Source organism: Dipodomys spectabilis, unplaced genomic scaffold (assembly GCF_019054845.1).
Source record: "Dipodomys spectabilis isolate Male_0828 unplaced genomic scaffold, ASM1905484v1 ptg000229l, whole genome shotgun sequence".
In the NCBI taxonomy this organism is placed as follows: Eukaryota; Metazoa; Chordata; class Mammalia; order Rodentia; family Heteromyidae; genus Dipodomys; species Dipodomys spectabilis.
The window spans coordinates 2,697,381-2,942,500 of NW_024870906.1; the positions used below are offsets into that span (position 1 = coordinate 2,697,381).

At 48.9% G+C, this 245,120-nt stretch overlaps 7 protein-coding genes across 10 annotated transcripts; 4 read left to right on the forward strand and 3 right to left on the reverse strand.

Annotated features, from left to right (window-relative positions):
* The first annotated feature begins 29,659 nt into the window (after nucleotides 1–29,659).
* On the forward strand, nucleotides 29,660–56,781 carry Entpd4 (ectonucleoside triphosphate diphosphohydrolase 4). 2 transcript variants are annotated; one of them, XM_042697799.1, is made up of 13 exons: nucleotides 29,660–29,769; nucleotides 36,310–36,414; nucleotides 38,081–38,278; nucleotides 39,042–39,247; nucleotides 42,728–42,878; nucleotides 43,283–43,386; nucleotides 45,781–45,840; nucleotides 46,091–46,245; nucleotides 48,093–48,259; nucleotides 50,279–50,603; nucleotides 52,077–52,162; nucleotides 53,266–53,427; nucleotides 54,417–56,781. In XM_042697799.1, the coding sequence occupies exons 2-13, from the start codon at nucleotides 36,407–36,409 to the stop codon at nucleotides 54,643–54,645; spliced, it is 1,851 nt and encodes a 616-aa protein (XP_042553733.1). In that variant the 5' UTR covers nucleotides 29,660–29,769; nucleotides 36,310–36,406; the 3' UTR covers nucleotides 54,646–56,781. The 2 variants fall into 2 exon arrangements, with proteins under 2 accessions (XP_042553733.1, XP_042553735.1); XM_042697801.1 differs by having other exon boundaries at nucleotides 46,091–46,221.
* Nucleotides 56,782–73,121: 16,340 nt separating this feature from the next.
* Loxl2 (lysyl oxidase like 2) lies at nucleotides 73,122–133,304 on the forward strand. Its single transcript, XM_042697807.1, has 14 exons — nucleotides 73,122–73,224; nucleotides 85,263–85,686; nucleotides 89,070–89,245; nucleotides 100,964–101,175; nucleotides 104,576–104,801; nucleotides 107,941–108,124; nucleotides 114,233–114,384; nucleotides 118,830–118,997; nucleotides 119,413–119,572; nucleotides 123,187–123,430; nucleotides 128,313–128,428; nucleotides 129,350–129,486; nucleotides 130,887–130,998; nucleotides 131,542–133,304. The coding sequence occupies exons 2-14, from the start codon at nucleotides 85,320–85,322 to the stop codon at nucleotides 131,619–131,621; spliced, it is 2,334 nt and encodes a 777-aa protein (XP_042553741.1). The 5' UTR covers nucleotides 73,122–73,224; nucleotides 85,263–85,319; the 3' UTR covers nucleotides 131,622–133,304.
* Nucleotides 133,305–134,954: 1,650 nt separating this feature from the next.
* R3hcc1 (R3H domain and coiled-coil containing 1) lies at nucleotides 134,955–149,149 on the reverse strand. The gene is made up of 12 exons (XM_042697836.1): nucleotides 149,126–149,149; nucleotides 148,983–149,052; nucleotides 143,045–143,187; nucleotides 142,766–142,825; nucleotides 142,361–142,510; nucleotides 141,897–142,024; nucleotides 141,440–141,577; nucleotides 139,486–140,218; nucleotides 138,143–138,315; nucleotides 136,683–136,753; nucleotides 135,933–136,028; nucleotides 134,955–135,253 (listed from the first exon to the last, which is right to left on the reverse strand). The coding sequence occupies exons 1-12, from the start codon at nucleotides 149,147–149,149 to the stop codon at nucleotides 135,123–135,125; spliced, it is 1,917 nt and encodes a 638-aa protein (XP_042553770.1). The 3' UTR covers nucleotides 134,955–135,122.
* On the reverse strand, nucleotides 147,876–157,349 carry Chmp7 (charged multivesicular body protein 7). 2 transcript variants are annotated; one of them, XM_042697820.1, is made up of 10 exons: nucleotides 156,968–157,349; nucleotides 154,711–154,882; nucleotides 151,846–152,031; nucleotides 151,609–151,742; nucleotides 151,061–151,109; nucleotides 150,725–150,844; nucleotides 150,370–150,468; nucleotides 150,090–150,150; nucleotides 149,524–149,703; nucleotides 147,876–149,334 (listed from the first exon to the last, which is right to left on the reverse strand). In XM_042697820.1, exons 1-10 carry the CDS (start codon nucleotides 157,264–157,266, stop codon nucleotides 149,282–149,284), a joined length of 1,353 nt encoding a protein of 450 aa, XP_042553754.1. In that variant the 5' UTR covers nucleotides 157,267–157,349; the 3' UTR covers nucleotides 147,876–149,281. The 2 variants fall into 2 exon arrangements, with proteins under 2 accessions (XP_042553754.1, XP_042553755.1); XM_042697821.1 differs by lacking the exon at nucleotides 150,090–150,150 and having other exon boundaries at nucleotides 156,968–157,336.
* Nucleotides 157,350–158,334: 985 nt separating this feature from the next.
* Nucleotides 158,335–159,814, forward strand: LOC122123501 (deoxycytidine kinase). The gene has a single exon (XM_042697818.1). The coding sequence runs from the start codon at nucleotides 158,438–158,440 to the stop codon at nucleotides 159,218–159,220; it is 783 nt and encodes a 260-aa protein (XP_042553752.1). The 5' UTR covers nucleotides 158,335–158,437; the 3' UTR covers nucleotides 159,221–159,814.
* A 15,630-nt stretch (nucleotides 159,815–175,444) lies between these two features.
* On the forward strand, nucleotides 175,445–195,029 carry LOC122123517 (tumor necrosis factor receptor superfamily member 10B-like). Its single transcript, XM_042697837.1, has 8 exons — nucleotides 175,445–175,822; nucleotides 186,038–186,125; nucleotides 188,515–188,622; nucleotides 190,304–190,415; nucleotides 191,734–191,984; nucleotides 192,926–192,993; nucleotides 193,381–193,545; nucleotides 194,922–195,029. The coding sequence occupies exons 1-8, from the start codon at nucleotides 175,445–175,447 to the stop codon at nucleotides 194,946–194,948; spliced, it is 1,197 nt and encodes a 398-aa protein (XP_042553771.1). The 3' UTR covers nucleotides 194,949–195,029.
* A 2,389-nt stretch (nucleotides 195,030–197,418) lies between these two features.
* Rhobtb2 (Rho related BTB domain containing 2) lies at nucleotides 197,419–228,478 on the reverse strand. Of its 2 annotated transcripts, XM_042697826.1 has the most exons (11): nucleotides 228,421–228,478; nucleotides 222,588–222,666; nucleotides 214,188–214,389; nucleotides 213,267–213,370; nucleotides 212,616–212,801; nucleotides 210,192–211,210; nucleotides 209,798–209,916; nucleotides 206,752–206,902; nucleotides 203,110–203,198; nucleotides 202,326–202,431; nucleotides 197,419–200,097 (listed from the first exon to the last, which is right to left on the reverse strand). In XM_042697826.1, the coding sequence occupies exons 2-11, from the start codon at nucleotides 222,641–222,643 to the stop codon at nucleotides 199,880–199,882; spliced, it is 2,250 nt and encodes a 749-aa protein (XP_042553760.1). In that variant the 5' UTR covers nucleotides 222,644–222,666; nucleotides 228,421–228,478; the 3' UTR covers nucleotides 197,419–199,879. The 2 variants fall into 2 exon arrangements, with proteins under 2 accessions (XP_042553760.1, XP_042553761.1); XM_042697827.1 differs by lacking the exons at nucleotides 222,588–222,666; nucleotides 228,421–228,478 and adding an exon at nucleotides 218,281–218,471.
* Nucleotides 228,479–245,120: the final 16,642 nt, after the last annotated feature.

Consider the following 245,120-nt stretch of genomic DNA (forward strand, 5'->3'; position numbering starts at 1 on the left):
TGGGCAGGAGAGCTGGACCTTGAGATAGGCAAGGGTGGAGGAGCCCCTGAAGTGGCCGTGCCTGCCAGAGTTCCATCACCATATGCTAGGCTGCTGGGGGGAGGGGGGGGGGGAATGTGAGATACCGGGATGAGCTCTTCAGTAGAGGACCACAGAGATGACAAGGTTCAGGGTACCATTTCCCCACCTTTCCACAAGTAGCCAAGTGTGTAGTAGGAACACACTTGGAGGTTTCTTGACAGCTAAGGAAATATTCCTCTACTTTTGTCAAAAGCGATATTTAAGAAATGTGGATCAGAAGTCGTCAACACTCATTTAAAACTAGAAGCCCTCGTCCCGCTTCTGAGGACAAGATACTCAAAGTCTGAACGATGCTTCGGCAGCTCTTTGCCAGAGTAATATTCAAAGCTGTAAATAATTAGAAGCAAGCCCAAATGTTCATTCAAGGGAGCGTAGCTAAATAAATTATGGCATGAGAATTAGTTAAACATTATGCTGCCACTAAAGACCATGATCCTATTACACAATCACATAAGAAATGATTTGTGTAATGTTAGGCAAAAAAGCAAAGCAAAATATACTGTAGCCATTGCCTTTGCAAAAATGTAAATACACGCAGGAAAACATGAAATGTCTTTTGTGATGGTATTAGACATTTGCAGACAACTATTCTGAATTCATACTTTGATACTTGCATTATTTCTATCTTAAAAGAATGTCATCTTTTTTAGGACATATATGCCACCTCTTCATGAAAAAAAAACCCTCGGGGCTGGGAAGGTGGCTCAGTGGTAGAGTGCTTGCCTTGCATGCATGAGGCCCTGGGTTCGATTCCTCAGCACCACATAAGCAAAAAGCTGGAAGTGGCGCTGTGGCTCAAGTGGTAGAGCACTAGCCTTGAGCTGAAGAGCTGAGGGACAGCGTCCAGGCCCAGAGTTTAAGCCCCACGACCGAACCCCAAAAAAAAAACCCTCAACTGTGATGCTGGTGGAAAAAAATCAGCTTTTGGATGGATTCTTAGCAAATATAAATATGTACACTTCTTCTGAGAGATAAGATGATTTTTATATTTCATCAACTGTTAAGTTAGAAGTCTAAATCTTTGAAAGGGTTTATAGATGTTCGGTATCATCTTCTTTATGGAACTGGGTTTTGAACTCAGAATCTTGTGCTTGCTGGGCTCCACCATTTGAGCCATGCCCTCGGTCCCTTTTTTTGCTTGTTATTTTTCACATAAGGTCTCATCCTTTTTTGCCCAGCCAGCCAAATTATCCTAATGACATCTCCCACGTAGCTGTGATCACAGTCACGAATCACCATCTCCAGCTTGTTTGTTGAGATGCAGATCTCAATTACTTTTGGCCTGGGCTGGCCTCAAACATGATCCACCTGACCTCTGCCTCTTGAGTAGCTGAGATTACAACCATGGGCCACTTTGTCCAGCCTTAAGTATCCAGTATTTTTTTCCCTAATTCTCTATAACTGATAGGTTGGTTGTACTGAAAAACAGCCACATTTCCCATCCCTCTTGCATCCAGGAGCCTGAATATGAATGATAGTCTGCCCGTAGGTGATGGGTGGGATCTGAAAGGCAGAGTAAGACTAAGGCCCTACCTGCTGCTTTGATGCTTTCTGACCCCTGGGAAGGCTGCAGGCACTTAGGGTGAGAGCAGTTGGGTAAGACAGTGGCTTCCTTGTTGTAGCAACACTGCAGCCTCCCAGCACTAATTTCAAAGCTGTTGAGAAGCTTTGATGGCAGGTGGTATGGCAGCAGTGATGGTGGCAACCTCCTGATCCCTGCACTACAGCTTAGTTGGTGACTTGATGTCTCGGGTTTGAGGATGTAGCGGAGGAAGCTAGTCCCCTGAGAAGCCAAAGGAATAGCTGTGGATCTGAGAGGGGCCCTTAGTGGCCCAGCCTTGAGTCTGACCCAACAACGTCGTGCTTAGCAGTAGAAGGGCTTGTTGATGAGGATGGGGATGAAGGTGGTGGTGGTGGTAGTGATGATGATGATGATGATGATGATGCAGGAGTCACACCTGGACATGGAAACACAACAGCCATCCCTTCTTCCTCCTGTGGGGAAGGCCTATAGCACCACATACACCATAGCCCAGTGCTCTGGTCCTACCCAGCACCAAAGGAACAGCTCTTTTTTTTTTAAAGACAAGAGCTCAGGGACCCTGAAGCAGACAAGAGGCTGCTAGGTGGATTCTCTCCCTTGGGGCAGACCAGGAGACTCAGGATGACTTACTGCTTCTGCCAGTGGCTTGCATAACATTCCTTAACGTTAGCGTGGTGGTGTCATGCTGCTCTAGGCACAGGGGAAACCAATCTTGGTGTAGCAAGAGGAAGCCGCTGGGCACGCAGGATTGAAAGCACCTGGCTTGGGCTCAGAGCCTATTGACTGCACCATTTACTAAGACTTGTTTGGCTATGGGGCTCCAGTTGGTTTGACATGCTTCCTTTTCTGTAGACCATGGCCCTGGGTACTTAACCACAGACAGAGTAAAATATGAGGCTGTGGGAGGGGGGGATCATTTAAATAAGTAAAAATCACCGACCTCAGTGCCAAATCAGCCCCATAGCTCCCTCTGGAATTCCTCCCTCACTTCTGCTCTTTCATCCTGCTGGGCTGTGGTCTCCATGTCTCCTTCCTCTGCACTCAGTCCCAGAAGCTCCTTTCCTCCCTTCCCAGTGGTCTCTCTCCAGCCCCCCACATCACAGTCACACACTGTTTTGTAGACTGTCCTCTCCTCTCAGGATTTCATGTACTTCCCAGACTCACCCCATCCCCCAACTGTTCTGCCTTACAAGGAACTCAGAGAGCCTGTGCTGAGACCACTATAACACACACACACACACACACACACACACACACACACACACACACACACACACACACACACACACCACACCACACCACACCACACCACACCACACCACACCACAAGATGGCTCAAAACAACAGAAATACATTTCCTCGCAGTTCTAGAAGCTAGAAGTCTGAACTCCAGTGCAGCCAAGCCAAGCGCTGAAAGCTGTGACGGCGGGACTTGCTTGCCTCTTGCAGCTCCCAGCAATGCTGACAATCTTTGGTTTCTGGACACAGGACATCAATCCCTGCCTCCCATGTGGCTTTCTTCCTGTGTGTGTCCGCATCCATCTGAAGCTCCCTCTTCTTACAAGCATGCCTACCATATTGGATTTGGGGGCTGCTCTAATCCAGTATGGTCTCACTTGAACTTGATTACAGGGGAAAAAAAATTGCAAACAAAGTCACACTCACAGGTTCTAGGTGAGTATGAGTTTTAGGGAAACATTATTCAGTACAGTGAGGTGGAGGCAAGGTTCCAGAAAACTGGGTACTAGCCTCTTATCCTCACTCCTTTTATCTGTGAAACAATGACCCTGGGTTAGACTCAGACATGGCCCGGTCCCCTCTAGCCTAAAACAAAGTCCATAATCTTTCCTCATGACCATCAGCTCCTAAAGCTATCGTTCCCAGGTTTTATTTCAGTTTTACCAGTTACCCATCTGGCCAGCTTACTTCTTTTTATTTTTATTATAACAGTAGGGTTACAGTCACTCACTTCTTGCTTCCTTTTCCTGTTGCTCAGATCTTGTTCACAGTGTATGAGTGTGGCCTGTGCCAGATTTATCATCCAAACTGGAATACTTTTTGAGAATGGGGGGTGGGGGGGAGATACTGTTCACATTTACTTCAAGACAGAAGGCACAAACAGACTGGGAAAACCAAGCCAGAGCTAATTCTAGCTGGCCCTTGCTTGTCACCCCCAAAACTGTCTCCTTAAACCTATGACCCTGTTCTCTCCTTACATCCTCTTCAATGTGAAGACCATCCATGTCTCTACTTGATTTCCCAGCCCAGATGGCTGGCCCTCTATGAGCCACCTGTGACCCCTCAAAAGGGAGATGAGCCCTGGGGCTCTTCCTGCTTCTCGTGGCTCTCCTCAGCTCCCTCTGTGTGCTACTACAGTTCTGGTAGCCACGTCTTACCTCTCACTTCACATGCTAGGTTCCTAGAAGACATTCACCAAGTAAATAGTCAGTATTATTAAATGCATGAGATTTTCTTTTAGGCATCTAAATTCCCTTATAATAGCATTATAGACATCCTGATTTCAGGTTGCTAAAAGAAAAATTGAGGACTGGTAATGTAGCTTAGTGGTAGGGTGCTTGCCTAGCATACATGAAGCCCTGAGTTCAATTCCTCAGCACCACATAAACAGAAAAAGCTGGAGGTGGCACTGTGGCTCACGTGGTAGAGTGCTAGCCTTGAGCAGAAGCAGCTCAGGGACAGTGCCCAGGCCCTAAGTCCAAGTCCTAGGACTGGCAAAAAAAATTTAAAAAAGAAAAATTGATGCAGACTCTGGTGGCTCACTCCTGTAATCCTAGCTACTCAGGATGCTGAAATCAGAATCATGGCTCAAAGCCAAAATTGGAGACTATTCTCTCCAATTAATCACCAAAAAGCCAAAAGTAAACTGTGACTCAAGTGGTAAAGTTCCAGCCTTGAGCTTGAAGAGCTAAGGGACAGCACCTAGACACGTGTGTATGTGTGTGCGCACATGTACACACAGACACACATAAAATCACACTTGAAGTCAGATGTAGAGGGCTGTTGCACACAGTTTGGGGAGAAACAGGAACAAAGATGTTTTTTTTCCTGAAAGTGTTTATTGCAAGCGTTAGCTGGGCATGGTGGCACAGACTTGTAATTGCAGCTCCTGGGAGGTTGTGGCAGAAAGATTGTGAGTTCCAGGCCAACCTAGACTACATAGATTTTTTCAAAAGAAAGAGGAAGGAAGGAAGGAAGAAGGAAAGAAGGGAGGGAGGGAGGGAAGGAGGGAAGGAAGGAAAGGAGAAAAAAGAGTAAAATGGAGGATGCTACTTTTCTTAGAATAGTGAAGAGCTACAAAACTGGGGACTTGGGTGAGACCTAGAATATGACATCCTGGCCAATCTTACAGGCCAGCAGGAGATCTTAAGTAAAACAATTTGTCCAAGAACACAAATGACTGAGAGCAAAGGAAGGATTAAAACCTCAGATGTGTCGCTCAAACTCTGTTACTCTCTCACCTTTGACATAAAATCTAAGGCTGATAAGAGTCCTTGATTCTTGCTATTAGTCATATCTTGGGTGCCTGCTCGGTAAAAATCAATAGCCATCAATTCCCCACTCTAGCCAAGTTCACCTGACACAGCACATTAAATACATGGCCACACTGGCCAAGTTTCCAAGTGGTTTCTGATAGAGCATACACGTTATTCATCAGACAGCTGCTTTTCATCACAATTCTCAGGCACCCTGGGACTCTTTCCAGTGTCGCAGGTAGACCACTGAGCAGAGGTGAGTTTCTCTTTAGGATAATGGAGATTATGTGGTACAAAAGTCAAAAGCACAGGCGTTGATAATGGGCCAGGATTGAGCAAATAAATGCCCTCTGCTTCCAAGAGCTGCCCTGGCATGAGACCCAGCTCACTGGCGGTTTGAAACACCAACCTTTGTGGATTTCTCCATGGGTTTTGTGTTCATTATGCATGGCACATCTCCCAACTTTCAGGCAAGTCTGGACCTCCAGTTCCTGCTGGAGGCCAAGTGCAGAGCAGTAGCACAGTTACAAGTTTGAAGACATGCAAGGTCCCTGTGTCACCTCCTGACTTAGCAGGTCTGAGTTAGCATGGAGAGTCTCTCAGTTGAAGGAGAATGGTTAAACAGGATAAAGAGCACCCATCTCCACACTCCCTTCAGAAGTGGAAGGTTTGGTGGAGGGAATCCTGTGAGAGATTTCAGAAAACAGCCTTCTCCCTCCAGACCCTAGATGGATCTTGAGGTCAGTGTTGGTCCTCTGAAGCCCCCAGTTGAACTGTGCTGGAATGGGCTGAGTGGTAACCATTCCCTAAGTAAAAGTTTGAGTCACCCCAAAACCGTGAAGTTCTTTTCGTGTGGGGCTGGGGATTGAACCCAGAACTTCACACTTGCTAGGCGAGTGCTCTACCACTTGAGCTATAAACCGTGAGGTCCTACTTCTGCAAAAGTCCCTCCTAATAATAGTAGATGCATTTCCCCCTCCCCCCAAAAATATGGTTTTTTCACAACAGTTGTCTGAGCAGCAGAATGAAGCTAAATCGTTGCTTGTCCCAAGAAATTGGCCTAGCCAGGAGTGTTGATCAAAACAAGCAGGGTATTTGGTGAACATGAGCAGCATTGCTGGTCTGGTTTTTATAAACTGATCTACCAACTTGGAAGCGATTCTGGCAGCATCAATGGAAGCTGAACATCACCCAACAGAAAGGACGACTTGACGCACCAAGAGATGAAAGAAATACTCATGGCAGCCCAAGTCACAGCAGACCCCAAATGGAAACAACTGAGACATTCATCAGTAACGAAATGGATAAATGGTAGGATGCTCTTGCCATGAATTACCAGTGGTAATACATAGACAACAACAGGAATGGATGACTACCATAAACACTGCTAAGCAAAGGTCACCAAATGCAAAATGGCAGACAGTCCATGATACTTCCATAATAAAGTTTGAAGCCAAACAACTCAGATTGCTAGTGTTAGAAATCGGTACCGGGAACACGCTTCCATGGTGTTAGCAGGAAAGCAGGGGGACTTGCAAGGGGCCCATCGGTTTCTACACTTATTATAACATACCTGACATGTCAGTAGAGAACTATGAACATACAACTATTTGGATGTTTTGGAGGAGAAATATAACTGACATTTGTTGAATCAACTGAGAAGAAGCTGGGCGTGGTAGAAAAAGGTGAGCTTTGAAGTCAGATCTCCTGACTTATTCTTTGCTACCCAGCTGTGGGGGGATGAAATCATCTAAGCCTAGTTCCTCAATTACAAAATAGGCACAGATGGGCTAGGAAGGTGGCTCAGTGGTAGAGCGCTTGCCTTGCATGCCTGAGGCCCTGGTTCGATTCCTTAGCACCACATAAGCAAAAAGAAAAAAGCCAGAAGTGGCGCTGTGACTCAAGTGGTAGAGCACTAGCCTTGAGCTGAAGAGCTGAGGGACAGCATCCAGGCCCAGAGTTCAGGCCCCATGACCCAACCCAAAACAAAACAAAACAAAAAAAAAAAACAGGCACAGGAATTCTTGAATTACAGAATTAAAAGAAGTTATAGAAGGTAAGACACCAGATATATATTAGTGCTATTATGCACATATATATATATTATATTTATATAACGTAAATATTAGTGAGATATACATCATACATACGTGTATATGTAAATACATGCCTGTATGTCAAATGCCAATTTCCCCTTCAGTATTGGGCAAATATTGATCAGCCCACACACCATAGGCATGAACAGCACATTTAGGCTCACCTAAAATCTTTCTGGTAATTGGTATTTACTGCTTGTTTTTGAAGTGCCATTGTTTCTTTTCCTAAACTGAAAATGTTTTTGATAACTAGAAGTATATAAAATCAGGGTGTGACTACACCTTGCTAGCTAGAATAGGCTTCACGTCAATATACAAACCTGCCGCTTGGTCACAGCCCTGAAGGCTGTTGTGAGTGAACCAGCGGTCTCTTTGGTATCAGTGAGCATGGTTTGCTGGAGAAGCTGATATGTGCCAGCCTGGGAGTGAGAATATTACAGTGTAGCAAACAGAAAGTCAGGGCGCCTTGCTGGGCTTCCCTCTGTGTTTCAATCAAACATCTGTTCCAACACAGCAGCCCTTTTCCCTTAGTCCCTGGGTCTCTCCCACAAGTTGGTAGTTTGGGGGTCACACAATTAATGGCAACTTGTGTAACTCTTGATAACTCTCAAACACTTTCCTTTATCTTATCTCCTTTACTCCCAAGGATTGTGACTAAGGAATAACATGGAAAATGTCAGCATGAGAAATATTATATGATGGCTGGGTGTGTTTATCTGTACCCCAAAAAAGTTGATTAATGGTGACACTATCAGCAGGAAGAGGAAGTGTGACACAGGTCTCTGTCCTTGCCCAGGTTCAAGTTACCTTTTTCTTTTTTCCTTTCCTTCTTTCTTTCCTTCTTTCTTTTCTTCTTTCTTTCTTTCTTTCTTTCTTTCTTCCTTCCTTCCTTCCTTCCTTCCTTCCTTCCTTCCTTTCTTTCTTTCTTTCTTTTGGTGTTTTGAGACAGGGTTTCTCCCTGTAGCTTAGACTAGCCTTGAACTAGCAACCCTCCTGCCTCTACTTCCTGAATGCTGAGCCTCCACACTGAGTCTCAATATTTGTTCTGTTTAATTAACTCTTGGAAAGTCATGGACTGTAGACTTGAGCTCTTAGAAGACACAGTGCCAATGCGACTCACTTTTTAAAATGTTAAGAGTCGTGATTCATTTCAAATCTGTAAAAATACAAGCTCTTTTCCCTTAAATCCTAAACTTGATGACTGGAATGCCCAGGATGGAACACTCCTAAATTGGTAGAACTTTATGTGACACAGTGGTCCCACCAGCCTGTATGGGCCCAGCCCTTAGAAGCCTTTCTGTGGACTCTCTTCAACCGGGTAGCTACTTACCCTCATTCAGCTGCCACCTGAATGTCATCCTGGATGTCATCCTCACCAGGAAGATTGGCTTCTAATGGCTCAAGGAAAAAACAAAACAAAACAGCGTCATTCACAGGAACATCCCAGCCCTCAAGAGACCAACCAACTAGACCATCCCAGAGACTAAATAGTGACATTCCTATACTCCTAGATGATTTGTTTGTTTCTTTGTTTCCACTGGTTGTTTATTGTGTATTTCCACCCAATCAAATGGCAATCCTCTCAGGGAAGAGATTCATTACTTTGTTTATTGCTACATCTCAGACACTCTACAAGGCAGGAACCTAAAAAGTACCCATTTTTAGCAAAATGGGTGTAAATTAGGAGCCCCATTCTTGTGTTCCCTATCACGTGGAATCCTCTGACGCAAACACTTCACTTGCTTCACTGTAATTGAGGTTTCCTAGTACATAAAAGCTGTATCTTTTAATTACACCTTTGCACCTGAATAAATCTTAGCTGTCCTGTCATGGTTTACCAGTCTGACCATTCCACGAGGCTGAAAACCACAAGGTGCCCACAGCTGGGCAGCCTGGCTTGCTGCTATATTTCCCAAGCCCCACAAACAGTGTCCTGCTCACGACACATTATTGAGTGCCAAACACTTCTCTGTTTGACACACACCCATTCATTTAGTCCTCACAATTCAATGGGGAGCAATCAGAGGCCGAAAGACATGAAGAATGGAGCAAGGGGTGGATCTTGGATCCTGACCAGGGAAGTTGGGGTCCAGAGGGTAAGTTCCAAGACACTGCATTGAGTTGCCTCTCTTCCACCAGGCTCCAGTAAAACATTGCTCACTGAGTGAATCCGTGAAATGTGGCTGCCAAAAAAAGGAACTGCCTCTCAACACCCAGATGAGAGAAGTTGGAATTACGGAGTACAGTACAGGGAAGCTGAATCCTTTTCAAAAAGAGATCCATTGACTGAAGTGAGCCTAAAGACCTAACCCATCCTGGCAGATGGACTGGAATTTATGAACTAGGTAATAGAACTTCCTTTTCCACCCCTCCCTCCCCTTTTTCCTCTCTCCCTCCCTACTTTTCTCTCTTTCCTTCCTGGCTGCCTGCCTTTCTTTCCTTTCTTTCTGCCTTCCTCCCTTCCTTTCTCTCTTCCTCCCTTCTTTTCTTTCTTCTTTCTTGCCTGCCTTTCTTTTCTCCTTTCTTGCTACTTTTGTTTCTTCTTTCTTTCCTTCCTTCATCCCTGCCTTCCTATCTTTCTTTTTTTCCCCTCTTGGCAGAAGTGGGGTTTGAACTCAGGGCCTTGCATTTGCTAGGCAGATGCTCCACCACTTGAATTGAGCTCCCAGCTCTGATTGCTCTAGTGATTTTTCAGACAGGGTCTCTTTCTTGGCCCAGGGAAAGCCTCAGACTTCTTCCCACCTACTTACACCTTACAGATATATCCAGCTTATTGACTAAGATGGAGATCTCACTAACTTTTTAGCCTTCTTGGTTTCAAACCTTGATCCTCTAGCTTTCTCCTTCATGAATAGCTAGGACACTGGAACTTTTAGGCTCTGAAGGAGGAGGGTGTGGGAATTCGGACTCTCTCTTCAAATCTGGTGATTCTTGTGGGAAGTGGACAGGTCTGATTTTGTGTGCTAGATCTGAGTCACAGCAAAGCTGATTTCAGCTTGCTCTGTGAAAGGAATCAACAGAAGCCTTCAAAACCAGAGGGCCGGTCAATGGATGAATTGATAAACTAAATGTATATACATCGAATGGAATATGATTTGGTCTTAAAAAGGAAGGAAACTATGATATCTGCTGCAGCACGAAAGAATCTTGAAGGTATTATTCTATGTGAAATAAAGTAGCTATCAAAGTGTGGCTATGTGGCTCCATTTATATACAGTACTATAAAAGTCAAGTTCATACATAGAAATTACTTATGGAAGCCAGGACAGGGAGAGAGGGAATGGAGAAGTTGTTATTTAATACTCAGAGTTTCACTTTGGGCTGATGCAATCGTTCTACAAATGGCAGATGGGAATGGTTACACAACAATGTACATCTGCTGCCACTGAATTGTACACTTAGAATGGTTAAAATGGTACAACTCATGTTGCATGTGTTTTATCACAAAAATTACACAGTTTCATAACAATTTACCAAACAGGCAAGGGTTGCTCCCACCTCTCCTAGATGACGTATAGTAGGGCTGGAAATGGGGAAATGTAGATGCTCAGGAATATACGTGGGATGGCCCTGAAGACTTCTTTCCGTTCTGTTTCAAGCCGGTTTAAAAATAAATAAGTAACTGCAGAACAAAAGGAACCTTGCATCTGTCTAAGACACGAGCTGTCTCAAGTGAGCAGTTCCCCATGAGGCCCTCCTTGACTTCCAGCTCTGTCTTTGCTGCATGCTTCCCAGACTGAGGAGTGGCAGAGCCACCAAGACTGGCTCAGCCCGGCCGCCTACAATCAGGTGAGAACTTGCCAGCTGATGGTGGAAGGCAGTCAGGGATGCTGGCATCCAGGAGACGAGTCTTTACCAGGATCCCAGTCATTGTGGAGAAGCAGAAGCCCAGCGAGAATCAACTTAATTCTGTGTAGGAGTGTACTAGCAGCAGATGTGGGCAGGGCCCACAAGGAGGGGGCCGGCGGCCTGTCCATCACGGACTCACACCTAGAGTGGGGGCCTCCAGGGTGCGTGCAGGCACATTTATCTCCCATGGACTTGTGGGTCCATTCTGGTTGATTAAGGAGGGATGGGTTCAGACCTGTATCAGAAGCCATCTGTTCTCAGCCTGGTGACATACGTATGAAACAAGATGTCCCAGACAGGGTCGGGGAGGGGCAGGATAAGCTGGGAGGGGCCTATCACAGGAACACACTCATCTGAGGACCTGGCGGGGAGAAAGGCCTACGAAGGACAACAGAGGGACATTTGTTTCTCCAGCGGGCTTTGATTGTCCGGTATGGCCAGCCCTATGACTTTGGCTTAAGGGATATGTAGGTGTAACTGGAAGCTGGATGTTCACTGGCAATACAGAGGAGCTGTCCATGCTCCACTCTCTAGGAGGCGCTCTCTCCACAGCAGCAACTCCATGATTAGAGTCAGACAAGGTACTGTTGAAATAAAGCAAGGCTACATAAGACTCACTGGACACTAAACATCAATTCCCAGGTACCCGAGAGGGAAGAAAATGGCTCCAGAGACTCTGATCTGGATCTAGATAGAAATAATACAGGAACCAGCTTTTTCAACTCTCATCAATTCCCTCACCACCCCCCCCCTGCCCCCCAAGCACATATGGTGATTTGAAAGCTTATGAGTTGAAGGCCTAGACTTGGGAAGAGTCGTATAGAAATGGACTTCCATGGAGTGACAAAGGCCAAACAAATGCAGCAGTGGTACTCACTAGACACTATGTTGAAAATGAACTATATAATTTGTGGGTGAGGATGGAAGGAAGAGAGCAAGGGAAGGGATGACATTGTCCAAAGAGAAAGGTACTCTTTACCTGACTTACGTAACTGTAACCCCTCTACACATCACCTTTATAATAACAATAAAGAAATTTAAATGGAAAAAAAAGAAATAGACTTCCATTTCTACATCTATAAAATGAGAGGCACAGTGGCTCATGCCCATAAACCTAGCTACTAATTAGGCTGAGACTGGGAGAATTGTAATTCTGAGGCAAACTTCTACAAAAAAAAAAAATCACGAGTCCACTTCTCAACGGATAGTTGGGTACACAAATGACACACGCCTGTCATCCAAGCTATGGTAAGAAGCATAAAATAGGAAGAGATCATAGTCCAGGCATGGGCCTGAGCAAAACAACCAGATAGAGACGCCCTGGAGGCATAACTCAGCAGAAGAGGACCTGCTTAGCAAATGTGAGGCCCTGGGGTGAAACCCTGGCACTGGAGAGGGGGAGGGGGTAAGGAGAGACAGAAAGAGACAGAAAGAGAGAGAGAGAGAGAGAATGAATCCTTAGTTTTCAGGAGTCCAGTGCCCTACCAAAGTTGTGGATTGTACAAATCTCCTGGTACAATAGCCAGCCCCAGACTGAGCTGTGCCCCAAAAGAGGACCCATTGAACTGATGTGATTCCGCATTTAGAATTCGGTCTTTGAAGGCAGACAAAGCTGCACACTCCAGTGCCACACATTCCCTGCCCCTCACCTCAACCCCATAGCCTATAAGTTCTGCCTCAAGCACCAGTTACAGTATTTTCATCTTTTGTAAGCCTAGAGTTCAAGCAAAGTGGAGCGGGAAAACCATCCAAGGCGCAGAAAGATGGCAAGGGTCAGGGTGGCCAGTGGTTCTCTCTGGCTCTCCTTGTGCACCTTGTCTGCAGGCCAACGGTGCTGACTCACAGGAACCTGGCTTCTGTCGGAGATGGGGAGCACAGCTCCAGCCCCAGGGCAGCCATCTTTTCTTGGTATTTTGCTCTGCATTTCTGCTGTATGTCCAGGCCATAGGAGCCCCTGCCAGGGCCCTGGGTGCTTTAGAACGTGAGCTGCCTTCTAAAAGGAATCTGGAACTTTTGCCCTTTGTGTTTCCATTCGAGCTGGTTACCACTGCCTCCCCTCTCAGCTACCCACAGCCAAGGAGCCCGAACTTCCAGAATTGAGGCTTAGAAGTCAGTTGGGACCCTGCTCCCCTCTCCGCTACTGTCCCTTGGGAACCACCAAATCTCATAGCAAGTCAAGCCTACCTCCAGCCTAACAATTGTTTGCCCATTTCATCTACTGCCCATCATTTGGTGACAAGAGCCCTGTGCCATGGACAGACAGGTCATCGGGAAACAAGAAGTGAAGCTGTTCTTTTCTCCTCCTGTGCTTGAAGGCAGCAGGTCAACCAAAGAAATCCAGAAAGCAGGAAAAACAAAGGAGAGAGGGAGGGAGGGAGAGAGGGAGGGAGGGAGGGAGGGGGGGAAGGATGGAAGGAAGGAAGGAAGGAAGGGAGGAAGGAAGGAAGGAAGGAAGGGAGAGAGGGAGGGAGGGAGGGAGGGAGGGAGGGGAGGAGATTGGAAAGGAGGACTCATTGTTCTGCACTGGTTAGGTAGCCTCTATAAAAGTATGCAAAGTTTTGAGGGTCACTTGCAAAAGCAATGTAGACTATTTTGCAGAAGTTTCCAGGACAGAGACTGGGCTGTTGAGATGTCTGAAGCGTGCTCTGGAGGTGATAGTTTACAGAGGAGCCTACAGAAGAGGAAACTCTAGGGAGACATAAGAACCACTTTAAACAGTGTGATGGCAAGAACTTTCTAATAATTCGACTTGTGGTCACGCGCTGGGTAACAGTGGACAGTGCAAGGCTGTTGGACCCATGTGACTTCATCGTCCGGTGACATTCCTGACATGTTGGTTTGCGCAAAGTACTCTCTGATGTCCACACAGCAAAAGTCTGCCTAACAAAGGCATCTCTGTTATTAAGTGATGCTTGGCTTTGTTTAAGCTTGAAAAGAATCTCGTGAGAGAGTGACTCAAGGCTTCCTAGGGCAGAGGCCATCAAAGGCTGGACAGCCACTGGAAGACACTCCAGCAGAACACCTGCCCCAGGCAGGAGGTGACCTCCAAGACTCGGTCACTCTCTAAGTCTGTAACATGCAGGTTTCTGATGCCATAATGAGACAAAGAGATATACTGAAATATTCCAGAGCCTTCTTGTAAACATTTATGCTTCCCCCCACCAAAAAATAAACAGAGGAAATGAATGAGAACTACTAAAATTTTCCTAGGTTACTTTTGCCTGTGCTTGTGCTCTTCTCGATTTTTTTAATATAAGCATTATTTTATTGATCAGATGCACATAGGCATTGTGCCTCTGTGTTCCTCTCCTATGAGTGTCCTGCTTTGGTCTCACTGTGTGTGAATGCCCAAAATCCTATATAATTCATCATATCCCAGTGTAGTTCAGATCTAGCTTCTGCACATGGGAGAAAACATACACTGTTTATCTCTCTGAGCTTGGCTTACCGCGTTTAACATGACTTGTTCTAGGTCCATCCATTTCCCCGCCAGCTGTGTAAAATTCCATTGTATATGTGTATCACATTTTTTTGGATCCACCCATCTATTGTAGGGTATCTGGGCTGTCTCCATGACTTGGCTATTGTGAATAGTGCAGCAATGAACATGGATGTGCAAGTGTACTCCTCTTCATTTTATATCCCATTTCCTTTCATCTCTATCCATATATAATCATATCCTCCTCCCTCAGCCTTCTTTTCTTTTTTTTCCAGGCCTGGCTTGAACTCAGGGCCTGGGCACTGTCCCTGAGCTTCTTTTTCTCAAGGCTAACACTCTACCACTTGAGCCACATTGACATTTCCAGCTTTTTCTGTGTATGTGTTACTGAGGAATGGAACCCAGGGCTTCATGCATGCTAGGCAAGCACTCTACCACTAAGCCACATTCCCAGCCCCCATCCTTTCTAACAGAGGGTTTACATGGGCCCAAGTGGCAGGAGGGCTTCAGCACACCCAATATAGAGTATCTGCCAGGCATTGGCTCATACCTGTAATCCTAGCTACTTAAGAGGCTGAGATCTGAGGATTGTAGTTCAAAGCCAGCCTGGGCTGGAAAGTCCATGAGAACCATTTGAAAACCAGAAATGGAGCTGTCCTCCAAGTGATAGAGCACTAGCTTTGAGCAAAAAAGCCCTGAGCTCAAGCCTTATGGCCAAACAAAACAAAAACTGGGCCAAGTATGTATACTATGTAGCATGTTGCTGGATTAGAAATGAAAGAAAAGAACATTTGCTAATGCAAAAATAGTTCACATAAAGTCACTTGAAAGAGTAAAGTTAAGCCGAGCGTCAGTGGCTCACACCTGTAATCCTAGCTACTCAGAAGGCTGAGATCGGAGGATCGCAATTCAAAGCCAGCCCAGGCAGGAAAGATTTCAAGACTCTTATCTCCAATAAACCACTCAGAAAACCAGAGGTAGGGCTGGGGCTCAAGTGGTAGAGCACTTGCCTTTAGCTGAAGAGCTGAGGGATAGCGCCCAGCCCAGAGTTCAAGCCCCATGAGCGACCAAAAAAAAAAAGAGGAAAGTTATAGAAAAGTATGCAAAGTATATGAATCCATAGTATTGTGATTTTTGTCTTTTGGTGTAGGGTAGTTATTAAAAAGACCACAGAGACATACATCAAAATATTAACAATTCCTATTGCTACTTTTTTCTTTCTTGGGTTGTTTATCCTAAATGTTACATAATGAGCATGTATTACTTTAATAATAAGGGAAGCCTTGTCTAAAAGTGGAAACATAATTGTACACACAAAAAAACACATGAAAAATAGCAATTTGAAAGGGGAAAATGGTGATTTTTGTTTGTACATTTTTCAGGATTCTCTAAATTTCTTATTCTGAAAGTTGGAGACTATTTTGTACGAAAGCGGTTCCAACAGGGAAAGTGAGGCAGGGCAGATGGACAGGAAGACCCTCAGCCCCGCTGCCTGCCACAGCTGGGTATCCATCGTTACCAACCATACCCACCAAAGACCAGCAGGGAGAAGCATGGAGGAAGGAGAAATGCAGAGCCCCAGTGTGCCCAGTTTGATGGCAGGGATCTCAGCCCCCTGAAGCTTCCAGGGCAATCTGTGGGGTTGGAAGCCAGCCAGCCACTGTGGCCCACGGACATCTAGACTGCTCCAGGTTGTGGTACAGAGGCATCTGGAGAGGCCAGCTGTTAGGCAGGGCGGAGCCCTGCAGAGAGATGTCTCCACAGAGATGGGGGACCGAGCAGACCAAACCTCTAGGGCTTTCCTGAGGGACTTCCCCAACAAAGTATATTTAGAACAAAATAAAATAGAAACAACAAGGAATCAGGGAGAAGGAAGAAAAAGAAACAGGGAAAAGGCCAGGAAAATGTTTTTCTAAGTAAAGCACTTGGATCTGATGGGTAATGGGAGATGGATGGCAAGGCGAATGGGTAGAGGAGAGAGCTAAGTCATGGCCAAAAGCCCCTGCTTTTGCCCTGACCTATGTCTGCAGGATTCCTAATGTGTTTTCCCCAGCCAGTGCCCCTTTAGGAAGAAGCAGATGGAGCCAAAAGCATGAGAAGTGGCCCCCACTCTGGGAAGGCAAGCTCCCAGTGGCCTGCCTGGAGAGCACAGGTTAGGCCTTGCTTGTTAGGATCTGAGTACAGGGGCAAATGGCTATAACTGTCATCCACTGCTGCCTGGTCTCCAGCGGAGACACAGAGCTCAGCTCAGCAATGTCGCATGTGAGGTTGCCTCTGTGTATGGAAAGCCAGACAGGCCTGGACTTGGGTGAAGCCAGCACTGTAGGATGGTCTCCCAGGGTCAGCCCTTCCACAGGCCCTCGGGGCTCAGCTCCATCCACTGGCCTCAGAGTAAAATGGGCCTGGGGGTGGGGGGGGAATCCTTTTTCTGCCCAGGTAGAATGGAACTCACGAATACACCAATGGCTCAGCACCACTGAAGTGTTTCCTGCCATCCTAGAACCTCTAGCAGTGTGTTGTATTTGATTGGGCACTCAAAGCAAGTGTGTGAAAGGAGCACAGAACGCATGCGCCAAGCTCCCAGGCTTCCCCTTGCAGTTCCTGAACCCCACCACGTCTTTCCCTTGGTGTCTGCTGGGCTTTGTGGGTTGTGAACCCCCACTATAGTCCTCACATAAGCAAACAACAGAATAAGGCTTGACTTCAGAGTCCCTAGAGCCAGAGTGAGTGTCAGAGCAGATTAGGTGACAGATTTAGAATCATACAGTATCAAACAGTCCACGAGCACATTCATTTCAAGTTAGCACCAGGCTCTAAGAGCCATCTATTCACCCCAGGCTGGGCTGGGAATAAGTGTGCCCTGCTGTCCTCTGCCTAGGGGACCAGGAATCATAGTGCTGAACACACCTGAGTGCTCTGGGGTACCTTAACATCCATCTAGACGTAACCCCTGGGCCTTTGCCACTGTTTCCAGCAGCACCAGTGTCAGGGCTACCCTGAGGACCATGGACAGGAGGGAAGACAGCTACCAGAGCATCCGAGCTGCCCCTGGCAGCGCCCCTCACGCTGCCCACAGCTGCACCTGCCGTGCGGGTGCCACCACTTCACTGAGGCAAGGCTCCTTTCTTTCAAATGAGTAGCTCAAAACTCACATGTTTTCCTCCTCCTCCTCCTTATCCTCCTCCTCCTCCTCATCCTCCTCCCCTTCCTCCTCCTCCTCATCATCCCCTCACTGAGGTCCCTATTTTGCTCTTTTCCAACTCCAATGTTATTCCATGAAAAGGAAGTCATGATTCACATGCTGTGTTTCATGTTCTATGTTTCTGTGACACATACAGGACAGTCCTGTGTATGTGTAGCTCTGGGGGTAGGGTGTGGTGGTTAATATCCCTGTCTCACTTTGGGACACCAACAAAACTGGACAATCCTGTCATTTAGGAAAACAAGGGTAAGAAGCTGTGAGGGGCAGACACTGCCCAGATTCTGTCCCCGCTCCGTCAACTCCAGCAGACAGTGGACAGTAGACAGTGCCAGCGGTGGCCACTTTGGAAAGCAGGTGAGTCAGTCACTACCTAGTGATGCCCAGGACTTCGCTGACAGGCTATTTTTGAGTTACATTGTTCAGACCCCATGCTTATTAATAAAATCCAAGCAGTCATCATTACAAACAGTAATTTGTATTGTCAGTAGTCATTTCAACAAGCTAATACATGTAATCCACGTTATCTTAGTGGAAAAACAATTGCACACAAACATTCAAGAAGCTGGGTGCTGGTGGCTCACACCTATAATCCTAGCTGCCCAGGAGGCTGAGATCTGAGGATCACTGCCCAAAGACAGCCCAGGCTGGAAAGTCCATGGCTTTCTTATCTCCAATTAATCACCAGAAAACCAGAACTGGAGCTATGACTCCAGTGGTAGAGCACTAGCCTTAAGCAAATGAGCTCAGGGCACTGTCCCATATGGGGCAGGGGGGGGGGGGGACCCGAGGGGAGGGAGAAGGGATTCAAGAAATATGTAAATGCTGAAACTCACAAGCTAGGTCCTTCTGGGAGAAGAATTATGTATGAAACATGAGTCTGCTTTCCATTTATGGATCTAGATCTCTTTTCCTGGAGGATAGACAGGAAGTCTTTCTTCCATCACCAATGCAAACACTTCCATCTCTAGGACTAGGAGGGAGCTGGGTGTGTCTTCACCCCAACCACAGGAAGCCAAGAGAGGCTGTGGGCAAGCTGGCCTCCAGTCCCAAATCTCTTGGGCTGACATTGAAGTGACTCAAACACCATTTCTTGTTTAGGAGAAGGCTGTTTTGGCTAAAGTGAATCATTTGGAGCCTTGCTGTTCTCAGAAAGCCCCTCAGGAACGTGGAAGCAAAAGGACCTAAGGCAAGCAGCAAAACCCATGCCAGAACACCCGGATGGTTGGTCAGATACAAAAGGATTAAAGGAGCCTGAGCCCCACGGGCCCCATTATGGGTATGGAGTCTCCTAAGGGTCAAATCTTAGTTTTGACCCTTAGTTTTCTTTCCTGACTTCACATCAGCTACTTTCTGAGACAGTCCTAATCCCTGGGCTGCCTCTGTTTCCCTACCTTCCCATTAAGTGGAAGGCACTCACTCTGTTGACCTAAAACAAGTCACAGGGAAAACGTCAATAGGGAAGGAGACTTTGAAATAGGCCCAGTGGGTGGGTGGATTCTCTGGGGAGTCACTGACCAGCTGGGTGACCTTAGAGAAATTTTCTTGGCTTTTCTCAACCTCCAGAGGCTCATGCCTGTAATCCTAGCTACTCAAGAGTCTGGGATGTAAGGATCACAGATCTAAGCCAACCTGGGCAGACAAATCCATGAAAGTTAGTTATCTCCAATTCATTCAGAAGTACAAGTGAGGCTCATGTGGTAGTGTGCTAGCCTTGAGTAAAAAAATATAAGCAAGAACACAGCCCGAAAAACCAACAACCACCACCAACAGATGGGGCAGGAGGAGAACCCACGGATGCATAATGGTCAGATGTAGTTAGGCACAAAAGCACTGGACCTTGGCTGCTACTCTTGAGGCAGATAACTGAGTTCTGATGGGGAAGGAAGGGGTGCAGGGGGGGGGGCGGATTTTTCACAAGGCCTTGGTCCATATACCAGGAATTAACTGTTAACCCCTCTCATCACCAAAGCAACAGAGGCGACCACACCCATCCCTGAGCAGCAGGTGGTCACTTTAGAGAACTCTCAGGTAGGAGGCGGCTACCCATGGACCTCTAGCCTTGATCTTCCCGGGCCACACACCCCTGCTCCCCGCTAAGGGGACCGGAAGCTGCCCTCTCCTAAGATGCACTACCAGCCCCAGTAGGATGCGCGATGCTTGGGACGATTCAGATGCTCACCAAGGTTCGGCTGGGCCTGGAGATAAGGGGCCCCGCCAGGGCACCATGAGCTTGTCTCCAGGGTGGAGCCTAGGCAGGCTGCTGAGCTGAGAGGTGTTGACAAAGCGAGGCCCAGAGTCCCATTCTCACCCCTGCAAGAAGGCAATGGCTGAGATGAAAGCTCTGAGGACATCGCCCCTCCAAGCGCCCATACCCAGTCACCACTTCTAGGTGACCTTGGCTGATAGGCACCCTGTGGCACGCAGCTCTCCCAGCCCCTGAAGCAGGTGCCTGTCTGGTATTGATCCTGTGAATTCCCCCCCCCTCCCCCCCGTTTGCTTCTGCAGAAGGGCGAACGTAGCAGTGAGCATCATCAGACAAGAGGGATCTGTCCTGTGAATGGAGACAGAGGCAAGATGGAGACTCATGCCAGGCAGGAAGCTGGCTCTGAGTTCCACTTCTACCACTGACTTGTACAAGCTGTAGCTCTTCTCTGGGCCTGCGCTTCCTCATCTACGACATGGGAACGCCGCCTTGCTTGTCCCCTCGGGTGGTGGCAAGGCTCAAGGGAGAGATGGCTGTGTACGGGCGTTGACTGAACCATGTGCTATTCACACATGAATTTTTTTTTTTTTTTTTTGTCGGTTGTGGGGCTTGAACTCTGGGTCTGGGCACTGTCCCTCAGCTCTTCAGCTCAAGGCAAGTGCTCTACCACTTGAGCTACAGCGCCACTTCCGGTTTTCTGGTGGTTTATTGGAGATAGGAGTCTCACGGTCTCTCCTGCCCGGGCTGGCTTTGAACCGCGATCCTCAGATCTCAGCCTCCTGAGTAGCTAGGATTACAGGCGTGAGCCACCAGCGCCCGGCTCACACATGAATTTGTCAGCGCCCCACCCCCGGCCCTCTGGCAGGGCCTCCTCCTTTCGGGGAGTTGAAGAGTTGGCACTGAAGTCCTTACTCTCCTGGCACACATCAAACCTTTCCCTGAACCAGTGCAAGCTGGCTGGAAACCACCTCTCTCTGGAAAGATGGAAGCATGGATGGCCGAGTCCATGGGGCACTGAGACACTCTGAGGGTCTGTGCTCCTTCTGGGGGTGCCCTCTCCCCACATCATGGCCGGAACCCTGCAGGAGTCTCTGAATGAGGGGTACAGTAGGGCAGTGACTGTGCAGGTCCCAGAGCAGCCATGCTGACTGCTGGTGAAGGCAGCCGAGGCCTCCCCCCCCCCCCCAGGCAAGCCCCGAGGGGTGATGTGGGGAGCTGATTGGGTCATTTTCCCCTTCAGGCTTTCCCTAAGCTGGGTGTGAAGCAGGTTACAGCTCCTGCCTGACCCAGCCCACGGCCATCCTGACACGTGATGCTCAGCGGACAGAAGCAGAAAACCAGGGCAGTTGCCAGGCTCCTGTCCCTTAAAGGAACCTGGGTCTTAAAAGCCCAGCCCAGGGACCTGAAGAGGGTGGGGGCATGAGGAGCTGCTGGTTTCCTCTGCCCCGTGGCTCCCAGAGGGACAGGCTTAGGATGTCCCCAGCTAAGGACTGCGACCCCAGGACTCAAGCGTGCACTTCATTGGGTGCCAGACCATACAACCCGTTCCCACAACTGAACCGCACAGCTCCTTCTCCAAGAGTGAGCGCAGCCTCGCTCCGAGGCCTTGAACAAGTGTTCCAGGCCTTGCCTCTCCTGTGGTCAGACCCCAGGGAGAGTTTGAGGCCACCCCTCAGCTGACCTTGACCAAGTGCATTCTGTCTACCAAGCGATGCTCTAAGTGCCAATGCCCCAGCCACAGTGGCGTCCCCTTCCCACCCCGCCCCCCAAGGGCTCTCCACCTGACAGGAGGGGAGAATACAGAACTTTGCTGAGCCCCCACCATGTGACAGACCAGAGAACGGTTTCAAGGCTGCCCGAGAACTCTACGAGGCTCTATAAGATATTGTGGGTGGGCACAGAGACCAATTATGTTTCCCCCCTCTGTCCACCAGGGAACATCAACACAGATAGTGACCAGTACAGGGAACATTCTAGAACTATCTATTATGGCTGTGCCCTGGGGACTTAGGGCTTTTATCTATGTCATTTGGTTCACTCATTTTGATGTCATTCAGTGGGGTGACAAAAAAGCTAAGGGGTGTGTGTGTGTGTGTGTGTGTGTGTGAGATAGGTATACACACATATACATACACCTTCCCCAGGCATTGTGTGGTGAGAAAAGGGAAATGGCAGAAGAAGGAACCCCCACAGCCGGTGTCTGCTGCAGGAGGCGATGGGGTGGGATGGGTTGGCAGCTCGGAGCATGCGCTGAACATGAACACTCAACCCACACCAGGGCAGTGGAGAAGGTCAAGAACTCAACGCTGCCCTCAGCTAGCCATGCGACCATGAAGGAATTCCTCTCTGCAGCCCAGTTTCTTTCTCTGGGACGAGGCTGCATCCCGCTCGTGGGGGTGGGGAGGAGAAGGCTGTCTGTGGTGCTCTGTGGAAAGCGCGCTATCCTGGCAGAGAACTGTGGGCTATGGACATCCAGCAGCCTTGTCAAAGGTGCCACCGACAAACTTGAACGGGTGATGTTGGTTTCCAGCTGGGGAGGGATGAGCTGATAGAAGCCCCCACCCCACCCCAGCTCTCTGAACTGTGGGAGAGACCTCCATCTTGGATGGGACTTTCAGGGACCATACTGCATCTGCCTTGGAATGCACGTGGTCTATCCAATGAGGGGTGGCATGGGTTTAGGGGGCCCCTGCTCTGGGGGCTGGAACCCTGGGACCCTTGAATAAGGATAGCAGTTTATCAGGTCCGTCTCCACCCAACCCTGCGAGGCTGGCCAGAGAGATAGGCTCACCCATCATCCCCTCCCCCCCACTATGGATCAAGCACTTGGTACTGTCAAATAATTGTATACTTGTTCCTCTTTGCACTATTTCCACAAATAATCTATAATTATATTTGGAAAGAACTAAAAAATAAAATAACATTTTCCAATCACTCTAACTCTCATCATTCAAAACAAACATCTTTCTGTATTCCGGAGATATAGAGATATGGATATAGATATTGAAGTAGTGGGATCTGAACTGCATGCCTAGCTGTGCAAGTGCTTACCACTTGGGCCACTCCACTAGCCCTTTTTGTGTTGGTTAATTTTTTTTTTTTGGTCAGTCATGGGGCTTGAACTCTGGGCCTGAATGCTGTCCCTCAGCTCTTCAGCTCAAGGCTAATGCTCTACCACTTGAGCTATAGCACCACTTCTGGTTTTCTGAGTGGTTTATTGGAGATAAGAGTCTCTCGGACTTTCCTGCCCGGGCTGGCTTTGAACCGCAATCCTTAGATCTCAGCCTCCTGAGCAGCTAGGACTATGGGCGTGAGCTACCAGGGACCAGCTGTGTTGGTTAATTTTTACATACAGTTTTGCTTTATGCCAGGGCCAGCCTGGACCTCAATCATCCTATTTACACTTTTTCATGTGGCTGGGATGACCAGTGTACAGCCATTAGTTGAGATAAATCTTGTGAACTTTTGCCACCACCAACCCCCCCAAGGCTGGCCTTGAACTGCAATCAAACAACTCCCCTCTCCCAATCAACCAGATTACAGGTTTTGAGTCACCACACCCAGCCTATTCTAGGATATTTTTAATGAATCATTTTCATGTGTTTAAAATAGTGGTAATTAGAATGTAATTTCAACCTGTGTTTTGTTTTCTTACTTCACAATACTTTATACACTTGTTTGGTTACCATGTGTGGGCACAATTGTAAGAGTCTTCCTTTGATGTTAACTGGTTTCTGTGTTCACTTGTCATTGCTACATTGTTACACTGCTGCTAAATTGACATCACTGTGACACCTTAATGTAACGGCATATTTTTGTTTCTTTAATCTCCAAAATAGAATTCATATAAAAGGCATAAACATTGATAATGTTAATATAGTTTAATACTGTAGCAGACATCTCAAAGTGCCTTCCAGTTTTCTTCTTACAGTCTTTGTAGTACATTCTTGTAAAAATGCTAAAATGGGGGGGAAATATAATTCCTATTCCTACCGCCTCGAGCACCTGGTGAGGGCCAAAGGAAGACTCTTGATCATGGTGCCATCTAGTGACAAATCATGGCATAGCAGGAAAGCCTCCTGGGGTGACCCCCTCTCCTTTCCAGCTGCAGTCAGACAGGCAGTCAGAGAGAGGTGGGATGATTTGAAGAGAGCAGAGGAAGTTTGGGGAGAAAAAATAATATGAGAGAGTAGTCGATGGCAATCTGAAGAACTGACCTTTGGGAAGTGGTCAGTAAGTAAATCTGCACAGCTCTAGAACAGAAGTAAAAGTGGATGAAAGACCTGGGATTAATAATGACTCTGAGCCGGGCGCTGGTGGCTCACGCCTGTAATCCTAGCTACTCAGGAGGCTGAGATCTGAGGATCGCAGTTCAAAGCCAGCCCGGGCAGGAGAGACCGTGAAACTCCTATCTCCAATAAACCACCAGAAAACCGGAAGTGGCGCTGTAGCTCAAGTGGTAGAGCGCTCGCCTTGTGCTGAAGAGCTGAGGGACAGCGCCCAGGCCCAGAGTTCAAGCCCCACGACCGACAAAAAAAAAAAAAATAATGACTCTGAAACTGTCAGCTGCAGAAGTGAGCCTGAAACTGCTACGAGTTGACATCACGATCTCAGCTTACACTCAAGCAGGAATTACTCGTTTCCTTTTGTAAAGAAGACGCCTTTGCTCAGAAAATAAGAGCTGAAACTCAGACTCAGGTCAGCCTTGCCCTTCTGCCTATAAGCAAACAAACCACATTTGTAACCGTGGAGAAGGTAACACTTTTCCTTTTGTGGGTCTCTAGAAACCAAAGGCCTGCATTTACTCCATGACTGAATCCACAGAATAGAGCAAACGCCTCTTAGCTTATATTCTAGTATGAAATAAAGCCTATAAGGGTGGGCAGCTGCATCTTTTCAGCCAGAACTCTGGGTTTCCCTGCTCAGACCTGAGACAGGCCCAGCACTTTGGATCAACCCAAGAGGTGGCTGGAGGCAGCACTGGCCTTCCCCCCTGCGACAGGGGGCCGCAGTAGGAGCTCGGGTGCCCTCTAGTGGTATATCTGAAACCTCAGTGTAAGGCTCAGAAAGGCTGAAGAGCCCAGGTGCGGTGGGTCGTAGAGAGTCTTGAATCCCAAGCCCAGAGCCCATCAAAGCATCCACAAGAAATCGGTGTCTTGAGCTCAGAGGCATGTCTCAGTCCATGCTCCCACCTTGTGGGCTTTCAGGAGAGAATCAGAATGTCCCTGTTTGTCCTTTGTGTTTCCATTCATATTAATCACAAATGAAAAGGATGGAAAAATGAAATCAGCTAAGCAAGTCTTGCAGTTCCAACCACACACACACACACACACACACACACACACACACACACACACACACACACACACACACACACACGTCTGTTGGCAGGATCATTCATCACAGAGCTTCTCCAGGGGGATGTTAAGGCAGCAGGGAAAATACAGCAGCCTAGGAAGTCAAACCCATGAACACCACCAAGAGACAAAACCCTGCCCTTCCCTGCAAATGAAGCCTCAGAACCTGAACCTACACAGGAAGAGAGATCGGCCGCCCTGATGGCCCAAGGTTTGAAGGCCAGGCCATAGTGCCAGGGGCGATGGAGAGCCTCTGTGACAGAGAATGTCTTGCATGTCACTGGGGAAGAAGAGTTCAGTGCCCACCCTGAAACCACAGATGGTATCAAACCCTATGTGTCCTGTGGTTTCCCTAAACACACATATACCTATGATAACATTTAATTTACAAATGAAATATACGAAGACAAAGCCGTGGCAAATAACTACAAAGACCAATTATAACAGTAGGCTACAACAAACTTCCCAGAGTCACTGCTCTTGTATTTGGGGGAAGCTTTATAAAACGAGCATTTTTTCTTTAAAACAAAACAACACTTTTATCAGGCACTGCTGGGTCACATCTGTAATCCTAGCTACTCAGGAGGCTGAGATCCAAGGATCATAGTTTGAAGCCAGGTGGGGCAGAAAAGTCTGTGAGACTCATATCCAATTAACTACCAGAAAGGCAGATATTGAGCTGTGCTTGCTTCAAGTCATACAGAGGCAGCCTTGGGGGGGGGGGGGAAGCCCAGGGACAGTGTCCAGGTCCTGAATTCAAGCACTAGGACCAGCACTAAATAAATAAAACATTCATTCATTCACTCCCATTTTAGGATTTCTGGAAGCTAGAGTAATTCTCCTCCCTACCTGCTACTTTACCTGACTAAAAGGCCCCTGTCAATTAAGGTCAAAGATCTGGAGTTGTGGAGATTATCTTGGTAAGCCCAGGGATCCATTAGCCCTCTAGAGAACCTTTTCAAGCTCTGATCAGAGAGAGAGATTTGACTGCTGTTGGTTACAATGACAGAGGAAAGGTACTACACAGGATGGAAATGGCCCCTAGAAGATGGAAGTGGAAAGGAAACAAATCCCCCACCCCTCCCCAGCCTCCAGAACAGACCACCACCCTGCGGCTGCCTTACCACATAGACCATTATCTACAAAACCACAAGATCCTATCCATGCAGGTGTGAGGCTGGGAGTCAGGGACGCTTGCTGGAGACACAGTGAAGGCTAATACCGTCCTCCTCTAGGCTTGCAGGCATGAGGCCCTGGGTTCAATTCCTCAGCATCACATAAGCAGAAGAAGTCGGAAGTGGTGCTGTGACTCAAGTGGTAGAGCACTAGCCTTGAGCTGATGAGCTGAGGGACAGCGCCCAGGCCCAGAGTTTAAGCCCCACAAATGACAAAAAATATAAATAAATAAGTAAGTAAATAAATAATCTACTTCACTCCATTTAATGGGGTTGATTATTGAAACTCCTGGCCTCCTGGAATGTCTTTTAGGTTCCTCAAGTTACTGGCTTTGGGAGATGGTTCTGTGTCCCTCATGGTTAACCTGGACATGTTCTAGAGACAGATACACGAATATGTTCCACGGACTGAACACACAACACATCCTCTCTACTGTGGAGTATCAGTTCCTTAAGAAACACACCACTGCCAGGCACCTGTGACTCACACCCGTCATCCTGACTACACAGGAAGCTGAGATCTGAGGATCGTGGTTCAAATCCAGCCCAGGCAGGAAAGTCCATGAGACTCTTATATTCAGTGAAAACACCAAAAAGCCAGAAGTGGAACTATGGCTCAAGTGGAACAGCACTAGCACAAAATGCTCAGGAACAGTGTCCAGACCCTGCCAGGACTGGCATGAAGAAAGAAAGAAGAGGAAGGGAAGGGAAGAGAAGGGGAGGGGAGGGGAGGGGAGGGGAGGAGAGAGGGGAGGAGAGGAGAGGAAGGGAAGGGAAGGGAAGGAAAGGAAAGGAAGAAAGAGAGAAGAGAAAAGAAAGAAAAGGAGGGAGCGAGAGGGAGGGAGGGAGGGAGATAGGGAAGGAAGGAAGAAAAGAAGGAAGGAGGAAAGAAAGGAAAGAAAGAAAAGAAAGAAAGCCATTGTTGCCCACCCTTGGGAATTTATCCTCAGGAATGAAGCCCAAAGAAGTGAAACTAAATAAACTAAAATAAACAAGAAAATCTTCATGATAGTCTTACCTATAACAGTAAATGCAACAAAAACAAACAGTCAACATTCCAATCCAAGGAAACGCTTATATGATTCCACACCGTGATGGACACATTAAAAAAGTTACAATCCCTCGTATCATAAAACCACAAAGAAATATTATTATGCTGAATGAAGACAGCATAGGCACCAAGATAGACCCAGTCCGTGCCCTGGCCGTGTGGACCAAGCTGATGATAAATATGTAAGGTGATCTTTTCAGGTGGCAGGTGAGGTGCTAATAAAATTGCTTTGTTGGGGCATGGAAAAGATTGTCTTTAACCTTCTTACATTACCTTTCCTCTTAGTCACTGAGAGGGAGCGGGAAGGAATGCTAATCCCCACCCCAGAGTAGAGCACAGAGCAGCAGAACTAGGAGGAAGCTCAGTCGGCAGGGATTGTTTAGACACACAACAAACAACAGCTCAGCCGGCCCGGAGGCCAGCCTCTTCTCCAGCAGGGGACAGGAAGCCAGCTGTCCCCACGGGTCACCCCCCAGGTAGGCTCAGCTTTGAGAGGCCACATTCCACCCTGAATGGATACCCTCTGTGTATCTGGGAAACTTTCACCCAATTCATCATGGCCCCAGAGACAGCGACACCTGTCTCTACCCATCTCTCCAGCTGCCAAGATCACCGGGAACGCGTTCCTTTGTAATGCTATTGTGTGTGTGGCAGGTGCTACACATGTTGGCCTCAACTTCCCTCTCTGCAGCTTCTGAAGACTGCAGCTGTGAGGGCAGTGCTAGGCCAAGGAAGAGGAAGCCTGAATTAAGCAAAGCCCTGAGCTCTGGCAATCTGAAGACACTTCCGTGATGGTGCAAATGCCAGGGGCATTTATGACCAAGCAACTACTAGGTGAACGACATAAAACGATGCATTAGTAATAAGCGCAAACTGTCCAGAGAATATGGGAGGAGTTTCTCCCAAGTCCAGCCAATGAAATGGCCTGCTCTGCCCTCCCATCCCCTGCATGCCTCCCCCCCCAGCCACTCTCCACCCTTCATACACACTTCATTGATATCCACAACTGCTGCCCACACCCTGTGGCATCTGTCTTAAAAGGTAGAACTACAGTACCAGTACCAGTGCCATCCAAATATGTTTTACTCGATACACTGAGCGCCAGAGCTATTTCTAGAGCTCTAACTTTGAAGAAGAAAAAAAGTTTTCAAGCTGGTGGCTCGTGCTTGTACTCCCAGCAATTCAGAAGCCTGAGACGTGGGGGCTGTGGTTCTAAACCAGCCCAAGCAGACAGACCTTGGAGACTCTTACTTTTAATGAAACACCAAAAATACAAAGCTGGGGGTGGAGCCGTGGCTCACGTGGTAAAGCACCAGCCAGCCCTGAAAATGCTAAGGGAGAGCACCCAGGCCCTGAGTTCGAGTGCCAGCACACACACACACACACACACACACACACACACACTTCTTTTTCATATCTGACTGGTCACTTTGTATCTGGGCCCTAACAAGAGATTGCCAAGGTTTCTTTGAATTCTCAAGTACAAAGCTGTGCAGCTTCCAGGCAGTGGGTTGAACGGGAGACGAGGGCCTTGAGCTGGGTGTAGCCAGGGGCTCCATCTCAGGGACTGAGTCCATTGCCTTGCTATTTCTCATAACCAGCGTTTGTGGAGGGATGGGCAGGACTAGGGCATGCTACCACGGCCAGCCTCCACTGTAATATGCGCAGTCGTCGCACGTATTACAGAGCGTGCATGCAGACTGTGTTGTAACGCACGCCGCATGCGGGCCCTCCAGAGAGCCACCGAGCCGCACAACCTTCGCGTCCCCCTCTGCGAAATGGGGCAGACACGGGCAAGCTCAGAGAAAGGTCCAGCTGAGCAGCAACGCTCCGACTTCGTTAGACTTTCAGTAGTACTTTCCACAATCCTTACAAGCGCCAGGCAAAACTCAACCGCGCCCCCTCGGTCTGCTCCACCACCGGGTGAGGGCGGACGGGAGCCACGCGGCAGCCCTACGCCACCTGCGCCCCGCAGGACAGCCGCGGGACCCACCCAGCCCCGATGCCAATCATCCGGCTGGCCCCGCCCCACGCAGGTGCGCCCTCGGCGCGCGCGCTCCCGTCGCCGGCGCCCCCGCCCGCCCGCCCCCCCCCAGCGCGCGCTCCGGCGCGGGCGATGACGCCACGCCGGTGGCGCCGCCGCGCGCGCGGCCCGGCGCCCGGAAAGAAGCGGAGCTTCGGGGGAGCGGGTTCGCCGTCGCCTCCGCCGCCTCCGCGCTCGGTGGCCCCGATGCCCGCTCGCGGCCCTCCGCTCTCGGGAGCCCCGGCCTGCCGTGCGGGTGAGGCCCACGCGGGGAGGGCGGGCGGCGGCGGCGGGACGGTTGGAGCGCGGGGCCCGCGGGGGGCGGCGGGGGGCGCGGCCGGGCCTGGACGAGCGCGGGGGCCCCGGAGCCCGGTCCTCCACCCGCGGCCTCTCTGGATGTGGTCGCCCGTCGTGAGAGCGGGAGCTGGGCCGGCAAAGGGGGTGCTGCCCCCCCCCCGCACCCACTTACTCCGGCCTGCCCGCGACGCGTCGGCCTCCGGCCCGGTCCCCGCCCTGCGCCGCCAGTGGGAAGTTGCACGTTCGGCTTCTCCCTGGGAAAACGGGGCTAACTGGGCCCCGACGCGCGGCCGGGCCCCGGCGCGGGGCCGCAGACACCCCGCCTCCTCCCCCGCTCGCAGCGAAACAAAATTAGCCGAGCTTTGCATGCCAGAAGGTAAACTAGAGGTTACCGAAGACCCCAGAATTACAGACTCGAGGCCCGGGCCAAATGCAGCATGAGTTCTTCATTGTGTTCTGCCTGTGTGTGATGAAAACACCTAATTGTCTGGTCCTGGATGGTATTCTCTGCCTTCGCTTACCTCCGGTGATCTCGTCATGGTCCCTTGTCCTGGCACATTGGAAGAATTATGCTAATCTGTATCAAAACTTTATATCAGAGTACTAATGTGTTGCATCTTGAATGCACAGCTTGTATTCTTGTAGTGCCCACAGGGAGTGCGAGTCAACCCTTGACTGTAGGAAGAAGGGAGAAAATTGAAAGTTGATTGAAGGATTTATATTCTCTGCATATTTATTTAAAATAGACTACACATGAATAACGAGGAGGTTCAGAGTATGGGAAGACCAAAGAATACATATAAAATGTATTCTTATATATATATATATATATATATCTGTGATCTTGAAACAAGTGTAATGCTGTGAGCAGGATATTTGAGGAAAAAAAGTGACATTATTAAAAGCCAAAGGCAAGTAACTTGCGTGGGAAAAAAGAGAACTTGTTCAGCTCACCAGAGCAGAGAGATATAATCTGAGCGAATGAATGATGAAGGGTTTCCCATGGCACACAGACTTTGGTGTGGATACACAGGTTTCTAGAAGATTCTTGTACTGGGCATATTTTGAAAGGAATACTTTTTAAAAGGGGTTCTTACAAAGAGTGGGCACCAATGGCTCACACTTAGCTACTCAGGAAGCTGAGAGCTGAGGATCAAGATTTGAAGCCAGCCCAGGCAGGAAAGTCCATGATATTCACCTCCAGTTAACCACCCCAAAGCCAGAAATGGAGTTGTGTCTCAACTGGTAGAATACTAGCCTCGAGCAAAAAATCTTAAGGGATAGTGTCCTTAAGTTCAAGCCCTAGCTCCCCACTTCACGTCTCAAGGAGTAGTGTTCACAGTGAAAGCACAAATGGCCAGCCACAGAATCTATCTTCAGTGACGATAGCTGCTTTGTTGTCCTAGAGATGTGTTTGAGGGTGAGCTGACAGGACTTCATGAACAGGGAGTTTTGCCCAAGAGAACTGGGAACCAAAGCTGAGCACTGGTCACCTTGTCATTGGAGAGGTCCTCCTACACTTGAGTTTGGCAGGCCATAGCATTTGTGTTAGGACTGCAACTCCCCAGTCTTGGATTAATTGAGTTTGAGATGCCAGGATTTAATAAGGCTCAAGATGCTGATCTAGAACTTGAGGGGAAGTCCTATGCAGGGCAAAGGTGATCATTGCAAAAAGGGACAGGATTTTTACAAATAAGCAATGGGAAAAGATTGATCGTGACTAATTACTATACAAATATTGAAGAAAATATAGATCATAAGTGCAACAACAGACATTCTCCTTTAAATGGAGAATCATTCCAGTTGTTCTGCTGTGTCTTTTACCATAGCTGAGTCATAGTGCCACTCAGCAGCCTGCACTTCTCAGCTCACTCTCAGACAGTTATCTTCTGAACCCCGTGGTTCCTATTTCCCTGCAATCCTTTGATATTGAAATGGATTCTTTTTTTGGAGAATCCTTCATGTCATCCTTTCTGACCCTTTCACCACAGTTTACCTGTTTATGATTTTGATTATGTTCAAGAGCTCTGGGATGGTTATTGGTTGTCAGCTTGATTGGACAGTGAAGCACCTAGGAGATTACACCAGGGGAGTGGGGGGAGACCTGTTCTGAGAATGGGTGACACCATCTCATAAGCTGGGAGCCCAGGATGGCATCAAAGATCACCCACCAAGGACAAGCATATTTCTCTTTCCCTTCCCTCCTCTTTCCCTTTTCTCCTTCCTTCCTTCTTTCTTTCAGTCTCCCATTCTTCCTCTCTTGCCTCCTACCCTCTACTTTGAAACCTCTAAACCACCTTTTATCCTGAACTATTCTTTCCTGGATGAAAAGTCTAACTCAAGTTCTGTAATGCCTGAATTTCATCAGAAAAGTCGTTTTCCTTTGCAGTTCCTTTGTATTATTTTCACTGTTGTCCTTAAGATTCAATGAAACATAGAGACACTGACCCATGACCAAAGGGGCCTTATGTCACTCAAGGATGTTTAAGGAGAACCTTGCCAGCTGAAATCCCAGCATCCATGCATCTCTCTGGTGATGGTCTGAGGTAGTTTAGGACTTTAAAAGTATGGCAGCTGCATTAGTGTTTGCCTGCCAAGGCTTTGGTGCCACGATTCTTTAGCTGCAAGGACAATTGAGTTTACATTGTAAGATCAGATTACCATATCATTGCCGCTGGCAAGAGTCATTTATACAGTTTGTTCTGAATAAAATTAATCACTTGAACAGTTTATGAACTGCCTTTTTTCTTTTTCTTTTACTTTTTTTTTTTTTTTTTTTGCCGGTCTTGGGGCCTGAACTCTGCCTGGGCATTGTCCCTCAGCTCTTCAGCTCAAGGCAAGCACTCTACCACTGTGCCACCTTCCCAGCCCCTGAACTGTCTTTTTTTTCTGCTTTTAGCCACAAGTTGTTTTTTTCTTTAAAAAAATAACAAAAACTTACACTAATTTCTTTTTATTCTTTTTTATTAGTCTCTATAAATCTCAAAACCAGTTCTAAGACAAGCACCAGGTAAAAGAAAATTTGCTAAGTATGCTGTGCTTGTTCTGTACTTCATCTTTGAAGTGTATTCTCCTTTCTTGCCCCCACCTGAAGTCTGTCTGTCTCTTTCAAGGACCCATTCCTTTAACAGGAGCCTTTGCCTTCACTGAGCTATCACTAGTCTTCTTGATCAGTTATTTCCTAGATATTAGTATTTATTTCTGTGCCGGTCTGCAGACTCCTTGAGACCTATGCAGTTCAGTTTGTTACTCCTTCTCTTCATAATACCGATCATTGAATCATTAAAGGTTACCCCCCCCCCCCCAGGACCAGTTGGTTTCTAATGGTGGCTTTAAAATGTTAGTAAAACTTGCTTTTCTCTGATGCCTAGTTCAACTACCACTTAATTATCATTGATTCTGTAATGTGCTCAGATTGGAATTACTGTATCATGAGTTCTTAAGATTGGTTTTTCTGGATATATACAGCTGGAAACTGGTGATACATCAGTGAAAGGTAGTTTGTTAAAGGCAGTTTTGTAGTTCTAATGATGAAATTAGTATGTGCCCTTTGAAAAATATAGGTAAGCCTAGGGAAGAAAAATAAAGATGACCAAGAATCTGATTGCTATTTAGAAGTAAGCATTGTTTCCATTTTCCCTATATGCACAATGTAATGTTTTTATATTTTATATATGGAGGACATCTTTCCCTGTCAATACATACAGATCTACTTCATCACCTTTGATAGTTACATTGTATCTGTTGTACAAATTTACCCTAATTTTACCCATCCTCACAATGGTCAGTAGGTTTGGTTGTTTACTTGCTTGCTTGTAGTGGGAGGGATTGAATCTAGAGCCTTGCGCATACTAGGCAGGCACACTACCCCTGAGCTACATCCCAGGCCTGTAACCGACATTAGTAGTGGTGTTCTGCTCTTGTGCACAGTGCTATGAAGAACATCCTGTACCTAGTTGAGTGAAGTCTATCCTGTTGCTTCCTAAGGGTGCCCTGTGTGAACGTGGTGGGTAGAACAGAGGGTACGCACATTTAAAATATTCATGTATGTCCCCCAGCTGCCCTTTGACGGTTGGTACTATTTAGACTTACAACAGCACTTGATGAAAGTTATTGCTCACTTGTATGGCAGACACTGGTCACTAGGGAAAAGAGAGACAGGCAGCCCCTGCCCTTGTAATGAGAAAGTCAACCCCAAGTACAATGCCACAGCCCACTGCAGGGGGGACTACCATAGAGGAGGGGTGCTTCTGTCCTGAGAGGTAAAGGGACCCCAGGAGGAATAGTGTACAGATGCCGAGGACGGGAGTGGAGGCATTTCCAGGTCTTCAGCTGATGTTTACTGTGCGTCTGTGGGACTTGCTCAGTGCCATCCTAAGAACCGTGATGTCAACCATGTGCACCTGTGGCAAGTGCAGCAGCTGAGTGTGGCTGTTGAGCACTTGAAATGAGGTGGGTTGCTTTAAGTAGCCACCCACGGCAAGTGGCTGCCGTGCAGGACTAGCTCCTGAGGAGCTGCTTTTACGTCCTGTGGAATTAGACTTCTTTCCCACAGTGACAGGGAATGCCTGGAGGCGGGAGCCCCTCTTGGTACTGGACCTTTTTGCATCCCAGAGCTCTGAACCTTGTTCACCTTGCCAGGCCTTTTCCTAGGGTCTGCAAAGGCAGGAGTACAGTGGTGAAACAAGCCGACCCGAGCCTGGTCCCTGTGGTGTGCACATTTCTTCAGAACACACACATGTGCATACACACTTGCACACATGCATATGTCCTCCTACTGGAGGACAGCGGGAGAATGTGGGATGCACACTAGAATCCTCACTCTTCCTCTGAAGCTGCATGATCTTCAACAAATCACTTAGCCTCTGTCGCATCTACTAGGTGGTAAGGAGGACTATAAATATTTGCAATAAATGTGGGCAATTGTAAGTACTTACTAAAGAGGGAGGAAAAAGGTAAATCCTGGGAAGGAGCTAGGTGGGAGGGAATATTGGCAATTATTGACGCCCCCCCCCCCCAAGAAGGTGACGTTTGAGTAAAGACCTGAGGAGGTGAAAAAGTGAGCCAGCCAGATGACTTCCAAGCAGAGGGAGCAGTGAAGTCAGAGCCCGGGTTGTGGCCAATAGATGTGGCCTCCAGTGCAGCTGGGATGCAGTGGGAAAAGGAGAGAGGTGGTAAAGTCAGAGCAGAGCAGGGGCCAGGCCTGCAGGACTATGAGTGGCCGAGTAAAGCTGGGGCATGTGATCGCACTGGCCATGGAAGGCTTCTGAGTGCCAGGAGTAATACAAGCAGACCCGTGTGGAGGAGCGCGTGCATAGCAACTGCAGGGCAAGAATTCTTCCTGGGGCTCTTGGGACAGTGAGTCTCTGAGACTTCAGAGAACACATAACATCTGAGAGCCTCCACACGGCCATAGAGAAAGGGAGTCAGCAGGTGGCGGCCCACATCTGTAATCCTAGCTACTCAGAAGGCTGAGACCTGGAGGTCCTTGGTTCAAAGACAGCTTGGGCAGCAAAGCCCATGAGACTGTTGAGTAACAAAATGCCAGACTAGAGGTGTGGTTCAAGTGATAGAGTGATTGTTATAAGCAAGAAAGCTAAGCAAGAACAGGAGGCCCCAAATTCAAGCCCTGGTGCCAGCACATGAACACAAGAATAGGGAGTAGGAAAATTTTAGGTATGCTAAAGTTAAAGGGAATGTGTCTGAGAATCAGATGTGGAGAGCAGCAGTAGGCTGTGATTGGCATGGTGAGGCAGAATCAGATTGGTTGGACATGGGGACAAGTGGGTTGAAGTAAAGAGGGTGGAGATGGCTGCATAAAAGAAATGGCTTCTGTGGTCTGCAGTATCTAGATGGAGATTATCTCAGGGGGACGAAAAATGCCTATCTTACATAGCTCAGAGGAGCTGGGTGGAGAAATTGCCTGCTAAGTCTGATGGGTTGATCATTTCAACAGGATGAGGCTAAGAACAGTGATTTAGTCAGAATAGAAGGACTCTAGACAGAACCCTGGGAAACACGGGAGGGGAGGAATTGACAGATAACCAGAATACTCAGGACCCTGGCATTGCAACAGCTGAGAAGTAGACCAGAACTGATCAAAGTCTTGAGAGGCCTGAAGAGGTGAAACGGTACTCCAACCAAGAAACATCCTGTGGTTCCAGCAACTTAGGAGGAGGCCAGGGGCTGGAAGAAGAGAATGGAAAGGGAACGGACAGCTGACTGGGGGCATAGCACCTTACTGTACTTTGAACATAAAAGCAGAGTCTTAGTGGACATCTTTCAAGTGGATGGATACTTTACATTCCCATTCAGTTATCATTCTGCCCACACCCCATTTCTCAGATTTTCTTTAACAGTACTGTACAGTGTTTGAGAAATGTGATGTCTCAGCACAGGGATCATGTATGCAATGGCATGTGGCTGGATTTCAGTATGCTCGACAGGTCTCATAGATACTATGATTGTGCCTTCTTTGATTTTCTTGTTCCTGAAACAGGCATGCCCTAACTCCATGAAGACCCCAGTACTGTTTCTGTCCCTGTGCGTAAGAAGCTCTGAGTCCCACAGTGTTGCCTGGCCCCTGGCCTTTCAGTATGGGGAGGTAAGTGATGGGTCTCATCGCCAGAGGTTGGTGCAGTCAGCTGAGGTTCAGGTGCAGACAAGGCCCGTGGCTTGGGCTAGAAGGGCACTGAGGTGCCCAAGAGGTCAGAACTGAGTGGGTGATATTTCACTGGGTTAGCACCATACCTGCCCTCAAGGGAGCTGCTTCAGTCCATAAAGCATTTTTAAAAGCAAAAAATATTGAAATTATCCAGGTGCTGGAGGCTCATGCCTGTAAATCCTAGCTGCTCAGGAGGCTGAGATCTGAGGATTGTGATTCAAAGCCAGCCCAGGCAGAAAACTCTGTGAGACTCTTATCTCCAATAAACCACCAGAAAACTGGAAGTGGCACTGTGGCTAGCCTTGAGCAGAAGAGTTCAGGTCAGTGCCCAGGCCTTGAGTTCAAGCCCAGGACCAACAAAAAAAAAAAAAGTAGTATAAAAATTAACTGTAGAATAACAAATTTCAACCTACAAGCAGTGTGCTTTTGTTTAAAAAGTCTAGTAATAGTTCTAGAATGAACTAAAGGGAAAGACAGAAGAAAGGCTTGCTGTTGATTGCAAAAATATCTCAAAGGAATCTTTCTAAAAGCACAGGACATAGCATCATTTATTGATGTTGTTATGGGGAAATTATTAAAAGTTACTGTTCTTTCCCATTCCTAGGTCATCTGGGAGAAATTTCGCTGGAATTCACTGTTAAAGTCACACCTCTCAGCTGGGTGACAGTGGCTTATGCCTGTAATCCATAGCTACCCTAAAGGCTGAAAGACTTTTTTTTTTTGGGGGGGGGGTGGTGTTGTCAGTCATGGGGCTTGAACTCAGGGCCTAGGCACTTTCCCAGAGCTCTTTCACTCAAGGGTAGTACTCTTCAACACTTGGGCCACAGCTTCAGTTCTGTCAGTTAACTGGAGATAAGAGTCTCATGGACTTTCCTGTCCAGACTGGCTTTGAATTCACAGTCCTTAAATCTTAACCTCCTGAGTAGCTAGGATTACAGGCGTGAGTCACCAGCATCTGGCCCAATGAGACTCTCATCTCCAATTAAGCACAAAATAAAATTAAATAAAAATGTTAAAAAAAAAAAAAAAAAGCTCAGGAACAGCCCCCAGACTCTGAGTTCAAGCCCCAGGACCAGCGCACACACATTCTCTCTCTCTCTCTCTCTCTCTCTCACACACACACACACACACACACACACACACACACACACACACTTCACTTTTCTGAAGCTGTTTACCTATGAATGGATGGTGTTATGTCCACTAGGCAGCTGCCATTTGCAGGCCTTGCTTACAACATGCATTTCTATATTCTCAATCTTCCTTTAGTTTTATTTTCTTTAAACTGGAATAAATTATGGGTTTATACATTTATCTGATTAAATTTCTAAGCTGTCTACAATTCTTTCTGGAACAAAACAAGGTAAGAATCTAAATTATACTCCCAAGGAAAGAGGAGACTATAGACATGTAACTGTCAGGGTCTCATTGTCATTTCTATCATTGTAGAATGTGTTCTGTAACAGAATTGCAGCATGGAATATGTTAGTATAGAGACAGCAGCTGGCAGGGACAGAGGGGCTCAAGCAGACGTTTTACCTCTAGTCGAGGGAGGTCTGTTTGGAGCAGATTGCTTTAAAACATGTTGTGTTTGTTTTAATTTCAGGATCAGCATCTCTTGTCTTTTCCCTGCTTCTTGGCATTTTAGCATCTCTCCATTGGGCTGTCCTCGAATTCTGAATACCAACTTACGCCAAATCATTGTCATTAGTGTTCTGGCTGCAGCTGTCTCACTTTTATACTTTTCTGTTGTCATAATCCGAAATAAGTATGGGCGTTTCTCCAGAGACAAGAAATTTCAAAGGTGAGAGATCAAGCGTATTTTCTACAAGGGTGTCTTATTTGTAGCTGATTTTGTTTGGGCTGTGGAATATAGAGTAGCTTATGCACAACAGAGCTTATTGCTCATAGGTCTGGAGGCTAGAGGGTCCAAGATCAAGCGACCTGCAGTATAGCAACTGTGAAGAAAGTTAAAGACTGCTTGCTGGTTCATGAATGGCACCTTCTTCCTTTGTCTTCACCTGGTGAAAAGGGGCTGAGGATTCTCTGAGATCTCCTTCCTCTTTCTCTGATCACCTCCCAGAAGTAACCAGTGATCAGGGGCCCAACAACTGAATGTGGGAGGGACACAAATGAATATTCAGACCATGCTGGCATTGTCATTTTATAGCAATCTGATTCAAAATGTCTGAGGTTAGATTGGAACATAAAGGAAAAGCAACTGTAGGAACTGGATTCTGTACCGTGAGGCATAAAACCTTCAGCTCTAAATGGTTAACTATTGAGCAGCCAACTCATTGTGTAAGAGGCCCTGGATCGATCACTGCAACATCGTAAGCTCCTCCTGTCTAACGTTGTAAGCAAGTTTTTGAGTTAGCATTTGTAGTTTGGAGAGTTTCCTCTCAAGAATCACGTAAATGTCTGTCATGTACTAATGACTGTGTACCTGACTCAGAGGGAATGCATTAGCGACGGCCCTATATGGTGAAAAGGTCGTTCATGTAGTGGGTGGGTGACCTCTTCACTGTTAGGTGAAGGGTGATATTTTGTTTGTTTTTCTAAACAAGGTACTTGGCCCGAGTCACAGATGTGGAGGCCACAGACACCAACAACCCCAATGTGAACTATGGAATCGTGGTCGACTGCGGCAGCAGCGGGTCACGGGTGTTTGTCTATTGCTGGCCAAGGCATAATGGCAATCCTCGTGATCTTCTGGATATCAGACAGATGCGGGATAAAAACCGGAAACCAGTGGTGATGAAAATAAAGCCAGGTATGGAAAGGAGAACTGCACAGTGACTCCTAACCTGATGGTTCTGGCTTTGGTTCTCTGCAGGGTCTTTTCCCCACAGAGTCCTTTCTTTGTCTCCACACCTCCTTTCCCCTCTTGCTTCTCTTTCCTTTCTTGTCTGTTTTGAATGGACTGACTGCTGCCTTGTTCAAACACCCAGGGCATTTGGTGTTTTCTCTCCTGAGGCAGCTATCACAGTAAGTGAGGCACTGCTCATGTGTCTGCTGGTTAAGAGGGTTTTGTTTTTTTCCCTACTTGTAGCCACTGATACAAGGAATTTGCCTATAACTCAAAATCTATTCTTTTGGCCAGGCACTGGTGGCTCATGCCTATAATCCTATCTACTTAGGAGGCTAAGATCTGAGGATCACAGTTCAAAACCAGCCTGAACAGGAAAGTCCATGAGACTCTTTATCTCCAGTTAACCACCAGAAAACCAAAAGTAGTGCTGTGGCTCAAGTGGTAGAGTACTTCCCTTGAGCTGAAGAGCTCAGGGACAGCATCCAGGGCCAGAGTTCAAGCCCCACAACTGACCCAAAAAAAAAAAAAAAAAAAAAAAAAAAATATATATATATATATATATATATATATATACATATATATTAACTCATGTGTGTGTGCACACTCCAATTCTAAGGTTTGAACTCAGGGCCTGATTACTGTCCCTAAGCTTTTTTGCTCAAGGTAACACTCTACCAGTTGAGCCACAGCTCCACTTCAGGCTGTTTTGATGTTTACTTGGAGATAAAGAGTCTTATAGACTCCTGCCCAGGCTGGCTTCAAATAGTGATCTTTAGATCTCAGCCTCTTGAGTAGCTAGGATTATAGGCATGAACCAGTGGCGCTCAACTTCTCTAACACTTTGATATATTTGTGATTTTTTTTTTTTTTGGTCAGTCATGGGGTCTGAACTCTGGGCCTGGATGCTGTCCCTCAGCTCTTCAGCTCAAGGCTAGTGCTCTACCACTTGAGCCATAGCATCACTTCTGACTTTTTCTGCTTATGTGGTGCTGAGGAATCAAAACCAGAACCTCATGCATTCAAGGCAAGCACTCTCCACTGAGCCACCTTCCCAACCCCTATTAGTGATTTTAAAAATTGTTGCCCAAATATATTTCTAATCAGCTAGGTAAAACAAAACAAAAACACCCATAGGACTTAAAAAGCCAATATACTGTCCAGTTATTAAGATACTGTTCTTTTCTAAGCCAACACAGTTTGTAAAGATTAAAACTTGACTTTCTCTATAGATAATTTATATGAACAATTCTCAACTTTTTCTCTTTGTCACCATATCTATAGGTAACACCCTATCAGGAAGATAGCAAAGTACCAAAGTACCCCAAAATAAGGTTCCAGGTCTTACTAGCCACTGACTGTAGTCAGTAGGTTACAGGCTTTTATTACAGAGATGAATCACTTTTATTTCATCTTACCAATGTGTTGGTTGAACAATAAAACACTAAATCCAAACTCTAAGGAGTTTATCTTTTAAATGTTAAACACCAAGAAATGATCAATGTTTAAGGCAGTGGAAATCCCAGTGACTCATTTGAGCAGCACATGGTTGCACAGTGGAATCACCATACCACATCTCTAAAATGTGGACAAATTCTGCATGTCTTGCAAAAAAATTTAAAGCAGACATTAGTAAGCAATCATATTATAGTTATTAGTATCAAGTATATTTCTTTGAAGGTTTCTTTAAGACTTAGTGAATAACTTAATTTTTAGTTTTCAGTTTTCCTGCCCTTTAAATTTTATATATGCTTTCTCTAGGAAAGGTTTCAGAATTAAAGTTATATTGGAAAAAAAAGTTCACAGAAGAGAAATAAGTAACACATGATAAAACCCTGTGTTTCACCCGCCCTCACACATCAGGTTCCACAGTGACTAGACACGTCTCTTGGAGGAGGGTGAGAATTTATGCCTTGGAGTTGCCCTTTTGAAATGAAGGGGCAGTTCTGCCATCCCAGGGTAAATACTAAGGTTGATGGCCCCTCACTCTGTGCCAGTAACCTTCTTATGCCACCTCTGTCACCTGGCATGGCCTTCACATATAGTACACAGCAAGGCTCTGGAAATTTCCTCAATAGATTCTGGTTACTTTAAATCCTTGTGTCCATTGAAGTTGTATTTGGACTCCAAAGACTTACCTTTTAGTCCGTTTATTGCCAATTCCTTTCACAAATCATTTAACCTCTCTGAGTCTGCGGTTTCCTAATCTATGTGTCCTAATCTCTGAAGTCAGGAGTTTGAAGGGCTTCTAAAGTCCCTCTCCTTTTTAATATTGTAGGCTTAATGACAGCTGTATATATCTGCTCACTTCTGTACACAGTTAGCAAATGTTCGCTGAGTACCTCTGTTTGTCAGACACTGTTAGGGCTGGGAATATAGATTTGAACAAAGCATAGTGTGTGCCCTTGAGACACTGCCATTGTAAATAGACAGGTAATGAGGTAAGTGATCCTGACATGGTATGATGACTGTAGAACTATCAGTGGGGAGACCATGGAGTGTTAGAAGAGCTCCTCTCTTCTGGGGTCCTGCTAGGGTGGACTTCCATGGAGGATGAAGCTGAATGGACATTCAAGAGTTAACTAGGTGAAAGAGGTAGGGGAAGAGAAGGCTGTTCCTGGTGGAAGTACAGAGGACCTAAGTCCAGAATCAGGTGCGTTATAGAAATGTTAGTTCCACATTGCTGAAGCCAGTAGAAGGAACTAGGGAGATGAGGACGAGTACAAATGTGGGTAGGCTGTACTCTTCTAGGGCTAAGCTTTGTGTGGAAGAGGACAGGAAGGAGCTACAAAGGATTCTAAATGGGGAAGTGTCCTCATGGTAAAGAAATGGTGGAGTGCAGTCAAGAAGGAGTGTGTGTTTCTAAAGGCCAGCAGAGGGCAGTAGTGTATAAAGAGCAGTGAGGTACACAGGAACCAGAGATGACATCATTGGAAATCAGATTATACATTGGGGCACAGGAATGGGGTTTTACCCAGGATACTAGCCTGGATGCTGAAGTAGGTAAAGCTGCAAGAGCAGGTTTGCAGTGGACTTGGATTGGGTTCAGACTAGGATGTGTTGGGTCTGGGATGGCTGTGCGAATACACAATGGCAATGCACAGTGTAATGAGCTGAAGGCTGGGGAAGAGCACTGGGGCTAGAAGTAAGACAGTGACCTGTGGATGTTGAAGATGCTGGTAGCAGTGGCACTGCATGAGCTTGCCTGAGTTGGGGGCATGTTTCTTGAATATAGGGTTAAGCTCTTCGGTGGGGTACATAGTAGGGGCTGATGATGAAAAAGAGGGCCTACGGATGAATCCTTTCATGCCACACTTGGAAAAAGTCTTTGAGAGAAGAGGAATATGGGAAGCTAAGAGAATATAGAGTACAATTTGAGATTTTTCCCTGACTGCTGTGTTAGGTAAGGAATGGCCTGTTAATTGGAATGTCCTGTTTCTCCAGGCATCTCAGAGTTTGCTACGTCCCCAGAGAAAGTCAGTGATTACATTTCTCCACTTTTGAACTTTGCTGCCGAGCATGTGCCACGGGCTAAACACAAAGAGACACCCCTCTACATTCTCTGCACAGCTGGCATGAGAGTCCTCCCTGAAAGGTGATCCTCCCCTCCTCCTGTCTTCTTCCTCCTCCTCCCTCCTCATACTCATCAAAAGCAAGACCTTCAAACTTCTTCCCCCAAATATGAACTGGTCCCCAAACCAAAACCCACCAACTACCTTTTAATCCATTTATGACTATAAATTTTAAACTTAACATTTTAAAACCAATCAATTCTATTATTTGTCTTTGTAGTTGCAGTTTTACATCACTACTTGCTTATTTTGAAAAAACTATTCCTAAAATAAATCATGAATTTCCAATGAATTGCTTTGGTTTTAAAATCATTGCATGCAGCCTAGACCAGATCCATGGTTTGGGTTTTGGTTTGGGTTGTGGTTTCTTTGCAAAGCATAAAAGTTGAGCTGTAACCCTGGTGTGTGGATTTGGGTTACCTTGCAGCCAGCAGAAGGCCATCCTGGAAGACCTCCTGACGGACATCCCCGTGCACTTTGACTTCCTGTTCTCTGACTCCCATGCTGAAGTCATTTCAGGGAAGCAAGAAGGTTGGTATCTCAGCCTTCAACTTAGAATCTGCGAACCTCTTCCTTTCAGTCCTCCCCATTCTCCCCAGTGTATTAAATTACTCAATAGTTTAAAATTTGCAATATCACAACCTTGAAATACTATTTTTAAATGCCTCAGTTTGTTTCCTATACGCCTGGTCTTTAGGTCCAGACCTTAAATCCATTTTTTAAAAATCCAGTTTCTATGAAAAGGAAATCTTTGGGATGCTATTTTAGGGAGACTGGGAAGGGAAGTATGATAGAGGAGGTGAAATTGATTGGAATACAATATAAATGTCCATGGAGATATATCAGTGAAATCCTCCTGCATAATTAATATAACGAATTGTAAAATTTAAACTCTCAAAAAAAAAAAACCCTCAGCTTGTCATCACCATGTTTCAGGAACATGTTTTGAACTCATTGTGAAAGAGAAGTTTTACATTCCTTATCTCACTGATAAGGCTTTTGGGGTTGTAATTGCTTAGGTATTAGAACCCCTGAATTACTCACTGGCAAGAAGAAATTATTACTATTTTTTTGTTCAAGACTGGACTCAAACTCAGTATCTGATGTTTTTACTCATTGGCTGGTGCTTGACCACCTGAGCCATGCCTTCAACCCCAAGAAGAAATTCTTAACTTTGATTTACTGAGAAAATAGTTTTATTTTTAAAGAAATTTGGGCTGGGAAGGTGGCTCAGTGGTAGAGCGCTTGCCTTGCATGCTCGAGGCCCTGGGTTTGATTCCTCAGCACCACATAAGCAAAAAGAAAAAAGCCGGAAGTGGTGCTGTGGCTCAAGTGGTAGAGTGCTAGCCTTGAGCTGAAGAGCTGAGGGACAGCGCCCAGGTCCAGAGTTCAGGCCCCATGACCGGACCCAAAAAAAAAATTATTCTACTTGAGAATGAAATAAGTCAGTGAAATTGGGCAATAGTTTGATAGACATAGACATTCAAATGTGCAATATTAATTTCAAAACTCTCAGCCAATCAGTACTTCCTATATGATAGACACTACAGGAATACAGAATAGAGTGGACCACCATTGAGCTACTTACAGGGTCAAAAGAAAATGAAGAGAAAATAACATGGGTGATTTAAAGAGGCAGTCTGAAGAAATTAGCCTCTGTCTGACTATGCCCTAAAGGATAGTTGTAAATCAAACCACCAGAGCAGGATAAGAGGAGGGCTCTGAGGAAGGAGAGGAAGCAGAGTCCCAGTGGAAGAAATGGTCCAATCACTGCAGGGCAGACAGCATGCATTATGGGTAGACACATAGGGGTTTTCACTTGGTTCCTGGAGAGCTAATGGCAATACTGAAAATGAGACAGGTCTTGAACTGTCAGTCAAGAGTTTAGACTTTGTATCCCTCCCTTTAGAATTCTTTGTAATGTGGTTTGGTGATCATGAACTCCTTTCATTTTTGTTTGTCATGGAAGGTTTTGGTTTCACCATCTGATGTATATAGTGTCTGGTATCTTCGTTGGGTAGAATAGTTTGGGTTGGCAGTTGATCTTTAGTGTGTGGATTATACCATTCCAGCTTTGTTCAATAGATAAGCCCAACAATAGAGGATAGGCAGGGCCAGGAAGATTATTAGATGGACTGTCACCTTTTCTTTCTGTAGTGATCTAAGACAAGACAAAAATCAGTTTTACTTAAACCTGGGTAAAATTGTCTCTAAGAAATGTTTTGAAAGTAGAATCAAAGCTGGCAAGAGTGAATAAATGCAAGAGATAGGAAAGGCTTGATAGAAGACAATGGGTTTGTTTTTTGTTTTTGTTTTGTTTTTTGGTCTTGGGGCTTGAACTTGGTCTGGGCACTGTCCTTGAGCTTTTTTGCTCGAGGCTAGCGCTCTTTGAGCCACAGCTCCACTTCCTATTTTCTGATGGGTAGTTGGAGATCAGAGTCTCACTAACTTTCTTGTGTGGGCTATCTTTGAACCGTGATCCTCAGAGCTCAGCCTCCTAAATAGCTAGGATTATAGGCATGAGCCACTGGCACCTGACTGTAACTTAGGTTTTTAAAACCTGTTCATTAGCCAGGACTGAAAAATACATAAATAAGTAAGTAAATGAATGAAAAACCTGGCAATTGATAAGTTAAATTTCATATGAAAATAAAGTATCATAAAAAGTAAAATCTCTAGTATTTTGTAACCCATAAAATTTAAGGGAAGTGAGCTACTGAGGAATTTTGTTTTAAACCTATATAAATGATATAAAACTATAAATATGGAACTTGAAGCTCTTGAGAATCCATTAGAAAAGGATGAAAAACCAGAAGAAATATGTTGGTTTTTAGGAGATATTTTTACTGATTAAAACAAATAGGATTTTGCACAGACTGTACTAAGAGATTTAAAACTTCAGTTTTCTTATTTTTACACCTACAGGTGTGTATGCTTGGATTGGCATTAACTTTGTCCTGGGACGATTCGAGCATATTGAGGAGGGTAAGTTTCGTGGTTCCTTCTGGTGTGTTCTACAGGGAAGTGTGGTTTTTCTGTTTAATGCAGAGGCTGAGAAAGGAGCTAAGTTCCATGGTTCTGCTGAGAATGAGGCAAAAAGTTAACCCAGTTAAACATGGCCTTCCTTGGGAGGAAAAGATGAGTTTGCCTTGTACTAGATAGCATGGAAGTCCGCGGGAACCCACAGCTCCCAGTGCTCAGTGAGTGCTGTGCTCAGTGCTCATGTTCTTTCCAGATGATGAGGCCGTTGTGGAAGTTAATGTTCCTGGGAGTGAGAGCAGCGAGGCCATCATCCGGAAAAGGACAGCGGGTATTCTCGACATGGGAGGCGTGTCCACTCAGATAGCATACGAAGTCCCCAAAACTGTAAGCTTTGCCTCCTCACAGCAGGTTATTATCTGTACAAATTGCTTTCTTTTTGGTTTGGTTTTCATTTAACATGTCTCCATCCATTTCTGTTTTGTTTCCTGAGTCTGACTCGTCTGTAGATTGTTTGCTGAGGTTCACCTTCTCAGCCCAGAAGGAGGAGGCAGGAGGAGGAGGCAGGCCTCGGCCAAGCCATGGCATTTGTGCACTGAGTCCAGCTGGTTTGTTTTCTGAACATAGAGTTTCTCTTTGGTATATGTGTCAGGCACATGCTTGAGGTTTACATTTTCATCACTTCCTTTCTCAACAGGCTTTTAAAAACTGAAGTTAGTGACATCAGGTTTTTTTTAAGTTATAATTGGAGAAATCTTTTTTTTTAAATGGCTCAGTGTCTTTGAACGTTCCTGGAAAGGTTATCTTTACTATCCACACCTCTGAGCATCTTTCCCCTGTGTCAGTCATGTCCTGTGGTCCTCAGCAAGCTGGGCCTTGAACAGAGAACACCAGATCATGTCCCTGTGTGTCCCTGAACTGACACGTGTCCCTTAGCCCTCTTTCTGTCCCATCTGCAGGTATACCCCAAAGCCTGGTCTCCTACACTGTCCCCAGAGCCAGGGCTGCAGAAGCATGTGGTGGCTGAGTGCAGCATAGGGTTGGGCAAGCCTGGGTATCAGCCTCACCCTGTTCTTCCTAGTGATGCGACCTTATCCCACAACTGTGTACACCAGCAGTTTTGTTTTAGCAATAAATGTGGGTTTCATTAAGCCCTCACATAGATAATTATAATATTTAAATAAGATATTGTATAGAATCTATTTATTGTACTTCCAAGCACCTGGTATATACTCAGGAATACTTTTGTGTCTTCATTAAGCTTCTTAGGAAACAATGTCTTAAATTTAAGTGTTAGAATCTGTGCACCTGTTTCATGTTCCAGATATGCCTCTAGAAATGGCTCAAGTCTTCCTCCCTCAATATAAAGTAACAAGTACATGTAAATGAACCTTAAGAAAGACAGAAAAATGTAGCCACAAACTCTCCCCATATAATGTAAGCAAATTAAAAAATCCCCATTGGACTCAATCCAAGGAAAAATCGTCAACATTTTGATAGATTTCATTCTTTGTTTCCTATTTATAGTTTTTGAAAATTTAGTTGTTATGGCCTTATTATTTATATGATTTTCTAACAGTACATAAGCATGTTTCTCTATATTATTATATTAAATATTATTATAACTAACTTAACATTTCCTTGATATCGTACACATAGATGACATCCAATTTTTTCAATCATAAAACTGCATTGGATTCCATAGATTTTTCTGGGTAAAAAGATAGAACCTATATTGCTAACTTCCTTTTTCAGAAAGCCCTAATCTCACCACAGTGTACAATGTATCTGAAATTTCCCAAGTCAAAACCATCTTACTGAATTTTGAAAGAGGCTTAGGAGATGAAGAAAACTGTGTGTTGATCTTTTTTTTGTTGTTGTTCCGGTCGTGGGGCCTGAACTCTGGGCCTGGGTGCTGCCCCTCAGCTCTTCAGCTCAAGGCTAGCACTCTACCACTTGAGCCACAGAGCCACTTCCGGCTTTTTTTTTCTGCTTATGTGGTGCTGAGGAATCAAACCCAGGGCCTCATGCATGCAAGGCAAGCGCTCTACCACTGAGCCAACTTCCCAGCCCTGTGTGTTGATCTTAAATGAACTCGTCTTCGATCTTTTTTTTTTTTAAGTTACTTTTTGTGTGTGTGGTGCTGGAGATTGAATCCAGAACCTTGTGCATGCTGGGCATGCGCTCACCCACTGATCCACACCCCCAGCCCCAGTGTGGCTTTAAAATATTAAAATTTGTCATCCTTATGTCTGCAGGAGGAAGTAGCTAAAAACTTATTAGCTGAATTTAATTTGGGCTGTGATGTTCACCAAACGGAGCATGTTTACCGAGTCTATGTGGCCACATTTCTTGGGTTTGGTGGCAACGCTGCTCGACAGAGATATGAAGACAGAATATTTGCCAGCACAGTTCAGAAAAACAGGTAAAATGGCTTTCAGGAAGATGCTTGCAAACCCAAGTCTCTCCTTATCAAACTCAGATCCAAGCCAATCTGAAAAAGTGTATTCGTCCCTGTAGATTCCCCCAGTTGAGCTGGGGATGGGAATGAGTGGGCCTTGGCGTCACGTTCCCAGTCCAGTGACTAGCCAGACTCACCGGAGGCACATATTTGCTCAGTCTTTCTCTGTCCCAAGCTCTTAGACTCACACCTCACCTGATGGGTGGAAATGTCACCAAGCAAACAGCAAACCAGTGTTGAGCCTTGGGTGATGCTGTTCCTGATTGCAGAGGCCTTTGGACACATCCGCAGGGTATCCTGGAGCATATAGCTAGCTGTGCTTGTCCTCAAGCAGACTGACACGTGGGACTGTCTGGAGACTGTGGGTAGTAGTGGATAAAAACCACATGGAGGGGGACTATCCAAGAGCAAGGAATAATCTTGAAGTCAGAGTTAGCTTAGTAGCTGTATAGTATTTTGAAGCTGGCAAGGTGCATGCCTAAATCCCAACACTTGGAAGACTAAGACAAGATGATCCATCATTTGAAGACAGCCTGGATTACATAGTAGAATGCTCTCTCCAAAAACCAGCCAAAGACAGAAACAACAAAAAGGACAGAGTTGAGCTGGACACCGGTGGCTCATGCCTGTAATCCTAGCTACTCGGGAAGCTGAGATCTGAGGATCATGGTTCAAAGCCAGCCTGGGCAGGAAAATCCATGAGACTCATCTCCAATAAACAACCAGAAAACCGGAAGTGGTGCTGTCCCTCAAGCGGTAGAGCACTTGCCTTGAGCTGAAGTGCACAGGGTCCAAGCCAAGAGTTCAAGCCCCATGACCAAAAAAGAAAAAAAAAAAAAAAAAAGACAGTTTCAGCAGTATAACTATTAAGAATGTTTGTGTGAACTTCTAGTGTAGAAAACGTAAAACAAAGCAACATTCTGTCAGTTTAAATTTAAATATGTAGCAACAAGAGATGGCAATGAGGTGGATTGAGGTTCAAGATCAGCCTGGGCAAAGTGTTAGGAAGATCTCCATTCTCAACAAAAAAGGTGGTGTGGTGGCCCATGCCCGTCCTGTCAACTGCGTGCAAGGCATTAGGAGAAACATCTAGGTTTAGGCTGGCTCTGGGCAAACAATGCAAGACCCTACCTAAGAAGTACAGCAGATGGCAATGGGGAAGTGTGGCTTAAGTGTAGAACACCTGCCTAGCCAGTAAGAGGCCCTGAATTCAAACCTCATACTGCCAAAAAGACTTTTCTTTTTCTTTCTTCCTTCCTTCCTTTCTTTTCTTTTTTTTTTTTTTTTTTTTTTGTTGTTGTTGGTCATGGGACTTGAACTCTGGACTTGGGTGCCATCCCTGCATTCTTCAGCTCAAGGTGAGTGCTCTACCACTTGAGCCACAGTGCCACTTCTGGTTTTCTAGTGGTTTATTGGAGAAAAAGTCTCATGGACTGTCCTGCCCAGGCTGGCTTTGAACTATGATCCTCAGATCTCAACCTCCTGAGTAGCTAGGATTACAGGAGTGAGCCACCAATGCCTGGCCCACAAAAAGACTTTTCAAAAAGCATATAACAATTATTTATTTGAATACCCACATAGGATCAGAAAAGCTACTTGAATGAATTTCATGTGAACACTCAGCAGAAGTATTGCAGGGAACCAAGTGGTAGACTAGAGGTGCAGCTCAAATAGTAGAGCTCTAGCCGAGCAAGTCCCAGGTTCTAAGTTCAAGCCACAGTATGGCTAAAAAAAAAAAAGCATCAGGTAAGTGGACAGCTTTCTTGGACTTCGACGGCAGGGTCTGGAGTGTGTGAGAACATACCGTGAGTCTTCAGGAAGGGGTTGGGTACCAAGTCTCTGAACTATTTTTGGAGCCCTTTGTGTACAACAGATGCAGACCTGTGGAATCTATCCCACAGATAGGAAAAATGCTAGCTTATAGCCAGTTGTCAAAAACAGTGCAACCTAGATCTCATGATAAAATGGCTCTTCGTGCCACAGGCTCCTGAGTAAACAGACTGGTCTGACCCGTGATGCTCCCTACCTGGACCCATGCCTGCCCCTGGACATTAAAGATGAGATCCGACAAAATGGACAGACCTTGTACCTGCGGGGAACAGGAGACTTTGATCTGTGTCGAGAAACCCTCCAGCCTTTCATGAACAAAACCAATGAGACACAGACATCCCTCAATGGCGTCTACCAGCCTCCAATTCACTTCCAGAACAGTGAATTCTATGGCTTCTCTGAGTTCTACTATTGCACCGAGGATGTGTTGCGGATGGGGGGAGACTACAATGCTGCCAAATTCACTAAAGCTGCAAAGGTAACCTGCCCACAATCCTCTGCTCGCTTCACCAATGGATAGGGCAGGCCGTGATCTCCCCTCACCTCGAGGGAAAGATGGTTTGTAGTGCATGCAGCCTGTAGGGTCCTGCTTCCTTGGGTTGGGTCACAGAAGTAAAGGACCCACCCACTCTAGTAACTGCTGGTCACCAGGGATCTCCTGGCAGACTTCTCGCTCTAGCTGCCAGGACACTAATTTCCTCTGCTCCTGACCCCTTCCCGGGTTCCAGGTTCTGTTCCTGTTGGGCTGTGGTGGCTGTTGACATCAGCAGTCATCCAGGCCCCTCTCCACAACCTCGGCACAGGCACTCCGTTCTTAAGGGCTTTCCTTTTTGTTTTGTTTGGCAGTGCTGGGGATGGATCCCAAGCCTTTGTACTTTGTACTTCATACTAAGCAAGAACTCTGCCTCTGAGCTGCCTCCCCAGCTCCCTGATTTCTCTCTTTGTTCCACATTCCTTCCTCCCTGTCAGTACCTTTGTGCAGGCCTCTGCCCATCACGGGTACTATTGTATTTGCCACCCACTTGGTCTTGTGTCTGGTCTTCTCTCTAGCATTCACGCTCCATGTTCTCCCAGGGTGTTTGTGAAGCACATACTGTCGCCTGACTTCTATGTAGTCTTGTGCTTGGGGAATGAAGCTCATGTACCCTCATCTCCCCACCCCCGGCACCGGGTTCTCTCTCCCACCGGGTCAGGTAGCGGTTACTTCCCTCACTCTGTGGCTTCCCCCATGGGTTCATTCTCTGAGCCACAGTTTCTCAGTCCTGGGAAGCAGTTAGGCGAGTAGCTATGTTGGGAGGATGGGGGGTCTACTCAAAAGCAGCACCCAGTGCCCCAGTGCTCAGTGAGTGCCAGCTGTTACGTCACTACAGGTGACTTAGGACAGGGGAGTGCCTCTTTGCCCTCTGTCATCACCGCTGTCTCCTGGTACACTGCTCTGAGCCTCCCCCAGATCCAGGGACTCTGAACAGGTTGAAACACGGCTAGAACTTAAATGCTTGTGATGTAGTTGTGGAGGGAGAACTAAACAAACTTGAAGAGATTGGTTGGGGGCAGTGAAAGTGCCAGAAAAAGGAATGAGTATTGCGTGTGCTAATATGCATCCCCAGGCCTTGAATTTCGTGTGTCTGCTAATTGGAAGGGTATACTTGTTATGAATATGGATTTGATAAGCCATTTTTAAATGGAAGAACGTATTTTGATTAGACTCTTTTTTTTTTGGCCAGTCTTGGGGCTTGAACTCAGGGCCTGGGCATGAACTCAGGGCCTGGGCACTGTCTCTGGGCTTCTTTTGCTCAAGGCTAGCACTCTACAACTTGAGCCACAGTGCCACTTTCGGCTTTTTCTGCTTACGTGGTACTGAGGAATCGAACCCAGGGCTTCATGTACACTTGATAAGACTTTTTAAAAGATGACTTTACCAATGATTTCTTTGGGGTGAAATTGCTTCCAGGATTATTGTGCAACGAAGTGGTCGATCTTGCAGGAACGCTTTGACCGAGGGCTCTATGCCTCCCATGCTGACCTCCACCGGCTGAAGTAAGTACCAGACTGTCCACCCTGGGATGCTTTTAGGAAGACATCTGTTCATCTTGGCCCCAGACTGTTTTTTATCTCCTTCAGTCACTTTTCCTTCTCGTCAACACTTAGCTCCTTTCTAATGGGACAAGTACTTCTGTTCCCACGCATAGCCTGTGGGATTTTTGGCTCCATTTTGCTGTTCTTTCCCCTGACATTCCATCACGCGTAACCGTTGGTCAGGTGCTGTCCGTGCCCAATTCCCTTTGTCCTCTCAGCCAGCCTCCGTCCTTCCCTGAGCCTCCAGAACACCCAGGGCACATTTCCTCTCACTCAGCCACTTCTGTACAGTGGTTATATTTGATTGCTCATGAGTGCATTTTATTATTAGCTTAATTATCACAGTGCTTGCCAAAAGTAGGCCTCTCTAGTAAACATTAAGGATCAGAGAATATCAGAGCTGGAAAAGACTTTCCTGCTTTCTCATTTTGTAATAAATCATGTCCCAAGAAGTTGGAACTTGCTGAGTATTTGCTCAGTAAATAAATGATGGGATATCTAAGCAGTGGCAGGGAGAATCTGTCATGGTAAGGCATTAAATTATACTGTCACTGATTGCATGAGCTAATTGATTTTTGTTCAGCAATACTAGGTTGAACTCAGGGCATGTACTCTACCTCTTCAACTATGTCTCAAGCCCTTTTTGCTTTAGTTGTTTTTCTGAATAGAGTCTTATATTTATGTACAGACTGGCCTGGACCATACTATTCTTACTTATACTTCACTCTGCCTAGTAACACTCTCTCCCATGAGGATGGACTGACAGGCCACATACAGCTTCGATTGGTTTAGATGGCATCTCCTGAACTTTTTGCCCTGCTATCTCAAACTATGATCCTCTCTCTCTCTCAAGTTACTAGAATTACAGGAATAAGCTACCAACCAGGTGGGCTAATTGATTTTGACAGATGAACTGTTCTGTGTTGTGGGACAGGGCCTAGAGCCAGGAAGATCAGCTGGAAGCACATTCAGTTGGCTGCTCAGAGAGCCAGCTTGCCTCCGCCTGTGCATGCAGTCTCTGCCAGAGGAGTCCACCTGACTTTGTTTGTGCTTGGCACTTGCAGGTATCAGTGCTTCAAATCCGCCTGGATGTTTGAGGTGTTCCATAGAGGGTTTTCCTTTCCCATCAACTACAGAAGCCTAAAGACCGCCTTGCAGGTGTATGACAAGGAAGTGCAGTGGACCCTGGGGGCCATCCTTTACAGGACTCGCTTCCTGCCCCTGAGGTAGGCTGCCAGTGTGGCACAGAGAGTCACAAGAGATGTCTGTGCTCAGGGCTCTTGGTGGCTGCGCCTCCCAACATTTGGGGTGCTGCTGTCGGAGCTGTCTGTGGGCGGAGGACTGCACTGTGGTCTTCCCCATCCCCCAACACAGTGCACAGCTCCTTTGTGCTGTGCCCCTTTAGGTGGTGGTTCTCCTCTTTCCGCTCCCTAACTGCTGCAAAACGGTTAAATCCAAGGCAATTGGCCTTTCTGGCCTTGGACCCCTTCTCACTACTGTTGAATAGGATTGTAGACATTTTGACATACGTTTATCAAACTTAAAAGAAGTTTGCATGAAGGCAGACACGTGGACTTTATGAATACTAAATAGCAAGGCTTCACAGGGTCTGACGGATCGTTTCAGTCATTTTGGTGTAGTGCTGAAAGGTTGGACATGAGGAAAGTTGGGTTTCCATCAGTTACATAGTCATAGCTGTGTCGAAGTGTCGAATCTATTTGTTGTCCACTGTCATAATCAAAGGAAAGACTAAGCTTTAGTTGAAGACTGATATTTTTCCCCATTCAAGTTTATAGACCTCCCTCAGGTCACCCATGCTCAGCACCCTGATAAATGAAGTACTAACCGTACTCCACCATTTACTTTAGCACGCTGCACCAGGCCAGCAGTTGGACCCACTACAGAAATTGTGTAATGCAGATATCAATTCTGTTACTCAGATTATATTGCTGGAAACTAGAGGTAACAAAGACCCTACATTGGGCCTACTGTCTGCAGTTTCAGAAGAAAGGAAACTAGCCTCAGTGACCAGGTTCTAAGCTATGTCTGAAGAACTGCACTCACACCAGCACTCACACCAGTGTTCATACTCACACCAGCACTCACACCAATGTTCACTCACCAGCACTTGTACCAATAGGCGCATTCACACCAGCGCTGTCCCTTCACCATCTTACCGTCCTGTTTGTTTCTGGTTTTGTCTTTGTGTGGGCAGGGACATCCAGCAGGAGAGTTTCCGGGCCAGTCATGCGCACTGGCGGGGCGTCTCCTTTGTCTACAACCACTACCTGTTCTCGGGCTGCTTCCTCGTGGTCCTGCTGTCCATCCTCCTCTACCTGCTGCGGCTCCAGCGTTTCCACCGGCGGGCACCGCGCAGTGGCTCAGCTGCGGCCCTCTGGCTGGAGGAGGGCCTGTCCTCCCAGAAGGGCCCCGGCCCCTTGTGAGCTGTGAGCTGCTCCAGCAAGACTGCCTCTGCGAAAAGCCACTTTTGCCTCAGGGTTTCACCTCCACATACTCTGATACTTTGTTTTTCCCTGTCTTTTTGTGAAAACAACACCCATTGTTTGTAAGTCCTGATGTCTGGCAGTGCAGCGTTCAGCTGTTAGGACTACAGCTTTAAACTGAGGAGTAGGAAAAGGGAAATTCACTGGACTCTTGCTGCATAGATATTCTCCAAAAATTAGTAAAAATTTTTGTTTTATTCTATGGTATGTTAAATTATCAACAAATGCACTTTGTGTGGGACAAGTGGAAAAGATACTTTCCCTTCTGTCGGTGAGTTCCTTGTGCAGAATCAAAATGCAAATGCTGTCTCAAAAGCTCAACCTAAGGAGAATGGCACTTCATTTTTATTTATTGCTCAGGTATCACTTTATGTGTTTACTTTGCTGATACAAACATTCAGAATCATTCATAGCCAAAATAGGTGACAGTAGGCACCAGGCGGTAGTGAGATGTGAAAGACGTGAGCTTTGGGCACGAGGTGTGCCTGTGACAGGTGCGAGGACCCGGACGAGGCACAGGGTGTCCTGCAGGCACTCGCGTCAGAATTGACTGGCGCCTTCGTTCAGGAAATACTCCCCTGCCCCTGCGTTGCTGTCGCTTTACCTGCCCATGGATCCTCTGCAGCCTTGAGACACTTCGGTTTTTAAAAACTTAGACAGTTCATAGTTTCCTTGTTTGACTGTCAGGACTAGAGCTGGTGCTCATTGGAGGCACAGGGACATTGCTTAGGAGCACAGTTCTGCTTGCTTAACTGTGTTCGTCTCTTGCAGCTCAAGCTCAGTATTGCCCCCAACTCCCGTAAGGAAAGGTCATCTAGCAGTTGTATCTGGGAGAGCCTCTGTATCACCTGACCAGTTCTCATCGTCACTACTGTATTCGCAACCAACTTTGGCAATGGTGTGGTAAGTCCACACTATGAAAGAAATCTGAATTTAACACAAAAAAAATAAACTCAGGTTTTGAAGAAAACAAATTTGACATTTTAAGCAAAAACCCAAAAAGGACAACGGATTGGCATGTTTGAAGTTGATTTTTTTATTGTTTATTTTTTGTTGGGTTTTTAAATTTTAACAATTCATTTTGTTAAAAAGTTTAGGACTTCTCACTCATAGCTTTTGTTAGAAGTTTTTTTTGTGGGAGTACATGTGTGTGTACACATATTTCCTCACTAAAGCAGTTAAATTCATGTAGCTGATGGTGGATTTTGAGAACCATTAGGTACAAATTAGAAAATCATTGCTTAGAGAGAGAATTTAAATTCTGAAGCCCTGTTTCACTTAAGAAAAAAGTTCTGATATACCGCATGCTGATGACTTTAAAGACTACAAACTTAAAAAAGAAAAGCAAATTCTCTTCTTCAGAATGAGCATTCTAGCAATGACAGAGTCATAGGTAGGAGGTAGAGGAGGTGGCTGGTGTTAGAGTTAATAGGCAGGCTTGTTCCAGAAAGCCCAACACTGGAGTGAGTGTCCCTGTGAACCCCCAGCCACGGATGAGCCTGTCATAGTGTCCCAGCAGGCCATGGGGCCAGTGTGCCCCCCTTGGACTCATAGGAGAGGTGGCTCTGTGGACCACAGATGGTGTCAGTGTCAAAAGATGTATGTTTACACTTTAGCTTTTTGTTACCGTCCAGTTGGAATAGTAAAGCCTGGTAACATGTAGAAAGAAAATTGTTCTTTAAAATCAGGACAAAGGGAAGCCAGCTCAGGAACAGATCTACAGAGCCTCATTAAGACTCTTTCCCGTAAATTGCCCCTCTTTAAATGAGGGATGTGAGTTTGGTCCAGCTCTTGGCAGTTTGGGAGATCAAATTGTCCAACCAAAGAGGTCTTCAGCCAACCCTGAGGATCCCTGCCGCTGAGACACACACCCCCCTCCACCCAAAGCATCCCAAATACTTTATGTGGTAAAGCCATGCTCCTCTGACAGCTCCTTGAAGCAGGGCTTCAAGACCTGTGAGCAAAGGATTTTTAATTAAAAAGTTAATGTATAATCCCTTCACTGGGGAGATTGAGGGGCAAGAGGGGTTGCTAGTTCAAGTCTAGCCTGAGCACAGCAAGATCCAGTCTCAAAAACAAAAAGGTGAAGAACATGCAACAGAGACTATACAAAGCCAAGAAAGCCTAAAATACTTACTAAAAAGCCCTTACAGTTTCCATTACTGTAACAAATACTTGAGGCAATCAGCTTAGGAAGAGAAAAGGTTTGTTTTGGCTCATGACTGGAGAGGTTTCAGTCCAGAATCAGTGGGCCCATTGTTTGGGTCCATGGTGAGGACACCATAGGGGAAGTGTATAGTGGAACAAAACTGCTTGTTTCGTGGTCTGTAGCTAGAGGGGAAGACGAGGGCCCAGGTTCCTTCACCCCCACTCAAGGGCGTGACCCTGTGACTGGAAGATACTTGAGCACTACCTCTCGGTAGTTCTACTACCTTCCCATAGCGCCAGGTTGGAGACCAAGATGTTCACTTAAATGTGCTTTCAGGACAACCATTGCACAGATCCACTGTAGCACTGGCCTGGGAGAACAATCTAGGAAGGAAACGGGGCAGCATCTTAATCCAGCAGCATAGTTGGTTGTCATGAAGCCCAAAAGAGGGCAAGAGAATTGGCCAGACTTCAACCTGACATCTGCTTACGCACGAGTTTTCTTCTTATCTCTGCTCCTAGATTATTTTTAAGACACTGATTATTTTTTTAAGAAACCTATCTTGGGCTGGGAAGGTGGCTCAGTGGTAGAGTGCTTGCCTTGCATGCATGAGGCCCTCGGTTCGATTCCTCAGCACCACATAAGCAGAAAAAGCCGGAAGTGGGGCTGAGGCTCAAGTGGTAGAGCGCTAGTCTACAGCTGAAGAGCTGAGGGACAGCGTCCAGGCCCAGAGTTCAGGCCCCATGACCGACAAAAAAAAAAAAAGAAAGAAAAAAGAAACCTATCTTTCCCAAATTCAAATAATAAGCTTCCTGGGCGCTAGTTGTGCTGTGTCTGCAGCCAACGTGTATTGTATTCCAGAGTTGAGTTTCTCTGGGCTCTGTTGGGAAGGGAATGGAGGGGGGATACCCTCTCCCCAGTATTGTATAAATGATGCAGGCAGGAAGTAAGACACGGCAAAAGAGAAGCTTGACTCGGGAGGATGGGATTCAGGTAATTTAAAGGCTGACTAAGAAGGTGGCTTGAGTACTTAATCCTAAGAAGCAAAAGAAATCAGAAAGGGAGCTTTGCTAACGAGCTTTGTCAATGAGACATGTATTGTGCCAAGTCTTGATGGAAAGACTCCCAGCCTCAAGTGTTTATCTCCACGGCCTTACCAATGTGTTACTCTGTACGCCATTTTAAACTTCGAGAGGATGTTCTCAAAACTGTTACAGGTCTCGTAGAAACAGCACAGGGAAACACTATTGTGGATTTGCACCTATGTTTTGGTACATTTTTTCCCTAACCTGCTGACTTTAGGCAGATGCTTCCAGCTCAGGGGCTGTGTGATAAAGAGGCTGCGTGGGCTTTAGGTCAGCATCTTGGGGGTTCTGCCTGCCACCGTGATGTCACCCTGAGGCTTGGGCAGCTCCTACACTCTTCTCCACGCTCACACACTAGTGTAATCAACTTTTGGTGAGCAGTGTTGTGAACATTAAACTCAGGCCTACTTAGAATAGTTTTTCTTATAAGGAGCACTTAGCACTTAGCAAGAAACTTTGAGAGGTAAATATGTTTTTCATGCTTTAAAAAATATGAGCTTTCAGATTCTGTGTGGCCACGTGCAATACAGCAAAGCCACCTTTAAGTGAATTATTTATTTCAGTGTTCAGTAATGAATGTGTGACCAACCTACGAGGACTCTTTGTTCTGCTAATTAAAATGACATTGAAATTAATTTTACAGTTAAGAATTGCAGAAGCTAAGGGAGCATCTTTAAATGGTTTTTTATTGTTGTTGTTTAATGTGATGTTTTTCCTTTAGAGGAAGATGGTTTTCGTGGGAGGTGAGTGTCTTAGCACTTCCCACGTTGGGGAATCACTAAAGCAAAGGTTTGTACAGGATCCATAGACCGTGTGCTTATTCCTTGTGATTCCGATACACTTCTGTCTGATGTTTGGATCTGAGCTGAATTTGAACCTAAATTCAGTAAAATAAATGGAGTGTGACCACATGCTTTTTGTGTTGTGTTGGGTGTACACGTGCGGCGCTCTGCAGGGTTGGGCGCTGTCTCTTGCAGCTCCAGAGTACAGCAGGGTATTGACCCACATTCGCCAACAAAGCGACCAACAGTTCATTAGGTCATCATTTTGAAGTACTTATTAGCTATATTTAAATACAAGGAAAAGACATAGTATTAACCGATTTTTGTGTGTTTACTTGTGTCAGTCAGGGAACATCACAATGGAGCGCCCTTGATTTGGGACACTTACAGTGGCGTAGGCCGTGTCTCTGAAGTGGGCCAACCCAGAGTTACCGGGAACCTTGACTTCTGCCACTCTGTCTACATTCTCCCAAACTCCACAGAGGCTGAGACGCACCCAGGGCCTTCTGACATGACAGATGTCCTGGTCATAATCCCTGACTCACAAGTGATGTCATTCCAACCCCCAGCCTAAAGCAGTTAATACAGCTGCCATTTGGTAAAATTGCAGCACACATTCTCCAGACTTCTTAAATCTGGGTCCACCCAGATTGCAATACTAATTGGTCCCCAAATGTTATTTATAGGTTAATTTCATTCTCAGCTAACACTCATTTGCTATTATAATGACAGCAAATGCTGACTTTATATTATACCATTTTGCAATTACAAGCTTAAGAGTTAATATTAATAACTAGTAGAAAGGTCAAATTAGAAGCTAAGCCTCTTTGGACCATTTTTAGATTATATAAATAGAGGTTTTGGTGGAGGAAGAAAATCGACCTGAATCATGCATACAAATAGAGACAGATGGAAAGAAGGGGGCCAGCTGTGAATTGTAACCGTGGGAATGCTTGGAGATGGGAGGTGGAGAGTGGGTAAGATGGGAAAACACTGGTATGAAGATGGCATGAGAGATGTCGCTGGATTCTGTTAAATAAGAGTGGGCAGAGGAATAGTACAGAGGTGATTCTGATTATAGTACATGCATGTGCAAAATACCACGGTGAAAACCCTTGGTACAATTACCATTCACTAAAAAAGCCAGTGACCAAAGCAAAACAGGCAATTGGGTGGACGTCAGCTGAGGGAGGGAGGGAGGGTAAACTGGAAGGGTGGACAGGATGAATTTGGGGAAGTAATGGAGTGAGGTTGGTGAGGGTTCTTCGTATGCTTGTATGGAAACGTCACAATGAACCCCACACACACAGTGTGTGCTAACAAAAACTTTAATTAAACAGTAAAAATTGCAACCTACAACAAGTTGGAAAACTGAGGGACAGACAAAAGATGGGAGTATGAAGAGCACAGCAGAAGGCGGGCTGTTCAAACATGTGACCGGACAAATAGACCAACAGAACTGGCTTAAATAATTTTTAAGGGGGTATGATAGAGGACTTTGCACCTGAGGCAAATATGTTCAAATACCCAAGAAAGCCAAAAAGCTATCTAATTTCTGTTCTACTTGGTAGAAGGAAAATATATATCCAAAAGCTAACGGGGTTAATAGAGCAGAATGGTGTGGCTCTGGTTTTGTTTGTTTGAAACGTTCCCATTTTCCCAGTGAGTTTGGAATGCACTTAGTGGATAATTTTGCTGTGTGGGGAGATTTTGTTTTGTTTTTGGTCATAAAATGCTAATGGTTATGGTTTGCACCTTCTGAGAAGGGAGCAGTTCATGTCTCCTCTGTCAGTTAAGAGACCCTTCTTGGAAGAAAAAAGCCATCAAAAGACAAAGGGTGTCCTGCTAATCCCAGCACAATTTGGCAGATTTGGAGACAAAATACCATTAAGAGTCCTAACCAGCCCCGCCATGTCTGGAAGTCTGATGGCCTCCACCTTCTGTCTGCCCTCTACAAAAGAGTTTATTTGTTGATGTGTTTTCATTTGTTTTCAACAAGGTTACTTCTCCTCTCCCACTACAATGCCCTGTCTCTCCATTCACACATCCATTAATGTGCCAGGGTCCTGCTGCAGGGGAAAGCACAGGGTGCCCTGGCCTTTGATCTTTGCCCTTTACCCTTGCTCCTGATTGGCAGGTGAATCACAGCTGGGCTCCAGACTTCACGGCTACTTGAACATTTCTGCCAACAGCCAGAGTCTGGCATGTCAGGAACTGAAATGAGAAGAGCAGGCCATAAGAAGGATTTGTGTCCAGAGAAAGTCTCAAAAGCTTCTTACAGAACATGGTGGCGAAAGGCCCTAGGGACAGGCTCTTGTTTGAACAATAAGTGCAACTAAATGGAAGGAGAGGAGGTTTTCCTCCAGGGCAACCAATCCCCTAATAAACGGCCTGGGTGTCACAGTGTCTAGAGGACCGGGGATTCAGTGGTCCCTTGATGGATGTTATTGGGGACACACGGGTTAGAAAGGTGGGAAAAAGACTGGTTTCTTTGTCTTGGGGTCACCAACCCACTTCTTTGCCCACGTCTTTCTTGGTTTTAGTAGTGTGGCCACCTTGTACTTAATTCCGATCATAAGGCTGGTTGGACAAGAACCTTTCCAGTAAGCTCTGTAATTGTTAGGCAAGGAAGAGCTGCCCTCAAATGCCCTGAGGCCGATGCAGCTGCACCCTCCCACTCTGCCCCTTCTGACCACCGCTCCCAATTTCTCCTCTCTCGGGCTCCAGCCCAACTAGCCTCCTGACTATAAGAATCCATCCCAGCCACCCCAGGGGACCATGCGGAGGCCGGCACAAGAGAAAGATGACAAGGTTTATTAGCGGGGCCATGTCTCCCCAGGAAGAGGGAGCAGTAGGGTCTGCCCCATCCAGGTGGTAGCTCTAGGGCTGGATGGTGAGGTCAGGGAGGAAAGTGGGAGTGGCCAGCTCCCCTGGTGGGAACTGTAGGGGAGGGGGGAGCTCAGGTCTGGGTGGAGGAGGAGCTACTTGCTTCCACAGAAAGTCAGTGGGAGTGGCTGAGGACGTGAGGTGGACAGAATACCAAATCTGACTCTCAGTTACTTGACGCTCCTATGAAGGCCATGACAGCACTCAAAACCAACACTTCTACTCCCTCAGCACCTCTACACCTCCCCTCCCCGGCCCAGCACCTCTATACTTCCCAGCACTTTCCATCCCCTTACTCTGATTCCCTCCTCCCATCCCTGCCATGATGCTTACAACCTTCTAGCACATTCTGGATACTTTAAATCCTCTGTGAAGCTCTCTCTATGTAATCCACCGGACATGTTTTGTATATTTGTTTCCATGGAGTATCCCAGTGCTGGGCAGAGGTCTGGACATACGGTAACTGCTCAGTAAATATGTGTGAGGTGAATGGACATGGGGGCGCAGGGAGCCCAGGCGGTGACTGATGAACATGCTTCATGCTGCGTTAGGCTGGAGGCAGGACCAGGACCAAACTCCTTGCTTTGAGATAAGGAGAGTAACGCAGCATTGTTCTGAGGGCATAGGGGATGGCTTGTGTGCGCAGCTCGACTCTAATCCCTCTCAGCTCACATATCCCCCAAGAACAATCGAAGAAGCTACTTTTATTGTCCTCACTTAGCACGGAAAGGGACGTGGGGAGGTGCCAACACCCATCCAGACTAGGGAGCTGCTAAGCTGGGGTCAGGTCAGGCAGCTGTCCATCTGCTTCAGCTGTCCAAACTGGCCACTGTATGAAGCCTGAACTGAGACGTACTTTAAATGTAAAAACATACTACACCGCAGAGGCTTAGTTGGGAGGGTGCTGGTAGCTCTCCCCTGGAATCCTAGCTACTTAGAAGGCTGAGATCTGAGGATCAAAGTTCAAGGTCAGCCTGGACAGGAAAGTCCATGAAAGTCTATAAGATGTATCTCTAAGCCGGGCGCTGGTGACTCACGCCTGTAATCCTAGCTACTCAGGAGGCTGAGATCTGAGGATCGCGGTTCAAAGCCAGCCCGGGCAGGAGAGACCGTGAGACTCCTATCTCCAATAAACCACCAGAAAACTGGAAGTGGCGCTGTAGCTCAAGTGGTAGAGCGCTCACCTTGATCTGAAGAGCTGAGGGACAGCGCCCAGGCCCAGAGTTCAAGCCCCACAACCGACAAAAAAAAAAAAAAGATGTATCTCTAAATAATTAGCAAAAGACTGGAGATGGAGCTATGGCTCAAGTGGTAGAATGCTAGCCTTGAACACAAAAACTCAGGGACATAGAGTATAGATGCTGAGTTCAAGCCCTGGATTGGAACGCACCCCACCACCCCACACCCCAAAACAATGTATGGGGGAAAAAAGTGAAGAATCTCGATTTGTTTATGGATTACATGAAATAGAATATTTTGAATATATTGAGTTCAATAAAATACATCACAATAGTCTCTCCCGGCCACCCCCAAACCCACCAATACCTCTGTGGCTTCATTTTTTTTCCCAGGTGCAATTACCCATAGTCAAAAATATTAAATGGGAATTTCCAATGTCCGCTTGCATTTGTACTCTTTTCTGAGTGGTGTGGTGAAGTCTTGCTGCCTCCTCCTCTCTGGTGCAGGGTGTCAGCCGTTGGTCAGCGTGCCCGCGCTATGCACACAACCCTCCTGTCAGTCACTCCATGGCCAGCTGGTGTCAGGTGGACAGCGATAGGGTGGCAGGGCTTGTGCAGCCCTGACTAAGCAGCCTGACTCGACTTCCCCTTGTTCACCTTCATCTCGTCATGAGTGCACTGAGCGGCTCCTGTCATCGCATGGAGGCTGACTACAATATGATAAAATCTCCAGAGTTTTATCAGAGTGTATTCTTATAATGTTTTGATTAGAGGAACTTGTACTCTATTTTTACTATGGTGTAATGTTTCTTATGTGTTTTTAGGATTGGTCTATTTTATTCTTAGCTGTTGCTAATCTCTTACTGTACTTGATTTAAAAAGACATCCGTGTTATAGGCATAGTATAGTACAATAGACACAAGGCTCAGAACTAGCTATGGCTTTTTGGCATCCATCAGGATCTCTTGCTGTATCTTCTGGGCCTGGGTGAGGCCACTGTATTGGATTTGTGCCATGCTTTTCTCTTTGAAGTGGACATGTGGATGCAGACAGTTTTAAATGACAGGTTGCTCTCATTTCTACTAACTGGGCAGCTCTACGCTAGTGCTGCAGCTGCTGCACGCAGCAACATCATGGAAGCCTGGTAGGATCCCAGACCTGGGTGTATCCCAGACCCAGGGAATGATTCTTCATTCCCCAGCCCTCCAGGTCATTTGTCATGCGCTTTCATCTTGCAAAGTGCTGCTCAGGACCAAGAGTTAGCAGAACTTCTCCTAACAGCCAGATTCAGTTTTGCGGCAACTATGACTTCTGCCCGCAGCTCTCCTCCTGGCTTTTGTGGTATGCAATGAGTTGTAGAATACACACATGCATATGCATTTCTGCCCAGGGGCTATAGTTTGCCTGTCCTAAGTGTAGACCCTCCCCTTTGTGGGGCCTGTCAAGAGAGGACCCCCCTCCTCACCTCCAAAATACACCTCCACTCTCCCCTTCCCTTCCCTCTAGAATGTTCACTGAGCCAGACTCCTTTTTCCATCTCCCATTGCATGTTGCAGAGGATCCTGAAATACCCCTCTCCACTGTGCTCCAGGCCAGCCTGGAAGCCGTTGTGAATCTTCTAGAACCTGGAAGCGGTTGTGAGCTCTTCCTGTGTCACCTCCACTATCTGGTGAGTCACCGACTGCATGTTGGTTCCACACCTTAACTCCTGTCACAGTCAGTATTGTCCTCACCTCGCACTATTTTCCAACAGTGGGGCAGCCTCCTGCCAGATCCGGAGGCCGACCACCTCTGTCCTTCTCACCTGCCCCAAGAAACTCCCCAGGCTCGGGACCCTCTCTGACTATAGGGCCAGCCCTGGGGTCTGGTCCCTCACCTCATCTCCAGGCACACCCTCAGTGCCTTCAGTCATACCCACCCCCCTGGAGTTCCAGAACAGGCTCTAGTATCCCGTGGAAGGCCTCTGTCCATGCTATGGCCTCCACCAGCCATGTTTCTCCCTCCTGGCCCTCTTAGAAGGCCTTGAATCTTTAGCATTGCCTGCTCTTGAGAACCTTGCTGCTGGTTTCCTAAAGCCATCAAAACAGAACTACTGCAAACCAGGTGCCTTCATGCAACAGAAATCAATTCAGCTCTTATCGATGGGCGTGGGTAGGGAGGCTCCATCCATAACAGGACATCCCAGCTGGCGGGAGCCATGCCTTCCCTGTCCCCCAGACCTAGTTTTATAGTATTTGCGATTATGTGCCTGTCACCTACCCTCCGTTCTACCTGCAGTGCTCCTTAAGAAGAGGGACCATGTGTCTTCTGTACATCTTTGTCCGAGTGACCTTGAACCTTACGCTCTTTGGAACAAGCACCTGACCCAAAAGGCATAGGAAAGGCTGGCTGGCCCTGGAGCCCTGCCGCCCGTCACTTCAGATGTGTCCTTCACACCTCTCTGCACTTCTGTCTTCTCTTCTAAAAAGACAGCTTCCGGCCTGGCCTGCCTCATTCAGAGGGCTCCGTGATGGAGTCTCTTCAGAGCTACACGGCGCTCTCTGTAAAAATAGAGTGGATTTCATCCCAGTTTTCCAACCCAAGATTTGATTTCCTAGTCCTAACAACCTTGCTTTGTTTGCCCCAGCCGCTCTGTCAGGACAAGGCCCAGCAGGACATCAGGGTGTCCCGATGAGAGAGATGAGAGACCCCAGGTCCGCCCACCGTCTGCTGGAGAAAGAGAGAGGGGTGCCACCTAGTGGCCTCCTTCCCCCCCCCCCCCACACTCGGTCTCTTTCTCCCTCTTTCTTTCTCATTCCTTGTAGCATGTTTATAAGTTTAAAATGTAATTTTAAGGTATGTGAAAAGCATGGAAGATAAAATGTAGTAAACTGAGGGAAAAAAGGATAATAGATTAAGTGCAAAACTACATAACTAGAAGGAAGGTAAGAATAAGCAACAGGAATCAAGAAATCAACAAGACTTAATCAGGAATCAACAAAACCTAAAGAACTTTGAAGAGGAAGTGGCGCTGTAGCACAAGTGGTAGAGAGCTAGCCTTGAGCTGAAGAGCTGAGGGACAAGCGCTCAGGCCCAGAGGTCAAGCCCTACAACCGACAAAAAGAAAAGAAAAGAAAAGAAATGTTGGCTGGGCTGAGATCTGAGGATCACGGTTCAAAGCCAGCCCTGGCAGGAAACTCCGTGAGACTCATCTCCAATAAAGCACTAAAAAACCGGAAGTGGCGCTGTGGCTCAAGCAGTAGAGTGCTCGCCTTAAGCTGAAGAACACAAGGACAGCGCCCAAACCCAGAGAGTTCAAGCCCCATGACCGCAAAAAAAAAAAAAAAAAAAAACTTTGAAGAACTATCATTCTTCAAAGAAATTGATTTAACAAAAACAAAAACTTGGGGCTGGGGAGGTGGCTCAGTGGTAGAATGCTTGCCTGGCATGCATGAGGCCCTGGGTTCGATTTCTCAGCACCACATAAGCAGAAAAAAGCCAGAATTGGCGCTGTGGCTCAAGTGGTAGAGTGCTAGCCTTGAGCTAAAGAGCTGAGGGACAGCGCCCAGGCCTAGAGTTCAAGACCTATGACCAGCAAAAAACAAAAAAACAAAAAACTTGAAGCAAATGGTTCAAGAAAAATAAAATCCAGAAAGCATAAATAATATTAGGTCTAAAAAGAGGGAGGTTACTACGTGTAGAGTAGATATTTAAAAGATAAAGAGAGCTGTGAATATATTCCTGACATTCCATAGAAAAGCTTGAATGACACGATGAAAGCCCTTTGCATCATCTCAGAGCCGGCCTGGCCAGGAAGGGAGACTGCTTGAGATTCTGGAGAGAGTATTTGAAGGCAGAGCCAAGAGAATTTCTAGTAGATCTTTAGGAAGAGATTAAAAGCCAGAGGCAGTGGGAAGATGGCCAGACCTTTTCTGACATGGGAAGACTGAGGCTATGGAGAAAAGGGAGGTTGCTGAGGAGAAGCCGCATCCCCCTTACACCTCTCAGGGGACCATCGTGGAAAAGATAGAGGCCGGCAGTAGTGTTTCTCACTTGTAATCCCTGATGTTTGGGAGGTAGAGATAGGAGAATCATAAGCCAAGGCTGGCCTGGACAGTGTTGGAAAGACCCTATCTCTAAAATAATCACATACAATAAATATGAAACATGGCTCAAGTGGGGGATACTTGGTACACACACACACACACACATTGGCAGAATCCTTTGATGGGGAAGACAGTAGTAAGCTGGAGAGAGGGCAGAACTGTGTGTGAGTGAGTGAGGACAGCTGTGGACAGAGAAGCAAAGTCCACAAGGTCACAGTGCCAACCACACCAGATATGGTGAGGAGGCTGAAAATGGAGATCCAAAGCCAGACTGCTCAGCCCTCCCTTCATTTGGGGGGGGAGACATCTTCCCTGAGTCTCACATGCAGGGAGAGGGGTCAGATTTCTGTATCTTCCTCCTCTTAGAAAAGCCACGAGCCCTGTCAGGAGGGGCTTCTCCAGACCTCATTTAATTTCTCCTTGAGGTCCCTATCCCATACCATGGCACTGGGACCCAGGGCTCTCATTAACATTGGCGTTGACCACATACCAGTCCACACCACGCTGGTGCTGTGGGTAACTGCTGCTGCTAGGGTTGAAGGGGCTTGTCCCTGAACCTTCCTTCCTCTCTTCCAGCCTCTGGCTGGCTGGCTACTTAAAATAAATCAAGGGTCCACTTTGGGCTCTCCCAAAGGAGCAATGGGCTGAGGGTAGGGCAGGATTCGCAGCTGGCCCCACCGGCCTTGTGGTGCTGAGCTGGCTCTGGCCACGCGGGAACCTCATAAATACCAGCAGCTGGAATGTCCTCAGCCAACCCTGAGCCACCTGGGCAAGCAGCTGGCACACCTTCTGGACGAGTGGCAAGGCTCACTGGCCAGGATCCTGGAAGCCCGGCTCTGCCTGCCAAATGCCAGCCCATCTCTGCAGAAAAGCTCCCATTTTTGTCTGCTGTCCTTCCCACCCGTCCCCACTTCAATTCCATCTTTGAGACAAGGTGGTCAGAGCTGGCCCAACCCAGGTGTCTGGAAATGAGGTTCGAACAAGATTTTTTTAAATCCCACCCCCCCCCCCCCACTAATGACTATTCTCCATGAGAATTCCATTTCCTCTCTGTAGGAGGCTTTCTGCACAGAGAGGGCAAGAAAGAACTCAGGGACAGCAAAACTATCCTGTTAGCCACACTTGTCTTCAGACCCTGCCACCCCATGTTCGGTGCCTCTTCCCTCCTTGCCCCACCTCACCTGGCCTGTTCTCAAAGGTTCCATGACTTCTCCTGAACAAGGGTCACACATACCCTTACCCAGACAGCTATAACTGGCCCCTTCTCCTGGCCTGTTCATCTCCTGTCTTCCTCTCAGCCCCTCCTTACCACCTCCAGCCCCTCAGATCTCTTCTCACTGCCATGGTGCCAGGCAGTTTGCCCTGAATTTTTTTTTTTTTTGGTTGTAGGGCTTGAACTCTGGGCCTGTGCACTGTCCCTCAGCTCTTCAGCTCAAGGCTAGTGCTCTACCACTTGAGCCACAGCACCACTTCTGGTTTTCTGAGTGGTTTAGTGGAGATAAGAGTCTCATACTGCTTTGTTTTTCTTATTTAATCTATTTCATATCTAATATCTTTGTGATTGTCTCTCCCAAATCAAAACGTGAGCCTCTTGAGGACTTTGTCAAGTGATACTAATTTCTAGTACCTTCCACCTCCTTCCCAAGGCAGAGTATTCTACATGCACCTGAGTGCATGCACACATGCCCGCATGAATGTACACACATGCGCACACTGGTATTCTAGGTGCCTGGTGAGAAAACTATTCGGAGGAGAAAATCTTGGCAAAAATACATACTCTGATAAAGGACTTGTGCTCTAAGTATACAGAAAATGTTTAAAACCCAACACCCAACTTGCAAATGGGCAAATGATTGGGATACTTGCCCAGAGAAGGTGGACACAAGATGCACAACAAACGTGAAAAGATGCCTCACACCCTGTTAGCAGAGAACTGAAAACTGAACAACAATAAGACAGCATTGCACACTTGGTACACTGGCCCAAATCCAGAACACTGACCACAGCAAATGCCCGCGAGGGCGTGGAGCACCGGGAACACGTCTGCTGTTGGTGGGCGTGCAAAGTGACACAGTACCTTTGGAAAATAGTTTTCTGCTTTCTCACAAAACAAAAAATTCTCCTACCCATAAAGATCCAGCATTTGCACTCCTTGGCACTTACCCAAAGGAGCTGAACACCTACCATCCACACAAAGATCCATGCACAAATGCTTATGGCATCTCTGTTTATAATCACCAGGATGGAGAAGCAACCCAAAGGTCTTTCAATAAGTGAATAGATAAAGCAGGACACACCGCACAGTAGAACGTTAGTCAATAATAAAACATGGGCTACAAAGCTGCATTTTTCTAAGAGAAAGAACCCAGCCTGCAAAGACTACATGCTTATGATTCCAGCTAAGTGACATTTTTCAGAAGGTAAAACCAGACGGCAAAAAGGTCAGAGTTTGCCACCGTTTAGGTTGGAGAAAGGCTCAATAGATGGAACTCAGGGGAAATTTATTCTATTTTATACTTTTTATTCTGTATACTCTATTTTATGTTTTAATCTATTCTGTATAAGAAGTAATGATGTATACATTATACATTCATCCAAACCCATATCACACAGGGGACAAATTATAAACCAGAGTGTAAATTACAGACTGTACTTTAAAATAACGTATCAATATTGCTTCATCAGTTGTAACCAATATACTTCCCTAATGCCAGATGTTAATAAGAGGAAATTACTGTATAAAGGGCATTTGTAAGAGCTTTGTACCTTCTGCTCAAGTTTTCTTTTAACCTAAACTTCTCTTTAAACAATTGAGACATAGCTAGAAAACAAGTTGTCCATTTGAGGTGATTATGTGTCTAATAAGTAACTAATTGCAAGTAAATGAGTATAAAACCAGCTGCACTTGCTGTACACCAGACTCACTCTCAGAACCTCACATCTATGACTTTGTTTCAGCCTTACAAGAATTCTGAGGTGTCTCTACATTTTAAGGTGAAGAGTTTGAGGACCAGAGGGTAGTATGGCTGGCTCAGTTCCAAGGTTCAACCTTGTGTGTGTGTATAGTGACAGTATTGGTGTTTGAAAATCAGGGACAGGGTGCTGACAGGGAGCAGGAAAAGGCCAAAGGGGAGAACTTAAAAATCCTAAACCATACACTCTGTGAAACTAGACTCCGTGCTGAAAGAAAACCATCTTGGATGGTAATCTCTCTAGTGATTGTGAGCACCCCTCAGAGGGTGCAGAGTGCATCAAGAAAAGCCCATGAACTGCAAATATCCCTTAAGAAACCCATGCTCCCTCTTGAATGTATACCTCTTCTTTTAATACAACTCTCTCCCAGTTCCTTCCTTTGTCTGGCCTTGGATTTCTTTCTCTGATGGTGACACACACTGGAATCTGTAGGCGGAGATCGCTGTCTGGTCTCTTGGGGACCTCCCCAGCCTTCCCAGGACCTTCCCCAGGTTGCTCCAATTGTACTGACACCGGTCCAGCTTCAAGATGGCAGATGTACTGGGTGACATCAGACAGAATTGGACTTCAACCACGCTCCGACCCCAGAAGTTATTGCAAGGCAAAGTAGCCAGCCCAAGCTGAGGCCGGCAGGGCAGGAGGGATGGCTAGTCATGGGACCTAAAGCCACAGAGGGCTTTTCCTTCCTGCTCCTCATTCTCTTCCTTGTCTGCTGTGAACATCATCTTTGTACTAACTTTTTGTCACTGTAAGGAAATACAACAACTTAAAGGAAGACGAGGTCTCCAAAGTACCAGTCCATAGTCGTTGGCCACATTGATTCTGGGCCATTGATGAGCTGAACAATTTGGTAGTGATTTTTCACTTCCTGGCAGACAAAAGCAAAGTGCAACCCTCAAAATACAGTCCTCAAGGGCATTACTCCCCCCCAGTGATGTACTATAACTAAATCCACTTTATCAGATTTTCTAGAACCTTCTACAAACAATGCCATCAATTGGGACCCAAGCTTTCAATACAAAGGGGAGACAGTTCATATCCAACACCTAACATCCTTGCCTCGCTTTCTTCATTTGAGAAGACTGTGAGAGTCTGGACCTCTTCTAAATAAATACTTCCATACCATTACACATGGCATTAAGGATGATTAAACTCAGACTAAAGGCCAAAGTCCTGGTACATGCTTATAATCTGGTAATCATGGGAGGAAGGTACCGGAAGATTCAGAGTTCAAGGCCAACTTCTACAGAGTGAGACTTACTATTAAAAAAAAAAGATAGGGAGATGTAACAAGTGGTTTTCTTATCTGAGTGAAATGTAAATGTATACTTCACCCAGAAATTTTAATGTAAAGTGTTACATTTCCCAGAGAAAAGACGGCTGTGTCCTAACCACAGGACTACAATGGGCTACAATGGGGCTTGTCCTGCAGATTTGGATTCCTCTTGGTCTGGCTTTGGTCTCCTTGCTGCTCCTAAACTCCCCGAGGATCCATCCTCCAGGGTATAAAGTTCTTTGAGCGGCAGGCTTCATGTCTGTCAATCTCATGCTTTTATAAGACTTTCTGTAAAGTTTCCTATTCCCCTAAAACATTGCTGGTGGGAGGAAGGCTCACTGCTATGAGGGTCAGTGACCACTAGGGGGAGAGGCCTCCTAGCAGGGCGCTGTCCTCCTCCACCTGGAAGCCTGCTCTGTAAAAGGAGCATGAGAGAAGGCCATTTGTAGATGAGAAACAGCAGCAGAAATAAGGCTGGTCAACACAGCATTGCTGGAATATGTGATGTGCACATCCACAAGCGCCTTCCCAGACCAGGTGAGACAAAGCCCCTCAACCCTTTGCTAAAAATCATTTACAAGTCACCATTACCAATAGACCAGCCCGGTGTGTGGTAGAGCATTCCTATAATCCCAGCAACTCAAGAAGCTTAGGCAGGGGGTTCAGGAGTTCAAAGGCAGCCTGGGTTCCACAGTAAGACCCTATATCAAAAGACTAAAAACAAGCAAAAACCTGCCAAACATGGAATAGACCCACCAGTGTATAGTTACTTAGTTGCTTGGTTTCTTTTGTATTTTAGTGAAGATCTTCAGTTGTGTTTTTGTTGTTGTTGTTTTGTGCCAGTACTGGAGCTTGAACTCAGGTGCTGGGAGCCTTCTGTGAGCTCTTTTGCTCTAGGCTGGTGCTCTAACCACTTGAGCCACACCAACTCCAGTTTTTTTTTTGATGGTTGATTAGACTTTCCTGCCTAGGCTGGCTTCAAACCTCCGTCCTCAGATCTTAGCCTCCATATTAGTTATGAGGACAGGCATGAGTTACCTGCACCCAGCTCTGCTGTATGTTTTTAAACAATCGTTTATCTCCATTCTTCGGGTCTGGGAATCACTAGTATGCCGGCTCAGGCTCTCTCCACTCTAATCACGGCTTAGAGGCTTTCAAGTGCTTTCAGCTGGATACCAATTACAAATTCTGCCTGCCTGCAGCTGGCTTCCACACTGGCAGCAGATTGAAGCGCTGAGTGTAGGGTTAACCCCGCCAATGGAATACCCCGGGGTCAAGGAGGAACTATCCCGGTGTCCCATGGAGTGATAGAGAGAAGTTGGGGGGAGATTTGAGAGTCATACCTTCCTCTAGCTGTGAGGGGCTTGTGCAGTAAGTGTGCTGGCCCTGGGACTTGAACCCAGGACCTGGGCGCTGTCCCTGAGCTTTTGTGCGCAAGGCTGCTGGCTCTCTGCCTCTTGAGCCACAGCTCCACTTTCTGGCTTTGGATGGTTGGACTTTCCTGCCTCGATCCTCACTCAGCTCTCCGCCCAGTAGCTAGTGTAGCAGGTGTGAGCCACTGGCGCCCGCCTAAGCCTCCCCCCCTCCTTTAGAGTTACAGTGTTTCGGCCCGAGGAGTTTTCTAAAAGCAGTCCCGCAGCTGAGATCGGCTGCTTCCCCATTGGCTCTGGCTTGATAGGCCCTGCAGTCTGGCCTTAGGACCAACCCTCAGGAGCTGCTTTTTCTCCAGCTGCGGAAACCTGGGGTTGGGACCGGGGGGGGGGGGGGGGGGGAGAGTGGGGGTGCTGTCCCCCACTCCCCCAGGCCTCCCAGTTCAGGCCGCGCCCCCCCTCCCCCGCAGAGTCCCCGGGGGCGCCGCCTCCCCGGAGTTCTAACAAAGGCTGCGGAGGCCGGGCTTCCACGCGCGGCCGCCTTCGGGGCGGGGAAGGGGCGGGGTTTGCCGCCGGCCCAGGTTTAAAAGGGAGGCGGAGCGAGCGACTGGGCGAACTGGGCGCAGCTTCCCTCGAGGCTCCGTCCCGAGGCGCAGGAGCGCAGGGGCGATCGGCGCGGAGAGGGGCCGCCGTGGGGAGCCCAGTCCCTGGCCGCCGCGGACTCCTGCCGCCCAGGTAAGAGCGCTCCCCCCGGGGGCCGCGGGGCGACCCGGTGCGCGTCCCGGCCGCCTCCCGTCCCGCGGGGCCGCCGCTGCCCCGCTCGGATTCTTGGGATTCCTGGGGCGTCCTGGGATCCCGGGCTTCGTGCTTAGGAACGCAGTGAGGACGTGCGGCGGACGGCTTCCCCCTCCGACGGGGCGCCCGGCCCGGCCCGGCCCGGCCTTGATCCTGGGCTGGAAGCTGGGCGCACGGCTTCCAGGGGCGCGCGCGCCCGGAGCGCCCCGGACGCCAGACGGGGCTGCGTGGGGCCGCGGGGCTGGGAGATGATGCCCCCTTGGCTGTGGTTCCGGTGGTGGGACGGGATGCGCTCGAGGTGGAGGGAGAGGGGGGACCCCTGGGGAGCAGCACCCCGTAACCCCAGAGCGCATAGGTCGACCCCCACCCCACGAAACCCCCTTGGAGTTGAATCCTACTGTAGTAGAGTGCGCCCCAGGAGCCCACAACTTTCAGGCCCCCAACCACCCCCAGTCCCAGGCAGAATCTGGGGCTCCCCTGCCGTTGCTTGTCGTTGGATCCGTGCTGGGAGAGAAACGGTCTGTCTTGACAGAGACCACAACCCAAGCAAAGCAAGCAACAACTGGAGGGGGGGGAGAGGGGGTCTGGATGGACAGACAGCTGAGCCTGGAGGGGGACGGGGCTGAGGGAGTTCCTTTCCTCCATGTAGTAGGAAACCACTCACGCTGAGCGCAGGAAAGATCTCCCTCCGCCAGAGCATCCCCCTCACACAGAGATGTTAAAAGCAGCCCAATCTTTACTTTTTCCAGAAGAGGAAAATGCTTAAGGTCCGGGCTACTGGGACGGGCAGTGTGGATAGAATCCATCTCCGCTTCCTTGCTTCCTTATTCCCGAGCCTGCCTCTCCCGAGGGAATGTCTCATTGATGATGTGTGTGTGGGTCCTGGGCTTGATCTCAGGGACTTGTTTGTGCTCTTGCTCTGCTTGCTGGCTTCCAGTTGATGTTCTATCGACCACTCCAATCCAGCATTTTGTTGGTAGATTGGAGATGTAATCCCAAGAACATTTCTGCCCCAACCGGTTTGATCCTCAGATCTCAGCCTCCTGAGGAGCTAGGATTATAGATGTGAGCCCCTGGTGCCCCATTTTATTTATGCCATCTTGTGTACTCCACTTATGTGGGATGGAAGATAAAGAATTCATCTCTCTCGTCAGTTCCTAGATGAATACCTGACTCATTGGACAGGCCCTGCGTGTGTGTGTTGGTCCTGGGGCTTGAACTCAAGGCCCTGCGTGTGTGTGTGTGTGTGTGTGTGTGTGTGTGTGTGTATTGGTCCTGGGGCTTGAACTCAAGGCCTGGACTTTGGGGCTCAAGGCTTGTACTTTATTACTGGAGCCCTGTGGCTCTTTTCTGTTTTTATTGTTGTTGTTAATTGGAGATAAGAGTTTCACAGACTTTCCTGCCTGGGCTGTCTTTGAATCTTGAGCCTCAGGTCTCGACAGCCTCCTGAGTAAGCTAGGATTATCTCCTTCCTGCCTTGTCTTTCCCCCTTCTCTGTCCCCAGTGTGCCGGATGACCATGACAGAATGCATACATCCTTTGGGACCTGCTGGCTCTCGGGGCTTTCCTCAAGTGGACCAGCTCTCAGTGCTCTTCGTGCATGCGTGCATGCATTTGCTTGTCTTCTTGTGACTTTGTGTAACTCCATCTAAGGTCACTTAGCTGTTAGTAGCAAGCCAAGTAGAAAACTCTGATCTGAAGACAGAGCCTGCATTTGTCCTTACCTATTACCCGCCATGTCAATGCTCCCAAGAGACTGTGTGTCCCTGGGCCCCTTGCCTGACCTCTCGTGATGATTTCCCAAGCCCATGCCCTCTGACCTCTGGATGACCAGCTTGGGAAGTGTTGTGTGAGGGAAACATTTTCTGTCCTCTGCACCTGACAATCAGAATGCTCACCAATATCCTAGAAAATTCCTCACTGTTTATGGAAATTACTTTATCCCAAATATACACGAAAGTCAAGCTTTACACAAATGAATCCTCGATACTTCTCACTGGGTCTTAGCACTTACATCAGTGTTTACAAGCAATGTGTTTGTCATCCTCTCTCCCTCCCCCCCTCCCCCTCTATTACCCCCCCCCCCTCTCATCCATAGTGGAGCTTGAACCCTGGGCCTGAGTGCTGTCCTTCAGCTCTTCAGTGCAAGGCAAGTACTCTACCACCACAGCACCACAGCTGGCTTTGAACTGCAATCCTCTGATCTCAGACTCCTGAGTAGCTAGGATTACAGGCCTGAGCCACCGGTGCCCTGCTCCTTTCCCTTGTTTTATTGATGCCTGACACCAAGTCATGTCACAATTCTATATATTTCAGTGTGACAGCTGAAGGTAGTAAATAATTATGACACCATTATTACACCTAATAAGCAACATTTCTTTGATATTTTAAAGTTTTCCATCTTTCCCCTAAATGTCTTAGAGGTGGAGCCGAATCCTGTTGCATTGTACAATTTCTTTTGGTCTTTTTATCTGCTTCTCACCAAGTCCCACTGCAGAGCGAAGGGAGCTGAGATGCACATTGGTTTTACAGTAAGGATCTTGAAGAGTTGAAATGTTGACTTGCAGCTGATTGACTTGGTGGCTGGTGAGTCAGCTGCTTCCTGGAGAGTCCAACTTGGCTTTGTTCCTTTCTCTGCACTTGCTATCAGAAATGTTTTTGTAATCATTTAGCACTTGACATCAGCGAACTGAAAAAGCAACTTGTTGCTTTCATCTAAAGTGTTTCATTTTCGTTTTGGCTTTTCTTTTTTCTTGGTGCAAGCAAGGGTTTGAACTGCGGGCACAGCACTCACGCTGCCCACGAGGCAGGCTCACTTACTACTTCAACCACTGCTCTGGTGATTTTTATGATAGGGTTAGTTATGATAGTACTGCTGCCCTACTGCCGTTGTTATTGTTGTTGTTATTTTTGCCATGGGCTAGCCTGGACTATGTTCCTCCAATTACACTTCCTGCTGTAGCTAGGATGATAGACAGGCACCGTGGTCTAGATAGCTGTGATGGGGTCTGAGGAACTTTCTTGCCTTAGACTGGCCTCAATTTGCAATCCTCCCAATCTCAGCCTCCTGAGTAGCTAGAATGTTAGGCATGAGGACACATTGTGCCCAGCTCAGCCAAAAAAAAAAAGATCCTATCACTTGAAATACGTTTGGTAATATGGTTAATAACAGTTAATCCCCTGTGCTTGTGGGATCTGCATTTTCAGCTTTGACTAATCAGGGATGGAATTACTTTTTAAATCTGGAAAGTTCTAAAATTTGCCATGTACTGTGTGCTGTGGTACATGCATGAGAATGAAGTGATGTGTCGGCATCATATTAAGTATTGTAAGCAATCTAGGGATGATTTAAAGCATCAGATGGCGCATATGTGGGTTATGTGCCAACACTGCCGTTTGTACAAGGGCTTTTGGTCTTTGAGGCAGGTCCTGGCCTCAGTCCCTCACAGAGGCTGAAAAACAACTGTGTAATATTATTTGCAAATGGCAATATGTTTTCTCTTTCGTTTTTTTCATTGCCAGACAAGCATAGACAGCTACTCTAGTTGTTACCAATGAGTTGATCAGGGTCCTTCTGTCTACTCAGATGGAAATCATTGAGTAGAGATGGGGAACTCTTCGAACATTAGTAGCCCTGAACTCTTGAATGCCCTCGGGCTTACAGGCCAGGCTGACAGATTCAGAGGCCTATAGCCTCCTAGCTCTTGAGAACTAGATATTTAGCGCTCTAGGGCATAGACGCTGGAGACTTACGACCCTGGTAACCAGGCTAGAGGCTGGGTGCTGGGTTCTAACTACCAGCAGCCCAGCCCTGGGTGGTGATAACATCCTTGGCTCTAATAGCAGTGCGTTTACAGCAGCAGTGAGTGCTAGCGAGTGCTGCAGCTCCTAGATCTTGCGAATTTGGACCCTTGGCCTTTACAGCAGGTGGTGTGGCAGCTCCCAGGAACACTTGCAGAGACCAAGGACTGCAGTCTTCCCGCTCCCGCCTTCTGCACCTGGGCACTTAACCTGTTCTCACCTTCTGTATACCTCCACAACACTTCAGATTCTGGAACTTTTCAGCCACTGTGAGGTTAGCAGGTGGTGTGGCAGCTCCCAGGAACACTTGCAGAGACCAAGGACTGCAGTCTTCCCGCTCCCGCCTTCTGCACCTGGGCACTTAACCTGTTCTCACCTTCTGTATACCTCCACCACACTTCAGATTCTGGAACTCTTCAGCCACTGTGAGGTTGACGGCCGCGGCCACTGTACTGCTGCTGCCCCACTGCCACTGTTGCGTCTGAATGTAGCCACATGAGCTCACTAGACTTGGTATTAAAAGAAAAGCTATTTGGGAGAAGCGTTTTGTTGGGCCTAATGCTGAACGCTCATAGACATCACAGGAGGATATCTCTTGCCTGATTGGCAAAGTGAGCTAAACAGCCTGGTTATATAGCCAGGACAGGTGTGGCATGGTCATGGCATGCAAATAGAGGATTGCATTTGCACCAACCACAACATGGCTCCCAGTTTCACCAGTCACGGGCTCTGTGTAGGGACCAATCACAGGCCGCCTTGCATGAGGGCTAATAACTAGTCCCACCTTGCGCCAGTCACTAGCTCCTAGCACTCCTGAAGAGTACTCTACTCCCTCTCCCATATTACATGAGAATCACTGAAAGCGCGTTGCAGCCTCTCTTCCCTGGAGTGCTGTCTTCCAAGGCTGGAACATGTGTGAAACATCGTGACCGGGGCAAGGCCTCCTGGAGCAGGATTCATGGCTTCCATTGCAATGGTCCCTACAGCTGGAGTGCTTTCAGAGTAACAGAAAGTGTCCCAAAGGGCTGGGTGTTGCCATCGGAAAAGGGGCTGCTTGAATGGCAGCCTTTGGGGAAGGCTGATAGTAAAGACTCAGAGCTCAACAAAGCTAACATTCTCAGCAGCTCGAAACAGCGCTTAACAGCACTTAACAACACTTAGCCTCAGCTCCAGTGCCCTAGGGAGAGAGGTCTCACTCTATATGCCCCAGACAACAATTCTCCCTGGCACCCTTCATGTGGCCAGGATAATGTTAGCCTTGCCTTCTGCAAATACAGTGACATTTCCCTACAAAGTGTACACAAGGTAACATGCCAACCATTCGTGAACAATTTCATGTGTAGTTTCTTTATACATGGATCCATGAGTCTTTCCCACTCCTACCCTTGTCCTGATACACCATTGGTGGACATGGCTTTTCGGAGGGCAGGACTCAAAGGTAGTCTTCCAGATACTTTTCTAAAACATTTTGAACTAAATATAAGCATAAAGTTGAATAACATACACTTTTTGCTCCTTTTTTTGGTAGCATAGACTACTATTAAATTCCTTCCTTCCCTCTCATCCTCCCTCCCTCCTTCTGAACTCTCTCCCATCCCTCCCCTCCCCTTCCCTCCCTTCCCTTCTCTTCCCTTCCCTTCCCTTCCCTTTCAGCATTTTGCTGGTTAGTTGGAGATGGAATCTTGAAGATGTTTTCTGTGAAGGTTGGCTTTGAGCTTTGATCTTCTAGGTCTCCTTCTTTTATAGCTAGATTGCAGATAGGAGTCACCAGCATCTGGCTTAGATTTTTTTGTGTGCTAGCTCTGGGGCTTGAACCCAGGACCTAGTTGCTGTCCCTGCGCTTCTTTTGCTCAAGGCTAGTGTTCTACCACAGTGCCACTTCTGTTTTTGTTCTTAAGTAGTTTACTGGAAATAAGAGTCTCATGGACTTTCCTGTCCAGGCTGGCTTTGAACTGCCATTCTGAGATCTCAACCTCCTGAATAGCTAGGATTACAGGTGTGAGCCACTGGTGCCTGGCTAGGATTTTTAAAATGCAGGTATGTGAGTCCATGCTTAAGCCCAGAGGAAGTGCTCACAAGGAGCTTGTATGGTATTCTAGACTAGGAAATGGCACGTGCAATAGGAGGTGCAACCAAATGCACACCAGCCGGTCGGCGGGTCGGTGAGGTGTGGTTAAAGCTCAGCGTCGCAGGCTGACGTCGGTCCTTGTTATGCTGAAGAGAGCAGAGCCCTCCTATCGCTGGCAGTGTGAGCCATGCCATGTCTGGAAACACAGTGAATACTAGAATGAGTCTGAGAACAAAACCCCGAAGAGACTTAGCACCAATGCTGATCAACAACAAAGGTCCTGAGAAAGCCCATCCCCTCAGTAAGAAGAAGCACTTTCGGGTGAATTCAAGCAAGGCACAAAGCATGATGAAAAGAAAAAAAACAAGAGTTTATTCAGGTGAAAGTGTGGAACGCTGCAAGGTGACAGGCTCCGGCAAGGCGCCAGAGCCCTGACGCCGAGTTGGGCTGGGGTTTTATTCCTGTGAGGGTTGGGGTCGGGCTGCCTGCCTCTGGCAAGATTCTGGTGTGTAGGCTGACTGACAGCCTGTCTGTTGAGTTGCATCTGCGCATGCCCCGCTTTGCTGTGGCCACTTGTGCACCGACTTGTTATAGACATGGAGCAGTCTCCATCCGAGGTCCTGGGCACTGCAGGCCAGAAGGTCACCATAAGGTTATGGTTCCTGCCCTCTGCCTGTGTGTACTAAGTGATTGGGGGTGCCATACAAACCCCTAGGTGATCAGGACTTGGCACTAGCTCATCGGGCCCCAGGAATTTTACCATCATCTTTTAGGTGGACTTGCTACTAGAGGATCATTTCTTTGAAGGTCAGGAAAGGCTGTCCTGTGGGCAGATCCATGTCCATTTCCCTGGAAACGCAGGGAGCTTCAGCTTGCTGTGTGCCTCACCTTTAGCCTCCGCAGGGAACGGCCTGGTCAGAACAAAAATTCCACTCAGAGCCAGAGGTGGACTGTGGGGAACCTTGATTAATCACAACAAATCATGCCGACAAAGGCCTCTTTTGGGAGGCTGAAAAATATTCAGCTTGGTCTGGCTACCTTCTTCCCACCTCATTGTCCTCCGCACATTCCTGCGCTTGACCAGAAGTAGCTGCACTCAGGAAGAATCCTTGGCCAAAGGGACCAGGCAGGCCTGGCCAAGCCTGGTGTCAAAGTGTCCATTCTCAGGTGGTCATCCATGTCCCAGACATGTCCCATTCACCCCAGACAAGGCTCCTGCAAAGGAATATGCTGCCATAGCAGAGCCCAGGATCCTACTCCGTGGTGGGCCTCAGGCCCAGCAGGAATCCCAGAATCCCAAGCAGGAAGGATCCTATGCCACCAGCACCTGGCTCAATCTTTTTACAACAGTTCGAACAAGTATATATGTCTTATTTTTTCCTGAAGCAGTTGTATTTTGCATAGGTTGTTGCTGTTTTATAGATGAAATACTAAGACTTAGAAAACCAAAGTGCTCCTGAGGTCTCTGAGCTAATCCGTGGTTGAAATGAGATTCGATCTCTGTGCCACGTGACTAGAGAAGCCCCAGTCCACGGCACTCCCATCAATGGATAGGTAGCCAGCCCTCCTGCAAGGAAGATGTACCAAGATGTACTTTCCTGGAGGAAAGATGTACCAACGGGCAGCAAGTCCTAGCTACATGGACGAGTCTCTCCCACCCCATTGGGGTGTTGATTAGCTTCAGCTTGCCCCACTTCAGCTGCAACAGGCCTAAACCATGGGACCACTGTGTCCTCAAACAGATTGAACTGTATGAAAGAATGTGGGCAACCGCCTAGGCACAAACCAGCCTGGTGAGAAAACACATTGGAGACACATTAAGCCCTTTCTGATCTGTGTTAACCATAGCCAGCTCCTTAGCAATCCTTCACTTTTACCCATCTGTCAGCTACCTCTGTCCCTAGGGTGTGGGCCCTGGTATTGTCCAGCCCGGAAGTGCTCAGGCCTCCCTGGGAGGGGATGTTTCCATGGAATATTCTCCTAGGTGGGCTTCTTCTTGTGAGACAAATCCCCTCCCCTTTACCCTCCTCCCCACACACATACAGGCCTGGGAAAAGTTCAGTCTGGCAGTGTGTGTGTGTGTGTGTGTGTGTGTGTGTGTGTGTGTGTGTGAACCAGATTCTCTGCCTTTGTCCCCTGTGTTCTGCTGATCCAGTTGGCAGACTCCGTTGCTTGCACTCAAGGTTCTGGAATTCCATGTCTTGGGGTGATGCAACTTCACTGGAACAGAGAATCATCCTCTTATATCTAAACACTCTCGGGACTAAGGCACAGATTTGTGTCTCTAACTAGGTCTTTTCTTTCTTTCTCTCTCTCTTTCTTTCTTTTCTTTTCTTTTTTGTGCCAATACAGAGACTTGAACTCAGAGCCAAGGTGCTGTCCCCTTTAGCTTCACTGCTAGCTTTTTGCTGCTTAATTGGTGGTAAGAGTCTCGGGGACTTTTCTGCTCCAGGCTGTCTTTGAACTTCAGTCTTCAGGGCTCAGCCTCCTGAATGCCTAGGATTACAGGCGTGAGCCACAGGCACCCAGCTATCGATTTCTTTCGTGAAATAAAAATCTCTGACCAAGGACGGGCAGATTAGGTTATGGAAAAGAGAGAGGCATCTTCTAGATGTCCTCAGCTGGCCAGAAAGGACAACAGGAAACGTTCACTCCCAGTCTATTGTGTTCAGGCATCAGAAAAGGCTGGAGACCTGGAGTACTTTTGGTGGGAGTGGCAGGCCCAGTGTACACAGGCCACACCCAAAGCTGAGCCTTCCACTGGCCCCCTGATATGCCTGGAAGACTTTTCCTCCTGTGGGTTTGGATAGATGCCAGTGTGGAAATAAAAATCTTACAAAAACAGCCAGGCGCCGGTGGCTCACGCCTGTAATCCTAGCTCCTCAGGAGGCTGAGATCTGAGGATCGCGGTTCAAAGCCAGCCCAGGCAGGAACATCCGTGAGACCCATATCTCCAATAAACCAGTAGAAAACCAGAAGTGGCGCTGTGGCTCAAGCGGTAGAGTACTTGCCTTGAGCTGAAGAGCACGGGGACAGTGCCAGGCCCAGAGTTCAAGCCCCATGACGACCAAAAAAAAAAAAAAAAAAATCTTACAAAAACAATAAGAACAAGTAGAAAAGGGCATGAAGACATCCCCAAAGCCAGCAATATGGGCCACAGAAATGCTCTGACTTTCGGGTAACCAGAGTCATAGTAGTTAAGATAAAATACTGCTTGGTCATTTTATTTTTAGGAATTTATCTGAAGATGACTCACACTTTCAGCAACAAATATTTCCATTTTACAATGTGTACAGCTGTGAAAGATGTAGCAAGGTGATTGTGACCAGCCTGGTACTGGTGGCTCATGCCTGTAATACCAGCAACTTGGGAGACCTGAGGATTGAAGTACAAAGCCAGCTAGGATAGAAAAGTCCCTGTAACTCTTAATCTTCAATTAACTAACAAAAAGTTAGAAGCAGAACTGTAGCTCAAGAAGTAGAGTACCAGCCTTGAATGAAAAGATCAACTGAGATCACCAGGGCCTGAGTTCGAGCCCTAGTATTGGAACAAAAAAAAATGTGATTTGGATAAATCATCTGATCAAATGTTGTATAATCAGAAATGATTAAAGAATGGTCAGTGGATGTATTTTCAATATTCCCTACAACAGAAAAAGCAGTTTATGAAGCAATCTGTAGAAAATGACTCCAATTTTTAAAAGTAAATGTGTACAGAGAAAAGACTGGAAGGCTATTTGATAAGCCTCCAAATGCTAAATTTGATAGTAGTTTTCCCCAACAGTATTATTACAGATTACTTCCTTCCTTTTACCAGTTTGCGATTTTTTCTGATTTTTATTAACAACTTGTGTAGCTTTTACAATAAAGTAGAGGTAGGGGTGAGGAATCATTGAGGCTATGTGTGTGTGTGTGTGTGTGTCCATGTGTTCTTCCATCTGTCCATCCATCCATCCATCCATCCATCTTTCTATCCATCCATCCATCCATCCATCATGGGGCTGGAACTCAGGTCCTGGGAGCTGTCTCTGAGCTTTGTTGCTCATGGCTAGTGCTCTACCACCTGGAGCCACACCTTCACTTCTGGTTTTTAGGTGACTAATTGGAGATGAGTCTCATGGACTTTTCTGTCCAGGCTGCCTTTGAACCACGATCCCCATTTGAGTCTGGTATATTATAGTCTCCCCACCCTTCAACACACACACACTAGATTTTTGGCAACCTCAGCTTATGACAATTATTATTATTATCATTGTATTGAAGAACAAGGACTGGCAGCATCACTGAGTAAGTAGAGTACCTGCCTACCAAGGACAAAAACCTGAGGTCAGACCCCCATACTGCCAAAAGAAGTTTAAGGAAAGTAATTATCTTATATTTTTTTAAAAAATTCCCCTTTCCATACTGTGCCTGAATTACTGCATTGCTATTGGTGTGCTCTGTGGCCAAGATTATGTAAAATAATGGTTATTTGGACAGGAAAAGGAGAACCTATCAGTGATAAGCTAGGTGATACGCAATATCAAACTAAGTAACTAATGGCCATGCCCTTGACAGAGCCCAACACCGGGCAGCAGAGACAAAGGTACCATTCACTTACAGGCGCTGAAGACAGATCTTGCTGCCTGAGACAGAAGCACACAATTTCAACATAGAATTGCTGCACAATCCCGAACAGAAATTGTTTCTTTCTAGAAATTTTCAGGTTCACCCCGTGTAACTGAAGCTGTGCATAGGATGGCATCCCTGTTGATCAGAGGGGATGTCTTATGACGTTAGTGGTTATAAACTATTCTGTTTGACTTGGCAATTTTTTATTTATTTTTTATTTTTTGTCGGTCATGGGGCTTGAACTCTGGGCTTGGTCGCTGTCCCTACACTCTTCAGCTCAAGTCGAGTGCCCTACCGCTTGAGCCACAGCGCCACTTCCAATTTTCTAGTGGTTTATTGGAGATAAGAGTCTCACACACTTTCCTGCCCGGGCTGGCTTTGAACCATGATCCTCAGATCTCAGCCTCCTGAGTAGCTAGGATTACAGGCGTGAGCCACTGGCACCCGGCTTGACTTGGCAATTTATGAGCATTCTGTCTTTAATCTGAAGATAAAGCAAAGGATAAAGGGGCAATGTAGAACTCTGGACAGTAAACTCAGCTCTTGGAGGGTAGATGCAGGAAGATTGCAAGTTCAAGGCTGGCCTAAGCTATATAGCAAGCCTTTCTCAAAAAAAAAAAAAAAAAAAAAAAAGCGGGAGTGGGGGGAGGATGGAAACAGGCACTAATGGCTTATGCCTGTAATCCTAGCTACTCAGAAGGCTGAGATATGAGGATCACTGTTCAAAGCCAACTCAGGCAGAAAAAACCCCACAAGATTCTTTTCTCCAATAAACTACAAAAAAAATAAAAGCTAGTAGTAGAACTGTGGCTCAAGTGGTAGGGCACTAGCCTTGAGCAAAAGAAGCTCAGGGACAGTCCCCAGACCCTGAGTTCAAACCCCAGGACCAACACACACACACCCACCCACACACACACACACACACACACACACACACACACACACACACACACACCCCAGGACCAACACACACACACACACACACACACACACACCATACACACACACCCCAAACAGTTCTTGAGAGGGAAGAGGAAACACTGTAGAAGATGCAAAATCTCCCTGATTCAAGTCAGGTCACCTTGACTGGGACTTTCAATCCTGAGTGTTCACTGCTGTCTTGTGGCTCATGGAACCAGACCATTGGCCAGAAGTTCTTCTGCTCATGTAGAACAGGGCCTTGCCTGAGCAGGTATTAAATGACTATATCTATTTGATATGGAGAGGGAGAGAGGGAAGAGAAAAAGGGGGGGGGGCTTGCTAAAGTTGAGTTGGAGTGCTGTGTTCCCTGCTAGGATCTCTTTTAAGGAAATTGGTGGCTAAGAGGTTTGGGAACACAGAGACTCACGGGACCAGAAGGTTAGGTAGGAAGGGAGATGGACAGGAACATAGATCTAGAAGAACTTTCCATTGCTAAGCCAAGGAGGGCAAGGTGGCTGAGCATGTTGCCAGGGTCTGTGGCCCAAATCCTTCCCTAATGACCCTCTCCTTCCTCTCAGGACGTGCCTGCTGCTTCTCCTGCCTTGTCCCCCACCTGCTCCGGCCACAGCACAGGGATGGAGAGGCATCCGGGCCCCTACCTCTGCGTCTGCTTGGCTGTGCTCACCCTCCTGCCCTCCCTGAGCCTAGGACAGTACGAGAACTGGCCTTACCAGTTCCAGTACCCCGAGTACTTCCAGCAACCGGCCCCTGAGGAATACCACCAGCCCCAGGTGCCCTCCGACGTGGTCAAGATCCAGGTGCGCCTGGCAGGCCAGAAGAGGAAACACAACGAGGGCCGCGTGGAGGTCTACTATGAGGGCCAGTGGGGGACCGTGTGCGACGATGACTTCTCCATCCACGCCGCCCACGTCGTCTGCCGGGAGCTGGGCTACGTGGAGGCCAAGTCATGGACGGCCAGCTCCTCCTATGGCAAAGGAGAAGGTACATGGCTCTGTGTTCAAGTGCAGGTTTAGGACCAAGTGTGGTCTTGGGCAGGTTAGGCTACAAAGGAAGCTGTCATGGCTGTCGGAATACATTCCTGAGCCATGGAGGAACGGGGAGGGGAGGCCCCTGGCAGAGGTAGAGAGAGCACATCATCCTGACCCTTCCAGGACCTGCCGGGGTGAAATGCTCAGGAAGCCAGGATGACTGGTGACCCCACGCAGGGGTATCTATGTTTCCAAGCCACATATCCTGGCCAAGGGCTGTGCCAGCATCCCAGGGGAAGTTGTGCCTTAGGCCAGATCCCCAAGGCTGAACATCTTCCTCCCTCTCACCAGAGCGCCCACAGGCTGCTGTTCTACCCGTGTGGACGTCATTGGGTTTGGTTTTGTTGTGTTGTGCCAGTACCAGGGCTTGAACTCAGGGCCTCGCATTCTTGCTTGGCCCTTTTGCTGAAGACCGGTGCTCTACCACTGATCCATTCTTCCACTTCCAGCGTTAGGCTGATTACTTGGAGATAAGAGCTTGACAGATGTGTCTTTCCTTGGCTGGCTTTGAACCCAATCCTCAGAACTCAGCCTCTTGAGTAACTAAGATTACAGGCATGAGCCAACGGTGCCAGCTGGATTTCACTGGAATTCATTGGGTTTTTTTTTTGGGGGGGGGGGGTGGAGGGAGCTTTTTTTGTGTGCTAATCCTGGGGCTTGAATTCAAGGTGTGGGTGCTATCTCTGAGTTTCTTTTGCTCAAGATTAGCACTCTACTAATGAGCCATAACTCCACTTCTGGCTTTTTGGTGGTTACTTGCAGATAAGAATCTCATGGACTTTCCTGCCTGGCCTGGCTTTGAACTGCAGTCCTCAGATGTCAGCATCCTGAGTAGCTAGGATTAGAGGTGTGAGCCACTGGTGCCTGGCTGATTCGTTATTTTGACACTAACATATTCTCAGGAACAGAGCTGCTTCAGCTTCCTCACCTTTGATTGGCTTCTTCTTTCCACCCTTGTTAGATTCAAATCAATGTATCTAAAAAGAAAGAGTTGTAAGAGCTCGGAGAAAGGCCCTGAGTTCAAGTCCCAGCAAGTTCATGCATACATGTGGGTGCACACACACACACACACACACACACACACACACACACACAACACATAAACACACACATATACTAGGAAAGTTCCAGAGGGAGCCACTGGATCCAAGATGGCTCCACACCCCGCTGTCCCCTATTCTTAATCTTGAACGGCCTCCATAGCCTTGATGGGCCAAGGATTTGACATTCAAGTGGAGTTTCATTTCTGATCTTTCTCTTCCAAGAGGTCTGTGAATTTGCTCACACACTCTTAGTTTGTCGGTGCAGGCATTAATCTTAGAGCAAGTCAGTGAAAAGAATAAAATTAAATCTTGCTCCTATTGAATGGCTGCTTTTGTCTCAACGTGAGCCTCATCGTGTACCCTGAGTGCTGCTCTCCTCAAAGCCAGCTGCATCTCGCTGCCTGGACCCGCGCCGCATCCTCATGGGTAGACCTGGAAGATGGCTGTTTAGAAATCTGGGTACTAAGCATGTAAGGAAAAGACAAAGCAGCCAAGCGCTGGTGGCTCACGCCTGTAATCCTAGCTACTCGGGAGGCTGAGATCTGAGGATTGTAGTTCAAAGCCAGCCCGGGAAGCAAAGTCCATGAGACTCAACTCCAATGAACTACTTTGAGCTATGGATCAAAGTGGTAGGGTGCTAGCCTTGAATAAAAGAGCTCAAGGATAGCAACCAGGCCCTGAATTCAACCCCACAGCCGAAAAGAAAAGACAAAGTATTAGTACAAAAAGAGGTCCAAAGTGTCCCAGGCCAGGTGATATCTTGAACTAAGTACAAGTTTTCATATCCACCACCTATTGGCTGAAGCATATGTAAAGAAAAGGATTATTGGCGGTGGAAGCCATTTTAGGAGAGTGACTCCTTTAGTACTCCAGGACCCTAACTTCACACACTTCTTACCAAGAAGTAAAGCCCACCTCCCAGAGCATCTATGTTTTACAGTTTTGCACAGTCCCTTCCCTCTCCCCCTTTTATTGTCACTTTTGGTGCCAGTGTTGTTGGTCCTTGATCTCAGGGCTAGGGGGAAACTGTCCCTTAGCTTTTTTGCTCAATGCAGATGCTCTATTACTTGAGCCATACCTCCGCTTCAGGCTTTTTGGTGGTTAACTGGATATAGAACTTCAGGGATATTCCTGCCTAGGCTGGCTGTGAACCAGGGGCCTCAGATCTCAACCTCCTGAGTCCTTAGGATTACTGGCATGCAGCATCTCTGCAGTCCCTTTAAAGGTTCACTGACCTGCTTCCCGTTCCCTAGCTAACCTCCTGGCACTGGAGCCGAGTAGATGGACTGAGGGAACAGCTTCTTTCCCCCATCTGCCCTCCAGCAGCTCAGCTGCAGACCGTGCGGAGGGAGAGGCCCTGCTGGGGAGGTGGAGGTCTCTTCTGTTGCTAGTACTTAGCCAGACAAACATGGGCTTGTTGTAGAAACCAGCTATCGATTTGGGAGCTTGTGTTGCAGGGAAGCCTGACGACTTGGAAACCTGCCCAGATTGAGAAACCAGTTGCAAAACCTCAGCCCAGATGTTTTCAATCAACTCTTTGTTCCCACAATGCTCTGAGATACTCTCCTTTGAGCCCCAACCAGTCAGCAATCGGCGCAGACACGATCTAGGCAGGCCTGCAAGGCAGGAGACAGACCCAGGGGCCTCTGTGACCTGTAAGAGCCTTAGCTTCCTGCTTCAGTTTTCTAGCTTCTATCGTGGGAGTGTTTTAATCTGCTCCCCCCATTCCCCTTGCATAGTAGAATCAGTCATTGGTAGACTAAAGAAAGAGAGGGTAAACGCTGTGGGTCCTAAGACCTGCAAACCCTCAGGAAAAGCTTAGCATTTCCTTGAGTTCACCTCCTCATTGCTACCACTTTTGGCCGCCTAAGGGCCAGCAAGAAGACTAAGCACCCACCGTGTGCTATTTCTCCACAGTACCCACCCCTGCAGGTCAAAAGGTCACCATGGCCCCCACTTCACTGGTGGGAAAGGGGTTGTCACCAAAGTCACGAGAATAAAAAGTGGTTGACCTAGATTTAACTACAGCTTATACTCCAAGGTCCTGACTCTTTCTACTGCACCACACGACTTCCGGGTGTAAATCTGATTCCTGTCTTCAATGCGCTCTGTCGACCTCCTTCCCCAATCGCATAAGCTCTGGCAGGGGAATCTGGCAGTTCAGGTCTAGAGGCCATGTTTTCCATCGATGGCCACCTGTGTCTGCCAAAGGTAGAAGGAAATTCACTTTCCATGTAAAACTCGGGTGTCCGCAAACACCTGAGCTGCACTGACCTTCCTCCGCTCCCTTCAGGGCCCATCTGGCTAGACAACGTCCACTGCTCCGGGAAAGAGGCAACCCTGGCAGCCTGCACCTCCAACGGCTGGGGCGTCACCGACTGCAAGCACTCAGAAGACGTCGGCGTGGTATGCAGTGACAAAAGGATTCCTGGCTTCAAATTCGACAATTCCTTGATCAACCAGATAGAGGCAAGTCAGGCGCTCTTTTCTGTTTGTGCCGGCTATGCAGGTGCTCGGCCGCCAAGCTAAAATCAACACACACACCCTTTCTTTATGTGAAAATTTGTCTTCTTCCATGTAGCACTTGTATATGTAGGGTATGCTGGCTGCTGTCCCTTAGCTCTTTTCTCCCAGGCTGGCACGCTACCACTTGAGACACAGCCCCACTTCTGTCCTTTTGGTGGTTAGTTGGAGATAAGAGTCTCATGGATTTTCCTGGCTGAGCTGGCTTCGAACCTTGATCCTCAGATCTCAGCCCCCTGAGTAGCTAGGATTACACTTGTGAGCCACTGGTACCTGGTGAGATGCTTGTCCTTTAAGCTAGGAAAATGCATTCGTCATGAGTTGCCATGTAACAACTTGATCCCAGTTTTATGCCATAACACGCCAACATTATTATTACCATCTCACACTCTTCCCCAGGGTCAGGAAGCTGGGACAGCTGAACTGTTTGATCTGCTCAGAATCTCTCATGAAGATGCAGGCAGCCTGTCAGCCATGGTGGTGATTGCTGGGAGCGGACTCGTGTTCTTGTCAGGCCAATAGGCTAGAACCTTCTGTCCCTCTCTCCATGGTCTCTGCATAGGCTGTGAGGGTCCTTGAGACACCGAGTGAGTGATCCATAGGAGAACGAGAGAGGCAGCCCCAGGTACAAGCCATCAGTCACTCATAACTTCACCTTGGAAATGATATACCATTATTCCTCAAGGCAGAGGTAACTGGGGGCCCCGTGGGATTCTGACAGCTCCTGCGAAATTGTCCCTAAGTCCAGCTAGAGACCGTAGTCACCTTACAAATGCAGATACTGGGATCTTCTCCTTGCCCTCCTGGGGGAATTACCTGGATTTTGTTGGTGGTAGTGGTGGTGGTCATGGGGCTTAAACTCTAGGCCTAGGCGCTGTCCCTCAGCTCTTCAGTTCAAGGTGAGCGCTCTATCACTTGAACCACAGTGCCACTTCCAGTTTTCTGAGTGGTTTATTGGAGATAAGAGTCTCACGGACTTTCCTGCCTGATCTGGGTTTGAACCGCCATCCTCAGATCTCAGCTTCCTGAGTAGCTAGGATTACAGGGGTGAGCCCTGACGCCTGGCTATTACCTGGATTTTTTTTAAAAAAAGGTGAAACCATCTCAGATGGTTTGGAGCCCCAGAGAACGTTCTTTCCAGACTTGGGTCCACCGCAGTCTCCAGAGTCCACAGAACAAAGCATGCATACTGAGGACTGGTCCAGCCCTCCAGGAGCATGGGAAGGAGACCATCCTCTCAGCTGGAGGAATGAGGCCTTACTTCTCGGCCACAGCCTCCAGGGGAACCACATTCGTGGTAACACAGTTACCTCTTGTGATTGTTGAGGACCTAGCAGAAATGGCCGCCCAGCACTTCCTAGTTAGGCCTGGCCCCACCTTCCTCCCTTCCTTAGTAACTGGGTATTGCTGATGATAGCTTTGCTTCACTGTGGAGCTGATGGCGTGGTGGTATGGGGTGGGGGAAGAGGAGGGTTGGCTGGTGTAGCCCAATTTCCCAGAACATGCCATAACTACTTGTCACAGCCTTATAAGGAATACTTACTAACATCTATCTGCGCATGTCTCATCTCTCCGATGAGATGAGAAGGAAGGTTCTGGAAGGCAGGGCCTACATCTTAATCATCATCATATCCAAGAGATAAGCAATTCTAGATACTTCGTGGATACACTATCTCCAACTCCTAGATTTTCCTCTTCCGAGAAATCATTTTTCTCCCAGAAATAAATATTAGACTGAACAGTGGTAAGAAATAGCAAGTCCTCCCTTCACAGTGTCACCTGCCTAAGAGGACACTCAGCAAGCGCATTGACAATGGTCTATCAGGATAATCCTTGTAGAGCGCCAGGATCCTTGGCATAAGAAAGGTGTTCCTAGTTATAGGAAGATAGGCTAAATGCCAGAACCTTTAGAGTTGAAAAATAAATGAAGATTCATCTACCACTAGAAAAACAAAATATTTCTGACAAAGGCTACTTCTTGAGCATCTACTCTGAACCAGTTTCAGTGCTTAGCAACTGAATAGAAATGAAGATAGGTCCCATTACATGCAGAGCCTCAAGGGAGTGGAAAAGGCCTAGACAGTCTGAAAAGAAGTTTGTGAGAACTTTTTCTTTCTTCCTCTTTTTATTTTTTATTTTTGTCTGTGATAGGTTTGAACACATGGCCTAGGCACTGTCCTGAGCTCTTTTGTTCAGGCTAGAGCTCTACAACTTTGAGCTACAGCACCATTTCCGGATTTCTGGTGGCTAATTGGAGATAAGAGTCTCATTGATTTTCCTGCCCAGACTGGCTTTGAACCTCAGTTCTCAGATCTCAGCTTCCTGAGTAGATAGGATTACAGGCATGAGCCACCAGTGCCCAGCTTTTGTGCAAACTTCCTTGCTCTTGCAAGGACTGAGTTCCTAATAGGAAAGAGAGGCACTTGCCTTTACCCTGAGCACTTTTGAGGGCCAGTTGTACACACCATGGTCTGGGACAGCAGTTAGAAAGGCCCTTAGGCCTGGGAAGATGTGACCTGTGCCCCGGGAAGGCTGGAGGCTCACACCAAGGCCATGTGGACAGGTCCTAATGAATTTACAGTAACCCTGGAGAAGAAGCAGTCTTTCCCATCAAACTAAAATGTCTCCATCTTGTAACCAGTCACCACTGGATACTGATGTTTCCTGGTACGATCTTTCCTGGAATGAGTTGCTTCTTGACTTCAATTGTAACTATCTGTGTGGATTGTGACGAGCCAGTCATGTCAGGTATATAAATCTTTGTCACAGGAGTTAACGAATAGATGCCAGTTCTCAGCCAGTCATGTTGAGAAGAAAGTGCATCTTTGCCTCCAAAAGAACAGCTTCTCCCTACCTCCCCCAGGAGGGTCCTTTTACTGATGTTCCTAATGTCCTTGTGTTACCTCATCATCCTGGTAACAAGTTGTAGAAAATTGCGACCTGACTTCTTAGCAGCAAGAAGGGATGACCTCACCCCCTTTAATTTAGGATAAAAACTGAGCAGACCACGCCACCCCGTGAGCCTGCCTCGTCCTGGGGAGAGTGGCAGACCACCCTTCTGTGCATGCCTCAACCAAACCTCCGCCGTCTCTTGTGCGCCTATTCATTTTCTGACACCACAGGGTCATTGTGTGTTCCCAACAACCCAGTGAGCTGCTAGGGCACAGATCTGGTTTGGAGAGCTGAGTGACCTCTACACACTTCATGTTTTCCTAGAAGCTCTGTTTCCAGAAGCTCCTTTTTTTCCCCCTGCCACACAGGCAGGGGACCAGAAGGCAGAATAGGGCTTCCTGATACAGACACAGACGGAACTTCCGGCGGCGGGGCCGTCCCCTGGGACCTGCCTTGAGTGTCTATTGAAAGGAGGTCATTACAGACCTGGCCTGATGGGAGTCCCCCTCCCTGCCCCTCCAGAGGATGTTTGTGGGTTGCTGAGGACTTTCTCCAAAATACCTCATGGAATGCCTGTGTTGGTTGTTTAAGTCATTGGAATCATTTTTTGTTGACTAAAGACATAGCCCCATTTAAAATTGTTGTGGACAAGAAGAAGCAACATAGCTTTGGCGGACCTGTAGTTAAGTGGTGTCATAGAAGGCTGAGTAATGTAACCCCAGGAGAAAGGGTGACTAATTTAATATTCACCCCGCAGATGGTCTCTAAGGACATGCCCACAACTCCATGACCATCTACCCACCATGTATCAAGAATTGATTGGAAGCCAGGTGCCAGTGGCTCATGCCTATAATCCTAGCTATGCTGGAGGCTGAGATCTGTGGATCACAGTTAGATTCCAGCCCAGGCACAGAAAGTTGTGATACTCTTTATCTTCAACTAAGCTGGAAGGGTTAATCAAGGGTTAATTAATTAGTTAATCAAGAGTTAAGGCATTTGATTGACAGCATCCAGTTTGGATCTATATATTCAGAACCATTCAAGCATGACAGGTGGTCAAAAGGGAAGTATTCCTTAATGCTCTCTCTGGCCTGTGACCCAGCTGTAAACCTATGGTCTAATGGAGGTGATAGAACATTCCTCTCTCTTCCCACCCTTCCTTACAGAGTGTGTCTGAGCTCTGTGACCTTCATCCTGCTTGACCTCTGGAGGTCAGGGAGAGCTCACAGACTTGTAGATGGCCATACAGGCTAGTGCTTCCCCAGAGTGTACTAGAAATCTCCAAGCAGAGACTGAAAGAAAACTGTAAGTGTGGACTAAATGCGTCCCTTCTCTGGTGGGTACCTACGGAGCATGAGTCCCTGAGTCTGACTGATAGAATTTCACTTAGTCCTCCACAGTGCTACAGAACCTCAATGATTTCCTCTCTAGAGGCCAGAGAGAGCGTGCTTTATCCTAACCAATGACCACAGGATTGTTTCCCCCTAGGAATTATTTTTTTTTCTTTTTGACCATCGTAAGATTTGAACTCAGGGCTTTGTATTTGTGAGGCCTCCTTTGAACCATGCCCTTTTTGCATTAGGGAGTTTTTAGATAGGGTCTCTGGTTGATTACTTCTACCTGCGCATCCCTCTAGCTTGAGATGAACGCATGTGCCACCATACCCAACACAATTTACCCACCACTTCCAGGTCCTCATTCCCAGGCCCAGTTGAAGGCCTGGGTTCCAGTCCCTCAGAGGCTGAGCCCTGCAGCTAGCTAGCTGTGTGTCCAGAGAGGCTAGCCCCGCTGAGGCCTCCAGTCACGGCGCTGCAGACAGACGTTTGGATGCATCTAGGGAAAAATGAGTCTTGAGTCAATTATCAAATGTTTTTTTTAAAAAAGAGGTAGGCAGGAACAAATAATGAAATGTGTAATACAGATCGTTTATTAAACTTAGAAACCAGAGCTTCCACCAACCCCTCCCTGCCCCGGCTGTACCTCAGAGCCTTTTAAACCCAGAGGCTTTGTTTCCTGTCTGGGGGCGTGTGAACCAGCTGGGAAAAGCATTAGATAAGAACCGATGACAAACGCAGACGGCCTTCGAAGCAAACCTGCTTGCTGGCAGGGTTACACGTGGCCATGTAAGGGCCACAGTTACAGATTCTTGTTGTCACCCTTCCCCGACTGTCCTCCCACTCACTTCTTAAACGTTCTTTTGCAAAAAGCTGTTGGAAAATGGACTGGAAACCCCAGGCTGGGAGATTTCCACGTGGCTCATCTCTGACTGACCTCCAAGTGTCGGCTTCTCCTGTACGACTGCACACACCCCAGGAGGCCAGAGGGGCCAAGCCGAAGTGAATGAGGACAGAGCCGGGGCAGGCCATGCATGCCCAGCAGTGGGGAGAACTGGGCACCCCTGCCCACCTTCCACACTTTTACATTCTTCTAGAAGGATGTTGCAACCTGAAAAAGACTCTTTTTTTCCTTTCACCTCAGGACTGAGGCTGCTTTAATTTTTTTTTTTAATTCCACAAGTCCAGGTTTTTATGACTAGCAGTCAGCTGCCAAATGCTTCAGCCTTCTTGGCCGATAATCTGGTGGCATCAGGAAGCGATCTTTAGAGAGAATTCTAGAAACTGAGCCCTTCTCATTGTCTTTTCCCCAGGCACAGAGGAGGCCGGTGTGTCAGGCTGTAGTGGGAGGTGGAGGAAAGAAAGGGGGTCTGCCTTCTTCTCTCTGCAATGTAGAGAGTGCTGCTGTCCCTAAGCCCCCCCCACCATGGGGCCTCCTCTCCCCTGGCCACTGCAGGATAGCTGGGCACCTTTCCTCTGGTGGGAAGAGATGTCATCACCCAAAGTGGATCTCAGTGTCTGAAAAGCAGAAGGGAGTCTGTGAACAAATACTAGAAATCTGGTGCACATCCTAGCAAATTCAGAAATTTGGTTCCTCTCGAAGCCAGCCTTGGATCATGATCCTCCTATCTAGCCTCCCAGGTCACTGAGATTATACACGTATATCACCACACCTGGCTGAGAAGAGAATAGAGCTAGATCAGAGGGAAGTGTGCACAGTGGAAATGGAACTGAACTGGTGGGAGAAAGCTTCTCCTTGCTTGGGGTGACAGCCTCATTCCGTAGGACAGGCTAGTGACATGTCTATCACAGGGCTAGTAGTGTCCAACCTGGCTCTGCTATGGGTCCCACCCCATCCCCGTGGAGCCAATGCAAGGATCCGTCATTGATTTACTCAGGTTTTTTGCTTTGTTGGGTTTTTTTGGTACTGATACTGGGACTTGAACTCAGAGCTTAGATGCTGTTCTTTAGCTTTTTGATTGTTGTTGGTTTGCTCAAGTTTGACATTCTACCACTTGAGCCACATCTTCATTTCTGGCTTTTTGCTAGTTAATTGGAGATAAGAATCTCACAGGCTTTCCTGCCCAGGCTGGCTTTGAACTGAGATTCTCAGATCTCAGCCTCCTGGGTAGCTGGGATTACAGGTGTGAGCCACCAGCACATAGCTTCACTGGAACCTGACCGTTTGATCCTATGTTGGACACAAGGATAAGAGGATTAGTGAAACCGACAGTCTTGCCTTCCTGACCTTACTCTCTCACTGTGGAGAAAGATGATCTCAAGATGCACAGCTTTGCTGCCTTGGTGATGGTTGTGGGGAGAGGTCTTGTGTGGTAGATGGTCCGGCCCCCTGGGCTTTGCCTGATCTATGGCCTCAACACCCAGCCAGGGTCCAGAGCTGCTGTGGCTGCTGCTGCTGCAGGCTAGGGAGGCTGGTCGCTGAACAGGCATGGAGCTGGCTTCTGCCCAGAGCAGGATCCTCCCACTCTCCCCAGAAGCAACCTCTGTTACCTACCCAAGTGCATCCAGATTGGAAAATGCAACCGGGAGCCTTTGATTTTTCCATCACCATTGCAAAGCTCCTGGTTTCTAAGAGGAAATCCAGACACAGCGCTTCCCTCTGGTGATGTCAGCATGACCTCAGCTCTCTACACCACCCCACTCCACCCCCTCTCCAGCCAGGCAACAGAAGTTACAGAAATGGAGGCAGACATGGTAAAAATATATGCCTGTGATCTAGTACTTAGGACGCAAGAGGATTGTGAGTTCGAGGCCAGCCTAGGTTACATAGCCAGATCCTGTCTCAAAAATCCAAAACAATCAAAATCTCCAAGGCCTTATTATCCTAGATGCTCACACTCCTCATCCCAGTGCTCATCTTAGCTACTCAGGAGGCATAAGTTTGAAACTAGCCTGGGCAGACAAATCCAAGAGATCTCTTAGTAGCCAGGAAAAAGCCCGAAGTGGAGGTATGGCTCCTGAGGTAGAACACCAGCCAGTAAGAATATGACGACTAGAGTTCAAGCCCCGGTGTCAGCACAAAAGAAAAAAAATCACTGAAATGCCTTCCTTTCTTCCCCTTTGTCCATCTGTCTCATCAATCTTAAGGCAGGCTCTTAAACTATGAATTCTGATTTTCTGGTTACAGTGTGGCACATCCACACTGCTCACAGACAATACCCATCTTGCATCTCACCTGGGTGGAGGAGCAGATCATTATCTAATCCAACCCCTTAGCTGCCTTTTTTTTTTTTTTAAGAACAGAGACTTGAACTCAGGGCCTTGTATATGCAGATTGTTTGCTCACAGCTGGTACTCTACCACATGCTCCTGCATCCAGCCTAGAGTTTTGCTGGTTAATTGAAGATCCCTATCTCAACCAATAAACTAGATATAGTGGTACACACCTGCATCTCAGCTCTGAGGCAGAAATAGTATCGTGGTCCGGCAATATATCGGAACCCATTGGCATCAGAGAGTGGCAGCCTGCTATATGAGCAGCGTGTACAGGTGCTTCTAACTGGTGGCACATTTTACTAGCCTGGCAGGATAATGATGTGCCTTCCACCCCAGCCCCAGCCCCAGTTGCTTTCTCAGTGGGAGGGCCTGGCTGCTAGTAAATTATGACTTCTCTAACAGAGAGGAGGAGAAAGGAGATTGGCCTTGCCAACATGCCTTAGAGAGGTGATTTACTTGACATAGAGCTTCTAGGAACCACAGGAAATAGACACCAGGGGCCTCTTTCTTCCTTGCTTTCCTTCTCCTCGCTTATTCCTTGATGAAATCTCCAGCTGGACTTTCCAAAGAGGTGATGGAATTTACAAGTCACTGGCAGATGCTACACATCTTGAACGACATCCATTCATATGTAACTCAGGGAGTCTGGGTCCGAGTGCTCCCTGCTGTCAGCCCTTCTTTCCCAAGCCCATGAACCACAGCAGCACAGGGCCCTGGCCCAATGCACTGTGGGTTTTCTTGCTGACAGTGGGTGCTGATCCCTCCCAGGGCTTCAGTGGAGTGCTGGGATAGGATGAGACCCGTGGAGGACAAGACTGGGGGGACTTCATTTTGAGCTAGCGAATCTTGCAGAGAGCCCTGCATTAAAAACGACAACCGTGCTTCTCTGTTGACCTTTCAGATCTTCTCTTTCAGAGCTAAACTTCTGGGGGAAAAAAAAAAGCAAATCTAAGTCCTTGTGGTTAGGGAAGGATTCCACAGCAGTGAAGTAGGAACGAGGCCGTGCGTGTGTGCATGTGGCTTCTAACCAGGACATCTGCCAGCAGCTGGGGGAGCTGGGAGCTTGCACGTGGGCGGGGTGCGTGCCACCCCACCGAGGCTTTTCTGCTGCCTCTTGTGGGCCCCAGCTCAAAATGGGCAGGAGCCCCAGCTCAGTGCTTTTACAGACACGGCCCCCTCTGCCTCACAGCTCCAGGGGGTGTGGCCTAGGACTTTCATCCACGGTGGGAGACAGGTCCCCAAAGGGGCCACCCAGAAGTTGAGACCCAGGCCCCACCCCTTGTGGGTCACCTTCAATGCCAGGCCTCACACAGGACAGCCTCATATCCATGAGGAGGAAGGCTGCTCAGTGCTCGGCCGCAGCCTGGACCACAGGCACGGAGTTAACCTGCTGATTGGCTATCAGAACTTTAACAAGCTATGAAACCTCACCAAGTTCTCTAGTGTTTTCACTAGCCACCTCCTAGGTTGTCCTGGAAATGGACATTGAGTTCTAGGCACAGGGCCTGGTATGCACTTGATTGGCATTTGATAAGTGGGAGCCACACTTAACAGGTGGCAGAGGTAGGCAAGCAGCTTGCCAGGGTCCATGGAGAAGTGAGACGGTGATTTTGCTGAATGAAGGAATGAGTTCAAGCCCTATAGAACAGGAAGGATTTGGTTCCATCAAAGGACAAGAGGACACCTCCCATCTTGGTGGAACCAAGGGGGTTGGGAAGGTGGCTCAGTGGTAGAGTGCTTGCCTTGCTGTTTTGAATTCCCTCTCCTCCAGACACCTATACCCTCAGACACATGCCACATCACACACACCACCACCACCATCATCATCAGAGCCACTGATGTAGAGCCACCCAAACCACCTCACTCTGCCCACGATCATGCACACAGACGCATGCCAACACTGGTACATAAATTCACATACACATGGATTCACAACAGACACACGCACAGATAGAGCCACACACACACCACCATGCACACCACAAGCATGAACGGGCTGGTGATCCCTGGGCTACATCACCTGGAACCCGGGCACAGGTCTTCCAAGGAGACCTGTCCATCAAGAAGAGAGCCTTCTGGCAGATGTGTCTGCGTACTCTGGCTTCAGGCCCTGTGGTTGGCACAGCTCTTCCCTGGGGCATCTGCTAGGCTCTTGAGCTGGTCTTCCTCTTCCTATAGGACAGCACTAGGGTCACATTTCCCACCCCAAAGCCCGTGCCTCTGCACAAAGCCAGGAGAGAGCTCTGTGAATGGAATGAGGTCAGCCCTGCCTGCCAGGGACTGGCACTCAGACAGTTCCTCTCCTCCCGGCATGACTCATGCCACCTTGAGATGCCAGCAGTCTCCCGCAGTGGAGAGAGGCAGGAGGAGGCTGGACTGTGGGCTCATCCTTGCCCACGTGTCTCCGTGGCACAGGTCCTGTGGCCTGGTGAGGGCTGTATAGGCTCCAGGACCCCGGGCTGGAACACATAATCCTGCCCCTGGCGGCTTTCCTTCCGCTCCGCGTGGAAGGGAGCCAGTGCCAAATGCCATCATTTCTAGGTCACATTCTTTCCACCGCCTCGCAAGGAGCAGGGCCTGCCTTTGGACCCTAAGCCGACAGGAGGAGACATGAATCCCTGGGCACCCAAATAATGGTGCTGTTCAATTTCGTGGCTCATTTGCATCCTGGCTGGACAAGCTCAGGACAGTTGGGTCACTGAGTTCCTCTTTCCAGCCTCAGTCTTCCTCAGTCCCTCTCTCCGTCTCTGCCTTGTCAATGGTGCGTCTCACGCTGTACCCCAGGGTGGCCTGGCAGAGCAAATTACAGTCAAGGACAACCATTGCATTATGCTGCCCGAGGGTTAAGAAAGAGGACACACATCCAGGGGCTTGGCGCGGGGCTAGGTCCCAGCCAGCACTCAGAGCCAGGGAGGTCAGGGGTCTGTGTGGGCAGAAGGCCTGCGGGCTTCCGTAAGTCACCGTGGTAGGACAGATTAGGCGGGTGTTTTAGAGAGAGCTCCTGGGTTACTGGCCCTGTGGTAGGAAGGGACGGAGACTCAACTAAGGACAATCGTAAAAGCTGGCCGTGACCTGACTGACGGGGGTGGGGCTGAGACCATTGGGAGGAGCTTCCTTAGGATTGAGGGGCAGATGTGGCCTGCCTCCCCTCTGGGGAGTCCCCTCCCCAGCTCCTCTCATCTACCATGGCCTCTGGAGACCCCACTCTTTCTGCCCTATCCCCTGGGACTCAGGCATTAGTGGGAGGCCGGGACATTGCGGCTCTGTGTAGAGAAGGTGCCTTCCTCTTCCCCCTCCTCCAACCTTCTTCCCTGCCTTCCAGAATGATCTGCCCATGAACCCCCTTCACAGCCCTGATCCCAGTCTCCTCTCCAGTTGGCCCAGAAACACAAGTAGGGTAGACTTCCCCCAGGCTAAGAAGCATTCCACATGATGCCTTGACATGGCCAAGTAATAGTCCAACTTAAGTAGGTTCCTTAATAGGATCGGGAGGAGCTGAAGGTCCTCAAGGCCATGCTGACTGCTCCAGTTGCCTTCCCCCAACCCCTTCTCTAGGCCTTGCAGCCACGTTGCTTCCCACACATTGCACTTTATGACCATGTATGGGCTTTGTGCCATTGGGAACACCTGTGCCCTCTGCAGGCCTTGAAACAGAAAGACATCAGAGCTCTGGCCACTGGTACCTGGGAAAGGACTTGGTGCCTCTCCAGGAGCAGATTAGGGATATAACGCTCTTTCTCCTCCCTCTCCCCCTCCCTCTCCGGCTCCTTCCCTTCAATCCCCCCCTCCCTCTCCCTCTCCCTCTCCCTCTCCCTTTCCCTCTCCCTCTCTCTCGTCTCTCTCTCTCCCTCTCTCTCTCTCTCTCTCTCTCTCCTCTCTCTCTCTCTCTCTCTCCCCCTCTCTCCTTCCTCCCTCTCCTTCCCTCCCCCCCACCTCTGTCTTTGTGTTGTTCCTTGGGCTTGAATTCAGGGCCTAGACTCTGAGTATTTTTTGCTCATGGCTAGCACTCTGCTGCATGAGCTACAGCTTGTCTTCCAGCTTTGGGTTGATGAGTTGGAGATGAGAATCTCCTGGACTTTACTGTCTGGGCTGGCTTGGAACCACAATCCTCCAATCTCAGCTTCCTGAGTAGCTAGGATGACAGGCGTGAGCCACCAGCGCATGGCCATAACCCATCACTCACATGCCTTCTCCTTCCCAGAGCCTGAACATCCAGGTGGAGGACATCCGAATCCGCCCCGTCCTCTCGGCCTTCCGCCATCGCTCCCCCGTGACAGAGGGCTACGTGGAGGTGAAGGAAGGCAAGACCTGGAAGCAGATTTGCGACAAGGACTGGACCGCCAAGAACTCCCACGTGGTCTGTGGCATGTTTGGCTTCCCTGGGGAGAAGATGTATAACACCAAAGCCTACAAGTAAGAGAGCTGTGCCGGGATTGGGGAAGGGTCCTGGGCGCTTTATCCGCCCTGCATTGACAGGTCAGCCCTGCGAAGGGATGTCCTTTGTCTGTCACAGCAGGCTGGCATCCCTCCAGGAATTCACAGGGCGAAGGAGACCAGCCCTGACAGTGGAGCGGGTATACAGTCCAGGAAGGCGTAGCTCTGGCAGCCAGCCCACCAGAGCAGGGACTGTGGCGTCCGGCCTCTGACAGCACTGGGATCCAAAGGCAGGGGACTGTTCGGATGGGAGAGTGGATTTGTCACCCACCCTGGAAGGATCTAGAAGGCACAGATTTCACCCTAATTGTGAGGAGAGCTCGTGTCCTCACAGAGCTCTGCTCTTAAAGGTCACACTTCACAGTGCGAGTGGCAACTGGAAAATCTCACTGCAGTGGTAGTAATCTTGGGGTGCCAGGGCCAAGACAGGATGTCAGACAACGCAAGGTATGAGGGTGTGGTTCATGGAAGGTCAGCAGGGTGAAACGCGGCCATCAGAATCATCTGACTTCTGCAGAACTCATTCTTGGCTGGTTGACTATGGTGCTCCTGGAATGAAAGGCCTTATCTTATATAATAAATACTTTTTTTTTTTGGTTGGTCATGGGTCTTGAACAGAGGACCTGGGCACTGTCCCTGAGCTCTTTTGTTCAAAGCCAGTGCTCTACCACTTTGAGCTACAGCCCCACTTCTAGTTTTCTAGTGGTTAATTGGAGACAAGAGTCTCAGACTTTCCTGACTAGGCTGGTTTTGAACTGGGAATCCTCAGATCTCAGCCTCCTGAGTAGCTAGGATTACAGGTGTGAGCCACTAGTGCCCCGCTCTTACAAGAACTTCTTGATCTGCCATACGTCAATCATACATCAAGCAAACAAGTCATAACCACAGCTTGTCACAGGAGCCTGAGATCTGAAGATCGCTGTTCGAAGCCAGCCCAGGCAAACAATTGCCAGATTTGAGCCACTTTGCCAACACAGAACTCCAGAATGAAAGGGAGACCCGATCCTCTTGAGCAAGGACCTGGGTACCCTGCCAAAAACTTGTACTGTTTTGTTTCTCCCAGCCTTCCCTTGAGGGGCGCTTTATCAGTGGAAAGGACAGAATAATTAGACCTTGTGGGCACTACTGGTCACTGGCTCTGAAATGACACCGCTCCAGCCCGACACATTGCTGTCTCCCTATAGTTCAAAGTGGGACTTGAAGAGTTTTAGCTGAAGTCTAACTCATGTGGAACTAATGGCTCTCCAAAAAACTGATCCTGTGATCTCCCCAGATCTGGAGAACATAGTTGGAACAGATATACTCAGCAGCTGGCAAAGTTGCACAAAATCTGGCTTTTCCCCAGCCAGGGAGAGCTGCTAGACTTCTCAACTTAAGCTTAATGTAATCACTCCAGCTCACTTCCTGCTCTGGCTCAGCGGGTCTCCAGCCTGGCTGAAGGCTTCCCCCAGATCTAGCCATCCTTTCAATCTCCAAGGCCTGGGAAGGGCTGCCCTGCACACACACACCCCCCCCCCATACCCCTCCACACAACATGCACGTATACACCTCATCTCTGTAATCCTGGGGTCAGGGCCTGGCCTCTCCAGCCAGTGAATGGAATGAATCACACCCCGCTGAGGGTCTTGGGTATTGCATTCCTGGAGGCTGATGTAAGATGGAATCCTGCGGTTTGGGGCAGCTCTGTGTGCTGTGGCCCTCCCCCTTACCCATTAAGAGCTCAGCACATCTGTTTCTGGAGAGGCTGGGAAGCCTGACAGCTGGATACAGGAGGTTCCTGAGGGCCCCTGGGCCCCTGCTGATGTGGTGCTGGGGATCTCCTCCCCCCCCCCCCCCCCCCGTGTGTGTGGGAGGAAGCCAAGGGAACTAGCCTTGCCGGAAGTGGGAAGAGGGGCAGTTCTGGAATTCATAGCCGTCCTGTGGAGTTCTCCACTCTGTGATGTCACTGTGGTATGCTCACATCCTGAATTCTTCCAGCATACTGGATGGAACTGTGACCGTTCGTCCTCAAAGTTAAGGCAGGGTGATGGTGATGCCTGTAGGGTTTGTCCTTCCTCTGGGTTTACATTGCATTTGCAGTGAGACAAAGCAGTTCCCAGGGCACTCCATCCGCAGGTGGCCGCTCCCCGGGTCAGAGGCTCCTCCACAGGGTGCTGCCCTGATTGCCCCTGGTGTCTTCTGTGTCCCGCCAAGCAGCCAGACAGCATCAGAGGATGGGGTATCTCCACCCCCAGGCCTCCTCCTTCCCAACCCCACCATCCTTCAAGGCCTAAAGAGAGCCCAGGCTTGCTTAGATGAAGTTGTCCTCATCACTCCCGCTGCAGGACCCCTCTCCATGTCTTTTCGTGTGTGTGTGTGTGTGTGTGTGTGTGTGTGTGTGTGTGTGTGTGTGCACGCGCACGCTTGTGTCCTACGTCTTGAACTTAGGATCTGGTGCTGTCCCTGAGCTTTTTTTGCTCAAGGCTGGCACTCTACTACTTCCACAGCTATATTTCCAGCCTTTTAGGTAATTAATTGGCAATAAAAGTCTCATTGGAGCCTGGTACTGGTGGCTCACACCTGTAATCCTAGCTACTCAAGAGGCTAAGACTGGAGGATCATGGTTCAAGACCAGCCCAGGCAGGAAAGTCCATGAGACTCTTATCTCCAATTAACCACTCAGAAAACTGGAAGTGGCTCAGTGGCGCAAGAGGTAGAGTGCTAGCCTTGGGCTGAAGAGCTGAAGAACAGGGCCCAAGCCCAGAGTTCAGGCCCCATGACTGACAAAAAAAAAAAGTCTCATGATACACACACACACACACACACACACACACACACACACACACACGTCCTGGCACCTCGCTTTTGGACTTCCCAGCCATTGCATCTATGAACTAAATAAACCTTCTATTGTTTATAAATTATCCCAGTCTGTGATATCCTGCTGTAGTAGCAGAAAACAGGCTAATACACCTAACCGTCTAACAAAGCAGATATTTGTACTATGTCTGCTTTGGGCCCAAGGATATTGAGTCTGTTGGCTAGTATGTTATTGTCGGTTTGTTATTGTTTGCCTCCAAATGAAAAACACAGGGAAAGGAACCGTGTTTGTGTGTAGCAGTTCCCTAGGCTGGGGGACTGAGACAGCAACCTCACTCATTCTCACAGCTGAATATGTGATAAGCTTTGTGGTTTCTGTCACTGTGCAAATCATGCTTGGACTCCGCAGATGGGGTCACCTAAGACGGGTGTACATTTATTCTGTGCGGCACCGGAAGAGGGCGTCACTGTCGACCTGGGCTGAAGCAGGGCTGTGTGCTGGGGGCTGCCGGTGCCCAGTGTCAGAAGGGAGTGGGTGGGTACCAGGATGCCTGCTCACCCCCCCCCCCCCCCCCGGCAGAGCATTCGCCTCACGGAGGAGGAAAACGCGCTACTGGCAGTTCTCCATGAACTGCACGGGCACCGAGGCCCACATCTCCAGCTGCAAGCTGGGGCCCCCTGTGTCACGCGACCCTGTGAAGAACACCTCTTGCGAGAACGGGCAGCCCGCCGTAGTCAGTTGCGTGCCTGGCCAGGTCTTCAGCCCCGAGGGACCCTCAAGATTCCGGAAAGCCTACAAGCCAGAGGTGAGGACGGGGCTGGGAGGATGGCCGCTTGTACCAGGGCAGGGCTGCGGGGGTCCAAGGAACCCATCAGAGAGGGCGAGAAGAGCCGGGCCCAGCCAGGACCACCATGGCGGAGGCTGCTGTACAGATCAGACCCCTCTCTGCAAGGAAGCCACTTTGTTTCCAGACGCATGCGACTCATTTCACCACAGGGGGGATGACAATTGCCAAAGCTTCAAGCTTCCGCCAAGGTAGAAAGCCTGCCCTTCCCATGCCCAAGTCCTCCGTCCCGCTGTGAGCACAAGCCCAGTGGTGCCTGTGTCACAGCATGGGGGCGGGCACAGAGACATGGGCGTGGCTGTCACAGAGACTGGGCATCCTCCATTATCTCCTCCATGATCCCACTGGATCCTCAGGACAAGTGAATTGTCTCAGCCATGGAGGGTTGACCCACTGACTTCATTCTTTCCTTTTCTTCTTTCTTTTCTCTTTCTCCTTTTCTTCTTTTTAACCACATTGAGGTTTGGACTCAGGATCTCGTTCGTGCTAGCCACATGCTCCGTACTTTTTTTGGCTGTAGTTATTATTCAGGTGATCTTAGGTTTTGTTCCAGCCCTGCCTCCCAGCCTCGGATCCCTCCTTCCTCTGCTTTGCGAGGATCACAGATGTACACCACCATACTCAACTTGTTGGTTGAGATGAGAGCTTGCTAACTTTCCCCCCTAGCCTGAGCCTTCAACTGAGATCCTCTAGATCCGTGTCTCCTGAGTAGTGAGATGACAGGTTGGAAGTGCCAGCTTTTCATTTTTCTTTTTCTTTTTATTGTGAAAATACCGCAGAGAGGGGTTACAATTAGATGGGCAAGATAATGAGCACATTTCTTATCAAGCATTGTTGCCTCCTCCTTTGTTTCCCTTTCCCATCCCTTCCCATCTGTCCCCCCCCACCTACCCCCCCCCCCCAGCTTTTCGTTTTTCTACTCTTCTTTTTTCATATATCCACCCAATTGTCTGTTTCTGAAACTGCCTGGGGTGGGAGTGCTACACCAGTAGGTGGGAACACCCCCCAGAAGGAAGAGAGGAAGTGTGGATGGTGACTGTTGATCAGGGTTGAGGCAATCCAGATACCATCACGTGGGCATGGTGAGTTCCAAGCCAGAGGCAGGAGAGAGCAGCCGAGCGAGCCTCACCAGGAGAGAGGGAGCGTGTGAAGGTGGACGCAGGCGGTGGGCTAGCTTCTCCCCGACCTTCATCTATGTCCCATACCATCCTCCCCCTCCCCTCCTGCCCTCTAATCTCTAACCCATCTTAGCAGAGGTGTGCTAGGGTAACTGTCCTCCCACAGAGATGGGAATACAGACAGGGGTGAGAGGCATTCTGGGAGCACAGCCCAGGTGTGGACCTGTTTGGAATGACCTCCTGACCTCCAGGCACTTCCGGAAGGCAGTCAATGGAATCTCCTCATCTCCTGAGGGGCCTCAGAAGTGCACAGACACGTTCAGCGTGGGCTTCCCTGGGCAGTGCCATTTCCCGCCCCTCCCCTCACTTTCCCCTGCTGTATCTGGCAGGCACGTCCCTCCCCAGCCCCAGCCTGTGTCACCCAGAGTGCCAGATCCTACTGTTTTGGAACTCCTCTGCTGTGTGGTTTAAAGCGAAGTGATCAGATTCATACCAAACCAGTGACCACCACGGGAAGCTGACATCACATTTTCCCTGGTTTCCGTCTTCACTGCAGGGTTGGCTGGCTGGCTGCCCGGCCACTGCGGGGGCCGGGCTGGGGCTGGGGGAGTTATCTGACACTTCTGCCTCCATCCGTCTGGGGGCCTTGGAGGGGCCCCCACATCCCGTTCCACAGCTTGGGAAAGGAGATGGGGGAGGTCACAGTTCTGTGGAAGATGGGCTGAAGCCAGCACTGTTAATCACCGCGTTCTATCTTCTTTCTCTCTCTTTTATTTTCTTTCCTTTTCCTTCTTCCTCTCTTTTGGTTTCTTTGTGGGGGGCTCAGGCTGAGGTTTGAACTCAGGGCCTCACATTTGCTACTCGGCCGCTCTACCACTTAAGCCACGCCTCTAGTCTTTGTTCTATTTTTTTTTTAAATAAAATGTTCCTGAAGGCACTGGCTGGCTTACACACTGTACTTAAAAACAAAACAAACCAACTCCCCTTCTGGCAGTGTGCCCCCCACCCTGCCAGGCTAGCCCTGGGGTGCTGTCAGTGGGGGCCAGGCGCTTGTGTGATGTCCTGTGCCTGCCCTCCCCCATCTCCAGGTGGCTGGTGAATGTGATTGGTTGGAACCAACCACCTCCAGCCAATCCCACCTGGTCTGGGACACCTGTGGGGAGCGGCGGGAACTGCAGGAAGTCATGGGCCAGGAAAGAACACAGACTCCAGCCTGATATAAAAGCTATGACAGTCAACACAGTAGGTGTCGGACATAACAGAGACTTAAAGACGTCTGAGCTTCCCTAGTGCACACACGTGCACATAAACTGATATAAACCAGAGTGGATGCATGCAGCCTCCAAGACACAATCCGCAGGGTCTTGTGTTGTTGCAGAAGCTCAGTGAGCCCTGGAGACATTTCATGTCTTCTTTTGAAGACTCAGGGCTGATTAGGAATAGAATGAAGACCAGGAAGCATCTGGGCAGATGTGGGTCTTTACTAGGCAAGGTCCGGTCCCTGGCACAGGAATAGGTCTGGTTTTCTTGGCAAGTTCCACGTGCCAGCAAGTTCCAGTGTGCCAGGGCACACTGCACACCATCCTGGAGATCTCTGCTATGAGCAGCGTAGGAATGGGGTTCATTTGGGATCTGCAGGCCTGTGGGGCAGACGCCCTTGAAGCTCAGGTGCTGGAAGCTGTGGGTCCAGCAGATGGTGAGAGCCAGGAGCCAGGCATGAGCTGGGAGATGACTTGATTATAGAGACCCTGATGGGCTCTTCAGTGGTCCCAGCAGGCAGTCCATAGGAGAGCTGCCCAGGGGCCTTATGGGAGAGCAGACTTCAGTGTGAGCCCCTTCCTTCTGTCTCTCCCATCCCCCTGCCCCAAATCCAACATTGTGTCAGCTTCTAGACTGGGGAGCTAGCCTGTCGAAGCGCAGGGGAAGGAGGGACCACAGGACACACGCTGCTTCTGTACTCAGAACTATATGTCTCTTTCCAGCAACCCCTGGTGCGGCTTAGAGGTGGTGCCCAGGTCGGGGAGGGCCGCGTGGAGGTGCTCAAGAACGGAGAGTGGGGGACTGTCTGTGATGACAAGTGGGACCTAGTGTCCGCCAGCGTGGTCTGCAGAGAGCTGGGCTTTGGGACTGCCAAAGAAGCCATCACTGGCTCCCGGCTGGGGCAAGGTAAGGAATGGAATGGCTGCGGGTTGAGCTGCTTTTCTTCATGGGAAGATACAGCTCGGGGACCTAGTGCCATAGTGGCAGTGATCTTTGGGTTCATCGTGCTCTGCTCCCCGCTTCCGCAATGGGCCCATTAAGGAACCCCAGCTTCTCACCAGTCAGAGCAAGAAGGGAGTGTAGAGAGCACTGAGCCCCCGTTTTATGGATTTGAAAGCTGAGGCCCAGAGAAGGACACATGCAAGGCGAGGTGACAGACCAGCAGTAGGTGACAGCACCCACCACTCCCACCGCCCCTCCTCACCCCACGCTCACCGGCCCCACAGCAAAGCCAGAGTCCCAGGCTCCCATAGGAAAGCACCAGAGCCCACTAGACCTGAGCTGTGCTGGACACAAATGCACTTGATGGCCTCTTCCTTTTGCACTCTGATGCCGCCCTGCATCTACTGCCTGCCCCCCCCCCACACACACATACCACAGAGCGAGCCCTGGTTTTTGTTGTGTCCTGACTGAACCTTTCATCTGAACAAAGAATACTTCTGCAGAGAAGGGAGGTGGGAGGGGTCTACTTAGAGCCATGCTGCTGTTTCAAGATGATCCAGAACAGATTGCCTCCACTCCCGCATGAATCCCGGGACCAAGCAACCCTATGAGTACTCAGCCCTCCCCTGGAGAGCTGTGTTTGAACAGGGTCATTCCCTGGTATCTGTTCAAAACCAACCACTAGCCCATAAGCAGCTACAGGTGGAAAGGATGCGGAAGGAGGAGTTTGGGGCTCAGATAAGGGTGGGGTATTCCATGCTGTCAGATGTGGGGCCTTCACCCCACAGAAAGGAGTGCCTTAAGATCATTGATCGCAGCCTGGGAAAATAATAATCCTCACTTGCCGCCATAACCCCTGATTTCCTTGTGGGACACTCTGCAGTCCTGTATTAAACCCCTTAACCCCGAGCTCAGTTAACACTCAGCTGGGTGCCAGTGGCTCCCACCTGTAATCCTAGTTACTCAGGAGGCTGAGATCTAAGCATCTCAGAGCTCAACAAATAGCCCAGGCAATAAAATCCAAGAGACTCATCTCCAGTTAACCACCAAAAACCCAAAAGTGAAGCTGTGGCTCAAATGGTAAAGCGAAAAAGCTGAGGGAGGACTAAGAATGTGGCTTAGTGGTAGAGTGCTTGCCTTGCATGCATGAAGCCCTGGGTTCGATTCCTCAGCACCACATAAACAGAAAAAGTTGGAAGTGGTGCTGTGGCTCAAGTGGTAGTGCTAGCCTTGATCCAAAGAAGTAAAGAAGTTCAGGGACAGTGACCAGGCCCTGAGTTCAAGCCACAGGACTGGCAAAAAAGAAAAGAAAAAGCTAAGGGATAGCATCCAGGCCCCAAGTTCAAGCCTTATACAAGAAAAGAACGCACAGCATTCCCACGCTAGCAGTAGAATGTGGAGCTCATCTGTCCAGAGTCATCTGCTTGTTTTCTGCAGCATGCCCTCTGTCTAACAGCTTGTCCATGCCTCCCAGGGCTGTAAGGAGGCTCCGTGGGCTAGGGACAGTCCTGAGTCATAGATACAACTACAGACAGGACCTCAATCCTCTCATCCATCACATGAGGGACGGAAGCTCAGGAGAACATATCTGTGACTTCTCCAATAGTTGATAGAAAGAAAGACCGAAGCCCTAAGTCTTAGAGTTAGGACTTCTTGGCCCAGTTTTGTTCATAGTTGAGCCTCACTCAACTTTCATTCTCCAGTCTATTCAAATGGTGGGAACGTGCACTGGACATGCACTGGACATGCACTGGGGCAGACATCAGCAGCACACTGGGCCACCTGACAGCTTCCAATATGCTCAGTGCCGTTAGTCTTTCTTCTTAGTCCTAGTGAGTAAGTCAAGGTCCCTGGGGCCAGTCTTCCCACAGTCCACTGGTGGTTGACCCCTTTGTGGGTTTTTACTCTCCCAAGGCCTACAAGAGCCAATCATTCTGCAGGATAAACAAGCAGTGAATGACAAGAACATTCCATCAGTCAAGGGCGGTGCTATGTGACCTAATTGTTCCACTGCCTCAGCAGCCAGAGTTTACCAAGAGCTGGGAGATTCTGCTCCTGGACGAAATGGCCTTGGGGAAATTTTTGATGCTGGCCATGCAAACAGTAGTGATGATTTGCCATCTCTTGCTGTACTGGGTGGGCAACTCCAGGCGACAGAATGGGAAAAGTATCCCTGGCAATGTGAAGTTCAGGGTCAGTCTCTTGTTCCTGGCTGTGGCTCACAGACCACACCCAGGGTAGAGGCTGAATCGAGTCATCTGAGTCCTCATCTTGGCCCAGCTTCCTGCAATCCTCTGGACCTGGGTTTCTCTACTGTAAAACAAGGTGTCTGGAAGGGTGGTGTGGGTGAGGCTCTGGCTCCAGCTATGCAGCATAGATTTTAGTCATAGAAGGCTCTGCCTCTGCACTTGAGGACTCCCGCTATCAGGGCTGCAACTGTGGGTTGCTATATCCACCTCTTTCCAAGACTCAACTACATGTCTGTCACATCGTGTCCTGGAAGTTTGTGCCCTGCACACAGTGCTCTCGAGATGTTCATGTCATAAAGAATGAATGAGTGAATGGTTATATTCCAGTTAAGTCGGGTCCACTGGAAAAACACTTGGTGGTGAAGTTCCAGTGCTCCAAAACAGCTCTGTCCAATAGAAATGGACAGGGGGCATGGCTTAGGTGGTAGAGTGCCCGCTGTGAGTGAAAGAGCTGAGCAAGTATGAGAGGCTCTGAGTTCAAGACCTCGTACTAGCACGAAAAAGAAAAAAGAAATATGGCACATGCCACATATGTAATTTTAAATGTTCTAGTAATCACATAAAAATATAAGGGAAATCTTGCCCATGTAATTGTAACCCCTCTGTACAGTATTTTCACAATAAAAAATAAATAAAAATTTTAAAAAATATATAAGGGAAGAGCCGAGCGCCGGTGGCTCACACCTGTAACCCTAGCTACTCAGGAGGCTGAGATCTGAGGATCATAGTTCAAAGCCAGCCTGGGCAGAAAAGTCCGTGAGACTCTTATCTCCAATTAACTACCAGAAAACCGGAAGTAGTACTATGGCTCAAGTGATAAAGCGCTCAGCTTGAGCTGAAGAGCGCAAGGATAGCGGCCAAGCCTGGAGTTCAAGCCCCATGTCCGACAAAAAAAAAAAAAAAACAAGGGAAGGGATTGGGGATTTAGCTCAGTGGTTTCTTTGTGTTAAGACCTGGCATCTTTAAGTCATTGTTGCTATTACAATACTTTGACATTTATCACCCAAGCCTGGAGACACTGGATCTGGGACATTCTGACTAGTCAGAGGGGTGTGTGATCTGAGCACCTATTTCTTTTCTTTTTTTAATTAGTCATGGGGCTTGAACTCTGGGCCTGAGAGCTATCCCTGAGCTCTTCAGCTCAAGGTGAGTGCACTACCAATTGAGCGCAGTACCACTTCTGGTTTTCTAGTGGTTAATTGAGATTAGTCTCATGGACTTTCCTGCTGGCTTTGAACCGCAATCCTCAGATCTCAGCTTCCTGAGTAGCTAGGATTACAGGCATGAGCCACCAGTGCCTGGCCTGAGCACCTATTTCTTGTAACATCTTTTCTCTTTTTGGTCAGTCGTGGGTTTTCTTGCTCAAGTCTAACACTCTGCCACTTTAAGACACAGTGCCACTTCTGGTTTTCTGCTGGTTAATTGGAGATAAGAGTCTCATGGATTTTTCTGCCCAGGCTTTGAACCACAAAATTCCTCATCTCTCAGCCTCCTGAATAGCAGGATTTACAGGTGTGAGCTGCCCAAACCCAGCTTCTTGTAACTTTTATGGGCAGTCTTTAAGCAGAAGAATTGATGTAGCAAGAATTCTTGCAATTGCACATCTGGGACAAGATCAGAGAAATTGTTCCAGTACATATTGTAATTAATCAAGAACAGGTCATGTGGCAGGGTGGGGGAGGGTTGGGGTGGGAAATGTGTTGTGCTGTATTTAATAATGTTCAATCTTGCAGTACTCGTAGTTTTCTATCTTTACCCCTGATTCTGGCTTGCTTTGATTTCCACGTCACTTTCCCTGTTCTAACCAAAAAGCTCTTCAGGGCCTGCCTTATCTACTTTTCAATTCCCAACAGCTAGCACAGAGGCTGACAGGTAACAGGTGCACAGTGGATTCCTCTGTGTGGACACTATGTGAGCATTTGTGTCAGCCAGGCACTGGCGGGGAATATACAGGGTCTCTTCCCTTACTGATCATTTAGACCTGGAAAGACAGACATTCAACAATACAAGCCAGTGTAAAGCAGAGCAGTGCTGGATGAGGGGCTACCGGAGGGAGTCTACTGTGAAGTGTGGTGGGGGCCAGAAGGCTTCTGGAAGGAGGTGAAGGCCAACTGGGAGTCAGCTGGCTCCCCAGGGGAGGCAGAGTGGCCTGGTAGATGGAGGGCTGGGTCCATGGAGCATCCACAGAGCCTGGTGTAGGAAGTGGAGAAATAGACTGCTTAAATTCAAGTGGGGGCCACTGGTGCTTGTGGAGTCTGCGCACTTCTCCCTAAGGTCAATGAGAAGCCACTGGGGAATTTCCCAATGAAGAGTAACAGGATCCAACCATCCAATCCAACATGTATTTAAACCTCTCTGGGGTCGCTGTGTGGTGAAGAGATGGGGCTGTGCCTGAGGCTGTTGGAATAGCCCAAGGCCACAGGCTGTCATAGTGCATGTCAATTATAGGGCTGTGGACTGTCACTGTGGTAGCACAGGGGAGAAACAAAGCATCCAGATTTGAAGGAGTGAGCAGAACGTGATGGGTGGGTTGTGCCGATGGAGGAGGTAAAGAAGGGGAAGCCAGAGTTGACCTCTGGGCTCTGGCAACAGCTGGGTGGTTGGAGGGTACCATTTATTTCCTGGAATGGGAAGGGCTAGCAGAGAAGCAAGCTGGGGAAGATGACAGAGGACAAAAAACAAAAACCAGGCAACCCTGGCCTGAAGTTTGTCCCGATGGGAGGAAATTAACAGGCCTGAGACACAAAACCAGTGTGAATGGTTATGAAGAGGATGAAAAGGAGAGCAACCGATGAATGGGGTTCTGGGTTTCCTCTGGGGTTGATTTAAAAAAAAAATTCTACAGCCATGCAGTGTCGATGGTTTCTCAACACTGAGAATGAACCTCATGCTACTTTACAATGGCTAACTCTTGTTATTTGTCTTTTACCATTATAAAAATGAGAGGTTTAGAGTGTGAAGGATAGGACCCCCAACAAGGAGGTGTTGAGCAGACCAGAAGGGCAAAGAGTTAGTGGCAGAACAGAGTCCAAGATGATGTGGGTTAGTGTACCCCAAAACACCTGCAAAGGATTAGACATGGCCCAGCAGAAGCCGCTTTTGAAAGCTAAGCAGACTGGACGTGGCTCAGCCTGGATCCTTCTCCCCCAGCTGTGGAAAGCTCTCTCTCATTAGCCCAGCATCAGCTACAGGAGCTTCCCTCCCGTGGCACTAAGGGCCACCTCTGGGTGTCTTCCACCTGCCTCTCTCTACTGCCTACCCTGGCCGGTGATGTACACCTGGAGGCATGGTTGGGCTTGGCCAACACAGCACCGGCAGAAACTGGGGGTGAGCAGAGGCACCGGGCCATTTAACTGTCTCGGAGCCCTGCTATTATTTGCCCTCTGTGAACTTCCTACATTCTGTCTATATACCTCTCTCCTACAAATCCTCTTTTCTGATTCCAGCCATCCACTTCATATAAACCCTGTTTTCTGTAGGGACCCTCATAAATGCTTGGGGAATTGAAGTTGGGGAGGGAACTTAGCTGTCCAACTTGTCCAACCCCTTCATTAATGTGAAAAAGCCAATGTTCCGTGAGCGCCAGTGACCTGACTAAAGTCACAGAATTTTCTCTGCTCTTACAGCAGGAGTGAGTCAATCCTCAAACAATTAGCAATAATCTCTTCAGAGAGAAGAGGCCCGGGCTCCTGAACAGTCTATAAGAGGCAGTTAGGAGAGCTCTGAGGATGGAAGAAGCAGGTCCAGGACTTTCTTACTGGTTTTAGAAATGTCTCGTCAGATGCTTTTACAGTGTATGCTTCTCTTCCTTCCCCTCTGCCAGGGATCGGACCCATCCACCTCAACGAGGTCCAGTGCACAGGGACTGAGAAGTCCATCATAGACTGCAAACTCAATACCGAGTCACAGGGCTGCAACCATGAGGAAGATGCTGGTGTGAGATGCAACATCCCCATCATGGGCTTCCAGAAGAAGGTGAGGAGGGACAGCCAGTGCCCAGAAGGGGCTGTGCTGTGGAAACCCTAGATCATATAGACCAAGTAGCCTTGCTTTGGAGAATTCTTCAGGAGGCTCTGAGATAACCCAGTAAGGGCTCAAGGTCCACTTCTATCTCTGTTACTACCATTTGTCCCCTAGCATTTGAAAATGTGACGAATGACAAGACATAGGAACAAACACCGCCTCCATAGTGGCCGAGGATGGCGTATCCAGCTGGGGCTGTGCGCTGGCTGCTCTGGGCATGTACATATAGTACAATGGGAAGTCTGTCCCTTCTACAAGGGACTCATGCACGGTTCACCATACCTGCGATGCCTTTGGCATGTGCCCTTCCAAGGACCGAGAGAATCCACACAGATAGCAGGCCTGCATGGGCCACCAGTGTGAACACTGTACAGAGAGCACTGAGCAAGCAGAGACAATGCTAATGGGATCAACAGCATTGTAACCAGGGTCACAGCCCCCTATGCCAGCGGTAGGGTCTCTGAAGCCTGCCCTGTGTCTCTTGCAGTGGGTGGTCTTGTCCTTAGAGGTAGCCAGTGGGATGAATTCCTCCTTGTCATGCAGGAGGTCTATCCCATGCTATTCACCTGCCCAGAAAATCCTGCTTAACACTCCTCTCTGGTGCTTCGAATGATCAGGTCCCATGCACCATCTGGTACAGAGCTGGCATACTGGTTATGCTTATGGTAGGCAGAGAAGGTGGCTCAGGGGTAGAGCGCTTGCCTTGCATGCATGAGGCCCTGGGTTTGATTCCCCCAGCACCACATAAGCAAAAAGAAAAAAGCCGGAAGTGGCACTGTGGCTCATGAGCTGAAGAGCTGAGGGACAGCATCCAGGCCCAGAGTTCAGGCCCCATGACCAAAAAAAAAAAAAGCGGGCAAATGCAGACACATCAGGCTGCAGGATGCTTCTCCAGGTGGTGCTCTACTTGGAGGGCATTGTACCTGGGTCCTCTCCCAGATGCCTTTCTGGGAGATGTACCTCTGGGTGGCTGCAGGTACACCAGCCAAGGCAGACACAGAGCATCAAACAGTGTCAGCAACAGCACTGAGCAGTCGCCAGTCAGTGAGAGCTGCCAGAATGAACTAGCACAATTTGGGGCTCCCTCCTGGAGGCTAGAGATCCAAGTCAAGGCATTGGCATGATTGGTTTCTCCCAAGGCCTCTGGGCCTCTGGCTTGTGCATAGCCATCTCTTTTTTTGTTGTTTGTTTGTGCTTAAACTCAGAGCCTTGAACTCTTGTTTAGCTTTTACTCTGAAGGCTGGCACTTTACTACTTGAGCCACAGCTCCACTTCCAGTTTTTTGTTGGTAAGTTGGAGATAACAGTCTCTCTGATTTGTCTGTCCAGACTGGCTTCAAATGGGGATTCTCAGATCTCAGCCTGCTGAGTAGCTAGGATCACAGGCGTGAGCTGCTGTGGTGCAGGCTGGTCCTCTGTGTCCTCATAGGACCTCCCTTCCGCATCGCTGGGTTCCTAGTGTCTTCCTTATAAGGACAGCAGTCCTGTTGGGAAGAGCCTGCCCATATGATCTCATGGGACCTTAATTACCTTCTTAAAGGCCCCTTCTCCAAATACAGTCACATGTTTGAAGTGAGGCAGGGGATACAGTCAGGCCTCACAGTCACCAACTAGATGATTTATTCATCTCTGGGAGTCATCCGCCTCCTCCCAGCCCCATTCAGTGTGAAACCTCTACTGAGTGGCAAGTTAACACTTAAGCACTGCAGACTTGGGTTTCTTTTGTCCCAGCCAGAGCCAACCCTGATTTCCTTCCTTACTGGGAGACCGAGCAGAGTCACAGCAAGAGGCTCTCTCTACAAGCTGTGCAAGGGCGGGGGGGGGGGGGGGGGGGGGGGGGGGGGGGGACGGGGCAGGGGCAGGCAGCGGTGTTCAGCTGATTTGCAGTTCTTTCAGTTTACCCTGAATTGTGGCTTGGCCTTGTATGGTGTGAGCTGGAATTCTCCTTTTCCTTACACATTAACATCTAGGTCAAATTTCCTTCCTCCCCATCCCACTGCCTCCCAAGCCAGGCATGAGACTATTTTTGGAATAAACCCAGATCACTTTCCGCAGAAACTCACCCTCACAGGGAAGGCTGGGGTCACACACGGCGTGGGATTGGGGGAAGATCCTGTGACAATGGGAGGTTTGAGTGCACATTGGAAAACCAAGGACCTGGACTCACAACCTCATCAAGTCATTTTGCCGAGTGTGATCCTAGCTACTCAGGAGGCTGAGATCTCAGGATCACGGTTCAAAGCCAGCTTGGGCAAGACCAATCCATGAGATTCTTTTTTGTTTTTTTGCCGGTCGTAAAAGTTGAATTAAGTTGAGTCAGCTTTCATATCCCCTTTTTCCAAGAAATGCAGATTTGTTTACATCCTGTTTCCAGAAAGAAAATGCTGTTCAAAATTGGCAAATTATAAATAAATTTGCATGTACTTTGTTTATTCTTTGAACATTTAATTACACCGTGATTTTCATTCATTATAGTACTACTACCTCCTCTGTGTTTAAGGAATGTCAATGACTTTTTTATTTTTATTTATTTATTTATTTTGGTTTATTTTTTTGTCAGTCATGGGGCTTGAACTCTGGGCCTGGGCGCTGTCCCTCAGCTCTTCAGCTCAAGGCAAGTGCTCTACCACTTGAGCTACAGCGCCACTTCTGGTTTTCTGGTGGTTTATTGGAGATCAGAGTCTCATGGTTTTTTGCTGCCCCGGGTGGCTTTGAACTGCAATCCTCAGATCTCAGCCTTCTGAGTAGCTAGGATTACAGGTGTGAGCCACCAGCACCTGGCTCCATGAGATTCTTTTTTTTAATTTTTTAATTTTTTGGGAGGGAGTCCAGTCGTGGGGCCTGAAGTCTAGGCCTGGGCGCTGTCCCTCAGCTCTTCAGCTCAAGGCTAGTGCTCAGCAACTTGAGCCACAGCGCCACTTCGGGCTCTTTTCTTTTTGCTTATGTGGTGCTGAGGAATCGAACCCAGGGCCTCATGCATGCAAGGCTAACACTCTACCACTGAGCCACCTTCCCAGCCCTCCATGAGATTCTTAATCTCCAAGTAACCACCAAAAAGCCAAAGTGGAGTTATGGCTCCACCAGCTTTGAGCAAAAAAACGCCAAGTGAGAACAAGGTCTTGAGTTCAAGCCCCAATAGCTGCACAAAAACAAAAAAGCCATAGTGCAGACTATAAATGTATAGCTTTCCCTGCTATGTTCAAAGATTGGCTGCCTGTATTTCACACCTACCTTTAAAGCTCCAAACTGCTGTCGCTAAGAACCAAAGGGACGGGAGAAGGCTGTCATAGGCGGCGTGGAGAAGGCCACGCCTTCCCGGCCTACTCATTGGGTGATGCTGGACACGGTGCAGTCCACCCCAAGGCCTGGCTGACCCCGAGACCTTTTGGACTTCCACTGTGGCTGGTGAGGTCAGCTTTGCAGAGGGCTCAGCCGAAAGCTAACATGAGCTAAGGCCTATAGTCTCTGTCACCATGCCCCCTGTGCCTGTCTGACCTGGATATCCAGTCTCACCCGGTCCACAAGGAGGCTGGCCAGGGGAGTGGGGAGGGATGGAGGCCAGAGGCTGGCTGGCTGTGCCTTGTCAAGGAAGCTGCCATTGCAGACATTAGAGATAGCTTTTATGAAGGATAAAATTAGGAGCCATGGTGAACTAGGCCCAAGGCCAGGGCCTAGCCTGGCAACCCAATCCAGGCCCCAACTCTGGCTTGGCACTGCCTGGCTTTGCGAGATGCTTTGGATGGAGGTGAGGTAATAAAAATGCTTCCCTTAGCTGTCCAGGGGCTGACCATAGTGGGCAGGCTCACATCCCCCAGGGCCTTGCACAGGACGAGGATGCAGAGCCTCATCTGAGCAGAGTGTGCTACTCTGTGTGCGCCGTACCACGAGGAATGCCCAGAGTGGGCACAATGCAGAGAACACGCACCCAATCTAGCAGCCCTTGGGAAGTGCCGCCATAACCCATGGAATCCATATGCAGAAGAGGGAGGAGAAGCTGGGCACCGGTGGCTCACGCCTATAATCCTAGCTACCCAGAAGGCTGAGACGTGAGGATCACGGTTTAAAGCTAGCCCAGGTAGAAAAGTCCATGAGAGTCTTATTTTCAATAAATTGCTCTGGAAAAGCCGAAAGTGGCACTGTGGCTCATGTGGTAGAGTGCTAGCCTTGCGCAAAAGAAGCTCAGGGATAGTGCCCAGGCCCTGAGTTCAAGCCCCAGGACCAGCAAAAAAAAAAAAAAGAAGAGGTGTGTAGTGGTAAGCTATCCGGGTGGGGCCTCCCCATCATGCCATGTGGGCCTGCTGCTGCCACACAGGGGGCTTGGCAAGGGTGGCTGCGGTGGTCAGTACGGTGGGGACCTGCCTTCTGTCCTGCTGACCACACTCTCCCTGCTGTCCACAGCTGCGCCTGAACGGGGGCCGCAATCCCTACGAGGGCCGAGTGGAGGTGCTGGCGGAGAGGAATGGGTCCCTGGTGTGGGGGACGGTGTGTGGCGAGAACTGGGGTATCGTGGAAGCCATGGTGGTCTGCCGGCAGCTGGGCCTGGGATTCGCCAGCAGTGCCTTCCAGGTGAGGAGCAGGGTCCTCAGAGCCAGGCCTGCCCCCTTCCAACCTGTCTTCCCCTATCAGCCCTCAGCCCTGTCTAGCCACAGGGGCAGAATGAACCCAGGCCATTCACTGAAGTAGGAGGCCTCCCTCTGGCCTCAGTCCCTGGGGCAGATCTCTCCCACCTCTGCCTCTGTCTTAAACAACAGAAGGAACTGAGTGTCCCTGTCTACAGTCCACGCGGGTCAGGAGAGCAGGGCACTCGCTCGTTCTTCGTGGCTGCTGTGAGATCATGGCTGGCGTGCCTCGGCTGTCTCCACCTGGGAAGTGGGATCCTGAGCAACGCTTTGGGTTTAATTGTGAAGTTGTCCGTTGACATGTTACACGAAAGTGATGATTCAGTGTGACTTACTGCCCGTGCTTTTGCTGGTTTCTCCAGGAGACCTGGTATTGGCACGGAAACATCGCAAACCAAGTGGTCATGAGTGGGGTGAAGTGTTCAGGAACGGAGCTGTCCCTGGCCCATTGTCGCCATGATGAGGATGTGGTCTGCCCCCAGGGTGGGGTGCAGTACGGCGCAGGAGTTGCCTGCTCAGAAAGTAAGTTCCTGGGGTCTACCTCCCCTCTTTCTGCCCTCCCACCCGCCGGAGGAATCCAGAGAGCTGGTAGTTATTCTTCCCAAGGCTCTGAGCCCTCAGCATCCATTCTGGCTAAGCAAAAAGAACTAGCTGCAAAAGACATAATTGAGCCTCGTGCTCCAACCACAGGACCTTGGTTGATGACATGGAGAGAAAACAGAAGGGATGTCTGGGAGCCTAGGGTTCAAAACACAGGACCACTGTTGACTATGTCAGTAAGCTCAGAATCCTGGGGCTGAGGGTTTCCTGTTCATGCAGGTAAGTGGGGAAGACCGCCCTTCTGCTGAGGTTCAGGATGCAGATAAAGGGCACACTGGGCGCTCTGGTGGGTGGGCGCCCCTCCTTCCAGCTTGCCCCGTGGATCATTTAGTTCCTGTTTTCACACCAAGCCAGCTTGGTACCTGGTAACTCCCTGAGGCCCTGGAAATGGGGACTTTGGAAGGGCATAGACCATCTTGTCCCAGCTCAGGAAGATCCCCTCCCATGTCCAGAGAGCCCAACTCTGTCCTCCTCACACAAAACCACTTCTGCCATGCAGCCAGAATCTGGCCCTACCTCATCCGCTGACTTTGAGCATCTTAGCTAACCCCTGGGGTCTGTGCTTGCTGCCATTCCTAGACATTGGAAATCAAGGCAACAATGAGTCTGTGCCAGATGCAGTCATCCCCCTGGCACCTGGGAAGATGGAAGCCACGCCTGAGCTAGTGGGTCCCACCCGCCCCTCAGTCCCGCTTAGCCTTGCTCGGCATTCTGCAATCCCTACAAAGCAGGACTGAGAGCCTGGGCAGGTCACAAGCCATCACTTCCTGTGGGAGAAGAGCGATGAGGAGGTCCCGGCCCTTACGACTCCCCTGGAGGAAAGTGTCCCAACAGAGCCACGGTCACACCTCTTCCAGGGCTGTGTCTACATCCTTTCACTTACGCTTACAATATCCCATCATTTCCAGGAATTCAAGGCACTCAAGGAGCCTAACCATGTTGGATATCAGGCGATCAAGTCAGTGTTCCCTGGCAGGTCCTAGCAGTTGAATGCAGACCATGTGATGTTAAGCTACTTCTATGCCCAAGGGGGCCCAAATGGAGACCCCTCTGTGCCAGTTCCAACTAGCAGATTCCATGCAGTGTTGTTACCTCACAATCTTTTAATACCACTATGGAGTGAGGAATGGGTTAACCAACAGACATGATTAAACCAAAGATTTCTCCCTCCAAACTCCACCTTGTTCTATAGGTTCCGATTGGTCCGTTGATACCTTAAGGAAGTTAATGGGGAATATAAAGAAGAGGGTAGATTCCAAGGGGTGTGTAATAAGGAATCAGGAAGTGTTAAGGTAAGCAGTCCAGGATACGGGGAGTCACAGAGGCAAGTGCACACAGGTACTCCCCCCGTCTGTGTCAGGATTACCACAGAAGCAGAGACACGCAGAGCCCCGTGTCTTTACTGAGACGTAGGGTAGACAACACACAACCAGGGTTTTCCACTGGCATCATTCACACAACCGTTCATGGTCCCAAAGGGCTCCAGGGCTCCCACACCTCTGCTTAGCTCAGTACTGGTAGCAGAGCTATATGTGAGTGCACACCAGGACACAGAAAACACAGAGGAGAGTCATGCCACACACCCCCAAAAAAACTGTGTATGTGAGCAGGAAGGCGGCCGGGCATGTCCTCGAAGGGAAACACTTGTCAGCAGAAAAGTCTCCTGACTCCCCACTGTCTTCCATTCCTCTTCCCCACCCCAGCTGGATTCTTGTTGGTGGATTTTCTTCCCGGAGGCGGGCTTCTCCATCAGATGTGGGGCAACTCAGTGTTTACTGAGAACCAAGGTGGCTGTGGGGGAGGGGGGAGGACAGGTGAGTCACTGCCCCCTCCCCCATGTCCCCCTGAAGTCTGGATGCTCACCTGAGACATTTACACACAACTTGCCAGCCAACCAAAGAAGGCAGGATCAGTAGTGAAGCAGTTCTGGAGAACATTGTTACAAGTTGAAGTGTTCCAGAAACACACCATGGAGGACCCTGTATAGAAGAAAACCTAGGACTCATCCTGTCAGGAAGCTAAGCCTTCTGCTACCATGGCTCTGTATACATGGACTAGATCTGTTGGCCATTCTTTTAGCCCCTGCTACGTGCACTGCACTAACTAAAGAATTCAAGCCTTTTTAAAAAGTTAGGTGCCTCGGCAGAGCCTTAAAATCAACATTCAGCCCCTTTCTCCCAGCAGTTTCACTAGCAGAAACTTATTCTAAAGAAAAGAATACTCAGGTAGGGTGCTGCATGCCTGTAATCCCAGCACTGGGGAGACTGAGACAGGAGGATCTTGAGTTTGAGGCCAGCTTTGCCTCATAGTGAGACCTTGGCTCCAAAAAAACAAAAAGAACCTCAAGTTCACATACATGAATTTGCCCTGGAATGTTTATCACAGATTTGTCCTTAGCTGAAAAATTCAAGCCACCAATGTATATATCTAAACAACAGGCAAGGTAGAGCCGTGAATGAAATATAATGTAGCCACAGATGAATATATAGGATATACTTCAACCATCAAGATTTGTTTTAGTGCTGGGAAGGTGGCTCAGTGGTAGAGCTTGCCTTGCATGCATGGGGCCCTGGGTTCAATTCCTCAGCACCACATAAGCAAAAAGAAAAGCCGGACGTGGTACTGTGGCTCAAGTGGTAGAGCGCTAGCCTTGAGGTGAAGAGCTGAGGGATAGCGCCCAGGCCCAGAGTTCAGGCCCCACGACTGGACCAAAAAAAAAAGAAAAGATTTGTTTTAATAGTTAGAAGTACAGCTCAGGTAGTAGAGCACCTGCTAGGTATGAAGCCCTGAATTCAAATCTCAATACTGCCACACACACACACACACACACACACACACACACACACACACACACACACACACACACACACACACACACACACACACACACACACACACACACACAGTGTCTTAAGGTAAACAATATTAGCAGACTATATCTAAACATTGTACATGATGGGAAATGTATCATTTGCAAAAGAATCACTGGGGGGTGAGCTGTTCTCTCTCCCATCAGTAACGTGGATCTTCATGTTGTCTTGTGGAAACTAAAGCCACTGGAAAGTGGAGAGTGCTAGGCACCAGTGCTCATGCCTATAATCCTAGGTACTTAGGAAATTTAGTCTAAGGATCAAGGTTCAAAGCCAGCCCAGGCGGGAAAGTCTGTAAGACTCTTATCTCCATTTAGCCAGCAAAAAAGCTGGAAGTGGAGCTGTGGCTCAAGTAGTAGAGCACTAGCCTTATGTGAAAAAGCTAAGGAACAGCAGCCAGGCCCTGAGTTTAGCCGCAGTACCAGCACACATACGTAAAAGCTTCCGTGTGCCATCTCCCAGAGCCAACACTTGTCAGTGTGTTGCCCACCATCCCTGGTGACTGAAGAGGGTTGGGGGAGTCACCTGGGGTCATTGTCAACAAAGAAGGTAACCGTGGAGTTCCCTTGAGCCAATTCTAGAAGGAGGAGGTGGGCAGGGCCAGTCTGGAGCCCTAGGTAGAACTGGGCGAGAAGTCCCCATCTTACTGATCATCCTTCTCCGCAGCTGCCCCTGACCTGGTCCTCAACGCGGAGATCGTGCAGCAGACCGCCTACCTGGAGGACCGGCCCATGTTCATGCTGCAGTGTGCCATGGAGGAGAACTGCCTGGCGGCCTCAGCTGTGAACACCAACCCCACCACCGGCTACCGCCGCCTGCTGCGCTTCTCTTCCCAGATCCACAACAACGGCCAGTCGGACTTCCGCCCCAAGAACGGCCGCCACGCCTGGATCTGGCATGACTGCCACAGGTAGGCCCTCCCTCCAGCTACCCCCCCCCCCCGTGTCCTGAGGGGCAGGGTATCTGAATGGCCAGGGTCACCTAGAGAGGACAGAGGCGCCACACTGGCCTTCTACACTTCCAGAAGTCATTCTCTGCCTCAGCTGGGGGTGACACTCCTTCCCCACTTCCCTGAGGCCCTGGCTCTGGTGATTTGGACTCTGGGATTCTGGCGGTGGGACAAGCCACTCCTAGAGCTGGGCCCTCGGGGCCCTCAGAGGTGGCCGGGTGCTCACACAGCAGCCTTGTGCTCTGCAAGAGACTCTGGGGATCTGTATTCGTTGCTGTGGGGTCCATGTAGAAATATACTTAGCCATTTGTGTTTTAAATATCTCTAGGAAACAAGGTGTGTGGGTAAGAGCTCTGGGCCTGGGATCATGAAACCTGGCCTCTAACCAGCTCTGTGGTATTGGACCCACTAGGCCACGTGATCTGGGGTCTCTAGTGTCCCTTCTAGCTCATCTGTCTACAGGGAAATTCTACAGCCAGCCCGAGCTTCGGTGACACACACCGTGCACCTTAGCCACGCCCTAATCACTTCGAAGACAGATTCCTTCTGTTTCAAGAGAAAGGGCTTCCTGGTTGCTAATGGCTCAGGCCTATAATCCTCGCTACTCGCTACTCGGGAAGCTGAGACCTAGCACATGAAGGTTCAAAACCAGCCCAGGTAGAAAAGTCGCCAAGAATCTATCTCTAAGCCGGGCGCCGGTGGCTCACGCCTGTAATCCTAGCTACTCAGGAGGCTGAGATCTGAGGATCTCGGTTCAAAGCCAGCCCGGGCAGGAAAGACCGTGAGACTCCTATCTCCAATAAACCACCAGAAAACCGGAAGTGGCGCTGTAGCTCAAGTGGTAGAGCGCTCGCCTTGAGCTGAAGAGCTGAGGGACAGTGCCCAGGCCCAGAGTTCAAGTCCCACGACCGACAAAAAAAAAAAAAAAAGAATCTATCTCTAGTGAGCCAACAAAATGCCAGACTGGAGGAATGGCTGGGGTGGTACCACACACACACACACCCTATGCTAGCAATTAGAGGTGCTGGTTGGTTTGCCTTTCAAACAACTGACTGTATATTGTGAGAGTACCAGTGGCCCAAGAGTCTGAAGCACATCCATCTTGAGGATATCAATCAAAGGAAAATTAAAAGTCACGATGATCTAGGTGTGTGGTTTCCTTTAGAGGACATGTCTGGACGCCAGGGGCAGCGGGCTGAGCGGGCTGTGTCTATGAGTGGAGGGTAATTGCATCTCAGCCCTGCATATGGCGGCCCACCCAGAGATTACATGGTAGGGATGTGCAGGACCCATATGCTTACCCTGCTCTCCCCTAAGAATAGCCACGTGGTGACATCATGGTGGTGTCCTGGAGCCCCCCCCTTTTTCTGTGGTCTGTTTATTTCCTTTGCTTATAGATGCTCCCACCCAATGGGAGGGAAAGGGAGAGGAGGAGAGGAGAGGAAGGATATGCCATCCAAGGCTGCCCTTCCTGGTCTCTAACTCCAAAACTGGTCCTGGGACCATAAGCACACAAACTGTCTCCTCTCTCTCTCTCTCTCTTTCTCTCTCTTTCTCTCTCTCTCTCTCTCTCTCTCTCTCTCTCTCTCTCTCTCTCTGCCCCTCCTCTCTCTCCCTCTCTCTCCCTCCCTATATGCCTTCTCGGGGGTCTTTGAGAAGCCCTTCCAACAAGGTGCCTGGTTTTAGGTTCTGTGGGATTCCTGTGGGAGGCTAATCAATTAACCATCAGAAAATCAGAAGTGGCACTGTAGCTCAAAGGGGTAGAGTGCTAGTGTTGCGTGAAAAGGCTCAGGGACAGAGCCCAGGCCCTGAGTTCAAGCCCCACAACTGACAGAACATGTCATTGCTTTTTGTTGTAGCCTCAGTGAAGTTGGGATGGTTTTTCTTCTCATTCAAATTCATTCAGTCAGGGCTTCCTGAGCCAAGCTGGGAAGCCCTGACCAAAAAACAAAATAGTATCTCTAGAATAGTTAGCAGCCCATGTCAGCAGGTTTGCAGACATGTTCTGTGAAAGCCCTCTCTCTCTCTCTCTCTCTTACACACACACACACACACACAGAGTGTACTTGGAAGTTTCTTTACCAACTAGGCATAGAGGAAAATACCCAGAGCTGTTCTCTCACATGTATTGCTTCCTGGCTTGAAAACCTTCGCGCATCCTGGTACCTCAGGGAATCGGGCCACACCTGCTCCACACTGGCTGCCCTGTCTCAGCATGACGGGGCCAGACAGAGCTGAACACTGGTGCAGACCCAGAGATCCAGAGCAGTTGTCCAGCCATGTTCAGGGACCCAACCCTCTGCTCCCTGAGGAGGCTGGGGTGGAATGCAGGGTAGGGAGCTGGACTTTACTTTCAGGGGATCTGGCCCCAGCATAGGGGACAGTCCCCCCTCCCCCAGGTTAGAGGTGGCACTGCTGGAGAACGGCGGCAGCCCCTGACAACACATCGTCCCAGAGGCCCAGAGCCCACAGACACCAAGATGGTGGCTTTGTTCCTGCCAGGAAGGGGGGGGTAGGGTCGGGCAGCGGGGGAAGCTTGGGACCTGAGGGCAGCAGGATGGAACCCACAGGAGGGACTGAAAAATACCCCCAAAGTGAGAACAGGGCGTTGTCCCAAACCCAGTCTGGTGACATGGTCCATTCACTCCAGCGAAGTCTTTCCCTTTGTTCTGCTGACGGCTCTTCCTCCAGCATCTAGCTGCTCTTAGTGTTGAGGAATTTCTTCCCAAGCCTGCACTTCCCCATCACCACCTTCCCCCTCTGTATTTTGGGGGGGGAGGGGGGCGTGGCTCTGGGCTCTACCTGGAGATGGAGGGGGAAGTCCACGTACACAGGACAGGTAAAGCAGAGATGCCCCGGGACAGAAGCCACAAACACCGGGAGGCCTAAACCAGCTGGCAGGCTCCCATCCAGCATTCGCAGGGGAAAAACTGAAGCAAGAGAAGACTGAAGTCAGGTCTGCAGGAGGCCCAGCAGGGCGGGTTGGGAGTGGTGGGGGGGGCCAGGGGAGGAGAGGTCACCTCACAACAGCCTGTCTGTGGCTCTGTCTGAACTCTGTTTAGACAACGGAACATAAACCTACTCCTCTTCAGTCTTTCCAGCCAGCCGGCGTGGTCACACAGGCCCCTCTCTGAGGGAGCAGACATTTTTTAGGCAGTGAGTCAGACCTCATGTCTCACTAGGCTCCTGCAGCAGCCAAAATAGACACTCCCTAAGTCATCCCTTGAACTGGCACAACATGTGCATTGTGAAGTGCGTCCCGCTTCACCCAGAAACACCGGAGACCTGGGGAAGCCCAGCTCAGCCATGTCTGATGTTATTTGTAGCCCCAGCGAACTCAGGAGGAAGGGAAAAGAGCCTCTCATTTCCTCTGGAAACCCCATCCCTTCCATCCCCCATTTCCCTCGGCCCTCTGCGGGCACGCAGGGGCTGCCACCTGAGGCAGTAAAGAGAAAGCCAGCGGGACACACCACCCCAAGGGGTATGAAATACACAGGTGGGTGCTTGAGGGGTCCAGAGCCCCCTCCCCACCTCGCCAGCCTCGCGGTCTCTCTTATTCTATGCTTACACCACTGACAGGCAGCAGGGTTCTCATTCCCTCTGATGGAAGGAAACAAGGCCCCCAAAGCGCCACCCATCTTCTGTGCTCCTGTAACTGTAGATATGGGAATGGCTGGCTGCGGGGCCTGATGCACACGTGTCAGCCTGGGAGAGAGGGAGCTACGCCCGCCTGCTGCCTCCAGCCCCAGCTCAACCCTCAGCCGCCCTTGTTTATTCCGAGGCTAAAACCTCGTTTTCCAAGGCTGCATCTGTTCTCAATTCTTCCCAAGTGTAGACACAGACACAGGGTAAACCATCAGCCAAGGGGGTCAGTGGCCTGAGTGCACAGCCCCTCCCCCGGCTCCCTCCCAGGACCCCAGGGATACCCTTCCCACACTGCCATCGCATCTCCCCACTTCTTCCAGAGGCCTTCCCAGACCCCCCCTTGCTTGACTTGCCCATTGCAAAGGGCGCTGTCTCGCTCACCCCCTCAGGGATTGAAGGCCCAGGCTGCTACCTTGGGGTCTCAAGTGCTCCCCGATCACTAGGATTTCAGAGGTGACCTAATCTCATTAACTTTTATTTCCCCTTTGTTCCCCTTTCCCCGCTTACTCTCTCTTCTTTCTTCTACATTCTCACTTTAAAATGTCTTCAAAAGACTGGATGTGATTTTGAAAATTAATCTACTGTGTCAGTCAATCTCACGTTACTACAACAAAATACCCAAGGCATCCAGCTTAGGAAAGGTTTACTTAGCTCACAGTTGTGGCTGTTCAAAGCCACCTAGGCTCAGTTCTGGTAAGGGAACATCAGGGTGAGAATGTGTGCAGAAGGGAACGCCCACAACTCAAGCCAGAAAGCACAGAGAAAGAGACTGGGGTGTCCAGTCCCTCTTGGTGGCTGGCGCTCAGTCCCAATGGCTTAAGAACTTCCCACAGGCTCTACCTCCCTAGGATTCTATCACCTCTCAACAGCGCCACCCTGAGGACTAGGCTGGTAACGCGTGCACCCCGGAGTATCACTTATCATAGCACAGTAGAAAGGTGGCGACGGAATATTCCGGGCGGCACTCAAGAGCCCTCCCTTGTTAAAACAACAGCCTAAGTGGCCGAGCTTGCTGACTGCCAGGCTTCGCTAGGACTCGCCACACTCCCTCAGCTGATAGCTTGGCGAGGTCAGGGGTTGTCCAGTGCCAGAACACAGAAACTTCTCCAGAGCATCACTCTGGCCTTCCTTCTGCTTCATCCTCTCCCGGCCGCGGCCTCCTGTCCTGTGCTGACCTCCAGCCGTGTCTCGCCCCCAGGCACTACCACAGCATGGAAGTGTTCACCCACTACGACCTGCTCAACCTCAACGGCACCAAGGTGGCCGAGGGCCATAAGGCCAGCTTCTGCCTGGAGGACACCGAGTGCGAAGGAGGTATCTTTCGTGGTGTGGGAAGAGCTTGGGGGCTTCGGAGGCACCTCTGTCCATGCGGGACCTTCATCCACCTGCCGCTGGGGCCTCTGGAGCCTAAGCTGGAGCTGGGCGTGGACCCTGCTGTAATGTCACCTGTCCCCCAGAATTGTGCAGATGGGCACAGGGAGGGACAGGTGGCCTTCTGGGTAAAGTTCAGTCCCTTGGGCCTGCTGCACACCCTCTACTCTGCCTGCCAGACCTTTCTTCCTGGGTGTCCCTCCCCACCTCCCCTCTACTAGGCGATAACTCTTCAAGGTCAAGTTCAGAAGACCCCAGGCAGAGGCAGCACTCTGTGCCCACACCTAGCAGGTCACTGTACCTGCACTCTGATCACCTGCTGGTATACTGTCACCTTGATGCCCTGGGGACCTTCCAGGAGACAGGCGCCATTCACACTCTCCCACTGCCTAGCAAAGCACCAGGCACACGGCTTCTCCACTGAAGCGTGATATGCCACCACGTCACCCGCAGAGGCTCTGGGCTCCACTCGGGCGCAGATGACCTGTCAGGGCCTGAGAGCCCAGTCAGAAGGAGCCATACTCCAGTGCTGACACTAGAGAGGCGGTAACCCCACATCAAACAGTGAACCCCAAGATGTCCCACATAAGCATGCCTTTCATCTCCAGGCTAAGGGTGTCAGAAAGGCCAGGATGGGCTGGAGTAGTCAGGGAGGGCCTCAGAGCCAGGCTGCCTTGGGAAGGGGAGCGTGTGGGGTGGACTTGAGCGAGGAGTCCCACTGAAATGAGACATCAGAACCACACACTGCGGACAGGATGCAGGGCCCAGATGAGGCAGCAGTGGGGTTCAGGGGGAGGAAGGAAGAGGTGAGGTGAGGCTGGGGACCAGGTTATGTGCTCACGGCCCCTCGGTCCCCACCTGCAGACATCCAGAAGAGTTACGAGTGTGCCAACTTTGGCGAGCAGGGCATCACCATGGGCTGCTGGGACATGTACCGCCATGACATCGACTGCCAGTGGGTGGACATCACCGACGTGCCTCCCGGAGATTACCTATTCCAGGTGAGTGGGCAGAGAAGGGACCAGGCTCTGTCACCAAGGCAGGGGGAAGCAGAGAAACAGGTGTGTGGAGACCAGGCTGTCAAAGGCAGGTCCCGTATCCCGGGGCCTCCATGTGCATCCACTAACCTAAGCAAGCAAGGCCTGTGGGCCTGAGAACTAGGAAGAGGGGGGGACCTGTGAGGACCCCTAATGCCAAGACATCAGCCCGCGGTTCATATCTGGTGCCTCTGAATTCAAACACCTGCAGTCCTCAGACCCAGTTCCATGGACTTTGAGGTGGCCTGTGCCCTGGCCTCCTTTTGAGCTTCTCCCACCCCAAATCCCACAGCGCCCTCACCCTGCCTGGCTGTGTGCTGTCGGGCTGGAAGCAATCTCAACCTCACTGCAGAAGAGCCATCCTCACACAAAGAAACGACTCTATAGTCAGGCGCCTCTAATCCTAGCTACTCAGGAGGCTGAGATCTGAGGATCATGGTTCCAAGCCAGCCTGGGCAGGAAAGTCCGTTAGACTCTTATCTCCAATTAACCACTAGAAAACCAGAAGTGGTGCTGTAGTTCAAAGTGGTAGAGCACTAGCCTTGAGTAGAAGAGTTCAGGGACAGTGCTCAGGGACAGTGCTCAGGACCTGAGTTCAAGCCCCACAACTGGCATAAAGAAGAAGGAAGAAGGAAGGGAGGGAGGGAGGGAAAGAGGTAGGGAGGAAAAGGGAAGGGAAGGGAAGGAAAGGGAAGGGGAAGAAAAGGGGAAGGAAGGAAGGAAGGAAGGAAGGAAGGAAGGAAATGATTAGTGCTTCCCAGGCCTTGCATTTATCCTGACTAGGGGGTGACCAGCTCTGAGGAAAAGCCAGAGGGCCTTGGTCTGGCGCCCTCTGCAAACAGTGGCATGCCGGGCCAGGGCCCGCTGGGCATAGGAGACCCGAGACTCCGCTGCTGTCTCCTCTTTGGGCTCATGGCTGCGGAAGCTTCATTTCACACAACCCCACCCGTCTCCGTTCTGAGCTTGCCCTGAAGGGTGGCAAAGCTGGTAACCAGAAATATGCTGCTCCGTCTCAAAAGCTTTCCCAAAGGGGCACTGAGCCAGCCCGAGGTCTGGCCCACAGCCCCTGCCTCAGACTCTGCAGAAGAGTCAACACCTGCAGAGAGTGACCACAGGGCGCGCACGCGCTCGCAGAGAAGGCTGGGAATGAGACAGTGGAGCGCTGGCCACCCGCGAGCCAGGGCCACAGCCTCAGGGAGACCCGGGAGAGCACAGTGCGTGCCTCCTGGGTTCCCATGGCAGTGCGCACGTAGCGCAGCCTGGTGCTTTCTGTTGGCGGTTTGCTGTCCCTTCACAGGTGTGGTACACCAGGGTGAGGGTGGCCAGGAATGGGGTCCGCAGCCCTCTCCCTTGATGCCTCGCAGGTCGTCATCAACCCCAACTACGAGGTCCCAGAGTCTGATTTCTCCAACAACATCATGAAGTGCCGGACCCGCTATGATGGCTACCGCATCTGGATGTACAACTGCCACATCGGTGAGCCCGCCCGCCCCACCTGGCCCTCTCTGGAGCTGAGGAGCTGGGAGGGAAGCTCTAGAACAGTCAGAGATGCTGAAGGCTTGGGTGGAGGCTGGGCTGTCTCAGCCGGCTGAGGTCAGGGAGAGAGGAGAGTGCGGGATGGACAGCCCAGCGGGAGCAGACCCTCACTGAAGAGCAGGAGCTAAGACCGCCACTGTGGCGGTGCGCGGGCTCAGTGTCAGGCTTTCCTGTCACAGGTTAAGAGTGACTCACTTTGAGTCCCCAGCAGAGGCTTTTCTGCAGATTAAACCACCTAGGGAAGAAAAGGGAAAAATTTTTCCTCTGCAGGAAAAGAACAGACCTCCGTCTTGGAGATGGTGAAAGTTCAGAGGCATGCATATTGGCGTTTGGCAGGGCATCTGCTGTGCCTGGCCTCCAGCTGGCTTAGGCCTGGTCCTGCCCTGGTGGGGCCTCAGCGCCAGGTCCAGCAGAGGCCAACACCCCAGCTCTGCGAGACCCAGGCATCTCTAACTCTCCACTCCTCCAACTCCCGCTCTGCAGGTGGCTCGTTCAGTGAGGAGACGGAACAAAAGTTTGAGCAGTTCAGTGGACTCTTGAATAACCAGCTGTCCACACAGTGAAGAAGCCTCAGGGTACTCTCCTGCCTTCAAGTCATGCTGCATCTCCTCCCCTCCCCTCTGCAGACCGACCACCTCCACTCCACCCTTCCCACACTAACAGGCCAATGGCCACGCCCCATGAGGGCGCCCGCCCCATCCCAACCTGGCTCAGGAGGAGGGGCTCTGGCTCACCAGGTGCTGCTCCCCAACTTCCAGAGTCTGGGATTGGGGAGCCCTCAGGGGGCAGAGCTTGTCCACAGGGCTGTGGGAGCAATGCTGGAGGCCAAGCCTGCCCAGGACCCCACATACACCCAGGCCATTGTCAGCTTACCCCACAGTCCCTTCCTGAGTCTAACGTGGCAGGCAGGGCACAGAATGGCCATTCTGTTCAGAAATCCCATGTTGCAAATGAGGCAATCAGTCCCAGAGGTGGTCAAGCTGAATCCCACTTCTCATCCTTTTAGGTCACTACTGACCACTTGAAGAGCTAGACTTCTTTCCAATGAAACAACCGCCTCTATTCAAGTCAGCTATAGTCACTGCTTCTAAGAGCAATATCTCCCCTTCCTTCTCCCCAGGGCATGCCTGCATCCATGTATACAGCCAGGCCTTGTGTGTATTATGCTTTCCTTATACAGATATACTGTGGTAGCTCGCTCTTCGTAGCTGTGACAAATACTTGACCGAAAGTTTAAAAGGATTCTCATTGTAAACCTGGCAAAAAGCAGCCACAATAGCTAGCCATGCCACATAGCCTGAACGCTAGGCTGCCTCCATATCTCTTCTGCCATAATGAGTCCATCACCTTTAAACCCAACCTCCCACAAAATCTCAGGGCATGGAAAAGATGTAGACAAGTTCTTTGCCAGAATCTAACAGAAGTGGCACCTAGGCCAGCTTCCAATAGAGTCCTGTTCCCTCGTGAGCAGCCTTCTCTGTCGCATTTCTGCTCTTCTGAGCACTTGCAGAATTGCCCATTCAGCTCTGCTGACAGCGCCCTGCCTTCCTCTAGCTCACTTCTCCACCCTTTCTCAAATTCCCACCACAAACTAGTTCCAAAGGCTTCTCCAAAACCAGACTGTCAGGTGGTCACAGCCATGACCCCACTTCCCTGGTGCCAATCTTCTGTCACAAATACTTAAGGGAAACAACTCAAAAGCAGAAAGGGTTTCTTTTTAGCTCACAGTTTCCGAGGTTTAATCCATGGTCAGCTGGCTGTGAGTTCGGGCCTGTGGTGAACCAGAGCGTGATGGCAGGCAACGTGAGGTAGAGCAAAGCAGCTGGCCTCGTGCAGACAGGAGACTCTTTGTCCATTCCAGCCAGGCCCCCAGCCTGTAAGATGGTGCTGCCCACATTCAGGTGCTTTCCTGTGTTCAGTCCTCTGGACCACTCTCCCCCACACACACTGTGCACACACACCCGGATGTGTGCTTTACTAATCTCCTAGGTGCTTCTCGATTCAACAAGTGGACAGTCAAATTAACCACCGCCTGAAGTGTGGCTCAACCCTAACAGGGCCTGCCTAGCAATCAAGGCCTTACCTGCCTAGGCTCTGAGTTCAAGCCTCATTAAATCAAAGGAAAAAAGGAAAAAAAAAAGTTTAACCTCCACACCTAAAGTTTTATTTAAACACATTAAGATAAGCAACAATAGCTAATAGAATAAAACAACTGTAACGATATACTGTAATAAATGTTACCTGAATGTGGTCTTTATCAAAATAACCTAGTTCGTCTTTTTCATTTAAAGGAAGCCCCTTACAGCTTCTCTTTGGCACATGTGAGTTGTCAGTACTCTTGTATTTTGTGGCTATTAGCAAGCAAAGTAAGAGTTACTTGAACACTAGATTCTGATAACTGGGGTGGGAGGAGGGGGTAAGCGTACACCAAATGGATACATCAAAGGCACAGCAAGATGGCGCAAGATCACATCAGCTACCCGCCACCCTGCAAACTGTCTCTAGAATAACAAAAGTAACTGGGAAAGTGAGCTGTCAGCTAAGGGAGAACTTGTCACACTGCCTTGTTTTGGAGTAGGTGAGCTCACAGAAGTGCTTCGTTCCACACCCTCTTACTTTTTAGGATATTAGTGTGGTCTCAGTCTTTGAAACACAATGTCATTTAAAAGTATTTACCATTGGGCAACTGAGCCTTTAAAAATACAGCGGAAAAGGAAATCCAGCCCACCTGTGACAATAACTCCGATTGTTCTAGCTCTGTGGGTGAATAATTCGGGGTGCTATGGCTCAGCCGGGTGACAAGGATGCCCATGGGACTCGTCACACACATTCTTACCTCTTGACTGCAGACTGAAAGATTCAGTATACATACACACCTCGGGTGCGTGTGAACACTGCCTGGGCCCTGCGTTTCCCATGTCCCTACTGGCCAGTGTGGCTTCAGGCTCCTCCAGTACAGACTACGAAAGGAGGAAGTCTAGCTGAGAAGCAGTCCAGGGAAGTCATAAAAAATCCACAAAGAGGGCTGGGAAGGTGGCTGAGTGGTAGAGCGCTTGCCTTGCATGAGACCCTGGGCTCGATTCCTCAGCACCACATAAGCAAAAAGAAAAAAGCCAGAAGTGGCGCTGTGGCTCAAGTAGTAGAGTGCTAGCCTTGAGCTAAAGAGCTGAGGGACAGCGCCTAGGCCCAGAGTTCAGGCCCCATGACCGGACCCAAAAAAAAAAAAATCCACAAAGATGTAAGCATGACTTTTTAACCAAGACCTTTCTTGAATTCCTGCTGCTTTACACTGAAACTTGGCGGAGACACTGTACATCAGGACCAGACGGGACAGCCAAATTTGGCCACAAGGCCCAAAGAGAGGGGTACATACCTACAGTGCAGCAATGGTGCCGGCGTCAGCCCACCCCTGCCCCTCAGACTCCAGTGCTCCCACCTGTGTAAAGGGGCATGCTGCGGCCTAGCAAATCAGGTCAATAATACCCCCAAGTCCCCAAGACAGGTCTCTGTGCCTCCAACTCACCAGCCAAGACAAAGAAGAGGGCTTCCTCATGGAAGCCCTCACATGAGAGGCAGACTTGGTCTAGAATCAGCTCTTCTGCTAGGCTTTGTTCCTGTTGACTTCTACAAGAAGCCCTGCAGTGAGCCACCCCAATAGGTAACAATGCAAGCAGCCCAGAACCTTGGTACCTGGCTCTGAAGGCCAGAGGAAAAGGGGCACAGAGCACACGCCCCCAGACAGGGCAGCCTTACACACATGCCGGAAAAGCCCAGCTAGGATTGTCCACACCAGTCTCCTAGAGTGAGCTGGTCTTCACTAGCTGAAGGCCACAATGGGAAAATGGGACAGCGCCCCCTAGTGTTCCTCTACAGACCAGCACGTTTCGAAGCAATCATAGGATAACTTTAAAGCTTTTATTTTGTTCTCAATTTCTGGGACTAAAACAACTGAAGCCTACCAGGCCCCAGCGGGGAGGTCCAGTGGTGGCAACGCACCGTCCTGTGTCTGTAAAAGGCTTTTGGTGTTGGAACCTCAGCTCTTCCGGATGGCCGGGTGTGGGGCCTCAGTGGGGAAGAAGACCCGGGTCAGCAGGCAGTTCCTTCTTTCTGTGTTGGAGCCCCAGGGCCTGGGCCACCAGCCTCCGGGCCACTGCCGTATCTGTCTGTGGCCTCTCCTTCATCAGGCGCAGGAGCTCTGAAAGGAAGGCCCCACAGAAGGGGCCCTGGGTCAGGCTCTGGCTGCCCTTCCTCTGAGAAGTAGCAGCCTTGGAAGCCAAGGACATCTAATTGGGGGGGGGGGCGGGGGGGAGGTGATACAGGGTATTCATTGCTCCCAAGAGGCCTGGGACAAAGGCCATGCCACCATCCACAACACTTGATGGCCTTAACAGGCCTCCCTTGCCCAGGCCTGTCTCGTTGGCCGCCACTTTGTAGTCGTGGAAAGCTGGCCTCTAAACACCCCACTGTGCTTTGGAAAAAGAAGAGGAAAGGCAGGAAGCACCATCTCTGCGCCACCTTTGCTCTTTCCGTTTGGCTCTGGTGGAGCTTTGTTTACTTTCATGCAAGCCTCAGGCTTCCCAGTCAAATCCTCCCACTTTACAGAGGAAGAGATGGACTCCCACTAAGTCACTGGCCCAACGTGAGCGGGACTGACAGCAGGGATCCCGACCAAGGCTGACCCCAGAGCCTGAGCCTGAGCCCTTCACAATCACGCAGAGCAGGAAGGCCGGCCATACTTTTCCCAAGTGATGCCCAGAGGAGGCTGTGACACAAGGCGACCCCACACAGAGCTGCCAGGTACAGCCACTGGCCACGCATGCGCACACGTGCACACGCACACACACCCTCCCCACCCATGACAAGCACACTCTTACTTGGCCTCTGCAAGGCTTTGAGCTTGGACTGCTTGCTCCCCTGCGTGAGTGGCCGGATCTTAAGCATGGGGAACTCCTTGGTCAGGGCCTCGGTAGCTGAAAAAAGAAAGCATTAGTGAAGTGGTCCACCCGTCTGTGTGAGGCTCCTTGGGGTCACCCAAACTGACGCCACCATTCCACACACCCAATCCCAGTGTGGGCAGGTGCTCTGCCCAGGCTGTGGAAAAGAACAGCCTCGGCTCTTTTGATGCCCCAGAGCTGCGCAGACTGCTGTGGACGGGACCCCCCAGCCCGCTCAGGTGCTCAGGTGATGCAGTGGGGATCTCTCTCGCGTCAGGAGGGCAGGCTCTGCTGTCACAGCCTGATCACCCTTGCTCTGCCTGCCTTCCTTGGGCTCTTCTCAGGGGCTGGAAGCCCCACCCTGCTGCTTTGCTCAATTCAAACAGCCACCTGTTCCCTGGGTCTCCTAGACCCAGGCCACGCAGTGCAAGCTGCTCCTGGGTTATGTGGTGAGGTCTTATTTATAAATACTTCCAGCTGGGGACATGGCTCATTCTAGAAGGCCTGCCTAGAAAGCCAAAGCCTTGAGTTCTTTCCAGAAAGCTGTAGCAAGACTATGGATCTGGCTGGCTGGGACTGGAGCGCTCTGGCGTGGCTCAGTGGGGACTTCCCCGGCACACTGACACAGTCTACCCGGAAAACCTGGGTGTCACCCCCTACCCTATCAGTGATCAGAGGGCTGAGCCTCACCTGAGTCCAGGCAGGGGAAGATGCCGAGCGCGTGAGTGTTGTCCACCCATTGAATCTTGAACCCCTTCTCCCTGTGTGGGGGGAAAAGAGGCAAGGTGACCAAAATCCCCAGGAATCCCTAAGCAAGTTCCCTCCTACCTCTGACCCTCCAACAAGTTAGGGAAGGAGTCAGCCGTAGACTGCAAGCTTTCTCAAGATAATCCAGTTCGCTTTAGAAAGAAAAAGGCCAGGAGGGTCCCCGGTGTCTAGACAAGAAAAATCTCACAGCACAAGGCCACAGCAGGGTTGGGTGTGGGCTCTGAGGCTGGGGGCCAAGGGGCTTGGGGGGATGGGCAGAGGATAGGACCAAAAACAAGCAAACCCTCCTAAGAAAGTCACTGTGTTCTGCGCCTAGGAGAGAGTGGAAGCAGCCGTGGTCCTGCTGGCACTGCTCTCCGGACAGCGCCTTGAGCTCAGGCATGGAACGCACAAGGGAGGACCGTGTAGGAAGCCCAAGCAGGCGTGGTGTGGCTGGCAATGCACACCTAGAATCCCAGCTACTCAGGGCACTGATCTTGAGGTTTTGCAGTTAGTGAGACACTATCTTCATATCCCTCTCTATCCTTTAAAAACAAAAGAAAACAAAAAAAGAAAGAAAAGGAAAAAAAAAGCCGGACACCACTAGTTCACACCTATAATCCTAGCTAATCAGGAGACTGAGATCTGATCATCACAGTTTGAAGCCAGCTCAGGCAGGGAAGTTTGTGAGGCTCTTATCTCCAATAAACTATCAGAAAATGCTAGAAGTGGTGCTATGGCTCAAGTGGTAATTTGCAAGCCTTAAGGAAAAGCAGCTCAGGGACAGAGCCCAGGACCAGAGATCAAGCCCCAGGACTGGAGGGGAGGGGGAAAATATCCCATGCAGGAAAGTAGAGAAGTGGAAAAGAGAAAATTTAAAAGAAAAGGAAGAAAAGAGGTTGGAAGCAAAAAAAAAAAAATCCCGTGTCTGAATATGGCCTCCAAACTGCCAGTTCCCAACCAAATTCCTCCACACAGAAGACACACTCCCGTGTCTGCTGCAGACCCACTGAACAGCTGGCGGGGGTGTGCAGGGGAGGCACGTGGGCCGCGGTGTCCACAGGACCTGGGGGTCCCCACAAATGTGTGAGCACACAGGGGGGCAGCCTGGGGAAGGAAAGAACTCCAGGAAGCCACTGGGATTCCTCCCCCAGCCACATACAGGCCACAGGCAGAACTCGCGGGAGTACAGAGAGCACCAGCCGCAGCCGAGCTCACAGGAGCACAGGCAGGACTGCCGCAGCCTGCAGGCCCAGCGCGGGAGCACAGGCAGCATTCACCTTCTGCCTTTTAAATGAGTCAGCCCCGGAGGGACGGGCAAGCATCCTGAGCCTGCGGTGCTGTCCTTGCTCCTCTCCAAAGAGAAAAGTGGCCCACCTCACCCCGCTATCCTGGGTACTCACTGGAACTCAGAAAATGTGGCCAGCAGGTCCTCCGTCTTGAGTGCTGGCTCAAAATCATAGATCTCTACCACGTGGGCCAGATCCTTCTCCCCAGGCAGTTCTTCCACGAAGGAGGTTGTGTCCACATAGATCTTCTCAATCTGAATCTCCTTCTCAGTCAGGTTGGCTGTGATCTAGGAGTAATCAGATCCTTTGGCAAGGATATCCTCTGACATACAGGGCCCCAAAACAGCTACAAAACTTCTCAGACAGCTCAGAGAGGGGCTCTCTGGCAGGGCTAGAACAGTCAGGATGGTCCCAAACTGAGCCAGAATGGTCAGGACATGGGAGTTTTAGAGGAAGGCACTGAGTTCTACAGGTGCCTGACATCTGTACATACATATGGGTCCACATATCCTTTCAAGATTGGGAAACTGAGGGGCAAAAAAGTACTCAAATTGTCAATCAGCTGGTCTAGCCCAGTTATGAAAGCCCACACTTGTCATCCCAATACTCAGCAGACTGAGGCAGGAGGATCTTGAGTTCAAGGACACCCTGGGCTACATAATAAGTTAGAGACTGGCCTCTGCTATCCAGAGCAAGAGTCTATCTCAAAAACATAAATTTTTAACTTTCTTTCTTAAGCAAAGATGCCCACCTCCCCACTTAATCCACAGCTAGTCTCGAGGACAGACACATGATTCCAAGGGAATGTAAGACTCTTCCATAGCAGATGGCAAAATACTTGCAGAGGGGCTGGGAAGGTGGCATGAGGCCCTGGGTTCGATTCCTCAGCACCATATAAGCAGAAAAAGCTGGAAGTGGCGCTATGGCTCTAGCAGTAGAGCGCTGGTCTTGAGCTGAAGAACTGAGGGACAGCGCCCAGGCCGAGTTTAGGCCCCATGACCGACCACAAAAATAAATAAATAAAAATACTTGCAGATACTTTCCTGTGAAGCTTGTGTCAACTTCCTTTCTTTTTTGAGGGGGGGGCCAGTCCTGGGGCTTGAACTCAGGGCCTGGGAAGCAGCTTTTTCGGTTTATGCAGTACTGATCAGTAGGAATTGAACCCAGGGCTTCATGCACACTAGGCAAGCATTCTACCACTAAGCCACCTTCCCAGCCCCATCTTTTTTTTTTTTAATTAAATGAGGAAACTGAAACTGAAGAAAGCAAATGACTTGCCCAGGGTCAAGCAGCTCCTGAGATGTTGCCCTGGGACCTCAATCCATTCCTTTTCCCGTGTTCCCTACGGACCCCACACACTCCCCACCCTCCACCCCAAAACCCTTTGTGCCCATCCACCTGTGGCCACACCCACCTCACCTCCGCCCTCCCTTTTCTGGGCTCAAGAGCCTCATCACCTCCTGCAGCAGCTCACTGTAATCATCATCGGAACAGCTGCCAGGCTCCTGGTCCTCCTTCATCTCTCCATCCTCCTTTGCCTCCTGGGCCTCCACATCCTCAGCCTCCTTCACCTCCTTGGTCTCCTTCACCATCTCCATCTCCTTTACCTCCTCCTCTTTTTTCACCTCTTCCTTCACCACCTCCTCTTCCTCTTCCTCCTTCTCCTCCTCCTCCTTTCTGTTCAGCAGGCTCTGCTCCAGCTGACTCCCCTTGTCTTCCTCCAAGGCTGGCTGCAGGTGGAACCCAAGCTGTGTGGCCATTTCCACCCCAAGGGACTCGGGGCCATGCTCCGTGCCTGGGGGACTGGCAGGCTCTGGGAGCTCCAGGTCCTTCTCAGGACCTCGGTCTGGGCTCTTCAGGTCCTCTGCTCCTTCAGCTGTTGACATGGGGAGTCCCTGATCAGTGTCAGGGACTCCAGCACCAGCACCTGCAGGCTCTCCTGAGACTCCATGCGCGGGGGCCTCTCGCGTGAGCTCTGGGGTTGAGGAAGCTGCCTGTTCTTGCTTGCGTAGCACCCGGGGGACGTACAAAGGCTGGTCTGGCTTGCGCCCACGATGCCATCGGCCGGCCCGTGCACCTCGGGGACCGGCAGCTGCTCCCTGGTTTGAGGTGGGCCTTGGACCACGGTACTTGTTGGGGTGGGAGGTGGGAGGGTGGCAGGGGCCATGGGACCCATCTGGACAGGGTACCCTGGAGCAGGAACAGAGGCAGGTCATCAGAGCATGGTTGGGCTCGCAGAGAAATGGCTCACTGGGGAAACAGATGTGATGCTCAAGTCTGCAGAATGCCAGCCCCAAACCCAAATGACCCTGACAGCAGGCACTGGTGGCTCACACCTGTAACCCTAGCTACTCAGGAGGTGGGGATCTGAGGATTCAAAGCCAACCTGGGCAGGAAAGTCCATGAGATGCTTATCTCCAATTAACCAGCAAAAAGCCAGAAGTGGAACTGTTACTTAAGTGGTAGAGCACTAGCCTTGTGCAAAAAAACTCAAAGACAGTTCCCAGGCCTTGATTGCAAACCCAGGAACAGCATACACATACATACATACATACATACACACACACACACACACACACACACACACACACACACACAAAAAAAAAGTCCCTTACAAAAGCATTGGTCCGGTGAGAAAAGCACTTCTGCAAGCCCAAAGCAGGCAGCTCAGCTTGAAGCACTTAAGTCAATTAAAGCACTGAATCTAGTTACATATGAGGTTATTTGGCATTTTAGAAACTTCTCGGGGGAAAAAAATGTCACGTTTTATTTTTGTACCGGTATTGAGGCTTGAACTCTGGGATTCGCATCTCACTTGGTTTTTTTTTTTTTTTTCAATCTACAATGAGCACTTCAGCCACAGTTCTACTTCTAGTTTTCCGCTGGGTAAGTTAAACAACTCTCAGAGTTGTCTGCCCAGGATGGTGTCAAACCGGGATCCTCAGATCTCAGCCTCCCAAGTACTTACTATTACAGCTACTGATGAGCCACCAGTGCCTAGCAGAACCATCGGGCTTTAAGCATGATTAAGCCACCAAGCTAAGATGTTCATCCTGTAAGACCACACAGCAACAGTCATGTGACCACAGACCAGCAGCTGCTTGCCCAATGCCACACAGGAGAGAAAAAGTGAGACCCTTCCCCCGCCCTATCAACACTTCACTATGCTCTCCCCACCCCATTTTGGTCTGACAAGACCAGCTGAAATCGCCAGGTAAAATCCACCAGCCCTGTACATCTGTATCACTGCCAAAGCTAAACAATGAGCTGACTTGGAAATGGGTTGGGAATGGAGGGGGGTGGGGGGGAATAAAGGAGCTCTAGTCCTTGGTGGCTAACAAGCTAACCACCTGGGGACTATTCAGCTGGCCCAACCACACAAGAAACACACCGCCAGGAAGACACACACACCTGATGTCCAGGTGGCAGATGACCGTCCTCCTCCTCCAGCCTTCCCCAACAGAGAAGCTGCTCAAGAGATCAAAACTCTCGGCTGTTCTGTGGATCAGGTACCGCAAGCGACTGGACAATGGCGGGAAAAGGAGAACCCTGGGAAGGGACCAGAAACAGGGCTTAGTAGGGGGCTGCTCATCCAACTCCTGGGGCCTCCCATCCCCAGGAAAATGGCAGCTTAACTCCTTCTGCCCCAATGGGTCCCGGCCTAAACACACCAAGTTAATCTCAGGGAGCTCTAGGTCCGCACCCCCAGCCCTGGGCGCCCGCCCCTTCCCATCCTGGGGTGACAGAATGACACAAAGACATGGCTAGAGGAGGGCTGGCAGGCGTTAAGTCTAGAGCCGGGGGCATCTGCCAGCCAGTTACCTGGGGGCAGCAGACCGCTGCCCTCCTCGGACTCCAATTCACATACTTAGACAGCTGCCTCTGCAGCAGGAAGCGGTCCAGCTCCTCCTGGACCCGGTGGACAAAGTCATTCTCGGCCGAGGAGAGGAAGACACCGTCCAAGCAGAGAAGGGCCAGCGTGACAGGTGGGAGAGCCTGCAGCAGAGGGGCAGGGGCCGGGATCAGAGCCCTGCGCTCGCCGCCGCCCCCCTCCCGGCCCCGACGTCGGGCCCCGGAGACGCCGGGGTCTCCCAGCACATCCGGGGACAGGACGCCCCCCCCCCCCCGCCGCATCCCAGGACAAGGCGGGGTCTCCCCGCCAGGCCGCGGCTTCAGGCCCGGCCCCGCCTCGCGCGGCGCCCGCCGCCCCGGAGCTCACCCCAGGCCTGCTCCGAAACACCCATCACCCTCCCGACCTGGGATCCAGCGCACCCAAGCCGGGCCCCCCAACCCCCCCAACACACACACGGCTCTCCCGCCCGCCGCACTCACCGCGGCCGCGCTACGCGTCGCCACCGCCGTCAGGGTCCTCAGGGGGCCTGCGCGACCCCCTCGCCGGCGGAAACGCAGGTCTCCGCGAGGACGCGGCGCCACCGCGCGGCTCGGAGGAGGAACTGCACCCGCGGTGGAGGGGGCGTGTCCCTGACACACTCACACAAACATTACTGGCTTCTCCCACGGCGTCCCCACTGGGCATTGAATTGGAGGGGGGATCGAGAGCCAGAAAGGTGGAATGATGGATCCCGAACTTGTACCTACCATAAGTTCTAGATGTGTGCTTTGAGCAAATGTGATCTAGTATCAATTAAGCTCACGCACTTTCGAGCACCTGCTAGGTGCTAGGTAGTGGCAGCCCTATAATGTGTTTATTTTAGGTTCCCCTCCCCAGATACTCACCGAGGGATAAGGAGGAAGAAAGTTCTCAGCAATGGGCAATCCAGCACCCTGTGCCCATCTCTGGACAGGGACGTAAAGAACGGTAGTACGCTCCAGGGCAAGGCACTGGCAAAGTGCGCTCACCCTGTGGGCAGCTGGGCTGAGCAGCCATTACCCCGGTTATTTGTTGTCCCGCCCCTTTGAAATAACCAGCAGGGCGGGGATAATCAGCGTGGCCCTGTGGCCTGACCTGCTGGAGGGGGCGGGGCGTCAGGAGGCCAGCCTCACCACGCCACACACCTGGCCACCCGAGGGGGCGTGGCGTCCGGAGGCTGACGTCACCGCCCGCGGGGGCGGGGCGTGCCGCCGAAACGGGGAGGAGGCTGTGTGCTGTGCGTTCCCAGTCTGGAGGAGTCGAGGAAAGGAGAGGGAAGACCAGAGTCCTAAGAGGAGGGTGGAGGGGAGACAGCAGGAGTGGAGGGAGAAGCAGGAGGGAAACGCGTGCTGGAGGAGAGCAAGGCAGGCCTGAGGAGGGCAGGGCAGGCCTCAAGAGGCCATTCGGGGCCTCCTCTGGAGGCCATTCTGGGCCTCCCTCTAGAGAGGCCTGTGGAGAGGCGCCTCCCGGAGCAGAGCAGGGCAGGCCTGTGGAGAGTGGAGAGGCCTGCGGAAAAGGAGGAAGGAAAGAAAAGGAAAAGCCTTCCCCTTTGGAGCTTTGGAGGTCTGAGGTTTGGAGGTTTGCAGACCGACTAATAAAGGTCGGGGGGTCAGAGCTGCCCATTGGAGGCTTGGTGGTCGAGGCTGCTCTTGGTTCTGGGTATCTAGCCCAGGACAAGGTAGTCACCGGACCCCTTTCTGGTGTAAATAAATTTTTTGTTATCTTTAACTGTGCCTCGATGGATTGTCTCCCTCTTTGGAGGTCATAAGTCTTTCAGAAATCATTCCAGTATCTTTCCTAATTGAAACTTGAAACTTGTTACTAGCCTGTGGGCTGGCTGCTGTAATCTAGAAGGCTATAAAGTTGGACTCCTGCTACCTGAAAAGTGTTTTTACAAAAAGACTAAACTAAAAAATCAAAAAACCTGTGTTGTAAGATGGGCACCAATGGTGCAAGTCTGTAATCCTAGCTGCTCAGGAGGCAGAGATCTAAGGATCATGGTTCAAAGCCATCCCAGACAGGAAAGTCTGTGAGACTCTTACAATTAAACACCAAAAAAAAAAAAGCTGGAAGTGAATTATGGCTCAAGTGGTAGAGCACCAGGATTGAGCACAAAAGCTCACAGACAGTGTCTGGCCTCTGAATTCAAGACCAAGTACTGAAAAAAAAATTTTTTTCAAATAAAAAAGTGTTTGTGGCTCCAGGTAAGGCTATCATGATCCTCTCCTTATCTAACTGACAGCAGGGATGAAGGACTGACTGTCCAGTACATAGGGAACTAAGCAGACCCAAGGCCTCCCTCCTACAAGTCATCTTCCCACACCAAAGCCAAGGCTGCTGGGTTCTACATCTTCTGGATGTAGAACTGTAACTTGTTTGCTCAAGTTTTTGGGTTTTTTTGTTTTTGTTTTTTGAGATAGCAGCGCATACTATTCTCTTTTTGCCTGGCAAAGTTAATACTAATTCACTCCCCTTTCTCCAAAATCTCTTTTTGTGATTTTTGACATTGTTTAGAATTTCCAGTACCCAAAACACTATACTATGTTTAATGAGGAAACACTAAATATAAGTACATGTTAAGCTGGGGATGGCACAGGGGTCTGCTAATGTCTTTTATTTTATTTTTTTTGGCTGGTCATGGGGCTTGAACTCTGGGCTTAGGCGCTGTCCCTGCGCTCTTCAGCTCAAGGCGAGCACTCTACCGCTTGAGCCACAGCACCACTGGGTCTGCTAATGTCTGTCATTACAAAAGCCAATTGGCAAAAGGGAATAAAAGTGGGAAGTTCAGAAATTTGATGAGCTCAAATTATCACTGATTCTATAAATATTTCTTTTTATTTTTGTTTTTTAACCTAGAAAATCAAGTAAGTTTTTTTTTTGTTTTTTGGTCAGTCGTGAGGCTTGAACTCTGGGCTTGGGTGCTGTCCCTCAGCTCTTCAGCCCAAGGCTAGCACTCTACCGCTTGAGCCACAGCGCCACTTCCAGTTTTCTAGTGGTTTATTGGAGATAAGAGTCTCACAGACTTTCCTGCCCGGGCTGGCTTTGAACCGTGATCCTCAGATCTCAGATCTCAGAGTAGCTAGGATGACAGGCGTGAGCCACGGGTGCCTGGCTCAAGAAACTCTTAAGCAAGATCTATTTCCCAGGGGCATAAGGAGAGATGGGGCAGAAGGCAGAGGGTAAGACTGAGGAAGAGCAGGACTAGAAAGGTATGGGAAAAAGAACACTGGGAAAGGTCGAGGGGCCTGAATGAGAAGGGAATGAGAAACCCACCCTTTCTTGCTCTGCTTGATTCACTAACAAGTGTGCTTTTATTCCCCCAAATCCTGGAATACCACAGTCTAGCCTTGCCTGAGTTCTAGACCTTTTTGTTGTTGTTGTTGTTGTTGTCGTGGGTCTTGAACTCTGGGCCTGGGCACAGTCCCTCAGCTCTTCAGCTCAAAGCGAACACTCTACCACTTAAGCCACAGAGCCACTTCTGGTTTTCTGGTGGTTAATTGGAGGTAAAAGTCTCACTTTCTTTCCTGCCCGGGTTGGCTTTGAACCAAGATCCTCAGATCTCAGCCTCCTGAGTAGCTAGGATTACAGGTGTGAGCCACTAGCACCTGGCTCCATGAGCTTTTTTGTTTTGTTTTGTTTTTTGGGGGGGGTCCGGTCATGGGGCCTGAACTCTGGGCCTGGGTGCTGTCCCTCAACTCTTCAGCTCAAGGCTAGCACTCTACCACTTGAGCCACATCGCCACTTCTGGCTTTTTTTCTTTTTGCTTATGTGGTGCTGAGGAATCGAACCCAGGGCCTCAAGCATGCATGGCAAACGCTCTACCCACTGAGCCACCTTCCCAGCCCCTCCCTGAGCTTTTTTGCTCCAGGCTAGTTATTGGCACTTGGCTCAGCTAGTTGTTGTGTTTTTTTTTTTTAAAACAAAAACAGAAAGATAAGAGAGCTGAGTGTTGTAGTTACACTCACCTGTAACCTCAACACTCCGGAGGCTAAGGCAGGAGGAGTTCAAGCCTGAGTTCAAGCCCCATTTCGGAGAGAGACAGACAGAGCTACTGAGAGACAGATAAACAAACCATAACAAGGTTTATGGGTTTTTCTCCTGGTCTCACAAACAGTAATGTTGGGCTCCGGTGACCCATGCCTAGCTACTCAGGAGGTTAGGATATGAGGATTGTGGTTTGAAGCCAGTCCCAGCAGGAAAGTCTGTGAGACTCTCATCTCCAATTAAACAGCAAAAATGCCGGAAGTAGAGTTGTGGCTTAAGTGGCAGAGTGCTAGCCTTGAGTCAAAAAGCTCAGAGATAGTGCCTAGGCCCTGAGTACATGTGCACACACATACACATACTTCTAAGTCATATGTATGGGGTTAGATAAGATTCACACTGTAGTGTATATCTTAGTCTGTTCAGGCTGCTATAATAAAATACCACTGAGGCGTGCCTTAGGAGCAGCAAGACTTTATTGCTCAGTTTCAAAGTCTGGAAAATCCAAGAACAAGGCTAGGCAGGGGTTTGTGTGTCTGGTGAGGTTTCATTTCCTGGTTCACAAGTGGCACCTTCTAGCTGCATCTTCAAATAGTTGGAAAAGGTAAAGAGGGGCCCTTCTTTTCTAATACCACCAATCGGCGCCTGAGACAATGCCCTCACCTCCCCATGATTTATTACAATAGCTGGACGTTAAGATCTGACCTAGGAAGCCAGGTGGGGCCAGCAACAAGTGAATCTTGATCTTAGACCCATTTTTATTTTTCTTCACAAGCCATTGTACTCACCTGTCCTTAGGTGGTTGCTAATTTATATGCCCTATGATTCTACACAGCCCATGTCAGGGAGCTGGCTTTAGTTCTTCTGTTCTTAATTTCTGGGTTTTCATCCCTTGAGATTCCTTCTCTTAGGAACTTGGCTGTGCATTACTGAAAACCCCCACAAGTGCAGCCATGAGACACAGTCTCAGAACTTTCTTTTTCAGCCTCTCCTGCCTCCACGCCCTCGTTAGCTGTCCACAGAAGGGGTTTTGTTGTTGGTTTTATTTCATTGGTTGGAGACAGAAGTCTCTCAACTTTCCTAACCAGCCTGGCTTCAAACTGGGATCCTCAGATCTCAGCCTTCTGAGTGGGATTACAGGCATGAACCACCGAGGCTCCAACGCAGTCTACTTTTATAGATTAACTGTACATTAAACTAGGAATGTGCAAATGTCCCTTCCTGAGCATTCCCCATCCTAAGTTATAGGAGGGCGCTCCTAGAAGGCTGCGACCACAAAATCTAGACACAAGTCCTTGCGGTCATCAGAGGAAGAGTATCAAGAGGCTACATTTTGAAACACTGGACAAGCGTGTGTTGTCCATCCTCTTACCTGGGACCCACATGCTTTTCTTTGAAAAATCACCTAAGAGGGCTGAGAATGTGGCTTAGTGGTAGAGTGCTTGCCTAGCATGCATGAAGCCCTGGGTTCGATTCCTCAATACTACATACACAGAAAAAGCCAGAAATGGCGCTGTGGCTCAAGTGGTAGAGTGCTAGCCTTGAGCAAAAGCTCAGGGACAGTGCCCCAGCCCTGAGTTCAAGCCCAGGACTGGCAAAAAAAAAAAAAAATCACCTAAGAGTCTCTCTGTGATGATTTGATAGTACTGGGGTTTGAACTTATGGCCTCACACTCAAAACTCAGGTGTTGAACAGGGGGTAACTGGATCACAAGGGCTCAGATCCCATCAAAGGACCAACCTGAGGAGAACAAGGTGCACCGCAGCCCAGAAGGGAGACAGAAGCCCTGTGAGAAGCTGCTGCCAAATGCAGAGCTGACCCAACAGGGATGGATTAGTGACCGCCTTTCCTACCGTCAGCTCATCCATCCGGCTACTCCACCTTCTCCTGAAGCCTGAGGTGGAAGAGCCACAGTATGAAAACGTGTGTGTGTGTGTGGGGGGGGGGGGGGGGGGGAGGGGAAGAGAACCCTAAAGAAGAGACACAGACAAGCAGTAGAGTTTTCTCTTTTAATTATTCACCAGATAAAAAAGAAAAAATAGTGATTGTTTCTCTTCACCCCCAACATTTCTGTGTACCAAGGTCGAGTGGAGAGATTCGTACATTGATTTGTGCCCGCAGCCTGGGGCAGAGTCCTCTGGTCTGCTCCGCACCACTTCGGTGAGAGGTGGACAAAGGACGCCAGGCAGAGTCCTTGTCCCTGGGCAGCCGAGTGGCAGTGTGGCTGTCATCTTTCTTTTCCACATTGCAGGAACCTTCAGACCCTCTCCCGCCCGCCGGTTATATCCCCCCATCCCTATCCAGAAGGGGGAAGATGTGCCTGCGGCAGGCAAGAGCAAGTGCATAGCAGGGCCCAAGGAAGCCCACAGCGGGCCGGGAAGGCGGCCTCAACTGCTGGCTCCTATTGCACATTCTGGCTCTGATCCCCTGCCCTGAGCAAGGCTACACAGTGACATGCTGGCCAGATTCACACAGGGAGCCTGTCGGTGTGTGCCCTGCTCAAGAAGGGGAGGTGTGGTATTGTGTGGCTTGCTCTGGAAACAAAAAAAATATATATGTATGTTAAGTTATTCCATGAGAGGAGCCGGGCAAGAAAAATGTTACGTCTTTAAAACAGTATGTTTTGGACATGTTGAAGCCCAGGGGTTACCTGGGCTCCCTCCCTGCCCCAGCTCAAGAGGCCAAGATTAATCCTTTCCCCCACTAGTAGATCTGCTTCTGGGTAAGAAGGAAGAGAGAAAGAGGCTGCACAGGACCACCACGAGAGCCTTCTCCCAAGCCTTGTGGCCAGGGACACTCAGTGCTGACCGCTTTTTCTACACATGTGAAAAAATATGACAAGCAACCCTTATAGAAAAATCGGGTACACTGTATGTTTCTCCATGGATGTAGCAGCTGTGAAGTCCCTCAAGTAAAACCAAGTTACTCATTCCTCTCTTTGCCAATGGCAAGAGTGGGACAGGAGTGAGTTGCTTTCCTGGCATGACAGACAGCACAGATCGCGCTTACAATGCCTGCGGGTGGAGGGCAGGCGTTGATGTGGCAAAGCAGTAAACCTTCCACCTGCACTGGTGGGAACAAAGCTGGTGGGTGAAGACAAACCTGAGCCCATGGCAAGAACGCAGGCGATGCGAGACGACAGGGCGAACACAGAAAGGTATAAACGGTGGCACTAGAAGATGGGAAGGCAGGTCCAGGATGCCAGACGGGAGCACGCCTTAGCAGCATCGCTTCCAAAAGTGTACCTGCCCAGTCGGGAGTGGCGGCATCCAGATACATCCCAGCGGTTCTCCTTCCATCTCTTCCAACAAATTCTGAGTGTTTCTCATTTAAATAACTATGTACACACACCGAGCTGTCTCTTGTACATGAGGTCCTTCACTTGAGGTCCTCCAATGGCTTCAGAGAGCTGGTTCCAATTGCCTTTTTGGAGATTTACTGCTTGGGGCCAGACCTGCAAGAGGAAATGACGATACGAGGCAGGATGATAAGAGATCGAGTCTTCATAGAAATAACAACCCCTTTGTCCTCGGTACCCAGGCAAACTGAGTGCTTGGGCAGGAGCCCATTCATTCGGTGCCTGGCTCCTCTGTCAGCCAGAGGGCCACATGCTGTCTGGCCACCCGGGAAAACAGCTCCATACCTCCCTCTGATAAGGACAGTTTCTCAAGTTCAGCTTCAAGTTCGGCATCCGAGATCCTAGGGCTAGGCACACTGTTGGTATAGAGCGTCTCGTGGGGGCTGCTGGGCAGGTCCAGAGGATCTTTGGTGGTGTCCTGGAGGAGGATGTCCAACTCCTTCTCCAGTTCCTCACTGTCAAAATCTACGAAAAAGATGGCATGCATCAGCTCTATGGAGTGATGCACAAATGAGTCCAAACAGGGGTTATCTACACAGGCTCAGCTTAGCAGCTGCCTAGGCCTCCCTGTGGTTAGAGCCATGGGAGTCGGGAGGCAGAGGGCACCTCTGGGTAAATATATGCTGCTGCCCCCACAAACCGGGTGCCCTGCCCCTTGATGAAGAGGAAGTGCCAATGAGTAGCTCATAAATCAACCCCCAAGTTTCTCCCGCAGGTGCGCCCCACAGCGGGGCAGCCAGTCCGTGATCAAACCAGGCACAGCACAGGAAAGGAGAGGAGGAGTTGTCACCTTGTCAATATACCTGAACAGTACGGCAGGAAGGGGAGGGAAAAGAAGGGGAGGGACCCACCTAAACCATTGGTTACCCCACCAGCTAGAGTCTGAGAAACTTCATCCTGGGTGTCACAGAGCTGGAAGACAAACACAAAGCGTTGAACTGGGGATAGCGGCCCCAGCACACAAAGACCTGAGAAGCAAGGAAAACTTCTTCAAGTTCACAAAGTTATCAGTTAGTCTGGGGAAAGTGGACTGTGAAAGGACCAAATGTGTCCTTGGTTTCCTTCTGCGCATGTCCCTCCCAGCACACGCACCTGTCCTCCCCTCCTGCCCTCCCCCCTGCCCTCTCCTACCTCCTGGATCTGGTCCACAAGGCTCTCCGCCTTCTCCACCGTGATATCCTTCATGGAGAGCTTCAGCGCCCCCACCCCAGCTTGGTAGGCATTGAAAACCTAAAGGGAAGTCAGGTTATCAGAGCATTCCACAAACATCTGGCAAAATACACACAGTATTGCTACATCTCGGAAAGAGGTTTTCATTTTGTTTTGCCCACTCAAGGTTGATTTGCCTCACCAAAAGAAGTTTGAGGCCAAACTTTCAGACTGGGAAGGTAAAAGCCCCCACCCCCACCCAGGAAGAACCCAGGCATCTGCAGGAGAGGAGAGCAGCTGGTGGGGCTGGGGAAGGGGACAAGGGAGGCGCGGCTACCATCTGGTCTGTCTGGGAGGCGTAGATTCGATCCAGGATGCCTTGTACAGTGTCCAGCTTGGCATGCAGGGCCTCAATGCGCTTCTCCGTCCGTTGCTTAGCCTTGAGAGACCTCAGTGCCTAGGGGACAGGGGAAATTGAGGCCAGGAGCAGACAGGGTAGCCCACAAGGCAGGAGGAAGACAGCAAGACTGCCCCTGGACTTCTCTCTCATTTGTAAAGAGCTGTGAAGCCATCTCCTCATGAGCACCAAGCAGGCTGCTTTGAACGACAGGCCCCTCTCCCTGCCAGCCGAGGACAGCACTGTACAACTGGAGATGAGGTAGGCAGGACTCACCAATTGCTTCTTTCCTGCTCGGCATGCCCGCCGGGCTTCTTCTTTACACCTGGGAAACAAAGGACGGAGAGGCGGATTATGTCCCAGGATGGGGTGGCAAGGGCATGACAGTGCTGAGAGCAGACCTAGGGAAGGTGGTTTCTAAGGGGAAGATCAAGGCCAAAGTCGGGCATCAAGGCCTAGTACAGGCTTGGGCATCTGCCTGTGGTGAGGCATGCTAGCCAAGGGAGCTGTGCCAGCCTTGACCAACACTGGCTGAACAGACACTGGTACGCAAGAGCATAAAGAAGATACTAGCCAATGAAACCTCTGGAGGGAGAATTGAGTGATAATTTTTCTCCATTACGGCAATTTGTGTTTTTCAGAGTTTCTGCAATGAGCAGTTCGTACTGTGGTAATAGTAAACACATTGTTTTTTATTTTTCTGCAGTGCTGGGAAGTGAACCAAGGGACTTGAGCATTCTAGGCAAGCGGTCTGAAACTAAGCTTTTTTACTTCTGATAGAACCCCAGACACCCATGCTTGGCTGGGGGGACGGCAGGAGTTACCTCTCAGCTTCCTGGGACAAGGACTCGACCTTGCGTGAGAGAAGCTGCTCGCTCTGCATCAGCTGGTAGACGCCAACATCCACGTCGTTGACAGGAGACACCTTGGCATGCGGGCCCCGGGCAAACTTCACAATCTGGAAACAGAGACAAATGACTGCTGCCCCACTACACAGGCTGACACGTCTGCAAGCAGGGTGGGCAAGTGGGTGCTGGCTGAACAAAGCACTGCACCCCTACCTTCTCCCCGTTCTGCTCCAGGACCGTGACTCTCTTCTCCTTCTGCAGCTGAAGCAATACCAGGTAGAAGGTCCTCTCGTCTGGGCAGGAGTTGGCGCACAGGGCACTCAGCTCTGACAGGGCCACCACAGGGTGGGAGGACAGGGGCGAGTTCTGGTACAGACGGTACACCTCCTCGGCCTTTTCCTACAGGACAAAGTAGGGCTCCCAAGATGCAATGCACTTCAGAACAAGGATCATACAAAGCTAGAGCCTGGGAGCACCTACCCCATCAGGCCTACATGGAAGCTTTTTGAAAAGGAAAGAGGTCATGGATTTTGTTTTGTGCTGCCTCTGGGGCCTGAATTCAGAGCCTGGGTGCTGTCTCTGAGCTTTTATACTCAAGGCTAGCACTCTACAACTTGAGCCACTGTTCCACTTCCAACTTTCTAGGGGCTTTATTGGAAGTAAGAATCTCATGGAAAGCTAGGCACCAGTAGGTCATACCTGTAATTTTAGCTACTCAGGAGGCTGAGATCTGAGGATCCCAAGCAGGAAAGTCCTTGTGCCAATTAACCACAGAAAACTAGAAGTGACGCTGTGGGTCAAAGTAGTAGAGCACTAACTTTGAGCGAAAAACTTTAGGGACAGTGTCTAGGCCCCAATTTCATGCCCCATGACTAACTAACTAAATAAATAAGAATCTCATGCATTTTTTTGCCTGGGATGGTTTCAAACTGAGATTCTCAGATCTCAGCCTCAGGTATCACCGAAGGGTAACACCTAATTCCCTACTCCCTGCTACCCATCCTAGTCTCTCCAACTTCATACCATTTGGCAATATCACAGAAGTGAATGTTACTGAGCCTAGAGAGGTTTGAGAAAAGTATATGGTCAAAAGGAGGGATGGGGCTAGTGGGAAGAATAAGAAATAGACTGGAAACAATTCCCATGAACAAGAAATGTTTCCTGAGGTAGGCATGCCAATTCTCCATCTATAGGGAAGGAAACCTGGAGAGGTGGAGGTTTCTTAAAAAACAAAACCAGCCAGGCACCAGTAGTTCATATCTATAGCATCAGGAGGAGTTCAGGAATGTATCCAGGTCTCTTTAAAAGATATTGTCAGCTGCTGGGAAGGTGGCTCAGTGGTAGAGCGCTTGCCTTGCATGCATGAGGCCCTGGGTTCGATTCCTCAGCACCACATAAGCAAAAAGAAAAAAGCCGGAAGTGGCTCTGTGGCTCAAGTGGTAGTGCTAGCCTTGAGCTGAAGAGCTGAGGGACAGAGCCCAGGCCAGAGTTCAGGCCCACGACCAGACCCAAAAAACAAAAACAAAAACAAAAAAAAAGATATTGTCAGCAAGCCTGGTATCAGTGGCTCATGCCTATAACCCTAGCTACTCAGGAGGCTGAGATCTGAAGATTGTGGTTCAAAGCCAGCCCCAGCAGGAAAGAAAGTCCATCAGACTCTTATTTCCAATTAATCACTAGAAAACCAGAAGTGATGCTGTGGCTCAAAGTGGTAGAGCACTAGTCTTGAGTTGAAGAGCTCAGGGACAGTGTCTAGGCCCAGAGTTCAAGCCCCATGACCAACAAAAAAAATTTTAAAAACAAGTGGAGAGTTGTGGGTGTAACTGTGAGCAGTAAGTGGAGGGCCACTTCTGCACTGTGGGTGAACCTGAGCATGTGTGAGCATGCATGTATCCCGTGGCAGGGAAGGGGGCATGAGGAAGGCCCCCCTACACTAATGTGTAATATAACACATCAGACTTTGTTCTGCAGAGGGCAGATTGCCGGAGGCACTGCTATGTCTGGGTTAACAGAGAGCCAGCCGACCTTGGAAAACATGGAATAAAGAGTTAGGATTAGAGGCAATCCAGAGAGAGAAAAGGTGGAATCCAGCAAAAGAGAAGTGCCAAGTTCAAAACTCAGTACTGCTGAAACAATAGCAAAACTCCTCCCCCGGAAAACCTGGTAGCTCCTAGTGATTCAAACAGTATCAAAGGAGAAAGAGGAAAAGCTTCTGACTTGAATGACAGGTGGCTGTGTACTTAGTGTGCAAATGTGGGAAGGAGGGCCTACCTGAAAAGAAAGAAGAAACATTCCGCCTTGGAAATGTTATTTCGGGATGCCTCCACAGTACTGAAGGAAATATGTACAGTAGACAATCAGTGGTGTACCCCTGTAATCCTAGTTACTCAGAAGCAGGAGTAGGTAGTTCATGGTTCAAAGTCCAGGCAATATTAGTATGAACTTATCTCAGGTAGCAGTGGCTCATACCTGTAATTCTAGCTACTCACAAGGCTGAGATCTTAAGACTGCAGTTCCAAGCCAGCCTGGGCAGAAAAATATGAGAATCTTATCTCCAAATAATTATCAAAAAGCTGGAGGTGGAGCTATAACTCAAGTAGTAGTGTTCTAGCCTTGAGCAAAAAACGTTCAGGGACAGTGCCTAGGCCCTGAGTTCAAGCCCCAGGAATGGCACAGAAACAAAACAAAAGAACAAAACAACAATTTTAAAAAAAACCTACTGAAGGCAAAGCACTTTTAAACTCAGCCTAGAACAGACTCTTGGCTCTGGGGTCCCTCTCTACAGTGTCTACTTTTTCACCTTCAATAAACTTGTTGCTTTACTATAAAAAGTAACTCGGCCTATCATTAATCCCTACAATTGCAAGTCATCAACTGTTCTTCACAAGTCCTGGATAAAGGGTCACCCGTGAAATGTAGAAACAAGAGATACATAATGCTACACAGTACAGCGGAAGATTGATCAGGCAAAGGCAGCTATTAACTGTTACTGTAAGAACAGACAGTCCTTTCCCAAGAATGTGTGTGGAGCCTCCCACAGCCACAGCCACAGCCACACCTGCCCTCCTGCACACCTACCTTCAGCAGCTCCAGGGCCACCAGCACCTCCTCGGCTGGAACCTTGTTATCCCCTAGCATGTTAGAAAGAGTCCACTTGAGGGGCTTCAGCAGGAAGACACCGACCCCCCAGGAGATCCAGCTGCTGTCTACACTGGCCATGAAGTCGGATTCTCTTTGCAGCTCCCCTCGGCTGCAGGACGAGGAGGAGAAAGGCATGTAGGAGCATTTAATGCAATGGCCCACTCCAGGCCCCACCTGCTCCTCCCCCTCAGAGGCGTTTGATCAGCTTTGTAATGCCCGTTTGCTAGGCATCTGTTCTGCACCAGCTACAGAGGTGGCACCATTTATATTCCAGCTCTAAGCCTCACCACCGCTCTGTACAATACATGGTGTCATCAGCATGTCAACTAGTGGGGAGACTAGGGCCCAGTAGAATCTATGATTAATCTGTCTCTGAACACAAGCCTATTACTAAGACGACAGACTCCAGACACATAGGAGGCTCCGTGGAACCTGTGCTGAGGTTTCCTTTTACAAATGAAGCTGGAAACAATCAAATAAAAATAACAGAAATTGCTTGGTATGGTGACACATGCTTCCAATTCCAGCACTGGAGGTTGAGACAGGACAGTGTGAATATAAGGCTAGCCAGGACTACATAGTGAGTGAGTTCTAGGCCAGTCTCGGCTACATAGCAAGACCCTGTGTCAAAGAAAATTACAACAATGGATGGCCAGCAAGTACAAAACCTAATGAAGAACACAAGGATGACCAGAGCAGGGCTTTCTAGAGATTAGACCTAAGTACTGCCTGGTACTGATTATAGCGGAGGCTACATCTACTACTGGGGCAGTCACAATATTAAGGGATCTATAAAGAGGATCATCATATCCTCACACTACATCACCACCACTTTATAACTGGTTGACTAAAGCTTAAAGATGTACCTTCTTGGGCTGGAACCTTATCTCTCCAGGGCCACATAATTTAGCAAATGGAAGAGCCAAGATTTGAGCCCAGCTGTGTGGCCCTCAGGCAAAGCTGTTAACTACTATGTTATCTACCCACAGAGAAAGAGCTCCCTGGGGACTAGTCAAGTACCCGGAAGTGTAAGTAGAGAGCACTCAGGAGGAGAGGCATCGCGGTGTTGAAGGGCTGCATTAGAAGTGGTAGCTGACAGTCTCTGTAATAAGGAGGGTCATTTGGTCACTGACTTCCTTCAGCAACTATGTCTCCTGTTTTCCACTTTCTACATGAAGTAAAACTTTTTCTCCAGTATACTTTCTCAGAAAGAATTTCAGAAAGGCTAGTATGTCAAGTCACTCAACAGAAGGTACTAGGAACAGACGTGGATGGAGAAGAGTGAACACTTAATGTGAAAGAACAGCAAGCTTAAAGCACTTGTCATGACTTTCTCCTTCAGGCACTAAAGGAAGCACCAGGCTGGGTCGGTGTGATATATTCATTATGAAGTGCAAGTCATTTAGAATCCAGAAACCAGGGGGTCCAGACCCAAGGATACAACTGTCAACAGCACGGGATCTCTCTGAAAGTCAGCCCCCTTTTCTGCTGAGGAAAACTATTATCTTGCCATACAACTGCTGAGAGGTCAGATGGACTGGGATGTGCAAAGTGCCCTCATACAATATAGTTTTGTATACATCCACTAGGTCGCAATGCCACCTCCTCAAGCACCTCAAAACCACGTGGTTGCCTAAAGATCTTTTCAAGAACCCTAGGTAAGACCTCATCCTGTTTAGGCCCTTTCTGTTCCAAACAGCCTCCATCTAGGGAAAGCCAAATGCATCACCTGAGCCAGGGTTAGCTCTCTAGTGGCTCTCTTCTTATACTCTTTCTAGCTCTGATCCTTAGTCCAAAGTACCCATCTCGTAGACCTGCTCCAGGAGTGGTCCAAAAAATATGTGGAGGCCCTTATAACCACATAACCCTAACACATACCTACACATGATATATGCTACAGTAACTGCATAACGGAATTCCAGTCCAGACAAGTACATCCTGGTCACCTTTCGCCTGCCACCCCTTTAATGGGACTGTGCCAGACGGCACCCCCAATGACCACCCCTCCGGCCCCTAGCTCTCCCTGCCAGGCATAGCCCGATCTCCTCCTCTGCCCACTAAACCACCCCGCACGCCCCCTCCGGGCCGTACCCCGGGCGGGGCACGACGCGCCCTTGGGGAGCCGCCTCGCCCCGCCCCACTCCGCCCCACCCCACTCCGCCGCCCCCGGCCCCAGCCCCGGCCCGCCCCTCACCGCAGCAGGTCCTGCAACACCGTGGCCAGCCCCAGAGGGACGCTGCCCTTGCGCTGAAAGGCCTCCTGCAAGTCCCGGAGACGCAGGCGCACCACCCCCTGGCGGCGGCTGTGGCTCAGCACCAACGGCGCCCAGAAGCCCATCTTGCTGTCCCAGTCGGTGCTGTTCACCTCGCGACTCCTCTTGAAAGCGGAGAACAGGAAGGACATGCGCTCCTCATCCTCGTCCCACTCGGGGGGCAGGAGGGCCGCCGGGTCTCCCCCGGCCGGAGCCTCGGCCTCCCGCTCCGGGGACCACATCGGGAACCCCCAAGCCCCGCCAAGGGTGCGAACACAACCCCGGCCCTGGGCCCTTTCTGTTCCTGGTCCCTCCCGGCTTCCGTTCTTAGACTCCCTCCTCTTCTGTCATCACGTCACCGCCGCCCACAGCGCGAAATAAGTCCCGCGAGTCCTCAAGGCGCAGGCGTGGCGCTGCCTCCCCCAGTACCAAGAGGCAGGATGATGACGTAAGTGCCAGAGAGTTCCAGCGCGCTTGCGCAGACCCCTCCTCCACAGCCTTTGTGAGGCAAGCTGGACTCTGCGCGTGCGCGACCTGACCTGCGGCGTTGGGCGCGCTCGGTGACCGAGCTTTTCCCGCCGCCGGGGCCTTGGCACCGCACTGGTGCATCACGGCCCTAGGGCCGTGGTTTACACTCCTGGCCCAGCCGTTCTGCTGCTTTGTGCCTTTAAACTTCCAAGGTACCTTCTTCTCGCCGTGTCGTCGGATTAGTGGACTCTGAGCCTACGGCTTGTTTTAAGGATACTTGGCTCCTACCCCCCACCCGCACCCCATCCCCGCCCTTCCGTCCCGTGCCCACCGGCTCTCTCCAGGGTAGATGTGTTCACTGAACCTGTGAGACACAGCCCAGCTCCATCGTCCTGACCCCTCTCCTGGATGGCAGTTTAGAAGACTGGGTTCTGTCTCCGGTTCCTGCCCCGTGGGGTAGGATCGCCGCAGCGACTCGGGTCTTGCTGAAGAAGATGTTGGCACTGGAGGCTGGGAAGGTGGCTCAGTGGTAGAGTGCTTGCCTTGCATGCATGAGGCCCTGGGTTCGATTCCTCAGCACCACATAAACAGAAAAAGCCAGAAGTGGTGCTGTGGCTCAAGTGGTAGAGCGCTAGACCTGAGGGACAGTGTCCAGGCCCAGAGTTCAGGCCCCACGACCGACCAAAAAAAAAAGATATTAACACCGAAAGGTGTATGAATTAGAGCTTGCCTTTCAATTGTGAGAATGTGTGTTCACCTGCAGGTTAAAAGTATCACCAAGGACTTTTTGAAGAACAATGAATCTATATTCTGTGTTGAAAATACTTGGTTCTGGCGCTGCGAGGACAGGCCCGGGCGAGCTCCGCAGCCAGGCCCGCGCGCGCACCTGCGGCCGCCTTCCCGTCCTCTCGGCCCGCCGCGTCCGAGGCCGCCGCCGGACGAGGCATGGCCACTCCGCCCAAGAGGCTCTGCCCGTCCCCCGCCGCCAGCTCGGAGGGCACCCGCATCAAGAAAGTCTCCATCGAAGGGAACATCGCTGCAGGGAAGTCAACATTTGTGAATATCCTTAAGCAAGTCTGCGAGGATTGGGAAGTGGTTCCTGAACCTGTGGCCAGGTGGTGCAATGTTCACAGTACCCAAGATGAGTTTGAGGAACTGACAACATCTCAGAAAAGTGGTGGGAATGTTCTTCAGATGATGTATGAGAAGCCTGAACGGTGGTCTTTTACCTTCCAATCATATGCCTGTCTCAGTCGGATACGAGCTCAGCTTGCCTCTCTACATGGCAAGCTTAAAAATGCAGAGAAACCTGTGTTATTTTTCGAACGATCTGTATATAGTGACAGGTATATTTTTGCATCTAATTTGTATGAATCTGACTGCATGAATGAAACAGAATGGACAATTTATCAAGACTGGCATGACTGGATGAATAATCAATTTGGCCAAAGCCTTGAATTGGATGGAATCATTTATCTTCGAGCTACTCCAGAGAAATGCTTGAATAGAATATATTTACGAGGAAGAAATGAAGAGCAAGGCATTCCTCTTGAATATTTGGAAAAACTTCACTATAAACATGAAAGCTGGCTCCTGCATAGAACATTGAAAACCAACTTTGATTATCTCCAAGAGGTGCCTATCTTAACATTGGATGTTAATGAAGATTTTAAAGACAAGCATGAAAGTCTGGTTGAAAAGGTCAAAGAATTTTTGAGTACTTTGTGAAGTTGTTGAAGACTACAGACAACCAAATGTTTCCATGTTTAAGCCTTGTGTATCTTCAAAGCTTACTATTCATACAAATATCTTTATATCTTTAAAAGACTTGGATTTTTAACTGTTTTTGTTCTGGGGTGGGGCTGTGGTTTTTTTGTTTTGTTAGGTTTCTTCATGAATCCTGTATAAAACTTTTTAACTAGTTTCCTTCCCTTCCTACTTAATTCATTCCCTCCCTTCTTTGGTTTAAAAAAACCAGAACTATCTAATTCTCTGGAGGTAAATGGATCCAGAATCAATATAGTGAGTGGCTAAACTACATCATAAAAGACACAGTCTTCTCTTGTCTTTCCTCCTCAGTAGGTAGACAATTTTCCCTGGTGCTCTCACCCCACTGGTGACCAGTTCTTAATTGGAAGCCTTATATAGTAAAATGGTGTGTATCCTGTGTAAATTATATGCCAGTTAAAAGTTGAAAGAATTTGAAAATTGAGTGTTGGTCATGGCTATAACCCTATGTACTAAGGAGATTTAGGTCTAAGGATTGAGGTTTGAAGCCACTCTGGCTGACAAATTCAAAAGACTTATCTCCAATTAACTGCCCAGCAGGCTGGAAGTGGAGATGTGGCTCAAGTGGTAGAGTACCAGCCTTAAGTGGAAAAAGTGAGAAGTAAGACCTTGAGTTCAAACCCTAGTTTTAGCATACAAAAAGCAAAAGTTGTTTGGTCGGTCATGGGGCTTGAACTCTGGGCTTGGGCACTGTCCCTGCACTCTTCAGCTCAAGGTGAGCGCTCTAGTGCTTGAGCCACAGCGCCACTTCCGGTTTTCTAGTGGTTTATTGGAGAAAAGACGGACTTTCCTGCCCGGGCTGGCTTTGAACCACAATCCTCAGATCTCAGCCTTCTGAGTAGCTAGGATTACAGGTGTGAGCCACTGGTGCCCAGCTGTAAAGTAGAATTTTAAAAAATCTTTAGAGTAAGAATTCTTACATATTTATCCTTTCTTAGTTGTTTTGGAGATTGAACGAAAGGCCTCTTGTGTATTAGACAATTTAAACCACAAACCTCTAAAGTTTTCAGTGCTTTTGACCATGTAATTTATTTTAACAAGACCAAATTTAATATTTAATTTCTTCACTGATATTTATTAATATCTGTAACACATTTATAGAGGAGCAAGTTAAACTTTGTTCCCAGTTTAGTAATGGAATAATCTATTTCATAAATATTTAATTTTTGCTTTTGCTTTTTTCTTCTGTGATACAGATGGATAATACTTTGTGCATCCCCCCCCCCCCTTTTTTTTTTTCCTCCTCTCTCTGTGCTAGTCCTGGGGTTTGAACTCAGGGCCTGGGTACTGTCCTTGAGATTTTTTGCTTAAGGCTAGTATTCTACCTCCTGAGCCAAAGCTCTAGTTCTGACTTTTTAGTGGTTAGCTGGAGATAAGAGTCTCATGGGCTTTCTTGCCCAGTCTGACTTTGACACGCTATCCTCAGATCTCAGCTTCCTGAATAGCCAGGATTTTAGAGAATAAGGTGGAAATCTGTATTTTCAAAATAGTTGAGAATTTACTGATAAGTAGAACAATTTAGTTGAAATGGAGCTTCAAATAAGTGACTTGGTTTCTTTTCTTCACTAGATTTAGAGGGAATATTCTTTTTTTTTTTTTTTTTTTTTGGGTCCGGTCGTGGGGCCTGAACTCTGGGCCTGGGCGCTGTCCCTCAGCTCTTCAGCTCAAGGCTAGCACTCTACCACTTGAGCCACAGCGCCACTTCCAGTTTTTTTCTTTTTGCTTACGTGGTGCTGAGGAATCGAACCCAGGGCCTCAGGCATGCAAGGCAAGCGCTCTACCACTAAGCCACCTTCCCAGCCCTAGAGGGAATATTCTTACTATAGTTAAAAGTCGTTTAAATTATAATTTTCCTTAAAGCATTTGTGGTGAAAATATAATTTTTTTGTTTCTTTGAAATTTTATAAAACGTTAGTTTTTATAGAACATGTTAGGGATCAGTTTTTCCATTTATTTTCAATTGCTACTGTGCTGGAAATAAACATTCTTTACCTTTGTACTTGGTGAGAAGTCAGAATAGAAACTACTTCTTAGCAGTATAGACTTTTTGTTATGTATACATTTTATACATTTGTGGTGCTGAACCCAAGGCTTGCTCTTGCTAGACAAACACTCTGCTTCTGAGCTACACTCCCAGCTCCAGGATAGTCTTTTTTTTTTTTTTTTTTTCTGTTTATATGGTGCTGAGGAATTGAACCCAGGACCTCATGCATGTGAGGCAAGCACTCTACCACTGAGTCACCTGTCCAGCCCCTAGTATAGTCTTCTTAATCCCATCTTTTATATTCTGCCTTGTTCTGCTTACCCTGCTACTGGCTAGAGCGATCAAGTAGCTTGCTATGTTTAAAATACACATTTCTACTCTGAGAATATTGTGATCATTCTGCTTCATACTTTGCTTTATAGAATCTTGCCTTAATTTTTTCATCTTAGGTCTGTAAAGTTAAAGAGGTTCTCCCTACTCCCTTAGCTTTTGAAGTTAAGATTGCAGTATTTTTTTCATGTAGTGATTAATCTTTCTATTTTGCATTTTAAAAAATTATGTAACCTTTGAAGTGAGAAAAGTATTTATTTTGAGGCTATAACTTTAAAATGTTAGCTTTTCTTTCTGGTTTCATATTTGGTGATACTAATGTAGTGGATTAACCAGTTCAGATATACTCAGCAATGAAAAGCGGGTTTAATTTTAAATCTGAAATGTTTAAATTGTTTTCTGATGTACATGGAACACTTTGGATTTTGTTTGATATAAATGAATTTGCCTGCTTAATTAAAAATATTTGTCAATAAAAAAAAAAAAAAAAAAAAAAAAGAAAATACTTGGTTCTCTCCAGTGCTGGTGTGTGTGTGTGTGTGAGTGTGTAAGCCCATACTGGAATTTGAACTCAAGGTCTCATGCTCTTGGCTTTTTTGCTCAAGATTAGCCTTTTGATTCACACCTCCCCTTCTATCTTTTTGCCAGTTAATTAGTGGTAAGAGTCTCACCAACTTTTCCACCCTCAGCTGAGATTTCAGGCTTGAGCTATCAGTGTTTAGCTGGTTTTCTTTTTAACAACCACTGGAAAAGTGAAAGGACTGCTCTAGCATGGTGGTACAACTATAATTCCAGGGCTGGGAATGTGGCTCAGTGGTAGAGTGCTTGCCTGGCATTCATGGGTTTGATTCCTCAGTGCCACATACACAGAAAAAGTCAGAAGTAGTGCTGTGGCTCAAGTAGCAGAGTGCTAGCCTTGAGCAAAAGAAGCACAGGGACAGTTCAAGCCCAGGACTGGCAAAAACAAAACAAAAACCCACAAATAATTCCAATACTGAAGAGACAGAGGCAGACAGATAAAGTTTGAGGACAGCTAGAACCACATTGTCACACCCTATTTCACAAAACAAACCAACTTGCCCTTTAAAAAAAAGTGGGTAAAGGAATTTCCTTGTTACTTTCAGTTTAAATAACAGTATCTGTGGTTAAAAACTGGTCTTTTATGGCACCACTCACTGGCTGTGTGACCACAATCAACTTGTGACCTTTTCAAGACTAGTACTGTATTTCCTAATATGTAGTGTGTGGTTTACTAGATGCTATCACCCATTCATTTGAATAAGCATTTGAAGGTGAAGGAATCTGATTGATTTTAATTCCCTAAGCTTGTGCAGGATTTCTCAATGCTCTTCTCCAAGCACTTTGATGATCAATATTTTATTTAATACAGCAACCTTTAGCTAGAAGTGGGAAAAGAATTTGTCATCAACAGATACTGTGAATGACCTCTATGAAGAAATACTATTACAGCCGGTGCTGGTGGCTCATGCCTGTAATCCTAGCTACTCAGGAGGGTGAGATCTGAGGATCACAGTTAGAAGTTAACCCAGGCAGGAAAGTCCCTGAGACTATTATTTCTAATAAACCACTCAGAAAACCTGAAATGGCGCTGTGCCCAGGCCCAGAGTTCAAGCCCCACTACCAACAACAACAACAAAAAAGGAAATGCTATTACAGATGTGTCTTGTTTGTGGTCCCATAAACCATAATGGTGGTGTTTAGTAAGACTAAATGCTGAAATAACTCAAAATCAACTTATCATTGATGACAGGACATGACCTCACATCAGTGGCACTTTTTTATTCTTACAAGATTTAGAAATAGGACTGGAGAGATGGCTTAGTGGTAGAGTGCTTCCCTAGTATGCATGAAGCCCTGGGTTTGATTCTCCAGTACCACATAAACAGAAAAAGCTGGAAGTGGCCCAATGGCTTAAGTGGTAGGGTGTTAGCCTTGAGCAAAAGAAAGCTCAGGGACAATGCCCAAGCCCTGAATTCATGCCCCAGGAGTGGCCAAAAAAAATAGAAATAGTGTATTTCTTAGTAATGTCTTGCTTTTTAAGTAAACACACAGTATGCCTGCAGATTTACTACACAAGTAAAAATGGGGAAAGTTTCAAGTTCACTTTTTCTCAGAATTATATAAGGAAAAACCTAAACTGCAGTGTCTTCCACAAACTGTCTGTTGTATATTAATGACCGATAGGACTAAAATCCATACTAACTTAGCTTTTTTTTTTTTTTTTTAATTTTTTTGGGTCCGGTCGTGGGTCCTGAACTCTGGGCCTGGGTGCTCTCCCTCAGCTCTTCAGCTCAAGGCTAGCGCTCTACCACTTGAGCCACAGCGCCACTTCCGGCTTTTTTTCTTTTTGCTTATGTGGTGCTGAGGAATCGAACCCAGGGCCTCATGCATGCAAGGCATGCACTAAGCCACCTTCCCAGTCCCAGCTTTTTATTATTTTGTATGCATTGCACGCCTTGTTTTTGAAGGATCTGAGGATCCTTTGTCACATTCTCACATTCAATATCTGGAATTGTGACTTTTGTACACATTGGACCTAAGCAATCTATCCAAAAAATGTACAGCTACTCTTTTATCCTTCATTCAAATTAATTTTTATTTGTTCTACCTTAGGTGATTTTTTTTTTTTTTTCCGGTCAGTTACAGGGCTTGAACTCTGGGCCTCAGCTCTTCAGCTCAAGGCTAGCGCTCTACCACTTGAGCCACAGCACCACTTCCAATTTTCTGAGTGTTTCATTGCAGATAAGAGTCTTATGGAGGGCTGGAAAGTTGGCTCAGTGGTAGAGCGCTTGCCTTGCATGCTTGAGGCCCTGGGTTCGATTCCTCAGCACCACATAAACAAGAAGAAAAAAACCGGAAGTGGCGCTGTGGCTCAAGTGGTAGGGCACTAGCCTTGAGCTGAAGAGCTGAGAAACGGTGCTCAGGCCCAGAGTTCAGGCCCCACAACTGGACCAAAAAAAAAAAAAAAAAGAGTCTCATGGACTTTCCTGCCCTGGCTGGCTTTGAACCATGATCCTCAGATCTCAGCTTCCTGAGTAGCTAGGATTACAGGCATGAGCCACCAGTACCCGGCTACCTTAGATGAATTTAAGGAAGCATCAGACATTTTATGAAATGCTAAGTTCAAAACTTACGTTGGTAACTGAGAAATGAAGTATTTAGTCATATTAAACTTAAGACTTTCTGAAAGTAGAATCATGGTGAGTTGCTTTGAAAGGTATGAAATCTCAGCCTTCTTAGGTAAAAAGGCTTTTTATTAAAGTAATACAAAGAAAAAGGAGGCAAATAGAATAAAATCAGCCTATTTGCAACACAATTTCAAATTTGGAATGGTACAGTTTGTCAGTGTGTTTATATTGTCTGTTCTTTATCTGGATTATGAAAGCAAGCACTTTTTTAGTTGAAGTAATTCTATACTGGTTTAAAAAAAAAAACATAATGGCGTTATTGTGGGAAATCTTGTTTTTTTTTCCCTGTGCCAGTGCTAGGGCTTGATCTCAGGACCTGGACACTGTCCCTTCACTTTTTCTACTCAAAGCTGGTGCTGTACCACACAAGACACACCTTCACTTCTGGCTTGTTGCTAGTTAATTGGGCAGGAAAGTCTGTGAGAACTCTTTATCTCCAATTAATCACTAAAAAGCCAGATTGTAGAGTTGTGTCTTGCACAGTGGAACTCTAGCCTTGAGCAAAAAAAGTTTGACTTCAAACCACAGGACCTGCACACGCACTCAGCCTCCTGAGTAGTTAGGATTACAGGCATGAGCCACCCCTGCCCAGCAATCCTGTGAAATTCTTATCTCCAATAAACTACTCAGAAAAAGCCTGAAGTGGCTCTGTGGCTCAAGTGGTAGAGTGCCAGCCTTGAGCACAAAGAAGCTAAGGGACTGTGCCCAGGCCCTGAGATCAAGCCCTAGGACTGGCAAAAAAAAAGGTGGGGGTGGGGAGAAGAGCTGTGCTTGTGGAACCAGGCATATTCAAACTCATGGAGACTCCCAGAGAGCAAAATTTCAACTCAGGGTACTGAGATGGTGGCACAGGGGCCATGTCAGCCCCTTCTTGACACCATCCCAGAAAAGGATTTGTGTACTAGTCAGGTAAAAAGTCTAAAGGGAGGGGTAGTGCACACACACATGTGCTGGGGTCTTGCACTCTTTGCCTGGCTTTTTCTGCCCAAGGCTAGCACTCTACTACTTGAGCCATACTTCTGCTTTAGCTTTTTCGTGCTTCACTGAAGATAAGTTTTTCAGTGATTTTCCCTGTCTGGGCTCACTTTGAATAGGAATCCTCAGATGTCAGTCTCCTGAATAGCTAAGGATTACAGTGTAAGCCATCAGCACCTGGCAGAAGTGGACTTTTTCATTGTCAAAGTAGGCTAGAGATAAGACATATTAGCAAAAACATAAAGACGACTTTGTCATGAGCAAAAGCACAATTTACCAGAATAACATTGTTAGGTTTATGAAAAGAGGTAGCTGAGTAAGAACAGCACCACGCCCGTGGTATTCAGGTAAGGGGTAGGTTTATTCATCGTTCTGGCTGGCACCAGGCTATGGTGGCCCTCCACGTGGATGGGAAAGGCCTGGGAAAGAGAGAGCTGGGAAAGAGAGAGAGAGAGAGAGTGAGAGAGAGAACGGTAAAAGAGCTGAGAAGGAAAGAGTTGAGAGATAACATCTGGGCCAGGGCTAGGCCTTATCTAGGGTATGGGTGGAGAAAGGCGTGGCCACAACAAATCAGACATGACCTCAACCGTTGCAGATGTGACCTCTTCCAGTTGTGCCAGTTGCCTAGGTAATGCAAGTACTGGGTGGAGACTTCTCGCCATCCAGGAGCCGACCTTACACCCAGCAACTAGGTAAAGATAATAATAAAGATGCACTGCACACATAAATTGTCATGTGAACTAAAGAAAAAGCAACAACTAAAGCAAAAGCATTTCAACAACGTCTTCCCCTCCCTTTCCCCACCTCGGTTGGTCATAGGACCTGGGTGCTGTCCCTGAGCTTTTTTGTTCAAGGTTATCCCTCTACCACTTTGAGCCAAGGCAACACTTCTGGTTTTCAGGTGGTTAATTGGAGCTAAGAGTCTCCTGCAGTTTCCTGCCTAAGCTGGCTTTGAACTGTGATCCTCAGATCTCAGCCTTCTGAGTAGCTAGGATTACAGGTGTGAGCCAGCACCCTGGCAAGTTTCAATAATTTTGAGGACCAATGAATAGAACAACTAGCCAAAAAGATTTAGAAAATAACCAGTGAAATAGTAGATTATGAGTAAAAACCCTTCACTTAGTATACGTTTATGTAAAGGATGTTCTCTTTTTTGTGCCTGCACTGTCCCTTAACTGGACACTAGAGCACTCCTATTTGAGCCACACAGCCACCTCCATCCTTTCCACCTCCCTGGAGATAGTTTCAGGGACTGTGTGGCTTTGAATCACAATCCTCAAATCTCAGTCTCTTGAGAACCAAGATTACGGTTATGAGTCACTGGCACCCAACCACGACATCTATTTAAAGACCAAAAACCTTCATAGAGACATATATACCCCAAATAAAAATATCACCTCTAAGTCTAGGTGGTGATATTGGTAAATTCTATAAAACATGTATGAAACACGTATTACTGATTTTATACAACTCTCCAGAAAAGTTTAATAGAAACCAGTGTAGTCATTAATATATGAGCTGTACAGAGACATTACAGAAGAAAGTCATAGGCAATGTCTGGTGAATATAGATATGAAATAGAAAGTAATACCAGCTGGGTGGTGGTGGCTGATGCCTGTAATCCTAGCTACTCAGGAGACTGAGATCTGAGAATTGTGGTTTGAAGGTCCCTGGGGCAGGAAAGCCCATGAGACTCTTATCTCCAACTAACCACCAAAAAATGTAAGTGGAGCTGTGGCCCAAGTGATAGAGCACTGTCTTTCAGCAAAAAAGCTCAGGGACAACATCCAGTCCCTGAGTTCAAGCCCCAAGATCACAGAAGTAAAAAGAGAGTGGGAGGAACCAAGGAAGACAGGCAGGCAGGCCAGCCAAATCACATCCAGAAATACGTGAGAAAGTAATCATCGCGACAAGTGAAATATAGCCTAAGAATTCAGTTAACATTTGAAAGTCAAATTTATTTTATTAGCACAGAAAAGGAAAGCCCATACACTATTTTGACAAATTTCAGCCAGCTTTCCTGGTCAGAATTCTTAGTAAACTAGAAATGAAACTAGAAATTTAATCTGATAATGCTTTCTTGAAAAAAAGTACATGAACATTGTATCCAACTATCATAGGATATTTTCCTTCTAAGGTCAGGAGTCAGATAAGCATTTAACCATCTTAATTTATTAACGTGCTCAGAGAAAACAAACTTGTTACTTAAGAAATCATAGTACATACAAAATCTTAATATACAAACAATATACAAAATAACTAGAAATAATATAAACAAGATAAAAAAAGTGTACTAAACTCTGTATTTCTGTAAAGCAGTGACACTTTGAAAATAAATCTGTCAATTCTACTAACCAAAAATATTTAGGAATGCTTTTACAAGACCTGCAAGATGCAAACATCTGCAAAAACATCCTGAAGATTAAGTAAAGAGAATCTACATAAATCCATTTGATGATCTGGAAGACTCAAGATGGTGAAGATGTTAATTCCTCCCAATGATTTCTACATTGCACACAAGCCCTATTAAAAATCTCAGCAGGACCAGGTGCTGGTAATTCGCACCTATAATCCCAACCACTCAGAAGGCTGAGATCTGAGGATTGCAGTTAGATAACCAGTCCAGCAGGGAAGCCTAGGAGACTGCCAAAAATTAGAAGAGAACCAGTTTTGAGGGGAAAAACTAAAATTGACACCCCTGAGTTCCAGCCCCGGTACTGGCACTGTATAAAAGATCCAGGAGGCTTTTACAAGGTGAACATTTTATTACAAATAAAATGTGTATGGAAATACAAACCACAGGAAAGGAAGCCCCTAACTGTCTATGCTTCAGTAAGGTGGGGGGTGGGGTGGAGGAGAAAGTTTTGGTTTTTTTCAATAGTGTTAGAAGACCGGGGTAATAATGAAGAAAAATGTGCACCATAACCCGGCCCACTCTGGACATGTGGACCCGAGGACCTGCGGCCGGTGCCGGGCATCCCTTCCTGGACCTGCCTCCCCACCGCTGAGGCTTTCCCCGCAGCCGCCTTGCCCAAGTCCACCAGCGATCTCACCGTGGGGGGACGCAAGGTCCAGTGGTAGGGCGCCTGCAAACCCCGGTACCGTCGAAAAAATAATAAAATAGGGAGAGAGAAATCCATCCAAAAGGCAAGGTCCCTGGGGCTTGCCTGAAACCCAGGAGCCGAAACCCAACGACAGGACGGGAGCCATGGGGCACGGGTGGGCAAGGGCTGCAGGGAGACCCTCACTTCAGCCTCGCCCCTCCTGGCCTCTGGCTCGTCTGCCTGTCCTTCCACTCCCTGTGGTAGCTGAAAGCAGAAGTTGAGATGAGGCAGAAAGGAGTGGGTGTGTAGAAGAGGAAGCCAGGGGGTTCGGAGAGTTTTTGTTTGGGGTGTGTGTGTGTGTGTGTGCGCGTGCGTGCATAAGTGGGCATGCACCTGCCAGTAAGTGTTCTTAATTGCCTTTTATTTTTTCTGCTCAAAATCTGGTGCCCTACCACTTGAGCCACAGATCCATGTTAGGGCCAGGTTAAATTAAGCAGGTAGACCAAGGCAGAATAGAATTTGACTGGGATAATGAAGTCCCAGGACCTAAGTGCAAACTTGAGAAAGAGGAACAAAATTGCGGCTTGCCCTTTGCCGAGAATTGCAAAGTGAGTAAAAACAGGACCGACAGTCTGCAAGGCTGACCACCAACGTCCCAACGTTTTTCTGTGTGATTATGCTTGCTCAGGAAATATACCAAAACATGGAACTTGACCCTTAGCACTCAGCTTTGATTGATAAGAATAAGGCCAAACTTGAAAGGTAGGATCTCCCTTTGGAAGAAAACCTCCTGGTTAGTCAAAAACCCGGAGATAAAGGCTTTTTTGTATAGTCCAGGAATCAATAGACAGTAGGACCCCAAAACCACTGATGAGTTATAGCTTAAAATTTTATTTGAGCCAAAGAATAAAGCACTGACGCGTCAGGACCATGCCCAAGGATCTTAGGGCAAGGCCTTGGGTGCCAGCCTGCACCAGCAGCTAAGCATTTTTGGCTGGAAGGGGAAAGGACTTAAATCTGCACAGTTGGGGTCTTTGTCCATTTTGGCCAATGGTCACTCCGGATGTTTTCACAATTTCTGCCAGGGCCTTCTGCCTAGGGACTCTTGACAGGAAGCTTGGGGAACAGAACAAAAGATGGGAATGACGCATTTAGTTAGTAACGGAAGCAGAGTTACAGTTCCATTTACAACCACAAAAAGTTACAAAAGCATTCATTATTGATAAGCAGAGGCTTCTAATTGTTACATGGCCTAAGTACCTAAATCAAATATTATATCTTCAATTTTCATACAACAATAGCTTGAGTAAATCAGGGGGTTAAACACCAGGTTCCTGAGATTCTATAACAGAAAAAACTAGGGAGGATTTAGGAGTATGTTCTGGTCAATGTCAGCTAAACCCAAAACTGGGAACAAAGGGAAGATCTAGGATGAGAACTATGCATTAATTGATTATTAAAATTGTAATCACCATTATAAAATCGTTCTGCTTTGTAACTTGCTTTCTTGCTTATTTTGAAATTACCACTGACCCCTCTGTGATTTTTGCCTTTATATTCCCTGAGCTATTTGAGTTTGGGGCTGCTCTTTGTCCCCCGAAATGACAGAGTGGTCCCTGTGCATGAGAAATAAGATATCCTAGCTTCATTGTGTCTGGATCTCATTCTGGTATTCAGGAAATGTTCTGGATAAAACAATCCACTTCTGGGATTTTGCTGGTTGATCAGAGATAAGTCTTCTAGACTTAACTGGCCAGGCTGACATCAAATCACGAGGCTCAGATTCAGTTTCCTGAGTAGCTGTGATTACAAGTGTAATTATTTTAAGGACCTGGCTTAAAAATGACTTTTTAATATTGTCACTATGAAGGTGCTGTACAGAAAGGGGTTACAATTACATACGCAGTTCATCTAACCCTAAAGAGTCGGACTGGATGCGTGCCCATTCCATAGGAGGGACCGAGTGGCCCATCTTTGTGTTGTCCCTTTTCCCTGATGATAGACACTGGAAACATGATGGTAAAAATTACTGATGTGGTGATCTGATTAGTATTGCTAAAACTGCCCCTTGGATGTGTTAAAATTAAGACCTTAAAAAGAGGGTTAAAGAGTTTATTTGTATAATGTGACTTGCTTTTAATGATGTTTTACAATTCGGATGTTTTTAAAAGTTATAAAGGTGTTAAGTCTAGCTTCTTGGTACAGTTATGATGATTGTAATTTTTGCATTAAGGAAAAATTATTTGAGTTTAAAATTTTTAATGTGTATCTGTTTTAAAACAAGCAGCCAAGAGACAATGAGTACACTTAGGCTCAAGATTTTAAGGGATTTTTTCAAAACGCAAATGAAACTAAAGTATAAAGTATTAAAAGAGATTAATAAAAGGCTTTAAGAAGCCGGGTGCTGGTGGCTCATGCCTGTAATCCTAGCTACTCAGGAGGCTGAGATCTGAGGATCGAGGTTCAAAGCCAGCCCGGGCAGGAGAGACCGTGAGACTCTTCTCTCCAATAAACCACCAGAAAACCAGAAGTGGCGCTGTAGCTCAAGTGGTAGAGCGCTCGCCTTGAGCTGAAGAGCTGAGGGACAGCGCCCAGGCCCAGAGTTCAAGCCCCACGACCGACAAAAAAAAAAAAAAAGGCTTTAAGAAATTAGGAATGTATTTTTGGATATAAAATTTAAAAGAAAAATTGTTTTTAATACTTGCCTCAAAGTGCACAAATTAAAAATTAGGATTACCAAAAGAATTGCTATTCCAGTTTGCTCTTATAGGTTTTTTTTTTTTTTTTTTTTGGGTCCGGTCGTGGGGCCTGAACTCTGGGCCTGGGCGCTGTCCCTCAGCTCTTCAGCTCAAGGCTAGCGCTCTACCACTTGAGCCACAGCGCCACTTCTGGCTTTTTTTCTTTTTGCTTATGTGGTGCTGAGGAATCGAACCCAGGGCCTCAGGCATGCAAGGCAAGCGCTCTACCACTGAGCCACCTTCCCAGCCCCCCCCTTTTTTTTTTAACAGTTTCCAGCAAGCCCAGAGCAAAGCCCAGAGGATTCTTACAAGTTTGTCAGATGTAACTTTGGCTCTTAATAAGCTTCAAGTAAGAGCATGCTTAAAAGCTACTTCTATGTTGACCAGCTTGTTGCTTTTAATTGGAGTAAAGTGGCCTTTTTATAAGACTCATTGATCTGCAAACTGGTTTGAAGCCAGCCTGGGCAGAAAAAGGTCCCTGTGAGACTGTCACCTCTACTCAGCCAGCAGAGTGCTGAAAGAGCAAGCAGAGTTGCTTTGGGACTCAAAGTGGCAGAGTGCTAGCCTTGAGCTGTAGAGCTGGGGGACAGTGCTCAGGCCCCGAGTTCAAGTCCAGCGACCAGCTAAGGGAAATGCCAATGAGGCATTTATCTCAGTGTAGAGAAGACACTCCCCGGGACAAGAGCAATAGAGGAGCATCCAGAGGCAGTAAGCCACTGCTTGGATAGCAGAAATGTCAGATCCTAGAGTCATTTCTGTGTGGCCCTTCAAAAATTGGTCAGAGCCAGGAGGTCATGGGAAGATAGTTTGTAAGCATGCCTAATGTCCATGACTATCTACTTTGTAAGGGACAGGAACTTGCCAGTCCTCTGTGATAGTAGTAAAAAGCTAATGTTATAAAATTTGGGGGATAGTTTAAATCTCAACCCCTTTCTGTGCCAAAAGCTCTAACTGGCAGTAACTTTTGAGCTGACACCAGCTACATGAAATTCGTCTGCTCAGGAAAAAAGTTTGTAAACCTGAGAGTGTGTTTCTACTGATATCTTCCTGAAGGTCTACATAGGTAACTTAGGCATTGTTAGGGTCACTAGAGATTGCATTCCTAAGTCATCCAGAAAGATGCTTTTACAAACCAGAGTGCTAAACAAGCTACACTGCTGTAGTCAGAGAAAAGTTCTGTGCAGTTGTAAAAAGTTAAAATATTGTTCTTAATGACATCTAACCCTGATAACCTCTTTGTAAAATAGACTAAGGTTATAAGTTCCTGGCTAGGTAGGATCAACACCCCTGAAGTCAGCTTGAAGAAGTTACAGAAGATGGACCTTCGCCCATCAACCCCCTTTAAGATCAAGAGTCCAGAGTCAGTTTTGGAAAAACGAGGCAAAATAGATAAAAAATAATTAATAGTGTTAACAGGTGTGCAAGTGTGGAGACTGCATCTGTCAGAGATAGTTACGAGACTAAGCTTTCTGTGTTTATTTACAAAAATATCTGGTTAGAAAGAAAGTTGTTATTTTGGTAAATTGTCCAGGGCTATTGTCTAAACGGTCCTAAAAATCAATGGGGCCACAGCCTGCCAAGCCTATGTAATATATCCTTAACCAGTCTGTGTAGAAATTTGCAGCCCAGCACGAGGAGGTGTGACAGTTCCTTGGGGCCACTGAGAAAGTTCAATGACAGCCTGACAATCACCTGGAGGAAATCTGCATCTTCACACAGACCACCTCCATCCACCTCCACCGTGGTAAAAGTAGACTGAACTCCTGCCTCATTCCATCACCTAAGACTGCTTCCCCGTTGAAAGCTGCTAAAGCTAAGATCTTGTGGGACATTCTTTTGGGTGATATCCAGAAACCCTCTCTATTCCCACAGTGGATATTGGGGGCAAGGATATCACTGGCTTGCTCACCTTAGGCACTTCAGTGCATAGTGACTGGAAATCCACTCTATAGTCACAGCCTAGTTTGGCTCTGGTAATAACCTGAGTGTGTTATCAATGCAGGTAGTACCTTTGGGCCTTATTTGCTTAATAAAAACTAGATTGGGGACCATACTCATGTTACACAGTACTTAAAATACTCTTCCGTGCATGTTTCTGGCTCAGGAGTATGATATTCCCAAGATTGAGAATATGATCAAAACAGAGGGGGGAATGAGAGACCAAGAGTAACTCTATCTTGCTCAGGCGACATTTTATGTTTAACTTTCTGCCTTTGTCCTAAGCCCTGTTGACCAAGATGTTTCTGAGAAGTGTCATTGTGCTGAGAGGTATTATTATGTGTTGAAATTGACCAGAACCTGTACAAATTACCGAAACCACCAGACCACAACTACCCCCCCAAACAGATGGCCCATCCCGTTCTGTAACTCCCAGCTGACACTAACTGCCCTGGAATGTTACTAGTCCTAGCCCCGAGCCAATCAGATTTGTATTCACATGTAATTCTGTTTGAACACCTGGATAATGTATCTTTTTGTCACTTTGTGGTTTTTGCCTTTATAAACCCTGCTGAAATGTTGCTGGGGGGAGGAGGGGGTCTCCTCCTCCCTCTGCTGTGTCCGAGTGTATGGGACGAGGCCGAGCCTAGGCTTGTTCTGAATAAACCTTGCATTTTGCAGTTTCAGTGTCTGAGTCTCTGGTGGTCTCCGGTGGTCTTTGAGGAGTGTGCACTTCACATCAATTTAAAAGACTTAATTGGCTTATACTAATTGTCCAAGCGGGGTTTTCATTTTTATATTTCTCTTTTTTCTTTTTTTTTTGGGTCCGGTCGTGGGGCCTGAACTCTGGGCCTGGGCGCTGTCCCTCAGCTCTTCAGCTCAAGGCTAGCACTCTACCGCTTGAGCCACAGCACCACTTCCGGCTTTTTTCTTTTTGCTTATGTGGTGCTGAGGAATCGAACCCAGGGCCTTGAGCATGCAAGGCAAGTGCTCTACCACTGAGCCACCTTCCCAGCCCCTCATTTTTATATTTCTATACAGTCACACTGTAGGGGGGAGGGGCAGTGAGATTATTCAGTCCGCAGTGAAAATGTAAAAGATTTTACTGAGCAAGTGCCAGGACCACACCTGGATTGGGATCCTAGGAAACAGCCCCCAGTGGCAGCCCACACAGGCTTTTAAGCATTTGGGGCCAGGGGTGGGGGAGGGGTAGGATGGTATTGGTTTTAGCCAAGGATTGTTACAAGAAACGCACACCTTAAGTTTAAATTTCCCCGCCAAGATTTTCCTGTCAAGGTTTGCTTGTGGGAAGCAGGGGAATAGAACAAAAGGTGGTGATGGTCCCCTGGGTTAGGGCTCCCAGTGCTCAGAAAACAGCAGAAGCAGAGTCACAAAGTTACAATTACAGTTACTAGCTAAAGTAATGGGTTACCAGGGAAGTCGTATCCACAGCACACTTACATTTGTATCTTAAAATCATTCATTATCCATTTTACACAATCCAAGTCAAATATCCTATTCCATCCTCCCGTCCTCCACCATATGGACACAATGAGCTCTAAGCAGACTCACTCCCTTCACGCTTCCTCTCTTGGCTCCCTACTCCTCCTAATTCCAACAGATTTTATGGTTCCATTTTCATACATATATATTCCCTGAGCAGGCCGCCAGCGGCTCCTGCCTTGTAAGTCTAGCTACTCAGGTGGCTGAGATCTAAGGTTGGGGTTTTCGGAGGGAGAGGGAGAGGGAGAGAGAGGGAGGGGGAGATTGAGGGGAGGGGTAGATTGAGGGGGAGGGGGAGGGGAGGGGGAGGGGAGCGGGAGGGAAGGGGGAGGGGAGAGTGAGGAGAAGGGGAGGGGAGGGGGAGGGGAGACGACCGGGAGCCGCGGGAAAGCCGGAAGGCACTGCGCACGCCTCTTTGGGTCTTCTGGGCGGAATCTCCGAAGATGTTGCAACACCGCTCGCACAGCTTTAAGAAGGCACCGCGAGTGCACCGGGCAGTCAGTCGGACGCGCTGCGCACGGAGAACGCTTCTCCCAGCTCCCGCCGACCCCACCGAAGAGCCGAAGCACTCCACCCCGCCGACCCCACCGAAGAGCCGAAGCACTCCACCCCGCCGACCCCGCCGACCCCACCGAAGAGCCGAAGCACTCCACCCCGCCGACCCCGCCGAAGAGCCGAAGCACCCCACCCCGCCGACCCCGCCGAAGAGCCGAAGCACCCCACCCCGCCGACCCCGCCGAAGAGCCGAAGCACCCCACCCCGGGGGCCAGGCCCGGACCATGGCCCTCGTCGTCTTCGCCCTGATGCTGCTGATGCTGCTGGTGAGTCCGGAGCAGGACCCGCACGGCCGTCGGGGCACTCGCGTGGCGGGATGAAGCGGGGAGCGGGATGAAGCGGGGAGCGGGATGAAGCGGGGAGCGGGATGCCGAGGGCCCGGCCGTGCGCCGCCGCCGGGCATGTGCGGGCATGTGCGGGCACCGCGGAGCCTGCCGTCGGCGGAGGCCCGGGACGACCCTCCGCGGCTGGGGAGAGGCCCACCGGGCAGGAGGGGGGGCCGGGGCCTGCACCCTGACACCCCCCTGCACACGCTTTTCCTTCCTGCCGCGGATTCCCCCCCAGGGTGGGGCACTGTAGGTCCCGCCTCGGGGCGCCATGTCGGGCAGGGTGGAGGAGGTGTGAGTGTGCCACCACCTTCGCGGATGTGCGTGAATGTGCACGCCATCTTCGCGGATGTGCGTGAAGGTGCACGCCACCTCCGCGGATGTGTGAGTGTGCGCCCGGGCACTTCCAGGAAGAAGCTTGGCTGAGGTAGTGGAGATCAGGGTGTCACAGATTCTTTTCCGGACCAGATCTGAACTTCCATCCTCAGCTCGCAGCACCCTTCCCCGCCCCCCCCTTTGCTGCCGGTGCTGGGGGCACGGTGGCCTCGCGCTTCCGCTCAGCTTCCTCTCTCGGGGCTGGTGCCCTGCTGGTTAACTTGAGACCCGTCGCCTGGATTGTCTGGATTTGTCTACCCAGGCTGCTTTGATTTGTTAGATGGTTTTTGGTTTTTCGATTTCACGGCCCTAGAATTACAAAGGGGAGCCACCCACACGTTGGCTAGGGGAATTTTTGTCACTTTCTTTTTTTTCTTGTCGCTAAATTGTACCCAAACAGACATGTTGAATGGAAACCTCTCTGGACAATTATAACTTTAAAAAAACACTTTTTTAAACTTTTTAAACAATTTTTTTTTCCAAACCAGTTCCTGGTGTCCTAGGAACAAGAGAGACTGACAGAGAGCAAAGGAGCAAAAGGCAAAGTGGAGGGAGAGGTGCCTGGCTTTTAGTTAAGTTGAAGGCTCAAGTAATGATGTTTTTATTTATATTTACTATTATTTATTTACCTATTGTTTATATATTATATTTTATATATTATATATTTATTTTATTTATATTTTATTGTATATAACATATAATATATGTTTATATATTATATTTATATATTGTTTATATATTATTTATGGATTTATATTTATTATTTATTTTTGCCAGTATTGAAGCTTGAACTCTGAGCTTTGTCTCTGAGCTTTTTTTGTTGTTTTATTTATTTATTATTTATTTATTTTTATTGTGAAAATACCGTACAGAGGGTTACAATTACATGGGCAAGGTAATGAGTGAATTTCTTTTTTTTTTTTTTTGGGGTCCGGTCCTGGGGCCTGAACTCTGGACCTGGGCGCTGTCCCTCAGCTCTTCAGCTCAAGGCTAGCACTCTACCACTTGAGCCACTGCACCACTTCCGGCTTTTTTTTTTCTTTCTACTTATGTGGTGCTGAGGAATCAAACCCAGGGCCTCATGTATGCAAGGCAAGCGCTCTACCACTGAGTCACCTTCCCAGCCCTTGAGTGAATTTCTTATCAAGCATTGTTGCCTCCTCCTTTGTTTGTCTCTGAGCTTCTTTGTGCTCAAGGCTAGTGCCACTTCTAGCCTTTTCTGGGTAGTTTATTGGAGATGAGAGTCCCATGGGCTTTTCCTGCAAGGGCTGCCTTCCAACTCCTGATCCTCAGAGCTCAGCCTCCTGAGTAACTAGGATTACAGGCATGAGCCGCCAGTGTCAGTGAATCTGTTTTTATAGAACAAAAGCAATTTCCAAGGCCCTGTTGTAGGCCCACCGGCCAATTCCACCTTCCCAGGATACCGGCCTGTGAAACAAAACAGTGCCTATAAACCCAAGCAACAAAGCAACCTGTTTTCATTGCTGCAACAAAGTGCCTGAAGCAGGGTCAGGTGTAAAGAGGTGTATTTTTAGCTCACTGTTCTGGAAGGTCCAGGGCAGTGCCCTGTGTCTCACCAGAGACCTGATGACTGTGTGGCATCTTGGGTAGGAAAGGTGGGAACCACAGGGGCGGAGTCTGAAGAGGAGGAAGGTGTGGACTGGAGAGCACTGGGGAGAATCCTGACTCACGGCTTTTAAGATCAGGCTGGCAATGATGTAAAATCACCTCACCAGTGCCTCCTAACCCTTAAAGTCCCACTGTTCTTAACATTGCCAACCATACAGGACCTTTCGGAGGACTCACTCAAACCTATCCAAACCTGAGCAAAATCCTTATAGGATTTACATTATTATTATTATTATTAGTGTGTGTGTGTGTGTGTGTGTGTGTGTGTGTGTGTATGCTGGCCCTGGGGCTTGAACTCAGGACCTGTGTTTTGTTCTTGAGCTTCTTTGTTCAAGGCTAGTGCTCTACCACTTGAGCTGCAGCTTTACTTTTGGCTTTTTTGGTAGTTAATTGGAGATAAGAGTTTCACAGGATTTCCTTCCTGGGACAGTTTTCAAGGAGGTCCTCAGATCTCAGCTGCTTTGAGTAGCTACCATTACAGGCGTGAGCCACTGACTCCTGGCTTTGCATTAAATTTTTAGGAAACCATTAACATACTATAATCTCAACAATTGCAATTACTTTTTATTTTTGTTTTGTTTTGTTTGTTGTTGGGCGTGAACTCTGGGCCTGGGCGCTGTCCCTCAGCTCTTCAGCTCAAGGGGAACGGCTCTACCGCTTGAGCTACAATGCCACTTCCAGTTTTCTAGTGGTTTTTATTGGAGATGAGAGTCTCATAGACTTTCCTGCTTGGGCTGGCTTTGAACTGTGATCCTCAGATCTCAGCCTCCTGAGTAGCTAGGATTACAGGGGTGAGCCACCGGCACCTGGCTTGCAATTATTTTTTAAAATATCAATGTGTCACCTGGTTGCCAGAGGCTTACACCTGTAATCCGTAGTTGTGTAGGAGATTGAGATTTGAGGATTGTGCTTCAAAGCTAGCCTGGGAAGGAAAGTGCATGAGACTCTTATGTCCGGTTAATCAGCAAAGCAAGAAGTGGAACTGTGGTTAAAGTGGTAGACTATCAGCCTTGAGCAAAAAAGCCTAGGAACAGCTTCCAGGTTCTGAGTTCAAGCCCCAGTACCACACAAAATAAAATAAAAAATACACAAAAATAGTACCAGAAAAATTTCCAACTTCAAGAACTAGAGGTTCATCCAAACAGGATTTCAATTTTATTTTTTCCAAGATTTCTATGTTTTTATTGAATTCCTCTTTTATATCCTGTTTATGCTATTCAGCTATGTGTTTGAGTTTTCTGGTTTGTTATCCCGTTTTAATTCATTTGATGTTTATACATTGCCTTCTTAATATTGATCATTCCTACTATTTTACTGAATTTGTTGTTTGAACTTTCTTTTTTGTTATTACATAAGTCCTTTATTGTGGACTTATTGGCCTTTTTTTTTTTTTTTTTTTGCCAGTCCAGGCAAACTCGGGTCCTGGGCACTGTCCCTGAGTTCTTTTTGCTCTAAGGCTAGCACTCTCCCACTTGAGCCACAGTATCACTTCCAGCTTTTTCTGTTTATGTGGTACTGAGGAATCAAACCCAGCGCTTCATGCATGCTAGGTCAGCAGTCTACCACTGAGCCACATTACCAGCCCGAGTTACTGATTTTTGAGAGACACATATTGCTTGGTTCATTCATTGTTTTATATTTTAAGTTTTTTTAAAAAATCTATTAAGTTTGAGTAGACAATGACTCCTGCATTGAGGCACTCCAAGCCAGATTGACTCAAGTTTTTCTATAGAAAACACTGGGGTCTTGGGGGGTGTGTGTGTGTGTTGTGTGTGTGTGTTTTGTTGTCGCCCCAACCCAAAAGCAAGGCTATATTCAGGCAGGCTGCAGCTCGGGCTTCATCCTACACACCGACTCAGCGGAGCTTAGGAGGAAGCCCCGAGCTGAACTTTCACAGGGTTTATAAAGGCAAAAACTACAAAGTGACAAAAAGAAGAGAAAAAAAGAAATCACAGACTGACAAGTTTAATTGTAGAACATCATTGAAAGCAAGTCACATTATACAAATAAAACTTTAACCCTCTTTTTAAGGCCTTTTTAATTTTAACACATCCAAGGGGCAGTTTTAGCAATACTAATCAGATCATCACATCACTAATTTTAACCATCATATTTCCAGTGTCTATCTACAGGAAAAAGGGACAGAACAAAGATAGGCCACTTGCCCCTCCTATGGAATGGGCACACACCCAACCCGACTTTTTAGGGTTAGATCAACTGCGTTTGTGCCAGCTTGCCCTCTTTTATACCATGGGTGGACTCCTCCCAGGGCCTGTCCCACCAGGAATGACCAGCTGAACTGCACTTCTGCCTGTTCACCCCTCACCACTAAAGATAGGTCTTATGTTGGTTTCTAAGTTTTTCTCCCTGTCTTTTCTCTTGGTTCTTTTTTTTTTTTGGGGGGGGGGGTCCGGTCATGGGGCCTGAACGCTGGGCCTGGGCGCTGTCCCTCAGCTCTTTAGCTCAAGGCTAGCGCTCTACCACTTGAGCCACACAGCGCCACTTCCGGCTTTTTTCTTATGTGGTGCTGAGGAATCGAACCCAGGGCCTCGAGCATGCAAGGCAAGTGCTCTACCACTGAGCCACCTTCCCAGCCCCTTCTCTTGGTTCTTGAATGAAATACACAGTTTTAGACAGACAGAACAGGTACGGTCTTTGACAGTGTTAAACTAACCTTTACATTTAAATTTCAAATATTTATCCCCAAATTTTAGCCAAGGAAACTGAATCCCAAACTGCCAATGCATTTTTGTTAAGCCAGATAACTTGGTTACAGTATAAACAGCCTTATGCATTTAAAAATACTTAGATTTTTAAATACAGGATTTTCTATTTTTCAAGTTAAAGAATCCTTTTTTAAAAAGTCATTTAAAACACTATGAAGGTTCTTTAAAATTTTGGTAATGTCCAAACCTCATAACCTTTTAAATTTAAACTCACCCAATTGTTACAGCATGCTGACAATTCTTACCCTGAACATGTTCACAAACACATACAAAACACTCAGGCAGATCTTAAAGCGCACAAAAATCAAAATCAGTTGTACATACATTTTCTAAAGTTTTTAAACAAAAATTTAAGACAGTATTTTTTTTAAACTAAGTACCTTTGTTGAGCTTCCTTTTCCCAGAGCTTGCTTATTTAGCAAGGCAATTCACCAATGGGTCTTTTGAATCCCTTCTGTTGGAGGAGGGCTGGGGGAGGGGGTCACCTGAAACTAAACTGGCCTGATTTTTTTTTTTTAAACCAATTTTAGACAAGAGCACTTTACAAATTGTTACATTGTCAGGACTAGCTGAAAAAGTCCAAACACAGTCTTCTACACCCTCCCTGCTGTCATCCTCCCAAGGAGAAAATGCAGCCTGAGGCTTAAAGGGAACCAAACTAGCCCAGCCACCTACCAGGCCTCACGGGGAGGGGGGCATAGCAGGTCTGTGACCCGGCCCAGCTGGCTGGAACTTTTATTCCCCCAGAGATGTTCAAATAAAAAACACAAACACAAATAAACACAAAAACCAAGGATCCACATTTAATACTGGTACTAATTCTAACAGAACTAGACAAGAACCAAAGGCTGAGTTGGGACTAATGGGCCCCAGTTTATCTTTATCTCTACCAGAACTCTGTGCTGTTTTCACTCAGCAAGCTGAATCCAGAGTCTGCTGAGTGTACTGCCACGCTCACCCAGAACTTCCTACCTCAGAAAACATAGAACGGACAAACACACTAAAGTAAACAAGACAAACAAGTAGCCACAAAGACAAAATCAGGTCTCAGTGAACGGGGCAACATCTCAAATCCACTTACCAAGGGACTCAAACCCCCTCTACTCATTCCAGAGAATTTTTCTTTTTAGATTCCTGCAAATGTTGACCCCGGGGCCTTCCAAGGTGGAGGAGAATTCCCAGTCATCTTGGGGCAAGGGAAAGAAGTCCCTAGTGGCCGTCCCCTCAGACCGACAGGTTCTCCCCCATGCTCAGACCCCCTGAGCCAAGGCCTGAGGCTGAGATCTTGTCAGTGCCACTTGCAGGTGTCAGTGGCAGTTTCATTAAACAAAGAAAGAAACATAATTAAGACAGACACAAATGGCACGAAACAAGCTCTGCGCTGTGTGGAAAGTCACGCAGATGCCAGAGAAAATTTCCAAGAGACAACAATCTGCTTTTCCTTCTTAATAGCCACACTCTGATTTTGAGCTATCTCCTTAACTTCTTTCCAATGTACCAAGGTTAAGTCTAGGGGGCTAAATGGAGTATTGCCCATTGTTTCCAGTTCCATCAGTCATACAGTCCACAAAATAACAAATGGTACCAGGCAAACAAACCACACACAGGCCTGCCAGTTAAAAGACTTACAGAGTGGAGATCTCCCAGATTGGTCCACTGACTTCTTTAAAGTACATACAGAAGGAGCAGACCCAGATTGGGCAGGTTGGGCCTCAGTTAGGAGACCCTCCCGGTCAGTTCCCTGACCGTCCCCAAACCGAACTGACTTGCGCCCTACAAGTCTTACAGTGGGGTTCCAAGGGTCTCCCTTCAGAGGAGGATCTGGGAGTTCTCCCAGTTCCTCCAGGGTTGCAAGTACCAGCCCGTCTGCTTCTACAACCCTTCACAAATACAGATGGGAGTGGCCGTCCTCAGAAGGAAAACGAAAGTAAAACAGACAAACAACAGGACAAGACAAATTAACAGCGCTGTTTTCTTACCTTCGGAGTCTGGGGTCTCGGGGGTCTTTGGGGGTATCCTGGATGAGCCCCCACTAATATGTTGTACCCCCGTCACAGGACCCTCACCAAGAAGCCCACTGAGAGTCAGACGTTCTGAAATGCAAAAGCAAGGCTTTATTCAGGCGGGCTGCAGCTCGGGCTTCGTCCTACACACCTACTCAGCAGAGCTTAGGAGGAAGCCCCGAGCTGAAATTTCACAGGGTTTATAAAGGCAAAACCTACAAAGTGACAAAAGGAGAAGAAAAAAAAAGAAATCACAGACTGGCAAATTTACAGCAACTGTGTCAGCAGACACAGTAGGGAGTTACCAAACTGGCTGGGTCTTAAAGGGCCACCTGGACATTCCAGAGCAGTTAAAGCTTAGCAGGGAGTTTCCTGGCTGGTTGGGTTCTGATAAGCTGTAGCTGGGATAATTGGTGGTCTGGGTTTGTTCGCAGGGTCCATTTATCTTGGTCCAGCATGGTCATCTCCTGAAGTTTGTGGGAACCCAAGGCCAGCTATAGTACAAAGTGAGGCCTGACTTCAGAGTAGCTTTGTTCAAGTAATCTATGGTTTAGCAGTTTCAGCACAAACAAGATCGTTTCTGAAATTCAGGTTGGCCCAAGGTTAATATGAGCAGCAGAAGGGTTACTGCTTTAAAATGCAGTTATTTTTAGCTTTTCAGTTTATGGGACAGACACAGAAGTGACACAAAGAAACCATAAAATTTATCTGGTTTGCAAAACATTTTCACTTGGGAAGACAGCTCCATACTTTCCCCCTAAAGAACAGGTAGTTGTATAAAGGTACTAAGCAAACGTTAAAATTAGACTTGAGAAAATACATGATTTGACTTTTACTTATAAAACTATCTGTGTGGGGCTGGGAAGGTGGCTCAGTGGTAGAGCACTTGCCTTGCATGCATGAGGCCCTGGTTCAATTCCTCAGTACCACATAAGTAAAAAGAAAAAAGCCAGAGGTGGCACTTTGGCTCAAGTGGTAGAGCGCTAGCCTTGAGCTGAAGAGCTGAGGGACAGCGCCAGGCCCAGAGTTCAGGCTCCACGACCGGACCAAAAAAAAAAAAAACTATCTGTGTATACATGACTTTACATGTGCAGTTTTAGATACACCCATGAATGTGCACACACACACGTATACCTTGCTTAACAGAAACTAAAGACATTGAAAAAGAACACTTAGCTTATTACAGATAATGTACTTTTCTGTTTGTTTTTTGTTTCGTTTTTGTCGGTGGCAGGGCTAGAACTCTGGACATGGACACAGTCCTTTAGCCTTTTCTGCTCAAGAATAGCACTTTACTGCTTGAGCTATAGCTCTACTTCTGGCTTTTTGCTGGTAAATTAGAGATAAGACTCTCACCTTGGATTTTCTGCCCAGGCTGGCTTCAAACCAGGAGCCTCAGTTCCTTTGCCTCCTGAGTAGGTGGGGTTACAGATGTGAGCCGCTGGCGCCTGTCTAGAATGGGCATCTAAGAACCCAGGTTACTCATTTATTGTGTAAAGATCAGTGGAGAATCAGATACAAGACCCAGCACTTCCTGTGGCACCCCTTCCCTCTTAGGGCAATATGATTTGCCAGCAGGTGGGGTGCACATAAATGACCTCAAGGTCAATGTCAGTGAAGAGACTGGAGGGACCATGCCAGCAAGGTGATGCATGTCATGGAAGCAAGAACCCTAGGAAAGTCTGGCCTGGGGGAGGGACACAAGTGAAGAGTGGAAGACTCTGGAAGGCCCTAGAAGGCTCTGAGGGCTCTGCTCTCTCAGCACCTCTGTTAGGGTAGGGTGGGGACTAGCAGTCTTGTGACTTGAGGGCTTGTGGCTTTGTACTCGGAGATGAGTACTTCCGCCAGCTCACACAGATTAGGATCCCTCTAGGTTAATTTACAACTTCTGCACTGCACTTTTCCTGCAGCCAGCCCAGGCCACGCCGTGAGCCTGAGAGCTTGTCTCAGACCCAACACTAAAGAAAAAAAAAAAAAAAAGAACCAAGTGTGGTGGTTCATACCTGTAATCCTAACTACTCAACAGGTGAAGATCTGAGGATTGTGTTGTGAAGTCAGCCAGGGCAGGAAAGTCCATGAGACTTGGATCTCAAAGCTGGAAGTCGAGCTGTGGCTCAAGTAGCAGAATGCCAGCTCTGAGCATCAAAAGCTAAGGACAGCCTCAGGCCCTGAGTTCAAGTCCCAATACCAGCCCCAGAAACAAACTCCTCAAAGGAACAGGTTTTGGTGGAGATATGGAAAGACTGAAACCCTTGTGCTATATTGTAACACTGTGGAAAACAGTATAGCAGCTCCTTAAATCATTACAAGTAGGATTGCCATATGATCTCAAAGCTGGCTCTACCACTTGAGCCATGCCCTCCACTTCCAGCTTTTTGCTGGTCAGAGCCTCTTGAATTTGTCTGCCTGGGCTGGCTTTGAACCATGATCCTCAGCTCTCAGCCTCCTGAGTAGCTAGGATTACAGGCATTAGTCACTGGTGCTCATCTTCAACCAGATTTCATATACCTACGGCCTTAGGAACATTATTCCTAGCAGCCAAAGAGCAGAACCAACTCAATTGTCTATCCACAAGTGAATAGAGAAACATTGTGGTCAACACAAACAATAGAAAATCACATAGCTTTAAAAAGGAAGGACTTTCTAACACAAGGCACTCTATGGATGAGTCATACAGACCTTAGGCTGAGTGAAAAAATACCAGCCACAAAAACATGAACACTTTCCACTTACATAAGGTAACAACAGGAAGTAAGGTTTGGGTATGGAGAAACACTGGTTTAATGAATGTAGACTGTTTTACATAACATAGGCGTGGTAGATAATGTTTGCTCATCAGTATGTGAATGTGCTAAGCATCTTTAACCTATTTAAACCTAGTTAACCTATTTAAAATCATTTAGATAGGAATTTTGTCTGATGTATATTTGGCTGCAATTTTTTTTTTTTTCTGGGAGGTGTCCAGTCGTGGGGCCTGAACTCTGGACCTGGGCTCTGTCCTTCAGCTCTTCAGCTCAAGGCGAGCGCTCTACCACTGAGCCACCTTCCCAGCCCCGATTGGCTGCAATTTTTTAAGTGTATTTACATGAGACAGAGACATCCACATATGTGGTCAGCTAGTAGAATTATATATGATAGTATACTATAAATGCAATCTAATTTGTGATACTGGGGACTGAATACTGATACTCAGGGCCTGGTATTCTAGCAATTAGGCTGTGACCCTGTCATTTTGGTTGTTAGTATTTATTTATATATTTATATTTGTTTATTGGTTAAAAGTTTTAGAACAGGGAAAATGATCCAAGTTCTGTGTTAGTTTTGAAGGCTGAGGGTGGGGGGAGGGAAGGAGCGTGAGATAGAAGTGAGAGGAGGCCTAGAAGACACTAATACCAGGTTCTGTGTTTTCTCCACAAATCAAGCCTCACCTAGCCACAGCTGTTCCACTGCCCCATCAACCAGCCGCCCTGCAAGACTCGATGGCGAGACCCATGGAAGAATGTCTACCAGGTATCTCCTAAGACTGACCCCCTAGTCTTCTACACTACCCTGGCTCCACGTTCTTCCAGTCTCTGTTCCCTGCAATTCCTAGCTCCTTTATCCAACAAGTAGTTATTGACACGTTGTCATATCCAGGGTTATGAAGACTTATCTCCATTTTTACTGCTAAGATTCATCTATTTTGATTCATCTAAGGGTCTAGAGATTTTTAAAAAATATTTTAATTATTATTGGGGCTGGGAAGGTGGCTCAGTGGTAGAATGCTTGCCTCACATGCTTGCATGCATGAGGCCCTGGGTTCGATTCCTCAGCACTACATAAGCAGAAAAAGCCAGAAGTGGCACTGTGACTCAAGTGGTAGAGCAATAGCCTTGAGCTGAAGAGCTGAGGGACAGCGCCCAGGCCCAGAGTTCAGGCCCACAACCAACAAAAAATAAAAAAATTATTATTTTGTGTGTGTGTGTGTGTGCATGTGTGCATGTGTGCATATGTGCATATGCTGGGGCCTGGGCACTTTCCTCGGGCTTTTTTTGTTCAAGGCTAGCACTCTACCACTTTGAACTACAGCGCCACTTCCAGTTTTCTGGTGGTTAATTGGAGATAAGAGTCTCACAGACTTTCCTGTCTGGGCTGGTTTCAAACTGTGATCCTCAGATCTCAGCCTCCTGAGTAGCTAGGATTACAAGCGTGAGCCACAAGTTTCTGGTCAGTGCATACTTTTTCAAAGACATACCCAAGAGATCACTTGAGAAGGGTTTTTGGTTCCTGAATGAAGTAGTCCATCCTGTCTGCTAGCTTTGCCACTTACTCAAAACATCAGCATACAGCAAATTCTGATCATTATCAAAGGCTAGCTTGTTCCTTTCCGGGTATTGACAAGCTCAGGAGACATTTCACTCTTGTAATCCATAATTCAAGTTGTTTCATGAATCTTACAATATGCTTCATTTAGTAATTCATTCCAAGGCAAAGAAAAACAGAAAAAAGAAACACTATCCAAACCACAAAAAAATTACTACCACCATCCTAAGATTATTCTCTTCAGAGTGTAAAATTATAATCAGAGTTCTACAGGATCAAACAATTCTTTTTTGGGAGGAAGAGGGGAGCGGTCATAGGGCTTGAACTCAGGGCCTGGGTGCAGTCCCTGAGCTTTTTTTTTCTGTTCAAAGCTAGCACCCTACCATTTGAGCGAGCCACAGCTCAACATCCAGCTTATTGCTGGTTAATTGGAGATAAGGGTCTCATGGACTTTCATGTTCAGGCAGGTTTTCAACCTAGTTCCTCACTTTCCTGAGGAGCTAGGATTACAGGTGTGAGCCACTGATGCCCAACTACTTGATCTTTTTTAGCAAGAAGTTGCTGCATAGTCACAGTGACTAATTTTATAGGCATGAGCCCTGGCACTGGAAAGAACACAGTTTTTTTTCAAAAATAGCATGTTCCAGGACTTTAATACAATTGTAGCTATCACAGATGGCCTTCCTCAATGGGGTGAGGCACCGGATAGGTTAATTACAGTCACTTAAATCTCCATCCTCCCCACATGAGATCCCAGATGTCTGTATAGAGTTTCATAGAATTGTGCACCCTTTCATTTCTGTGATTCAGTAGGAATGGCCATCCTCTTATTTTGGATTCTAATAATTTGTATCTTTCAAAACCTTCCCCTGGAGCCCTGTGCTGATGGCTCACACCTGTAATCTTAGCTACTTAGGAGGCTGAGATCTGAGGATCGCTGTTCAAAGCCAGCCCAGGCAGAAAAGTCCCCATGAGACTCTCATCTCCAATTAAGCACTCAAAAACCAGAAGTGGCGCTGTGGCTCAAGTGGTAGAGTGCTATCCTAGAGTACAAAGAAGCTCAAGGACAGCACCCAGGCCCTGAGTTCAAGCCCTACAATTAATCAAAAAGAAAACCTTTCCCTGCTCCATTGGCTGGTATAAGTTTGTTGATCTGGTCAGAGAACTAACTTTTGGTCTCATTAATTTTCTTGGTGGTTTTTCTAGTCTCTATTTTGTTCACTTCTGCTCTGACCTAGGTTATTTCCTTCCCTTGGCCTGCTTCACCTTAAGCATTTGCTTCTTTTTTCAGTGTGTCACATTAATTCTAGGTTGCCAATATTATGAGTATATTAGATTTTGAAAACAGTATTTAAAAAAACCTTCAGTGTTTTATATAGGCTTTAGGTTGAAAGGGTAACATTTGGGAGATTTGAGGCCAAAAAATACATTGTGAAGGGAACTTGGCTTTTTTTTTCCCTGTGTTGATACAGACGCTAAGAATTTGAACCTCACATGTCCCTTCCCTTATTTTCTGGTCAGCAGGGCTTTCATAAGGTGTATAGTAGATGCAGAAGCAATAATCCACTCACCCACTGCTTTTTCTCCTGCATTTCAGGCTCCTATCTATCAGGGCAGGTTTGCTTGTCGTGTAAAGCTGGCGAGGACTATACCAGTCACAATAATTCCCTCGATAGATGCAGGAGCTGCTTAGTCTGTAAAGGAGGTAAGAGCCAGAGGCCCCGGGGCATGGTGGAGTGGGATGTTGGAGTGGGAATTTCAACTGATGTGTTCCCAGAGACCTGGCTTCCAGCTTACCACAGGGCAGGCAGGCAGCACTCCAGGAGGGCCAGCTGTGTAAGGACTCAGAGGCAGCCGTGGGCTACTGTGGAGAGAGGCCATCCAACATGGCTGAGGCAGGCTGCAGTGGAAGGGTAGAGCTCAACAGACCAGGGCATTCAGAAGCGCTGCCCACTGAACTCAGTTATGGATCTGCCCTGAGTCTCCTGTACCCTGCCAGGGATTTTGGATACGTTGGCAGATTACAAGTCACCTCCAACATTGGTCTGCTTTGCATTTGACCAGAATCCATTTGGACACAGAAGGGGAGGATAGAGGGATATGGAAGAAGAGACCCTCATTGGGTCAGACTCTTGCTTGGTGTGCTGGTAGCTCAAACCTGTAATCCTAGTTACTCAGTAGGCTAAGATCTGAGGATTGTGGTTCGAAGCCAGCCCAAGCAGGGAAGTCTATGGGAGTCTTGACTTGACTAGCAAAGAGCCGAAGTGGTACTGTGGCTCTAGTGGTTGAGTGTTAGCCTTGAGTTAAGCCCAAGGAGTACTGGGAATGTGGCTTAGTGGGTAGAGTGCTTGCCTAACATGCATGAAGCCTGGATTCGCTTTCTCAGTAGCATGTAAACAGAAAAAGCCAGAAGTGGCACTGTGTCTCAAGTGGGAGAGTCCTAGCCTTGAGCAAAAGCTCAGGGAAAGTGTGCAGGCCCTGAGTTCAAGGCCCAGGACTGGCCAAAAAACAAAGCCTAGGGACATGGGTTGGAGCAGTCATAGTTTAGTTGGTAGAGTACTAGCCAATGAGCAAAAGCAAATGCAGCAACAGCAACGAAAACAGAAAAAAAGACTCTCCCTAACCTCAGGCCTCTCTTTCCAAAAATCTTTCATAGAAACTCCCATCTTAGGCCTACATATGTATATCTGTTGGAGTGGAAAAGGCTGGGTCTCATAGCTGTCCCTGAGCCAGGCTGTCTTCAGTCTCTGGCAGGTGCAAGGCTCTCTTTACCTCGGTGCCTTCATATCCTAAGGTCTATCTCTCCCTGATCTCCAGCAGTGCTAGGCTGTAGAGAGGTCACCTGAGGGCATTTCTCTTTCCTGGAGCTCAGAGATGATTTGTGTTAGACCTTGTGGTCGGTCTAAAAGACTTCCTACAAGAGGCAACACAGTAAACAATAATCATATTCCTTTTGTGTAGCCCTGCATACTGGTGATAGCAGAGAGGGAATGTCCTTTGTGTACCCTATATGTATGAGTTGCTGCAGAAAGTGGCCCTAAGAATTACTTACTATGGGGCTGGGAAGGTGGGTCAGTGGTAGAGCGCTTGCCTTGTATGCATGAGGCCCTGGGTTAGATTCCTCAGCAGCACATAAGCAAAAAGAAAAAAGCTGGAATGGTGCTGTGGCTCAAATGGTAGAGTGCTAGCCTTGAGCTGAAGAGCTGAGGGACAGTGCCCAGGCCCAGAGTTCAGGCCCCAAGACCGGACCCCCCCCCCAAAATAAAAAAAAAGAATTATTTCCTATGTTCAGCTGAGCTGAATTGGGGACGGTGGGGGTATGCCTTGAGGAAGGGCATCGAGGCAACCAGAGAAGCTCATCCTTCATACTTTTGCCCTGTCTCCAGATCAAGTACAGAAGAGTCCTTGCACCACAACCTCTAATACAGTGTGCGAATGCAAACCTGGCACTTTCCGGACACAAAACACCCCTGAATTCTGCCAGAGATGTCGAGATAAGTAAGATGAAGGAGCTGGGGGCTCTTATAATCCTGGAGTTCTATAAGACCCACATCTCCTTATACCCCTTTCCCTGACCCCCTGGAGTTCTTCTGAGCCTGGAACCCTCCACCTGCCATTTCCCTTTTGACCACGTGACTTGTTCCTTAGCTACAGGAGGCTAGGACTTAAGGCCCCCTAAACTTTGGATGAGCCCTAAGACATGATTTAATTACCTTCAAAAAGAATGAGTAGAGCTAGGTTCCACCTGTCATCCTAGCTATTCAGGGGGCTGAGATCTGAGGATTGTGATTTGAAGCCAGCCAGAGCAGAAAAGTCCGTAACATTCTTATCTTCAGTTAATCACCCAAAAGTTGTGGCTCCAGTGGTAGAATGCCAGTCTTGAGCAAAAATAGCTAAGGCCCAGGCCCTGAGTTCAAACCCTAGTACTGGCATAGGCATGCGTACACACAGAACGAGCAGAATACTGCTGGTATTCTGTTAATATGTACACCAATTCCATTGGAATATGTGATTTTTAATCCTTCCTTGTATATACAGAGGACTATGAAGATAGCTATGATAAAAGTCATAATAAGGCTTTGTGTTCACATCCCTCAAGGTTTTCAGAAGAACCTGATCCATTGAGGTAGCCTCACTCCAGGCTCCCGATCCCTTAAGATATATCTTGTTCCTGTTTTTGACATTAGGGGCCAAAAGTTAATTACTTTTTTGACCCTTTGGTGTTTGCGTGATTGGTAGGAAGATCAGCTGTACTACAAGTTGACGAGGGCCATGTACCAGTGGCTCATGCCTGTAATCCTGGCTACTCAGGAGGCTGAAATCTGAGGGTTGCTGTTTGAAGCCAGCCCCAGGCAGGAAAGTCCATTAACTCTAATCTCCAATTAACTACCAAAAAAACCAGAAGTGGAGCTGTGGCTCATGAGGTAAAGTGATAGCCTTGAGCAGTAAAGCTCAAGGACTATGGTCAGTCCCTGAGTTCAAGTCCCAGGACTAGCACGCACACACACACAACACTGAGGCAGGGGCTGTATCTAAATGGTGGTCAAAAGTGCCTGTGATCTCCCCCTGGAGTGAGACACCTCTTATCTCAGGGTCTGCTGCAGAGAAGGACTGAAAGCTGAGGAACCCATGGACCCAGAGCTCCGAGGGATTCAGGCCCTCCTTTCTCAGTCTTCAGGGTGGGGGGCACCCTGCAGACATGAGGAGTCTGCCCCTCCTCTATGGACATTGGGCAGGCAGAGTGACTTTCTCTTCTGTCCCGCCTGGCTGGTCTTTGCTCATGGAATCCCACCATTTCCTCCCTGTGTGTACCCAGGTGCACCGATGAGGAGGATGAGGAGATCCCCTGTACCCCCTTGAGTGACCGCAAGTGTGTCCCCAAGGCCACCGGAGGCACCAGAGCTCTTGAAGAGCCAGTGACCAACACCACGAAAACTCCTAGTAATCATTCCTCTATCTGGATCTTTATCTGGATCTTAATTGTATTCATATGTGTGATAATAGTTGGCACTGTGATTGTTTGGAAGAAAGAAAAAATATCTCATTATATTAAGGTCTTCTGTCCAGGTAAGTGTTGCTCCCAGATTTCTCGCTACCCTTCCCTCCCCTCCTCCTCCTTCTCCCCCCCCCCCCCCCCCCCCCCCACCGTCCTGCTCCATGTCTCCCCTATTAGTACCCTCCCTTTTGTTTCAAACCCATGTCCTCTCAGCCTGACTCTCTCCTATTCTCTGTGATCGGCCACATAGTCACTACCCAAAAAACACTAGACCAGAATCTCACCAGACCCTTCTCAACCAGGTCTTGGAGGGAAGACCCCCAGCTAGGTCAGAGAAGTGGTCAGCTTATAAGGCAGCGTTGCTCAAACCAGAGATTGGGCATGTTTGTTTGTTCATCAGTCTTGGAGTTTGAACTTAGGGCCTAGATGCTGTCCCTGAGTTTGTTTTTACTCACAACTAGCACTCTACCACTTGGAGCCATAGCTTTACTCCCAGTTTTCTGGTGGATAATTGGAAGTAAGATTCTCACGGTTCTTGCCCAGGCTGACTTTGAACCTTAATCCTCAGATCTCAGCCTCCTGTGTAGCTAGGATTGTAGGTGTAAGCCACCAGTGCCCAACTTTTATTTATTGCCAGTACTGGGGCTTAAACTCAGGGCCTCCTATTCTCCATCAGTTATTTTGCTCAAGGCTAGCTCTCTACCACTTGAGCCACACCTCCCCTTTTTGCCTTTTGGGTGGCTAATTGGAGAGAAGAATCTCATAGACTTCTCTGCCCAAGCTGGCTCTAAACCACAATCCTCAGATCTCAGCCTCCCTAGTAGTTAGGATTACAGACATGAGTCACGGGTGCCTAGCTTGCATGTGTTACTTCTACTCCCAGTTTCTCTCCCATCTCCTTCCCATTTGGAAGCTAACCCAGAGTGGGTGGGCCCACTCTGCCTAGGGAGGGGGCGGGGTCTGTGCTGGCCCTGCCCACCCACTAAAGGCAGTTTCCCCCTTTCTGTTGCAGGCCAGGGTGAAATGGATAGCCTGCCCCCGCAGATGTGGAGCTCAGGAACTACTTCCCTCCATAGCACAGTGAGTCCTGTGGGAAAAGCCCAGTACTCTGCTGCTCCACAGTCCCAGCTCAGAGGAGGGCTTGGCACCGTGCGTCCTATGCTGCTGACCTGCCAACCTGCCGCCCTGCTGCCCCTCTCATGGGTGGCCTGAGGCTCTGGAGGACTTTTTTGAGCTCCCAGCGGGCTGTCATTGTGTCCTCTTGCTAGGGGGGAGACATGAGGACACAATCCCGCCCTGGGAGTTGGAGAGGGGGTTTACAGCCCCAGGGTCCTGGTGACAGCAGCAGACCATGCATGGCTAGCTGAGCATGTCCCCATTTCACGTGACCCACGTGGGGGGAGGGGGGGAGGACCCGGCATGGAGCCCTAGATGTGGAATTCTGAGTCTCCTCTTTATTTTCCCAAGATCTGTTCCCCGCATTCCACAGGAAAATCTGAGGATAATAACAACAATGAGACGCTAAGCAGCGGACCTTTGCCCTCTAGCCTGCCTGTTGAGCAAGAAACGAGAGGAGAAAACCCAATGACAAATGCTGATGAACAGTCCCCAGGGGAGGCAGATGTTCTGCTGGTAAATGGTGGGCAGGAGGTACTAGTCTGAGGGAGCCAAGGACTGGCCAGGATGGCTGCGGGTGGCATAGTGGGTGGCTGAGTGCTCTGCAGAACCATCTACCTCGTGTTTGCCCAGGCCTAGAGCAGTGCAGGCATGCCGTGGCTCTGCATGTTTGTTCATGATTAATGCTTGAGAGCTGGGCGCGGGTGGCTCACCCTGTTATCCTAGCTACTCAGCAGGCTAAGATCTGAGGATCACGGTTCAAAGCCAGCCTGGGCAGGAAAGTCCTAGACACTCTTTATCTCCAATAAACTACCAGAAAACCGGTGGTGCTGTGGCTCAAGTGGTAGAGCACTTGCTTGAGCTGAAGAGCTGAGGGACAGAGCCCAGGTCCAGAGTTCAAGCCCCACAACCACCACCACCACCACCACCACCAACAAAAAAACAACAGAGTTCTCATGCCCATAGCTGACAAGACGCCCATGACAGTCAGTGTTGGGTGTTGAGGGTTCCGTGCTGGACATTGGGAACCGTAAGTCTCCTGTCCTCCTCTTTCTGGTCCCTCCAATCTCTCACAGCCCCTTCTGCTGGGGTTTAGCCCCAGTGAAAGCTGGTCTGTTCTCTGTGGTACCACTGTTCCCAGGAGGCATCTGAGCTCCTGACTGACCTGTGGCTAGGCCCAGTTGAGTGAGCTGCAGGGTAAGCCCCAAACCAGATTCCAAAGACTTGAGGCAAAGAAAAAGAAAGGAAACTGCCACCTGGATCTCAATGCTGATCGCAGGGTGGAACGATAACATTTTGGATGTATTGCGTCAAGGAAGATGTCAGGTCCAAATGAATGCCCCTGTTGCTTGGCACTGATTCAGGGAGGCTGTTGGAAAATGTCAGCTCCGTGTCCATGCCCCCGCGACGTCCTCCCCCCCCTCCCCCCCCCCCCTGTGTTTCTGACTTCCTCCAAGTCTCATTTCCTCCATCAAAGCCTCTGAGCTCCTCATGAACAGATCATTCAGCAAGGGTCTGCGTGCTGTCCCTTAGCTTTTTCACTCAAGGCTGGCATTCTACCACTTGAGTCACAATTCCCCTTCCAGCTTTTTGCTGGTTAATTGGAGATAACCGTCTCATGGAGTATCCTGCCTGGGCTGGCTTCAAACCACAATCCTCAGATCTCAGCCTCCTGAGTAGCTGGCATGAGCCACTGGTGTTTGGACACACGTTTTCCCCCCCCCCCCCCCCATGCTGTACGTGCATCTTGGGGCAGGATTATTTCCTCAGATCCTGAGTACAGGTGTAGCTGGGGGAGGGGTTGTGTCAGCAGGTTCACATGCTCTAGAAGCTCATACATTTCCACCTTTTCTCTCCCTCGACCTGATTTAGCATTGTCCATATGATTCCAGCTCACCTGTCCGTTCTTCTATCCCTGACGTGGCCCTACCTCTACTGTCGAAAAGTCCTTTCGTTGAACACCTGGGACAGGCTCATGAGGCAGAGGAGCTTCTCTGACAATGACATCCTCATGGCCAAAGCTTGAGCAGCGGCTGATGTGTTATATGAAATGCTGCTCAAGTGGCTACAATGGACAGGGCAGCGTGCCTCCATCAACGCCCTGCTAGATGCCTTGGAAACCCTGGAAAAGAAATTCGCCAGGGACACAATTGAGAACCACTTGGTTCTCTCTGGGAAGTTCATCTATCGAAATGATGTGAGCTCTGCTAACTCACGGAAGTGAAAGAATTTCCTCAGGAAGGTGCATATTCCCTAGTGTGCCTTTTTTTTCTTGGAGAAACCAAAAACATCATCTTAGGAACAATATCTAAAGTTTACATGAACGGGACTTGAAGAAACTATCCTAGAATAGATCCACCAGATATTCCACTGGAATGGATGTTATCACTTTTTCAAGAAGTTATTAAGCAAACTGAAAATGAAGTCTTTTTTTTTTTTAGTGGGGAGAGCACACCTGTATGAATGTAAATGTGTCGGAAGTAGTGTTAGCGTTTTTTCATAGTACTTATTATCTGAATAGAAATTACGTATTGCGTTTGGTGTCATGCCTGTAATCCCAGCACTTGGAAGGCTGAGGCAGGGGCCACTTAATGAAAACCTGTCTAGGAAAACAAAACAACCATCAGGTGCTGGTAGATCATGCCTTTAATCTTAACTATTGGTAAGGCTGAGCTACAGAAGATTGTGGCATGTGAGATTTATCTTATTTTTTATTTATCTATTATTTATGGATGGGTATGTATGTTGCCTATTGATTACTTATGTTTTCTGTATTTGTATGAACAGGTGTATTAAAATACAGTTGCTAAGTTGTTTACAGGGTTATTTAGCTAGGTTAAGTAATAATAGAAGCAGAAAATATAGAAGGGAGAAAGCAGTAGCTTCCTCCTCTGTAGTATTTTACTGTTTTCATCCAGTTTTCTTCAACTCTAGCTGGATAACTTCAGACCAGTATTACAAAACGGACAATTTTATATTTATTCATTATGGGTTGGTTGTATTGGGGCTTACATTATTCCTATCTCAGCCTCGAAAATATGCTGGGATTACAGGTGTGTGTCACATTTCATAAAATGATGTGTTTTTGGCTCTCTACCTCTAGAGAGCTAATGTAACTGTTCTTGAACTTCCACTCTTCCTCTGTTGCCGAGCTGAGGAGGCGGGAGAAGGATCCGATTGGAAGTGCTGAGTAATCTCTGTGTTATATGCTGTACCCAATGTGTGTTCGTGAACTGGTTCTGTCTGGCCTCCCAGCAAAGAGCCAGGGATCTGTTCCCGACGACTACCATGGTCCCAATGGGGAAGGCTTGTAAATGTGAAGTGTTTGCTAACACAGGACCAAGATGGTGCTTCCCATCTGAACCCCAGAGCCATTCTTGGTTCCTATTTGGGGACCATAGCCCTCTGTAGCCATATGACTTCTGTGAACAATACTGAAACACCAATTCTTAAATACTATGACGGTGAGACTCAGAATGGCCAACATGTTCAGATTCTGATGTTTCTCCTTTCTTTTATTTATGCCTACCGTAAGGTTTGAACTCAGGATCTGGATACTGTCCCTGAGCTTTTTTGCTTAAAGCTAGCACTCTACCACTTGAAGCAGAGCTCTTATTTTCAGCTCCCCCTCCCTTCCTTTTTTTGGTATCTGTGATTAATTGCAGAGTCTCACTGACTTTCATATCTGGGCTGGCTTTGAACCTCAATCCTCAAGTCTCAGCCTCCTGAGTAGGATGACTCATGAGCCATCAGGTCCTGGCTCTTTCTTCTGTTTTTACATCTCATTCAGCACCAGTTGCAGGGATTCATACCTGGAATCCAGCTCCTAGGGGGAGAGAGAGACCATGACATGATGGTTGCTTGAGGCTAGCCCTAGCAAAAAATGAAATCAGTGAGAATTCATCTCAGTCGGTAAGCACAGTCTACACTATGGTATATACTTGCAGTTCAAGTGGTAGAGCCTGCCAAGCAAATTCAACTCTGAATTCAAACCCTACTATCACCCTCTTAAAAAATAACACGATAAACTAAATCTGTGTTCAGTATCAGCCCTTCCAGCAAAGTCTTGTCTTACTCGGTTTTATGGAAATGACTGTTCCCAGGGCTTGGGGAACCTTTCTAGCCCCAAGTGTCCAAAGCCTGGCCCCAACTGGAAGGGGCTGACAAGATGAGACCATAAAGTATTGGCCTCCGTGGCGGATTGTGCTTGACAATGACAATGGAATCCCCAGTCCGTGGCTGTCAGTGTAGCTACGTGATTTTGCACCCCAGCTTTGCTGTTCCCTGTACCCACAGCAGGCTTTGTGCTCCCCCTGCTGTTTACCAGCCTCAGAGTCTAACCTCGGGACCATGTCCAGGATGTTACACAATACAAGGAAGGCCAGTGCGTACAAAATACTCAATGTATTTATGAATTCATGACCAAATTAAATATGAAACCTTATATAAAAAGAGGTGTGTTCTTTGTTATTTTTTTAACCCCAGCACTGAGTCTGGGGGACGTGAGTGTCCTGGTGGTGGTTACTGCTCCCCCCCTTCGTCCCTCCTGTCCCTCCGTCTCGCCCTGCACTGGGGCGTCTACTGCTTCTGCCTCCCTGGAATCCAGAGCACCCTTTTCTGGGGGAGATAGAGTTCTGCATTCTGCACCTCCTCTCTCTCCCATCTGGTTTCCCCCCAGCCCCACTGGGCTGCAGGGGTCCCCGAGGTGCAGGTTGGCTATGGAGCTGTGGGGCAGAGGGTGGCGGGTTCCTGAGGGGGCGAGCTGGCCCTGGTTGCGGGGAGATGGGAGTTTTATGGCCTCTTCTCTGGCTTCTCAACCTTGTTGATAACTACTACACTTTCTTTCCGAGAGTCTATCTTCATCAGTGGTGCCAGGTTGCTCAGTCCTTGTAAGCAACTGAGACCACCCCCACCCCAGTACTGTGCTCTCACCCACAACTTCCTGGAGGCCAGATATATCCCCAACTCTTCCCCCAAGGAAGGCATGGGCGCTACGCTGGTCTCCTTCCCCTATGGTCCTTTTCCCTGCCAGGAGTCTTGAAGCCATGGGCAGGGAGGCTGTCCAGCCAGCAGAGGGCAGCACACAACCAGCTCCCCAAGCCAGCCACCTCAAGGGACTTGGGAGGAAGCTATAATAAGCCTTGCAGAGTTCCCTGCACAGACATAGAGACCTGCTTGAGCTACCACCACCTGGTCCTTCTGACAAGGACTGAACCTCAGATCTCTAGATCTTGGTACTACATGACTGTTGCAGGGCTGCCTTTCTGAGGTTGCTCTTCCCAGACCAGACAGTCTGGCACCCTAGGATCCAGCCAGTCCACACACCCAGACTCTTAAGCATCTTCTCACAAGTGGGCCACCTGAGCTCGTACCTACGGCTCCACCACCTGTGTCTCAAAGGATGCTGGGTGGTAAGGTACAGATTAGGAAACAAACGGTCAACTCTAGGCCCTATTTTTGTCTTGATGGTGCCAAGCTTCAGTTTTGATCTTCTAGTCACATCCTGCCTCCTCTGTGGACTAACCTTGTTTTCCTCTCTCCTGCCCAGCTGTGTCCTTTCTCCTGATACCTGATCCTTGTCCCAGGCTTCCCCAAAGTGTACACTCCACAAGCATCTGTGGGATCACCTGTAGAAAGGGGGCAGGGGCAGCCTGCAGCACGATGGGCAGACAAGGGCTCTGAACTCAGAAGGCAAGCCTCCATTGACCAAGGCCAACTCAGGCTACCAGGAAGTGGAGGCCAGGATATGGAACTGCCTGAGGGTCAGGACCACCCCCAGGTGAAAGGTAAGGAGCTGATTGGACAGCCTAACCCTCCCGCTCCTCATCAGAGGCCTCTGATCTGCTTTATAAATACGTAAGCTATGCTGGGTCGTTTTTTCTTTTTCTGATTTTCCTTCTTTGGGAAAGCAGAGGGTAGAGTGGTTTTGTTGGTGGTGGTGTTGTGTTTGGTTTTCATTCTGTCCTTGGGATTGGTGGTGGTTTTTTGCTCATTTTGTCCCATCCCCTAACACGCAGTCCTGCCCCGAGATGGAGGAAGGGCCCTGTGGAGACTCCACCCTTCCTCCTCTCCACCCCAGCTGACTGCTGCTGCTCTCATTTCCAAATCTTGAGGAGTGCAGGAGGGGACAGAGGTTTCTCACTGCACCAAGAGGTAACAACACCTCCACAGCCTAGAGCTCTGAACCACCTCTGCACCTCCAGCAGGCCCGCGGCAGCCAGCCAGGAGAGACGCTGGCGGAATACCAGTCTCCACATGTCCTCTAGCAGCTCAGCTCCAGAATGCAGACGCTTTGCTCGGAAGCCTTCACCTCTACCCTGACTTCTCCATGGAGAACCGGAGTAGGCTCGGTGAGGATGTGCTCCCGGAGCTTCCGGAACCTTCAAGTCCACGGATGGAAAGACATGGCGGGAGACAGGCAGGACCCTCATGCTCACTGGGAAGGGGACGGCTCCCTGCCCTGAGCAGAGACCAAAACACACAGACAAGCCCTCTGCTGGAGGCTCTCTCCTTGGACTCCATAAAATCCTTGGGCCCACAGAAGAACACCAGAGCTCTTAGCTCATTCCTGCAACCCACCTCCTGGCAGGTGTCTCCTGTCTGCCTGGATGTGGGAATCCTGGCAGGTGTCTCCTGTCTGCCTGGATGTGGGAACTCTGCAGGCAGGCCCTGTGCTGAGCCCGCTCCTCTCTGGCACAGCCATGTTGGCTGGTGAGGCCAGCTCTGCCCCTAGGGTCCTGGTTACGTGCGTCCCCTTGTCCCCGTCAGGTGGAAGGGGTGATGCAGAAGAGCAGAGGGCCAGGGGCAAACGGGGACAACAGCAGCGGGGTCAGAAGAAGGTGGCGACACCTCAGACCACAGCCGAGGAGGAAGACGGGGAGGCTGAGCTGGCTGCGGAGGAGGATGGGGAGGAGGGACTGTTCCAGAACAGCCACCGCCGCTTGGGCTGCCGCCTCAGATGCAAATAGTCCTCCTTTTCCCGCTCCTTCCGTGCCCTCTGGTAGTGATCCTCTTCCTTCAGGTACCAGACAGGCGGCCACCGGTGCTTCTCAAAGTACTCCTGGTTTTCTGGGGGCAGAATGCAGGGCGATGGGTCAGGAGGACCAGAGGAGGAGGGTCAGGGGAGGAAGAGCACCGGATGCGGATGCACACTGCATGGAAGCCCTGCCACAGGACCCTGTACCAGCACAGAGCCTATCCTGCCACGATCCAGGCCAGCAAATGATGCCAGGGATGAGGGAGGCATGAACTCCACGAGGCTGTGCAGATACAGCTGACCCCCAGTTTAAATCTGAGCTGAGTCACTCCCCAGCAGCCCATCCTCAGTGGAAAATACATCAACTGAAAATGCATTGAAACTACGTATGGTAATACATATCTGTATTCCCAGCTAATCAGGAGGCAGAGATTGGCAGATCACAGTCCAAATCCAGGCCTAAGAAAAACTGATCGATATACATACATACATACACACACACACACACACACACACACACACACACACACACACACACACACAAACACACACACACAAAGAAAAAGTGATCAAGATCCTAGCTGAAAAACAAACTAAATACAGAGGTGCTAGGGTGTGGCTCAAGGGGTAGAACACTCGCCTAGCAGTCACCAGTACCAAAGAAAGAAAAGAAGACAATGGACTGGCTCCCCTAACCTATGAGCATCCTGGCTTAGTACAGTTCCCTATAGAGCATCCCTTGTTTCCCCTGAGATCACAGGAGCCCAGTGGGAGCTGTAGCTGTGGCTGCAACCCAGCATCACCAGAGAGGATTAGGCCTTGTAGGCCAGCCTGGGAAAAGATCCAAATTCAAAATACAGTTTCTACTCAACTCATATTGCTTTTGCACCATGGGGATCCTTTGTGTTAAGAATAAAGCAGGTTGCCAGGCACTAGTAACTCATGCTTGTAATCCTAGCTACACAAGAGGCTGAGACTTGATGGTCAAAGGTAGCCTGGGCAGCAAAGTCCCTAGATGCTTGCTTAACCACCCAAAAGCCAAAGGTAAAGGTGTGGCTCAAGTGGTAGAACATCAACCTGGAGTGTTGTTAAAGATAAGGAAAAGCACTCAGGTGCTAAGTTCAGGTCCCAGTACTGGTCACAAAGAAAGGAAGAAAGGAGGAAAGGAAGAAAGGAAGAAAGAAAGGAAGAAGAAGAAGAAGAAGGAGGAGGAGGAGGAGGAGGAGGAGGAGGAGGAAGAGGAGGGGGGAAGGAAAGAGAAAGAGAAAGAGGGAGGGAAGAAGAGAGGGAGGGAAGGAGGGAAAGAAGGAAAGAAAAGAGAAAGAAGGAAAGACAATAAATAAATAAATAAATGGGGGAGGAGGGGGGAGGGGAAAGGGAAAGGAAAAAAGAAGGGAAAGGGAAGAGGAAAGGGAAAGGGAAAAGGAAAGGAAAGAGCAAAGATCCAGAAACAAGGAAAGGGGCAGCAAAGCCAGCAGAAGAATCCACAAGGACAGGGATGAGAATTGTGAAGTTTCCAGAAGTTTCCAGACAGAGCAGAAACTCTTAAGGAAATCTAGAGGTACAGGCCATCTGGAACTGGCTAGACCAGAGGGAGGGCTGATCTTATTCTGGAAGACCTGGGAAACCATGCAAAGTATAGAACCAAGAGAGTAGTATGGATGTACCTGGACTTCAGTGAGGAAAATTCTGGGAGACAATGTGGAGACAAGGAGAGACAGGGCTGAGAGGAGGGAGGTGCAGTGCAGCCCCACAGAGGGGACAAGGGTGGGAGCAGGGCGGGAGCCCCGCAGAGCGCGGAGGGGCATGTCTCCCTGGAGCCCCTGCAGTGCACCTGAGAACTTCATTAAGAAGGGAAAGAATGGCCCTAGACGTGGAGGACCTCTGGGCCCAGGCAGATCAAGCTGTGGACCGTGCCTGTTCTGGGGTGGGAACATCTGCGCGTGGGTCGTGACGGCGTTTAGCACCGCTAAGTACTTTTCTGTATGTGTGTCCTGGGCCGCAGCACGGAATGGATTTATTTTCAGTGTCCTACCCGTGAGTGTGAACACCCTAGCCCGACACCCCCTTTGCACCTCTAAGAAAACAGAAGCCCAGATAGGTAGAATGAGCTGTCCCAGGCCCCCAGCTGTCCCCCAGTGCTTGTCCCAGCCGCCCCTCTGCTTGGCTGGAGTCACCTTGGCCGACTGTCCCCCTCCCCGAGGTCAAGGGAGGTCAAGGCGGCTTAGAGATCCCTGGGGTTCAGCCAGAGCTCAAGCTGAGTTCCCTCCCACAGGAGCTGAGATCCCCAGGGGGCGGCTAGGGCTACCCGCGTGCTCACCTGGGGACATGGCCTTCATGTCTCGCGGGAACTTGCGGCACACATTGTTGTAGTTGGTGCAGATGTGGTGGAGACACCAGTCGGCCAGCTGGTAGGCACAGTGGAACTGGGAGGGAAAGAAACACGGGTGGTCTGCAGCGACGTCTGCGGTCGCCCATGGAACTGCAGCTCTAAGGTGCAGGGCAGGCAAGCGCACAGGAGCCATAAGGAGCTGACCCAGAAGTACAAAAGCCGACCTGGGGTCCTGGGCATCACTACCAAACCCTCCATCAGCTCACTCTGGTCCTGCCCATGGCGTTCACAGCTACCAGATCTCCACAGCCATTGAGCCTCTGCCCTCCTCTGATCATACCCCACACGACTTCCTTCCCCTCCCATCGGTCCCCTAAAGTGGTCTGCACCAAGCTGTGGGCATCTCAGCCTGCAGGACTGATCTTCCCAGGCCTGTCCACAGGCTTGGCATCGGCCGTGCGTTAATAGAGACTACCATGTGGGGGGTGCACTCCTGCTACATTTTGTTTGGAAATGAGGAGTTGGTGACTTGATTTCAGAGGGAGAGTCTTTAATGCAGCAACCTTGTCTTTGTCTGAGTCTGGGGTCCCTTCTGCTGCCCAATGGTAACTACGATCTGTCCCCACTCTACTGGGTGCCCCGTGGATGCTGGGAGTTCTCTAGCTGCTTCCTGGCATGGAAGATGACAGAGTCAGTCCACCCAGTGAGGCCTTTCCTACGCATGGTCTCCCAGCCCACTCTTTGTGGTCCCTTCTCTCCTCTGTCACGGTACCTGTGCCAGCTCCAGGAACACAAGGACGTCCCCGTCGATGTCCACCATCATTTGGGTTGCTTCCATCAGCCCGGTCACTGTGTACTGCTCTGTGACACACACAGCAGCCATCAGCTGAAGAACCACAGGAAAGGACCACACTTCTTACACCCACAGCAGGGGCTCCCCACACGGGCAGGGAGAGACCAGCACAAGTTCCGACAGGCCAGAAAGACCACAGCTGACTGAAGTCTGGACACAGTCTTCTCAGTGGGGGGGGGGGGGGCAGTGAAGAAGGATGCTAAATTCCCTGAGAGGATTTATTATTTTTTTTCAAACTAAATAGTTCCCACTGTGTAATCTGATGTAGAGAGTCTAAGTCCTCAACAGGATTAGCCACTGACAGAAGAAAGAGGCCAGCACTGATGGTTTTCACCTGTAATGCGAGCTGCTCAGGAGGCTGGCTTCAGAGAATTCATGTTCAAAGCCAGCCTGGACAGATACATCTGAGAAACTCTTATCTTCAGTTACCTAGTAAAATACCAGAAGTAAAAGTGTCCAGTGCCAAGCTTAAGTAAAAAAGCTAAGGAAGAGTGTGAAGTCCCAATAAGACAAAAGAAAGGAAGAAAGGAGGAAGGGAAGGGAAGAAAGGAAGAAGGGAAGGAAAGGAAGGGAAGGGAAGGGAAGGGAAGAGAAAGGAAGGGGATTTAAAGCCATATGTTTGTTTAAACAAACTATATAGCTAAAAACTATGGAGTCTATGAGTTCAACGATGGGTTTAAAACTTCCTTGTTTGTATTAATTTGAGTCTTGTAATAAAATGTGTACTGACCATGCATTTTACATTAAGACATTTGTAGTCAGGAAGTGAACAGCCTTGGTTCTGAATTTGAATGAGGAATGCCAGTATAAACTCACAAGACATTTGATCTTACAAAAGATGAATGCATTTCCCAGCTTCATCCACAGACAAGACCAGGAGCAATGAGAGCTCCAGGGGCACGCTGCCATTTCCAGCTCTGAGAAAGCAGGACTTGGAGAAGTGGACTCCAGGTGTGGTACATGAAATGCATTAGTGGAAGCTAAAGCATCTCAGCAACCCAGATAACAAGGAGGCCCTAAGAGCCTGGAGACACACTGAAGGATCTTCCTGGCTAAAAGGACAGTATTGGACTTTAATAAGGACCACTGTAATTTATCAAAAACACTCAAATATGTTCAAACCTAAGAATTGATAAAAATATTCTTTAAAAAAATACATATAAACTAGTTGGTCACTCTTATAGGTGATAGGAAACAAATGATTCTTTCAAAAGTTGGTAAATAAAAGAATCAAAACCTGTACCAATTGTACCACTGGGCGACCAAACAGTGGGTGAGGGAAGTTTCTCTCGGAAGACAGAATGAGTTGTAGTACTGATGGATCTGGGCAATGATACTTGATGGCTACTAATATCAGAAGAAGGGAGGAAAGTAGACAATACACACCTATGAAGAGTTTTATACAAAACACTGTGCATCTGGTCCTGTCTCTTGGTCCAGTCAACAGTTTATAGGAAATATGGGCAGACAGAAGACTATATTGAACTATACCATTAAAAAATGCAATAGGAAGTGGCGCTGTAGCTCAAGTGGTAGAGCGCTCGCCTTGAGCTGAAGAGCTGAGGGACAGCACCCAGGTCCAGAGTTCAAGCCCCACGACCGACAAAAAATAAAAATAAAAATAAAAATACACAAAAAATGCAATAGCAAAAACCCAGATCACAGAGAACTCTACAGGAATAAAAGATCAGCATCTTTTTTCTTTTTTAACAAAAAAATTTCAGGAGAGTTTTTTTTTTTTTTTCCCAGTCTTGGGGCTTGAACTCTGGGCCTGGGCATTGTCCCTAGGCCCCTTTTGCTAAAGTCTAGCATTCTACCACGTTGAGCGACAGCCACTTCCAGCTTTCTCTGTGATTAATTGGAGATAAAAGTCTCACTGACTCTCATGCCTGGGCTGGCTTTGAATCACGATCCTCAGATCTCAGCCTCCTGAGTAGCTGAGATTACAGGTGTGAGCCACTGGCACCTGGTACTCTCTGTAGATTCTTAATAGGGCTGTGGCTGCCATGAGGAAATCAGCTATGTGGACTTTAATGTCTAACATTAAGGGTATGGCTTGGGCTTTGACTCGTTTCCAATTGCCTATTCTAGTGAAATGAACTTACTGAAATTCCATTATGTGATTGTTTTTTCCTTGGGGGTCTTTATTTGGTGACTGTCTTTTAAAAACAGAATTACTTCCTCTAAAATTTTGAAATTTTATGTGAGCTGGGAAGACTATTTTTCCTGGCAGCAAAGAATGACACACAGTTACAGCTGTCATCTTGAGATGTGCTTCACTTGCTACACTAAGGCTCCTTTAGCCACAACTTGGGGCCCCTGGAGTCCACTATAGTATTAGCTTCTAATATTCTGTGTAATCTGTGTAATCTGATGTAGAGAGTCTAAGTCCTCAACAGGATTAGCCATTGACAGAAGAAAGAGGCCAGCACTGGTGGTTTTCACCTATAATGTGATCAGCTCAGGAGGCTGGCATCAGAGAATCCATGTTCAAAGCCAGCCTGGGCAGATACATCTGAGAAACTCTTACCTTCAGTTACCTAGCAAAATGCCAGAAGTAAAAGTGTTGAGTGCCAAGCTTAAGTAAAAAAGCTAAGGAAGAGTGTGAAGTCCTAATAAGACAAAAGAAAGGAAGAAGGGAGGGAGGAAGGGAGGGAAGAAGGGAGGGAAGGAGGAAGGAAGGAAGGAAGGAAAGAAGGAAGGAAGGAAAGGTAAGGAAGGAAGGAAGGAAAGGAGGGAGGGAGGAAGCAAGGAAGGGAAGGGAATGAGGATTTCTGCATTCATCCTATAATGCCTTGTAATTTTTTTCTTTTATGTCTGTATCTCAATCTTGATCATTTTCCCAGGGCCCCGGTACTCTAACATTGGCCTTTGACTGAATCCCAATCAAGACCTGAGGATCTCCTCTCTCCCCGCAACCTGCCCTCAGTACCACCACTGGTACCAAGGCCAACAACAACACAGATGCCAACTCCAACATCAACAGCTGTCTGCCTGGGTCACTGGCCCCAGTCTCCTTCCACAGCCAGAGCCCTAGGCTCGAGGTCCCAGAGTGCCTCTTCCTGGATCTTTCTCTACTCCAAGGGGCTTCTGGGATTGGCTTATCCTAAAAGCTGAGCTTCTGCTCTTACAGTCCTTTCAAACGAGGATGAGTGGTCCAATTGTGTTTGCTTTGTGTTTCCAGAAGGAGGAAGAGAAGGTAAAATCAACAGTAGAGGAAGAAGAGAAAAAGGAAAAGAAGGAGAAGGAGGAAGAGGTGGATAAGGAGAAGAGTCAGAGGATAAAAACATGGAATTGTGTTCTATTTCTTGGCTTTTAAGCGTGTCTGAGACCACAATAAGCCCAGGGGCGATCTACTAAACACATTTCTCAGAGTCAACTCTCACCAATGTCCTCATCAAAAACTCTATCCACATCAGCAGATCTCATTCTAGAAGAGCTTCTTCCCTTGGTCCTGTAGTCTGTCCCCAGGAGGACAGAGGGGCCAGAAGACCTGTAATCAGTCCCCAGGGTCTTCCTGATCTTCCCCCAGGGGGGTGCCTGAGCGCTCCGGCTAGTTACCTGTGAGGGCAACCAAGTGTGGCAGGCAGAGGCGGTTGGCCAAGATGATGAGCTTCATGTCATCCAGGTCAGGGCTGGAGGTGAACATGCCAGTGTACAGGTACTCCAGCACGGCCCGCATGCAGCTCTTGCTGGTGTAGGGAAACACCACCTGGAGTGGGAAGAAGAGGGCAGGTGGCACTGAGGCTCACTGAAGGGCGACAGGAACTCAGAAGCCAAAAAGGCCTGATCCACACAGCTGACCTCCAGGTAGGTAGCTTTTTCTTAGCATCTATCTGTATCGGTTTAGGAGACAACCCCCTCCACTCTCCCAAAGTCCTGACCCCTTCTCTGCAACAACTGGCACTGAGCCCCAGCTTTGCTGACAGTACTTTTTTTTTTGCCAGTCCTGGGGCTTGAACTCTGGGCCTGCGCACTGTCCCTGGGCTCCTTTTGCTCAAGTCTAGCGCTCTACCACTCTACCACTTTGAGCCATGGCGCCACTTCCCGTTTTCTGGTGGTTAACTGGAGATAAGATTCTCATGGACTTTCCTGCCCGCGCTGGCTTTGAACTGCAATCCTCAGATCTCAGCCTCCTGAGTAGTTAGGATTACAAGCGTGAGCCACTGGCACCAGGCTTGCTGACAGTATCTTTTGAAGAGACCTGGATACTTCCTGAACTCCTCTGAAGCTACAGGATGCTGGAAGGAGTTATTTCGGTCAAGAACACAGCCCCAGCCCCACTGTGCCTGCCAGGGAGCCACCAAAATGAGATAGAGAATGAGTAAAGGGAACACCAGCTTCTGGCTCCGAGTGGCTGCTTTGAGCCTTTGGGATCTCTTCAGTGCAGAACTGCCACAAAAACTGCTTTCTCATCAGACGCAACTCTCACGAGATTTGCTGGGAATTAGCTGGAGCTTTCAAGGTCCAGAGCGGGCTGGCCTCGGGGCCTTCGGAGAATCCTAGTCTCTTACTGCATATCCACATCCTGCAGAGAACAACCCTAACTCTGCCGCCCATAAACACTTCCCAGAAATCACGAGGAGCTCACATTCTAGACCCTGGGAAGCAATGCTGATGAGCACTTACTAAGAGGCAGGTACTTAGAGGGAGCACTCAGCAGAAGTCAACTACCTCATCCCCACACTCAACAGCAATTACAGGCCAGCTGGGAACACCACATAGATGCCCAGAACTTTCTGCACCAGTGCAAAGTAGAACTTGGTTACTACAAGGGGGAGTGATGAGCAATTGATGTTGCCAGACTCAGGGATGATGGAGAACACCAAGGCCTGTAGCCTGGCCTACTCTGCTGTCTAGATGTATGGAAAGGAGAGAGGAGCATGTGGGAGAACATTTCAAAGAACATACTGATAGGCCTTGTCTACGCTTCCAGTCTAGGAGCCTGCGAAAGTGGGGCGTGAGGGAGAAGGGCGGGTGAGCTGGAGCACGGACTAGAGGGAAAGCTGGCGGCATTCAGCATGCTCTCTCATGTTATGTATTCTGGTTCCCTGATACCTAGACCCCTGCTGGCCTTCAGCAGACTTCCTCTTCCAAGGCTTGCCTGAAAATAGCTAATGAGTTGCCCTTAACCGACCTTTGCACAAACAGACCAACCAATCCAGAGCGAATAGCCTCCTCCTTGACTGCTGTCAGCCCCCTCTCCCGCCCACCTCGCACCCCATTATTTCCCCAACCTAATCATCCCAGAGCCAAGTACCAGACAACCAGGCCAGTTACCCCAGCCAATGCTAAACCTGCTTACCCGTTCCCACAGAAACCATCAGCTTCCGCGCCAACCCTGCCGTTTCCCTGGGTGGGTTCCTCATGGATGCATCTCACCTGGGGATTGAACTCGGGGTCTGGGTGACCTCCCTTAACTCTTTTGTTCAAGGCTAGCACTCTACCACTGAGCCACAGCTCTGTCTCTGGCTTTTGGGTATTTATTTGGAGATAAAGAGTCTGACAGATTTTCTTGCCCATGATCCTCAGATCTCAGCCTACTGAGTAGCTAGGATTACAGGCATGAGCCACCAGTGTCCAGCCTGGACTGCTTTTCAATAGCAGCCATCTCCTGATTTGTCACCATAGTCCTTAATAATAAAACCTACCTTTGAAGACACTGGTAAGTGTGGTTTGGAACCCCTGACGTTCGTCTAGTTGTTTCATGTGTCTCAGGGAGGCCACGAGGTACAATGCCAAGAGCCAAAAAGTTCCAATTCTAACCTCTCTTTCCCATTCAGACAATTTCTTAGGGTCTCCATTTCCTACACACAACATGGGAATGTACCGTGTATAAGACTTATGTGTGGGGCTGGGAAGGTGGCTCAGTGGTAGAGTGCTTGCCTTGCATGTATGAGGCCCTGGGTTCGGTTCCTCAGCACCACATAAGCAAAAAGAAAAAAAGCCAGAAGTGGCGCTGTGGCTCAAGTTGTAGAGCACTGCTAGCCTGGAGCTGAAGAGCTGAGGGACAGCGCCCAGGCCCAGAGTTCAGGCCCCACGACTGGACCCCCCCTCCCCCAAAAAAAGACTTATGTGTGGACTAAATTGTGTGTGTGTGTGTGTGTGTGTGTGTGTGTGTGTGTGTGTGTGTGTGTGTGTGTGTCTGTGTCTGTGTCTGTGTACTTCCTACCAAATGCAGACGTTTGTATAATTTCCTTTCCTGGAATGCTGTAAAATCCCTGGCTACAGGCAGTATCCTCTCACTCCCTTAGTTGAAGCTGCAAAAAAAGGCCCATTGCCGGGCGCTGGTGGCTCATGCCTGTAATCCTAGCTACTCAGGAGGCTGAGATCTGAGGATCGAGGTTCAAAGCCAGCCCGGGCAGGAGAGACCGTGAGACTCCTATCTCCAATAAACCACCAGAAAACCGGAAGTGGCGCTGTAGCTCAAGCGGTAGAGCGCTCGCCTTGAGCTGAAGAGCTGAGGGACAGTGCCAAGGCCCAGAGTTCAAGCCCCACGACAGACAAAAAAAAAAAAAAGGCCCATTACTGATGAACCCTAGAACACCAATAGCGTAGAACCCTCTTCTGCCCCTACTCTTCCCATGCTCAGGGAGGCAGTTCTCACCTCCCTGGTAGAACTCTCCACAAATGGCCCCCCAAACATGGCGGCCATCCAGTCACAGCTGGAAATCAACAAGGGCTTGTGGGCGCTGATGGTACCATCGTCCAGGATGAAGGTCACATCTATCCAGGAGAAAAGAGGGATCATGTGAGAATACAGTGGGTATGTGGGACAATCAGCCCCCAGAGTGGTCAATGGGCCCCCACTACCCAACTCCTTCTGAAGCCACACAACATGAGCATCAGATGGCAAAGCGCTTAGTTTCAAGAGCTGGGTGGCCATGTACATCACCAGGAGACCAGGAGCTGAGACCAACTGGCAATGCTACCAGGACTTACCCAACCCCCTCTGAAAACTGCTTGGAAAGAAGCCCCTGTCTTCTAAGCATGCCCCATACCTGAGAAGGTGCCTTTTGCCAAGCATTCCTTGACCCGATTGGTCCGGCGGACGTGGAAGGCCTTGGTGATCTCCTGGTTCATGAAGGCCTCATTGTTGAGAATGTTGGCTACCATCATGCGCAGATCAAAGACCTCCAGCAGCTCGGCGATGTGGGCAATGTGCATGAGGTCCCGCTCGTTCTCACCCAGCTCTCCTGTGTACAGGTACTTGAGAACAGCCCGGAAGGGCCCTGGCTGGATGGAGTTGTCCATCTTCACAACCACCATCAGCCGAGATTTGAAGGTCAGAGGGTCTTCTGCCATCTCTTCCTGGATGCTCACAAAAGCTCGGCTCCAGGAAGACAGCACACGACCCCTGCCTGGCAGGTACCCTGTGCCATTGCCCCGTAAGATCCCATCACTGGTCGAGGCCCGGAGACCAGCAGGCCCGGAACCCCCAGCCTCATCCACACTCTCACACACGTCAAAGCTGGCTGCCCGTAACAGGAAGTCCCGCCCATGATGGTGGTGGTGATGGTGGTGGTGTGGGTCAGGGTGACCCCGGTGGTCCTCAGGGCGGGGGCCTCCTGGCCCCGAGGGGCCTCCCAGCTCCCCCTCGCTCAGGTCCATGAGGAACAGGTCATAGAACTTGGAGGAGGAGGTGGAGAGGTAGATCTTGTGCGCAAAGATGCGCACCCGCTCCTGCAGCACCAGGATGACGTCCGCGCAGAGCGGGTCCTCCAGGAGGTGGGCGGGGCACTCCTCACTGCTGGACGGGGGATCGGGCACCACGATGATGGGAGGTGGCGGCTTGGGAGGCAGGAAGGGAGCCTGCAGCAGGGGCCGCTGCACATTGCGGAGATGAGACTTCCAGAACTGCAGGTGGCGGCGGGAGATGAGGGCAGCCCGAATAGCATTGTCAAAGACGTCCTTGATGCCGAACTGGGCCACCACGCTGGTCTCGTAGTAAGGGATGCCCAGCTCCTTGGCCACCTCCCGGCCCTTCTCCGGGGCAAGGATCTCATTGGGCTTGATGGGCCTGGTGAGTTTAAAAGTGGAAACGTGCATCGGTAGTGGGGAGAGCTGCCCGTTCTTCCCCATGCAGGAGGGGCTCTGTTCAGAAGCCATGTCATTGGTCCCCCTCCTGCCCTGCCTTTTCCCTTCTGCCTGACAAATTCCTATAAGGTCCTTCAGGAGGACTTCCTTATCTGTGCCAGGCCTCCCCATATGAACTTACAAAAGCTATACATTTCATAAAGCAGTGATAACAGTGTCTTTCTACTTGCATGCAATTGAATGGAATTAGCATGCAATGCTTCACATTGGAATGTAACTTGATCATATACAGTGATTCCTCAGAATTTAAGGGGGTTTGGTCCCAAGATCCACCTCAGATACCAAAATCCATGGAAGCTCAAGCCCTTTAAATAAAATGTCCTCAAGTTTATATAAAATGTAGGGGCAGGGCTGGGAAGGTGGCTCAGTGGTAGAGCGCTTGCTTTGTATGCATGAGGCCCTGGGTTCGATTCCCCAGCACCACATAAGAAAAAAGAAAAAAAGCTGGAAGTGGTGCTGTGGCTCAAATGGTAGAGCGCTAGCCTTGAACTGAAGAGCTGAGGGACAGCACCCAGGCCCAGAGTTCAGGCTCCATGACTGGACCCAAAAAACAAAAAAAAATGTAGGGGCATCCTCCTCCTCATTCTTAGAATCATCTCTAGACTGCCTCTAATACCTAATACAGTGTCATACTAGGTCAATGGTTGTTACAATGTCTTGTTGGTGGAAAAATGGCAAGATCAAAAGTCCTTATGCATTCAATACAGAGTTTTTAAAGAGATATTTTCTAGCCGGGTGCCAGTGGCCTGTAATCCTAGCTACTTAGGAGGCTGAGATCTGAGAATCGTGGTTCAAAGCCAGCCCGGGCAGGAAAGTCTGTGAGACTCTTATCTCCAATAAACCACCAGAAAACTGAAGTGGCACTGTGGCTCAAGTGGTAGAGCACTAGCCTTGAGCTGAAGAACTGAGACAGCACCCAGGCCCAGAGTTCAAGGCCCATGACCAACGAGAGAGAGAGAGAGAGAGAGAGAGAGAGAGAGAGATTTTCCATTTGCACTCGGTCAAATTCATAGGTAGAAGCTACAGAGCCAAAGAGCCAACTGTCTGTCTCCAACAAAATGAACTTTTTTATGCGAATATCACCTTCTCTTCCCTGACTTTCCTCCACAGTGTTTAGCACAGTACTGTTCACATAGTAGGTGTACAGTCAGTACATGGCAGGGTGACTCAATGAATGAATGAATGAATGAGCATACGTGTCGGCTCTGATGTGAGCCTGTGCCACATGGAGGGAGAGGTGAGGCGCTCACTTAGGGCTGTGTGGGGAACCGTGGTGCTGAGCCATCCCCATGCGTCCCGGTCCTCTCCCCAGGCAGCAGCCCTCTTACCTCGCCAAGGGCCTCCGGGCCCTGTTGACGGCCTCCAGGTCGGCATAGCGCAGGTCCAGCTGGCAGCCCACCAGGATGACAGGTGCTCGGGGGCAGAAGTGCTTGATCTCTGGGTACCACATGGTCTTAACATGGTGGAGGGAATTGGGGTTGGCAATGGAGAAACACAGAACCACCACATCCGATCTGGGGGAGTGACAGGAGAGGTTATGGGTAGAGAAAGCTGGTGGGAGGTTACCTGCCCCCAGGAACAAAGGAAACAAGCACTCCTACTTCACACCTGGCTTGTGAACCCATGATCCTCCCATGATCCTCCACACAACTTGTAAGAACAGTAACTCTATTAACTCTATTTGATGGAGCATTTCAGAACTTAGAGGCTCCTGGTCAGCTTAAGACTTTCAAAATGACCATTTTAACCCTCTCCCAGTGAGAATAGATCTGAGAGCTGCTAGGCAGCAGAGCTGGGACGCAAATCAGGCCTCCGGACTCCCAAGTTGAGGGGGCCTCCGCCACCCAGAGCATCTGCCATGCTGTTTTATCTCTGCCCCCTTCCTCCCAGCTTCAGCTGCATGGAGCTGCTCAGTTCCTTGGGAAAGCAGGGAAAATCCACTCGTGAGGCCTCCTGCAGGCAGCCAAGGCCTTTCCTACCTCCCATAAGCAAAGCGGCGGTCTTTGTGGTGGTCGCCAAAGGTGTCCCAAAGGCGCAGGGAGACGCTGACGTCATCTACCACATCCCGCGAGCGTTCCAACACCTGAGAGGGGTAGATGGGGGAGAGAAGGGAACCGATCCTTAGGGAGGGTGCCAGCTCATCCCGGAGGCTCCAGGGCTGGTATGGCTTATTGTTTGCTATTGGACCACATGAAATCTCAGGAGAATCAATAACAAGACAGTTGACAAGCTGAGCAGGAGACACCATAAGGGGGAGACTGCTCCTGGTGTAGAAGGGATTTCCTCAGAAGCCCACCCTTGCTCCCAGCTATCCTTGCTTCATTTTCTTATGAGCCTCTGATCTCTTGCTATTAGATCTCCCCCCCCCCCCCACTTAGTTCTTACCCCTTTCTCAACCTGGCCCTGGCCCCCAACTCCCCGATATCATTACTATGATGGCACAAGATGCACTGTCCACACAAAGCTGGGGTCCCAGGAGTTAGTTCATTGAAATTAAAAATGGTCTGAGGTACCCCCTAAGGGGTGGGCTCCCCACAGACCTCCCTCCAGAGGCTCTTTCTGCTTCCTCCACTCCAACTCCACCCCGAGGGGGCTCCTGAATGCTCTGCAGACAACCCCAAGCCCAGGCAAAAGAAGAAAGTCCCAGGGCTGGGAAGGTGGCTCAGTGGTAGAGCGCTTGCCTTGCATGCATGAGGCCCTGGGTTCGATTCCTCAGCACCACATAAGTAGAAAAAAAAAGCTGGAAGTGGCGCTGTGGCTCAAGTGGTAGAGCGCTAGCCTTGAGCTGAAGAGCTGAGGGACAGCGCCCAGGCCCAGAGTTCAGGCCCCACGACCGGACCCCCCACCCCCCCAAAAAAGAAGAAAGTCCCAGATGTGCCAAATGGCCTTGCAAGCCTTACCTCCTGACACACACGATACTGGTCGATGGCCCACACTGTGGGCACATGGGTGGCGAGCAGCTGGTACTGAGTAAGGGTGGCATTGCAGGCCCGGGCACAGATGAGCCTGGTCTTGCCTACTGCGTTGTCCCCCACCACCACGCACTTGATGGTCTCTACGTTTGGCCTTTCATAATCCATGTCAGAATCCATTAATTGGGACCTGAGGGGCAGGAAGGAAGCAGTCAGGCCAGCCTGGCATGCCCGCGCACTGAGGACCTGGGCTAGAATAGGCAGCCCTTCTCAGCAGAGGCTGTGCGTGATCAAGCATTGGTGCTGCTGCCCGGAGGAGAGAGAAGTGGGCAACTCTCAAGGCAGACGTTCTGCAGGGACCCCCGGGAGGCAGGATCCCACTCAGACTGAGATGGGCAGTGCCACCAAGGAGGCTGCATATCTCCCTTCAGGCCCCACCATCCTCCAGCCAGGCTTCTGAGTGGAGGAGACCCATGAGAGATCCCACGGCGGAGCCTGCCTTGGGCCTGTCCCATCCCCACACCCTCAGAGAGGGGAGCCTCTGCCTGAGAGCTCACTCCTGCTCTGCCCACCCCTGCCCCCTTCCTGGGGCTGTGGCAGCAGCAGAACAAACAGCTGACAGAAGCAGAGTTAGGGCCAGGTCCCCACCCCTTCCCAGCATGCCCCAGGGCAGGGCCACTTTAAAATTTAATGGACTTGTCAGGGCTGGGTGGCAGCTCTCCCAGACTCCCTTCTTTCCCCCCTAGTCCTCTCTAGTAGTGAATTTCCAAGCCCCAGGCTGCTCATGCCCATCCTCTAAGCTCAGCCCCCTCTATGGGACGGAAGAGGGAGGCTTCTAGGTGCCCAAGCCCAGCCCTTGGGCCTCTCCTCCTCTCCTCTCATTCTAGCACGTTGTCCACGTGCCTTGCTCAGCTGAAAGCCCACTTTGAGCTGTGGGTGGAGAGAACCACAGGCTGTGGCCATGCACTCTATGGGCCTTCCCATTGGTCCCAAGAGAAAGAGAGAGAAAGAGAGGGGGAGGAGGGAGCTGCCTCCTTTGAACCTCCCACTCCTAATGAAGGAGGATGCTCATTCAGGCTGGAAGACTCTAGACCACTGGTGCTCCTGGGAGAAGCTGGCTGGCTCTAATATGTATGTGAGGAACTGGTTGCTGGAGGAAGCAGAAGGTGAAAGCTTCTGCCTGAATTTCTGCCTCAGTTTCCTTCAATGCTGGGCAGAGAGGAAACAGCTTGTCCACCTCCAGAGGAAGATGGCTCAAATGAATACACAGAAGGGTGCTCTGCAGTCAAAATGTCATGGCAGTGTTTAAGAAGCTGTTACCAGAAGGCCCTGGGCTTGATTGGGGCTTTGGCTGGCAACCTCCCTGTTGGCCTCCACTCTTCTAGAAGGGTTAAGAAAGAAGGTAGTAGGGGCGGAGCAGGTCATCAGCCTGGGGGTAGGACCACAGGAAGTAAACCATCCCAGACTGACAGGCCGGGTGCAGAGCTGCCCAGTCACCCCGCTGCTGAGCCAGGCCACCAGCAGCAGCAGAGCAGCTCCATTCCTGCTGGGCTGTAACTGGATGCCAGCATGCAGGAATGCAGAACTGAAATATCCAAGTAATGGTGGCAACTGGGATTTGCTCAAGTGGATGCAACACTGGCAACCTAAGCAAAAAAGTGCAGCAAGGGCTTTTCAATGAGAGCTTCCTTCTCCTCCTTGGGATCTTACGGGATCTGAACCCTTCAACTCCAAGGGCTCTCCTGCCCCAATTCTCAGGACAATGAACATATAACTCACCCCCTGCTCCTTCTGGCTCTTTCTACCAGGCAACCATTCTAACCACCAACTTCTGGTTCCCTCTTCTCTCTTCTGATCTGAGAACTAGGAACTCCATTTCTATGGTGGTCTCAACTCAAGTTGTAGGGTATGTGGGTACCAGAGGAGTTATCTGGGTGTGGTTTATCAAATAAATAACAAATCCCACAGAAAAAATATAGATTCCCCACCAATATTGTATGTGCACCTGTAAAATAAAGACAGAAACTCTTCTTTCTTAAGTTTAGATTCTGGTGGCAGTCACGTAGGTCTGCGGGGCAGCGAGGAGAGGAGGCACAGAGGAGGGGACTCAGTTGTTAAATCCAGGAGCATCTTATCTTGATAGTGGAGATGACACCAGGATACCAGCAGAACAACCAAGCTCAGCACTTTAGTATGAGTACACCCCTGAGCACCCTGTTATGTGACCTCCAGCCAACCAACAAGTCAGAAAGCAACAAAGAGAGGACCATGAGATTAGGATGCCAGACTGGCTGGAATGGTACTCACAATGAACTGTCCCTCACCACCCATACCCAGGCCACCCTTCTCCTGTCCTCTGTGTCCAGAGTTAAAAAAATTATCCTTGCCCATTCCACCCAACGGAGTGGTAAATTTCATTTCCTAACCAGGAAAGGGCAAACACTCCACTTTTATGGGCATCAGTCTTCCCTTCTGGAAAATGGGTATAAAGGCGTTGGGGGGGGCGAATTTTTGCTTGAATTTTCATTAATTCATACCAAGTGAGCCTGGGTGGAAGGAGGTATTTGTCTTCTTATGTAATGTAGTATTATATAATGCTAGATTGCATATCTATATGCGTAATTATCTCTCTCTTTAAGATACAGACTGGCCCAATTAAGCCAACAGAACTCTTTGTCTAATCAGGCCTGTTTTAAATGAGAATACTGTCCTGGAGACAGCCTGCCAGCAATAATATAATTTCTGCTCTAGAATATGGTCACTTTTCTCTATCAGTGCTGATGCAAGATAATACAATTCATGAAGCTCCCCAACTTCCCCTTTCTGACACACCCTTCTTCAATTTCTCCAGACTTTTCTGCACAATTGCTCATCCCTATTCCTTCAGATCCTCCCACCATCTATCAACTATGATTTCCTTGCCACTCTGCCCTGGGTATAACAATTCACTGCTCTCCCGTGGCAATCCCAAAGTTGCGGATGTATCCTCCCCCAACTCGTGTCCCAAGATCACCTTCCCCCTCTTCAAAACCAGTCTGCTGCCCAACTGCTATGTAAGTCCAGGCAGGATCCAAAGGTGTGCTCAGACCAGCTACAAACCTCAAGGGCTCCCATTGCCACCCCCATATCTCTACACACTCTCTGCAGAGCTCAAAAAGGCCCCCTTTCCCTCCCACAACTGATAGGAGGCTTGTTCATCTGTGGCTGCACTAGTCTGGTTGTCAAGGAAACGACAGAATCTCTCTGGGAGCCTGGCTTGTCTCCTAGCAACCGATATCCCACATCCTGCATCTTCCGAAAAAACGTGAAAGGGAGGAAAACCCAGAAAATTAAGGTAAAAATCAGGGAGGATGGATAGGCAGGGAGATTCAGGGGAAGGGGGAGAGGGAGGACTCTGAACTAAAGGCGCTCGCACTAGCATTGTCAAAGCAGAGAAGGTGGAAGGACGGATTGCCCACCGCGCAGACCCAGCGGAAAGCTAGGCCCGAAGGGACCGTGAATGGTCATATCCACAACAACCACAGCAACCAAAAGCTCAAGGCTAAACACCACGTAAAGCCTCGGAGGTGGAAACATTAGCAAAGCTTCAGATTTCCACCAGTACTCAGTTGGCCTGACTGCAATGGAGTTGACTTCAAAGGAACATCTCTGCCGCAAGCAAAACGCCCAAATCCCACTGGTTTAAATAACCAGCTCAATCACCACCACCACCACCACAAAAAAGCCCCGCAGAAACAGATGCGCTGCCATCACTCCGGAATTCTTCCCCCACATTTCCCCCCCCCCGGCCCCCCCGGCCCCCCAACACCCCGCTCCGCACAAGCGATATAAAACAAAAAATAAAACGGGGAAGGGGGAGGTGCACGGCTCGCCGAAGCAAGTCATCTTCCCCGCCTGGGAGACCCCGGCGGGGGTGAGTCCCTCGCCCCTCCAAACCCAGCAACCGCAGCAGGAGCGCAAGAACCGAGTGGGACCCGGAGACAGGCCCGGGAGGGGCGCGCGCAGGGCCGGGCGGGGTGCGGGAGGAGGGCGAGGCGGCACGCCGCCCCGGCCATGACAGAAATTAAAATCATTTACTTACACCACTACATGTGACGGGGTAATTTCTAGCGTAAGGAACACATCTCTTCCTGCCAGGCACGCTCATTTTAGTAGGATGTCTGGGGGTCACTCCGCGCGTGCGAGTGGGCCCGACGCCGGGGTGCCGTCGCGCAGGGCTGGGGCTCCAGCCGCCGGGCCGGGTCCCCCGTTGGATTAGAAACTCTGACCGCTCCGCCCGGGCCGGCCGGCCGGCCCCGAGCAGCCTCGCCAGCCGCACCGCCGCCGCGGCCTCTTCCGGATCAGCATCGCCCCGCGCCCCGGGCGCCCAATGTCATGGAGGCGCTGGGCCGCGCCGGGCTCCGCGGCGGACGCTGCGGGGCGGCGCGCGCGAGTGGAAGGCGCGGGGCGAGGCCGCCGCCTCTACGCGGGCCCGCGGCTCCGGCGCTGCCAAGGAGACGCCTGGCGCTGCAGTCCCGGGGACCGCCGGCGACCTCCTTTTTTCATTCACAAAAAGAGAAAAAAAAAGAAAAACGGGGAGGAAAAAAAAGGGAGGAGGAAACAGACACTCGCACCCGAGAGCAGCCGCCGTAGCGGGGACCGCCCACCGCGGCGCGCCGTTGGTGGAAAGAGGGCAGGGGCGGGGAAGAGGCGGGGAAAGACGGGGATTGGGCGCGCCGAGGTCCCGCCCCGACACGCCCCCTCCAGGCCCCGCCCCGCCGCTCCTGCCTGCTCCACTTCGCTTCCCCACCCCTCCAGGAGCCCTGGGAGGGTCTAGGCTGGTCCTACCTGACCATGCCTCTGATGCCTCAGATGCAGTTTTCTCTTTTGAGAAGGATCTCAACAGCATGCTAAGTGCGTCCTGGAAGGGATGCAAGTGGAGGGCATCCTGTCTTTCCCCTTAGACCCTGGCCTCCACCCCTTGCACCATCCTCTGCTGTCTACGGGGGTGTTCTTGGTCCTTAAAGGCTTTGATGTCTCCATCAGCCTTGAAGACCTTGATCTCTGGCTGCTGCGATCCTTGTAAGCTTCAGGAGGTTACCTGTACTTCCTTACCCGTGCCCCACCTGGACCTTCTTCACCTGTCCACCTCCCCATCTGGTGGCCATCAGGGCTTCACTAGTATCTCTGACCTCTGAAAGGAATGCTACGAAAACACCAGCCACAGAAACAGTGCCTCTGCCCCTTTGGGCTCTCTGTCTCAATCTTCCCCTTTGGAAAAGCATGATTTTAACACCTGTCATAGGAGTGACCCTCAGAAGGAAGCATCCATCTGCAAGGCTGGTTTATTTACACTGAGCTGTATAACATTCAGCTCCTTCTGGTTTTATTGATTCTGTTAATTACCTCTGGACGTGTGTGCACACTTGTACAAGGGCGCTTGAACTCATGTCTTTGTTGTACTTGCTTGAGTGTTTTGCCCAAGGATGGTGCTCTTCCACTTGAGCCACACCCCCACTTTATGGTGGTTTTGTTTTGTTTGTTTGTTTGGGTTTTTTTCTGCTTGTTAATTGGAGAATTAAGAATCTCTTAGAGTTGTCTGTCTGGGCTGGCTGCAAATCTTGATTCTCAGATCTCAACCTCCAGAGTTGATAGGATTACAGGTGTGAGCCACCAGCACCTGACTAGACAGTTTTTAAAGGCCAGTCTACCACGGTTCCCATCTCAACCCCTGTCACATCTCTGGCTTATGCTCTGAGGATGCAAATTCACTGTCGTTTCCTATTTTTGGAAGTCTGCTTCTCACCTATTAATGCAGGTAGCTGGAACGTAGGTATTCATGATACATGCATTTCTGCTTGTTCAATCCATCCAGAGCTGGAGAAGAAGTTGCCAACGACTAAGGGTGCCCACTTCACACTTCTGGCTAATGCTAGTTCAAATGCATATTTAGCAAAGAAATTAGACCATGCTCAGGTGTTTTCTTCCCCTGAAGGTATGGTGCCCTTTTGTGTGCCAAAGAATGACCCATACCAAAGCCTAGTACCATATGAGCTCTCTCAATGTTCTCATGACCAGGCCTTTCCTGACCATATCCTCTTCTCTTTCACCCAGATCCAGACAGCCACCTGAGCACTGGATGCCTACTGGGTTCCTAATGGTATAATCTATCATGTCTCCTGACAGTAGTACAGACCCAGTGCCTTGCAGAATAAAAAATAAGTAAGGCTCCCACAGGCACCGGGAGGGTGGGGGTAAGGGGAAGGAATTATTCAGCCTTTATCTATAGAACAATTGCCCTTTCCTTTCTGTGAAGAAAGTCAGCCTAAGGATATCAACTAGCCTGAACTGTGGGATGCTAAGGTACAGCTTTGAGAGAGTGTGTGTGTGGAGAATCTTGGACCAGTACAAGTGTCAATGAAGTTGCATACTCATACTACATGAAGTGGCTCGTGCAGAGTCAGGCTCTTGGTGCAAGAGTTGTTCTCCATTCTCAGCTCTGCCTCTGTACCAGTCCCTTCTTTCAGCTTTCCTTAAAACCAAAGTCTATCCACGATTTTAGCTCTCAGGCCCTTCACCCCTTACCAATTGTGGCAATTCCCCCCCCCCCCATCCCAGCTTCCTCCAAAGCCAAGGCTCCCTTCTTCTCCAGGCCCCTGTCAGGTTGCCCTACCTGCATTTCATTCCCCGATGTCAAGGAATTGCTGTGGCCCTTTCTATCACAGCGGCTTGTATGGGCCTCCAAGCCCCTCACTCCCCTCACTAGCTGGGCCTCCACACACAAGCTCCTAGCTTTTACTGGATACCAGGGCAATGGAAGAGTCACAACCCAAGGGGCAGACTGTCTCAAGCCCTGACCCTCCCTGAGCCCCCACTGTGGCTGATTTTAGGCCCCTCTCCAGCCAGCCCTCACCGGGACTACCTCCAGACCCTCACCTCCAGTCTCCCTGCTGCTCAGGACAGTGTTCCACCCACTCTGCGCCTGAGATCTCCTACCACTCTTCCTCCACTTTTTCCCAGACCTCCATGACCAGATCCTGGAAATGGCCGTTCCAGAGGCAGCTGCAAGCAAGGGCTGCCCTGGCCCATTCATGCGCCTCCCTGTCCCTCTCACCGCTCTCAGCCTCCCACCCTGCTCACGTGGGGCTGCCCAGCCCCAGGTTGCTTCATTTCTTTGCTTTTGGACATGAAATGGAAAGGCTCCTGGAGCCAGTCAGTCTGTCTCTTTCCCCCACTGCCCCTGTGTGGTTGAGGAAGCCTTCAGAATTACTTGTCATTCTACCACCTGGCTGCCTATCTGGGTTTCTATGCCACCCTGCCAAGTAGCCTGGGTACTGCCCTGACCTGGCCTGGCTTACTCGCTGGGGGATCGGCAGTGTGTGGCTAAGGTGCTCCTGCTGGCCTGCAGGTAGGTTTGATCCTACAGTATCGAGCTCCAGCATCCCTCCCACACCAGCAACTGTCTGTGACATAAGCCTCTTGAGCCAGGCCCCCAAAAACAGCTCCTCCAGGCCTTCCTGTCCTCCAGGCTGTCATGTAGCTGCTGTCTTCCTGACACCAGACAGACACCTGCCGTGAGCAGGAAGCTTAGTCTGGGAAGAGAAGTATCCACTAGCACCACGGTTCATTTCCTGCAGCTCTGCTGGCCCCGCCCAGGGCAGTCCAGCTTTTGTGCAGACCTCTCTGTCCACTGCCTCCGTCCCCACCCCCACATTTCAGGTGCTTCACTGAGTGGCTCAGCCCCTGCAGCTCTGCAGGTTGCACGCACACACACACACACACACACACACACACACACACACACACACACACCTTCCCTAGAAGTGTGCAGTCATCTGGGGCAGTCAGCATCCTTGTCCACCCTGCATGGGGGGCAAAGTTCAGACCCAATCCTGAGCAAAATCAGAGACATTTCAAGATACAGAATGTGGGCAAGGTTTGGAAGTTGAGTCAGGAAAGACCTAGCAGCTGTCAGTCCCCTGCCAGCACCTGTGTGGTGCCACCACATCCCCACAAGGAGAAAGGAAACCTCTAGGCCTTTACTCACGGTCCTCTCAGTATGAACATGCTTGCGACTCCCTTCTCCAAAATGATTAGCCATCTGTCAGTCAGTCCATACTTCATTTCCTCCAGGAAACCTTCCATGAATACCCTCTGTCAAATCTGATAGCAGCCACACCGAGTCTCTGGATGGGACTCTCACTTTCCCTTGTGGTAGGAGAACTCCTTTAGGGGAGTGGTGATGCCCATTCCAAGGAATATTTGCCATGCGAGTCTGGTGCCTGTGTCTTACACTCCAACGAGCACAAAACAGATTCTCAACAAGCACTTGATGGATGCATGAGTGAGTGTCTGGAGAGAAGATGTGTGTGTGGGAAGGGGGTATAGTACCACAGAGTGTCTACTCACATGCTGTTCTGAGAGGTCTTCCATGGGCTGTACCAGCCTTTTCTTCGACCTTCCATGGCCCTGTGTCTCCTACAGCCTCCTGGTTGGGGTGGACAGAGGGAAGGAGGTAAGATGAGAAGGGGGATGAAAATACCCTGAGATACTCAGAGGTCCATCAGCCTGAATGGAGGGCAAGAAGATGACTTCTGCTATCCAAGGACAGAGGGCTGAGGCTGCAGCCTAGGAGCAGACGAGGCTGCTCTGGGGAGTCATGGGATCAAGCTACGAGGCTGGCACCTGGGTGCTCAGGATGGAGGCATTGCACACTCGGTGGCTGGGTAGCTTGGGAAAGAACAAGAGCTTGGATTCTTGTCCTCACATCCCTGTCCTCTTTGGGCTCACTTTCTCCTGGGCAAGGGATCCATTCAGATGACCTTCAAGGTTCATTCCACCACTGACATATGACATGGAAGGGCTTGATTTGATTGGCCATCTTCTCATCAGAGCAATTCTTGATCCAAATAAGGCCCCAGCAAATATCCGCTGACCTTGAGAATCTCCACAAGCATTCTCCCATGTGTGTTCTTTGGCTCGTCCTCCCCAGTGTCAACTTCATTTTCTCAAGTAAGCCCCAGGGCATCGAGGTTGCAGACCTGTGATTCTTCCACCCAGGTGGATTTGCCTGTCAGAATTCTATCTTCCTAGACTGGCTAGACTGGAAGAGGAAAAGTAGAGTCTTCACCCCTCACCCCAACCCCATAGTCTTCTTTACCCCAGCCTCGCCCCAGGAAGCTAGGAAGCCAGCCCAGACCCCCTTGAAACATTCTGTGCATGTGTGTGAAGCGGCTCTTCATTAAGCAAAGGAACTTGAATTCTTGATGACTTATGTCTTTAAGGAGCTACAAGTACCACCACCAATGCCAGGGAACAAGACACACCAAGGCGATGCCCAAGTCCTAGCAGTGGAGTAAATCCAGCCCAAGCCTCCTGGGAGGTAGATTTCCCAGGACAGAGCCCCTACAGAGGTTCACAGCAACCAGAGAGAACTGGATGGTGTTGCTTCTGTCCTGTTTCATAGACTGAGAAGGTAGCAGAGGGGCACAAAAATACAAGACAGGACATTGAGGCCCAAGAATATTTAGCTTCCAGCAAGCCACAGACCTCAGGAGCAAGGGCAGGCCTCCTCCCCTGAGCTTGGCAGAGGTGGGGGAATGAGGCTTTGAGGAGGCTGATCGTCCCAAAATAGACTTGTGTTTTTCACAAGTTTTCATGAGATATCGACATCTTTTACAGCATGGGGGGAAAAATAGCCTGAACTGTTAACAAATAAAGATTATAAAAAGCCCCAACTGTTCTCTCATGGTGCCCATGTGGTTGCAGTGTTTGTGGGGAGCCTAGGCAGTGTGAGTCAGGGAGCCCCAGGCTCCCTTTCTGTGTGTGTGTGTGTGTGTGTGTGTGTGTGTGTGTGTGTGTGTGTGCGCATGTGTGAGCCAGAGCTTTAGGTGCTGTCCCTTCACTTTCCCGCTCAAGGCTTAAGTAACAGGATTGTCAAGGGCTCCCCAGGAAGGGTCTAGTCATCTTTTCCTGGGCTCTGAGTTTCTCCTACAGTGCTCTGGGTGAACCCCCTCACCCCCATACAGCCATTCAAATAGCTTTGCCCCAGTCCTGAGAGCCTTCTTTGTGTTGGAACTTTGAAAGATGCAAAAGCCAGGATGGTTCGGCATAAATGGCCCTCATGCCCTCCGGAACGGAGTTTCTGTGGGCAAATGGGGTCCTTGGAAAAGGAAGGCGGTTGGCCCTTTCTGAAGGGTCACTGCCTCTTTCTCCTAGCTAGGAGAAGAACATTCCCCCAGGTCTTCCCAGTACCATCCTGGAACCATCAAAGACTTGCTTCACGCACTTTTATAGACACTTTCCCCTTCCTCCGTCCCTCTCCTCCCTTTTTCTCCCCTATTCTCTTCAGTCTCTTTCCCTTATTAACACACATGGCTACAGCTTCGTCGACTTAAAAAAAAAAAAGCCATCCTAGTGGTGACCCATGAGGACCCCAGGGAATTCAAAAGGCATTATTCAACCCAGAGAGTCCTCAAGTGATGGGCAGGGGATGTGGACCAGAAGTTTCTTGAGGTGGTGATGGGGACCCATGGGGGTGCCTGTGCCATCTTGGCTTCCTTGGGACCACAGAGCCCTCTCCCAGCCTCCAGCCAGGTAGCAGCCATTTCTCTGGCCACTCAGCTAGCCAGGCGAATCCTAACCTTTCCCTAGAGTATGGTTTGCAAATGGCTTAAAAAATAAGAGGAAGGAAGGCTGCACAGAGAATGCTGAGCCCACTTTGACATTACAGCCAAAGCTTCGCAGTGTGGTCATGTCTAACTTACTGTCCCCATCCACCCAGCCACAGCTATGAGATGAAGACAGAGCCCCAAGCCCAGGTGGGGGGCAAAACGAGGACCCAGGAGCCTGGGAGCTTTCCATGGGACAGGCGGGAAGCTATGGGGCTGGACCATCCATTGGAAACACTGTTTGGAGGACCTCAAAGTCCATTTCAGTTGTTGCAAAATTTGCTATCAGTTGCATGACTTCTCTTCCCAACCTCTCTTCTTCCTCCTGCGGGAGTCTGTGCTGTGGGTGGAAGGTTTAGGGCTAAAGGCAGCTCCAGAAGAGGCCAGAGTGGAGGCTGTACTGTCAGTCTCACCCCCCTACAGGGAGTCTCAGACATTTGTGCTTGGATTGCACCATTTTACAGACCCAGAATCAAGAGATACGGAGCTGGAGGCAGGAATCAGAACCCAGAACCCAGGTTGGTAGCTGCCTCAGGACCTCCAGAGCCGGACAGGCCTCCTGGAAAGCCTGAGGTCAGTGGTATTACAGGCAGATGTGGTGTAGGGGCACCAACAGCCCTGCACATCCAAAGACACCTGATCCAGCCGTACAACTCGATTCATATTGTCTGCTTTCCTGAAAATAATGTTATTGATCATTCATTGATTTCTGCATTTGTCATCGTTTTAAGATAGGCTCTTTCACGTAGATCAGGCTGGCCTCAAACTCATGATTCTTCTGCCTCAGCCTCTCCTTTCATTTATCAAATGCATGTTAATCTCTGACTAGTGACAGACAGTGTTGAAGACTAATGACTGTCATCCATGTCATCAAGAAGGAACTTGAGCCAGACGACTGGCTCATACCTATAATCGTAGCTACTCAGGAAGCTTAGATCTGAGGATCAAGGTTCAAAGTCAATCCCGGGTAGAAAAGTCATGAGATTCTTTTTTTTTTTTTTTGGTCGGTCGTGGGGCTTGAACTCTGGGCCTGGGCGCTGTCCCTCAGCTTTTCAGCTCAAGGCAAGCGCTCTACCACTTGAGCTACAGTGCCACTTCCAGTTTTCTGGTGGTTTATTGGAGATAGGAGTCTCACGGTCTCTCCTGCCCAGGCTGGCTTTGAACCGCGATCCTCAGATCTCAGCCTCCTGAGTAGCTAGGATTACAGGCGTGAGCCACCAGTGCCCGGCTTAGTAATGAGATTCTTATGTCCAGTTAATCACCAAAAAAAAAAAAAAAAGAAAGAAAAGAAAAGAAAAGCCAGAAGTGAGCTGTGGCTCAAGTGGTAGAGTGCCAGCCTTGACCAAGAAAGCTCAGGGACAGCACCCAGATGCTGAGTTCAAGCCACAGGACTGGCACTGAAGAAAAAGAAGGAGGAGGAGGAGGAGGAGCAGGAGGAGCAGGAGGAGGAGAAAGAGGGAGAAGGAGAAAGGGGAGGAGGAGGGGGAAGGGGAAGAGGGGGACTGTGGCTTGACAGGGTTTCAAAGTGAGCAGTCAGCAGGAGATTTTTAGCAGGCAGTGGGCTCCAAGCCTCCCAGAGGAAACTGCCTAGCCCTAAGCCTCTCTCAGCATTGTACCTAATGTGTTTTTCTTAACAGATGCCAAAACCAAGGCCCAGAGTGGACTGTGAGAAACTAGATAGTTAGTTTGCGGTTGTGGGTGACTCAGATTGTATTTCCAGCTTTCAGTTTCCTGCAGGAAAGTAGGCGCTTTTGTTACCACCCCCCGTTTCGGGAACTCTTGAAGTGTGGTGCAGTCTCACAGGGAGTCAATGGTGTGGCAAGGGTTTTCCTACATCCAGGGGAGAGGTTTGAACTCAGTGTCCGCAAGGCCACAAGGACTTGACTGGCCTGAACATTACCCATGAGGTGCTGTGCCTGCAAGGTGGGGCAGAGGAACAGCACAGAAAATTCTTAGACTTGAATCAAGCATGGTGGTCCAAGCCTGCATTCCCAGCTACCAAAGAGGCAGAGGTAGGAGGGTCTGGGTGAGTGTTAGTGAGAAATAGCTGAAATTACCTGAAAAGTAAAAACAAAAATAAAAGAGGATGGCAGGATTCGGGGAGAGGAGAGAAAGAGGTGACATTGATCAAGATGTACATGTAAACTGACACATTGAACTAAAACCCTTTGTAAACTACTTAAAGATAATTATATATATAAACATATATATAATATAAAATAAAACTAAAACTAAAGAGCTGGGCAACATGGCTCAAGTAGAAGCCTTGGGTTTTGAGTAAAAGGGAAAAAAAAAGAAACTTCCTGAACTTAGAGCTTGGATTCAAGATAAGTGAACACAGTAAGCTCCCTAAATGTCATGTCAGAGAGCTCATCTCAGCCACCTGAAGCCAGAGCGAGGCCTGTGCCCTTCTCCCCTTTGCCCACCCTCAGGGCTGCCTGGCTGGCAGCTGAATCCCCTCATCGGCGTTGTTCTACTTTGCCGGGAAACCCAGAGGCTCCAGACGCAGCCCCGCCCTTTCTAAAAGCCGAAGGTGCCTCTCACTGAGCTACTGCGTTGTGACATTAGCTTTGGGAGAGGGGGCGGGCCTGCTTCCCCCCCTCCCGAAGATATTTCTAGAGCTAGAACAAACCCGAAAGGCTCCTGAGCAGGTGACACTGAAAAGAGGAACCAAATTTAGGGGCTGGTGAGAGACAGGGAGAGAATTAAGAACAGGACTGCCCGCTTCGATTCTTTTGGCTCAGCAGTCTGGACTGCCTTCAGGGTCCGGAGCATGGTGGACTAAGCTCAGAGACAACCCAGCACCTAGGGAGTCAGGAGGTGCAGGATATCAAGCAATCTGAGGCTACTGGCAGAGGGGAGGGGCTGCCTTTCTGGTACAGGCAGGGCCAAGTGACAGTGCAGTGAACATGAGGGCACAGGTGGCCCCAGGTCACAAACTGTCATTATCCTAGTCAATGGCCCCTGTGACGGATAAGAAGTCAGTAGGAGCCAGATGCCCGTGGCTCACGCCTATAATCCTCACTACTCAAGAGGCTGAGATCAGAGGATCACCATTTGAAGCCAGCCTGGGCAAGGAAAGTCCACGAGACTCTCATCTCCAATGACCCACCAGAAAAAGGGAATGGAGCTGTGGCTCGAGTGGTACAAGTGCCAGCCTTGAGTGAAGAAGCTAAGAACAGTACCAGTACCAAAAGGAAAAAACGTTCAGTGGGCAGGGGTGGGGGGATGTGGCATTTTCTCCCCCACCCCCAGGCCTCTTTTTCCAGGTACCCAAGGGAGAAGAGGGGACTAGGGCTGAGATGGCAGGAGCCTCCCTCTTGGTGGAGGCAAGCCTTCTGCCTCCTTCCCCTGGCTGGCCCGGCCACAGCGGGGGTGTGCTTCCCCTTGCTGGGCCAGATGCCTGGCTCCTCAGCCCATCCGCTCCCTGTCCTGCCTTGCACTCTTCAGAAGAGCATGACCCCTGCCAGCCGCAATTGTATGGAGGGTGGTAAGTGCAGGGGCAGCCAGGGCAAGGAGAGCAGAGCAAAAGCCTGGGGGGGGGGGTGCGGAGGGGGGGGGCTCACACTTACTTGTGTCTCTTCTTTGGGACCCAGGGGCCTGTTACACAATTCCCTGCTCCAAGTCAGCGCCAGAGCCAGGTTGGTGGGAAGGACGGTGTGGGAGGGGAGGTGTGAGGAGGTAACAGGCAGATTTTTAAGGCTGGAATCCAAAGCCCAGCCTATAGAGAACCAGGTGAGTGCCTTGGATACTGTGTCCAGGGGTGTGGCCAGGAGGCTGGCCCCTCCCTGTCTCCAGGACTGTGCAGAACCCATAGGTCAGCAACCTGTCCTCACGTTTGAACAGGTGAACCTTCTGCACGCTTGACCCAGCCCTGCTCTCCGGAGCGAGCAGGCAGTTTTGCTGCCTTCGGGTTCCTATTCCTACTTGGGCCCCAGCCTGTCCTTCTCTGGTCTCTGGTGACTCACACTGCTTTGGAATTTCACTCACTGGTGTTTTCTGACGCACATCCTGAGAGCTTGGCCGAGAGCCAGCGAGCTGAGCTGTTGTGCCCCGTGATCCATTTGGGCTACCTGAGCTCCAAGCCATTGAGAACAGACTGGGGAGAGGGAAGGAAGCCAGGCCCTAGAAGAGAGGTGGGGACCACAGAGGCTTTGTGCGTGCTTGGGCTCAACTGCACCCAGGAAGAAAACAGCCACCAGGAAACATAAGAACATAGAGTGTCCAGACTGGAAACCTAGACAGGCCACTGAGCTTCTAGTGAGGTGTTTGCAGCGAGGAAAATTCTAGATCTTGATCGTCACCATCACCAATTCATAGGCCTTCTAACCACATCCCTGGTCAGGAAGAGACTGTACTTTAGCATTTCATGAGGGGGACCTATACATCCCAATGCAATTCTAAACAATCCTATTCTAATGCCAGGGGGAAAAATCATGGTGTTGAATGTTTAGTGGATCCATACAATACATGTGAAGTTATTTATTGTTTGGTGGAAGTGAGGTTTGAACTTAGGGCTTTGTGCTTGCTAGGCAGGTGCTTTACTGCTTGAACCATGCCTCTAGCCTGAAATCAGTTATTTAAACAATGAAAAGTCATGTTTCTATTTCTTCTACACACTAAAAACATTCCCCCTCTCCTCCTCAAGTTAGGAAATAAAAATATTGTAGGGCATTGGTGGCTCATACCTATAATTCTAGCTATTCAGAAGGCTGAGATATGAGAATCGCAGTTTGAAGCCAGCCCAAACAGCAAAGTCCTTGAGACTCTTATCTCCAACTAACCACCAGAAAACAAGAAGTGATGCTATGGCTTGAAGTGGAAGAGTACTAGCCTTGAGCAAAAGAGCTCTGGAACAGTGCCCAGGCACTAAGTTCAAGCCCCATGACTGACAAAAAAAAAAAAAAAGTGTGTGTGTGTGTGTGTGTGTGTGTGTGTGTGTGTGTGTGTGTGTGTGTGTGTTATGGCTACTATCAGAATGTGTTCTACCCACATTTTTTTTTTTTTTTTTGGTCCAGTCGTAGGGCCTGAACTCTGGGCCTGGGCGCTGTCCCTCAGCTCTTCAGCTCAAGGCTAGCGCTCTACCACTTGAGCCACAGCGCCACTTCCGGCCTTTTTCTTTTTTCTTATGTGGTGCTGAGGAATCGAACCCAGGGCCTCATGCATGCAAGGCAAGCACTCTACCACCGAGCCACCTTCCCAGCCCACATTTTAACCATGCCTTATTAATTTTATTTTATCTTTAGTAATTATCTTTAAGTAGTTGTTGGTTATGCTTTATTATGGCTAAACTGCTGAACTTAGTTACTTCAGGTTTTTGTTTTTGTTTTTAGCTAACTTACTTGCCCTGTTTCATTGCATGGGTGAAAAAGAGCCTGCCCACCTGTGCAAACTCATTTTCACATTGGCACCCTGGCTCACACGTGTGGTAGGAAGACCCCATCAACCACATCCCCATTTTTGTTAATGGGCCCCCAAAGCTGCCCAACATGTGAGAGGGAGTTTGTGCCAATTGACTGGAGTTCACACAATCCCAAACTCCAGCCTGCTAGAGAGAGCCCCCTGGGTACACACTAAAATCTGAACTTGTCCCTCCAAAATGCATGTGTGGAAAAGCCATCTGTGGGGGTGGCAGTATTAAGAGGTAGAGCTCAAGGGCTGGGAAGGTGGCTCAAGTGGACCACCTTCCTGGCAAGTGAAAGATCCTGAGTTCAAGTCCCAGTGTGGGAGGGAGAACTTGAACTTGAGACAAGGGGTTAACCAGGTCATGAGGCTATCCTTATAAATGGGATTAGTGCCTTGCTTGCCCTTCCTCCATCTCAAAAACCACAGCCCTCACCAGACACCAAATCTACAGTGTCTTGATCGTGGACTTTCCAGCCTCCAGAACCTTGGGCAATGACTTTGTATTATTTATAACTTACCCAGTCTGTTTTGTTTCAGCAGCCCAGATGGACCAAGCCAGTGGATAAGAATGATGAGAGACCTGGTGGCTCACCCCTGTCATCCTAGCTACTCAGGAGGCTGAGATCTGAGGATCTCAATTTGAAGCCAACCCAGGCAGAAGAGTCCATGAGATGCTTATCTCCAATTAACCAACAAAAAACGGAAAGTGGACCTGGGGCTCAAGTGGTAAAGCTCTAGCCTTGAGTGGAAAAGCTAAGGGAGAACATGAGGTCCTGAGTCCCAAGTCCCAGTATTGGCATAATTTGTTTTTTTTTAACAATGACAAGAGGCCTAGATAGAGATGGGAGGGAAGGAATGGCAGAGAATGAGGGGGCAGGTGACACTGCATGAAAGGAAATGTACTCATTACCTGATGCGTGCAAATGTAACCCCTCTGTATATCACCTCTATAATAACAATAAAGTAAGTTAAAACAAACAAATGACAAGAGGGCCAGTGAATGGTTAGTAGGAGATGGTGGAGTGGAGATCTCAAGAGTAGGTCCAAAGACCAGGAGATGGGAGAAAGGAGGCTCCAAAGTCAGCCCTGCCATTGTGGCCAGGGCCTCCCTTGGCCTGTGTGATGGTTGCTAGGTGATGCCCTGGCCAATGACCTGGGTCTTCCGGTACTCCAGTTAGCTGGGATGGCAGGAGGGCGGAGCCTGAGATCATTCAAGCCATGGAGTTCTATCTCCTAGCCCACTGCAAAAGCTACTTACTCCTCCACTGGGGGCTCTAAGACTCGGGGGAGGTGCAGGCAGAGGGCCAGCGCCACCTGAGCAGAAAGTGGAGCCCACACCGGCCGCCTGGGCAGTGGCCGTGAGGCGGCTTGCAGCTGGCGCTCAGCTGATCTGGGCTGCGGGCCAGACGGAGGGCTGGCCAGGCTGAGGTCCTGCGCTGCAGATGCAGCCCTGCTGGAGCCTGCTGGGTGAAGCTGAAGTGGCCCACTGCTGTAGGACAGCCCAGGGCGTTGGGGGTGGGGGGGGGTGCTCTGGAGGCCCCTGCCCCCTGTCCCCTTGCACCTCCTCCCCATCAAGGCCTCACAGAAGAAGCACTGGCTGCCAATGCCCGCTGATTCCCGGCAGGGACCTGGTGGTGTGTTCAAATGACTGGTTGGTGAAAGAGTTAGCTCTTAAAAGCAGCCTACTTGGAACAGTCTCCAGGGGCCTGTCCTAGTCAGACTGTCTCTGGGCTCCATGGAAGCAAAGAAAGGCAGATGGGGGAGGGGGAATCAAAGAGGGGGAGGAGGAGGGGGAAGGGGATCCCTGTTGATGGGGAGGGTCCCATACTGGCCACTCACGGAACTCGGAATGAGCTGTCATTCTTTGAGCCAGCAATAAAATTCAGCCTGTGTGTATAAATAATTGTCACCATAACTCATACTGACCTTTCTCTGTCGATAAGAATTTATTGTAGGGGTGTCAGAAGGTGCCAGGCCAGGCCCTGGCCCTGGTGATTTGCTTTATAATGGGAAATAAGATTGCAAGAGGGGGAAGAAAAATCTAATCTCACCAGCCCATCTTTCATGTAGAAAGGTAGAATGTCAGAAACTGCATTTGGAAATCACAGAGAAACACCAGCAGGAGATTTGCAATTGGAAAATTTATGAACAATTTCTGTGGTGCTGGTTGAAGTACTGGGGCTTGAACTCATGGCCTGGGTGCTGTCCTTTTTCTTTTACTCAAGACTGGCTCCCTACCCCATGGGCCTCCGCTCTACTTCTAGCTTTTTGGCAGCAAAGTCCATGAAATGTGAGTCTCACGGCCTTTCCTGCTTGGGCTAACTTCAAACCACCATCTTTAGATCTCAGCCTCCTGAGTAGCTAAGATTACAGATGTGAGCCACCAGTTGGTTGCCCAGATGAATTCTTTTGGGTTAATTTCTGTTAAAACAGATAAGAAATCACACTGGAAGTAAAAGGGACCCAGAACAATTGAGCGTTTTTTTGTTTTGTTTTGTTTTCTTGATTGGCTGTTGCTACAAAAAGAACTTAAATATAGGAGATATGAACAAATTTAAAAATACTGTCATGGCTTTGGAGTTGGATAGATTTAATGTAATCCAAGTTGAATGGTGGAATTATAATTTGGGATTTCTGAGGTATTTGGGACATGACACAAAAGCTGTGGGGAGATGCGAGTCTTTGGAATGTAGAGTTCTAATTTTAAATATCCACAGAGTTTGTTTTGTAAAACAACTTGGTATTGCACATTGACTCAGAAATTTCACTTTGAAGATAGCTAGGATAACAATCCAAATTGTCCTGATTAAGTGAACTGACCCTTATGTTTTTTCAAAATTAGTGAGGAATTTGGTGATTAAATGGATTCTCTTTTCTCCCCACGCTGCTAAGATAAACACCCAAGTTTTGTTTTGGTTTTTCCTGTTTGTCCTGGTCACTATTCAAATGTGACAGCTGAGCATTTAAAATCTGAAGGATTTGCATCGACTAGTAAATTATTTTACCAAATAAAATAGGCACAATACATGCAGATATAATTATTGCAAAAGGCAATCAGTGTGGAAACACTTTAAGTGGTTTTCTCTTACTTAGAAATAAAAAGGTGGGGGGCTGGGAAGGTGGCTCAGTGGTAGAGCGCTTGCCGTGCATGCATGAGGCCCTGGGTTCGATTCCTCAGCACCACATAAGCAAAAAGCAAAAAGCCAGAAGTGGCGCTGTGGCTCAAGTTGTAGAGCGCTAGCCTTGAGCTGAAGAGCTGAGGGACAGCGCCCAGGCCCAGAGTTCAGGTCCACGACCGGACCCCCCGCAAAAAAAAAAAAAAAAGAAATAAAAAGGTTGAAATTAGAGACCTTCTAATGAATCAAATGAATAAGAATCTCTGCTCCAATATGATTATGCTAGAATTCGAACCTCAGACTTTATGCATGCTAAGTAACAAAACGGCATGTGTACGTGTGCATGCGTATGCAGGTGCCAGTTGTGGGGTTGAAGTCAGGGCCTTGAATTTGTCCAGCTTACTTGCTCAACCTGCACTCTACCACTTGATCCATGCCTCCAGATCAATCTTTTGCTGGTTATCTTGGAGATGGAGTTTCTCCAGGATGGTTTTAGACCTCTATTTTGCAGAGCCTCCTGAGCAGCTAGGTTGACAGGCATGAGCCAGGGTGCAGGTGCGCAGCAGGTAGCCCAATGATGTGATAACAACTATGACATCACTAGGCAACAGGGATTGTTCAGCTCCATTACAATCCCGAGGGACCCTGTCATGCATGGGGTCTGTGGGTGGCTGGAGTGCTGTGTGATATGTGACCAAATACAGATAGAAACATAGATCAGGTCAACCTATAATACAAAGGAAGTTAGGCAGTGTCTAACATATATAGCTTTACACATGTTTTTCAAAGATAAGAAAACATAAACAGAAGTTGAGTTTAAAAAAATCCCCTCCTTTACACATGCTTTTCAAAGATAAGAAAAAATAAACAGAAGTTGAGTTTTTTTTTAAACAAAAAACAAAAATCCTCTTTAGCTGGGTGCTGTTGGCTCATGCCTGTAATCTTAGCTACTTAGAGGCTGAGATCGAAGGATTGAGGTTCGAAGCCAGCCCAAGCAGGAAAATCCATGAGTCTCTTATCTCTGATAAACTATTCAGAAAAAACGAGGTGATGCTGTGGTTCAGGTAGTAGAATAGTAGCCTTGTGCAAAAAGAAGTTCAAGGACAGATCCCAGGACCTAAGTTTAAGCCTCAGGATCAACACACACACACACACACACACACACACACACACACACACACACACACACACACACACACACACACACAAATCCTCCTTGATTTCTCCGTCAGACTGCCAATTATTTTCAGTTCTTCGATTCTCTCAAGCAGAAGTATTTTGTGTCACTGAAGTAGGATGCCTTGGGAGACAGCTGCTGGTTCAGCCACAGCCGATGTGGGGCTTGTCCCTCCTCCCCTTCCCCAATGACTGACCCAAGGTAAAGATAACACACACTGTGGAAAGTGAACCACGAACAGGGGGACCACTGTCCCTCCTCCCTGTATCATGTGCTTTGCCCTGCCCTGCCTCAAGCTGTGTCCTGCCGAGATGCTCTGCCCATCCTCTGCTCCCAACTTAGGTTTGCTATTCTCAAGGCTAAGCTCAAGTTCTAGTGCTTTTTTTAAATCTCCTCTCACTTTTTATTCTTTTGGTTTGAACTTAGGCCCTCACACTTGCTAGGCAGGTGCTCTACCACTTGAGGCAACACCCCCTCAACCCCCCCCTCCCCTTCCACCTCAGCCTGCCAGCACTTGCATCATAGAAAACCCACACCAACTCACACCCCACTTCCTGGGGTGCTTCCAGCCCTCAGCAGCCCTGCTGGAAGTCACATGGCTGATTTGGTATGCATGACAAACTCAGTATCTCAATGCCAGCCATGCACCAAAGCCTATGCCTTCTGCCTGCAGTCCTTCCTGGCAGGTCCTAGGCAATGTGACTTCAGATTCTGCCTGAGGGCTGGAGAAGTCCTTGTTCTGCCCTTTTGAGGTAAACTGAGTAGGGCTGGTGGAAGGGCATGGCCCACACAGTACCCTAGCAGAGGGAGTGCAGGAAGTTTTCAGTTCCCCAGTAGGACAGCAAGGGGCTTGACTCTCAAGAGGGGGAAGGTACCAGAGACGTAGGTTTTGGGGTTAGCATCTTGTGGGGCTGATGTTTGGATCCAGGAAAGGGGCAGCCTACTACTTAAGGACCCCATAGAAAGAGGCCCTAGAGCAAAATTGAGCCAGGCATTGGTGGCTCATGCTTGCAATCCTAGCTATTCAGGAGACAGAGATCTGAGGATCATAGTTCGTAGCCAGCCCAGGCAGGAAAATCTGTGAGATGCGAATTCCAATACACTAACAAGAAAGCTGAGGTGGAGCTGTGGCTCAAATGGTAGAGCACTAGCCTTGAGCAAAAAGAGCTTAGGGACAGTGCTCAGGCCCTGAGTTCAAGTCCAGGACTGGAGTGGTGAGAGACAAAATTGAGGTACCTCAACTGAAGAGCTGTAGCTAGTTCACTTAACAGGTGATCCAGCTACATGGCTATCTTACCCATAGGTCTTCAAAGTAGTGGGCACTGGGGGAAGTTACTCTGTGCGTGGTACCTGGGTCAGATGGCTCTCAGCTGCTTTTTCTTGCCCCCTGCTGGTCATGGAAGGGGTCACACTGGAGGGCTCCAAGGCCAGTTCAAACTCGGCTGCTAATTCTGCACACACTGGCCTTGCCTTGGCCAAGAGAGCTTCTAGGCCTTGAGGAAACCTAACTCCCTCCCTTATCTTTAAACAGAGCCTCAGGGGGAGAAAAATAAGTATTATGAAATAAACAGGGTGGAGTTGTGGGCCTACTCATGTTTTTTCCCCCTCTTGTACTGGGGCTTGAACTTAGGCCATCCCTTAGCTTTTCTGCTGGTGTTCTAGCACTGGAGCTGCAATTCCACTTCTGGCTTTTTGGTGGTCAATTGGGGATAGGAATCTCATCAACTTTCCTGCCCAGACTCACTTCAAACCATGATCCTCAGATCTCAGCCTTCTGAGTAGCTAGGATTAGGCACGCAGGCCTACCATTATTAAAGAGAAGTCACCCAGCTTCCAACTTTTTGCTGTCATTTGGCTGTGGCTAGAGAGCCACGGGCCACTTGAGTCTCAGCTCTAGAGCTCCCCCCCCCAACCCCCCCGGTCTGGTTGCCTCACCCCTGACACTAAAAGAGGCACAAAGAGCCCGCAGGCCACCCTGCACCCGCACCTTGCCTCTGCCTTGTGACTGTGCTTAATTTAGGCCAAATGAAAACAACTCCCAAAATAGACGTGCTCCAAGAGGCAGCTGCAGCTGTGAAGCGCCACCAAAAGGGAAATGTGCAGGTGACACGGGAGCCTACTTCTCCTCAGGTGTTACGTAACCCAGGCTGGGAAACTGGGGCCCCATATCTGCAGAGGGAAGCCAGCCTGCCCCGCCCCTCCCTCAGCCTTCCCCCTCCTCACTGTGCCAGTCAGCCCAACGCATCTCCCCCCCCCCCTCAGCCTGTCCTGCATGCCTGACAGATCACATGGCTCCCAGAGTGGATTTCAGCTGACCCTAGGGATGGGGGTCAGGAGGGGAGGAGAGAGGGGACAAGATGGACAGCTGCAAAGCCAGAGGAAGTCTGGGCAGAAGGGACAGCCCTGTGGCTGCTCACTTCCTTTGCCTTCTTCATGTCTGCCACAAGCAGGGGAGGGGGGCTCGGTGATGTGGAGTGTCGCTTCTCTCCTGTCACTCATCTCGCCATTGCTCTGGGGCTCAGTTCTGCGGGCTGCCCTTGGGCCAGGCCGCGCACTGGGCACCATGGGCTCCACTGGGAAGAAGAGTCACTTCTTGCCCTATGAGCTTAGCAAGGGAGAAAGTCAAGGACGCAGGTAGGTAGAGGACAGTGAAGACCACCAGAGGAGGGTACGGGGTGGGGTGGGAGACCAGGGGAAGGCACAGAGGCATCTCCAGGGGACAGGTACAGGTTCAAGACACCCTTCCTGAAGAAGTCATGTGGAAGCACAGATAGCAAAGCTGAAAAGAAGGCAGCTGGGTGAGAGGAAGGGAGCAAAGGCTCTAGATGGTCCAGATGAAGGAGAAAAAGCATGTGCAATGGCCCAGAGGCCAAATGGAGAGTATGCTTTCATGAAAACCTGCAATTCCTGCAGAATGGCTGGCAGACAGATTGTGAACGGGGGTGGCAGGAGGAGGCTGAGGGAGTAACAGAAGTCTCATCCAGAAGGGCCTTTCAAGGAAGCCACCACTTCAAACTGACAGCGCTGGGACTCAGCTAAGACAAGGCAATCTGAAAAGCACAGGCAGCCAGGAGCAGGCAAGGAAAGCAAAATTTGAGCCCCACCCCAGGTTTATTGCATCTGTGAGTCTGGGTGTGAGTTCAGTACTTTGCTTCCACGAGGTCCTCTGCGTGCTTCAATAGACACAAACGTATGACAACCACTGGGCAGAAGGCTTGTGGAGAGAACAATGGCGTAGAAGGATCTCTCTGATTTCAGGGCAGATAATGCTTTGGATATGAGGAAGCCTGGATACAGGGCAGGCCAAAGGGTATCCCAGGAGCTGCCAACACCCAAGAGAGTGTGGGAACGGCAAACATGCCATGGTGAGAAGCGCTTGGATGAAGGCATGATGATTTTGGTGGGCCCTGTTGGGTGACTTTATCTCGGGTTTGGTGGGTCAGGGCTATGATTCCAGCTTGGAGGAGGCTAAGGGAGGAGGATCTCAAGTGCAAGATCAGCCTGTGCTACATAAGATTCATCATCATCATCATCATCATCATCATCATCATAGCCTGTACTGGTGGGCTCACACCTGTAATCCTAGCTACTCAGGAGGCTGAGATTTGAGAGTTGCAGTTCGAAGCCAGCCCAGGCAGGAAAGTCTGTGAGACTCATCTCCAATTAACCACCAAAAAGCCCAAAGTGATACAACATTACCATTGAGCAAAATAACTCAAATTCAAGCCTAAGGACCAATACTACACACACACACACACACAATTAAACATTAAATAAGGATTCTCCAAATTGGGAGATGTCAGGGATAGGTACACAGGGGGATAATTATGTAAGAATCCTAGCAAAGAGGCCAGCCATGTTTAAGCCATGGAGAGAGACCAAGGGAGATGCTAGCCCTGACAAAACCTGAAAAAACATACATGATAATAAATTTTGGTTGTTTGATCTCCTCAAATAAACAAGTTAGCTGGGCACTGGTGGTTCTCACCTGTAATTCTACCTACTCAGGAGGATGATATCTGAGGGATCACCATTCAAAGCCAGCCTAGGCAGGAATGTCAGTGAGACTCATCTCCAATTAACCAGCAGTGGTGCTGTGGCTCAAAGTGGTAAAGTAGTAGACTTGAGCAAAAGCACTCAGAGACAGTGCCCAGGCCTTGAGTTCAAGCCTCATGACCAACCAAAAAAAATTATGTTTGAATCAGGTGTGTTTGAAACATGACTGTAATCTCGGCACTAGGAAAGTTGTGGCAGGAGGGTCAGGAGTTCTAGGCCAGGCTGGTCAACATGGAAAGAGGCTGTTTAACACATGCACAAACACAATGTTGGATGACTACTTTGGGTATAAAGATGAACCTACTCAACCTGGATGGTGTTAATTTTTCTTTTAATTTAAAAAGAAATGGAAACATTTCCGAGGGCTCCAAAAAGCTTTGTGACATCTCCACACGGTGTCTAGTGGTGCCTTACCCGTGAATGCTAGGTGGGAGTCAGTGGTTTGGGCGTGGATGGAGAAGGAGAGGAGGCATGGCTGACACGCGGCCTCTGGGCTCGGCATGCTGAGCCACTGAGCCAGGCTCAAGTTCAAGGTGACTGAGGAACATTCTAGGTGGGAATGTCCAGATGGTCAGGCAGGAACCTGGCTACAGTGTAGGCTGCAGCCTACACAGGGGTGGCGGAAGGGATGGGGCAGTGTGTGACATGGAAAGGAGGGGCCCAGGAAGAGCAACGTGTGCAAGAGATGAGAAAAAACAACGAACAGCTGAGATGAAAGAAACATGCAGGGTCAGCAAAGGAGAGGCCGCCGAGAGGGGCGCTGCTGATGGAGTCAGAACTAGAGAGGCCCACACAGGGGCGGCCATGCCTGGCCCTGTGCTGAGGGCTCACAGGCAGCGTGGCATTGGCTTCCAGTTGGGGGTGATTGGAGGTGTAGAGACAGGGAGCGGGGTATCTGCCTGAAAGAGGCTGTGAGGGGATGGGGACAGTTTGGGGGGTGGCTAATGGCGGGCATGTGGGGGTGCTTCAGTGTCTTCCTGAGGCCCAGGTTGGGGGTGTGCAGACAAGAGGGGGGCTTTGGGAGTGGGGGGAAGCAGGATGGAACCAGTGGGAGGTGGCCCGGGATGCAGTGATCCCAGAGGCCTCTGTGCACCCCGCTGTGGTTGCAGAGCTGGGGTGACTCCTCAGAGGGGTCCCATAATCCCCTGGGCCCTCAGCCCCCCTGTGGATCATGCCTTTCCGGTTTCGGAATCTTCCGATGCGTGCACAGGGAAGATCCTGCTGGTCCCGGGGAGCATGTAGGTGCCCTGGGATGGAAAACTGTGGAGGAGGCAAACGATTGCCTATAAGTTGTTTTCTCCTTTTCAAAAAAATTTAAACTAATTTTATTTTTTTTGGAGACAGGGTCTCAGTATGTAACCAGACTGGCCTCAAACTCTTGATCTTCCTGTCTCAGCCTCCAGAGGACATTTGTCACCCAGGCCCATCTAAGCATTACCATTTAAAGCATTCATACTAATTCTGATCTCCTTTACTGGTGTTAAACCACTATTAACCTGTTCTAGCGATGGAAGGGTCAGATACAGACAATGAGGGAGAACCCTTCACTACAAAGCTCACAGGAATTATTCAAATTAATCTGAATGACCCTACTTGACCATATGCTTCCAGTGGAAATCATAATAAAGGCTCTCCATCCCTCTGTCTCTTCCCTTCTCTGCCTCCTGGTTGGGCTACCCTGCTTGGTGTATCTCCTGCACTTGCCATACTGCCTTTATGTCATTTCTGGGGGTTGAAACGCAAGGCCTCGTGCATTTTTAAGCCCATGCTCTACCACCAAGCTGCACTCCCAATGCCTCCTACTTTTTTCCTAAGAGATACTTGAATATAAGAAGTCTCATGATAGTCATTCCTGAGCCTGCATGATATACCATACCTGATTAAAATAAATCCCAGGTACACTTAAAATAGCTCCCGACAAACCCAGTCATTGGATATGGCCTGCTCCTAGAGAACGGATGTCACCTTGGATGAGGCAGCTGACATTGGCAATTCCCAGCGGGGGACCGAGCTGTGAGCTGTCAGCTGGGGCCTTGAGTCTACCATGCAGAAGGGGGCTCCTGGATGAAAGATGAAAGATACAAGATACTTAGAACATACTGTTTGTCGGAAGGAGCAAGCCAAAGGGAAGGATTGAAGATGCAGTAAAGGGAAAGAGTAGAACGGAGCTGGGGGAGTGTGAGGACCTAGGAAGAGGGAGGAGCCTTGGACTCTGGGAAGGAGGATGTTTCCATTGTGCTGGAAGGAAGAAGGAAGGAATCAGGGGACTGCTATCCATGGCTTGTTTCTTCCCCGCCTCCCCCAACCCCAGACACAAAAGAGAAAGGATTAAGAAAGAGAGATAGGAAGGCTTATTGGGAGCAAGGAAGTTGTGTAAGTATGGGAGAATGGGAAGGCTAGAACTTCCCTGGAGAATTGCCAATCAAACTGTGTGACTTTGAGGACTCGATAGAAGGGTAAAGACTGTCACTTTTCTGTGCTCACCAGTTGCTTGGCATTATGTGTTTCCTCAGCAGTGGAAGGACAGATAAAGGCAAGATGGATCCCTTGAGGACTGTGCGTCCGTCAACTGGGGCCAAGGTAAAAGATGGTGCTGGGCTGGTTTTGAAAATGGTAGGCGGGAGGAGTCTCAACATGAAGGGAGGGAATGACAGAAGGGGAAAGCAGAATACAGGACTTGCTGGGGTTGAGCAGAGTAATGGAAAGAAATAGATGAATGGGGGAGGAAGAGCCTGAAGTCTGTGAGATCTCTCTCTCTCTCTCTTTCCCTCTCTCCCTCTCTCCTTCTTTCTTTTTTTATGCTGGTACTGGGGCTTGAACTCAAGGCCTGAGCATTGTCCTTGAGGTTTGTTTTTTTGTTTTTTTTTGCTCAAAACTAATGCTCTACCACTTGAGCTTTTCTACTTCTGGATATTTTGGTAATTAATTGGAGAAAAGAGTCTCACCAGCTTTCCCGTCAGGCTGGCTTTGAATCACATTCCTCAGATATCAGCCTCCTGAGTAGCTGGGATCACAGGTGTGAGCCACAGACATCCAGCTTTTATGAGATTTCTGGTTGCAGAAGTGAAGGTTCTGGGCGATGCTAGGTATCAGGGTGAGCCTTGAGGAGTGGAACAGGATCACAGAGGAGTGTGTGGCTCTTAGGAAGGGAGGGCATCAAAGAACTAAGTGATTGAGAGTATTAGATACTCAGACCTGGGTCCATCTATCAGGGGTAAGCAACCATTTCTCTCCCAAAGGCCACTTGGAAATTTATATCATCATTCAAAAGCCACACAAAACTATCAGTATAAGCAGATGGGTCTCAGGCACCCAATAGAAGCCAACGAGATGCATATGTGTCTGCCTTGTCATGTACCAAATGATTTTATTGATTATAAAGCCCACAGGGTGAAGGTTTTCTAGCTCTGTTAGAGGATGCTGACAACTGAGTAAAGAACATGGAGTCAGGAGCTCTCCACATGGGGATTTTCACTGAGTCTCAAAGTCATGGGGGAAGTGGGACCAAGTGGACTATAGATGGCCCTGATAGGAGCGTATAGAAAACCACGTCCTCAGGAGCTGGAACAAGTCCTTTCATGTCAGCTGTAATGACTGTGCCCCAGGAGGGTGACTTTCCACTCCTATCCTACATTCATAGCTCACTTATTTAAGTCATGTGTTATTCTACCTTGTCTCCTCTTACAAGGTCTTCAAGATAAGAATGGGGTTTCTCCTTTAAAATGAATTTTAGAACAAAGTGAGCTTGAGAAACTGTCATGTCATTTCACAGAGCTGAATGGAATCTGCAAATAAATATAGCTGGGCTGAGGATGACAGCCTCCTGAAGGACATTGTGGCCACGTAGAGAGATTCTTAGTGTTTCTTCTTTTTTTTTGTCTTATGGCTACCTATTCTCTTCTCTTCCAATCTATTTCATCTATTATATCTTCTGACTTGTGATAGCAAAACATGTTAATTTTAGAATATCTTGAGGGAAAAGAATAAAGGAGCAAGCACAAAAACAAGACTCTAATGTTCTTCCAAAATAAGCACTCAGAGCTCCAGTACTCAAAAGCAACCTCTGTAAAAACATCACTTGTTTGTATTCAGGATCTTTAATTTCATCTTCTTAAGTCAACTATCTAAATATAATTATGTTTTTGTTGGTCATGAGGCTTGAACTCAAGGCCCAGGCACTGTCTCTGAGCTCTTCAGCTCAAGGCTAGTGCTCTACCACTTTGAGCCACAGTGCCACTTCTGGTTTTCTGGTGGTTAACTGGAGATAAGTCTCACTGACTTTCCTGCCGAATTGGCTTTGAACCACAACCTTTATATCTCAGCCTCTTGAATAGCTAGGATTACAGGCATGAACCACCAGCACCCAGCTAATTTATTTATTTGAGGGGGCTCAAACAACCAAAATTTATTATCTTGTATAAGTTTTGTCAGATTGTTGTTGGGGCTGGCATCTCCCTCAGTCTCTGTCTATGGCTTACACATGGGTGCCTCTTTGCTAGGATTCTTACATAATTATCATCTGATATCTCTGATGTCTCTCAATTTGGAGCATCCTTATTTGTTTGTGTTGTGTGTGTGTGTGTGTGCGCACACACACGTGTGCACGTGTATATGCTAGAACTGCAGCTTGAACTCAAGAACTTATGTTCTTATTCAGCTTTTGGGCTCAAAGTGTTGCTCTCCCTCTTTAGGCACTCTTCTACTTCCATTTTTTCTTTTTTTCTTCCTGATTCATTGGAAATGAGAGTCTCATGGACTTTTCTGCTCAAGCTGACTTGGAACCATGATTCTCAGCCTCCTGAATAGCTAGGATTACAGGAGTGAGCATCAGCACCTGTGTGTGTGTGTGTGTGTGTGTCTGTGTCTGTGTGTCTGTGTGTCTGTGTCTGTGTGTGTGTCTGTGTTGGTCCTTGGGCTTGAATTCGAGTTATTTTGCTCAATGGTAATACTGTATCACTTTGGGCCTTTTGGTGGTTAATTAGGCATAAGAGTCTCACAGACTTTCCTGCCTAGGCTGGCTTTGAACTATGATCTTTGTATTTCAACATCCTGAGTAATGCCTGCCTTTCCATGAGACTCTTACTCTTATTTTTAAATAACTTTTTTTCTATTAAATTTAAGAAATTTATGAGAATATAATCATATAGAAATAGAATCAGCAAATACTGTTGCTTGAGCTCGTGCTTTGTAACCTTCTCGTTGTGTTTAACTTGATGCTGTTCTGCAGATGTCATCTGGGACCCTGTGCGTCCCTTCCCTACCTTCTCTGCCCTACAGGCAGCCCCCAGAGGCTGACTAGGAGAAACCCATCCTCTGACTTCCTTTGGGTCTGCAGATAAAGAGGACAGAGAGCGTGAGGACAGGTTATTTGTCTCAAGCCACCTACTCACCTTGAGATGCCTCTGGCCAACCCAACTGAAGGTCACTACAGGTTATCTTTTTTCTGGAGGCCTTTGGAACACCCTCTGTCTGTGATGGGAGTGGGCAGGCGGGGACAGTGTGACCTCCTTGTGTCTGTAGCAGGGGAGGATGAGGAGCAGTGAGTATTCTTTCTCCAATGAGCAGTCGAGCAGTGCTGACTGTCAGATGTAATCTAACTTAGAAGTACAACACATGGACACATTAAAAATACAACAATCCATGGCTAAATGGAAGTAGAAAACAGGACATGTACATAATCTCAAAGATTTTTTTCCTCCTGAATACCGAGTGATCACACAGAGAAAAGTAGTGAGTTTATATATAGAGTCCTGGCAGACAGAAGCTCAGCCATGAGATAAAGGTCAGCACTGGTTATGTGCTCTGACATAGTGCACCCCAGAGTACCCCTGCTCAGTGTACCCCTCCCCAGCAATGGGGCAGCCCCTCCCTAGGACTGTGGAAGAATATTCTGACCACCATATTTTGGAAGTATCAAGGTCATAGGAAACAAAGCAAGACCCAGAAACTCATGGATCGGGGCTGAGGATGTGTGGTAATGAATACAACATAGGTCCTGAATTCAATCCTAAAACAGAGAAAGGCAACACTTGTGAAATCTGCATGAACTCTGTAGTTCCACCAAGAGTAGAGTACCAGTTAGATGCTAGTGGCTCATGCCTGTCGTCCTAGGTACTCAGGAGTCTGAGATCAGAGAGGATGAAGGTTCAAAGCCAGCCCAGGCAGAAAAGTCCACGAGAGCCTTGTCTCCAATTAACTACCAAAAAAGCCGGAAGTGGAGGTGCAACTTAAGTAGTAGAACATGTCAGCCTTGAATGAAAAGAGCTGAGGGACAGTGCCCAGGACCTGAGTTTAAGGCCCAGCACCAGTACAAGAACCAAAACCAAAACCAAAACAGAATGGGGTCTGAGGTTTAGTTTTTATTCTGGTAGCAGAATTGGCTTCTGCAAAAACTATCTTCAGGACAGCTGGGATTGTTAGAGACTGTGGGTTGGTCTGGGGTCTGGGGAAACTGTGCATGGAGTCAGGAGATTAACTTGGCTTGGGGCCACAGTTGCCCTACTAGGTTCCACTGAGT

Bases quoted from the DNA above. Each gene is read 5' to 3' on its own strand.
- Rhobtb2 (XM_042697826.1), bottom strand. From the start codon at position 222,643: ATGGAAGGTCGAAGAAAAGGCTGGTACAGCCCATGGAAGACCTCTCAG. The intron at 202,432-203,109 runs GTACCGTGACAG...TTTCCCTCCCAG, and splicing joins TGTTCCTGGAGCTGGCACAG to TTCCACTGTGCCTACCAGCT. The intron at 200,098-202,325 runs GTGAGCACGCGG...TTCTGCCCCCAG, and splicing joins CATGAAGGCCATGTCCCCAG to AAAACCAGGAGTACTTTGAG.
- R3hcc1 (XM_042697836.1), bottom strand. From the start codon at position 149,149: ATGCCGCCACTCCCGACTGGGCAG. The intron at 143,188-148,982 runs GTTTGTCTTCAC...CCCTCCTCTTAG, and splicing joins CGTTCTTGCCATGGGCTCAG to GACTCTGGTCTTCCCTCTCC. The intron at 138,316-139,485 runs GTGATGAGGCTC...GATTACTCCTAG, and splicing joins ACAGTGAGCTGCTGCAGGAG to ATCACAGCCAACCTGACTGA.
- LOC122123517 (XM_042697837.1), top strand. From the start codon at position 175,445: ATGTTGCAACACCGCTCGCACAGCTTTAAGAAGGCACCGCGAGTGCAC. The intron at 175,823-186,037 runs GTGAGTCCGGAG...CCACAAATCAAG, and splicing joins TGATGCTGCTGATGCTGCTG to CCTCACCTAGCCACAGCTGT. The intron at 191,985-192,925 runs GTAAGTGTTGCT...TTTCTGTTGCAG, and splicing joins TATTAAGGTCTTCTGTCCAG to GCCAGGGTGAAATGGATAGC.
- LOC122123501 (XM_042697818.1), top strand. From the start codon at position 158,438: ATGGCCACTCCGCCCAAGAGGCTCTGCCCGTCCCCCGCCGCCAGCTCG.
- Chmp7 (XM_042697821.1), bottom strand. From the start codon at position 157,266: ATGTGGTCCCCGGAGCGGGAGGCCGAGGCTCCGGCCGGGGGAGACCCG. The intron at 151,110-151,608 runs GTAACTCCTGCC...TTTGTTTCCCAG, and splicing joins TTGTCCCAGGAAGCTGAGAG to GTGTAAAGAAGAAGCCCGGC. The intron at 149,335-149,523 runs GTATGGAGCTGT...TTCCTCTTGCAG, and splicing joins ACTGTCCTTATCAGAGGGAG to GTCTGGCCCCAAGCAGTAAA.
- Entpd4 (XM_042697799.1), top strand. The intron at 45,841-46,090 runs GTAAGTTTCGTG...TGTTCTTTCCAG, and splicing joins ATTCGAGCATATTGAGGAGG to ATGATGAGGCCGTTGTGGAA. The intron at 48,260-50,278 runs GTAAAATGGCTT...TTCGTGCCACAG, and splicing joins AGCACAGTTCAGAAAAACAG to GCTCCTGAGTAAACAGACTG.
- Loxl2 (XM_042697807.1), top strand. From the start codon at position 85,320: ATGGAGAGGCATCCGGGCCCCTACCTCTGCGTCTGCTTGGCTGTGCTC. The intron at 108,125-114,232 runs GTAAGGAATGGA...CCCCTCTGCCAG, and splicing joins TGGCTCCCGGCTGGGGCAAG to GGATCGGACCCATCCACCTC. The intron at 114,385-118,829 runs GTGAGGAGGGAC...TGCTGTCCACAG, and splicing joins TCATGGGCTTCCAGAAGAAG to CTGCGCCTGAACGGGGGCCG.